Source organism: Diceros bicornis, chromosome 24, assembly GCF_020826845.1.
Source record: "Diceros bicornis minor isolate mBicDic1 chromosome 24, mDicBic1.mat.cur, whole genome shotgun sequence".
NCBI classification, from domain to species: Eukaryota; Metazoa; Chordata; class Mammalia; order Perissodactyla; family Rhinocerotidae; genus Diceros; species Diceros bicornis.
In genome coordinates, this window is record NC_080763.1 from 1,586,673 (window position 1) to 1,875,030 (window position 288,358).

A 288,358-nucleotide genomic window follows, 5' to 3' on the forward strand; every position below is an offset into this window, starting at 1 on the left:
GCAATAGATGTTAGCTCAGAGCCGGTCTTCCTCAGCAAAAAGAGGAGGATTAGCATAGATGTTAGCTCAGGGCTGATCTTCCTCACAAAACAAAACAAAAAAAGTAACATCTTTATTTAGGAACAAATCAAGGAAACAGATGTCAGGAATGTGCGGTCGCCTAGCTGATGGTGCTTGAGGGATTCCTCAGGTGAATCTTGGCATAGAAAAGTTTAAAGTGTAAAGCAGCATCGGTCAGATCACAAGTGTGGGGTGAACATAATTCTGAAGGAATAATGATGGAGACGTAAAAGCAAGAAGCCACCTGAATTGCATTGGAAGGTATTAGACACATCAAAGGGCTGGGAAAAAAACCTTGTTTAATGTAAGTTCTTTCTAAACTCTAAGGCAAAAAGTAATATGGATTTACATGGTAATTATAAACCACAAAACAAAAATTCACAAGACAAGTAAACAACTAAAGTAGAAACCAGAGTAAAAAAAATTAGAGGTTAAAGGAGAGATGGAGAGAGATGGTTGGGGTCAGAAACCATGGCTTAGTCATCCTTGAAGTCTCCCTCAGACTCTGCTCATTCTTAGTGCTCAGTAAACACTTTGAGCCCATGAGCCTGGGGAGGGGCAAAGTGAGAGGTGGTTGGGAGGGGAGACAATGCGAAGATACCCTTGTGGAGGCACTGACATTGAAAATCAGTGACATTCTGCCAAGGTGTTTACCATAATATATTAAGGATTATCCTGGAAAGATAAGGATTTTTCTGGAATGTGCGTTTTCATTTTGTGGAAACTCCAACTAGCCCAGAGAACAATTTAAACATTTCAGCTTTAGAAATAAAGAGAGAGGCCAGCCCTGTGGCACAGCAGTTAAATGCACATGCCCCGCTGCAGCGGCCCCGGGTTCACAGGTTCGGATCCTGGCGCGCACCGATGCACCGCTTGTCAAACCATGCTGTGGTAGCATCCCATACAAAGTAGGGGAAGATGGGCGCAGATGTTAATCCAGGGCCAATCTTCCTCAGCAAAAAGAGGAAGATTGACATCGGAAGTTAGCTCAGGGCTGATCTTCCTCACAAAAAAAGAAAGAAAAGGAAATAATGAGAAACTTTTCTGTCAGTTTTAAGAATGAAAACCAGTTAGCATCTGGAAAACAGTTGCAATTTAGGATGAGAATGTGGAGAAAGAATTAGATGTCACACGTTGTTTTTGCTTTTCTGTAGGGCAGTAAGGCTTGCAGGGGGAATGAAGTTCCATCTTTGCTCTATTGAGTTTGAGAAGGTGTAAAATTCATTTGTTCTGGGCAACACTGTTGACCTGTGGAGAAACACAAATGGTTCAAGCAGCTGATCTAAAGGAATAACTGAGCTCATAAAAGTTCTTAGCTAATAAAAGGTGCTTCTTCTTTATTGAACTTTACTGGACATCCGTTGACCTATATGTGCAAGGTATTTGTGGTAGTTATTGAAGGAAATACAAAGAATTATAAGGTTCCAAGCTTGTCCACATACATGAAATGGTTTGCAAGATGTAATTAGATTCTGCCAAGGTATTTAGTGTATGTTGTATTATAGAAATTAAAAAAATGAGAATGTTATTGAGAAATTGTAATTAAGGACAGCCTCTTAGGAGAGGTGGACTAGATCAAGCCCTCAAAGGGACCACTTTTGGGCAGGTAGAGGGAAGAAAGAGTGAGGATTTCAGATGGGGGAAGAGGGGAAAGGTACAGACGTAGAAAGGAACATGGCATTTGGGCATGGAGGTGGGGAGGCCATGACAGGCACAGTCTTCCCCTGACTGAGAGGCAGCTCAGTTTCCTCCTCCAGGAGCCCAGCACTGCTTCCCACCTCCTGGCCTCCTCCACCTGCAGACCCCCCGCCTGAGCCAAGGCCTATCTTATCTGGATCGCTGCCCAGTCTCCCAACAGGTCCCTTTACTTCCAGTCTTAATTTTTTCTAATCTTTCCTCCACAATGCCTCCAGAGTTACCTTCTAGAATCCAAATTTGCTTAAATCTGACATCTGCTTAGACTCTTTCAATGACTGCTCAGAGCATCCGTGAGATCATTCAGACTCCTGAGCTGGACACGCAGGCTTTGCCTTGCTGTCCTCATCTTTAGCCTCATCACCCACTGTGTCTTACATGTTCGCTTTGTTCCAGCCTTAAAAATACCCCCATTTTCTGAAAGCTTTAGCATCCTTTATATCTGTCTTTTTATATGTGTTTCTTCTGTCCTCCTACTCCCTTTTTTGATCAACTTAATTCCTATTTCTTAATCTAAACTTATGTCAAATGTTCCTTCCTCTTGGACACTTTTCCTGAGAGGTCTCCATCTAGAGACCCCTTTTGATGTACCCACTCTGGGACCCTGTACTTATCTACTTTTCCATAACTGTAGTTTTACTCATGTCTCATAGACAGTGAGCTCCTTAAAGCTGAGACTATCCTTCTTCTTGATGAATAAATGGCAAGCAATAGGATATATTGGGGCACATGAGGAAGCTATTTGGTGTAAAACTAATTGGGCCTGAACCTTTTTTTTTTTTTTCCTAAAAGGGGCCTGTAGCCTCTGTTCATCCTTTGTATATCCGCTTTAAGCAATTAACATGTCCCAAAGACAAAAGCAATGTCCTTAAGTTGTAAATGCAACTTCCCCCACATTGGCATTTCCTTAAGGATAAGCATTTCTCCCTAGGCTAGGATTTGATTGCTGTGCTCATCCTGTGACCACCCAACTCGAGACAACAGCCCCGCCCATGGAGACAGCAGACCTGATGCCCACTGTGTCCATCAATCGACGTGCTGACAGGTCAACATCATGACTACTGTAAAAGGGACATTGCAATCACATGTGATACATGGTCTTTGATGGTATATAACCACTCTGTACACCTCACTTCTTTGGGCCTCCATTTCTTTGTGAAAGGACTCTCCTGGGCTTTATGACCCTCAAAGTTTGGCTCATCATAAACTCAACCCAATTTTGATTTATATATTGGTTGGATTATTTGCGTCGACATTCTATTAGTCCTTCCAGTATCTAAACACAGTACCTGACACTTTTGGGGCACTCAGAAAATGTTTGATGAGTGAATAAGTATGTGGGAGACCACACTGACTGGAGCAGAAGGGGCTTTTCAGGGAGTGGTAGAAAATCCACTCACATTCCTACCATAGTGGTTGAGGCTGTGGGCTTTGGACCAGTTTGTCTGGGCACAAATCCCAGTTATTCCACTTTTAACTGGGGAACAGGTGCAAAGTATTTACTCTCTGAGCCTTAGTTTCCTCATCTATAAAATGCGGCTACTGATAACTCTTGTCTCATAGGGTTTTAGTGAGATTTAAATGCATTAACTTATGTAAAGTACTTAGAAGAGCTCCTGGGACATAGTAGGCACTAAAATGTTAGCTACCTTAAGTTATCATTATTGCTCTTATATCTGAGCAATACTCTGGTTTTGAAAAGATGTTTTCATAATATAGGTGATCCTCATTATTTGTGGATTCCGTATTGCACACTTGCCCACTAGCTAAAATGTACTGGCAGCCTCCTAATAAACACCCACAGGGCTTTCATGTCCATTTGCAGATATGCACAAAGTGGGGAAACATTTGATTCACTGGACGTGCACATTCCCAGCTGAGGGGGAACCAGGTGACGCTCTGCCCTCGTTTCATCCCACACTGTAAACAAGTGTCCCTCTTGCAATCTATTTAGTGCCTCATTTCTTATCTTTTTGTGCCTTGTGTTGATGATTTTGCTGTTTAATATGTCCCCCATGTGTAGTGCTGCAATATTGCCTGGTGTTCCTCAGGGCAGGAGGCTGTGACGTACCTTTACAGAGAAAGTATGTGTGTTGGACAATCTTCTTTCAGACGAGTTACAGTGCTGTTGGTGTGAGTTCAAAGTTAATATATCAACAATATATATTAAATAAGGTGACTTTAAAGAGAAACACACAGAGAACAAGGTTATGTATTGATCAGTTGAATAAATTGTGACTAAGGCTTGCAGCAACCTAACCCTGCATTTCCCATAGGAGCAGTGGGTCATATTCACCGATTCAGTGCTCACAGCGACTTTATAGAATGTCACACTGTGCATAACGAGAACTGACTGTATCTTATGTAATCCTCACGTACTTCTTTATAGTAGGTAGTGTAGGGAACAGGGTGTCCACATTCTACAGGCTATTACAAACCGTATGAGCCAAGTAGAGAATTTAAAATGTCTTGTGCTCAGCATAAGAGCCATGAGATTTTCAGCAAGGAAGATCTATGATGAACTGACGTTTAAGGAACAATTACCTGACAAGAGATTGTAGTATTGAGAGGAAAAAGGAGAACTGAGCTGGAAAGGAGGACCAGCTGTTAAATTCTCCAAGTATTCCCATTGATAGGTGAGGAGATTCGGAGCTAAGGTGCTGATGTGATAAAGGAAAAGTAGCAGCCAAAGGATGAAATAATGGATTTGGTAACCATATATAGGGTGTAAGTTAGGCTGTGGTTCTCAAAGTGGGGTCCCTGGACCTGCAGCATCAGCATCACCTGGGAACTGGGTAGAAATGCAAATTCTCAGGTGCTGGTGCAGACCTGCTGAACTGGAAACTCTGCGGTGGGGCCCGACAATCTGGGTTTCAACACGGCCTCCAGGTGCTTCTAGTGCCCATCAAGTTTAAGAACCAATGAATTAGAAAAATGATTCCAACACGTCACCATGCCCAGGTAAGCTCCCTGGCAGCGTGGTGGTATTTGTTTAGAGGATAAGATGCATTTTAAATTTTAGGAAAAAGTAGTTCAGCGTCTGTTTCATCATAAGGATTCCAGAGATGCCATTTTAGCTCTCTGCGTTTAGGCTCTTTTTTCCACAATATGTTCTCTTTTAGAGACCCTTTGGTAACTTAGTTACCACTTACCACATGTTCTGAGAGTCCCTTCTTTCTTGAAATCCCCTTTCAGACGTGAAAATATACTTTATTTTTTGTTCACAATCTCTTTTATTTAAAATCTGGATTTCTCTTCCTATAGGATCATGTATGGCACATGCAGCCTTACTGTAAATGTGGAATGCCATTGGTTTGTTCCAAAACCTTAGAATGTTTTAGAATTTAGAACATGATGAAGAGAGAATTTATATGCTTCTGTGTAGGACTCATATTTTTCAGATGTCTAGAGGTATCCCAACTTGCCAGTAATGTGGCCTTAGATTTAGCAGAACTTCAAAATCTGAATATAGTAGAAAATGAATATTAACATATTAACATATTAACATTTACAAAATAAATGATCACAATGTTAACTTACCAATAAGCACTTTCTATATTCTCGGCTCTGAAAGTATCTTGCTTACACAATAAACATGACAAAGTTTCAAAGATGAGCCAATTAACTTTTCAGCAAAAGCTTGACTTGAGTGTATCTTGGCTTCCTTTTTGATAGTTTTAGCCTTAATGTTACAGTATTGTTTTCTTTTTCTAGGAATCAGATAATCTTGTATTTGGTGAACATTTTAATTTTTAATGGCCACTTGTATTTTGTGATATGCATGTGTTCAAACAATCTATAAGAACCAACCAATACCACCCACATATATGATTATACAGGAATGGAAGAGTTTTGGCTGACTTATTGTATATAATTGTTCAGCCAAAGCAGATGGCAGACTCTACCACTTACAATGATTTAGAGGTTTGAAACCGTATTTTTAAATACAAATAATCTCAAAATTGGTAATATATAAAATATAATACTTTGTTAACTAACCAAAAGAGTTAAATTTGTTATCTTTCCTCCATTTATAAGGATACACCCATTATATAGATTCTGTACAAAATTGCAGAGATCACTTTTTTCCTTTTCAAAGTTTATTTTAATTTTTAAAGTGAGAACCTTAGTGTTGGGTAAACTGCTGCACAATTACTGGAAATGCTGAAAGTCTTTTTGAAAAGCGTAGAAGTCTAAAGACAATGAAAAGTACATTTCTCCAATGTCAAGTCCTTTGAGCCTCTGTCTAGTTGTACACTGAAGAGATGCAAGATTAAGTACCAGCACAGGACACAAGGGAACAGGCTGCCAACTTGAGGCCTTCCCACTGACCACAGTGTGCCTGGCAGATGCTTGGAGATTAAATCTGGGCTTTGTCCATGGGTGGGCCCTGAGAGGAGGATTTTGCTTAAATGACCAGAGAATAGACAACATTTTTTCTTGATAATAAGTAATACCATATAAATTTCTTTATAAATTTATGAATAAAATTTAAAAAATATAACCCGTACAGATTCAACTCTTACTGACAAGCCCCGCAGCCTTCTCTAGAAAGCTCAACAGAAAATGTCTCAGCTGACTGTGAATTGGTCTTCTCTGAAAGCCAGCCAGCCCTTCACTGATAGCCTTGGATGAGGAAGGCCAGATACAATTCTTTGAAGATGTTTAGCTGAATTCAGAACCAAAAATCCTACCTCCAGTTGGCTCCTCTGTGAGAATGGATGGCCAGCCTTATTTCACAGGCAGGGCAGATGAGGTTTCAGATGAGCGTAAATGCTCTGTTCCCCAGTGATGGAAAAGCTGGATTGTGACTTTGATTCAGAGCTGAGATTTTACAGATAAAGATAGGGTCATAGAGGGAAACAAAGATTTCAGCAAATTGGTTTTTTGTTCTCTACAGTGGGAGTAATTTAACAAGCAGATAGTCTCTCACTCCAACCTCTCTTCCCTGTTCTCTATTTGTAATATCGCTGTAAAAATTCTCTCTATAAAAATTTCGATCTTTTTTCTTTGCAGTCTGTTTATTATCATCTTTACGAATTCTTTGACTTCACCACCTTCTTGGCACCACAACGCTATCCATTGAGATATTATTATAGATTCAGTTTTGCAATTTCATCCTCTTATCTCTATTTCCTCTGCCATTTCTTAGTTTTAGTTCTTATTGTATCTTATGCTTGAAAACATTTGAAGCTTACAAAGTATATCAGTTCCTTATTTTCTCAACTTTTTATTATCTAAGTGCCCTCAACTATCACTTTTTTAAAAAAAGAATTGAAATACATAAGAGAAAAATACACTGTAATAAATTGACCACTTATAAAATTAAGTTCAACCTGAAATCCTTCCCCACTTAACGGAGAGGATCTTTTATAATTCACCATGCTTTAGTTTGGGCAGGGTCAGTTTATCAATGATTTTTGGATGTTTTAAAACACATGAGAGAAATACAGTGTAAGGTAAAATTCTTAATCTTGAGAAGTTGTAGAATTTCCTGATGGTTAGGGAAATTAATAGTGGAGAACCTGAATCATATGAAAAGTAGTTGATTAATTAGCACCTGACAGAGTTTGTTAATTTGGTAAGGATGATGATAAGACATATATGTTGAAAAGATAACTTTGCATATCAGAGGCCACTGGGAAAATTCATAATGTTCTCAAATACTACAAAAAATGACCATTTTTTCATAAAAGATGTCATACATGATGGCACCATATACTTCTCTCAGAAAATTTGCAATGAAGAAAATGAACACTTGAGTCATTTTAATTCTAACAATTTGTTCATGCCTATTATTAGGTTAAAAATTTTAAGAAATAAAGTGGTAAGTGATTTATTTACTTGCTTAATTTTTAACTTATTTTAGGAAAACAACTTTTTCACATTTTTAAAAAATATTTATTTGTATTTATTTTATGCTGAATTTATTCCTGGGCACAAAGCATTTTTTTAAATTAAATAACACCAATTCTTTTAAAACTCTTTCAAAAAGTTGAAGAGGAGAGACTACTTCTAAAGTCATCCTGTGGGGTTAGCATTATCCTGATAGCAGAGCCAAAGATGCTAAGAGAAAATAAAATGACAGGTCTTTGAAACTACAGAAATGGAAAACTACAATAGAATACAATAGAAGAGAAAAGTACAATTTCTATTGTAGAAAACTACAATATCTTTGATGAATATTGATACAAAAATCCTCAATAAAATAGTAACAAATCAAATTCAGCAGCATATTAAAAGGATTATACATCATTTTTAGGTGAGATTTATTCGTAGAATGCAAGGATGTTTCAATATATGAAAATGAATCAATGTAGTAAACCACATTAACAAAATGAAGGAAAAAATAAAAAGATCATCTCGATGGGTGCAGAAAAAGCGTTTGACAAAACTAAACATGCTTTCATGTTAAAACACTAAAAATCCTTCAGGGTTAAAGGAAGCTACTTCAACATAATAAAAGCCATATATAGAAATTCACACAGAACATCATATTCAAGGGTGAAAGACTGAAAGCTTTTCCTCTAAGATCAGGAACATGGCAAGAAAGCCCACATTCACCACTTCTATTCAACATGGTATTAGAAGTTCCAGACAAAGCAATTAGGCAAGAAAAAGAAAGAAATAGCATCCAAATTGGAAAGGAAGAATTAATATTATATTTGTTTACAAATATTATCTTATATGTTGAAACCCCTAAAAATTCCACAAAAAAATTGTTAGAACTAATAAATTCTGCAGAGTACTGGGATACAAAATCAACATGCAAAAATTAGTTGTCCGTCTATACATTAATAATAAGCAATCTGAAAAAGAAATCTACAAACTTTACATTTTTATTTACAATATCATCAAAAAGAGTAGAATACTTAAGAATCAACTTATTCAAAAAGATAAAAGTTTCAATGATGATTTTGCAAAAATAGAAAAATCTGTCCTAAGATGTCTATGGACTCTCAAGGCACTCTGAATAGCCAAAACAATCTAGAAAAAGAAGAAGAAAGTTAGAGAACTCATACTTCCTGATTTCAAAACTTACTACAAAGTAATCAAAACAGTGGGGTACTGGCATAAATACACACAATATACTAATGAAATAGTATAGAGAGCCCAGAAATAAACCTTTGCATATACGGTCAAATGATTTTTGAAAAGGATGCAAAGACCATTCATTGGAGAAAGGATAAGTTTTTCAACAAATGGTGCTGGGAAAACTGGATACCCACATGCAAAAGAATGAGGTTGGATGCTTACCTTACACCATATACAAAAATTAAGTCAAAATAGATCAAAGATTTGAATGTTAGAGTTGAAGCTATAAAATCCTTAGAAGAAAACACAGGGTAAAATCTTTGTGTCATTGTATCCAAATGCCATTGCCAACAGTGATTTCTCTAATATGACACCAAAGACATAAGCAACAAAAAAAATAACAAATTGGACTTCATCAAAATGCAAAAGTTTTCTGTATCATAAGATACTATCAACAGAGTAAAAGGCCACCCACAGAATGGTTGAGAATATTTGCAAATCACATATCTGATAAGGGATTAATATCTAGAATATATAAAGAACTCCCACAACTCAACAATAAAAAAACAACCCAATTTAAAAATGCACAAAGGACTTGAATAAACATTCCTCCAAAGAAGAAAAAAAAATGGCCAGTACACACATGAAAAGATGCTTAACGTCACCAAGTATCAGGAAAATGCAAAATAAAACCACAATGAGATACATCTTCACACCCATTAGGATAGTTACTATCAGAAAATAACATGTTGGCAAGAATGTTGAGAAATTGGAAGCCTTGTGCTCTGATGGTGAGAATATAAAACTGTGGAAAACAGTATGGTAGTTCCTTCAAAAATTAAAAATAGAATTACCATATGATCTAGCAATTCCACTTATGGGTTCTGAAATAATAGAAAATATATTTATTGGTCTCTTCCTCCAGTTCCTGGCACAGAACTCCTAAAACCCTTGTAATTTCCTATATGAAAAGAACACTAGTAGCATCTCTTGTTCTAATGTTTGTCTTTGACTCCATCCCTGACACAGATCTCCTAAAACCCTTGTAATTTCCTAAGTGATAACAACACTAGGAGAATCTTTTGTTCTATTGAGGCAACTCTGGGTGGGCTCCTGGATGGCTCCTGGATGGGGGCTGGTCACCAGACAGACCAAGCCCTGATTAGAAGCTTGGAATATTTAGCCCTACTCCTTATCCTCCAGAGAGGGGAGAGGGGCTGGACACTGAGTTAATAATTGATCATGCCTACATGTGGGATCCTCCATAAGAATCCCAATAGAAGGAGGTTCACAGAGCTTCCAGGTTGCCAATGACAAGGAGTGCCTGGAGAGTGGTGCACCTGGAGATGGCATAAAAGCTCTGTGCCCTTTCTCACATACCTTTCCCTATGAGCCACTTCCATCAGGCTGTTCTTGAATTATATCCTTTTATAATAAACTAGTGATCTAGTAAATGTTTCTCTGAGTATTGTGAGCCACTCTAGAAAATTAATCAAACCCAAGGAGGAGGTTGTGGGAACCTCTGGTTTATAGCCAGTCAGTCAGAAGTACAGGTAACAGCCTGGGCTTCTAACTGGCATCTGAAGTTGAGGTGAGGTAGGGTGGGTGTGCAGTCCTATAGGATTGAGCCCTCAACCTGTGGAATCTGATGTATCTCTGGGTTGACAGAATCAAATTGAGTTGAATTATCTGACGACCAGCTGACATCCTAAGAATTGCTTGTTGGAGGTCTGGGGAACCCTCCCACATGGGAGGAAATGAATCTCAGAACACTATTTATAGGTATACACTCAAAAGAACTCAATGCAGAGGTATAAACACATATAGGTACACCCGTGTTGTTAACAGTGTTATTCAAAATAGCCAGAAGCTGGAAGCAAGCCAGGTGTCCATCAACGCATGAATTGACAAAAAAAATGTGGTGGATACACACAGTGGAATACCATTCACCCTTAAAAAGGAAGGAATTCTGACACATGCTATGACATGGATGAACCTTAAGGACTTTATGCTAAGTGAAATAAAGCCAGCCACAAAAGGAAAAATACTGTATGATTCCACTCATATAAGGTACTTAGAGTAGTCAAATTCATAGGAATAGAAAGGAGAATGGTGGTTCCCAGGGGCAAGAGGGAGAGACAACAGAGAGTTGTTGCTTAATGGGCACAAAGTTTCAGTGCAAGGTGAAAGTAGGTCTGTGGATGGTTGGAGGTTATAAGTACACAATAATGTGAATGTACTGAGTGTCACTGAGCTGTACACTTAAAAATGGTTAAAATGGTGGATTTTATGTTATGCATATTTTATGACCATTTAAAAAAATTAATTATTTTTAACAAATAAACAAACACTAGCTACATACAATAGCATGGATAAATATCAAAACCATAATGTGGCATAAAAGAAATTATATTCAAAAGGCTATATATTTCATAATTCCATTTATATAAAATGCAAAAAAGAAACAAAACCGAGGTCTGGCTTCCAGTAATGGTGGAGTAGCATGTTGAACTAACACTCTCACAGATAACAATGATAAAATCTGCATAAATTATTATATATATTTATAGAGAATCATGTATCTATATGTAATACACATATAATAAATGTGTATATGTGTGTATGTATAAATCTCTTCCAAAAGCAAGCAGAACTGAGAGGGAGTCTTCCCTTAAATGATGGGAATTGCACCAGGAGATATTTGCAAGCTTGAGTCTTTTGCCTCAAAGCATTCCAAAATCTGTACATGGTCCAGACAGGGGAAAAACTACAGTCTTACTTGTAATGTTACAGGATGTATTTTGGGGCTGTCAGAGTAGCTGGAAAGTTAGGGGAGAAATTCTGGAAGAGAGGGACCCACAAAGAAGAAAATCTCAAAATATATATGAATGTCTCACCCCCACACACACCAAATTGGCAGATCTTTGAACAACACACATGCAGGGTAGGCTCCAGAGGGCCTAGAGTAAAAACAACAGTTGGAAGATGAAAGAACTGAATGAGGATTTCAGCTATGCTCACTGTAAAGGAGATAGGATTGGAGTTTCAGTCCAGCCAAGTTAACTCTCTGCTAGAAAAACAACAACACTCTTCAAAGGAATACAATAGAATCCAGAGGCTCTTTAACTATCATTCATGGTTTCCAGTACACAATTTTGAAAAATCATGAGACTTGAAGAAATAGGAAAATGTAATCCATATATGAGCAAAAACAGGCAGTAGAAGCTATCCCCCAGTTGTTGCAATTAGCAAACAAGGATAAGAAAATAGCTATTATAAAGATGATCAAGGTGGTAAAGGAAAATATTCTCATAATGAATGAACAGATGTTGAAACTCAGCAGAGAAATGGAAATTACAAAAAAGAACCAAATCAGAAGATGAAATAAAAAAATACTTTCGAGTTTACCGGTAGATGAGAAACAGTAGAAGAAACATGAAGATAGAGCAATAGAAATTATCTAGCCTGAAGAAAAGAATGTAAAAATTTTGAAGAAAAATGAAGAGAGCCTTACAACTTGTGAGATGATTGAGTCCCCAGCAGAGAGGGGAAGGACAGAAAAATTAAATGAGGCAGAAAGGCAAATCAACCAGTAATAACATAACTTTCAAAATTTGGTGGAAAATCTAAAATTTTAGATCCAAGAGGGTCAGGAAACCTAAAAAATAAAATACAAATTAAAAACATACCTAGGCATGTGATAGTCAAGCTGCTAAAATCCAAAGATAAAAGGAAAATCTTGAAAGCAGTCAAGGAAATACATATATACATGGGAAGACGTTACATACAGGGAGAAATAATGTGAATGATGGATGATACATTATCAAAAACAAAAGAGACAAATCAATAACAAAATGACATCTTTCAAGTGCAGAATGAAAACCCAAAAGTCAACACAGGATTCTATATTTAGCAGAGCTCACTTTCATAAAGGAAGCAGAAGTCACAATAAGAGACCGCACACCTATTAGATGGCCAAAATAAAAAATAAAATTGCAAATACCAAGTGCTGGTGAGGACTAGGAGCAACTAGAACTGGGAATGCAACATGATAGTTGCATTCGGAAAACAGTTTAGCAGGTTCTTATAAAGTTAAACATACATTTATTACATGACTCAGATATCCCCCTCCTAGAGATTTACTGAAACAAATTGAAAACTAATATGTAAACAAAAACCTTTGTGTGAATCTTTATAGCCATTTTATTCATAATTGCCAAAAGTTGGAAATAAACTAAATGTCTTTCATCAGGTGAGTGGAGAAAGAAGCTGTGGTGCATCGGGACATTAGAATAGTACTTGGCAATAAAAAGGGTAAACTCTTGATTCGCACAACAACATGGATGAATCTTGGAGGCATTTCTCTAAGTGAAGGAAGCCAGATTCAAAAGGCTATCTGGTATATGATTTCATTTATATGACTCTCTAGAAAAGGCAGAATTACAAGGATGGAAAGTGATCAGTGGTTGCCAAGGGATGGAGTGAGGGAAGCAGTTGACTACAAAGAGACAGTATGAGAGAATTTTGGGAGTGAATAAAACAGCTCTGTATGGTACTGTGGAGATGGATACACGACCATAAAGTTGTCAAAACCCATAGAACTGTACACCGCAAAGAGTGAATTTTACTCTGCAAATTTTAAAAATCAATCAGGATGCTGGGGAACTCAGATGGAATGCAGTGACAAATGAATCTCACTGTATTACAAGCACGTGACATAATCACACAGAAGGGGTGGAGATGAAAGGTCCTGACCTAAGTAACTTTGGAAGACAGTGTTTTGATGGGATACTGTAAAACTAAAGTACTGGACACAAACACTGTACACTAGATGATAAATGTGTTTTTCATAAGGGTATGGATTAACAATTCTGAAAATAGTTGACACATTTGTAAATATATTGTAGATAACTGGAGTTAAGTTTCTCACTGTTGGTAAAAGAAGTTACATATAAACAAAAGGAGAATGCTAGAATAAAATCTGTGGTGCTGGATTGGAGTCGGAAGTATCAGTATGAATCCATGTCTCTTTTAATATATCTATCCAGATAGATAGTTAGATTGATAGATAGATTGATAGATCAATAGATAGATGTGTATACCTGAGTTTATATTCATATATGCATTTCCAAGCTCTGCTGAGTGGGTCTAGAAGCAGTTACACTCTAGTATCAATGAGCACACCTAGCTCCCAGATCTGCGTTTATATCATTCTCCAATAAAAATAACCAGGTTTTCTTGGAGAAGTGGCTAATTCTAGGGCTGGAGATGGAAAATACAAGATGAACCTGGAACATCTTGTAGTGCCAGAATGTAGGAAAGTGCTTTAAAAAAAACACAGAAAATGATGAGATGTGTCAAAAGGAATCAATCTGAAAGACTTCCCAATGGCTCAAGCTGGAAAATTGTGAGCAACAAAATAAATAATGGTAGCATTGGATTACTACCCAGAGAACAAAATAAATATGCATGAGTCTATACTGATATAAAATAGATTAAATAAGAAAGGAAGAAAGAAAGAGAAAAAAAAAAAAGAATGAGAGAAGGAGAGAAAGAAGGAAGGGAGAGGGAGGGGGGGAAATCTTCCTCACAGAATTCCAAATAATAAACGTGGCTGGATAGCATGAAATAGAAAATTGCCACTAGAACACCACAGTAATAATTACTGTGGGCAAGACTGACTGATGAATGCAAAAACTGTGGGTGAACCTTAAAGAAGAGACAGTACATTTGCAGAGCCTCAAAGGATCTCCCTCCAAATACTTAACTTTTTTCTCTTAATTTCTTTAAAAGACCTATGACTATTTAAAGCAAAAATCATAACACTGTATTGTGGGATTTATAACATGGGTAGATGTAAAATTTATGACAACAATAACATAATGGACAGACATAGGTAAATGGAACTGTTCTGTAGCAAGGCTTCTATATTTTACATTGATTAAACTGGTGCACTATTAAGTCTAGGTAGGCTGTGATATGTTAAAGATGCATATTGTAATCTGGACCAACCACTAAAAAGGCAAAGGTGTGTCACTTAAATGCTAATAAAGGAATTAAGCAGCAAAAAAAAAGGGTTTGTACAAGAATGTTCACAGGAGATGACCTGCAAGACGAGCGCACTGCGGGGCAACAACAGAGCGGAATGCCCTCAGCCATGCCAAGGAGCAAATGCTGACACACACATGCTGGGTGAGTCTCATCAACCTCGTGCTGAGGGAGGCAAGTTGGACAGAAAACAAAACACTTGGGATGATTTCAGCCAAGATGAACCTATGATGAAAAAACCAGAACATTGGTTGCCTCGGGGGAAAGATAAAATTGCCTGGGAAGGAACAGGAAGGCGTTTTCTGGGGGTGATGGAACTATTTTATTCTTAAAGGGGTGAAGGTTATATGGACATGTTTATTTGCCAAAACTGTACAGTTGAGAGTTGTGCCTTTCAGTGTGCGTACATCTTACCCCCACACACACACACACAAAGGACTAAAAGAATAATAAAGTGAGGTGGGACTGGGATGGAATGTGGATGAAACAAAATTGGCAGACAATTAGTAGTTGTTGAAGCTGGGTGAGGGGCCTACTATGCTATTTTGTTTATTTTGTATATTGTTTAAATTGTTCTGTAATAAAACACTTATATAAGAAGACAAACTCGATATACAGTGTTTGCTGGTAAGATATCAGTTACCTTTTGGGAGGAAGGAGGGAGAAACGGCTTGTTGGCGCCTGAGTGAAGCTGGTGCTAGTTCTTGGTCACACAAGTGTGTTCACTTTGTAATAATTCTTTGAGGTTTACATGGATGACTTCTGCATATATTTCTGTACTCATGTTATACATCAATAAACATTTTAAATCCTGCATATTTGCGCAAAGATCCTAACTCAATATCTCAGAACAACAGCAGTGTTTTGTTTTAAAGTGGAACACGTTCACTCATGACATCATCAGATGGATTTTAATACTTTCAAGTATCTATTAATGCCCTCATCCTTGTGTGTCCCCCTGGGTCTTTCCATTTTTGCCTCAATTTGGCAAGTGTCATGGCTTTGAGTTTTTATGATGGGTATGGGCCCTTAGGGTGTGCGAGGTCAAAGGGAAGGATCTCTGCAGCGACCTTGACCACGGGAACCAGAGGGAGGACCATGGCAACCTGGAGGGATGGAGGGGATGGTAGGACAGGTGGCCTTAAAAAGGCAAATTCCAGAATCCCAGGCACTCAGTATTTCCATTTTAGATATAGAATTTACGCTTCAAATACTGGCCAGGAAATTTCCACGAGGGCTGCAAGCATCTTCAGCAATAGCCAGGCTGGTGAGCCCCACCCCTACCTGAGTGCCGGCCTCAAGGGATGCAGCCCAACCACACTGCGCATACTCTGGGGGGTGGGCAGGGCATGGAGAGTGGTCATGGTATAGAGAAGAGGAGGGGTAGAGAGTGGGGTGGAGAAGCAGAGGGATGGAGACCAGGGGCGAGGGGACAAGGTGGGAGTTGGGGCCCCTAGCTGTGTATGCTGGGAGCTTTTGTCTCTTAACCGCTACCGGCTGGGAGCTTGCAGGACGGCCAGACTACAAATCCCAGAAGGCTGTGGGCATGGGGGCGGTGCCTAACCCTGGGGGGAGGAGCAGGGTGGTGTGCGCTTGGCCGAGGGCCAAACTGCCCTTGACTCAGGACTCTGGTCCTGCACCCGCTGCATGTGGACTGAATCCCGGAGGGATGCCACGGGATGAGCGGGACCAGGGAGTTAGGAGGATGTGGCGGCTGCATGGGCAGCCGAGGTTCTGCAGCGTGCAACTGGTTTTGTCCAAAATAGAAGTTGGACTCGTGCCTCTTCCACACCGCCTCCCTCCGTTGCTTGATTCCTCCTCCCACCTGCATGTCTGTGGGTCTTTCCACAGCCTCCTACCAAGTCCAGGGCCAGGTGCTTCTCTAAAATGCTTATGGGAACTGGTTTGACATCCCAGAAACTTTCCACTTTGCCTGCTGCCCTCTGCCTTCTCTAGCCAAAGTGCCATCCTTTCATCAGCTTTTGAGAGAGATTCCCCCTTGTGGCCCCTCTTGCAAGTACAACTTAAGAGCTTGGCTGGGTGGTAACATTGGCTGTTGCTTGTCTTTTTCGCAGGTGTGGAAGTTAAGGTATCTGTGAGGTTAATCACTGGTTTCCCCAGGATCCGCTAAGAGCAGAGGAGAACAACCCAATTCCCAGGTAAGTATCTATTAGGCTATTTTCACCAACACATTCCAGTGCAGTGGCCTCCAAAACAGCAACCTTAAGATGAGAAAAGCTTAAGCATTTTGCCCTTTAGATTGATCACCTAATCTCAGCTCAGGCCTGAGTGGCCAGTCTCTCAGGGACAGGGGTGGTGACTCTGATCCCTCAGGAAGAGACCGGTGGTCCAGCTTTGGGAGAGGGATGTTCATGGTAGACAGCACCTGGGCAGCATTTGAAACCCGTCAGCTTTAACATCTCTGCTTTGGATTCAGGCAAGGTTCCCAGATAAACACGCCTAGGGATAGTCAGATGTACCGTATTCTTTAAAAATTGATTACAGCAGTGAAAGGAACAGAGCATAAAATATCCTGCTTATTTGCAAAAGATAAAATGCAAGCAAGACCTGCCTGTTAATTTTTTTCTGCTCATTCTCTTGCCTGTACTGTACGTTTGAATGCAGAAAAATAACCTTGAATTGCCAAATTCTCTTTTCCTGAGATTGGTAAATTAACTTAAAAGTCTTATTGAAACCTGTGGAGGAATGGTTAGCAGCTTTCATGATTTATGTCGTCCCTAAAAATCTGGGCGTTGATCTACACGAAAAAAAGTCCCAGTTATATTACACATCCCAATAGGTTACATTTCCGATGCCTGAATGTGGGATATTATCAAAACAACTGAAAAACCTGGTCATGGAAACTGGACCCTGTCACTTTGTCAAGAATTTGCCTCTGTATGAATTAATGACACATGAATTCTTTAACATTTTTGTAAAGAAAGAATGAGAAAGTGTGTAGTGTCTCTGAATGTGGCAAGATAGAGAAGTCTCGTTAGACCACATCCTCGGGTGCTTCTCTCGTGTTCAATAGGCCCAGGTGATAGTCCGTGTAGTCAGGTGCAGTGCCGCTCCCCCAGGCCCCAGTGTTCCATCCTACTCTGGCCTGTGCCCTCTTCAGGGGGTTCTGATGACACTGGTCCACAAGTGTTGGAAGGAGACATTGTAACATGAGGATATTCATCATCTTAAAACAAAGATTAATGGAGAGGAAAGTCTCAGGGTGTGTGTGCTCTGATGCACTGCTGTTGGGGTGTGGCCGCAGTGACAACTGTGCTCCCAGCAGTCCCCACAATGGCTGTCTCAGACGTTTGATCTCCTGGCACAACCACAGCAGCTGTTGACAGAGCTGGGCTTTCATCGTGGTTCAATGTCTTCCATCAGATTTTGTCACTCTGACCCTCCTCTGCTTGCCCCATTCCCACTCTTATCTGTTGCATTGATTGCTTTGTAGTTGTTCCCTAGGAGCCACTGTGTGTAACTCTGTTTCACAGTGTCTTTAGGGATCCACCCTCACTACACGAGTCACTGTACAACAGCCCCTTATCCTGGTGTAGCCCGTGTTCATCGTCTCCAGTGGAGCTGTGAAGAGCCCTGCTTAGTCGGAGCTCCTCTCATTCTCATGCTGCTGGGGCTGCTTACGAAGCTGGGCATCTCGTCTTTGGTCATTAACATTATTCTTTTCATCGATTTTCTGAAGTCGGAGATGACTTTGTTAATAATGTGACACTGACTGTCACAGACACTTTTATGTATCTTCCCCAACAGCTCTGTGAAGTAGGCTTGTGATCCCCATTTTACAGGGGGGGACACTGAGGCTCAGAGAGGTTGAGTAGCTTCCTTCACTTCACACAATTTCTTGGTACATTTTGAGTCTCCACCTGGAACTCGGCCTCTCAGGTGTGTGCACTTAGCTGGTGTTCCACTTTGCGCCTCTCTGCCAGCCTCTCCAAAGGCACACGCCCCATCCTGAGTCCATTGTCTGCTTGATGGCAGTCACCCTGCACAAATCGGCCCCATGCGGGGAGTGGACTAGTCGGGCATGGTCCTCCAGCTTACCCTGGGCAGGTTCTAGGTTTATTGTGAGAGCTGGAGCAGTGGAAGATACTGACCATCACTCACCTGAAAGGTTTGTTATGGAGAAATACTCCACTGACTTTTTGCAGGTGTCATGTCTTCTTTGTCTTCATTGCTCCTCTGGGCTTTCTCCTACAGTCCGTGCTGTGCAGTAACATACAGTACAGAGACTGGTGAACATAATAGTATTGCCCTGCACCAAACGGTCACATTACTCATTTTTCTAATTATGAAAGAAATACATACTGTAAAAAAAAGTCAAATTACCCAGATGTATGTAGAGTAAAGTGAAACCTACCCCATCCATCCCTTTCCCTGCTAACTCACTCCCCTACTCAGAAGGAACTATTGTTAAGAGGTTGCAGCTTATTCTTCTGGACATTTCCTATGAATTTATAAATACACATAAAGTTTTTTTTTAACATAAATGACATAACTACATCATTTTGCAATTTGCTGTTTCCCAAATCGTATATCATAGACGTCTCTCCTTATCAGTGCTCGCCACTCTAACTTAGCGTTTTAGAAGTTTTAGAGGTACTCCAAAGAACAGGAATACCATGATCTGTTTATTTCTTCTTTGATAGAGATGGGATTTACGTCCAGTTTCACTAATGAAATGATGCAGTAAGATCCTTGTATGGAGTTTATTACACTGCTATTCAACTTCTCAATTTGCCTTGTTTCCACTTGGTCAGAGACTATGATATATTTTTAACAATTTTATGGGAATTATTATTGTTATTATTATTATTTTTGTGTGTGTGTGAGGAAGATCAGCCCTGAGGTAACATCCATGCCAATCCTCCTCTTTTTGCCTAGGCAGACAGGCTCTGAGTTAACATCTGTTGCCAATCCTGCTCCTTTTTTCCCCCCAAGCCCCAGTAAATAGTTGTACGTCATAATTGCACATCCTTCTAGTTGCTGTATGTGGGATGTGGCCTCACCATGGCCGGAGAAGCGGGGTGTTAGTGCCAGATATGAACCCGGGCCACCAGTAGTGGAGCACTTAACCACTAAGCCACGGAGAATTATTTTATAGGGAATTTAATTTTATCACTGAATATAGACATTTATGGGGAAACTGGACTTTAAGGACATCCATCTCAGTATTCTGGAGAAAAATCATGAAACTTCGAAGGTATGAGGCTTGCTCCATCACAATCTAACAAGTCATGTTAACAATTTAAAGTTGAATGTTTGAATAGCCTCTACTCTCTTTGTTCAGAAGAAGAATGACTTTTGCTTGTCTAGAAAACTTCTTACTCCAGGGGCTCTCAGTTGTGCTTCAGAGAGGGTAAGATTTTGGTGTTGTATCTGTTTCTCTTCAGCTGTAGGCTGCATCTTCTAAAGATCATAGACTTGAACATGGTCCAATAAATGTATATGATTTGGGTCAAAAATTCAAAGTAATGAACCCAAGATAGGAATCCATAACTTTGGTTCTTAATAAAGAATTTCCTTTGATATTCTCAAGTCTCTGTGATTACTAGTAAAAACTCACCTATGGGTGAAGAGATGTGGTTCTCCTGGCAATGTCTGGCTTGAACATCCATAGTTAAGGCTGCCACATCCGTAGATAGATTAGACTTGATCTCTTGACGACCTCTTCCCTTGGTCTTTGACCTTGGAAAAATAAGAATTTAAAAAAGCTGCTGTGGGCCGGCCCTGTGGCCTAGCGGTTAAGTGCGCGCGCTCCGCTGCTGGCGGCCCGGGTTCGCATCCCGGGCGCGCACCGACGCACCGCTTCTCCGGCCATGCTGAGGCTGCGTGCCACATACAGCAACTGGAAGGATGTGCAGCTATGACATACAACTACCTACTGGGGCTTTAAGGAGAAAAAAATAAATAAATAAAATCTAAAAAAAAATAAAATAAAATAAAAAAGCTGCTGTTATTAACACTCAATGCTAGAAATGCCCATTAAAGAGTGAGTTTGATTTGGTAAACCAAAGGGAGTATAAGCAGAACAAAGTCTGTAATATCTGTAAAATTTCAAAAGATTCTAATTTTTTTAAATATAACTCTATTTTTGCCACAGTGCAAACTGTGTATATATGAATGAAATATCCCTCTGTCCATTTCTTAAGTTGTTCCATTGACTTGATGGATTTATCCTCTAATCCGGATTCTAAGTGTGAAAGAACATCTTGGTCCTTCAAAGAAAAGAAGCCATTGAAATTTCATTTTCTTTTAGCTCGCCATCCTACAGGTTTGAGGAATAAATTATCATTTAATGGTACAATGATTCCGAAATCTAATTGTTAATTAGAGGGGTGTAAGGGATGATTGAATGGTGGTTCATCCCCATGGTCAAGGGTATTGTACACGTGGACGTGTAAACACGATTCAGGAAGCTGCTTCAGCCCTGTGACATCCCTGAGAACCACAGTGCTGGAGGATCTAGGCACACAGCCATCTGCCTCGATCTCCTGGGTTACATGTAGATCCAGGGGTCTTGAGAGTGGTGTCAGAGCAGCTAGCTTTTATCTATTTCTCCCTTTCCTTCTCTCCAGCTTATCTCAAACAGTCCTATCATATTTTAAAGGCCAATTGTAGTTATTTACATGAGCTGCTTGTTCATTATTGCAGAGTAATAATCAGGCATACCATTAAATATCATTTAATCTACCTAATTAAATTTGTTGTACCTTTTGATTGATTAGAACACTAAAGTTAGTTCAGAGTTTGATATTCACCAAATGTGTTAATCTTCTTACAACTGCCATGTGCCCCAGTCCTCTGAGAAGTGTATCTTTGGCCCATCACAAGATTTTAATGATTCAAATCATCATAAATTAAGATAATGTATTGTCTTTTGGATGATCGGGAGGCATATGGGTCCATTTTGGAAATATGCCCATCTGTCTTTGCTCCCCATGGGAAGTTTCTGGTCACTAGGTCTCCAGGTGGCTTGCATAAGCCCTAGGTCTATAAAGCTTGGTGCCTCTCCTTCTAATTGAGGTAGAAATAAAAGAGGTCAGAGACACTTATTAAAGTTTTGGTTGCATGAAGTCTTCTATGAGGACCATCCATGCATATTGTTCTGGATAGCTCTCTGTTCCTAAGACTACTAGTTACTTTAAGGGCTTGTCAGGAACTGTGAATGGTCTGATATTTTACCTTACCTGCAAACGAATAAGTTAGCTACCATGGTCTTACAGATGCTGGCAAAAGACACGAGACCCATGGGTCAGAGACACAAGACTTAATGACACAGCAATGGCAGTGGCCAGAGTATCAACATTTGCACTGGTTCACTAAATCCCACTTCCTACAGGATGATACACAGTGGGCCAGGAAACATGCAGAGGGTTGCAAGAACTCAGAGCTTAAGGAACTCAAATCTTCAATAACAGGCAGGAAGTCTGCTGACCTTTGGCCTGGGGAGGGGTGTTATTTTTATTATACTGGGGAGTAAGCAAGCCTGCCCTTTGCTCCAGAGGAGGCCACTATTTCTATCTTCCAAGGTTGTCAGCTCTACACACATTCTTGAAAAGATAACCTGGTTTTACTGGCTTTCAAAGATAAGCTTGAATGAGACTTCATCATCATTCTGTTCTTCTGTTACCTTTATTGAGATTGTGCAAATATGCTCTTTTCTCTGTAAAGTTCACTAACTTTATTCATACATAAGGGATGCTTTTGGTTTTATTTATTAAGTTAAAATTTTCTTATTAGATCAAATGAGGAAACTATTATGGGTTGGATCTGAAGGTATGCTTTTCCAGGAAAAATGTGAAAGATCGGTTCTCACAGAACTTTGCCACAAGGAGTTGATATCAACTTAAATGATTTTAATTTGAATACTGTTTTGTACAACTTTCTTCCATCTTACTTCATCCTCTCTGCTTCCTGTAACTCCCCTATGGGAATGGGGCAGTTTCAGGGATTCACTGAACTCATTTACAATATTAAAATGGTTTTTTCTGTTGTGTGTGTGTGTGTTTTTTTTTTTATTGAGGTAAAGTTAACATACAACATTAAATTAGTTTCAGCGGTATAACATAATGATTCAATGTTTGTATAAATGTTGAAATGATCACCACAATAAGTCCAGTTAACATCTATCCCCATACATAGTTACAAATTTTTTTCTCTTGTGATGAGGACACGGCCTATTTCAAGGTGCAGAAGAATCAACGATGGTGTCATACTTTTCCATATACAGCTTGATGAATTTGGACATAAGTATACACCCTTGAGACTGTCACCATCATCAAGGTCACAAACATATCCATCACCTCCCAAAGTTTTCTCTCACCTCCTTTATTACTATTATTGTGTGGTAAGAACTCTTAATATCTACACTATTAGCAAATGTGATGTATGCAACACAGTCTTGTTAGCTGTAAGCACTATGCCATATCCTAGATCTCCAGAACTTATTTATCTTGATTACTGAAACTCTGTATCCTTTGACCATCAGCTCCCCATTTCTCCATCCCCTCAACCCCTGGCAACCACCATTCTAACCTCTGCTTGTATGAGTGTGACTATTTAAGATTCCACATATAAGTGAGTATTTGCCTTTCTCTGTCTGCCTTATTTCGCTTAGCATAATGTCTTCTAGGTCCATCAATGTTGTCAAAAGTGGTAGGATCTCCTTCTTTTTTCAAGGTTGACTAATATTCCATTTCTTTATCCATTCATCCATCAGTGACACTTAGATTACTTCCATATCTTAGCTATTGTGAATTAGCTACAATGAACATTAGAGTGCAGGTATTTCTTTGAGACCTTGAGTTCAATCCTGTGGGCATATACCAGAAGTGGGATTGCTGGATCATATGTTAGTTTTCATTTTTGGAGGAACCTCCATACTGTTTTCCATAATGGCTGTACTGGTTTACATTCTCACAAGGGTTCCTTTTCTCCACATCCTCACCAACATTTGCCATCTTTAGTTTTTTTGATAGTGGCCATCTTAACAGGTGTGAAGTGATAGCTCATTGTGGTTTTGATTTGCATTCCCTGATAATTAGTGATGCTGAACACCTTTTCATACACCTGTTGGCCACTTGTATGTCTTCATTAGAAAAAGTCTACTCGGGTCCCTTGCCCGTTTTTTAAATTGATTTGTCTTCTTGTTATTGAGCCAACACAAAAAAAGAGAACAAAATTTCCAGGCATTATGGATGTTTCCCAGTTGATGCAGATGGTTTTATATTTACAGTGGTACCAAAAGATCATGTTTCATGCTTTTTATTCAGCTTGTTATAACACCAGCAGTAGCTGCGGCATGGCAGATAATTGGGATCTTCTGGGTTTGGAGGTTTACAACATAAATGAGTGGTAATGAATTTTTTATTATTCCAAGGAAATTATTGAGATCATAGTCCATGGAATCCAAGATTGATAGGTGTAGGAGGAAATTAAGGTGAGGATCGGTGATCTAGCATTACTTCTGATCATGAGGCACAGGTATCTACTGTATGAGTGTTTGAATAAAAATATTAGAGATCAGGAATTTGTGGTGGGTGAATATGTTTTCTGAATTATTTACTTTTGAACGTAACCATTTGGATTATGTGAACATCTGGGATACGGGAGTAAGTCGCTAACAGGGGGTGGTTGATAATGTCACTATTGATTTAACTTCTATGAACACCAAGTGGTCAATGGATTAAGCAAATGAGTAGTCAGAAAACACAGAAATGGTAGGATTTGGGAACTAGTAAAGGACTGGGGACCGATTGTCCTGAGAGGGAGTGCCAGGACTTATGAGGTTGAGAGTGACAAGGACAAGAAGAGAATAGAAACACACTCAAACAAGGAGGGGGTTTTAACAGGATGGAGGGGGAGAAATGATCTGGAGTAGCCTTGAGTTTTGACCTTGAGCTTTCTGTTCTTGATGCAAATCTGCCTGATGACATCCCAGGACACAGGTCAGATCTATCCCCAGGGGATCGAGGGAGGGTGGAAGTACAAAACAGCCAGGATAATTGTCCTAAAAAGGCAGGCTTCCTTTATCATTTGACCCAATTTCATGATTTATTTTTGTAGGGTAAGAGGAAAAGAAAGATGATAGCCAAGTCTTCACAGAGGAAGCAGCATAACAGTGGGAACCAGTCCAAACCAAAGCCTGGTTTAAACATCTCCATCCCTTTGAGGATGTCTAGTGACATATTCAAGAGGCCAGTTACTAGAATTCCATCCCATCCTGGCAATGAAGGGTCTCTGGGAGGACACCTTGGATGAGCCCCACCAGGTCTGCTGGCCCAAGAGACCACAAGGACTCAAGGCCTGCAGAAGTGCAGGACAACTAGTAAATCCTTTCAGTCTTGCCAAAGCGTTGGAAACACTTGCACCTAGTCATACAGGTGAATCCCTGCCAGGTGTGCTCGCAGGTGGTCTACACTCTAGGTTCCATGCCCACTCCTGCCGGTCTTCAGATTTGGCAGAGATGATTCCAGGAGCTGATCTGGGCATTCCACAGTTCCACTGCCAACAATTTCTGGCGACTGAGGAAGGTATCAGGAAGGAGGAAAGGGCAGTGAAGAGAACAGGAGAGAGACTGGTGATAGCACTGATGGCGGACAGACTTGCTAGCGAGGGAGAGAAAGTGAGGGGCCAAGAAGGCCGTCTTGACAGCAGACAAAATGGAGCAGGCACCTCAGTGAGGTCTCTTGGCAGCGTCCCTAATGTTTCCTTGCTTTGAGCTCCTGAAACTTTGAAATATACCAATATGTTTCTTTTATTAAACTCTGCTGCGTGACAGAAAATATACACAGTGATTTCTTTCTGAGGTGAGAGGTTGAGTTTCAAGTGAGGAGAGAAAGATCTTCCTTTTTCATGCTGTTCTCTCATTTTCCTTTACTATGTATGTTATTTATTTGTACTTTCAAGTCAGCAGCGAGTTATCAACGTCACGGGATGATTCAGTTTTGCCCCATACAGTCACAGTAAAACCTACTTAAAGTGGATTATTCTTTTTGTGTAATATTCCAATAGATTCCAAAATATTATTTCAAAAGCACTTCGATGTCTATGTTCTCAAATTAGATATTTACTTTTGGTCTCCATTTTTGTGTTCCTTCTTGCATGCTACTTCAGAGTTGCATCTAAGGAAATACCAGATGTCCCTCAGTTTTTTAGATCCATATGTGTTGGAAATTTGATTCATGAAGATGGACATGGCAGCTGGGGGATCATGCTATTATCAAAAGAGACCATTTCGACATCAGTAATCTGACAAGAACTCACTGCTTGTTGAGATTTAATTGACTAGTTGAGGGATCAAGCTTTCGCTATTGGCACTTCTCTTTCTCTTTGGAGGCGAAGTATTGCCTTCCCAGTCTTTCCATTACCAAACCACTTTCCTGGGTGGCTGTGCCATGTCAGGAAGGGCCTGGGATGCCGGGAACCAGGAGTCATCCTCAGTTTCTAGCTGTCCTAAGAAGGCTTCCCTGGCAGAGTCCAGCCTGTGTGTCTGGGTGACACTTGCAGCCATCAGACAGGAGGCGATAACTCACAAGTGCCAAGTGATTCATCTGGCCCTTGTCTTACATGGTGTTTCCAAGGGATGAGGTTCAAAATGCCACTTGGTAACCCTTTGAAAGCCCTTGTCGTGGGGTGGGTTCTCAGTGTGAGCTCAGAGCAGTATCTATTCACCACCAGATGGGAAGCATTTCAGTATTTTAATTGGTAAGGCTGTGTTCATACATGACCATGGATCATCAGTTCTGTGGCATTTCCTGCTGGACCACCCCACACCCTTGTCATGCCTCATCTTTCAAAGCTCCAAACAGGTTCACACCCCATCGGGTGGTTGTAATGTAACCACAGCACAAGACTGGGGAAAAAAACACAACCACCCAGGAGTGACACACTTTAATGGCTCGGGCCCAATTGCCCCATTTGGACAAGTTGGCAACATCAACACTGAGTGTGTAAACTGGAGGACTGTCCAAGACCGTGGACCTCAGAATGACACGGCCTCAAATATCACCTTGGACAGCAAGGGACAGTGTGGGGTCACTCACTGGTCAGGATTATGGTCCCTTATCCTGGCATAGTAGAGCTCACCCGGGATCCATCAGGCCAAGCCAGGGAGGAGCCTTCTAGGGAATTTCTGCCCTAAAGTGAATGGCATACGGAAGGCAGGTGTGCTGGAAATCCTGGTTCACAGAAAGCGGTCGTGTTTATGGAATGAGGCCCAGTGGTAGCCTTAAAGCTGCATCACAAATCTTTCCCATTGGATACAAAACAAGCAGGAAACAGAATTCAGAGTCCTGGACAAGGATCCCAGCAGGATTCAATTCTAGGTCAGTAGTGAACACGGAGGCACTAGAGGGGTCTCAGGAGGGAAAGTCCTGTCTGCCTTTAGTCCATTTGCAAATCACCTTTTCGGGCCTTGTCCTCTCCAAGTGCATGTTTTGATCTTTTTACATTGTTTTCCCAGCTTAGAGCTGATGCAATTCCAGAGATTGAACTAGAAAACTACAAGTTCCTAAAATTTGGTCAAAAGAAACCTCAACAAGAGAAGCAGAAAACATTCCCTCTTCCTCCAGAATGTAGAAAGGCACCCCCTGCCTATGGCACGACCTGGTCCTGGGTAGTGCTGTTTTCAAGACACCCACATTTCAGTGGTTGTTGCTTTGCCTTTGAAAGTACCATCAACCTTTAAATCCCAAGAGAACGGGCGGGGGGCCGTGTCTGCCCCTGGAGCAGCTGAATGATACTGAAATGAACTTGTCCTGGGAGTTAGGGGGAATTGGGAGTGATGTCACTAGCCAAAAAAGGGGCTGGCCCTTCTCCCTTCTCCCACATAAAATAAGCTGATGACCCAGAAGAGTTCTTGATTCAAGGAGAAATGTGAGATTCTGTGTCTCACTCACATGCCTACAGAAAGCGACAGAACCACACCACAACTCCCAAGCTATAAAGGGAACAGGACTTTAATATAATATTCAAATATGTCATTTATTATTTACAACAAATAACCACTGGCCCTCCCCAATGGGTGAGTAGGTGCTGAGGTAGAGATGTCAGGGAGCTGGGATGGGGTCGTCCCTTCTCTCTTGGGCTTCAGGGGACCCCAGGAATCAGCTTACAATGCTCCCCTTCCCATCAAGTGGGAGGAGCTGGCCTGGTGCATCGCAAGCATCCCAACTGTGTCCCTGCTGCTGAGGATGGGGCTGTGATCAGCCACTGGTACGGGGTTCGGCGTTGGGGCCTGGGGGCTGAGTAGAAGAGTCGGGTTATCTTCTGCGGCCTCCCTCTGAATCATGGCCCCCCACCCTGTCCCCACTGCACTGGGTGCTTCAGACCCTGTGCTCAGTGCTGTCAGCCACCAGTACCCCATTCGTCCCTGCCACGTGAGCGATCATTTAGTATCACCTATTTCACAGAGGGGGAAACGGAGTCTCAGGAAGCTGAAGAGAGTCACCCCAGTCGCAGGACTGGTCAATAGTGGAGCTGGGATCCCAGTGCCAGCTATCCAACTCCCCAAGGCCACGCTTAGCCCGAAGCCTTACTGAACCCCCAGGAGTCAGTCACCCCGGCCCAGACACTCACTCACCCCAGACCTTGATGATGGCCGGTTCTTCTTGGCCTTGCGTATTTTGCAGGCCAACTAGGTCTAGGGTTCTGGCTGGCAGGACAGGTTGTAGCTACAGGACAGAGAGGCATCTGTGAGCCTACCAGGAACCACACCTCAGGTGTCGCCCCACTGCCTGCCCAGCAGCTGGAGTCTGGGTGTCCCAGATGTCGCCATGTAATAAGGCCGGGGGATGAGTGGGGGACCATGGAGACAGGCTCTCTGGACTGGCCAACAGGGAGAGTCCACCCCTGCCCTCACCCAACTCCTGCCCAGCCTCACTTCTCATTCTCGTTGAGCAACTCCATGTCTTGGAACCAGGCCGCAAATCGCTCCCTCGGGTTCTAGGTTGTAATTCTTGGCAGCCTCCTGGAGCAGCAGGATCTTCCTCATGACTCGGTATTCCTGGGACCAGAGGGAAGGAGAGGATGCACACAGGGCCTGGGTGGGGGATGCTGCAGGGGCCTTGTTGGAGGTGAGGAGTGGGGCAGGGGACCAGTCCTGGAAACCATCCTTCCCTCCAGTTCCATCCAGGATCTACCAGTTCTCAGAATGGGAATAATCAGCCCCTCCTCCAGGAAGATATCCTTGATGCCATCCTCCCCTCAACCCACCCGCCAATTGGATGGGTCTCCCACTGCTCTGTTATCAAACTCTTCCACACAATGTAAGATACAGGAGGTGAAGCCAGGCACTGTTCTGCCCAGAAGGTCTCTGATTTCCACCTCCTTCTCCTCCCCTGCAGGGAGTGCCACAGCTGCTCCTCAGTCCTCTTCTCAAGGTTGATCTCATTCCCCTGGAAGGTAGACAGCCAGAGTCCATCAGACAAAGCCCCCTAGCCTGACTACCCTCTATGCCCACCCCTTCTCGTGTTGCACTATTGCCAGGTCCCCAGAGGGGGCCAGGCATGCAGAGAAAACAGGACTTGTACCTAGGCCGGGCTCTGGGCTCCAGATTAGGAGGACATGGGAGTGAGACTGAGGTACCTGGCAGCACAACTCTGATGACAGACTTGGAGGCTGAGGCCTCAGGCAGAGGGGACTGCTCAGCAACTTATGTGCTGCCTGAGTTGGGGGCGCCCGACTTCTCTGTCCCTCCATGGGCAGCATAGGAGTTAGAGGCTGAGTCCAGCTCAGATAAAACCTCACGCAGCTGTGCCATCAGGCAGCTCTGAGCTTCCCCAGCCTGGGGAACTGGAACGGGTGTCTCTGGCAGAGCCTCTTTACACTCATCCCTAAGATGGGCCTGATGCCCCAGCTCCCAGGAGCAGCTGCGAGGCTCTCATGAGAGTAGATGTGCCAAGTGCTGAGAACTCAGAGCTCAGTTTGGGGGCTCCCACATCCCAAGGCTCAGAATCCTGGTCCTTCCTGCCTAGTCCTCAGGTTCACCCACCTCGAGATAGTCACCCATCGCCAGGTGCAGCATCAGCAGGTCACTGAGCAGATTGCCAAGATAGGGGAAGACACCCTGTGACATCGGGGTGCAGGTGGGATGAGCCCTTGCTCTCAAGTAGACCCCATGTAGACCCTCTCCTGAAAAGTCCCCACCCTCAGCCTCCTGGCCCACCACAGGGTTCCCATGAGGAGCAGCCTAGGACCCTCAGCAGCCTCCCGTCAATTCCTACTCCCTTCACACCCCAAGAACACCACAGTCCTCCTCCTCACCTCCCAGGGCCGGCTTCTGGCAAATCACAGGGTGTGCCTTCCCTGGCCCTCCCCAAAACAACCCATCCTGCACCAGCTCTTCCAGGCCCTCCTCTTGGTCACTTCTACTAGGGGATTTGGGCACTGTGGCACCAAGAGAAAGGACCCTCCTCTCTTGATTTGAGGCCTCCAGCTGGGAGCGCAGAGCCCCTCCCCCACAGGCACACTCACCTGCTGCTGCTGCTGCTTCTCCTGCACTCTCTGGGGGTTGCTCTCTGGGGGGGCAAACGTGAAGGGCCCCTCCTGTCAGGGTCGAGGACAGTGTCAGCGAGGCGATACTCCCCTCACCCCATTTCTCTCCAGCACCACTGGCCTCCGACACTGGACATCTGACTTGAGTCAACTGGTACCAATGTCATTCCATCCTCCAAGGTCTTGTGATTCCAGAACAAGCCCAGCTCCAACTTTCATTCTGGGTGTGAGCTTGGGCTCGTGGCCTGGCCTCCTTGAGCCTGTTTCCTCATCTGGAAAGTGTGAGAACTCCAGCTACCACACAGGTTCTCATGAGGACTCAGTGTCACAAGACTGTCATCCTTGTTCTGGCCCTCACCCCTCCAGGTGGAGCAGGCAGAAAGCTCCCACATTTCTTTCCTCCCTCTTATCTCAACACCACCCTGTGAGGCCTGCACCACACAATCACCATCCCTCCATTTCCCTCAATAGGAGACAAAGGCCCAAACATGGGCAGAGAGTTGCTCAGGGGCCCACAGAGGAGAGGCCGCTTGCCCCTCTCAGCCAGAGGCCCTGTTCCAACATCCTCGCCTAACCCCCAGCCCCACCACTGAAAACAGTCCTGTCCCCTGGCCTCTCAAAGCTTGGTCCTGGGCCGAGTCATGGATGGAGAGGATGTGGTGTCTTGGGAGTCTGGTAGAGTGGCTCCTGCCTGCCCCAGTCCCGTGGAGTGTCTGGCACCCAGGCTGGGCCAGAGGCCAAGCCAAAGCCTTCTCCTCCCCAAGGAACGCCTCAGGACATTCCCTTGCACTGAATCCTTTTTTTTTTTTTTTGTGAGGAGATCAGCCTTGTGCTAACATCTGCCAATCCTCCTCTTTTTTTGCTGAGGAAGACTGGCCCTGGGCTAAAATCCATGCCCATCTTCCTCCACTTTATATGGGACGCTGCCACATCATAGGTCGACAAACGGTGCGTCGGTGCGCGCATGGGACCCGAACCGGTGAACCCTCAGCCGCTGCAGCGGAGTGCGCGCAATTAACCACTTGCGCCACTGGGCAGGCCCCTGAACTCTTTCTTTATCCACTCAGGAACTGGACCCCCAAGGTGCCACCTCTGATCAACAGGGAAGGGGATGACAGGACATTTTGATTCCCTGTTTACATGAGACTCCTAACTTCCTTTCAGCAGGATCCACTAAGAATCCATCAGTTGCCTAGACGCTTCTCATAAGCCACCGGGGGCATATGTCATTGCCAACCAGGCACTCAGGTTAGACTCCTGTGGTTCACTCAAGTGACTGCTCTAGGGGTCCAGGGGGGAGTCCCAGAATGCACACACATCTGCCACCTAAGGATGAGCAGCCTGTTTGTCCACCTGGGCCATGGGAATCCTCTGCCATGCGCATCCCTGGGGCAGGCAGGCTGCAGCCCCTTGGAGATGTGGTGAAGATAGAAGGAGCAGCGGGGTCCTGGCTTCCTGAGGATAGTTTTAGGCTGAGGGCTAAACCCACACCAATCACCCAACAGCATGGAAGAAGCTACATCCTGCAGGATGGACATACATGGAAGCCAGAGACCTGTTGATGGCGCCAGCTCGGCAACTCCTCCTGGAACAGCCCAGCCAACACCATTGTGTCTCATGACCAGGGCCTCCTGCCCACAAACGGCACCCCACCTGCTCATGGGCAGAACAGATCCCTCTGCTTGTTAACCTGGATGAAATAAACGGGAATGTTTCAGAGAAAGTTCAAGTGAGAAACTATCAAAACCACAGCCTGCCTATTGCCCCTCCTCCGCACCCCTCCTCTCTTTCCAGACCCCCAGCCTCCACTCTACCTTGATCATCAGTTCTCTGCTCAAGGACTTGTCTTGACTATTGAGTTCCTGAAGATTTTCAGGGCTCTCTCTCAGGGGAGGGGAAAGAACGAGGGATAAATTTAGGAATAATGTGAGGGGTCTAAATGCAAATCCCTTTTCTTTGCAAACCCGAGATTCAAATGGCCTGGAGAAGTGTTCTCACTGGGCTCCTCTGAGCGCTAAGGTCTCATGGTACTGGGAGGGGGCTCTCCTGTTGGTCACTGGGGTCTCCACTCCCCAGATCTACTGAGCAGCTCTGTTTTGACTGCTTTGAGTTTCAAATGGGCATAGAGTTTTGTTGCTATAAACACCTGATAATGCCCAATTTGGCTCAACTTAGTACCTGACACTTAGGGAAACCGAGTCCTGAAGCAGAACTGGTGCACTAAGGACCCCGGGAGGTTTAGAGACCCCCTGCCGAGGCCCAGGCCCGGTCCCCAGCATTTGCTACCTCCCAGGAGTTCCCAGCTGACTGAGGGGCCAATGGCAGACATACAGGAGATCCCCCATCCACCCTGGTCCTCCTATGGAGAGAGGCCTACCCACCGGGAAACTTCCCCCGTGTGTTCTTCAGGTGGCTTGTGGAGGTTTTCTGCAGAGCAGAGATGACAGTGCAGGGCGAGGAGAAGTTCTTCAGGTTCTCGCACTCCTGGGGAAGGGAAGAGAATGAGCTGTGAGGTGGGGCACTGTAGCCCCACTTGCTCTAGCTTCAGTCCCCTTCTATTTAAATCTCCCCTCCTGGATGAGACAGATGCTCAGGGAGTCCCAGAAGGGCACATTTAGGACCCAAAGAGTAACACTCACAGGGAACAGGATTTTAGCTCAACCCAGGGAAGGAGCCAGGTAGGAAGTGAGCATCCTCTCACTGGGACCTGGAGTCAAAGTCAGCGGGCCCCTAGCAGGAAGGGCCTAGGGACTGTGCAAGGGCTTAGACCACACACTGCAATCCTGGGAGCTGATAAAGGTGGAGAGGCAGTTCCCAAGGCTTCAGAGAGGGACTCCACTGGGCCTCCCACAGCACACCTGGGCCACCTGGATCCAGCACTCCACCACCCTCACCCTGTCCTGGGCTGTCATGCTCGGGTCCCTGAGGCAGGGGGTGATGACGAAGCTGGCCACCCTTCTGACGTGGTCGATGGTGGCCTGGACGGTAGGTGTCTGGTGTTCATTTCGGGCTTGCTCCTCTTGCCCCAGGTGGAGCCCAGGCACGGAGAGGGCACCACCTTCCGGAAGAGGTCCTGGAGAACAGGGGGAGTGTCACCCAGCCCTGCCACACCCCAGGTCTGTGTCCACAGCCCCCAAAGTCCCACACAGGAGTCACAGTTTAGAGCTGGAGCTCAGAAAGCTCAGGATGTGGCCTGAGCCTTGTGACAGTCCCTGGCTTTTCTTCTCTGTCCCCCGAGGACACCCAGCACAGGATGACCCAGGACCCAATACTGGCAGGGAAGGGAGAGGGGCTTTTGACCCAGCCCGTCCTGGCTAACTCCAAGCTCCAGACGGTGGCTCAACTCGGCTCATCCCAAGGGGGCATCTTCCAATACCCTGATCCCCTCTCTGGTCCCACTCCACATTCTGATGCACATCCCCCTGTGGCAGCTACAACCACAGGCCTTGTCTGTCTCCCTTGTAGTGAAACACACATCAGATGTCTAATAAGTCCTGAGGCTGTTGAGCCTCCTGAGCAGCCGGTTGGGCCACCAGGGACCGGGCTGTACACAGTGAGCCTCTCCCTGCACAGATGAGCCAGGGCCCACCCAGCTTTCCATCTCTTCTACCTCATGGAGTTGGCACAGTCACTCTGTGCAGCAGGTCCTCTTAATGTCCACCTCCACGGTCTGCAGGTGGACAGCAAAGGCTTGGGTGTTCAGAAAGTTGCCCAGGTCTTATGGTTGGTAAAGGGTGGAGCCTGGATTTGGGCCCAGATCATAGCAGTCTGGATCAGGTCTGGGGCAACGATGGCAGAGGGAAGGCCTGCCCCATCCCGCCCTGAAAGCCCAGCTGCTCACCGGATCCATCACGGTCAACAGCTCCATCACCAGCTTAAGAGGGAAGGCCGTGAGATTAAGCTTCTCACCCTCCTTAAGAGCCACAGGTGGAGATGGACTTCTCACTAGAAATGATGGTCCAGGTGACTCCAGCTCAGCAGCTCCCACTCCTGCTGGAGCCCATGTTGGCCCTTGCTCCAGCTCCACCACTGCTGATGGAGGGGACGCTGACTCCAGCGCTAGAGGAGGAGGTGTCAACGGAGCTGGAGCCAGCTCTACCTCCACCACTGCCCACTGCTCTGCTTCTGCCGCTGGCTGGAGCTCTGCAGCTGACGCTGGAGCGGGATAAAGAGAAAGGTTCACCCACATAGCTGACTTTCCATGTGTCCTTCTAAACACAGGAAAGATCCCCCTCCCTTCCAGGAATACCCAGCCTGCAGTCCCCCTTACCCTCTGGCTCTGCCTCAGTGGCCTCCAGAAGCTCACACTGGACAAGGGTAAGAGGGTCACGGCAGCTCCTCTCCTAACCAGGCAAGGTGACATTCATGTACATCCGCTTTAGCTTGAAAAAGGGACAGCCCCAGTCTGGTTCCGCCCTAGTTCTAGTCCAACCCCGTCATCTCAAGCTTCTGAGTGTGGAGACCCTCTGCTCCTGCTCTCATCTCAGAGGAACACTGGAAAGTGTGGGTGGCCTCATGTACCTGCCCCTTGTCTAGTGAGTAGGTGGAGTTGAAACCACTGGGCAACTACTCGACAACCTCTTGAGTGGAGTTCTGCAAAGACTGCCTGGGAGCTGGGCCAGAAGGAATCAGGGGCTGCATGCACACTGCCACTGGGGCCGACCCCCAAGAGAAAGTCTGCTGCTCAGTTCACGCACAGAGGGGCATCCCTGCAAAGAACTGTGGTCAGGGAGGGAAGGAGATGAATCCTCTAATGCTCGGTATCATGATTAGAGGAGCTCACCTTCTCATGCTGCCAGGCATGGCCTGGGGTATGAACATGACAGACTCACCAGGTTTCCGACACCTAACAACCAGCTCCTGCTCAGGAATGACCCGACCCTTATGTCCTGACTTCTCCCCTCCTCACAGACACATGCAGACACACACACACACACAAAGAGGGGCAAGGGGTGTGGGGCTGATCAGGTGGGATCACAGCTGTGTCCTGGCCTGCACTAGCCTTTCCTGGGCTGTCGCGTGTTACCTTTCACTGCCTCCTGCCAGACACCCAGAGGCGTCAAGAATGAGGGCTGAGCCAACATTGCCAACTACCAAAAAGATTCTCTTTCTGGGATTTTTTGAGCCCAGATCCTCCAAAAGTTGGGAAACAACAACAAAACATCTTTGCCTGTTGACTGTCTCCAATCAAGTGAGCTGGATGGGGTGCTGTGGGTGCGTGGTTACCTGAGTTCTAAGATCTGTTGAGGTCTATGACCCCACGTCATCTCCTGAACTGTACACAATGAGCCTACACAGCCCTACCCACAGCTCCCTGGAAACCTAACTAGGGACCTAGCTTTAAGGAGACAGAGATGAATGCAGACCTCCTTTTCCTTACTAGTTCTTCATCCTGGGATAGTCCCTGTGCCTCTCAGGTCCTCCCCAGTCTCTAAACCTGCACCATGGGGATCAGCCTAGAATCTACTTCCTAGGGACATCACCCGGTGTATATGAGATAATATCTATTACCCCTGTGGGCTGGTGTCACATGTACCTAAGGCACAAACTTAGAGATGGAAGAATAACAAGGAGGGGTGGGATGTAGTACAGAACACCACTCAAAACAGGCCTGGGCTCCAAGAATGTGATATTGGGACAGTCATTTCCAACTTGGCCTCATTTTCAGGTCAGCACCATGAGGGGGTTGCAACTAATGGAAATTCAGATATTGCCATCGTGTGACATAAAACCATTCGATTGTTTCCTGTTTTATGGAGAATGAGACCCAAGTGTCTCATCTTGGTCTATGAGGTGGGCAGCCTCCACAGTGGTACTCAGTAAGCCCCACCCATATTATACACATCCCCGTGGAACCACAAAGTGGTTAGTAACTGGCTTCTGAACATAATAAGAGCCAAAGTGATGGGATGTCTTGTCTAAATTTTAACTAAAAATGTCTCTCACTTCCTCTTGCTCCCTCTCTCATGTGCCATCTCTCTCTCTCTCATTCTGTCAAATCCCTGGAAGTGAGGAATCAAATACCGGTGTATTGGGGCTGCCCAATGTGTGAGGCACATTGAGGAGAGAAGCAAGGGAGTGCCTGGGCCAACAGACAGAAAGGAACTCAGGCTCTCAATCCAAAATGAATCCTGAAGGCTGAGAGTGACCTTGTGGGCCAGTCCTCCCCCAGTCGAGCCTCAGTTGAGGCCACAGCCCCAATCTGTTCAACTCACTGAGACAGAGGCACCCAGCTAAAACATGCCTGATTGCTGATCCACAAAAATTGTGAGATTGTCAACATTTGATGTTTTGAAATGCAAGGTTAGGGGCAATGAAGTCAGAGAGGGAAAAGTAACGAACACAGCCTACCAGGCCCTGGCCCTACCTTCCACCCCAGCTCCTGTTCTCTCCTCCCAGCCTCCCTCCAGCTGCACTGGCCACCTTTCTAACCTCCTCTGGCCAAACTCACTTCTGCCTGTGAGCTCAGGTGCCATTTCCCTGACACACTGCTCCCAGACTTGTGCAGGGCAGGCTCCTTCTTTTCATTCTGGTACCAGAAATAGTCACCCTAGTGAGGTCTTTCAGACCCTCCTACCCAGTGATGCCCAGCCCTCCCTCACAGCCCCCTGATGTGTTTCTCTACAGCATTTGCTCTTTTCTTTCTCATGTCTTTGCTTTTGTCCATTTCCCATCTAGACTGTGAGCTCCCAGCAGGCAGGGACCACTTGGTCATTTTCATCCTTCACTTCAGCCCACCAGGGCACCTGGCACAGGATGAGTGCTCAGGGCACAGCTGCTGAATGAGTACATGGGTAGATCTTGCACCTCGCCCCCTGCTTTTGACCAACTTTCATTTTGGAGATGAACACTATTAATAGGAGGTACAAGTTGTTTCTGAGGCAGGGGGACAGCCAGAAAGACCTCTGGTTGACTCTTCGCTGCTCCAGGAGCTCAAGAAAAGTTCAGTGGACACCGAGTAAATTCCAGGTTTACAGCAGAATGACTTGATATATATATATTATGTAATGGTTACCAAAATAAGTTTAGTTAACATCAATCACCAAACAGAAATAAAAGATTGTTTCCTGATGATGAGTAGTTTTAGGATCTATCTCTTAGCAAGTTTCAAATATACCACACAGCAATGTTAACTTAGTGTTGTATATCAAGTATATCTCAATACAACTGAAAAAAAATAAAAACAAAAACTCACTGGCCACCACTGACACAAGAGGCTGCCCGCCCCCTCGTGGCCAGCACTAGCACTGTTGCCCAGGCAGGAACTCCAAACAGAAAGCAACCTTTCTTCAGGTGTCCTCAAGGCAGAGGCTCTCCAGGATCCCAGGGGTAAAGCAGCAGGACCTGTCAGCTTCGAGGGAGTGGGAGGAGTCTTGGGAGCCTACCGTGCCCCCCTCTTGCTGTTCCCCACCAGGTGTCCTCTTCACTCCTAACGCATCCTAACTGCTGCCATGACAATGGTTCCCCTTACCTCCAGATGAGGACCGCAAGGGTCCAACAAGGATTAGTCTTCTCCCTGGACTCTAGACTTGGTGTCCAGTGCTCTGGCATCTTCTTCCTTATCCTCAGTTCTCATCCACCCAAGCCCCCTAGCATCCTCAGTTCTAAAGGATCTCCAGGGGCTGGAAATCATTTTCTCAGGGTTTCAGAGCACAGTAGGTCATCAACAGAGAACCTAGTCCAACAGACATGTTGTGAGTGCATGGAACACTTGGAGTCACTCGCTGGATGCACTCCACTTTATACAGGAGGACCCTCACTGAAGTATTCTCTCCTGTTCCCAATGCCTACACAAGGGGAGGATGGGCTCATGACAGTTCTGAGTGCCCACAGAGGTGGACTGCAGGACCCCAGTCCTGTGATCCCCAGGCTGGGCCAGGGATGGATCTGGAATAGGTAGACACCTAGGAACCTTAGGGATTCCTCTTCCCATCTCTGGGCCCCTGCGCACGAATCGAGGAGAATGGATGCTACTGCCCCGTGGGAGAGCTGCCTCCAACCTCTCTCCCTCATGCCTCTTGTCACTTGCCCAGTGTTGGCTCTTTTTTGACTGCACCTCCGAGTTCTCCATATGAGAATTCAAGTGTGAGTGAGTGTGCCTGTGCACATGTGATGATGAGGAGAGGAAAATGACCCCATATGGAAAGGGGTGGGCAGCAATCCTCTAGGATCTTAACGCCTCTCATTACCAAAGGAAACCTGAGGGAAGGGGTGGAGCCTCGGCCAAGTAAGCTGGAGCTCTCTCTAGTCTTCAGGACTCTGACGACCTCCTGTGGTCTGGGACGGTATCTGCTTCTTTCTAGGCCAGTTTCCCAAATGTACAGTGAGGGGTAAGATGTGCAACAGCACAAGCATGTGCTCAGCCAGGACAAGTCATCAGGCCCCATAGATACATTAAGTATGTTTTAAGTGTATTGAAGACATTAATATTGCTGTGCAATCATCACCACGATCCATCTTCACACTTCTCATCTTGCAAAACTGAAACTCTATACCCATTCATGAATTACTCCCCATTCCCCCTCCTCCCAGCCACTGGCAAACACCATTCTACTTTCTGTCTCTCTGAATCTGGTGATTTCAGGAACCTCATAGAAGGGAAATCACACAGGGTTGTATTTTTGTGACTAGCTTATTTCATTTAGAGTAATATCTTGAAGGTTCATCCATGGTGTGCCGTATCTTAGACTTTCCTTCATTTTTCAAGGATGAATAATATGCCATTGTATGTATATAGCACATTTTGCTCATCCATACATCCCTGGACAGATACCATAGCAAGGCCCACAACCAAGCCCAAAATAAAATGGGGCTCCAGCCAGATTTTTCTCAACAGTACCTTGCAGACTACTTTCTTAAGCCATATCCCATATGATATTTACTAAGGATCTAATCTTGGGCCGTGAGTTGCTTTTCAGAAACTCCATTTCTCTTCCTTAAGCAAGTTTCAACTACTTTGAGCCAATGAGACAACAAGATGGCTTGCAAGACTCAAACTGCAACTGCATAAGTGACTGGAGGATGAACTGGGGGACCAAGAACTCCCCAGCTAATCATGTTAAGGACACTGCCTTTTGAACGTGGGATGTGTGACAGAACATGAAAATCTGTGCTTACACAAAATACCTAGGACTGCTCCCAAACTTACTGCACCCACTCCTTTGCCCTTGAAAAGCCCTTTTCAACAGCCCATTGGGGAGAAAGATTTAACCTTTGTCTCCTTGCTGGCCAACCTCCTAATAAAGCTTTTTTCCCTTCTACAAGAGTGGGTATCCCGTTTGGCTAAGGGGTGCATTGGGCTGTGAGCCCTTCCTCGATTACAATACTTGGGTGGCTTCCATGTTTTAGCTATTATGAATAATGATGCCATGAACATGGGTGTTGCAATGTGTCTTTGAGAACATGCTTTCAACTCCTTGGTGGGGTATACACCCAGAAGAGGAATTGCTGGGTCCTATATAATTATATTTTTATTTTTTTTTAGGAATTGTTATACTGGTTTCTACAGCAACTATATATTCCCACCACAGTACACAAGGGTTCCAACTTCTCCACATCTTGGCCAACAGTGATTCTATTCTTTTTCTTCTTCTTTTTTTTTTTTTTTTTTGATAGATGCCATCCTAATGAATGTGAGGTGGTCTCTCACTGTGTTTCTGATTTGCATTTCCCTAATGATTACTGATGATGAGCATCTTTTCATATGCTTATTGGTTATTTGCAGATCTTCTTTGAGCAAATGTCTACTCATATACTTTGTTCAATTTTGATTTGAGTTGTTTGTTTTTTGTTGTCGAATTTAGGAGTTCTCTATCTATTCTGGATATTAAGCCTTTGTCAGATACATGGTTTGCAAATATGGTCGCCCATCCTGTGGGCTGTGCTTTTACTCTGTTGATAATGACTTTTGAGGCACAAAACTTTTTAATATCCATGAAGTCCAGCATATGTATTTTCCTATTTTATTGGCTGCTCTTGGGTGTCAGAACCATGAAATCATTACCAAATCCTATCTTGTCAAGTTTTGCCTTATGTTTTCTTCTAAGGGTATTATAGCATTAGCTCTTACACTTAGGTATTTGATTCACTGGGAATCAAGTTTTGCGTACAGTGTTAGGTAAATGTCCAAGTTGATTCTTTTGCATGTAGATATCCACTTTTTCCAGCACAACTTGTTGAAAAGACTTTTCCCCATTGAATAATCTTGACACCCTTGTCAAACATCATTTGATCACATGGGTGAGGGTTAATTTCTGGGCTCTCAATTCTGTTTCCATTGGTCAATATGTCTGTCTTTATGCCATGACAATGCTGTTTTGATACTGTAGATTTATAGTAAGTTTTCAATCAGGAAGAATCAGTCCTCCAACTTAGTATCTCCTTTCAAGATTATTTTTGGTATCTGGGCTTATTTGAGACTCCATAAGAATCTTAGGTTAGGTTTTTTTCTATTTCAGCACAAAACGCCCTTGGAATTTTGATAAGGACTACACTGCATTTGTTGATCTCTTTGGATAATGTTGACACCGGCACAATAAGGAGTCTTCCTATCCACGGTGATGGGATGTCTTTCATTTCTACTAGTGCCAGGTGGCTGTTCAGGTTGAGGGGGCGGCACTCCTCGAGGTAGTCTTGCAGAAACCCACAGTTCCTCCTCACTGTGCCTTCACCATTTCCTTAGAACGCATCTACAGTCAACAGAGGGTAAAATGCATGTAAAATGCACGTGGGAAGTTTTCAAAGACTGGGTGTGCATGGAGCACACATTTCTTCCACTCCTCTCCATTAGCAAGAACCACAGACTGAAGCAGCAGACCCTAACACATGGAGACTGCAGACTCAACCAGCAGACCCCAACAAATGGGGACTGTGGACTAATTAAGGGCCAGGGACTCGGGTTCCTGGCAGAACCATCTGGCAGCTCAAGCTGAACCGCTAAGCCTTTGCCTGGCACTGCTGACTAACCAAATGCTAAGACTGATGCTCTCTTAGAGCATCCTGTCAGTCTAGACTGACCCACTCACCCTGGACTGGAAAGCCAGTTAGATCAGGAGCTCACGGCAAACAGAGTGGATCTCATATCCAAGAGGAACTTACCCACAGCCCTCAGAAACAGTGAAAAAGATGGAGAACTCAAAGGTTTTGAGGGTACCAATGACTGTGTTTCTCATCCTCGAAGCCATCAGGTGTCTCCTTTGGATCCCACTGCTGCCACCAAACTGGTACAAAACAAAATAAAATTGAGCAAATTTTAAACATCTTATTGGCTTTATTCAACAGTTCATGAATCAGGCAGCATCCAGTCTAGCAGAGAGAAAGGCACTCCAAGGAGTTCTACAAAATGAAGGATTTTATAGGCAGAAGGGAGCAAGAACAAGGAAGTTACACTAGATAAAAAAGCGGGTTGGTTACTGCAAGGTTACCTTCCTTAGAGGATGGCAGGGCTCTATCAGGAAGATGAGCTACCTGCTGCGCATCAGGTGATTCCTGATTGACTGCTTTAAGATTCTATTCCTGGGAGGGCCAAAAGTCTAATTAAGTCTCGACTTGTTTATGTGAGGCATAGCCTAAGCGGCTCCATTTGGGCCTGGTGTCTTGTTTTAAACACATGACTTCTGCTGGTCCCTGCTTTCCCCAGTTACACCCCGGCTGTCCCTTCACTGACCATTGTTGGTCACACACCCACTGCACCTGCTTCCAGTCCTTTCCCTTCAACACCGTAATCTCACATACAGCTCCTCCCGACACTATCATGACGTCTCCCACCACATGTCCCCTATACTTTCCACACTGCCATCAAGATGCTTCACAACACCACCACCATTTATGTCCAATGGGCTGAGAGGCCTGCCCGTGCACTGGGAATCAGGAGTCACAGGGTCTGTCATTTGGCCTCCAATCATCTATTGTACCCCAGCTGAAGGGCTTACCCTGCGGAGACACTCAGTTGTACCCAACTCAATCGCACAACATCTTTGCCCCAGGCTTTCTTCAAAATGCTCCCCCCACTTTCTGCCCCAACTGCTCCTGGAGGGGTCATTTTGGGGTAGCCTTCGAGGCCACCTTGGTGATTTTGTGCCCAGGCCCAAACAGCTCTTGGCCAACAAACACTTTAACCATACCCCCTGAAATCATATAGCATAGGTAACTAGTGAATGGGTGCAAATTACTGGTTTTACTTCCAAGGGCCCTAATGAATATTTCACACCAGGAGCATCCACTTTTGGGTTTTACTGTAGGCTGATATCACAAGGCTCTCACCCAGTGAGGCTCTCTCTTCCCCAGCCCTCTGAGCAGATTTCTCCAGGCTATATTCTGCAATGCATCATTGTGTCTATCTCAGCCTGCTTCCCTCAGGTTGCGGGTCCCCCGAGGTTCCTGCCCTGACTGGCTACCACCAACCCATAGAGACACTGTCAGTCCTATAGGACTGGGTGTTGATTTCTACTAGGACTGACTGACTGGACTGGGCACAGGTGCGGTGGCCCTACCCACACAAAATCAGGTAACTGAGGCAACCAAGAAGTATCGAAAACCTTAACCCAACATCGACAACAACTCCATAAGACCCTATCCTAGCCCTTGTGGAACAGTCTCATGAGTCTCTTGCCTAAATGGTTTTAGAGAATGGCCTGTCCCTAGACTGTCTATACCAACCAACGAAGGAGGGGTTTTTGCCTTTCTTAGAACCACTTGCTGAATGTACATCAACTCACAAGTTCAAACCTACCTCCACCAGATGGCCCAAGAGGTTAAAATATTGTGTAATGTTACCTAAATCTTTTAAAAGATACCCAAGGCCCACGAGATCACTGACATATTTTCATGGCTGGTCTCTCCAAGTTGGGGACAATGGAAACAGACTGGATTTTAGACTGTTGCTTGTACAATTATAGGATCTGTTACTATAGCCATCATCGGATATTTACTCTCTTGGCTACAATGTGCCCTACCCCTAATAACTCTATTAATTACCCTTATTAACTATCCCAACCAACTTTAAATTAACTAAATTAAAATTAATCATTACCCTGATTAATTTAAAAAATTCAAAAATTTTATGGAGAATCTGCTTAACACAGAATACACTGTTGTAAGCATTTAAAGTATACAGTTCAGTGCCATTTAGTACAATGATTATGTCGTGTGGTTATCACCACTATCTAATTCCAGAACATTTTCAACACCCCCAAACAAACCCATACTCATTCACACTATTTTCTCCTAACCCAAGCCCATGAAAACAACTCATCTGTTTTCTCTCCCTATTGGTTTGCCTATTCTGGACAGTTCATTCAAATGGCATCATGCTATCTGTGGCCTTTGTGGGCGACTTCAGTGAGCACACATGTTTCAAGGTTCATCCATGGCCGAGCATGTAGCAGTAGCTTATTCCTTTTTATGGCTCTATAATGTCCTATATTATGAATAGAGCACATTTGGTTTATGCAGTCATAACTGGATAGAAATTTGGGTTTGTTCCACTTTTGGACCATTGTGAATAATGTTGCTTTGAATATCCATGGAAAAGTTTTTCTTTGAACATATGTTTCCAATGGTCTTTTGGACATACCTACCTTGTGACTCTCCTGGTCCATGGGAATTCTAGGTTTAAGATTTTTAAAAATGGCAAACTGTTTTCTGCAGTGGCTGCATCATTTTACTTTCCCACCAGTAATGTATGTGGGTTTCCCATTCTCCATATCTTTACTAACACTTGTTACTTTCCATTATGTTGAGTATAGCCTTCATTTTGAGTGTGAAATAGTATTACACTATGCTTTGAATTTACATTTTCCTAATAATTTATGATACTGAACATCTATCTAGTGCTTATTGGCCATCTATGTTTCTCCTGGAGACATGTCCATTGCAGCTAGTTACCCATTTTCATTGGGTAACCAATGAAAATGGTTTCATTTCAAACTTCTTTGAATGAAGTTTCATTTCAAACTTCTTTGTTTTTTATAATTGAGTTCTAAGAGATCTTTATATAGTCTCAATATTAGAGCATTCTCAGTTATATAACTTGCAAATAGTAGGGGACTTCTGTACCCCACTTTTAACAATGGATAGAATATCCAGATAGAAAATTAGGAAACAGCAGACATGAAAACATTAATGGACTTATCAGACATACACAGAACATTTTACTGAACAGCAACAAAATGCAGTCTTTTCTCAAGGGCACACATTATTTTCCAGAACAGATCACGTGTTAGGTCACAAAACAAGTCTTAAGTAAATTAAGAAGACTGAAATCATACCAAGTATCTTTTCCAAAGACAATGGCATGAAACCAAAAGTCAATAACAGATGGAAAACTGGGATATTCATAATACATGGAAGTTCAACAACAAACTCTTAAACAGCCACTAGATCAAAGAAGAAATCAAAAGGGAAATTAGAAAATAGCTCAAGACATACAAAAAGAAAAAATAAAAACACCAAATCTTATAGGATGCAGCAAAAGTAGTACTAAGAGGAAACTTTGTAGTGATAAACTTGTACATTATAAGAGAAGAAGGATGTCAAAGAAACAACCTGATTTACAACACACAGCATTAGAAAAAGAAAAAATGAAACCCAAAGTTAGCAGAAGGATGGAAGTCACCAAGAGGAGAGTGGGAAAAAATGAAAGACAGTATGAAATATCAATAAAAGTAAGAGTTGATTTTTTGAAAAAATAAAATTGACAAACCCTTAGATACAATATCTAGGGAAAAAAAGAGAGATGACTCAAATAAAGTAAATCAGAAATGAAAGAGGAGGCATTACAACTGATGCTTCAGAAAGAAAAAGACCAGAAGAGACTATTCTGAACTACTGTACATTCACAAATTGGGTAACCTAGACAAAATAGATAAATTCCTAGAAACAATCTATGAAGGCTGAATCATGAAGAAACAGAAATCTTGAACAGACCAGTAACAAACAAGCAGACTGAATCAGTAATCAAAAACCTCCCAACGAAAGGAGAGTAAAGTGAATGCTCGACTTCACCACAAATCCCTGAGCCAGCCTGCCCCAGCCCCAGGCTGACTCCTGTGGACCTAGCTGGCTCCCTGCAGGCTTCTGCAAATCCGGGCCCCTGGCTCACCCTGGAGCATGCCAGCTCTGGCGGCCCCAAGCAGCATCCTTGACACCAGGTTCCCATCAGGCTCCTGGAAACCCAGGCCCCCATATCAGCCTAGGGGCTGCGATCTTCAGCAGCCCAAGGTGGCTCCTGTGACCACAAGTGGTGTCATTGGCACCAGGCTCCTGGTGGACTCTGATGAATTCAGACCCTGGCTTCCCCAAGTTTCTGCCTACTCCTGGCAGCCACAGGCAGCACCCACAGCCACAGGCTGCTTCCATAACAGGGCACCCATTGGGCTCTCACAAACCCAGGACCCCAGGTCACTCTAGCATTTACTGGCTCCAACAACCCCAGGTAGATTCCATGGCTCCATGCTCCCCGGGGGCTACTAGGAACACAGGCCCATGGCTCACCACACCACCTGCCAGTTCCAGCAGCCGTAGACAGCTCTCATGGAACCAGGCTTCCGACAGGCTTCTACAGAACCAAACCCCCAGCCCACCCAGGTGCTTGCTGACTCAGGCGGCCCCAGGCAGCTCCCATGGCACCAGGCACCGGCAGGTTCCCATGAACCCAGGCTTCCATCTTGACCCAGCGCCTGCTGGCTCCTGCAATCTCAGGTAGCTCCTGTGGCCCCAGGTTCCCAGGAATCTAGACTTCTGGCCTACACCAGCACAAACTGTCTTTCATGGCACAGGCTCCTGGCAGGCTCCCGTGAGCCAAAACTCTCAGATCATCCCAGCACTGGCCAACTCTCATGGCCCTGGATGACTACTGTGGTCACAGGATCTCAATGAGGACCTGCCAAAACAGGCTCCAGTGGGGCTACTCATGATCTCAGGGTCCCAGTTTTGCCCAGGGCCAGACACAATACTGTGGACGCAAGCTTTCCACTCACCCCAGTACCAGGTTGCTCAAGGGCTCCAGCAGCAAGCCTGCCCCTGGACACCACCAGATGGCCCACCCAGGACCCCTAGATGGGCTGAATGTGAAGGCTTTGGTTTACTAAAGCCAGTCTGTAATGAGTGGAAGAGGTGTCTACTTCCTCAAATTTGCAGACACCAACGGAAGGCCACAAGGATCATGAATAATCAAAGATCCATGACACCACCAAAGAAAAAGAATAAAACTCCAATGACCGACCAAGAAATGGAGATATAGGAACTATGTGACAAAGACTTCAGAACAATGCTCTTTGAGAAATTCATAAAACTCTAAGGAAACACAGACAGACTACTAAATGAAATAAGGAAATAGTGCATGAACAAGTGAGAAGTTCAACATAGAAACAGAAAGCATTAAGGAAAAACAAACAGAAATCCTAGAGTTGAAGAACACAATGACTGAACTGAAGAATTCAATAGAGACCTTCTAAATCAGATTCAACCATGTACAAGAAATAATTAGTGCACTAGAAGATGTGTCATTTGAAATCATCCAGTCAAAGGAGCAAAAAGAAAAAAAGGAACGGATAGGATTGGGGAAAGGTAGTATGAATTATGGGATACCTTGAAAAGAAATAGATAAGCATTATTAAAGTACCAGAGGAGAAGACAGGGAGAAAGGAAAAGAAAGTTGACTTAAAAAAGTAGCAGCTGACACCTTCCCAAATCTGGGGAGAGATGTAGACATCCAAGGTCCTGATGCCGATTGGTCACCCTAAAATTTCAAACTAAAACTTTCTTCTCCAAGACACATTAGAACAAAACTATCTAAACTCAAAAAAAAGGATCAAACAACATGATCAAGTTCAACATGATGCAAATCAATGAATGTGATACACCGCATTGATAGAATGAAAGATAAAAATCCTAAAATAATCTTTCAATGCAGAAAAAGCAGTTTGACAAAATTCAACGCCACCTCATGATAAAAACTCTCAAGAAAGGGTTACAGAAGGAACATACCTGAACATAATAAAAGGTTTACATAACAAACCCACAGCTAACATCATATTGAACAGTGAAAGGTTGAAAGCTTTCTTGCTAAGACAAAGAACAAGACAAGGGTGCCCAGTCTCAACACCACTCTTCAACACACTGCTGTAAGTCTCACCCAGAGACATTTGGCCAGAGAAAGAAATATAAAGCATCTAAATTGGAAATGAAGGAACAAAGTGGTCTCTGTTTGCAGATATGATTTTATGTAGAGAAATACCTAAAGACTCCTCCCCAAACTGTTAGGACTAATAAACAAATTCACTCAAGCTGCAGGAGACAAAATCAACATATAGACATCGGTTGCCTTTCTCTACACTAACAATGAACTATCTAAAAATGATATAAAGAAAAAAATCCTAGTTACAATACCATCAAAAACAGTAAAATACTCATGAATAAATTTAACCAAGAAGGTGAAAGATCTAGAAACTGACAACTATAAGACACAGATGAAAGAACTTAAAGACACAAAGAAATGAAAAGATATCTTATGATCATGGATCAGAAGAATTAATATTTTGAAAATGTTCATGCTACTCAATGCCATCTCAAGATTCAATGCAATTCCTATTAAAATTCCCATGGCATTTTTCAGAGAAATAGGACAAATAATCCTAATATTCATGTGGATCCACAAAAGACCTCCAATAACCAAAGGAACCCCGAGAAAGAAAAAGCTGAAGGCATCACAATTTCTGATTTCAAACTTTATTACAAATCTATAGTAATAAAAACAGTATGATACAGGTATAAAATGAGACACCTAGACCAATGGAACAGAATCAAGGATCCAGAAATAAAACCACACACATACAGTTTGCTAACAGTTGACAAGTCAGCTAAGAAGACTCCATGGGGAATGGATAGTTTCTGCAACAAATGGTGCTGGGAAAACTGGATAACCACATGCAGAAAACTGAAATTGGACTCCTATTTTACACCACTCTATAAATGATCTCAAATTGAATTAAAGACTTAAATGTAAGACACCAAATATAAAACAACTAGAAGAAAATATAGAGAAAAAAGCCCCATGAAACTGGTCTTGACAAAGATTTTTTTGGATATAATATCAAAAGTGCAAGCAACAAATGCAAAACTTAACAAGTGTGATGACTTCAATCTAAAAAGCTTCTGCATAGCAAATGAAACAATTGGCAAACTAAAGGGGCTAATATCCACAGTATATAAGAAACTGTTACAACTCAACAGCAAAGAAACCAACAAAACAATATGAAAATGGTCAAAGGACCTGAATAGATACTTTTTCAAAGAAGACATAAAAATGGTCAACAGGTACCTGAGAAGATGCTCGTAATCACTCACCATCAGGGAAATGAAATCAAAACTACAATGAGATATCACCTCACACCTGCTAGAATGGTTATTCTCAAAGAGACAACAGACAACAAGTGTTGGCGAGGCTGTGTAGAAAAGAGAACCCTGTGCACCGATGGTATGAATGTAAATTGCTACAGTCACTATGGAAAAAATATGGAATTTTCTCAAAAAAATAAAAATAGAAATATATATAAATGAGCAATTCCACTTCTGGCTGTATACCCAAAGGAATTGAAGTCACTATTCTGAAGAGATATCTGCACCCCCATGTTCATTTCAACATTATTCACAGAGAACATGGACACAATCCAGGTGTCCATCAATGGATAAATAGATAAAGAAAATGTGAGATATATGTATACATGTAATATATAATGGAATATTATTCAGCCATGCAGGAGAATGAAATCCTGCATTTTGCGACAACATGGATGGACCTTGAGGCATTGCGCTAAATGATATAAGTCAGACGGAGAAAGACAAATACTATATATTCTCACTCATATGTGAAATCTAAAAAAGCCCAACTCAAAGGAACAGAGACAAAAATGGGTTTCCCAGGGTCGCGGGGTTGGGGGAAATGGGGAGATGTGAGTCAAATTGCACAAATTTCTAGCTGTAAAATGAACAAGTTTTGGGGATCTAATGTACAGCATGGTGACCATAATTAACAATACTATATTCTTATAGACTTGAAAGTTGTTAAGAGAGTAGATCTTGAAAGTGATCACTAGAAAAACCAAGTTAATTATGTGAGGGAATGGAGGTGTTAACTCACCGTATTGTGGTAATCCTTTCACAAATCATCATCTTGAACACCTAAAACTTACCTATGTTATATGTCACCAATATTTAAAGAAATCTAAAAAAAAAAATCTCTCAACAAAGTAAAACCCAGGACCAGATGACTGCACTGGTGAATTCTACCAAACATATAAATAAGTATTAAAAACAAGACTTCTTACACTCTGTCAAATATTGAAAAAGAGGGAACACTTCCAAGCTCACTTTACGAGGCCAGCATTACCCTGATACCAACACTAGACAAGGACACTAAAAGAAAATAAAATTACAGACCATTATCCCTGATGAACATGGATGCAAAAATCCTCAACAAAATACTAGCAAACTGAATTCAACAGCATGTTAAAAGAATTATACTCTACCACCAAGTGAAATTTATTCCTGGTATACAAGGGGAGTTCGATATACAAAAATTGATCAATGTAATAAGCCACATCAAGAAAATGAAGGGGAAAAAATGACCAACTCAATTGATGCAGAAAACCATTTGACAAAATTCAATGCCCTTTCATGATAAAAAACTCAACAAACTAGGAATAGAAGGAGAGTGCCTCAACATAAAAAAATCCATATATGAAAAACACACAGCAAACATAATACTCAATGATGGAAGACTGAAAGCTTTTCCTCTAAGACCAGGAACAAGGCAAGGATGCCCACTTTCACCACTTCTATTCAACACAGTATTGAAAGTTCAAGCCAGACCCATGAGGCAATAAAAATAAATAAATAAAAGGCATCTAAATTGGAAAGAAATAAGTAAAATGGTCTCTGTTTGAAGATGATATCATGTCGTATGTAGAAAATCCAAAAGACTCCACAAAAAAGCCGTTTGATCTAACAAATGAATTCAGAAAAGTAGCAGGATACAAAATCAACACACAAAAATCAGCAGCATTTCTAGACACGAACCATGAGTTCTCTGGAAAGGAAATTACAAAAACAATTCATTTATAATAGTATCAGAAAGAATAACAGGCTTAGGAATTAACTTAACCAAGGAGATGAAAGGCTTACACCATAAAAACTACAAAACATTTCAGAAAGAAATTAAAGAAGACATTCATAAATGGACACACATCCCATGTTCATGGATTGGAAGGCTTACTATTGTTAAAGAGTCAGTATTACCCAAAACAATCTATAGATTCAATGTATTCCCTAGTCAAATCCTAAGGATGTTTTTTGCAGAAATAGAAAAACCCGTCCTAAAATTCACATGGAATCTCAAGGGACTCAGAATAGCCAAAAGAATCTTGCAAAAGAAGAACAAAACTGGAGGACTCACACTTTCTGATTTCAAAACTTACTACAAAGCCACAGTAATCAATAGTATGGTATTGTCATAAAGACAGACATAGAGACCAATGGCATAGAATAGCGAGCCCAGAAACAAACCCTCACATATATGGTCAAGTAATTTTTGACAAGGGTGCCAAGACCATGGAATGGAGAAAGGTTTCTTTTCAACAAATGGTGCTGGGAAAACTGGATATCCCCATGCAAAAGCTTGAAGCTGGACCCCATCCAACGCTATATACAAAAATTAACTCAAAATGGATCAAGGACATAAATGTAAGACCTCAAACAAGAAAACTCTTAGAAGAAAACATAAGATCAAATATTCATGACACCAGACTTGGCAATGATTTCTTGGATATGACACCAAAGGCGCAGGTAACAAAAGAAAAACAATGGAAAAATTGGACTCCACGAAAATTTTATAAGTTGATACATCAAGAGGCACCCACAGAATGGGACAAAATATTCGCAAATCGTATTTCTGACAAGAGACTGGTATCCAGAATATACAGAGAAGTCCTAAATTAAGCAACTAAAAACAAGCCAATTCAAAAATGGGCAGGGACTTGAAGACTCCTTTGCGAAAGAGGACTTAGAAATGGCACATAAGCACATGAAAAGATGCTCAACACCACTAATCATTAGGGAAATGCACATCAAAACCACAATGAGACACCACCTCACACCCAGTAAGATGAGTGTTATTGAAAATACAGAAAACAGCAAGTGTTGGCCAAGATGCAGCGAAATGGGAACCCTTGTACACTGTTGATAGGAATGTAAAATGATGCAGCTGCTATGGAAAACAGTATTGATGTTCCTCCAAAAAATTGAACATAGAATTATCATGTGATCCAGCAATTCCTCTTCTGCATATACACCCAAAAGATCTGAAAACAGAGCCTTGAAGAGATATTTGTACATCCATGTTCATAGCGGTATTATTTACAACAGCTAAAACGTGGAAGCAACCCAAGTGTCCATTGACACATGAGTGGATACACAAAATGTAGTATATCCATACAATGGAATATTATTCAGCCTTAAAAATTAAGCATATTCTCCAATACGCTATACATGGATTAACCTTGGAGACATTATGCTAACTGAAATAAGCCAGTCACAAAAAGACGAATACTGTATGAACTGAGAGTAGTCAAATCATAGAGACAGTAAGTAGAATGGTGGCTGCCAAGGGCTGGGGGGAGGGGAGAAGGGAGGGTTATTGTTTGATAGGTATAGAGTTTCAGATTTATAAGAGTTATGGGGATGAATGGTGGTGATGACTGTACAACTGTGGAAATGTATTGAACGCCATTGAAGTGTACACTTAAAAATGGTTAAGATGAAACATTTTTTGCTATGTATATTATGACTCAATATACAAAAAGAAAAAAAAAAGAAATGAGCTATCAAGTCACAAAAAGACATAGTGGACACTTAAACACATATTGCTAAGTGAAGGAAGCCAACTGGAAAAGGCTATATACACTGTTCCATAGTTTTCATATATTCCAATTACACGACATTCCAGAAAAGGCAAAACTATAGAAACAGTATAAAGATCAGTGTTGCCAGGAGTTGGGGGGCAAGGGACGAAGAGGTAAAGCACAGGGATTTTAGGGCAATCCAACTCTTCCGTAGGATACTGTCGTGGTGGATACATGAGATTATGCATTTGTCAAAATCCAAGTACATGACAGCAAGACAATGAACCTTAATGTAAACTACGGACTTGCTTACGAACACTATAGCAGCATCAGCTCCTCACTTGTAAGGAATGAAGCGCACTAACACGGGTGGTCACGCAAGATGTTAACCATAGGGGAAACTGTGGGGGAAGAGGGAGAAATGCTCTGCTCTCTCTGCTGAATTTCTCTGTTCATCTAAAACTTTCCTAAAAAAAATCTATTAATTAAAAAATAATCAATGGAAAGTAGGGAGTGGGTAGAAATATGGACGAAACAGGAATATCAGAATATTAATAAATGTTGAAGCTGGGTAATAGAGACATGGGGGGCTATCGCACTTCTCTGTTTAATTTGTGTATGTTCAAGGTTTTCCACAATAAAACATTTTTAAAGCTCCAGATTAAATCTAGATTATATGTACAAGGAATCAAAGAATGCAAAGAAAACAGATATTTTTGAAGCAAGTACTCAAGGGGCACACTGAGGGAACGTGCAATCACACTGGATAAAGAGTGAACGTCCTGGTTCCACCAAGAAGGTTCAGAGCTCAGTGAGCAAGGCAGGCAACAAAACAGTCAGGGAAGTGACAGATAATGATCACAGAAAAATGTTTGCCCTCACTGATCACAGAAATGCCAACGATGGGCCCTGACAGAACTGCCCCAGGATTTACAATGTCATGACACCCAGAATTAGAGCGGGCTCTGGGACAGAGCACCACGTCCTGTGAGAATGCCAATCAGCACCGGCTTTCTGGAGGGCAAATCTCCCAAACCCTGGAACCTGCAGGCCACTGGCCTGGCTGCTCTGTTGTATGGAACCTGTCCAAAAACAAAGAGATTGGGTAAAGATGATGGACTGAATAAACACATGTAGAGCCCCTTTGACATAGAATCCCTTAAACATGACCCAAAGTTTCCTTCATTGATGAACAAATTCATAATAGCCTTGGGAACCATCAAGAGAGCCGACATTTTGATGAAAACATCAAAGAGAGTCAAGAGCTGGTGATCGGAGATCCCAGTGGGGAACTCCGTGTGAGCCATGAAGACCAAGCCAGGGTGTCCTCTCTCCCTCTCCCTCCTCCCCCTGTCGTTCACCTAACACCTTCTGCATCGTCCCTCCACTCCCAGCCACTGCCAACCTCACGCTCCAGGAATACAGGAGCAGAGGCACAGGGCGCCCTTTCCACGAGCACAGCTCGTCCTCTTTCTCTCTGCACGGCGCCAGGCAGCAGAGCTGTCGTGACATGAGTACAGCCATGTTTGGCTGCTCCATTGACCTACAGCCACCAGCACAAAAAGAAATATAAAAGCTGCTTTCTGCGTGGTGGGAACCGGCCCTTCTCCCATGGAGATAGTTGCAATGTGTAAAAAATTCAAGGCCCTTCGGGCACTGCAGCCTGGGGCAGACTAGCCATCTGAGCTGGGCTGGGAGGATAAGCAGGGTAAACAATGCACGTACACAACTACTGGGCTGAGACGATAGCCAGAGTGTGGGGCTCAGTGCATGTACGCCACTGATAACCATTTGTGCATGGGAACACTGAATGCTTTCTCTGTAAACTCTGTAACTGCTTATATAAATTGCTGGAGACTGAGACCCGGTGAGAGTTCCACCTGTGGAAGGGACGCCTTGCCCAGGACGTGTGATTTCCGCCCAGCCGAAACAATTGACAGGACTCTCCCGGCAGTGGGACGTGGATGTTGTGAGTAATTGATTTATTGTGAAGTAATTGATCTGATGTGTTCTCTTTTCAGTTAACCTGGCGTTTCTCTTTCTGGTTGATTTGTGTCATTTCCCTTCAGTCGATCTGGTGTTTCCCTATCCGATAGAACTGATGTTTTTCCCTCTTATTATATGACCTATTCAAATGTGCCGCTATCTCAGCTGATGTGGATGTTTTCCCATTCCAGTCGAGCTGGTGTTTTTTCCCTCTTATTATTTGACCTATTCAGATCTGTTTGCGGACTATCACCTTTACCATCCTCTCTATAATAAAATATACCTTCAACCCATTTGTTTGGAGTGGAAAGTTTCTTTTACATCTACAATTGAATCCCCAAACCTCTCATAACAGGAGCCCAGCCCGGCACCTCCTCAGGGCCCAGCACACTCTTCCTCTCCATCTGGTCCTACCTGCAGCACAGACACCTGCTAGCTCATCTCCACCTTACAAACAAAACTCTCCCTTGGACCCAGGCTCTCTTTTGGCTACTGTCCACTTTCCCAACTCCCCTTCATGGCTAAACCTCTTAAATAAAGTGCCTTATACATACTGCCCTCCCATGGACCCCCTACACTCACTCTAGACCCAGCTTCATTCCCACCCTCTCAAGGAGACTGAGGTCACCAGTGATGCCACATGGCCGAGTCCAGCCATCTTTTCTCCATTCTGATCAGAGCTGTATCCCACCCAGCTGAGCACCCCTCCTTTCTGCAATACCCTTTCCCCTCATGGGTCCTGCAACTTCATGCTCCACGATTTCAGTCCCCTTTCCTGGACCCTCTTCAGCTGCACCTCTGCAAACACTGCCTGCTCCTAGGCTGGGCCCTGGTCCCTTCTACAGCTACAGTGTCTCCAGGAAACCTCATTAAATTCCACGGTTTTAAACATCTCTGACCTCATCCCGACTCTGCTGACACACCAATGCAACTTTAAGAGTTTAGGTGCTAGGTCCCCAGCATCAGCACCTAAGGAGTATCTCAGACTCGATTCATCTCAAAATTTCACTGTCATATGAGTTCCAAAATAACATCAAATCTTTCCAAAAGGAGGAAAAATTTGGATACAATAAACAGTTGTGAACAAAGTAACCAATAAAACGTATACTTACATCCAATCCTGGTTGCTTGATGGGGAAAATAAGAACACAGAACTAAGATCAGATATTCTCAAGCCGGGGACCGGAAGGTGATGAGTTGGGAGTGTAAAACACAGGAACTGATCAACTCTAAGCATTTACAGAAAGAGAGGCAGAAATGGTTGTTCCTAAAAGCTGAAAGACACCCACTAAAGGAATAGAAAAATCATGAGAAAACCTAACAAATTAAAAATTAAATTAAATGGTAGACTCACATTCCAATTTATCAATAATCACAATTGTAAATAGATCAAATTGCTCTATAAAAACATGAAGGTTCTCAAGTTGAGTTAAAATATTGTTATAAAATAAAGGGATATAATATGGTTGAAAATAAGGAGATAAAGAAATAAGACTTTAAATGGGACAAAAAGGGGTTCTCTGTGTTGATAACTGTCAGGGACACTTATGCACCTAACAATATGGTCTTGAAACATAAAGCAAAACTGGACAAACAAGAAGACACAGGCACCCCAAGGGAGGTGCCTTCCCTTTCCACAGGGAAACCTACCTTACCTCTCTTAAAAAGCCACAGGTCAAGTGATACAGTAAGTTAGGAAACAGATCTGCTGACAAACACAAAAAAGCTAGATCTAGCCTCAGCCCCAGGGACAACGTAAGCATCTAGTGGAGAGCGAACATTCTCCTCAAACCACGATGAAACAGTCACCACAATGGACTGTGTGCTAAGCCACAATGAAATCTCTAAAGAGTCAAAAAGCAGAAATTATAAGTGACTTTTTACTGGACTTAAAGCAATAAAAGTAAAAAATAAGTCACTAAATATTGCTCCCAACAAACACTGAAATCTGTCTAAACTCTCAGGTTAAGAGGGAATCCAGACAGACAGGAGAAACTCTTTAGAAATGAACAGCAATGAGAGCAGCATGAGGCAAATCCATGACGTGGGGACAAGGGGACGGAAGAAGGGACACAGCCTCCACTGCAGGTATCAGGGAATATCACCTGTACAGCAAGCTGAGCACTTCCCTCCAAGAGCCAGAACAACACCACAATAAAACCAATGACAGCAGAATGAAGGGAGAATTCACCAGACAGGAACAACAACATAGACCTGAGCAATGGAGTCAAGGGCTGGCTGTCTGGAAAGACCTGTAACAGTGAGAAACCTTGGGCAGTCTGACCAAGAAGAACAGACAAAGGCACCAAGAGGAACAGACAAAGGCACCAAATTGTACCATCAGGTACGAGAAACTACAGAAACAGCTTTAACGTGATAGGAGAACATAGTGGATAACTCTGACCAGGACATCAGTGGTCCTCAACTGGAGCCGTCCTTCCCATAGGATGCATCTGGAAACATGCGGGATGGGTTTTGTTTCTTGTTTTGGGTTGTCCTACTGGTTGTTGCCCCAGGGGTCCCGGAGATCCTGAATAGCCTGTCACATAGACCCGTTTCCCTCTTGAAGTGTTACTGACATCTGGGAAGACAAGCACTGATCCAGATTAAATGAGCAATGTGGTAGGAAAATGTTTTCCATGGATGTATAACAGGGAAAAGATGGTACCCTCAATATGTAAGGAATATCGAGAAACCAATGTTTACAACTACTAAACTGTAAGAGAGCAGGAAAATCAGAAACATAGCAAAGAAACACACCAAAAATATATCCAACCTATTTGTACAGGTGGAGAAATATGTAGGTAAAGCACAGGAAACAGTGGAGGAGATTACACACCAAATTTTACTACCGACAAGGAATAAAAGTTGGGAGGTAGGTGAGAAATAGGAGTTTTTACCACTTCTTAGCTTATGTATTTCTCTAGTGTTTTAATTTTTACAAAAGAGAATGTATTCTACTCAAAAAGATGTTTCAAATTTTAAAGAAATTATTAAAATGTTCAAAATGACTTCAGTTCAAGGATATTCATTAAAACATGTATGGAAAGCACCTCCCCATAATGTTAAGAGTCTCCTATAACTTTTCCAATAGTTTACTATGTCGATTTTATTTCACATTTAGATCCTAACTCATTGGAATTTACATTTGTGTGAGGGATGCAACAGAAGCTGATTTTCTCCTGTTCAAGTGGAAAACCAACTATCCAGGCACCATTCATTGAGTAGGTCTGGCTTTCCCAGCTGACCTGCAATGCCTCCTTCCCCACCTGCTAAACCCTGACAACTACCGGTGCCTCTTGAGCACCCTAGAGCGAGCGGGGTGAGCTCTGCAGCCTGGGCTCCCTGTGTGCAAGGGGCGGCTACCAGCAGAGCCTTCTCCCAAGACAGCAGCAGGCATGCTGCACACAGAGGTGCTCAGGGGCCGTCTGCTGTGGAGCAGGAAACTCCTCATGAGGAGCAGGCAGTGGGGGAGCCCTGAGCCCCAGGACTGACCTCGGCTGGGGGCAGCAGGCTGCTCAGTTAGGGAGCCCCTCCCTTCAGCTCGTCCAGCTCCTCCTGCAGCGTGTGCACCTGGCTGTCGGCAGCTGCCCCTCTTCAGCTCGCTGTCCTTCTCCACCTGCTCCTGCAGGCGGCACCCGTGCTCCTGTTCCCCCGGGACCAGAAGCAGTAGGAGTGCAGCGAGTCCAGGAGTTCTTAGGCCCCAGCGCTGACAGGATGACCCCGCTGAGGGACCTGGGGCCGGTGTTGCTGTGTTCATCCTGCACATCTTCCACGGCTGGCTCCGGGGTGACATCTGTTGGAGGGTGAAGGGGCTCTGGGAGAGTTTCTGAGGCATCATTGTGAATGATGAACGTGGGGGCTCTGGGCCAAGCTCTCATCAGGCCCAAGGCTGGCCCCACTGTAGGTGGGCTCCACATCTCTCTTCAGCCTCTTTCGGTCAACAGCCTCTCGAGGGACAGATGGCCTCTCTTGAGTGTGTGCTGAGGAGAAACTGTAAGAAGGATGCCAGCCAATAAATCTGCATGCCTCAGATCCTGAGGGATAAAGTCACCCACGGAAATGCCACTCTTATCCAGCAGGCCCTGGCTGGGAAGAGGCGGTCTCATCGCCAGCATCTACAGCAGACCTGTTTGCATCTCCCTGGCTGCCTCACGCTGTGGAGACCACACTGTCTCCTGGAGTTCCTTCCAGAGACTCTTTGCCCGCTCCTGACTGGTGGCTTCCTGGGTGGCATTGGGTTCGGGTTTGCCCTGCAGAAGGGCTCGCTTCAATTTGCGGGACCCTTCCTGGGCCCTCAGGTTTTCCCTCGAGGATGAGGATGAACCTGAAGCTCCTTTCCCATCTGCTTCACTGGCATGTTCCTCTTGTCCCTGGCGGCTATCTTGGTCTCATTTCTTCTGGGGCGGCAGTGGCCTTCAGCTCCTCCTTCTCAGTCAGGTGGAAGATGGAGGGCAAGGCCGTGGGCTTTAACATGTAGTACTGACCCTCCAGCCTGTTCAAGAGTTTTTTTTGGTGAAATGTTCACTACAGATGAAAGAATACTTAATAGGGTCCAGTCATCCCTGTGAACAACTTTTAGCAACTGGACAAGACGTTTTGAGTCCTTTATGTGGAGCCTGCAAGGATACATGAAAAAGTAATTAAAAAGAAAGAATTAAATGTCTCCCCCTAAAATAATCAATTATAAAAGCAAAACAAGTGTTTTTGGGAACACCCACACTTAGGAATTTTGCCCATTTAAAACTTTAGTAAAGTTTTAAGGAACACCTCTGCTTGCAAGTTATTACTGTAATAGAAAGATGAAAGACCCACTGTCTACCTTAAGGAGCTGACCATCTGTAGGGCAGAGAAGGAAGGAAGGTGAAGACCTTCTCCCAGGTTGTGGTAAGTGCCCTGTAGGAACAAAGATGCTCGGGCAGAGAGCACAGGATGGCACCAAGACAACACGAAAGGCTTCAGGAAGCCTCAGAAATAGTTCCTAGAAGCTCATGGCTGTCCAACCCTCCTGCTGTCCCTGGGATGCAGGACTTTGGGTGCTAAAATGGGGAGGATTGGTCCCCCTATTTCAAAGCCAGGCCAGGTGTTGGCCAGCAGAGCCTCCCAGGCACTCAGCAGGGCGCCTGGCCCCAGCTCTACTCAAGCAGCCGAGGATGCAGGACTGCCGCCAAGAGGAGGTCAGCCCCAAGAGCTGTGGTTCTGTGTTCCTCCTGTCCTTCCACTACCAGGAGGAAAACTGCTTCCTGTACCAAGCAACCAGCCCCTGAAATGTACTGACCAAGACACTTCATAATCTTTTCTCCTCATTAAGGTAAAATCTCTATTTAGAGAAAACTATGCACATGGGGAGGAAGGGGGTCTCTCTCGAGGCTTTCTTCTCCTCCTGAGTTCATCTAACCCTCATGAGGCCGAGTGGATACTAGGTCCTCAGGGAGTTCCAAGCAACCTGACCTTCTAACATTTCTCAATGCTTTGTGACAAGTTACAAAAGGACCCCCACTTCCTTTGCCCCCATACCACGTTAAACAATGACACATGCCAAGAGCAACCTTCTCTGTAGTGTTTTGCATCATTCTCAAAAACAGTAACAAAACTTTTGGGACACAGACTCTGAAGGAAACTGTCAAGAAAGCATGTTCTCTGACTTCTGAAACAAGCTCACATTACTAGTTCTTTGGATGGATTGTAACAACTTCCGACTTAAAACAAACCACTGTTAACTTTGAATAAGACTAAAGACAACAAGTGGCATTCAGGTCTTTAAATATTCAATAACAACCTGCAACATGAAACAAAAGGATCTGCCAGGAGGTTTTCAAAGTAGAATGTCTTCAGTGCACTGTTCTGGGACCTCCATTGCAGAGTCTGCAGGAAAGGACTCACTCAACTGGCTGAATTCCAGAAGCCCTCATGAAGGGAGCCAGGCCAAAGGGAAGGCAAACCCCTCATCTTGCTGTGGGATCCCAAGGAAGAAGTGAAGAGAGGAGCCCCTTCCCTGAGTCCCCAGGGTAAGCCTCCCAGTGAGGAGTGGGTTGCAACCTCCTCCACCCAGGATGCTGTCACATGCAGAATCTGCAGAGTCAGACGCCTCTCCAGGACTCACCTCCAGTGCAGAGCCACCTTTCCCTGCACTGCCAGGACCCTTCTAGCAACAGAGCATCTGAGAGGCGTGTCAATTTGGAGGTAGAAGCTGCATTTGCTCAGCCACATTCCTGATCTCAGAGATCAAGGCAGGCTCCCTGCCATCAAAAGAGCAGAAAAGTCATGGCAAATGCAAGAAGATAGTGACCTAAGAAAGAGTGTTTCCAGAATACCCTGTTTCTTGACATTGTTGGCCCCAGCCTGAATCAGTGGAGAGCAGAGTGGCCAGGGGGTGGGGGTGACAGTGTGGTGGAGGCCATAAGGTGGGTGCCAGTGGCCATGGGATGGCCGCAGTGGCCCGAGGTGCCCAGAGCAGAGACAGTGGCACAGACCAAGGCCACATAGCGCCCGGCGCTCACTCACCTTCTGGACCGGCCCCGAGGCCCCAAGCACAGAGTGCTGCCTGCCTTGGGCTGGAACACCAGGGGTCTGACTGGGCGGCAGCAGCTGGTTACCTGTGGAATGAGATGGCTGTTTCTCCTCGTTGCCCAGTGGTGGGAGCAGTTCGTGGCAGTGCAGTGATCACCATCCCGGGCCTCAGGCTGTCATGCTGCCAGGCTCCGGCCCCCTCTTCTCCGCCCCACAGTGGGACTGCCACAAGAGTAGGGCTCAAAGCGACACTGTGCAGCAAGTGGGAGCTGGTCCCCACGCCCCGCAGGATGGCAAGATGGCGGCGCGTGCCCATCTGTCCTCCGTAAAGCAAGATGGCCACATCTGTGGGCCTAGGCAAACTGCTGCCTGATGCACCCACCCTGGGGTAGCGCTGCCAAAACGCGTCTGTTCCGCTGCCCTGATGGGTCGCTGCTGCGGTGTTCATAGCAAATGACCCAGACCGAGGGGGGAGGGAGAATGTGGCCGGCCCTCCGAGAGGGGCCCCGCCGGACGCCAAGATGGCGACCGATGCACTTCCGCCCACACTTCTGGCCCTGCCCACGTTGCTCACCTGGATTGGCCCCAGTGGTTGAGCATCACATTCTGCTCATTCTCCTGGGCAGCGGGGAGAGGGACGCGGGTAGGGGCACCTGCACCGGTCAGCATGGAAGACTGTGCTCGCCTGGACTCTTAGCCGCTGGGACTGGCTGGCATGGTTTGGGGCGGGGCCGTCGGGGGGAGCAGCTCCTCAGGTGGAGCGGGTGGGGGCAGCTCCCATAGTGAGACCGGTGCGTCTGACAACCAGGTCCCTGCGGGTCTGGACGCTCTTTCCATCCGCCCTCGGTGCTCTGGCGCTGGCCTGACAAGCCCATGGCTGTTGGGGCAGGAGGGGCAGCAGGGAGTCAGGGAGGGGAGGGGCGTGCTGGGCGGGGCTGGGGCAATGGTTCTTGGGAGGCTTTTTCCTTCCCCACCAGGATTAAGAAGTCCCTTCTCTGGAACTGGCTTCGGATCCAACCACACAATCCCTGTCTGTGTGCAGAACTCTTGCCCTGGTCTCACGCCTGGCAAAGATTTCTTGCTTTGACCAAACTTTAGTCAGGCTCCTGAACCTTCTTGTAGGCCTGTCTGTACACTTCCTTGTAAAATCCAGTTTTAGCAAGAACCTTGCTAATTCAGTTTAACCAGAACACCCACCCGTATGTCTGATCACCATCGAGATCTGCTCAGGCTCCTCCTCCTCCTCCACCATCCCTCAGGTGGTGTCTGATCACTCTGGCCTCTCTTTGGTAAGAATCCTGTTAGGTCAGGTTAGCCAGAAACCCCAACACTTGTTTTTTCTCTTAGTAATTTTCCATCCTGTGACCCCCACCATGCTGCCTGGCCATGAATTCCCACTTGCCCATGCTGCATTCAGAGTAGAGTCCAATCTCATTTCTCCCCCGCTGTGAATCCCATCACGGTGGTCCCTACGTATCACAGTGGTTCTGAATAAAATATGCCTTACCATCTTTGACAGGTGTCATTAAATAATTTTTCTTTAAAACCTCCAACCACAACAAAAACCCAGACCAGGCTCCTTTCCTTGCTCCCTCAAGCCATTTCAGAGCTACTTCAGATTCTGGCCCTGCTCTCCTCAGAGACCTCTATTATGCGAGTCATAAGACTTTTCCTAACTTTGGTGCGTGTGTGGAGGGGGGCACACACCAACATCAGTCTCTCCATGGGAACCCCAGCACTTGCCAGTGAGCAGTCATATTTTGAAAGGAATCTCTTTCTCTGAGTGGTAGGTCTCAACAGTGGACTCAAAATATTCAGTGAACCATGTTGTAAACAGATGTGCTGTCACATCCTTGTTGTTCAATTTGAGCATTGACTTTAACTTCAAGTCAGCAGATGCATTATGTCTAACAAGAGAGTGAGCCTGTACAAAGGCCCTAGGATGTGGATCGGAGGGAGAGGGGAGAGAACAGGATCAGTTAGAGGACCAGAGGTCAGAATGTGAGACAGGATTTGGAGAAGGAGCCAGAGCAGTCAGTAACAGCACAGCAGCCAGGTCAATGCCCCGCACACCATATCTGGGAGTCAGGACCATCTCCTAATTGCAGTCAGTGGCAGAGCCCCATTTCTGGTTGGATCTCTTGGGGGACAAGAAGGCAGTGTCTTACCACATCTGTCTGTCCACGTCTACCAGACCCTGGCCAGGGAGTGTGAAGAGCTGATGCAGAAGTACCTGCACCTGCTGCAGATCATGGAGACGAGAAGACAGTAGCCAAGCAGCTACGGCAGCAGATCGAGGATGGGGAGATCAATATCGAGTGGCTGAAGGCAGAGGTGACTGCTGGCTAGGGGTGCAGAGGAGGCTGGCCAGGGGGCCCAGGGCACAGGCCAAACACCTCACACTCTGGGCTCCTGCAAGATCGGGGGAGCACATGATGGGCAGGGGGACCAGCTTCCAGCCACAGCTATGCCAGCCTAGAAACTTAAATTTAGTGATGCTGGCAGAGTGGGAAGGGCCTTAGCCAGATCTGAGTTCAGATCCTACCTCTGCCACTTGACGGTTGCAACCTAGAGTACATCCCCCCATCATCTGTGCCTCAATTCCTTCATCTATAAAGCAGCCTTTTTATACTTGCCTGATAAAGTTGTGAGGATTGAGTGAGGTTATTTATGGGCGAGTTTTTAATTACTCTGCTGATGACCACATTGACTAAGCATTCCCACATTATCAGCTGAAGTGTCCGGGGACACAGAGTTACTGGTGAGTCATCACAGTGTGGGCTGCTGGCTAAGTTCTAAGCAGTCGTTCCCTCTGCCTGTCATAAGAGCTCCTACAGGGGCTTGCCGGGCATCAGTCTGGAGGCCACGCTGTTCCTAGGTTAAGGCTTCTAGAACTTCACTACTCAAAATGTGGTCCATGAAGCAAGAGCATGTTAGAAATGCAGAATCTCAGGCCCTGCACAGACCTCCAGAATCAGAATCTGCACTTTCACAACATCCCAGTCGATTGCCATTTACATTAAAGCTTGGGAGGCGCTGGCTCTCTGTCCCTTAGATGCCCCTCACCAGCTGTCTACCCCAGCGCCGAATGATGTGATTGCCTCTCCCCCCCTCATCTCACCAGTGCGCATCAGATGCTCAGAGCAATTTGGCCACATCACATAAGGACCGTGGACTCTGAGCTGAGGATGGGAAAATGGAAACAGATTCTAACCAGGGTTGGCTGCATGATTTGTAGGGCCTGATGCAAGGGAAAAATGCAAGGCCTTGGGTGGATTCGGGGAAGTCGACCTCCCCTTCTCACAGCCCACCAACCCACCCATGGCAGACAGGCAACCCCCCAATATCAACCTTCAACCTCCTCTAAACTCTGTGCCATGATACACTTGGTACCTAGATGAGGGGTGGGCAAGATGCCCCTGCTGAGTCACCCACCTAGTGCCCAGGCATTGTCTCCTTGCCTTGCCCTGAGACAGGATCGGGTGTTCACTGCACCCGCCATTTCTGCACCTACCCCAAGGCCCCTGCAGAAGGTGGAGGGTGACTCACTGTGGAATGTGAGTCTTCCTGGCTGACTCCACCCATTTGCTCCCAGACAGAGGATAGAGGAGGTCATGGGTTCTGGGGGTGCCGGCATGTGAGGAGCAAGCAGCTGAGACACCATCCCAGGGAGGCAACAGTAGGCAGGAACACATGAGGGCTGAGGCTCCAAGCCCCTGGGGTGTGCTCCATTGTTCCATCAGATGTTTCTCATGAAAACAAATTCAAAGAGAAATAATAACTTCAAGGTTGCAACTGCAGAACTTGAAGCCCCAAGCATGGGGCCTTCTGAGCACAGGACTCCATCACACGCCCTTGAAGCCAGCTCTGCCTAGAATGTTCAACGCTCTGAAGTTGCTAATTCCACCTTATGGTGCCGCTGTCAAGCTCTGAACTAATGATCACATCAGCTTGAAACTTGAGCTTGAACAAAAGTTTCAGATTCCACACACCTCCTCTACACTGCAGCAGGCACTGTCAGAGATGCTTTCTTAGTCAGTCCCCATAACCATCCTCATAGGTTGGAACGAGGAAGCAGGCTCAGAGAACTCAAGGCACCTGACCAAGCTCACACAGCTGGGAGGTGGCAGAGCCAGGACTAGAACCCAGGTCTGTGTGTCTGCTTGCCAGTCTTGCCACTCTACTTGTGGGTCCTGGGATCGGGGCTTGTCCCATGTCTAAACCATCTAGTTCATTCTGAGATCTATCCTAGCCCTACACATAGCCCTGAAACCAAGCTGAGTCCTTGCTAAGGACGAAGGAATAGGTCTAAGGACCAGTACCAGGTTACTGGCTTCATGATCAAGGGGGTCATTCACTCACTCACTCATTCTCTAACTGCCTAAAATCTGCTGACCACTGCCTCATCCTCTTCCCCAGGCTCCTCTTACCCCATCACTCGGGGCTCCAGCCAGTGTCCCCGGTCATGAGCTGTGCACACCTTGGCCTTTGCATATGCTGGGGCTTCTGTATGGAGTGCCCCTTCCACCCCCACGCTTCCCTGCCTGGTGGAATCCTACCAAGCTCAAAGCCTCCTCCTGGGGACTCTCATCCCAGAATGTGCTCCATGACCCCTGCTGCCACAGCTTTCCCACCCTCAGCATGCCATGGCAGAGCCGGCTCCTCAGGTGTCTGTCCCTCACCTGGTCTGGTGGGACTTCCTTGAAGGCAGGGGTGTCCTTTATCACTCTGTCCCTTCTGCCTCGCACATAGTAGGTACTCTGTAAGGACTTGATGAATGAATGGACATCAGGTTCTGTGGGAGGCAGCAAAGAGATGGAAGCTTCTAGCCTTAAGGTCTGATTGTGGTAGAGTGTGATGGGCACCATAATATAGTTTGCAGTGTGAACCCAGGTAGAAAACGAGTCATTTTATGGCCAAAGAAGGTATGGGTTCATATCGCATATGGCCTTGAAAGTTTTCGGGGGTTGGTAGGCCAGAGAAGGGGTGGGTGCAAAGGGCAGGGCCCTCTCTGGTGCTGGAGAGCACAAAACTGGTCAGTTTTGGTGAAAGTGTGTGTGTGTGTGTTTGTGTCAGCGTGGCAGCAGAGGCCTTTGTGGTGAGAATTAGGAGCAACGTTTCCAACTGAGTATATTACTCTCCAGGGAAAACGATATTTTAAAGTAAGGCTTTTTTTGTGTGTGTGTGAGGAAGATAAGCCCTGAGCTAACATTCATGCCAATCTTCCTCTTTTTGCTGAGGAAGACCGGCTGTGAGCTAACATATATTGCCAGTCCTCCTTTTTCTCCCTAAAGCCCCAGTACATAAGTGTATATCACAGTTGCACATCCATCTAGTTGTCGTATGTGGGACGCCGCCTCATCATGGCTGGACGAACGGTGCGTCAGTGCGCACCCGGGATCCGAACCCGGGCCACCAGTAGCGCAGCGGGTGCACTTAACCACTAAGCCATGTAGCCGGCCCCTAAGTAAGACTTTGCAAGATCAGCTTGGTAAACCTTTCTGGCTGTAGTCTTTCTCTCTCTCTCTCTCTCTCTCACTCCCTCACTCACTCACTCTCACTCTCTCTCTCTCTCTCTCTCACACACAAACACACACACACACACACACGCACACCCTGCAGAGCAGAGGGCACTTGTATGTTCTGGAGGGGCTCCAGGAAGTTGAAACAGAGCCCATTTCCCAAGAAGTAGGCCATCAGGTAGGCAGGAGGTGCTGAGGAGCCAAGTAAGTGATGAGTGACGCCCGTGACAAAGACAGAGGGTCATAGAATGTCAGAGCTGGGAGGGATCTGAGAACTGAGAGGTCCACAGAAGAGGAAAGGACTTATCCAAGGTCACTCCAAGGTCACTTCCAGCGCTGGAATCCAGGCTTAACTTTGGGTCTCCTGGCTGTAGATCCTTGACCTGTGCCTGCCACACACGTTATTCCTTCCTTGCTGGGGAGACGGGCCATATAAAATGTGCATATTCAGGAAACACTGTGTCACCTGATAGCCAGAAAACTTCCTCAAGCCCCATCCCACGTATTCCTGAGGATTTTCAGGGTCTTCCATTTTCCTGGCCACATCTGGCTTCCAATTCTGCTCTCCTGGCTTCTTGTATCACCTTTCACAGTGCCAGTCTTCACTCAGTCTTGACTGCTCCTTACCCCCTTGTGGTCGCTCCATGTGTCCGTCAGATGGAACTAGATTCTGCTGCAATTACAAACAGCCCCCAAGTCTCAGAGGCTTAAAACAACAAAGAATGCTTTCTCTCTCACACTGTGTGTCCATTGTGTGTTCTGCTCCACAAAATTCTCACTCAGAGTCAGGGACACAGGCTGACGGGGCTCCCACCATCAGGAAATTCACCAGTCCCAGGGCAGGGGAAGGAATGTGGCAAATGATGCCTGACAACTCTGCTCAAGTTTTATTGGACACAGCGAGTCACATGACCGCACCCGACTTCAGGGCCCTGGGCAGTACAGTCCTGCCCTGACCCAGGAGGAGAACCAGAGTATCCAGGAAAGCCCTAATGACACCCAGCTGGCTCCTCCTTCACTCCCCAAGCCCTCAACATGGGCCAAGTATGGACCAGACTTTCTGAAAGGCTTAGATGCACTCGAGGGGGTTTCCAGTACTGAAACAGAAAACAGCTGAAAGCTGAATAGAAGACATCCTTGCCCTCCTGTCGCTCAGCCTTTCCTGCTACAGGGATTTCTTGCTGACCTCCTCTCCTCACGCTGGCCTCTCTCCACACTCTCCCAACTGTCATTTTGGTGGTGGTGGGGGTGTTCATAATCCCTTTATCTGCCAAGACCCTCGCCTTACATCCAGTGATGTGCTGGAGCTGGCTCACACCAACTTGCAAGTCGGTTGTGAAATTTTCAAGAATCTTGCAAGCTTGTTATTCACTCTTTGGTAGCTTAAAATGGGCCAAGGTAGGAATGTTTACAGCATGGAAATTGGCCAGTGCTACCAGTCAGAGTTTTTCTTTCAGAGAGCTGGTCATTAATCCTTTACCAATATACCCTTGTCTACACCTTTTTTCAGGATCAGCTAAATACTTTGCTGGGCCCAGTGCAAATTGAAAATGCAGGGCTCTTAAGAATTTCAAGGCAACAACAGCAGAGCCTTAAACCAGGCATTAGACCCTTCTTAGCAGGCTGTGCACAGGTCAGACATCGAGGACACTGGCCCTGTCTCTACTCCCTCTATACCCTCTACACTCAGAGCCCCCACCAGCAGCCAACTCTCCCTAGAGGTAACGGGAGATCACACCCAAACAAAAGCAAAGTTATTAAGCAAAACTGTCCAGCTCTGCTCAGTCTCTTCTCTCCCATCTAAAGAGTCCTCTTGGGCTTCATCTTTTGTAACCAAAAAGCTACAAGGACCATCTAAAACAAAGGGAACATCCTCTTCTGAGAAGAATCCTTCCCTCCTCTAGAATCCTCAGTTTGGCACCATTTCATTGTTTTAATAGTTATTTTTCTCCCATTTATGATTGGAAGTAAGTTGGGACGGCTCAGGCAGCCCAAAGGGAAGGGTAGGAATTTAGAGGTGGTCATGGTATTTTCCTGGCTTGGGAGCACTCAGAATCCTGGAAGGCTGACTCTGCAAGAAACTGCACAGATCTTCAGTTCAGGGTTTGTGGTAAAACTGTAGCCTTGGGATCATGTTTACAAACCAACTTTGACATGGAGAGGGCCACCTTGACCCTCCCCAGGCAGCCTCTCTGCAGGGCCCACTCCATGCCTTGAGTCCTGTTTCCCATGTTCCTCCTGCCATCCCCACCCCTGCTGCCCTGAACTCAACACCCTGTTGTACTCTGCATCTTTGTTCACATCATCCCTTCTGCTCCAATTCCTTCTATACTCTAGCACACATGTTGAGTTTCTTTTTTTTTTTTTTGTGAGGAAGGTCAGCCCTGAGCTAACATCCATGCCAATCTTCCACTTTTTGCTGAGAAAGACTGGCCATGGGATAATATCTGTGCCCATTTTCCTCCACTTTTATATGGGACACAACCACAGCATGGCATGACAAGCGGTGCATCAGTTTGGATCCCGGGCCACCAGCAGCGGAGCTCATGCACTTAACTACCACAGCACGGGGCCAGCCCAATTGGGCTCCTGTTTTGTCCTTCAAAACCTCTGAGTAGCACTTGTGGATTCCATGGTGAGACCCTCCCACTGCATTAGGGGCCCACCTCTGTTCTGGCCTCACCTTGTTGGAGTATAAGTTACCTCTGTGGGTTTCTGACCCTTTTCTTAGGCTGGAAACTCCTCCAGTGAAGGGATCTGACTTATCCCCCTCTGGCTGTCTCACCCATGCCCAGCATGGTGCCACCACACGAGCTCCATCAGGACATGCTGACAGGATTGGCACAAAGGGAGACAGAGATGGGCATCTCTTAGGCTTGGAAGAGGCCAGAGGGAATGGAGAAGGAAGGAGAGAGAACTGAGTTGTGTGGCAGCTGTTTGAAAAACAGGAAGTACAGAGATCTTTAGCAAAACCTTGACTGCTAACAAAAGAGAGAAAACCATGGACTAATTCCTCCATCAATGACTGCACCGACTAAATGCATTCTGGATTAAAGACACTGTCTCCAGAGAGGGGACTGTGGTGGGGCAGGAGCGAACGAGCAGTGCCGCCGAGGGATGCGGCAAATGAGGGTTTGCCTCTGATGGGCCAAGAAGGCCAGACTGTGGGATGGCAAGTGGGCAGGGCTCAGCTGAGACGCCCGACATTGAGCCAGGTTGGGTAGCCAGAGCTGGACTCTAGCCAGCGAGTTGGGATAATAAGCCGAATTCCCAACTCTCCGTGGTCATCATTGACAAAGGTCAACTGAGCAGGCCTTGGACGTCAGCCAAGCCAACCTGGATCCAAAGCAAATGCATCCTCAGAAGGAACCTTCAGGATAAGAGAAAGGCTGTCTCTGTGATCTCAGAGGGGCTGGGGTTCCTGCGGCCATCCTGACATTGGCTCCTAGCAGGGGTGGGCCGTGGCCCAAGGCTTCTGCAAGGTCTCCAAGCTCACAGCTCTCCAGAGCATTGCCCACCCAGCACAATCCTTAAATCAGACTCCCAGACTGCCAGTGTTGCCTGTGCAGGCAGCAGAGCATCTGACCTGACTGCATCTGGTTTTTGCTCTGGTCCCAGGGGAGTAGATGTCCTGTAGATGCCTCTGAGAAGAGCGCCATCAGTTTTACGTACAGACTACATTTACCCACACACCCACACCCACACGCATACCCCACAATCCTAAAGAGAAAAGGCTACCACGTGCAAATCCCAGAACTGGCAAAGAGAGCAGACTGGCATGGGGGTGATGAAATCAGGGCAGTGAGGGTGCTGGTTGGGCATCCACGTGTCTCTGAGCTCTCCATGAGCCTGTGTGTGAGTCCCTTAGTTCTTTAGAGTTCAGATCCAAGAACAGCCATTATTTCATGTGCCTAGGTTCTCAGAGAATGGAAAAAATAGAAAAGCTTGCATTGACACTGAATATTTCTCCATTAGATATTTTCAGCCGCTCTTCAAGCACAGGCTGGTGTAGTTTTAGCAACCCGGAAGTGGAGAGTGGCTAACTGTCCCATTTTGCTTTCAAAGTGCTCCATTCCGTCAATTGTCAGAGCCCATTCATCCTGTGCTTCAGCAAGTGGCCTTGAGGGGACAAAGCCACATGCCCTGGAAAGGGAGGGGAGCTGGCTCTGTGGCATGTTTGTGATTTCCTGAGCTACTATCTTTGGACGTGTGCCACACAGCTCAAGTGTGTCTCTGTGCCCACTAAGCACGTTCCACCCCTGCTCTTGTTGTACTGAGAGAATGAGACCCCAAGGTGGGGGTTTGCCCTCAGGGCACAAACTGCTGGGAGAGGAGACAGCCCCGTGGCAGCTCACAGAAGAGGAAAGCACCAGGGGACTCCAACACCCAAAGTGCTGGGTCATCATAGAGGGAGGGAGCAGAGAGCACACGTGGAGAATGGGACTAGGGAGGGGCATCTGATGTGGCAGAGAAAGACAGAGACCACTGCAGGGATATGAGGACAGGCTCCTACGCTGGGGCTGCCCTGACTCCCGGGGGCTTCACGCTTTCTCTCTGGGTCTGTTTTCCTGTCTACAAATGGGGTGCACGACAGAGTCCCTTTGGCTTCCCCTCTGTCGTTCAGCTCAAACACCAGACACATTGGGGTGGTTCCCAGGTCTCCAGGGTGGTAGGAGCTGAGGGTGATGAACAAGAACAGAGGAGGAACAGTTGGGAGGGGAGGGGGCTGCAGGAAGTCTCTCTGGTATCCTTACAGCTCATCCTGAGGGAGGAGACTCGGGCTGTGTTCTGGAGCTGGCTGGCTGGGGAGCATGGGCGGGGAAGAGGGTGCTGGGAGGGGAGCCACGGAAAATGTGGCTGCCAGGGGTGCTCAGAGGCCCATTACCCAACCTGGTGCTAAGCTGCCAGTGAGAAGGCATGATACCCAGGGATCTTTAGGTGGTGACAGGGCATGTGCTTGGGAGAATCTGGGTGTTTTTGCTTTTCTAAGTTGTCCCCACAAAAGGGGGTGGTCGAGAGGTAGTCTTTACTGAGCAACTTCTCTGTACCAGGCCCTCAAATTGTCCCATTACTTACAGGAGTGACATCATTTCACCTTCATATTTTACAGGAAAGACCTGAGGTTCAGAGATATTAGGCATCTTGCTGGAGGTCACACAGCTGAGAAGCAGGATAAGGTGGATTTGAGCCTGATCTGTGTGGGTCTCAAGCCCTAGCTCTTTTCACATCATCAGTGGCATTTCCTCTGAATTCTCCAGAGCCCTGAGTTCCTCTAAGATCCCTTGGGGTCACCGCAGCAGGTGGACACTGAGGGTGCCAGGAAGGCTGGCAGCGAGAGCAGCTCCCGTCCTCTGCCAGCTTCTGGGGCGTGTGATCCATGTTTAGAAAAGTCTATGTTTGGTTTAGTGCTCTGCTGTCACCATCTTGAAATTTTGTCATTTTTTAAGAAGGGGTCCTGCATATTTTCTCTGCAGTGGGCCACAAGTTACATAGTCCATCCCGCTGATGGTGTTTTCACATAAGGTGTCACTTGAGAAAGGCTGCTCGAGTCCCACCGGTGGTGGCAGCCCCTGCCCTCTCCCTAGTCCCCTCAGCTCTGCTGGACTTGTGGGCGAGGTCTTGGAGGGGCAGGAACTCCGTGGCCGGAGCTTACCCTGTGGTTCCTCTGTCAGTGAGGCCATCGTGTGTTTGCACCAGATCTTGACCAAGGCCTGAAGACCTGCATCTCCAGCTGGCCCTCTGGGATCTGGGTGAGGAGGCAGCCCTGGTAGAGGTCCCCAGCCCCACCTGCACCAAAATCCACCTGAGAAGTCCCTCTCCAGGGCCCACTCCTCCAGGCTGGCAGCTCTTCCATCCTCCCGGGGTGTAAAACACACCTTAAAACACACAGAATCCCTCAGAGGGAGCAGAAGAGGAAAGACAAGTTGGCAAAAGCTGTTTTTCTAGGAGGAAGTGATATATTTTTAGTTCCTTATCTACTTTTCCCTTTTAAAAATTATGTATATGAACCCATTTGAGAAAATTTGACAATCTAGAGAATCAGAAAATGTTCAAAGCTATACCAACCATAGTTCTCCTTCCCAAAGATAACCACTGTAAACACTTTGTTGTGTTTTCTTCAAATTTTTTTCTATGCACAGACCTTGGGATGTTCCCCCCGCTTTATTTACATAATATCACATATATGAATGTTGAATTTGAATCTTGATGTGTTTGTTTTTTTACTTAACATTATAGCACAAGTGTTTTCTCATGCTGAAAGTATGCTTTTTGATGGCTGTATGATCCTCCAGTACCTGTGAGCATGCCATCATCCATGCAGCCATCTCCCATCATTGGTTCTTAAAGTTGTTGCAAATTTTTGTTACTAGAAACACTCATCTCTGCAACTGAAATGTTCCTATGAGAGAGCGTCTCCTTGGGACAGGTTTCCAAAAGTAGAATGACTGAAACAAAAGGTAGAAGCACGGTCAAGGCTCCCACTCCTTCCACCCTGCGTCACTGCTCTCTGAGCTGACTGCAACGCCCTGACGGCCCCGAGGGCTGCACAGTAGGACCACCTGCATCGCGCCTCTCCCACACTGAGTGTGACATTTTCTTGTTCACTTCCCTAAGTCAGAGAGCCCCGCTTTTCCCCCAAGGTCACAATGGGAAGAGGCCCTAGAAAGACGAGGTCTGCACTTCCTGTAGTTGTGTGGGTGATGGTGCCGTCCCATGGGTAGTGGAATGCCCTGTGTAAGCTCCCACTTAGAGTTTATTGCAAAGGAGGCATGTTTTTCTTTAATGGAGTTTATAAGCAGAGGTTTCAGTGGACCCATCCCTGCCAATCAAGTACTGAAGGGCAGGTTTGGGGAGATTGGCTGGGCTTTCGGGAGCTGGAAGGCAGGGTATTGTGTTTCCAAGAGGTTGGGACAGAGCAGGCCAGCAGCAGACCCAAGTTGCTGAGCCTGGGGAGGTGTGGAAGGACAGGGACAAATGGATAAAGGGACAGACAGCTGAAGGGACGTGACTCGGGAGGGCATGTCTTGTGGAGGGAAGCCCTGGAATGGAGGACTCAGGAGACCTGGTTCCAGGCCAGCTACTGACTCACCTTATGACCTCGGATGAGTCACTTCTGTCACTGGTGGGGCACACTGGGAGGGAGGCCTCTTGGGGGAGCCAGGGCTGAGGGGGATGTGGAGCTGCAATTCAGTGACCACGGAGGCCTCAGCTGAACCCCCAAAACTCCGGAGCTGGGTAGCCCTTCAGACCCTTCAGGCGGCGAGGCACACCACAGCACCCACAACAGCCCTCTCCGACCTTCCAATACACAGGTGTCAGACAAGATGGGGCCCCATCTCTATAAAGATCTGTGACTCTGATGGTGTCCTGATGCCTGGGGCCAACTATCTGGCCCTGGATAGGGCAGTGGTGCCAGAATCATCCTCAAAGTCAAGGGTGTCTCTGGGTGGGAGCTCTGAACTATGTCTCAACCTCTGTGGGTGGGGTTGGGTGACCAAGGGCTTGTGGAGCCACTCCTCGTGCAGACCCATTAGACATCCTGCTGCCCATGGTCAATTTCTATCAGGAGTTGGTCTCCAGCTACCAGTACAGCCTGCAGATCCTGGCCCACTGCAAGCAGAACAGTGACTTTGACAAGCTGCTGAAGCACTATGAGGCCAAACTGACTGCAAGGAGAGAGTTCTGGAGATCTTCCTCACTGACCCCATGTTCCAGCTGACACCTAGCCCTGTCCTTGAGGGCACATGCCTTGGGAGCCTTCTGGGGGTCCATGGCAGTGAGGGCCCCAGCTGGGAACAAGCCACAGCTGGGGGCACCATGGAGCCATGGCCGGGAGAGCCCAGACCCTAACAGGCCCCAGCTCTGAGCTGCCTGGAGAATGGGGTTAGGGCCAGCCCTTGACCCAGCAGACCGCAGGGTTGTCCAGCTCCGCAGAGCATGCAGTGTGGGAAGGTGAGCGGGAGCTCCTGGTACTGAGCCCACCTCCAGGCCCTTTCTCCTGCTGGCTTAGAGCATCAAGATCTGGGCTCTTGCCCCAAACAAGACCCTGGAAGATCCTCCACATTAGAGTTGAGATCAGAAGTGCTGTGGGTGTCCGTCCTCATCCCTGCTCATGAGAGTGCTGGTTGCTGAGAGAACCATTCTCCGTCCACTTGGTCACTCTCTCTCCCTCTCTACATTGCTGTTTTCTCTCTGACTTACTTCATCACTGTCTCTCTCCTTGCCTCTGTCCCTGTCCCCCTGCCTCTCCCTGCCGCAGATTCCCAGGCACATTCTGACACTGCATGAGCTCCTGGCCCACTTTTCACGAGCACATAGAGCCAACAGACTGGACGATGCCAGGGCTAAACTGGGGGAGCTCTCTGGGTGAGCCCGGCTCCGGGGTGCCCCCATCAGTGGAAAGGCCAGGGCTAAGGATGCTCCTCAGCAGGAGTTTCCTGAGCCCCAGATGCTAAAATATCATGTTCAGGTTAGGATCCCAAGCGGTGGTGGTTGGGGCACCCCCAGCTTGCCCCACCTGGAAGCAGGGTCTCCGGAGCAATCTGAGGAGTTCACAGCTCAAGCTCAGGGGGCAGTTGGTGGGATGGTGTGGGTGGTGTGCTGTCCCTGGCACAGATGGGGTTTGAGGAAGGGCCCTGGGCACTCACGTGGGCCCATCTGCCAGAACAGGGATCCGCCCAGGGACTCGCAGACACTCTGCCAACTTCCCCTGTTCTCCAGTGTCAGTGTCTCACAACCTGTGGTATAGGAGCCCCAGAGGGAGTCCTGGCTGATGGGCCTTCATGTGCCCAAGGGTGCAGTCACAGCAGGCAGTGTCATGGATGGACAAACGCCTGACTTTTCCAGTGTCAGAGGCCCCAGCCCTCTGGTCAAGGCCCCTCCGCTGCCCCTCATTCAGTCTCCAAAGCCCAGGGGGATCCTTCCTCTGCCGGGGCAGAAGCAGAGAGACCAGGGAGGAGGCGCCTACAACAGCCCAGGCAGCAGTTGACGGTGGCCTGCACCAGGTGGTGGCAGTGGAGGTGAGGAGGAGGTTCAGATTCGGGGTGTGTTTTGAAGATGGAACCAACAGGAGTTTCTGATGCATTAGATGTGGGGAGAGAGAAGATGGGAGGCAAGAGTGATTCGACAGTTTTTGGCTGAGCAAGCAGAAGGTTGGAGTTGCTGCTAACCAAGATGGAAAAACTGGCAGGATGGGCAGGTGTGGAGGGGAAATCTTTCTTGCTTCACTGGATCTTGACTGGGGGCATGTTGAGCTTGAGATGGACAACAGTGGTGGAGGGGACAAGATGGAGGAGGGCGTTTGAGTCTGAAGTGTAAGGGAGTGAGCCATTCAGGAGCCATCAGCTCGAGATGGTATTTAAAGTCACAAGACTGGTGAGATCACCAAGGGAGTAGGTTTAGGCAGGAACGAGGTGCGTACCAAGAGCTGAGCCCTGGGGTCTGCACCTTATGGAGGCTAAGAGATGATGAGCAGCCTTGTACTCAACGATGGGCTGCCAGAATCTGCAAAGGAGGGTCGGTCTGCAGCATGTAGGATCCAGTACCCAGCCCTGCCAACCACTCAGTGCCCTAAATGGCTTCCCGAGCCCAGCAAAAGGCAGCCAGTAGGGCCACGTCTCCCAGCTGGGCAGAGGGAGGACCAGGCTGGACTAGGGCAGGGCACAGGCTGCGGAGTGGGGGTTCATTCAGGGAGCAGATGTAATCAGAGTGTGTTTGTAGACTAACAAAAACCATTGTGGGGTGGAGACCCCAGTCCTCTCATGACCCAAGGAGCCAAATCCTGCACACTTCCCCAAGGAGAAGACTTGGGACTCCAACGAGGCTCCTCATCCCTGTGGCATGCCCTGTACCGGTGCGGGCCATAGCAAGGAAGGCACATGGGTGCCAAGGCATTTATCCTAAGATCCCGATCCCCTTTCCCGAAGCCTACTCATCTGATCACCTGATCCCCTGCATCTGGCCTGAACACACCCCTAGTGGCACAGAGGAGGGTTTTCCTATAGCCCTGACAGCAGCCCTTTCATCCTCCTCTCTCTCTCCCTTGGGGGACTGAGGAAAGCTCCCAGCCCTGCAGGAAGCCATCAGATAACAAACCCTCCCTGGCTGTGCTCAGAAACACTCCTGCCCTGGGGCTGACTCTCTCCTACCTCTGGCCTTTGTCCCGCTTTTTCTCCTGAACCTCATCTCTTGGGCTCACTGTAACCCAGGTTGTCAATTCCAGCTGCCCCGGTAGACTGCGGCCCTGGGAACTCCTCCCCAGCTGCGTGGACGGTGTGGCTTTCAGCACAAAACCCAGCCGGGGCTGGCAGGGGTCCTGAGCAGCTGCAGCTGGCACTTGTCTAACAGTGAAACTAGTGTTGCTACTGTGGGATCGCCCCCTTGTTTGTAGCAAATACAGCCCTCCTCAGCAAAATCTCCACCATCGTCAAAAGAAATGGTTCTGTTTACCTTTGCTAACTTCCAAAAATGAATCCCTATCCAGAGAACTAGCATATCCTTGAATGGTGCCTCCCTGTGCCCCGACCCTTCCAGAAGAGGGCTAGGGACTGGGCTGCTGAGAAGAGCATTGCTGGGAGGGAGGGACTGAGGATTCTAAGGAAGAGACTCCATCTCCATGCCACAGTCTGATAGCCAGAAAACAACGGGTAATAATAGTTGGATAATAACACCTTTGCAACCAGTGATACTAGCAACAGTGATCACGGCCCTTTACTCAAGCACCTGCCGTGTGTGCTGGGCCTGAGGTCAGCACGTGAAATGCATTCTTTTCCATCCTCACTCCGACATTCTACAGGTGAGCACACTGAGGGTCAGAGGGGCCCAGTAATTGGCTCATCGCTGAGTTCGTTAATCACCGATCCAGCTCGACCAGTGTCATCTCTCTTTGCTGGGAGGGTTAAATTGGACAGTGTCTACTAGAGAACTTTGGAAGCCATGCATATTAAGCAGCCCTCTTGGTGATCTGGTCGTGGTTGTAGAATTTGAGGCATCAGCAGACAAATAAGACATTTGTGCTTTTCTTGGAGTAAGTGGGGTACTTTCTCCAGATGCTCATCCCCACAAAATTACTATCTTCCTAAGACTCCTGAAAACCCACCAAGGCTCTTAACAAAGTTGGCAACTCACAGGCCTCTTTTCCAACGAATGCTATTTGTTTGTGTGTGAGGAAGATCAGCCCTGAGCTAACATCCACGCTAATCCTTTTGTTTTTTTTTTTTGGCTGAGGAAGACCGGCTCTGAGCTAACATCTATTGCCAATCCTCCTCCTTTTTTTCCCCAAAGCCCCAGTAGATAGTTGTGTGTCATAGTTGCACATCCTTCTAGTTGCTGTATGTGGGACGTGGCCTCAGCATGGCCGGAGAAGCAGCGTGTCGGTGCGCGCCCGGGATCCGAACCCGGGCTGCCAGTAACGGAGCGTGCACACTTAACCGCTAAGCCACGGGGCCGGCCCCACCACCAATGCTATTTTTAAAAAGCAGTTAAATGGCGCCACCTCCTGGAGGAGGGGTGTTGCGGCAGTCAGAACAGGACAAATAGGAGAGTTGTCCTTATTCTCACATTAAGGGACAAGGTGTGTCTTGCTCCCACCAAACATGCTGGAGCCTACGGGAGTCAGACTTTCATTGAGCCAGCTGGATTGCCAGGTGCTCCAAAACTAAGCCATTCCAGGACCTGAACATTAAGGAAGCAGCTATATAACATGCATTGAGGGAGGGGTGGAGACAGTAAATGCAAAGGCCCTGAGGAAGGATGGGTGGGTGGAGTTCTATGGATGGAGATAAGGCCAGTAGTGGTGTGGGGGGCAGAGTAATGAAGAAAGGTTGTTTCCTATACTCCTGTCCTCCCAGTTTTGCCGTCTCAGTTCCACGTGGTTCAAACTTTTAAATCAGACCTGCTTTCTAGCTGTTAATCTCCATTTCCATTTCCAACACCTGTCTCCTTGGGCTATGAGAAGGATGATGTGATACCATGCCCATAGAGTGCCCGGCAGAGCGGGCATTCAATATGCATGCTCTCTCCCCCTTTGTGACCACAGGCTCCACCTGAGAATCCTGGGTGCCGGGCCTTCTTCCTAGGTCTGGCCAGACGCCCGGCATTCCCTTCTCCCTGAGAGACGGGGGCAGCCTGTCTCTGACATTTTCTGTCCTGACAGGATAATGTACAATGAAGTAAACAAGACAAAGAGCATCCAGGAAAACATAGCCATGGAGGGCATGATTGTCGAAGGCTGTGAGACCCTCCTGGACACCAGCCAGACTTTTGTGAGATGGGGCATGGCACCCTGCCTCCCCCAAATCTCAAGGTAGACCCCAGCAGTGGTGGCACTTGGGGACACCACCAGTTCGTTTGGCTACTATGTGCCAAAACCTGCCAGCATGATTGTGGAGTATTCCAGGGCTGCTGGAAGAATGTGACAGCTGTATGTAGATGTCGGTATCTGCACACATGGATGCAGATATTACTGGTTTTCACAGTTCCCTTCTCTCCAGATGTACACATGATTCTTCCCAGATGCCCTTGATGTGTCTTTGGATGTCATAGTAAACACTGACATGTCCTTTTGGGGAGAGAGGAGTGGAGGAGAAGGACAGATACTGATTGGCCTGGTGAATCACAAGCATGTTCAGCATCCGAGGGGAAGTCATGTGGGTCAGTCCCTCTGTCCCTTGCTCATCATCCTTAGCCCCTTGTGGGAGGCCGTGATCACAGCGGTTCTCACGGGTAGGAGGTTGCCTTCACCCTCAGCCTCCACTCTCCTTGGGAGCGGTGTTTGTGAGGCACAACCCTGTGAGGGGGCAGCTAGAGGCTGTGACTGAGGGGACTGACTTCCAACTCAGAGACGTTAGTGCCGCAAGGAGTTTGAGGGTCACCTCTTCAGATTCCACTTGCTGTGGGACCCTCAGCTTCTGCTTGCATGCCCCCGAGGTGACCTGCACCTCAGATGGGCCTCCTGAGTTCCTTCTATCCAGCCCTGGGACTCTCGGAGCAGATGAAAAGCTCGCCAGCACTTCCTGTGGCCTGTGCAGCTGCCTTTGGCCCCTGCTGCCCTTAGCAAGGGTATCATCGACTTGGAGTTTTGTCCCGAGCCCCTCTGTGTGGCCCCCTGTAACTTTTCCCTAAGCCGACGCTGTGATCTGCTGGGCCCAGAGCCAGCCTCCCTGTGTCCTGGCTCCAGCTGAGCTGCAATGGGCCAAAGCTGGAAAAGGCCCAAAGAATGACCTCTCCTGGGGTGGGCAGTGTCACCACAGTCCAGGAATCTGCTCCATTGCCCTGAGCCTAAGAATTTCCTTCCCACCTGAGGGGCTGGGGTACACGTGAAGACCAGAGAATGGGGCCCAGCAAGGTTCCAGGCAGTGACAGATGTGGGCAGGAGGCAGAGTGGTGGCCCAGAGCAGGCCTAGGGAGATGGAGCGTCAGGGAGGGCTTCCTGAGGAGGCATCACTGGAGTCGAGTCTTGAAGGGTAAGTAGGCATGCACAGGGTGGATGACGTGAAGGAAGGCCCTTCCAGGCCAAGGAGCATCACTCAGGAGCCACAGGTAACTTGCCCTGGAACTAGAGTGGGAGCAGAGAGGGGAGGCGATGGTAAGGAAGGAGAAGTGCTGGAGCAGCCTGCTGGCGGGCCTTGAAGGCCTGAGTCCCGAGGACAGTGAGGAGCTGGCGGAGTAAGTGGGGAAAGGAGGCCTGGAGCACGTCTTAGGGGAGCTGGGATGGCAAATGGGTTCATCACTGCCACCTGCTCTGCCCGGGAGTGGCTTCCGTGTGCAACTTGTTGAGGACTGGTGGGCTCTCTGGGCTCTGCAGCCCAGCATGTCGTGACTGATTGGTGATGTCTGCTGTGGCTGTGTGTGGCAGCAGGTGTCCTGTGTCTCTTGCTCATCCCTCTGGGCCAGAGCCAGCTCCACACTTGTCCAGCCTCCTGCCTTCCCCAGACTCAGCTCTAAAGAGGTACAGCCTTTTAGATACAGGATACAACCTTCCTTAGAGAGGGAGTACAAACAATACACTAGTTGGCCTAAATTCAGCCACCAATTAAGAAAGCCTTCAGGTGCAACAATATACTTATCTTAATTTCAATCTCAGAAACTAACTCCTAATCTAATACTGCATTAATCTATTAATTCATAGAAGTAGTACTGTTACTATGAGGAACAAGAATTATTTCTCCTTGCATAATCTTAGAACAGATAGATAATCACCGAAAGTTAACAATAAAATAAATTCAACCCAATAATTATTTATTACATTAACTGTTAACTCAACACAGGTAGGCATTCAAGCAAAGATTTAAAAAAGTAAAAGAAACTCGGCAAACACAACCCCCACCTGTTTACCAAAAGCATCTCCTCTGGCATTTCTGGTGTTACAGGCACTGCTTGCCCAGTGACACGGTGTAAAGGCCACAGTGACTGGACCCTGCAAAGGCAGCATCATCATTTGTTGTCTAAATGAGGACTTGTATGAACGGCCACTCAAGGGTTTTACTCTCTCTTACTTTTAATCAGTGAAATTGACCTTTCCCTGAAGAGGCGGGAATGACAAAGACGAGAAGACCCTATGGAGCTCCAATTAATTAAAAAAAATCAAAGGTAAGCCAAATCAAGGGCTAACAAAACTTAAAGGGACTAACAATTTTGGTTGGGGTGACCTCAGAGAATAAAATAACCTCTGAGTGATTAAAATCTAGACCAGCTAGTCAAAATATTTTATCACTTATTGATCCAAAATATTGATCAACAGAACAAGTTACCCTCGGGAAAACAGCACAGTCCTATTTTACTGTCCATATCCACTATAGGGTGTATGACCGCGATGTTGGATCAGGAGATCCCAGTGGTGTAGCCGCCATTAATCGCTCATTTGTTAAACGATTCAAGCTCTACATGATCTGAGTTCAGACCAGAGTAATCCAGTCAGTTTCTAGCTATTCCATATTTCTCCCAGTACGAAAGGGCAAGAGAAACAAGGCATACTTTACAAAAGCACATTCAAACTAATAGGTGACATAATCTTAATCTAATATATATATGTATATAGACCTGCCTATAAACAGGGTTTGTTAGGGCGGCTGATTAATTGCATAAAAAGTAAACCTTTATACCCAGAGGTTCAATTTTTCTCCCTAACAGCATGTTCATAATCAATCATCTTTTGTTAATTGTCACCAATCTACCTTCCATAGAATTCCTTACACTAATAGGATGAAAAGTATTAGGTTATATATGACTATGTAAAGGACCACACATCATTGGCCCCATGATCTGTGGAGACACCAGTATTTATATCAGTGTCACAAGGCCATCAGCTGGAGTTCACATTGGAAAACGTACCCGGGAAGACACCCTACGGAGGACCCATTAGCACACAACTGAACAAGTAATGTGGACTTTTGTCGATGATCATTTGAAAACGTAACTGGGAAGACACCCTACAAAGGATCCACTAGCACACAACTGAACAAGTCATGTGGACTTTTGTCAATTACCTAGTATTTAAAACGGGAGGATAGGGCTGGCCCCATGGCTGAGTGGTAAGTGCGAGAGCTACGCTGCTGGTGGCCCGGATTCGGATCCTAGGCGCACACCGACACACCGCTTCTCCGGCCATGCTGAGGCCAAGTCCCACATACAGCAACTAGAAGGATGTGCAGCTATGACACACAACTATCTACTGGGGCTTTGGGGGAAAAAATAAATAAAAATTATAACAAAAAAAATAAAATGGTAGGATAAAGATGCAGGATTCTAATGGGTTCATGGAAATGCTGAATGCACAATTCGGAAACAAGGAATAATCGACAAGGTAAACCAACTCCAATAGATTTATAATTGCTTACTTGTACACAGAGTTTTTGCTGAACAATTAAGTATTCATGTATTTGTCTTGATGAAAACATGAAACTTTATGTTGAATAAAAATGGACCATTTTCCTGTATTAGTACATTACTACTCATCATTTAGTCATTTCTATAGTTAATGGAGTTATAAACATAATTACAAATGCATGCTTCCATCAGAAAACAACTATGAGTGAATCTGGAAATTGTAGGGCCAAAAATAATGTTTTCAATATTATGTATTAGAACATGTATATACATAACAAGGATGAGAGAAAACTCTGATTAAAGGAGATTAAAATGTAATCTAATCTTAAAAGAATAAAAAGAGTGTCAGTCCTGGGAGACTGGGGATAGGCAGTAAAATTTCACAGAATTCTGAGACTGGAAATGGGCCATTCCCTACCTTCATTTTTTTATTGTCGTTGCCAAGGGAATTTTTCCACCAAGAACAGAGAGATGGAGGGGAAAGAGGACATGGAAGGATATGGCAGACATGGGAAGGGTTCCATTTTCAGGACACATTAGAGCAGTCAGGTGTCCATATTCTAGGTCATGTAACCACAAAGAATTTCCCCTGGGAGATGCCTTCTGTAGCTCTTCCCTCCAAATTTCCACTCATTCCTCCTGGTGAGATCATCCTAAATGAGAACAGGCTGGGAGAAACACAGAGCTGCCTGGAAAAAAGCCTATCTTGTAAATTGACCCTGCCCTGGAGCTGACTGGGCAGAGGGCAGGAGCTGCACGATGGATACCGACTCCTCTTCAGTCCAGGGACTTTCCTTTATTGCCCTTTGGGGAATACACTGACTGTAACACTGAGGTTCACTGAAGGCCAATAAGATCTAGTGTGAGACTAAGTTGTCAATAAAGCACTTGACGCAACATGTTTTCATGTGTATCAATATGTGCATAACTAGGGAGAAGGGTCTTAACATCTTTATGATCTTAAGGGAAATTTGACTCACATCAATTTAGGAATGATTGACAATAACGTGTCATGTAGAAGAAGGATCGTCAATCTAAATGAACTTATTCACACAGTGTCCTAGTCAGTATGGGATGCTGTAACAAAAATATCATAGACTGGGCACTTTATTTATTTATATTTTTCTGAGGAAGATTCACCATGAGCTAACATCCTTGCCAGTCTTCCTCTATTTTGTATATGGGTCATGCCCACAGCATGGCTGCTGGTGAGTGGTATAGGTCTGTGTCCAGGAACCGAACTCAGGCCACCGAAGAGGAGCTCATTGAACTTAAACATTAGGCCATGGGGCAGACCCCTAGACTGGGCATCTTTGGCTTTTGTGTGTGTGTGTGTGTGTGTGTGTGTGTGTGTGTGTGTGTGTGTGTGTGTGTTTGTGTGTGTGTGTGTGAGGAAGATCAGCCCTGAGCTAACATCTGATGCCAATCCTCCTCTTTTTTGCTGAGGAAGATTGGCCCTGAGCTAACGTATTTGCCCATCTTCCTCTACTTTTTATATGGGACGCTGCCACATCATGGTTTGAGAAGAAGTGCATCAGTGCATGCCCGGGATCTGAACCTATGAACCCTGGGGCCACGAAGCAGAGCACCCGCACTTAGCCACTGCACCACCGGGCCATCCCTAGACTGGGCACTCTTAACAAGAGAAGTGCATTCCTCACAGTTCTGAAGACTGGGATGTTCAAGATCTAGGTTCAAGCTGAGTGGCTTTTGGTGAGAGCTCTCTTCCTGTTTTGCAGAAGGACAGCTTCTTGCTCTACCCTCATCTGGCAGAGAGAGCTCTGGCCCTCCATCTCCTTGTAAGGGCACTAATCTCATCATGGGGGCATCACACTCATGGCCTCATCTAAGCTAATTAACTCACAAAGGCCCCACTTCCAAATACCATCACGTCGGGGATTAGGATTTTAACTTATGAAATTGGATTACATAGACATTCAGTCCATAGCATTCATGAAACCAACAATTAACAAATATTTATAGAAGTCATACAGCCCAAACTGAAGAATGTTCTGGAGATCATGTGGCAAATGATACAATGTCTTTCCCTACATAGAGTCTCCTAGTGGAGGCAGTAAAAATTAACAGTCAAAGAAAACTTGTGCTATTTAAAAGCTAACATAGATCAATTCTGACAGACTGTACTTACAATTGTCTTTTGGTAAGACAGGTCTGATTATCAGAGTCCAGATTAAGCAAATTCCCCCGGGTGAGGGCATGTCTGGCAATCTCACCTAAAAAGGCTCTTTCCTTTTTGAAATTTTATTTCATCTAGTCCTGTTTGCTTCCACATCCCTTTGGTGTTTTCAAACATATAGTATTTATTAAATCAATGTTTAACTGTTGCTCTGCCTTTACCACATCTGACTGGAAGCAGAAGTTACTGGACTTGGCTGGAACCAAATTTCAGTTCATTTTTCCTCCTCTTTCTGCTCAGACTCTCTTCTCTCACCATTGAAATAGCAAATGCCTTAGGGGAGAAGCCGCATGGAGCTGGTGCTCACAATCTTGTGTTTCCTTTGTCTCAGAGATTGTAGACCCCCAAGTCCTGTTTGCACAGGATGTTCTACAACCCTCCAAACAGCTGTTGTGTGCTTTGTCCAGCTCTTATAGCTGCCCAAGAAAAGCTACTCAATAAAAGTGGAACCTGGGGCCGGCCCCGTGGCTTAGTAGTTAAGTGCATGTGCTCCGCTGCTGGCAGCCCGGGTTCGGATCCCGGGCGCGCATCACTTCTCCGGCTATGCTGGGGCCGCGTCCCACATACAGCAACTGGAAGGATGTGCAGCTATGACATACAACTATCTACTGGGGCTTTGGGGGGAAAAAATAAATAAATAAAATCTTTAAAAAAAAAAAGTGGAACCTGCAGTAATTTTATCCTGAAATGTTTTAAATATTTTAAACCAATGAATATTTGTCATTTTTCAAGGAATATTTCTATAATTTTATAAGAAACATTTAAATAGGAATTTTAACAGCAATAATGGCTGTTCTTTGGCCAGAATTCCATGTCATTAATTGTTTGGAATTATATCTAAGCTTTGATGCACTCTCTTCAGTGCCTTTTAAAATATCACTGTTCCTTACATTTAAATATCTTGTGATGGGTTTGTATCAGTCACCTTTTTTGTACCATTTCAGATCCTTTTGGGTCCTCATACCCTTGAGTCATATGTCATTTAGCAACCAGCTTTGTAGGTATCATATGTGCTTTATGCAAGTGCCTCCTGACAGCTCCCCACATTTTTTCCCTGTGCCCTCTGCCCCTCTCTCTCGCCCTGGGGTGTCCATGTTGATGCTGAGGTGTGAAAAACCTCTTGATCAAGCCCACTCGTGCACAACCACGTTCCTTGTTGTGTGGATGTGTGTGTGTTCAGCAATTCTGTATGGTCACAGGGTGCATGGCTATTATGGCATCTATGTGAAAGTGTGTTTTGTTGATGTGTGTGTGTTTAGAGAGTTCAAGTCACTGTGGTCTCTGAGACAGTGAGTGGTCTGTATGTGTCTGTGTGTGTCTTCTGAGTATCAGTGTTCATTATCGTGTAGTTTACAGTGTGAATGCTGCTGGTCATTTGCAAATAGTGTGTATGTGGGTGTGGGTGTGTGTTGTCAGCATTTCCACATGTTCAGAGGATGTCTGTCATTGTGGGAATGTGTGGAATAAGTAAGTTGTTAGAGATCAGTGTGGGCACCAACATTGTTTGCCTGTTACTAGTTCAACACTCAACACCCCTGAAGAAACATTGAGTCCAGACATTCACAGGCTCCATCAGGCCCACAGAGATCCTACTCAGCTGTTTTCTTCCCATCACAAACATATGAACAGGTAGCCAAGGACCACTTGATATTTGAGGAATTTCTCTAGCATGAAAGATGGAGCAAAAAACACATACACTGAAGTGAGGGACTAAAGGAGCAGCAAGGAAATCCAGAGATCATAGTGAAACTTCAACTGCATATCTAGTAACATCTTCAAAACAATTAGAGATGGGCCAGTTCCATGGCCTAGTGGTTAAGTTCAGAGAACTTCACTTCAGTGGTCCAGGTGCAGTTCCTGGGCGTGGACCTACACCACCCATCAGTGGCCAGGCTGTGGTGGCAACCCACATACAAAATAGAGGAAGGTTGGCACAGATGTGAGCTCAGGGTGAATCTTCCTCAGCAAAAAGAAGAAGATTGGCAACAGATGTTAGCTCAGGGTGAATCCTCCTCAGCAAAGAAAATAAAAAAGAGAAAACAACCAGTAAGTGTATATATATGTATTGATGTTACTGCACAATATTGGGGTTCTTTTGCCCAATGCACATTAAAAAAGCCAATTATTCTGGCATCAGCTTTTGGGAAATGAAGTGTAGCTTTATTTTGTGAGATTGATCTGCAAGGAGACAGAGGGCATGTGTCTGTCTCAGATCTCAAGCCGTGATCCAGGGCTTGGGGCACAATTTATGGGATGAAGGGCAGGGTGGTCTGACATGTGGAGGTACATGATTGGAAGTAAGGAGAAGTGAGGGAATTGATGATATGCACAAGCAAAGTCAAGCTTCATGGCTCTTCATCGGATGTGTGTTCACAAATTGGCAGTGTTACCATGATCGGAGAATGGAGTTTTTAGCTCCTTGATGTCAAAAACGTCACATATAAAGCATTTGTGAACTCCCAGTTGATGAGTTGGTGGTCCCAACTGGTCTGAACTGGACGAGGGGTCTCAGTTCCTGAAAGAAAACTCTTAAATACTCTGTTGATAAGATGGGGTCAGTTTAACTGGTCCTGGAGGGCCCAAGGTTGTGTTTGTATATGCGTGTGTATGCATATGCATGGGATTATCTGTATGTGTGTTAAATGTACAGTATACACAAAGCCAGGCTCTAGTTAAAGTGGTCAGGACAGATTTTAATCAGGCATATACCACTGCAATAGGGAAGAAGGAACAGGATGAACTGAATTCAATTTGATTTGTACAGAGGTGACTGGGCATTTGAAAGGGAGAATGAGGAAGCAGGCAGAGGAGTGAGCAGGGGCTCAGTAGAGTCAGGGAGGGGAAAGTTACAGAGTGTTGGTCAGTGCAATGTGATCTGGCCAGTTGTGTCTGCTAGTTGGAAATGATCAAAGTTTCACTTCTCTGCTCTCACAGAGTCTGGGAGACAGACACCCTGTCCTCCAATGGCTCTCAGGACCTTGAGAAATGCACTCCTGAGTTATAGGAGACACACATACAACTCAAAAGGACAGAGGAAAGATTCACAGTTGTAAGCACTTTTGGGTAAATGCTCTAAGAAAGGAATGTCAGGGTCCAATGATCGAGTGTTGGCCAGAACAGTCAATCCTTATTGCTGCCTTGAGCTTTCTCAGGCAGGCACTTTAAGGGGGCAGTGGTCATCCTAAGGATGTGGATTTGAGCTGTTAGAAACTATGTCAGTTTTTAAGTCTTATAAATTGTGTGTGGGGAGGTGAAATCATTTGTGCTGAGAGGCTGTAGATATTATAGGCCAAGATCGAGGCCTAGACAAGAATAGGGCTCAAAGGAGCCTGGCTTGAGTTTGGTCAAGTACAGGAAACTACATATATAAATAATATATGTATATTTTTTGAATAATATAAATCAGTATATTGAATAATATAATATATTGAATTAAATATATATTTAATGATTATATAATGAATGTGTATGTTTATATATTTTTGAATTAAATAATATATATGATTTAAAGGAATATTGACACATAATAACAGCAATTTACAGAATTCCTAAAAGACTTCTACTCTAGGTTCAGGAAGCTGAATACATCTCAAGAACAATTAAAAAAAAAAAAAATCTAGAGCCAGATCCATCCAGGGAAAGCAAAGAACACTAAATAAAAAAGAAGATACTCAAAGCCCCACAGAGGAACAGAACACTTACGGAGACTTACATTTAGACATATGATACATTTCTTAACAGTGGAAGACAAGAGAGAGTTGGATTAAATATTCAAGGTACAGAGAGAAAATAACTTTCAGTGTATATCCAATCAAACCATATCTCAAGGACTAGGGTGACTTAAAGATATTTTTATGGGAACACTTACTAAGAGTATTACCACCAACAAATGCTCATTAAGGATCTTCTAAAGAATGTACTTTAAGGGGGTCAGCCACCTGGTGTAGTGGTTTAAGTTCAGCACACTCCGCTTCCAAGGTCTGAGTTTGGGGGTTTGGATCCCAGGTGTGGACCTACACCACTCATCAGCCATGCCATAGTGGCGACCCAGATACAAAATAAAGGAAGATTGGCAAAGATGTTAGCCCAGGGCTAATCTTCCTCAAGGAGAAAACTTAAAAATTATAAAAGAATGTACTTTAAGGAGAAAGAAATTGACAGAAGAAGAAATGCCAAGAGGTAAAAACGGATGGTGAGGATAAAAACGGTTACACATCTGAATAAATCATTGAAAGCATGACTTAATGAAACAATAATAATATTGACAATGTATAACTGATGGAGTTAAAAACTAATGACAAGAGAACTTCTGTTTTAGAGGAGACTAGGACAGGAAAGCATTCTTGCTGCAAAACTGGACAAAGCCAGATAAATCATAAATATATTTTCAGAGCATCAGAGAACTTCAGAATCAACCAACTAAAATTCCAAAAAGAAGAAAAAGTCTTTTATGTGGGCAAGGATTTTTATCTTTCTTTCCCCTGCAGGCGTTTTCTGATTCTGGGTGCCTGCTGAGGATCTGGTTTGCTCAGTCAGAGCCTCGGATAGGGAAAAGAGAAACTAGCCAAACTTGCAGTGATTCTGCAGGACTGGTGTGGCAGAGGAAACCCGAGGGCTTTCAGACACACAACTGCTCTTATCACAGCACATGTACTAAGTTTTGGTGCCACACAGGAATCTGGGGATCTAGGCCAAAAGCTTCCACAAAACAAAGTGAAACCTCCAGAAGTGGTGGAAGTGGCCTAAGTCAAACATACTGCTAGTCTGACCTTCAGGGAATTTGCCATATTGTGAAGCGATGTAAGGTAGGAGGCTGCAGAGCTGCGCTGAGATGTCTGAAGGCTGTAGCTGAATTTTCTGTGGGCTCCCAAACCTGAAGAGAGAGAAATCTACCAGACTTAGAACCAGACCCCTGTGCGGGGGAGGGGAGCAGAGCAAACAGGAACAGGGGAAAGCGGAAGGGCTGGGTTTACTAAAAGTGAGACCCAGCCCCAACTCTGATCAACGTCTGATTGGACTCAGGTGATCCAACCTCACTCTGTTTCTCAACGAAGGACAATAAGGTCATGTGGAGCCTCTCGAGTTACGTTACACAGACCTTCCAAAGACACTGGTGAGAGGATGGAGAAGGCAAGCCACAGACTGGGAGAAGACCTTTGCAAATCACATATCTGACAGGACAATAAAGAACTCTCAAAACTCGGCAATAAGAAAATCCAAGTTTAAAATGGGCACAGATTTGGACACTTCACCAAAGAAGATACACAGATGGCAAATAAGCACATGAAAAGATGCTCAACGTCATTAATCGTGAGAAAAATGCACATAAAAACCACATTGAGATACTGCTACGTACCTATTGGAATAACTAGAATTAAAGAGGATAAACATACCAAGTGTTAATTTAGGGTGGAAAGTAACTGGAACGCTCCTACATTGCTGGTGGGAAGACAAAGTGGTTCAGCCTCTTTGGAAAACAGTTTTAATTATTTTTTGTGAGGAAGATCAACCCTGAGCTAACATCCATGCCAATCCTCCTCTTTTTTTCCCCAAAGCCCCAGTAGATAGTTGTATGTCATAGTTGCACATCTTTATATTTGCTGTATGTGGGATGCGGCCTCAGCATGGGCGGAGAAGCGGTGCATCAGTGCATGCCCGGGATCCGAACCTGGGCCTCCAGTATTGGAGCGGACGCACTTAACCACTAACCAACGGGGCCGGCCCCTGGAAAACAGTTTTAAAGTGGAGTTTGTTATGCTGCTGTAACAAATCAACACAAATTTCATGGCTTAAAACAACTCAGATTTATTGTTTTACAGTTCTGTAGGGTAGCAGTCTGACACGGGTCTCCTTGGACTAAAATCAAGGTGTTGGCAGAGCTAGGTTCTTTTGGGGAGACTGTAAATGTTAATCAATTTCCTAGCCTTTTCAAGCTTCTAGAGACCACCACGTTCCTTAGCCTATGGCCCCCCTCCTCCACCCTCAAGACCAAGAACTCTGCACCTCTCTTGCCCTGCCTCCCTTGTTGCATCTTTTTTCTACTCGCCTGCTTCTCTTTCCCTTTTAAGGGCCTTTGTGATGCACTGGGCCCACCTGAATAATCCAGGATAATCTCCCTATTTTGAAGTCAGTTGATTAGCAACCTTAATTCCATCTGCAAACTTAATTCACCTTTGCCAAGTAAACTAATGTATTCCCAGGTTCCAGGGATTAAGACATCTTTCTGGGCCATGACTTTGCTACCACAAACAGTTTTTAAAATAAAGTTAAACATACACATACCATGTGACCCAGCAATTCCACTTCTATGTGCTTACCCAAGAGGAGAAGACTAATGCTCACACAAAAACTTGTTTGCAAAGATTTATAGCAGCTTTATTCATAGTCAAAAAAGACAAAACTGAAAATAACTCAAATGTCCTACAACTGGTGGATGGATAAACTGGGGTACATTCACACAATACTACATTCAGCAATAAAACAGAAGGAACTGCTGATACAGACAACAACATGGATGAACACTAAAATGAATGTATTGTGCTACATGAAAGAATCCAGACTCAAAAGGCCAAATACTGTAGGATTCCATTTATATGATATTCTAGAAAAGACAAACCATAGGGAAAGACAACAGATCATTAGTTGCCAGGGGTTAAGGGTGGGGGAAGAGTTGACTACAAAAGAGCAGCTCAAGGGAGTTCTGGGTGCTGGAACTGTTCTGTGTCTTGATTTTGGTAGTGGCACAGCTCTATGCTTTTGTCAAAACAGTTGTACAAAGAGGAAAACAAATACATCATTTCTCACTCATCAGATTGGCAAAACTTTAAAAATCTGACAATCCCGATCTGACAATTCCCAGGGCAAGGATGACTCAGACACTGTTGGCGGGAATGGAAATTGTTAAAACTTCAGAGGATGATTTGGCTGCAGCTCGTCAAGTTGCAGATTCACATCAGCCCCTTGTCCAGTAATCCACTCACAGGCAGGTTTCCATTCTAGGGAATCCACGTGTGCTCGAGGAGACACACACAAGTATAGTCATTAAACATGGTATGGGAATGAGTTAATTGTGGTTAGTAGTTATTTAAAAAAGAAAGGAAATATGCATATGGGAAAGAATCAACCCTGCTGGCTACATATGTGATCTGGGAAGGTAACTCATTGGTTTGTCTACTTAATAGTAAGTAGCACAGACAGCACTGTACTAGGAATCTGGAGACAAGCATCTGAGCATATAGTTCCAACTCTGCCACTAAGTAGCAGTCAGACTATGGACAACTTAACTTGAGAAACCTCACTTTCCATTTCCTGGAAAATGAAGAGGTTAGGCTCGACAACCACTAAAATTATTTCCAACTCCACAATTCTATGATTCAATAAGTCGACAATCAAAAATTATATTCCAAAGTACCTATGTTCAGAAACTGTTTTTCCCAGATACCCTGAAACTGGAAACTATCAGGGAAATAGGATATCTTAAAATATTGATACATAAAATGGCCCAAATTTCTTGGTACGTCTATGACAAGCTGTTTAATCAAGATCGTAACTCAGAGCATATAAACAGCGAAACCTACCATATTGACTTGGGTCACCCTCAGGAAAAACATATGTCCTCTCCCATTTTAACATTCCAAAACAAATTCACCATACTAATGAGTCCATCTTGTCAAGTTCAGGTCTGTCTAGCCAAAAGTCATTCATGTATATGGTAAGATTTACTTGATTTTTTAACAAAGATAAAAAGATAAATGGCTTTTTGTATTTTTGCCTGTTTCATCTATAAAGATCTTACATTACAATTTAATAGCTTCAGCCTGCTACAATAATTTAAAGAGCCTTTTGAAACTTGTAATATGCCATGTCCAACAGGATCTAGTAAAAAAATCAGTAGTTCACAATCCAAAAATGCTTATTTAGATTCATTACCAACAATACTTACACTTCAAAGACACCTATAACCAACATATCATTTGTTCCTACTGCAGAATTTAATAGGTTGTTAAATTCTGGTATCATCCAAAACTATAATTAGGCTGCTATCAATAAAATGTATTTTATTAATCAGAGATATTAAAACTAATGATTAAACTATTAAACTAAATGATAAACTAAATATTAAAACTAATGGCAACTAACGATCTGTTGTCTTTCCCTATGGTTTATCTTTTCTAGAATATCATATAAATGAAATCCTACCGTATTTGGCCTTTTAACCTTTCACCCTCTCAGCCAAATCAAAATTTGAAAATTCTTGTTCTATGAGCTTTCCAAATCTAAATTCTTACAATTGTAAATGAGTATGGAGACAAAACACACACTACATACTACTTCTAAAAACCTCCTCCTTATCCGATTTTAAATTTAGCACCAACTGCCAAGAAAAACCTTTCCACTGAAAACAAAATTCCGTACACATTATGTCAATCATCAATTGATCAGTCATCAGTCTATGTTAACATATGGTGAATTATTATTAGGAAGCTACATAATTTTCACCAAAGACTGTTTAAAGCTCCTTTCATTAAATGCAGTTTACAACAATTCACAGGCTTCAAAGTTCACCTTGCAAATATAGAGTCAATTATCAGAAACCGTTAATGGGATTAGGCTTTTCTATAAAAGTGGTCCCAAGGAAGTAAGAACGTTTATTTGTTTAAAGAACTCAATGAGGAACCCAATAGCCTGAGCTGAGTCAGGCAGAGGATCGCAGACCACAGTCCATCTTCTGAAGTAAAGTGTTCACCCAAGGATGTAGAGACCTGGCCTAGACGGGGCCCCCGGGGGCACGAACTCAAGGGCGCGAGCAGAGGGCTGGCGACTCCCTGCCGCCCACTGCACCTCCGCTGGGTGGGCAGGAGGCCCCGCCAGGGTGGGGCCCCGCCAAGGCAGAGGGGCCTGCCGGCCAGGCGGCACTCCTCTGCTCCTCCAAGGGACAGAGTTGGGCTCCCCCGCCTGGGGCAGCCCGCCAGCAGCCCCGGCCCCCGGCCCCATCCGCCGACCCCCCCCCCCACCGCGCTCCCGCCATCTGCGGTGGAGATCTCCACACCGAGCCCACCGCCCAACGCCTACCTCAGCGCAGCTTCCTGCCCAGCGCTCCTCCACACTGCAGAAAGGAGAGCTCCCCAGCGCTGAAAATCCTGGAGGAAGGATCCAGAAACCGCCCATCCCTCCACACAAACCTCCGAGGAGGCCACCTCCGCAACAGGGACCCCGCCTCCAGTGCACGTTCCCCGGGGCTCTCCAGCTCGCCATCCCCTCTGCCGCTCTGAGAGCCAGTCCTGCGCATGCGCGGCCTTCAAGGATACAATGGGAACCTCTGGGGGGCACCGGGAGGGGGGTGGAGCTGTGGGGTCCAAGGTGTACCTGAGAGGGAGAGCGGAAGCGGGCTGGCTCTCTGCAGTCCTTGACTCTGCTCTCCCTGGATGACCATCAGCTCCTGGAGAAAATCTGCCTTCCCTTGAGGCGGCTCCTCCTGTCCTGAGAAGTACGTTACATGATCTAACATTTGTTTAAAAAAGAAGAATGACATCCTTAACACCTGATGTGTCGTGTCCCCAGAAGAATTCTCTGCTTCCCCAGAAGACTAGACAGCGAGCAACTGGGACTGAGTTCTGACCTAGGAAGGAAGGACACTGAGGGCACAGCTGTCTCCCCTCTGCTGGCTCCTTCCCCTGATCTGTGCCCGTGATGGGGACACAGCTTTGGGGACTCGTGCAGGTGACAACGCTCACATGTTTGCCCACCATATTACATTTCTTATGGTTGAGTGGTTAAAATGGGAGGCTAGCTGTCTGTTTTTCCGACGATTTCACTTGCAGAAATGTCTTTGGACAAAGAAGTTTGTTTTCTTAATTTCTGATTTTTATAATCAATAACAATAGTTAAAATACTTATTTTCTTAATCTCATTGGCATGCTAAAACAAACAAGTCACTTGGTTTTCACCAAATTGACCACATTTTCATTAAAACTTTGGAAGTATTGCTGTTTGAGGTAAAGAAAGCATTTGGGAAGAACAATTACCCTTGGATAATATCTTCCCAGATAAATGTACAAACACAGAGTTATGAGCCGTTCTGAGGGGCCTGGGAAATCCAGTTTGAGTTCTACAATGGATCATCTGAAGTAACGTTAAATCAGTAATTTCTGAGGAGTTTGCAAGTAAATATTCACGTCGCCTTCATCAAATAGGTCTGGTGATTTAAATGAAGGTTGAGCTTAATGATAAAAGTTTTCAAGAGGCTGAGAAATGTTAAGTAAATGCACTTAAAACAAAAAGGTGCAAATCAAAGTAAAGCCTGGCATTATCCTCTTTAAAACAGAGTCACAGTAGCACTATTGTCAAGGTATGAGAAGGAATAGAAATGCTTTATAAAGTCAATTCTTCACTTCTAAAGGACCTAACGTGACATTCTAGAAGTCTCCATAGTCTTTCACTCATCTAGATAAAATTGCTCAATTTATATTCTAAAGACTAATGAATCTGAGGGCAAAATATTCAAGGTCAGTGTTCAATTGTTTTTCATTGTTGCAAAGTACATGGGTATAAAGTGTGGCTGAAATCCATGGTCTTGGAGAAGAAAAATATATAGAACTTATTTATCACTCTCGCAGCATGTCCTGACTTAATCCTACAAATATCCCAAGAATAAAGCCTCAGTGAATTCCATTCTGTTCTTAAATATGACATCTTTCATTTCTAATGAATATTCTCAAATTAGGCTCTAGCTAGTAATTATGTTCCTGATGCAAATAGGAAGTAAAAAAGAATCCATGCTTGATTAACTTGGGCTCAAGAGGACTACTTAGAACCAAAATTTGTTTTTTGCTTTGTTTTTCTTTATCGATTTCTTTCTTTCTGCTCAGCGGAGTCAGCAGATAAATGACACAGAAAGCTGAGAGACTGGAGGGCAGGGTCTTGAAGAATGTAGGATTTCCTAAACTGCCAGATCTTTTTTATCTTTAAAATTCTGTGATTTTTACTATTTATATAGGGGTTCATTTTTTTCATTATTTCTAATAGTGATCATAATAGTGAGACTAACAAAACTTAGCACCTGTGGAACATTTTTCGTCGTAAAAATTTACGTCATTCTGACAACTGTTAATATTTTAAAAAGCCACTAAGAGCTAATCTGATGCTCAGAGGATTTTTAGGGTGGTGAGATTGTTCTGTACATAATGGTGGCTACGTGTCACTATATGTGTGTCAAAACCCATGGAACTGTACAACATAAAGAGTGACGCTTAATTTAGGGACTGTAGTTCATAATGTGAGAGATCAAGATTTGGCCACCCTGAAATCTATCTCTTTACCTTGGTTGTTTTCTCTGAGGACATTTGACCTCCCCCACTAACTGCCTAAAGAATTTGACGTAGTTACTCCTTCCTGGAACAGATCTTCTATCTGATGGCTGTAATATATTGTAAAATAGATGTTACAATAGAAAAGGCACCAACAAGCCCATCTTATCAGAAGTTCTGTCTCCACCCACACTCTTTGGATGGCCCTGCAAGGAGTTGCCAGACAGACATTTACATTTATAAGGGAAATCTCCATTTGTAAAGGTATCTCCCTCTCTGTATTTAGGAAGAGGGGGGATGAACTCATTCCTAGAAACTTATCAATGTGAAAAGTGAGGCCTTAAATCTGTATAACAGCCTTACTCTTGTTTACTGTGCTTTATTGGTAATCTCCTGTAACTGACTCCCCCCACCCCGAACATCCTCCTTTGTCATTAGCTCAACATGGTATGTAAAACAAGAATTTCTGCTATTGTGTTGAGAAACGCAGTGTCCCTGCTTTCTCCCATGTATACATGTTATTAAACTTGGTATTATTTTCTCCTGCTAACCTGTCTTGTTGATTATTTGGGCAGCCATAAAATCCTTAAGGAAAAGGGCATAGGGGGATTCTCCCTCTCTCCCCACACCTGCAATACCTACACATTTGGGTGAATTCCTCTCTTCCGAGATTCCCCCAAAATATTTCGAGGTTCCTTGTACCTGCTACATAAGTGACATTCTTTACTTATCCAGTAAATGCTGCTTGGAATATTGAACATAAGGTACCAGGCCAATATTTCCACATAGCTTTATTCCATAAAGTCCAATCTTCATTCCTCTAAACTGTATGGCTACATCGCAAATATGATGTTCCAGTCACAGCCTTGGTAATATAACCAGTGTTTCCAATTGTGTCCTGTTATAAGGAGAACAGATTCTTATTGAACTTATGCGAATAACTATATTGCCATGAAAACAACAATACTTACTTACTAAGAGTTTTTAAATTCTGGAGGGATCAGGTAGAGAGAAAAAGAGAAATATTTTAATATTGCTTACAAAAGTATCATTTAGCAAATTGCTATAAGTCATAGCTAGCTCAGGAGAAAAGAGAAAAAGTTTTCCTTAAATTTGAAAAAACAAAACATTAAAAATTCCACAATACTTCAAATAAAAAATCATAAAAATTATAATCATCGTTATCAGTTCATTCAGTCCTGTGTAATCCATTTTTGATCCCAATCTTTTTGTTAGCGGCCTCATGAAGTCATCAGTTTCTCCATCAGATTTCTGTAATTTCTTACCCAGTTCAGTTTTATGATCAGCAAGTTTATCAGAAGCCTGTACTCCAGTGTAACTGTCACAGTCCTTTCCATGAATTTTTCTGAAGTTGAAACATTTTGCAAAAGCATTAGAGCAAAGAAATAAGTCTGCAAACAAGACCTCAAAATGGTAATTGACAAAGAAATTTGGTTAATTTTGTGACATACGACACTTTAAAATAATAATAACCAGAATTATGACTGATAACCAGGACAGATCAGAATTTCAGTAATTTTATACAATTTTAAAACGCCTATATCAATAACATTTACCCACAAACTACCACCTAAGCATGTTTATCATCACTTGTCTGACAATGCTTCCCATGTAGTTTAACATACTGAGTAAGCCTAATAAGTTTAGTATCTTCCTCCTTATAGGAAGAGAGCAAATATCTCCAAAATAGGATGAGAAGAAGACAACACCAGTTGTAGACAGCTATCCCAAGACTCCAGACCAGGACTATATTCCCAACTTCACATCCACTCATTTAAACCTTTGTTATGCTTAAACTGTATACCTATTTTATAATTGTTACATTTAAGATTTTCAGAATACTATCATACTTAAGGAAAGTGATTGATTTGGAACAGACTGGTCTTAAAGTCCAGGCATTTATCGGGTGGCTCCTAATAGAACTTAATGGTTGTATAGAACAAATCTCTGGCCTTGACTACTGGCCTGATAGCTAAAACTCTGCACCCGATCTTCCCTTAAATGCAGCGAAGGATTCACAGTGACAATTGCTGCCAACCTGCCTCTGCTTAAGGCCAGACGGGCTCATTCAGTGTTCCCCTGGTATGACCACCGAGCAGCTAGCTATATTTGTTCCTTTTTTAGGGCTAAATGGTGTCACATCACATACAGAAGCCCTTAATGACAGTCAAGCAGGAATTGCCTTATTAAATACTAAAATGTCTTTAATAAAAACACTGTCCTTCAAAATAGAATGGCCTTAGATATTTTAACTACATCCCAAGGTGGTACATGTACAATCATTCAAACTGAATGCTGTGTTTTTATACCTGACGAGTCTTATAATGTGTCGTCTCTGCTAAAGCCCATGAAAAAGCAGGTGAATGCCTGAAGCGAGCCTGCACCCGGTCTTGAGTTGTTTGGTTGTCTCCCTTCTGGTATTGGTTCCCTTTTTCCATCTGGATTGCAATTCCTATTTCTATTACTTCTTGGAATTCTTGTACTAGCCATAATGTTTAAACTAATTGCTGTTTTCTTTACTCAGTGCTGTGAGACTGTCATGTAAGCTGGAGTAATGAAAGCTGAGGTGGTCGATTGATCTTATAACCTTGGACCAACTTCCTTTTTTCATAGGGACTATGCCTAAGAACTCATTTTACACTAATCTTTTCAAAGATGTTAAATTATTATCATTGTTACTGTACTTGTTCTATAATTGTGAATAGCGTAAATACAAGGATTCATAAAAAGCACATACACAATGTTTGTGCAACAACCTAAAATTAATCCAAAACCCTTGAAATGCTTCCTCTATTAATATATATATACCTCTTTGCTTGTCCACTATATCCAATTAATTCCCCCCAAGGTGGACAATTGGGCAAATAAATGAGATAAAAGCCTGGCACCGAGGGACATGAGGGACCCAGGGCAGGCAGCAACCACTCTGGGGCCGAGGGACAATATTTTGATCATAAATGCTTTCTATAAAAAGATTATAGATCAAAAGGGAGAAAATGATAAATAAATGGCAAGCAATAGGATATATTGGAACATAGGAGGAAGCCGTTTGGGGTAAAACAAATTTGGCCTGGGTTTGTTTTTCCAGAAGGGCCTGTCACCTGCGTTGTGTATCTGCTTTGCCATGTCCCAAAGAGAAGAATAAATGCCCTTAAGATAAGGATTCAACTTCCCCCTCCTTGGCATTTCCTTTAGGATAAGCATTTCTCCCTAGGCTGGGATTTGACTGCTGCACTGATCCTGTGACCACCCAGCTCCAGACAACAGACCTGACACCAGCCACGCCCTCCCCACTGTGTCCATCAATAGCTATTCTGGCAGGGCAATCTGGCAGGGCGATCTTGTGGTTATTGTGAAAGGGACATTGCAATCTGATGTGATACATGCTCTTTGATGGTATATAACAGCTCTGTACACTCCACTTCTTTGGTACCCTTCCTTCTTTAGGGAAGGAAGGCCCTGGGCCATGGTCCTCAAAAGTTGGTTCATAATAAACTCACCCCAATTTGATTTATAGATTGATTATAGATTATTTACGTCGACATGTTTTACAAGTAATATCTTGAAAGGAAAAAACAATAAAGCAGCAGCCCTGCATTACACATGAAAGTTGTGCTCCCCCTGGAGGGAAAATGAGGATACAACATTGGTCAAGTACTTGATTTTATAATCCACTGGTGCCTTTCAAAAATATAGCTTTATTATTGTAAGAGTAAAGATATCCTTAAGAATAGTGCCACAAAACAGGTTTTCCCAGCTTCTTTTTGTCAACTATGAGAGTGACATCAGCCTGGGGCACTTGAAGAGGCATGGTGGACTCAGCTGAGGGCTATTTAATTACTGTGAGATGATTAGCCAATAGCAAATAAGATGCAGAATGATTAAAAAGAGTTAAAGGGACATAACGTTGGAAATAATTAGGAAAAATAGTGCCTTCAAAATATCCTCTCATTATTTTTATAGCATTTTTTTTGAGGCATAACTAGGATAGTATGTTAGATTTTTCTAAATCCTTATCTCCAGGACATATATTACTGAGTTCTTCATTAAATAAGATAATGCCAAAGAAAACCTGGACAAAAGTATTCTGTACTATCAACAAGGACAAAACATGTACAACATTGCTCTATATATTAAGATTCCAGCTGTAATAGTTAAGATATATATTCATGTGAGTAAAATTATAATGAATTTCTATTTTTCTCAGGCCGTGAACCATGGTAAAATACATAGTAATAAGCAGAAAACCTGATGAACTAGGTGATTTAAAACACCTGATGTTACAGCTTGGCCAATCAAGGTTGAAATAGATCAATTTAAATTTCACACCTTCTGCTTTCCTTGTAGCCAGTGAAGTGTCTGGAAGACCGAAAGCACATAAAATTAATTGAGAGTTAAGAGTATTTGGAAGCAGTTGAGGTTAAGCCCTCAACAATGGTGGCCCTTACTTCTGGAGCCATTGACTCTTTGTCATAAGTTTATTGTATAGACGAGTTCTCTCCTTAGATGATTTGTGTATGTTTCATAGAAGAGAGACAGGGCAGGAGAATTAACTATCACTCCACACCGGTTGTGGAGTGATATATATTACCTCATGCAATTCTTACAGTAATCCTTTAAAGTAACTATTATAATTCATATTTAACTGATAAACAAAACCATGTTTAGGGGCCTGCCCTGTGGCGCAAGCAGTTAAGCACACGCACTCTGCTGCGTCAGACTGGGGTTCACCAGTTCTGATCCTGGGCGCGCGCCAATGCACTGCTTGGCCAGATATGCTGTGGCGGCGTCCCGTATAAAGTGGAGGAAGATGGGCACGGATGCTAGCCCAGGGTCGGTCTTTCTCAGCAAAAAAAGATGAGGATTGGCAGAAGTTAGCACAGGGCTGATCTTCCTCACAAAAAAAAATAAAAAAGACCATGTTTACAAAATTGATCAAGGGTAGAGGGAAGATCTGAACATCAGTCTGTTGGGTTTTATGCCTCTATTTTCTTCACTGTGATAAAAATGGTACTTCAACATGGGTACTCACCATTTGGCTATTTAATACCAGCTCCTGCCAACATCATTGGATGAGATGAGATGAGAAGTTTACTTCCAAAGTTATCCTATTATATTTAAACTATACTATTTATGAGTCAAATGTCAAGTCATATTTTAGAGGCATAGAGAACAACTGATTACTTCTCCTACACATTTTTCAGTTTTATTATAACTTTGTTGTGCCACATTGTGTCAACTTTACCAACTTTAGTGCTTCACTGTTCTTTTTTAAAACACTTACAATTTCATTTTCCATGTAAAGCACCTTGCTGTTTTCTTCTTAGTCACTAGATGGCAGTTCTGTATGTCTGTAAATTACCACTGCAGCAGGAAACAAGAGGTCTTAAGCCAGTTTGCTCTGTACAAATGATGGACATAGGAGGATTTCTGGTCCATCAAAGCTGCCTGTGTTATTCTGTGGCCGTAACAGGGATGTCCAGGACTGCTTAGTCAGAGGCATGAAGCAGAGTCAGAAAGCATCCTCTAAGTTCTTCTTCAGATGTGAGTTCAGGTACTTACCCTCTCACCTGAGCACACTGGAGTTTATTGAATGCGTTCTGACTCTTACTCTCACCCTCTAGTTAATAAGTCTGGGAGATCCATACCCCTAGAAAAAACACACGACTCATAAAGCCTTTTCTCAACTAAATGGAGTTGAGGCCTATGGTGCTGCCCGAGAGTCTGATGCTTAAAGCAAACGCAGCTGGTGCTCATATGGAGGGAAAGAGAGTCAGCTACACCTGAAGCGCTTTTATTGATGCTCCTATGGAATGAGCAAGTTTAAAATAAAACCACATTGCTTAAACCTCACTAACTGATTATTTTATTTTCAAGTAATATGCTGTGAAAATCTGCTATGTCTAAGAAACTATTTCATAAAACTGAAACAATTCTGTTTTTTATTCTCTGGTATTTGAAATACTATTAAAACTGTAACTCCTTTAACATTCTACAATATACAAACAGGCAAATGTCAATTATATTCTCTAAAAATGTTTGCTCCCATGTTAAAGATTAATATATGGTAGCAAAACGGATTATCACCCAGTTTTTAACTAATTTTTTGCTTTTGAAATTACATATAAAATTTGTGTTTTGAAGTATTTTCCTAAAACTCAGCAACTTTCCGATATAAATAGATTAGTTGACAGGTAACTAGAATGAAATTTGATCTTTAAAACTCTAGCTTTGTGTAAGAATTGATAATATCAAGCAGTTGAAAGTTGGGTCTCTCCACATTATGATATTTATTAATTGTGAATAGCCACATCTATTACAAAGTGCTGAATAATAAAAAGAAATTAAACAATATCAGCCTTCTCTTACCCCACATGTACAGTTTATATGCAAATAAACTCTCAAAGGTCAGGAAAATGTTTATGATTTCAGCTAACTGGTAAAATACTATCTCATTCCAGTTTGAACCTCTTTTGAAATTGACTTAAAACTCTTCTCTTAGGATCCTGCTCTGATCAGTGCCCCCTGGTCCCCTCAATGTCTCATTTGATTGTAAAACTATCTGAGGAATTGAATATTCTTTTCCATTTGTTCTCTATAAGGTATCTGTGATAGTGCTTTTTATACAATGACCACTTGGTACAATTTATTATTAGTTTCAGAAATACCTTTGGCCGGCCTTGTGGCTTAGCGGTTAAGTGTGCACGTTGCACTACTGGCAGCCTGAGTTCTAATCTCGGGCGCGCACTGACGTACCGCTTCTCTGGCCATGCTGAGGCTGCATCCCACATACAGCACCTAGAAGGACGTGCAACTATGACATACAACTATCTAGTGGGGCTTTGGGGGAAAAAAAAGGAGGAGGATTGGCAATAGATGTTAGCTCAGATCTGGTCTTCCTCAGCAAAAAAAAAGAGGAGGATTAGCATGGATGTTAGCTCAGGGCTGATCTTCCTCACAAAAAAAGAGAAACATCTTTATTTAAGAACAAATCAAGGAAACAAATGTGAGGAATGTGGGGTAGCCTAGTTGATGGTGCTTGAGGGATTCTTCACGTGTCTCAGCATAGAAAAATTTAAAGAGTAAAGCAACATTGGTCAGATCAAAAGTGTGGGGTGAACATAATTCTGAAGGGATAATTATGGAGACGTAAAAACAAGAAGCCACTTGAATTGCATTGGAAGGTATTAGACACATCAAAGGGCTGGGAGAAAACCTTGTTTAATGTAAGTTCTTTCTAAACTCTAAGGCAAAAAGTAATATGAATTTACATGGTAATTATAAACCACAAAACAACAATTCACAAGACAAGTAAACAACTAAAGTAGAAACCAAAATAAGAAAAATAGAGGTTAAAGAAGAGATGGAGAGAGATGGTTGGGGTCAGAAAACATGGCTGAGTCATCCTTGAAGTCTCCCTCAGACTCTGACAATTCTTAGTGCTCAGTAAACACTTTGAGCCCATGAGCCTGGGGAGGGGCACAGTGAGAGGTGGTTGGGAGGGGAGACAATGCAAGTATACCCTTGTGGAGGCACTGACATTGAAAATCAGTGACATTTTGCCAAGGTGTTTACCATAATATATTATGGATTATTCTGGAAAGTTAAGCATTTTTCTGGAATGTACATTTTCATTTTATGGAAACTCCAACTAGCCCAGAGAACGATTGAGACATTTCAGCTTTAGAAATAAAGAGAGGGGCCAGCCCTGTGGCACAGCGGTTAAGTGCCCGTGCTCCACTGTGACAGCCCCGGTTCACAGGTTCGGATCCTGGTGCGCATCGACATACCGCTTGTCAAACCATGCTGTGGTAACATCCCATATAAGTTAGAGGGAGATGGGCACAGATGTTAATCCAGGGCCATTCTCCCTCAGCAAAAAGAGGAATGTTGGCATCAGAAGTTAGCTCAGGGCTGATCTTCCTCACAAAAAAAGAAAGAAAAGGAAATAATGAGAAAATTTTCTGTCAGTTTTAAGAATGAAAACCAGTTAGCATCTGGAAAACAGTTGCAATTTGAGATCAGAATGTGGAGAAAGAATTAGATGTCACAAGTTGTTTTTGCTTTTCTCTAGGGCAGTAAGGCTTGCGGGGGGAATGAAGTTCCATCTTGGCTCTATTGAGTTTGAGAAGGTGTAAAATTCATTTGTTCTGGTCAACACTGTTGACCTGTGGAGAAAGACAAATGGTTCAAGCAGCTAATCTAAAGGCATGACCTATATGTGCAAGGTATTTGTGGTAGGTATTGAAGGAAATACAAAGAATTATAAGGTTCCAAGCTCCTCCACATACATGACATGGCTTGCAAGATGTCACTTGATTCTGCCAAGGTATTTAGTGTATGTTGTATTAGAGAACCTAAAAAAAATGGGAATGTTATCGAGAAATTGTAATTAAGGACAGCTTCTTAGGAGAGGTGGACTACATCAAGTCCTCAAAGGGACCACTTTTGGGCAGGTGGAGGGAAGAAAGTGTGAGGATATCAGATGGGGGAAGAGGGGAAAGGTACAGACGTAGAAAGGAACATGGCATTTGGGCATGGGGGTGGGGAGGCCATGACAGGCACAGTCTTCCCGTGACTGAGAGGGAGCTCAGTTTCCTCCTTCAGGAGCCCAGCACTGCTTCCCACCTCCTGGCCTCCTCCACCTGCAGACCCCACGCCTAAGCCAAGGCCTATCTTATCTGGATCACTGCCTAATCTCCCAACAGGACCCTTTACTTCTAGTCTTAATTTCTGCTAATCTTTCCTCCACAATGCCTCCAGAGTTACCTTCTAGAATCTAAATTTGTTTAAATGTGACATCTGCTTATACTATTTCAATGACTGCTCAGAGCATTGGAGAGAACATTCAGACTCCTGAGCTGGACACACAGGCTTTCCCTTGCTGTCCTCATCTTTAGCCTCATCACCCACTGTTTCCTACATGTTCGCTTTGTTCCAGCCTTAAAAATATCCCCATATTCTGAAAGCTTTAGCATCCTTTATATCTGCCTTTTTTATGTGTGTCTACTGCACTCCTACCCCTTGTTTAATCAACTTAATTCCTATTTCTTAATCTAAACTCATATCAAATGTTCCTTCCTCTTGGACACTTTTCCTGAGAGGTCTCCATCTAGAGACTCCTTTTGATGTCCCCATTCTGGGACCCTGTACTTATCTGCTTTTCCATAACTGTTGTTTTATTCATGTCTCATAGACAGTGAGCTCCTTCAAGCTGAGACTATCCTTCTTCTTGATAAATAAATGGCATACAGTGGGATACATTGGAGCATATGAGGAAGCCATTTGGTGTAAACCTAATTTGGCCTGACCTATTTTTTTATAACTTTTTTCCAAAAGGGGCCTGTAGCCTCTGTTCATCCATTGTACATCCACTTTAAGCAATTAACATGTCCCAAAGACAAGAACAATGCCCTTAAGATGTAAATGCAACTTCCCCCACATTGGCATTTCCTTAAGGATAAGCATTTCTCCCTAGGTTAGGATTTGATTGCTGTGTTCATCCTGTGACCACCCAACTTGAGACAACAGCCACGGCCATGGAGACAGCAGACCTGATACCCACTGTGTCCATCAATTGAGGTGCTGACAGGTCAATGTCGCGGCTATTGTAAAAGGGACATTGCAATCACATGTGATACATGCTCTTTGATAGTATATAACCACTGTGTACACCTCACTTCTTCAGAGTGCTCCATTTCTTCATGAAAGGACTCTCCCGGGCTATATGGTCTTCAAAGGTTGGCTCGTAAGAAACTCATCCCGATTTTGATTTATAGATTGGTTATGGGTTATTTGCATCGACATTTCTTGGTGTAATTGCGGCAGAATCTCAGAGAAACCCACTGGATACCACCTGGAATCTACACTGAACCGACAGTTGGTACCGCAGGGGCACTTTGAGCCCCACCCAGATCACTGCATTCTTCAGGTGACCCTGGTGAGTTCTCCTGAATCCTGGACCTCTTTATTTTAAGTTGATAGTCCAAGAGTTTATTTGAGCTGTTTTAAGATATTAAGACTAGAGGCTTTGAAGGGTACCAGTACATTTCCTAGGTGGAGAAAAACCTAGGGGGAATTTCCCAGGCCAAGGAACTTTAGGGGAAGCTTGGAGTAAACTGGGTTGGTTGTCCTTTTAATTTGGCTTTAAAATTGGAAAGAATTATGTTTATAAGGTCTGAACAAAACTGCTTGATAGAGAAATGAGAGTCTGATCTTGTTCAGCTATGAAGAAAAGAGACATGGCTCCTCCCGGCTGAAAAGGCGTTTTACAGGTGACTGAAAAACCTCAGTAGGCGTGTCAGAGGTGAACCTCACGATGTGTAGCCGTCCTATAAGGCATTCCATTATCATTCACGTTAATTAATTATAGCTTCGTCCGGGGATGCACACATGAGTGTTGGTCACCCAAGCTCCGAACCGCCACAGTGGTCCTAGACTGCCAGCGGGAGAAACCTAGACAAATAAGACAGTGATTACGACATTCCTTTAGGGAATAACACTCAAAGCAGCACACTTGTGACCCACTACACAGTTCGAGAAGTTGTTCAGACTTTAGAAAAAACAAACGAACAAACAGAACTAAAAATGGGAAACCGTGCTTCAAAAGCCTACCGGCTTCCAGATGGACAACCCCCGACGGGGACTCCCGCTGGTTTCACGTATACTGCAGACGGAAACAATGCTTGCAAGTATTTAACTAAATGGGAAAGGTTAACTAAGGATGACTTAGGTCGTAAATGGCCAAAATGGGGAACGTTTGACCTCTGAAAACTACTGTATTTGCACGCCCATGTTGAAAAAGCCGGCGATAAAACCAAAACAAAAGAAGAGGAAGATTATTATGATTGGCATTTAGAGGCTTCAAAGTGTAATAATGATAAAATGACCTCTTTACAGGAGACTAACCATAAACTGACTGAGAATATTTCTGAATTAAAGAGAGATAAGAAGTCAGAAGCTGTCCACCCCCTTCACCTCCTCTACCTCCTCCACCACCGCTGCTTTCAGCACCTCAGAGCTCATCTCCTTCTCCCTCAGCACCCGTGTATCCTTTCCTTTCTGAGCTTCCGTACCCTGACCTATCCACTTCACCTCCTCCTCCCTCACCTCCTCCTCCTCCCTCACCTCCTCCTCCTCCCTCACCTCCTCCTCCTCCCTCACCTCCTCCTCCCTCACCTCCTCCTCCTCTCTCTCCTCCCACACCTCCTCCTCCTTCCTCTCCTCCTCCTCCCTCACCTACTCCTCCTCCGTCACCTTCTCCTCCTCCTTCACCTCCTCCTCCTCCTTCACCTTCCCCTCCTCCTCCACCCCTAGAGAAAACAAGAAGTAACTCTCAGGGAGCAGATACTGAAAGTCCTAAAGTTATAGTGGCTGCCTTTAAGGAGAAAACTGTTACTGGGTGAGGTGAGCCTGCTCTTGTGTATACTCCTTGGACTAGAACTGAATTTAAGAATTTGACGAAGGACTTCCCAGGCCCTTTGCAAGATCCTTTAGAGTTTGCTCAAGAATTTGATTTTATTGTTAGAACATATGCACAGGATATTCAGATTTATATCAGCATGTGCATTTGCTGGTGTCTGAGAACAAAGCAAATGAATGGATAAAAGAGGCAGATTGGAGAGACCCCCTGGAGGATTTCCATAAGCATGAGGCTCACCGCCTTAAGGAGTGTAGGAATATTGCTCGAAACTTACACAAAGCCAGTCCAGTAGTTTTTCCCAGGAGGATAGAGTGGGCTAAAGTCCATCAATGTAAGCACAGACCCGAGGACTCTATCTTTGATTATTTCGAAAGGCTTGAGAGAGCCTTCAAACAGCACTCTGGGCGGCTCCCGAATGTTTTGAGGATCATTAAAATGATTCAATTCTCAATTCAATTTCCTTGGAAGGATTAGATGAGGAATTAGCAAAATTAGTTAAGAGACATGAACTGGATTGGACTTTAATGCACTCTAGTGCTCTTGTCACTATTACAGATAAACTATCTAAAACCCTCCAGAGGGCCGGCCCCGTGGCTTAGAGGTTAAGGGCACGCGCCCCGCTGCTGGCAGCCCGGGTTCGGATCCCAGGCGCGCACCACTTCTCCGGAACATGCTGGGGATGCATCCCACATACAGCAACTGGAAGGATGTGCAGCTATGACATAAACTATCTACTGGGGCTTTGGAGGGAAAAAATAAATAAATAAAATCTTTAAAACCCTCCAGCAAAAAAAAAAGGCCACTGAGGTTATGAGTATACAGCTACAACAGCTTAGTGGCCCAACAAACGCCATCCTTTTAAAATCTGACCAGAAACGAAATCACCGTATTTGTTACTATTGCAAAAATCCCGGTCATTTCAAACAAGACTGCCATAAACTCAAATGGGATTTAGGGGGTGACAACAAAACACAGGAATAGGGCTGCTCCAAGGATTACGAGAGGGCATTTCCCCTCCTCCTCACAAATGCCTTAGGGGAAATTAGATAAATAATGGAGGAGAAACTTTAAAGGTCCTTGTAGATACCGGGGCTACCTTATCTGTCCTCAACCCTACCCTTATTCATTGCCCTCTCCCTCGGAGTAAACGGGCAGTTGAAATGGTAGAGGTTTCGAATTTTCCAATGTAGGTTTTTAAATCAGAACCAATAATTTTTCAATTAAGAACCATCACAGTAAAAATGTGTTTCTCCTGGTTAAATGTGCTCCAATTCATTTGATTGGACGAGATCTTCTAGAACCATACAACGTCCATATTGCCTTTTCACGAAAGGGCAAAATGATTCTAGATTCAGAAAATCGGGATGCTGACCAGACTGTAATTGCTGAAAGGTTGATGATTGTGAAATCAATGACTCAAATAAAAGAGAAAATTGATGACCTGTTATTACAAGTGCCTAGAGAATTATGGTCATCATCCTCTTCGGATATTGATCTCTCCTAAAATCTCATCACACTCAGCATTACTCTGTCAGCTGACTAGCCTCCTATGAAGCTCTGTTGCTCTCTGCTCCTAATATTACCTTAGCCCGGTGTAATAATCTTAACCCTGCAACTTTACTTCCAGCATCACAAGAAGAAGACGCCCATGACTACATTTATTAACTAATTACCTACTTACTCCTAGGAATGATTTGCAAGAAACTCCCATTGATAATGCTGATCTAATTTGGTTTACAGATGGATCTTACTCAAAGGATGAACAAGGGTGTTATCGGGCTGGATATGCAGTAACGTCCTCAGTAGACGTAATTTACCAGAGATAAAGTCAGCACAGCAAGGCGAGTCAATTGCTTTAACTCGAGCTTGTCAATTGGCCAGAGACCAGGTAGCAAATATCGACACTGACAGCCGTTATGCTTTCGGAGTAGCACATGACTTTGGAATGCTGTGGAAACAACGAGGGTTTTTAACCTCTTCAGATCAGCCTATAAAGACGGAGAAACAGGTTGCAGAATTATTACATTCTATACAGCTGCCGAGACAACTAGCGATTATTAAAATACTAGGGCATTCCAAATCTGATACTTTGGAAGCTAAAGGAAAACGGCTTGCTGGTGCAGCTGCTAAACAAGCAGCCTTGAAGTCTTGCCCTACCCAGCCTCGAGAATGCCTGCTGCTTCCTAGTAACTCTGCTAACCCAGGAAAAGACTTCCTTCTACAGGCCCAAGAAGTGGCCACGGAAGAAGAAAAACAGATATGGCAGTCAAAAGGGGGAATTTTAGACCCCCCTCACAGATGTGGTTTGGGCCCAATAGGAAACCCATAGTACCTGTTGGAGCACAATTGCCCCTGCTCCAACATATACACCAACTAACCCACTGGGCACCTGAAAAGATGATTTTATGGGGAAAACAATACTTTTGGAAACTTTCTCCCACAGTGGCCCATACAACTTATATTCGTTGTGTTATATGCCCAAAGTAGAATCCAGGGAAACCACTTCATGGGTCACAAGGTCACTTTCCCCTTCCTAAGGGACCCTTTGAGGTATGGCAATTGGACTTTGTCTAAATGCCACCACCTCAAGGATATAAATACATCTTGGTAATGATCTGTATGTTCTCACATTGGGTTGAGGCCCTTCCTTGCAGAAGAGCAACGGCTCTAACAGTAGGTAAATTACTATTAGAGATAATAATTCCTGCTTGAGGAATTCCTACCGAGTTACATAGTGACAAGGGAACTCATTTCACCGGACAAATAATTAAATCTATTTGTAATATTTGGCCAATAATGCAGCATTTCCACTGTGTTTACCATCCCCAATCCTCAGGATTGGTGGAAAGAACTAATAGCAGGATCAAACTTCAATTGGCAAAGCTTTCAGAAGCATTTAATCTCTCATGGCCAAAAGGTCTTCCGTTAGTGCTCCTCAGTCTTAGATCTACATCATTTGGTAAATATCGACTGTCTCCTTTCGAAATAATAACTGGACGACCTATGCAATTAGATGAAGAAATGTATGAACCAACTTTACTTAAAGGAGATATTTTACATTATTGTCAAGGTCTCATTGAGGGTCTTAAAAGAAATGAGAAACTGGTAGCTAATTCTTTTCACAGTAAGCTCCCGGGAGACGAAGACCTTAAGGATCATGGATTACAACCTGGAGATTTTCTTTATTGGAAAAGACACCTGATAAAGGACTCTTTACAGCCCCGTTGAAAAGGACCATGTCAGGTGCTTTTAACCAATCCATGTGCTGCAAAATTAAAAGGCGTAGACTCATGGATTCACATTTCTCATTTAACATAGTCTTCTCCTCCTGAATGGACTTCAACTCCAGTCTCTGACACCCAACTTCGACTGACCAAGACTAATATCTCCAAACCATGATGAGAAGAAGATGACATCTGTTGAAGACAGCTGTCCCGAGACTCTGGACCAGGCCCGTATTCCTAACCTTATATCTCCTCATTTAAACCCTTGTAGTGTTTAAGCTTTATGTAATTGCTAAAATAATCAATTTCTAGATTGCCTTACCATTTTCCTACACCAATGCTTTACCCTTCAACTTTATAAGATAGATCAGAACCTAATTACAAAACCTTTTGTTGATTACAAAAAAAAAATGCCATTCAAGGTTTCCCTAATGCTTTGTTTTTCCAGTCTACATCTGAATGGACCTCTGATGGCAATGTTTTTCTGCAATGGGCACATTTCTTTGCTACTCACAAAAATCAGTCCAATTGTTGGCTATGTGGCCAACTTCCGCTTTCTAACACCTCTGGGTTGCCTTGGTGGGTCTTTTCCTTTCAAGGCACAGATTGGAAAGCTCTAAAGCAATTTATTGTGATAGAAAGATCTAGTTCTAATGTTCACAGTTCATCTGATATTACTAATTATGATCCTGAAACATGGTCAATAGCCCATACTATTAATAATACAGGACACGGTTATTCTTTTTCTGTTACTCAAACCATCCAATTATCCGAACAAATTGCAGATAAACAAAAGAAACCAGACATTACAGTAAAAACTATGGAAGGTTTCACACAAATTTGGATGGGTATGTTTGGCTTACTCCTAGCCATGGATCTTTAAACATACCAGCACCTTTATGTTGGGAACAGAGAAATCATTCCAAACAAAATCTACCAAATTACACTCTAAAGATGGGTTGGATATCCCCCGAGTAATGTCAGAATACTATTATACATAAAAAAAGTGATTGGTTTGGAACAGACTGGTCTCGAAGACCAGGCATCTATTGGATGGCTCCTAATGGAACTCAATGGTTATGTGGAACAAATCTCTAGCCTTGGCTGCCACCAGGATGGCTAGGGCGCTGCACTCTTGGCTTCTCTTGGATACAGGGAAAGATTCGACCAGAGCTAATATCTGTGGCTAATCTGCCTTTCCTTAAGGCCAGATGGGCTCGTTCAGTGTTCCACTGGTATGACCACCTAGCAGCTATATTTGCTCCTTCCTTGGGGCTGGAAGACGTCATATCACATATAGAGGCTCTGACAAAATTTACTCAACAAGCCGTTAACTATAGTCAGGCAAGAATAGCTTTCTTAAATACTGAAATGTCTTTAACGAGAAAAGCCGTCCTTCAAAATAGAATGGCCTTAGATATTCTTACAGCAACCCAAGGTGGTACACGTGCGATCATTCAAACTGAATGCTGTGTGTTTATACCTGACGAGTCTTCCAATGTGTCATCTCTACTAAAGCACATGAAAAAACAGGTGAATGCTTTAAGCGATCCTATACCCAGCCTTGATTTGTTTGGTTGGCTCCCTCCTGGTATTGGTTCCCTTTTTTGAACTGGATTGCAATTCCTATTTCTATTACTTCTTGGAATTCTTGTACTAATCATAATATTCAAACTGATTATTTTTTTCTTTACTTAGTGTTGTAAGACTGGCATGCAAACTAGAGTAATGGTGGCTCAGTGACTTGAGATGGCCAATCAATCTTATAACCCTGGACAAATATCCTTTTCTGGATATTGTCCATTTTAAACTAATCTTTTAAAAAAATGTTTAATTATTATCATTGTTACCATACTTATTATATAATTGTGCACAATGTAACATAAGGGGCTATATATATTTAAAAATATATTTTTTAATATAAAATAAAAATAAATATACTATAAAATATAAAAAATATTTAAAAAAGTGCATATACAATGTTTGTGCAACAACCTAAAATTAATCCAAAACCCATGAAATGCTTCCTCTGTTTATATATATATATATATATATATATATATATATATACATATATATATATATATACCTCTTTGCTTGTCCACAATATCCAACTAATTCCACCCAACGTGAACAACTGGGCAAATAGATGAGATAAAAGCCTGGCACTGAGGGACCTGATAGACCCAGGGCATGCAGGAACCACCCTGGCTCTGAGGGACAATATTTTGATCATCAATGCTTTCTGTTGAAAGATTATACATCAAAAGGGGGAAAATGATAAATAAATGGCCAGTGATAGGATATATTGGAGCACATGAGGAAACAATTTGGTGTAAAACTATTTGGGCTTGACCATTTTTTTTTTCCAAAAGGGGCCTGTAGCCTCTGTTCATCCATTATATACCCACTTTAAGCAATTAACATGTCCCAAAGACAAGAACAATGCCCTTAAGATGTAAATGCAACTTCCCCCACATTGGCATTTCCTTAAGGATAAGCATTTCTCCCTAGGCTAGGATTTGATTGCTGTGCTCATCTTGTGACCACCCAACTTGAGACAACAGCCACGCCCATGGAGACAGCAGACCTGATACCCACTGTGTCCATCAATCAACGTGCCAACAGGTCAATGTCGTGGCTATTGTAAAAGAGACATTGCAATCACATGTGGTACATGCTCTTTGATGGTATATAAGCACTCTGTACACCCCACTTCTTTGGAGTGCTCCCATTCTTCATGAAAGGACTCCCCTGGGCTATATGGTTCTCAAAGGTTGGCTCATAATAAACTCAACCCAATTTTGATTTATATATTGGTTATAGATTATTTGCATTGACATTCTATTTGTCCCTCCAGTATCTAAACACAGTACCTGACACATTTGGGGCACTCAGAAAATGTTTGATGAGTGAATAAGTATGTGGGAGACCACACTTGGTGGAGCAGAAGGGGCTTTTTGGGGAGTGGTAGAAAATTCGCTCACATTCCTACCATAGTAGTTGAGGTTGTGGGCTTTGGACTAGTTTGTCTGGGCACCAATCCCAGTTATTCCACTTTTAACTGGGGAATCTGTGCAAAATATTTACTCTCTGAGCGTTAGTTTCCTCATCTATAAAATGGGGCTACTGCTAACTCCTGTCTCATAGGGTTTTAGTGAGATTGAAATGCATTAACTAATATAAAGTGCTTAGAAGAGCTCCTGGCACATAGTAGGCACTTAAATGTTAGCTGTTATGTTATCATAATTGCTCTTATTTCTGAGCAATACTCTGGTTTTGAAAAGATGCTTTCATAATATAGTTGATCCTCATTATTTGTGGATTCCGGGTTTGCACACTTGCCCATTAGCTAAAATGAACTGGCAGCCCCCAAATCAACACTCTCAGGGCTTTCATGTCCATTTGTAGATATGCACAATGTGTTGAAAAATTTGATTCACTCGACGTGCATGTCCCAGCTGAGGGGAACAAGGTGACGCTCTGCCCTCTTGTTTCAGCCCATACTGTAAACAAGTGTCCTTCTTGCAGTCTATTTAGTGCCCCATTTCTTATCTTTTTGTGCGTTGTGTTGGTGACTTTGCTGTTTAATATGTCCCCCATGTGTAGTGCTGCAATGCTGCCTGGTGTTCCTCAGAGCAAGAGGCTGTGACGTGCCTTTACAGAGAAAGTATGTGTGTTAGACAAGCTTCTTTCAGTCACGAGTTACAGTGCTGTTGGTGTGAGTTCAATGTTAATATATCAACAATATATATTAAATAAGGTGACTTTAAAGAGAAACACAGAAAACAAAGTTATGTATTGATCAGTTGAAGAAAATGTGACTAAAGCTTGCAGGAACCTAACCCTGCATTTCCCGTAGGAGCAGTGTTCCCGTAGGAGCATATTCACTGATTCAGTGTTCACAGTGAATTTATAGAATGTCACACTGTGCATAATGAAAACTGACCGTATCTTATGTAATCCTCACATACTCCTTTATAGTAGATAGGTAGGGAACAGGGTGTCCACATTTTACTATTCAAGTAAGGCTATTAAAGACCTTATGAGCCAAGTAGAGAATTTAAAATGTCTTGTGCTCACCATAAGAGCCATGAATTTTTTCTTTTTTTGGTTAGGAAGATCAGCCCTGAGCTAACATCTATGGCCAATCCTCCTCTTTTTACTGAGGAAGACTGACCCTGGGTTAACATCTGTGCCTATCTTCCTCCATTTTATATGGGACGCCGCCACAGCATGGCCTGACAAGTGGTGCATTGGTGTGCACCTGGGATCCGAACCTGGGCTGCCAGCAGCAGAGCGTGAGCACTTAACTGCTACGCCACGGGGCTGGCCCGTAGCCATGAGTTTTTGAGCAAGGAAGAACTATGATGAACTGATGTTTAAGGAACAATTACCTGGCAAGAGAATGTAGTATTGAGAGGAAGAGGGAGAACTGAGCTGGAAAGGAGAACCAGCTGTGAAACTCTCCAAGTATTCCCATTACTAGGTGAGGAGATTCAGAGCTAAGGTGTTGATGTGATAAATGAAAAGTAGCAACCAAAGGATGAAATAATGGATTTGGTAACCATATATAGGGTGTAAGTTAGGCTGTGGTTCTCAAAGTGGGGTCCCTGGACCAGCAGCATTAGCATCACCTGGGAACTGGGTAGAAATGCAAATTCTCAGGTGCTGCTGCAGACCTGCTGAACTGGAAACTCTGGGGTGGGGCCTGGCAATCTGGGTTTCAACAAGGCCTCCCAGTGCTTCTGGTGCCCATCAAGTTTAAGAGCCAGGGAATTAAAGAAATGATTCCAACACGTCACCATGCCCAGGTAAGCCGCAAGGCAGGGAGGTGGTATTTGTTTGGAGGATAAGACGCATTTTAAGTTTTAGGGAAAAATAGTTGAGCGTCTGTTTCATTTTAAGGGTTCCAGAGATGCCATTTTAGCTCTCTGCCTGTGAAGCTGTTTTGTTCACAATATGTTCTCCTTTAGAGAGCCCTTGGTAAGTTATTTACCACTTACCACATGTTCTGAGGGTCCCTTCCTTCTTGAAATCCCCTTTCAGACTTGAATACGTACTTTATTTTTGTGCACAAGCTCCTCTATTTAAAATCTGGATTTTTGGGCCGGCCCCGTGTCTTAGCAGTTAAGTGCACGTGTTCTGCTGCTGGTGGCCCAGGTTCTGATCCCAGGTGCACACCGACACACCACGTGTCCGGCCATGCTGATGCTGCTTCCCACATGCAGCAACTGGAAGGATGTGCAGCTATGATATACAACTATCTACTTGGGCTTTGGGGGAAAAATGAATAAATAAATAAAATTTAAAAAAAAACAAAATCTGAATTTCTCTTCCTATAGGATCATGTATGCCCTACTGTCAATTTGGAATGCCATTGGTTTGTTCCAAAACCTTAGAAGGTTTTAGAATTTAGAACCTGATGAATAGAGAATGTATAAGCTTCTGTGTAGGACTCATATTTTTCAGATGTCTAGAGGTATCCCAACTTGCCAGTAACGTGGCCTTAGATTTAGCGGAACTTGATAATCCTAATATAGTAGAAAATGAATTACATCTCTCACATTAACATTTACAAAATAAATGATCACAATGTTGACTTACCAATAATGACTTTCTATATTCTAAGCTCTGAAAGTATCTTGCTTACATAATAAACATGATAAATTTTCAAAGATGAGACAATTAACTTTTCAGCAAAAGCTTGACTTGAGTGTATCTTGGCTTCCTTTTTGACAGTTTTAGCCTTAATGTTACAGTAATATTTTCTTTTTCTGGGAATCAGATAACCTTGTATTTGGTGAATATTTTAATTTTTAATGGCCACTTGTGTTTTGTGATATGCACGTGTTCGAACAATCTATAAGAACTAACCATTACCACCCATATATAAGATTATACAGGAATGGAGGAATTTTGGCTGACTTGTTGTATATAACTGTTCAGCCAAAGCAGATGGCAGACTCTACCACTTACAATGATTTAGGGGTTTGAAGCAGTATTTTTAAATACAAATAATCTCAAAATTGATAATATATAAAGTATATTACTTACTGTGTTAACTAACCAAAATAGTTAAATTTGTTATCTTTCCTCCATTTATAAGGATGCACCCATTACATAGATTCTGTACAAAATTGCAAAGATCATTTTTTTGCTTTACAAAATTTATTTATTTTAATTTTCAATAGTGAGAACCTTAGTGTTGGGTAAACTGCTGCACAATTACTGGAAATGCTGAAAGTCTTTTTGAAAAGTGTAGAAATCTAAAGATAATGAAAAGTACATTTCTCCAATGTCAAGTCCCTTGAGGATCTGATAGGCCTCTGTCTAGTTGCACCCTGAAGAGATGGAAGATTAAACACCAGCACAGGACACAAGGGAAGAGGCTGCCAACTTGAGGGCTTCCCACGGACCACAGAGTGCCTGGCAGACAGTTGGAGATTAAATCTGGGCTTTGTCCATGGGTGGACCCTGAGAGGAGGATTTTGCATAACTGACCAGAGAATAGACAATATTGGTTCTTGATAACAAGTAATACTTACCATGTAAATTTCTTTATTAATCTCTGAATAAATAAAAATTATAACCTGTATAGAAATCAACTCTTACTGTCAAGCCCCGCAGCTTTCTCTGGAGAGCTCACCAGAAAATGTCTCAGCTGACTGTGAATTGCTCTTCTCTGAAAGCCAGCCAGCCCTTCACTGATAGCCCTGGATAAGGAAGGCCAGATACAATTCTTTGAAGATGTTTAGCTGAATTCAGAAGCAAAAATCCTACCTCCAGTTGGCTTCTCTGTGAGAATGGATGGCCGGCCTTATTTCACAGGCTGGGCAGTTGAGGTTTCAGATGAGCTTAATTGCTCTGTTCCCCAAGTATGGAAAAGGAGGATTGTGAAATTGATCCAGGGCTGAGATTTTGCAGATAAAGATAGGGTCATAGAGGGGAATAAGTATTTCAGCTAATTGATTTTTTGTTCTCTACTGTGGAAGTAATTTAAGAAGCAGATTGTCTCTTAATCGAACTTCTCTTCCCTGTTCTCTATCTGTAATATCGCTGTAAAATTCTCTCTATAAAAATTTTAGTCTTTTTCTTTGCAGTCTGTTTATTATCATCTTTACGAATTCTTTGACTTCACCACCTTCTTGGCACCACAACGCTAGCCATTGTGATATTATCATAGATTCAGTTTTGCAATTTCATCCTCTTATCCCTATCTCCTCTACCATTTTGTTAGTTTTAGTTCTTATTGTATCTTATGCTTGAAAATATTTGAAGCTTACAGAGTATATCAGTTCCTTATTTTCTCAACTTTTGATTATCTAAGTGGCCTCAACTATCACTCTTTTTTTTTTTATAATTTTATTTATTTATTTTTCCCCCCAAAGACCCAGTAGATAGTTGTATGTCATAGCCGCACATCCCTCTAGTCGCTGCACGTGGGACGCGGCCTCAGCATGGCCGGAGAAGCGGTGCGTTGGCGCGCGCCCAGGATCCAAACCCGGGCCGCCAGCAGTGGAGCGCGCGCACTTAACCGCTGAGCCACGGGGCCGGCCCTATCACTCTTTTTAAAAAAGTGAAATACATAACAGAACAATACACTGTCATAAATTCACCACTTCTATTCAACATGATATTAGAAGATCTAGCTAAAAAAAGAAATAACATCCAAATTGGAAAGGAAGAAGTAATATTATATTTGTTTACAAATAATATCTTATTCGTTGAAACCCCTAAAAATTCCACAAAAAAAATTGTTAGAACTAATAAATTCTGCAGACTAGTGGAACACAAAATAAACATGAAAAAATTAGTTGTTCTTCTATACATTAATAATAAGTAATCTGAAAAAGAAATTTACAATCATTATATTTTTATTTACAATAGCATCAGAAAGAGTAAAATACTTAAGAATCAACTTACACAAGGAGGTAAAAATTCCAATGATGTTTTTTACAAAAATAGAAAAATCTATCCTAAAATTCATATGGACTCTCAAGGGACCCTGAATAGACAAAACAATCTAGAAAAAGAAGAACAAATTTGGAGAACTCGCACTTTCTGATTTCAAAACTTGCTACAAAGTAATCAAAACAGTGTAGTACTCGCATAAATAAACACAATATACTAACGAAGTAGTATACAGAGCCCTGAAATAAACTTTTACATATAAGGTCAAATGATTTTTGACAAGAGTGCAAAGACTATTCATTGGAGAAAGGATAAGTTTTTCAACAAATGGTGCTGGGAAAACTGGATACCCACATGCAAAAGAATGAGGTTGGACCCTTATCTCACACGATATCTAAAAATTAACTCAAAATGGATCAAAGATATAAATGTTACAGTTGAAGCTATAAAATCTTTAGAAGAAAACACAGAGAAAAAGCTGCATGTCATTGGGTCCAAATGCCATTGCCAACAATGATTTCTTCAATATGACACCAAAGACATAAGCAACAACAAAAAAACAAATTGGACTTCATTAAAATGCAAAGGTTTTCTGTATCACAAGATAAAATCAACAAAGTAAAAAGGCAACACACAGAATGGCTGAAAATATTTGCAAATCACATATCTGATAAGGGATTAATAACTAGAATATATAAAGAACTCCTACAACTCAACAATAAAAAAAAAAACCAAATTAAAAATGCACAAAGGACTTGAATACACATTTCTCCAAAGAAGATATAAAATGGCCAATAAACACATGAAAAGATGCTCAACATCACAAAGTATCAGGAAAATGCAAAAAAATGTCTCAGCTGACTGTGAATTGCTCTTCTCTGAAAGCCAGCCAGCCCTTCACTGATAGCCCTGGATAAGGAAGGCCAGATACAATTCTTTGAAGATGTTTAGCTGAATTCAGAAGCAAAAATCCTACCTCCAGTTGGCTTCTCTGTGAGAATGGATGGCCGGCCTTATTTCACAAGCTGGGCAGTTGAGGTTTCAGATGAGCTTAATTGCTCTGTTCCACAAGTATGGAAAAGGAGGATTGTGACATTGATCCAGGGCTGAGATTTTGCAGATAAAGATAGGGTCATAGAGGGGAATAAGTATTTCAGCAAATTGATTTTTTGTTCTCTACTGTGGAAGTAATTTAAGAAGCAGATTGTCTCTTAATCGAACTTCTCTTCCCTGTTCTCTATCTGTAATATCGCTGTAAAATTCTCTCTATAAAAATTTTAGTCTTTTTCTTTGCAGTCTGTTTATTATCATCTTTACGAATTCTTTGACTTCACCACCTTCTTGGCACCGCAACGCTAGCCATTGTGATATTATCATAGATTCAGTTTTGCAATTTCATCCTCTTATCTCTATCTCCTCTACCATTTTGTTAGTTTTAGTTCTTATTGTATCTTATGCTTGAAAATATTTGAAGCTTACAGAGTATATCAGTTCCTTATTTTCTCAACTTTTGATTATCTAAGTGGCCTCAACTATCACTCCTTTTTTTTTAATAATTTTATTTATTTATTTTTCCCCCAAAGACCCAGTAGATAGTTGTATGTCATAGCCGCACATCCCTCTAGTCGCTGCACGTGGGACGCGGCCTCAGCATGGCCGGAGAACCGGTGCGTTGGCGCTCGCCCAGGATCCAAACCCGGGCCGCCAGCAGTGGAGCGCGTGCACATAACCGCTGAGCCACGGGGCCGGCCCTATCACTCTTTTTAAAAAAGTGAAATACATAACAGAACAATACACTGTCATAAATTGACCACTTATAAAATTAAGTTCAACCTGAAATCCCTCCCCACTTAACAGAGACCATCTTTTATAATTCACCATGCATTAGTTTGGGCAGGGTCAGTTTATCAATGATTTTTGGATGTTTTAAACAATATGAGACAAATACAGTGTAAGCTGAAATTGTTAATCTTGCAGAAGTTGTAGAATTTCCTGGTTGGTTAGGGAAGTTGATGGCAGAGAACCTGAATCATATGAAAAGTAGTTGATTAATTACCACTTGACAGAGTTTGTTAATTTGGTAAGGATGATGATATGACATGTTGAAAAGATAACTTTGCATATCAGAGTATTGTCAGAGGCCACTGGGAAAATTCATAGTGTTCTCAAATACTACAAAAAAATGACCATTTTTTCGTAAAAGATGTCATACATGATGGCATCATATACTCCTGTCAGAAAATTTGCAATGAAGAAAATTAACACTTGAGTCATTTTAATTCTAATGATTTGTTTATGCTTACTATTAGGTTAAAAAATCTTTTTCGAAATAAAGTGATAAGTGATGTTCTTGCTTAATTTTTAATTTTTTTTAGGAAAAAAAATTTTCACATTAAAAAAATATTTATTTATATTACTTTATGTTGAATTTATTCCTGCGCCCAAAGACTTTCTTTTAATTCACTAACACCAATCCTTTTCAAACTATGTCAAAAAGTTGAAGAAGAGAGAATGCTTCTAAAGTCACCCTAGGGTGTTAGCACTACCCTGATATCAAAACCAAAGGCACTAAGAGAAAAGAAAACTACATGTCAATATCTTTGATGAATAGTGATACAAAAATCCTCAATAAAACATTAGCAAACCAAATTCAGCAGCATATTGAAAGGATTATACATCATTTTGAAGTGAGATTTATTCCTGGAATGCAAGGATGTTTCAATATATGAAAATGAATCAATGTAATAAACCACATTAACAGAATGAAGGAAAAAAACACCTGATCATCTCGATGGATGCAGAAAAAGTGTTTGACAAAAGTAAACACGCTTTCATGTTAAAAACACTAAAAAACCCTCAGAGTAAAAGGAAGTTACTTCAACATAATAAAAGCCATATATAGAAATCCACAGATAACATCGAACTCATGGGTGAAAGACTGAAAGCTTTTTCTCTAAGATCAGGAAAAAGGCAAGAATGCCCACTTTCACCACTTCTATTCAACATGATATTAGAAGATCTAGCCAAAGCAATTAGGCAAGATAAAAAAAGAAATAACATCCAAATTGGAAAGGAAGAAGTAATATTATATTTGTTTACAAATAATATCTTATACGTTGAAACCCCTAAAAATTCCACAAAAGAAATTGTTAGAACTAATAAATTCTGCAGACTAGTGGAACACAAAATAAACATGAAAAAATTAGTTGTTCTTCTATACATTAATAATAAGTAATCTGAAAAAGAAATTTACAATCATTATATTTTTATTTACAATAGCATCAGAAAGAGTAAAATACTTAAGAATCAACTTACACAAGGAGGTAAAAATTCCAATGATGTTTTTTACAAAAATAGAAAAATCTATCCTAAAATTCATATGGACTCTCAAGGGACCCTGAATAGACAAAACAATCTAGAAAAAGAAGAACAAATTTGGAGAACTTGCACTGTCTGATTTCAAAACTTACTACAAAGTAATCAAAACAGTGTAGTACTCGCATAAATAAACACAATATACTAACGAAGTAGTATACAGAGCCCTGAAATAAACTTTTACATATAAGGTCAAATGATTTTTGACAAGAGTGCAAAGACTATTCATTGGAGAAAGGATAAGTTTTTCAACAAATGGTGCTGGGAAAACTGGATACCCACATGCAAAAGAATGAGGTTGGACCCTTATCTCACACGATATCTAAAAATTAACTCAAAATGGATCAAAGATATAAATGTTACAGTTGAAGCTATAAAATCTTTAGAAGAAAACACAGAGAAAAAGCTGCATGTCATTGGGTCCAAATGCCATTGCCAACAATGATTTCTTCAATATGACACCAAAGACATAAGCAACAACAAAAAAACAAATTGGACTTCATTAAAATGCAAAGGTTTTCTGTATCACAAGATAAAATCAACAGAATAAAAAGGCAACACACAGAATGGCTGAAAATATTTGCAAATCACATATCTGATAAGGGATTAATAACTAGAATATATAAAGAACTCCTACAACTCAACAATAAAAAAAAACCAATTTAAAAATGCACAAAGGACTTGAATACACATTTCTCCAAAGAAGATATAAAATGGCCAATAAACACATGAAAAGATGCTCAACATCACAAAGTATCAGGAAAATGCAAAAATAAAACCACAATGAGATACCTCTTCACACCCATTAGGATAGTTACTATCACAAAATAAGAAAATAACGTGTGTTGGTAAGGATGTTGAGAAATTGGAACCCTTATACTTTGATGGTGAGAATATAAAACTGGAAAACAGTATGGCAGTTCCTTCAAAAATTAAAAATAGAATTACCATATGATCTAGAATTTCCACTTATGGGTTCTGAAATAATAGAAAATATATTTATTAGTGTCTGCCTCCAATTCCTGGCACAGAGCTACTGAAAACCTTTTACTTTCCTAAACAATAAGAACACTAAGAGCATCTCTTGTTCTAATATTTGTCTTTGACCCATTCCCTGACACAGAGCTCCTAAAACTCTTGTAATTTCCTAAGTGATAAGAACACTAGGAGAATCTTTTGTTCTATTGAGGCAACTCTGGGTGGGCTCTTGGATGGGGGCTGGTCACCAGAAAGACCAAGCCCTCATTAGAAGCTTGGAATTTTTAGCACTACCCCTTATCCTCCAGAGAGGGGAGAGGGGCTGGAAACTGAGTTAATAATTGATCATGCCTACGTGAGGGAGCCTCCATAAAAATCCCAATAGAAGGAGGTTCAGAGAGCTTCCAGGTTGACAATGACAAGGAGTGCTTGGAGAGTGGTGCATCTGGAGATTGCATGAAAGCTCTGTGTCCCTTCTCACATACCTTTCCCTATGGACCACTTCCAACAGGCTGTTCTTGAGTTATATCCTTGTATAATAAACTGGTGATCTAGTAAATGTTTCTCTGAGTTTTGTGAGCCACTCTAGCAAATTAATCAAACCCAAGGAGGAGGTTGTGGGAAGCTCTGGTTTACAGCCTGTCAGTCAGAAGTACAGGAAACAGCCTGGGCTTCTAACTAACATATGAAGTTGAAGTGAGGTTGGGTGGGTGTGCAGTCTTATAGGACTGAGCCCTCAACCTGTGGAATCGGATGTATCTCTGGGTTGACAGCATCAAATTGAGTTGAATTATCTGACGACCAGCTGCCATTCCAAGTATTTCTTGTTGGAGGTGTGGGGAACCCTCCCCCATGTGAAAAAATGAATCTCAAACACCATTTATGGGTATACATCCAAAAGAAGTGAATGCAGAGGTATAAAGACATATATGTACACCCGTGTTCTTAACAGCATTACTCAAAATAACCAGAAGCTTGAAGTAAGCCAGGTGTCCATCAAAGGATGAATTGACAAAAAAAAAAAATGTGGTTTATAACATAATGGAATACCAATCACCCTTAAAAAGGAAGGAATTCTGGGTCCGGCCCGGTTGTGCATGCGGTTAAGTGCGTACGCTCTGCTGCGGTGGCCAGGGGTTCACCGGTTCGGATAATGGACACGCACTGATGCACTGCTTGGCAAGCCATGCTGTGGCGGCTTCCCATATAAAGTGGAGGAAGATGGACATGGATGTTAGTCCACGGCCAGTCTTCCTCAGCAAAAAGAGGAGGATTGGCAGATGTTAACTCAGGGCCGATAGTCCTCACCAAAAAACAAAAAAAAAAAGGAAGGAATTCTGACGTATGCTATGACATGGATGAACCTTGAAGACTTTATTCTAAGTGAAATAAAGCCAGCCACAAAAGGAAAAATACTGTATGATTCCACTCATATAAGGTACTTAGAGAAGTCAAATTCATAGGAATAGAGAGGACAATGGTGGTTCCCAGGGGCAAGAGGGAGGGATAACAGGGAGTTGTTGCTTAATGGGCACAGAGTTTCAGTGCAAGGTGAAAATAGTTCTGTGGATGGTTGGAAGTTATGGCTACACAATAATGTGAATGTACTGAATATCACTGAACTGTACACATAAAAATGGTTAAAATGGTCAATTTTATGTTATGCATATTTTATGACCATTAAATAATTAATTATTTTCAACAAATGAACGAACACTAGCTACATGCAATAGCATGGATGAATATCACAACCATAATGATACATAAAAGAAATTATATTCAAAAGGCTATGTATTGTATAATTCCATTTATATAAAATCCAAAAAAGAAATAAAACCGAAGTCTGGCTTCCAGTAATGGTGGAGTAGCTTGTTGAACTAACACTCTCACAGATAACAGTGATAAAATCTGCATAAAATATTTTATATATTTATTGTATATACATATTTTATATATATATATAGTATATACATATTGTATATATATAGTATATATATATACTTTATATATATATATTTACATAGACTCATGTATCTATATGTAATACACATACAATAAATGTGTATATGTGTGTATGTATAAATCTCTTCCAAAGCAAGCAGAACTGAGAGGGAGTCTTCCCTTGAATGATGGGAATTGCACCAGGAGATATTTGCAAGCTTGAGGCTTTTAACTCAAAGCATTCCAAAATCTGTACGTGGCCCAGACAGGGGAGAAACTACAGTCTTACTTGTAATGTTAGAGGATGTATTTTGGGGCTGCCAGAGTAGCTGGAAAGTTAGGGGAGAAATTCTGGAAAGGAGGGAGCCACTAAGAGGAAAATCTCAAAATATGTATGAAAGTCTCCCCCCCACACACACCAAATTGGCAGATCTTTGAACAACACACATGCAGGGTAGGTCCCAGAGGGACTATTGTAAAAACAGCAGTTGGAAGATGAAAGATCTGATTGAAGATTTCAGCTATGCCCACCGTAAAGGAGATAGGATTGGAGTTTCAGTCCAGCCAAGTTAACTCCCTGCTAGAAAAATAACAACACTCTTCAGAGGAATACAATAGAATCCAAAGTCTCTATAACTATCATACATGATTTCCAGTACACAATTTAAAAAAGCATGAGATTTGAAGAAATAGGAAAATGTAATCCATATATGACCAAAAGCACGCAGTAGAAACTATCCCCAAGTTGTTGCAATTAGCAGACAAGGATAAGAAATTAGCTTTTATAAAGATGATAATGGTGGTAAAGAAACATATTCTCATAATGAATGAACAGATGTAGAAACTCAGCAGAGAAATGGGAATTATAATAACGAACCAAATAGGAAGATGAAATAAAAAAAAGTACTTATGAGTTTACCAGTAGATTAGAAACAGTAGAAGAAACATGAAGACAGAGCAATAGAAATTATCCAGTCTGAAGAAAAGAATGTAAAATTTTTGAAGGAAAATGAAGAGAGCCTTACAACCTGTGAGATGATTGAGTCCCCAGCAGAGAGAGGAATGACAGAAAAATTAAATGAGACAGAAAGGCAAATCAATAAGTAATAACATAAAACTTCCAAAATTTGGTGGAAAATCTAAAATTTTAGATCTAAGAAAGTCAACAAACCCACAAAATAAAATACAAAATAAAACCATACTTCGGCACATGATAGTCAAGCTGTTAAAATCCGAAGATAAAAAGAAAATCCTGAAAGCATTCAGGGAAATACATACATACCAGGGAAGACATTACATAGAAGGAGAAATAACGTGAATGAAGGATGATATATTATAAAAAAAAAAATAGACAAATCAACAACAAATTCACATCTTTCAAGTACAGAAAGAAAACCCAAAAGTCAACACAGGATCCTATACTTAGCAGAACTCACTTTCATAAAGGAAGCAGAAACCACAACAAGATACCACACACCAATTAGATGGCTAAAATAAAAAAATAAAATTGCAAATACCAATAAAATTGCAACTACAAAGTGCTGGTGAGGACTAGGAGCAACTAGAACTGGGAATGCAAGATGATAGTTGCATTCAGACAACAGTTTAGCAGGTTCTTATAAAGTTAAACATATACTTATTATGTGACACAGATATCCCACACCTAGGTATTTAGTGAAACAAATTGAAAACTAATGTTTAAGGAAAAATCCTTGTGTGAATCTTCATAGCCATTTTATTCATAATTGTCAAAGATGGAAACAAACTAAATGTCCTTCATAAGGTGAATGGAGAAAGAAACTGTGGTGCATCGGTACATTAGAATACTACTTGGCAATAAAAAGGATAAACTCTTAATTCACACAACAACATGGATGAATCTTGGATGCATTTCTCTAAGGGAAGGAAGCCAGATTCAAAAGGCTATATAGTATATGATTCCATTTATATGACATTCTAGCAAAGGCAGAAATACAGGGATGGAAAATGATCAGTGGTTGCCAACGGATGGAGTGGGGGAAGGGGTTGACTACAAAGTGACAGCATGAGAGAAATTTGAGGGTGAATAAAACAGCTCTGTATGGTACTGTGGGGGTGGATATACGACCATAAAGTTGTCAAAACCCATAGAACTGTAAACCACAAAGAGTGAATTTTACTCTGCAAATTTTAAAAATCAATCAGGATGCTAGGGAACTCAGATGGAATGAAGTGACAAATGAATCTCACTGTATTATAAGCATGTGACATAACCACACTGAAGGTGTGGAGATGAAAGGTCCTGACCTGAGTAACTGTGGAAGACAATGTTTTGACGGGATACTGTAAAACTAATGTACTCGACACAAACACTGTACTCTAGGTGGTAAGTTTGTTTTTCATAAGGGTATGGATTAGCAATTCTGAAAGTAGTTGACACATTAGTAAATATATTGTAGCTAACTGGAGTTAAGTTTCTCACTGTTGGTGAAAGAAGTTACAAATAAGCAAAAGGAGAATGCTAGAATAAACTCTGTGGTGCTGGATTGGAGTTGGAATTATCAGTATGAATCCATGTCTCTTTTAATATATCTATCCAGATAGACAGATTGATAGATAGACTGATAGATCGATTGATAGATGTGTATACCTGAGTTTATATTCATACATACATTTCCAAGCTCTGCTGAGAGGGTCTAGAAGCAGTGACACCCTAGTATCAATGAGCACACCTAGCTCCTAGATCTTGGTTTCTAAATATCATTTTCCAATAAAAATAAGCAGGTTTTCTTGGAGAAATGGGTACTTCTAGGGCTGGAGATGGAAAATACAAGATAAGCCTGGAGCATCTTGTAGTGCCAGGAAGTCTGAAAGTGCTTTAAAAAAAAAAACACAGAAAATGATGAGATGTGTCAAAAGCAATCAATCTGAAAGACTTCCCAATGGCTCAAGTTGGAAAACTGTGAGCAACAAAATAAATAATGGTAGCATTGGATTATTACCCAGAGAATAAAATAAATATCCATGAGTCTATACTGATATAAAAAAGATTAAATAAGAAAGAAAGAAAAAAGGGGGAAAAAAGAATGAAAGAAAGAGAGACAGAGAGGAAGAAGGAAGGGAGAGGGAGGAGGGGAATCTTCCTCACAGAATTCCAAATAATAACCGCAGCTGGATAGCGTGAAATAGAAAATTGCCACTAGAACACCACAGTAATAATTACTGTGGGCAAGACTGACTGGTGAATGCAAAAACTGTGGGTGAAACTTAAAGAAGAAACAGTACATTTGCAGAACCTCAAAGCATCTACCTCCAAATACTTAACTTTTTTCTCTTAATTTATTTAAAAGTCCTATGACTATTTAAAGCAAAAATTATAACACTGTATTGTGGGATTTATAACATGAGTAGATGTAAAATTTATGAAAACAATAGCACAAAGGTCAGACAGAGTTAAGTGGAACTGTTCTGTAGCAAGGCTTCTATATTTTACATTGATTAAATTGGTGCACTATTAAGTCTAGGTAGGCTGTGATATGTTAAAGATGTATATTGTAATCTGGAACAACCACTAAAAAGTGCAAAATGTGTGTCACTTAAATGCTAATAAAGGAATCAAACAGCATACAAAAAGCTTTTGTACAAGAATGTTCGCAGGAGATGACCTGCAAGTCCCCAGGAGGAAGATGAGAGCACTGCGGGGCATCCACAGAGCAGAACACCCTAAGCCGTGCCAAGGAGCAAACGCTGACACACACATGCTGGGTGAGTCTCATCAACCTCGTGCCGAGGGAGGCAAGCTGGACAGAAAACAATACACGTGGGATGATTTCAGCCAAGATGAACCCATGGTGAAAAAACCAGAACAGAGGTTGCCTCAGGGGAAGGAAAAAATTGCCTGAGAATGAACAGGAAGGAGTTTTCTGGGGGTGTTGGAAACATTCTATTCTTAAAGGGGTGAAGGTTATACGGGCATGTTTATTTGCCAAAACTGTAGAATTGAGATTTGTGCCTTTCACTGTACATCTTACCTCCACACACACACAAAAGACTAAAAAAATAATAAAGTGAGGTGGGAATGGGATGGAGTGTGGATGAAACAAAAATGGCAGATGATTAGTAGTTGTTGAAGCTGGGTGATGGGTCTACTATGCTATTTTGTTTTTTTGTATATTGTTTAAATTTTTCTGGCATCCACAGAGCAGAATGCTCTCAGATATTGTTCTGTAATAAAACAGAAATTTTCTGTAATAAAACACTTGTATATGAAGACAAACTTGATATACAGTGTTTTTTGGTAAGATATTGGTTACCTTTGAGGAGGAAGGAGGAAGAAAGGGATTGTCCAGGTCTGAGTGAAGCTGCTGCTAGTTCTTGGTCACACAAGTGTGTTCACTTTATAATAATTCTTTGAGGTTTACATGGATGACTTCTGCATATATTTCTGTACGCATGTTATACATCAATAAACATTTTAAATCCTGCATATTTGCACAAAGATCCTAACTCAATATCTCAGAATAACAGCAGGGTTTTGTTTTAAAGTGGAACACATTCACTCATGACATCATCAGATGGATTTTAATACTCCCAAGTATCTATTAATGCCCTCACCCTGTGTGGTCCCCTGGGTCTTTCCATTCTTGCCTCAATTTGGTAACTGGCATGGTTTTGAGATTTTATGATGTCATCTTTCTCCAGCAAGTTCCACTCCCACGATGATGCTCACCAAGGCCTCGACACCTAGCACAGTGCAGTGTTCACAGCATGCACTCAAGACCTGTGGGACTGGGTTGAATGAGGAACAAAACGAGGAGAACATGATGTTCGTAACTTATGTCTAGGTGCCATATCATGACTTAGGAAATTGGTAGGGTTTTTCGATAGATTTGCTATGTTTTCTAATTTTTCCTATTGAAAACAATGGGAAATAGGGTCTCAGAGTTCTTTCTCAGAGACAGTCTGACATTTCAGGCACAGATTACTGACAATTATTAATGGCATATGACTTTCCCACCTCATCTTAGTTTTAAGTTTTTAACTCCTTACCTCGGAAATGACATAACTTTGCTTCTTCTAAATCTTGTAGTAATACTGATGCTCCAGAAAGTCGGGCCACGGATATTCTGCTGTTGTGCATCCTCTCTGCAAAGAAGTGGAGCTGTGCATCCACAAGTCTGAGAAGCATGTGGTGCTGTAGTATTTGGAGTCAGAGTAGCTAAATTGAAAAATGACTTCAGAGAATTATCACCATAACCCCCAACAGCAACAAATTATTTTGCTTAATTATTTTGTGATTCTGAGGGTATATTTAAAAAGGGATATTAAAACTGGTTGCCAAGGAGCCAGCCCTATAGTAGAGCAGAAATTGCATATTACCTTCCTACACAAACTTGCCTAACATAGTGGGAAAGAGTAACGAGAAGTTTTGGTGCTGTTGCCTGTGTTAACGAGGCCAAGAGGTCCACACTGGGATAAAGAAGTCCAGTGAACAAGCCTGTGTGCAGCGTCGGACAAGGGGCATGAGTGTGGTTACCCAAAGTGGCTTAGGGGTCACTTACCAGTGCATCTGAGTTTCCTGTCTGTACAATGCAGGAATTGGGGCTGTGCAATGTGATGTTTTCTCCTTTTTATGACATGTCTCAGGGCAGTCCTTCTAAGATGCCTGACCAAGGTATGGGCCCTTCAGGTGGGTGGGGTCCAAAGGGAGGATCTCTGCAGCGACCCTGACCACGGGGTCCAGAGGGAGGATCATGGCAGCCTGGAGGGATGCAGGGGATGGTAGGACCGGTGGCCTTGAAAAGGCAAATTCCAGGATCCCAGGCACCCGGTATTTCCATTTTAGATATTGAATTTACTTTTCAAATACTGACCAGGGTGCTTCCAATAGGGCTGCAAGCATCCTCAGCAACAGCTAGTCTGGTCAGCCCCACCCCTACCTGAGTACTGGGCTCAAGGGATGCAGTCCATCCTCACTGCGCATACTCTGGGGGGTACACAGGGCATGAAGGGTGGGTGTGGTATAGAGAAGAGGCGGGGTAGAGAGTGGGGTGGAGAAGCAGAGGATTGGGGCCCAGGGACGGAGGGACGAGGCAGGAATTGGGGCCCCTAGCTGTGCATGCTGGGAGCTTTTGTCTCTTAACTGCTCCCAGCAGGCAGCCTGAAGGGCTGCAGGACTACAACTCCCAGGATGCTCTGGGCACAGGGCGGTGCCTAGCCCTAAGGGGAGGAACAGGGTGGTGTGTGTTTGGCTGAGGGCAAAACCGTCATTGGCTGCAGACACTTGTCCTGCACCTGCTCCATGTGGACTGAGCCCCGGAGGGATGTGATGGGACGAGAAGGACCAGGGAGTTAGGAGGGTGTGGCGGCTGCATGGGCAGCCTCGGGCCTGCAGCGTGCAACTGCTTTTGTCCAAAGTTGAAGCCAGACTCATCCCTCTTCCACACCACCTCCCTCCGTGGCTTGATTCCTCCTCCCACCTGCATGCCTGTGGGTCTTTCCACAGCCTCCTACCTAGTCCAGGGCCAGGTGCTTCTCTAAAATGCTTATGGGAACTGGTTTGACATCCCAGAAACTTTCCACTTTGCATGTTGCCCTCTGCCTTCTCCAGCCAAAGTGCCAACATTTCATTAGCTTTTGGGAGACATTCGCCCTTGTGGCCCCTCTTACAAGCACAACTTAAGAGCTTTACAGGGTGGTAACATTGGCTGTTGCTTGCCTTTTTTGCAGATGTGGAAGTTGAGGCATCCTTGATGTTAATCACTGGTTTCCCCAGGATCCGCTAAGAGCAGAGGAGAACAAGCCAATTCCCAAGAAAGTATCTAGTAGGTCATTTTCACCAACCCATTCCAGTGCAGAGGCCTCTGAAACAGCATCCTTAAGATGAGAATAGCTTAAGTATTTTGCCCTTTAGATTGATCACCTAATCTCAGCTCAGGCCTGAGTGGCCAGTCTCTCAGAGACACAGGTGACGACTCTGATCCCTCAGGAAGAGACCGGTGGTCCACCTTTGGGAGAGGGATGTGTAAGGTAGACAGCACTTGGGCAGCATTTGAAATTCGTCAGCTTTAACATCTCTGCTTTGGATTCCGGCAAAGTTCCCGGATAAACACGCCCAGGGATAGTCAGATGTACCGTATTCTTTAAAAATTGATTAGAATAGTGAAAGGAACAGAGCATAAAATAGCTTGCTTATTTGCAAAAGATGAAATGCAAGCAAGATCTTCTTGTCAATTTTTTTCTGTTTATTCTCTTGGCTATACTGTACACTTGAATGCAGAAATAAAAAATTTGAATGGCCAAAATCTCTTTTCCTGAGATTGGTAAATTAATTTAAAAGTTCTATTGAAACCTGTGAAGGAGTGGTTAGCAGCTTTCACGACTTATGTCCTCCCCAAAAATCTGGGCATTGATCTACATGAAAAAAAGTCCTTGTTTATATTACACATCCCAGTAGGTTACATTTCCGATTCCTGAATGTGGGATATTATCAAAATAACTGAAAAACCTGGTCATGGAAACTGGACCCTGTCACTTTGTCAAGAATTTGCCTCTTTATGAATAAATGACACATGAATTCTCTAACATTTTTGTAAAATGTTATTTTGTAAAATGAACGAGAAACTCTGTGGTGTCTCTGAATGTGGCAAGACAGGGAATTCTCATTAGACCACATCCTCGGATTCTTCTCTCGTGTTCAATAGGCCCAGGTGATAGTGCGTGTGGTCAGGTGCAGCGCTGCTCCCCCAGCGCCCAGTGTTCCATCCTATTCTGGCCTGTGCATTTTTCAGGGGGTTCTGACAACACTCGTCCACAAGGGTTGGAAGGAGACATTGAAACATGAGGATATTCATCAACTTAAAACAAGAATTAATGGAGAGGAAAGTTTTGGGGTGTGTGTGCTCCGATGCACTGCTGTTGAGGTGTGGCTGCAGTGACCACTGTGCTCCCAGCGTCCCCACAATGGCTTTCTCAGAAGTTTGATCTCCTAGCGCAACCACAACAGCTGTTGACAGAGCTGGGAGCTCATCGTGGTTCAGTGTCTTCCATCAGATTTTGTGGCTCTTACCCTCCTCTGCTTGCCCCTTTCCTATTCCTATCTGCTGTGTTGATTGCTTTGTAGTTGTTTCCTAGGAGCCACTGTGTGTAACTGTATTTCGCAGTGTCTTTAGGGACCCACCCTCACTACACGAGTCATTGTACAACATTGACTTATCCAGGTGTAGCCCGTGTTCGTCCTCTCCAGTGGAGCTGTGAAGAACCCTGCTTAGTCAGAGCTCCTCTCATTCTCATGCTGCTTATGAAGCTGGGCATCTCGTCTTTGGTCTCATTAACATTATTCTTTTCATTGATTATTCTGAAGTCAGATACAACTTTGTTAATAATGTGGACACTGGCTGTCACAGGCACTTTTATGTATCTTCCCCAACAGCTCTGTGAAGTAGACCTGTGATCCCCATTCTACAGGGGGGGACACTGAGGCTCAGAGAGGTCGAGTAGCTTCCTTCACTTCACAAAATTTCTTGGTACATTTTGAATCTCCACTTGGAACTCCGCCTCTCACCCCATCCTGAGTCCATTATCTGCTTGATGGCAGTCACCTTGCATATACAGGCCCCGGGCAGGCAGTGGACTAGTTGGGCGTGGTCCTCCGGCTTATCCTGGGAAGGTTCTAGGTTTATTGCGAGAGCTGGAGCAGTGGACACCGACCATCACTCGCCTGGAAGGTTTGTTATGTAGAAATACTCCACTGACTTTTTGCGGGTGTCATGTCTTCTTTGTCTTCATTTCTCCCCTGGGCTTTCTCCTACAGTCCGTGCTGTGCAGTAACATACAGTACAGAGACTGGTGAACATAATACTGTTGCCCTGCACAAAATGGCCACATCACTCATTTTTCTAATTATGAAAGAAATACACCCTGTTAAAAATGTCAAATTACACAGATCTATAGAAAACGAAACCCTCCACTTTCATCCTCTTCCCTGAAAACTCACTGCTCTACTCAGAGGGAACTGTTGTTAACAAGGTGGGGTTTATTCTTCTGGACATTTCCTATGTATTTATAAACACATATAAAGTTTTTTAACATAAATTACATAACTACATCGTTTTGCAATTTGCTGTTTCCCAAACCATATATCATAGACGTTTCCCGTTATCAGTGCACATCATTCTAACTTACCATTTTAAATGTTTTAGAGGTATTCCAAAGAACAGGAATACCATAATCTGTTTACTTCTTCTTTGATAGAAATGGGATTACATCCAGTTTCACTATTGTACATAACGCTGCAGTAAGATCATTGTATGGAATTTATTGCACCGCTATTCAACTGCTCAGTTTGCTTTGTTTCCTTTTAGTGAGAGACTATGATATATTTTTAACATTTTTATGGGAATTATTTTATAGGGAAATTAATTTTATCACTGAATAAATACATTTATGGGGAAATTGGCCTTCAAGGTCATCCATCTCAGTATTCTGGAGAAAAATCTTGAAACTTAGAAGGTATTATGCTTGCTCCATCACATTCTAACGAGTCATGTTAACAATTTAAAGTTGAATGTTTGAATAGCCTCTACTCTCTCTGTTCAGAAGGATGACTTTTTCTTGTCTTGAAAACTTCTGACTCCAGGGGCTCTCAGTTGGACTTCAGAGAGGATAAGATATTGGTGTCGCATCTGTTTCTCTTCAGCTGTAGGCTGAATCTTCCAAAGATCATAGAATTGAGCATGGTCCAATCGATATATATGATTTGGGTCAAAAATTCAAAGTAATGAATCCAAGATAGGAATCTATAACTTTGGTTCTTAATAAAGAATTTCCTTTGAGGACCTGCCCAGTGGCACAAGCGGTTAAGCCCACACACTCCGCTGCAGCGGCCCGGGGTTTGCCGGTTCAGAGCCCAGGCACACAGCGATGCACCGCTTCTTAAGCCATGCTGTAGCAGTGTCCCATATAAAGTAGAGGAGGATGGGCACGGATGTTAACCCAGAGCCGGTCTTCCTCAGCAAAAAAGTGGGGGATTGACATTGGATGTTAGCTCAGGACTGGTCCTTCTCACACACACACACAAAAAAACCACAGAATTTCCTTTGATATTCTTAAGTCTCTGTGATTACTAGTAAAAACTCACCTATGGGTGAAGAGATTTGGTTCTGCTGGCAATGTCTGGCTTGAACATCCATAGTTAAGCCTGCCACATCTATAGGTAGATTAGACTTGACCTCTTGATGACCTCTGCCCTTGGTCTTTGACCGGGGAAAAATAAGAATTTTAAAAAGCTGCTGTTATTAGCACTCAATGCTAGAAATGCCCATTAAAGAGTGAGTTTCATTTGGTAAACCAAAGGGAATATAAGCAAAACAATGTCTTTAATATCTATAAAATTTCAAAAAATTCTCATTTTTTAAAATGTAACTCTGTTTTTGCCACAGTGAAAACTGTGTATATATAGGAATGAAATATTCCTCTGTTCATTTCTTAAGTTGTTTCCATTGACTTGGATTTATCCTCTAATCCGTATTCCAACTGTGAAAGAACGTCTTGGTCCTTGAAAGAAAAGAAGCCATTGAAATTTGATTTTCTTTTAGCTCGCCATCCTACAGGTTTGAGGAATAAATGATCATGTAATGATACAATGATTTTGAAATCTAATTGTAAATTAGAGGGGTGTAAGGGATGATTGAATGGTGTTTCATCCTCATGGTCAGGGGTATTGTACACATGGACATGTAAACACGATTCAGAAAGCTGCTTCAGCCCCGTGACATCCCTGAGAACCACAGTTCAGGGAGGATCTAGGCACACAGCCATCTGCCTCGATCTCCTGGGTTACATGTAGATCCAGCTGTCTTGAAAGTGGCTTTAGAGCAGCTATCTATTTCTCCCCTTCCTTCTCTCCAGCTTATCTCAAAAAGTCTTGACTATCATATTTTAAAGTAAGACCAATTATAGTTATTTATATGAGCTTCTTGATCATTATTGCAGAGTAATAATCAGGCATACCATTAAATATCATTTAATTGATCTAATTAAATTTGTTGTACCTTATAATTGATTAGAACACTAAGTTTAGTTTAGAGTTTCATATTCACCAAATCTGTTAATCTACTTACAACTGCCATGTGCCTCACTCCTCTTAGAAGTGTATCTTTGGCCCATCACAAGATTTTAATGAATGAAATCATCATAAATTAAGATAATGTACTGTCTTTTGGATGATAGGGAGGCAGATGGGTCCATTTTGGAAATATGCCCATCTGTCTTTGCTCGCCATGGGAAGTTTCTGGTCACTAGGTCTCCAGGTGGCTTGCACAAGCCATAGGTCTGTAATAGCTTGGTGCCTCTCCTTCTAATTGGGGTAGAAATAAAAGAGGTCAGAGAGCCTTATTAAAGTTTTGGTTGCATGAAGTCTTCTATGAAGACCATCCATGCATATTGTTCTGGATAACTCTCTGTTCCTAGGACTACTAGTTACTTAAAGCGCTTGTCAGGAACTGTGAAAGGCCTGATATTTTACCTTACCTGCAAGTTAATAAGTCAGCCTACTATGGTCTTATAGATCTTGGCAAAAGACATGAGACCCATGGGTCAGAGACAAAGGACTTAATGTCACAGCAATAGCAGTGGCCAGAGTATCAGCATTTGCACCGGTTCACTAAATCCCACTTCCTACAGGGTGATACACAGTGGGCCGGGTGACATGCAGAGGGTTGCAAGAACTCAGAGCTTAAGGAACTCAAATCTTTGATAATGGGCAGGAAGTCTGCTGACCTTTGCCCCAGAGAGGGGTGTTATTTCTATTATACTGGGCAGTAAGCAAGCCTGCCCTTTGCTCCAGAGGAGGTCACTATTTCTGTCTTCCAAGGCTGACAGCTCTACACACATCCTTGAAAAGATAACCTGGTTTTACTGGCTTTCAAAGATAAGCTTGAATGAGAATCAATCATCATTCAGTTCTTCTGTTTCCTTTATTGAGTGTGCAAATATGCTCTTTTCTCTGTAAAGTTCACTAACTTTATTCATACATAAGGGATGCTTTTGGTTTTATTTATTAAGTTGAAATTTTCTTATTAGAGCAAATGATGAAACTATTATGGGTTGGATCTGAAAGTATGCTTTTCCAAGAAAAGGTGAATGATCAGTGCTCAAAGAACTTTGCCACAAGGAGCTCATAGCAACTTAAATGATTTTAATTTGATTACTGTTTTGTACAACTTTCTTCCATCTTACTTCATCCTCTCTGCTTCCAGTAACTCTCATATGGGAATGGGGCAGTTTCAGGGATTCACTGAACTCATTTACAATATTCAAATGGTTTTCTCTGTTATATTGTCTTTATTGAGGTAATGTTGACATACAACATTATATTAGTTTCAGGGGTACAACATAATGATTCATTGTTTGTATATATGTTGAAATGATCACCACAATAAGTCCAGTTAACATCCATCCCCATACATAGTTACAAATTTTTTTCTCTTGTGATGAGGACACGGTGTATTTCAAGGTGCAGAGGAATCAACGATTATGTCTTACTTTTCCATATACAGCTTGATGGATTTGGACCTAAGTATACACCCTTGAGACTGTCACCACCATCAAGGCCACAAACATATCCATCACCTCCCAAAGTTTTCTCTCAACTCCTTTTGTACTATTATTCTGTGGTAAGAACTCTTAATATCTACTCTATTAGCAAATGTGACATATGCAATACAGTCTTGTCAGCTGTAGGCACTATGCTTGTCCTACATCTCCAGAACTTATTTATCTTGATAACAGAAATTTTGTATCCTTTGACCATCAGCTCCTTATTTATCCATCCCCCCAGCCCCTGGTAACCACCATTCTAACCTCTGCTTGTATGAGTTTGACTATTTTAGATTCCACATATAAGTGAGTATTCGCCTTTCTCTGTCTGCCTTATTTCACTTAGCATAATGTCTTCCAGGTCCATCCATGTTGTCAAAAATGGCAGAAATTCCTTCTTTTTTCAAGGTTGACTAATATTGCATTTCTTTTTCCATTCATCCATCAGTGACATTTAGGTTACTTCCGTGTCTTGGCTATTGTGAATTAGCTGCAATGAACATTAGAGAGCAGGTATCTCGTTGAGACCCTGATTTCAATTCCTGTGGGTATATACTAGAACTGGGATTGCTGCATCATATGTTAGTTTTCATTTTTGGAGGAAGCTCACTGTTTTCCATAATGGCTGTACTAATTTACATTCCCACAAGGGTTGCTTTTCTCCACATCCTCACCAACATTTACCATCTATAGTTTTTTTGATAATCACCATCTTAAAAGGTGTGAAGTGATAGCTCATTGTGGTTTTGATTTGCATTCCCTGATTAGTGATGCCGAACACCTTTTCATACACCTATTGGTCCCTTGTATGTCTTCACTGGAAAAAGTCTATTCTGGTCCATTGCCCATTTTTTAGTTGATTTTTCTTTTTGTTATTGACCCAACACAAAAAGAGAGAACAAAATTTTCAGGCATTATGGGTGCTTCCCAGTTGATGCAGATGGTTTTGTTTTTACAATGGTACCAAAAGATAATGTTTCATGTTTTTTCTTCAGTTTGTTATAAGACCAGCAGTAGCTACGGCATGGCAGATAATTGGGAACGTCTTGGTTTGGAGGTTTACAACATAAATGAGTGGTAAGGAGTTTTTTATTATTCCAAGGAAAGTATTGAGATCATAGTCCATGGAATCCAGGATTGATAGGTGTAGGAGGATCTTAAGGTGGGGATCGGTGATCTGGCATTACTTCTGATCTTGAGGGACAGGTATCTACTGTATGAGTGTTTGAATAAAAGTATTAGAGATCAGGAATTTGTGGTGGGTGAATACGTTTTCTGAATTATTTACTTTTGACCATAACGTTTGGATTATGTGAACATCTGGGATATGGGAGTAAGTCGTTAACAGGGGGTGGTTGATAATGTCACTATTGATTTAACTTCTATGAACACCAAGTGGTCAATGGATTAAGCAAATGAGTAGTCAGAAAACACAGAAATGGTAGGATTTGGGATTTAGTAAAGGTTTGGGGACCGACTGCCCTGAGAGGGAGTGTCAGGACTTGTGCGGTTTAGAGTGACAAGGACAAGAATATAATAGAAACACACTCAAACAAGGAGGGGTGTTAACAGGATGGGGGAGGAGAAATGATCTGGAGTAGCCTTAAATTTTGACCTTGAGCTTTCTGTTCTTGATGCAACTTTGCCTGATGACATCCCAGGACACAAGTCAGATCTATCCCTGGAGGACAGAGGGAGGGTGGAAGTACAAAACAACCAGGATAATTGTCCTAAAAAGTCAGGGTTCCTTTGTCATTTGACCCAATTTCATGATTTATTTTTGTAAGGTAAGAAGAAAAGAAGGATGATAGTTACGTCTTCACAGAGGAAGCAGTGTAACTGTGGGAACCAGTCCAAACCAAAGCCTGGTTTAAGCATCTTCAACCCTTTGAGGATGTCCAGTGACATATTCAAGAGGCCGGATACTAGAATCCCATCCCATTCTGGCAGTGACGGGTCTCTGGGAGGACACTTTGGACCAGCCCCACCAGGTCTGCTGGCCCGAGAGACCGCAAGGACTCCAGGCCTGCAGCAATGCAGGAAAACTGGTAAGTCCTTTCAATCTTGCCAAAGCGTTGCAAAAACTTGCACCTAGTCACACAGGTGAATCCCTGCCAGGTGTATTCGCAGGTAGTCTGCACTCCAGGTTCCATGCCCACTCCTGCCGGTCTTCAGATTTGGCAGAGATGATTCCAGGAGCTGATCTGGGCATTCCACAGTTCCACTGCCAACAATTTCTGGCGACTGAGGAAGGTATCAGGAAGGAGGAAAGGGCAGTGAAGAGCACAGGAGAGAGACTGGTGGTAGCACTGATGGCGGACAGACTTGCTAGTGAGGCAGAGAAAGTGAGGGGCCAAGAAGGACGTCCTGACAGCAGATGAAATGGAGCAGGCACCTCAGTGAGGTCTCTTGGCAGCGTCCCTAATGTTTCCTTGCTTTGAGCTCTTGAAACTTTAAAACATACCAATACGTTTCTTTTATTAAACTCTGCTGCGTGAAATAGAAAATATAGACAGTGGTTTCTTTCTGAGGTGAGAGGTTGAGTTTCAGGTGAGGAGAGAAAGATCTTCTTTTTTCATGCTGTTCTCTCATTTTCCTTTACTATGCACATTATTTATTTTTACTTTCAAGTCAGCAGAGAGTTATCAACGTCACGGGATGATTCAGTTTTTCCCCACAGTCACAGTAAAACCTACTTAAAGTGGATTATTCTTTTTGTGTAATATTCCAATAGATTCCAAAATATTTCAAAAGCACTTCGATGTCTATGTTCTCAAATTAGATATTTACTTCTAAGTCTCCATTTTTATGTTCTTTGTTGCATGCTACTTCAGAGTTGCATCTAAGGAAATACCAGATTTCCCCCAGTTTTTTAGATCCATATGTGTTGGAAATTTGATTCATGTAGATGGACACGGCAGTTGGGGGATCGTGCTATTATCAAAAGAGGCCTTTTCAGCATCAGTAATCTGACAAGAACCCACTGCTTGTTGGGATTCAATTGTCTATTTGGGGGATCAATCTTTCACTGTTGGCACTTCTCTTTCTCTTTGGAGGGAAAGTATGGCCTTCCCAGTTTTTTCATTACCAAACCACTTTCCTGGGTGGTTATGCTGTGTCAGGAAGGGCCTGGGATGCCGGGAACCAGAATTCATCCTCAGCTTCTGGCTGTCCTGAGAAGGCTTCCCTGACAGAGTCCAGCATGTGTGTCTGGATGACACTTGCAGCCATCAGAAAGGAGGCGATAACTCACAAGTGCCAAGCGATTCATCTGGCCCTCGTCTTACAGGGTGTTCCCAAGGGAAGAGCTTCAAAATGCCACTTAGTAACCCTTTGAAAGCTTCTAGTCATGTGGTGGGTTCTCGGTGCGAGCTCAGAGCAGTGTCTATTCACCACCAGATGGGGAGCATTTCAGTATTTTAATTGGTAAGGCTGTGTTCATGTACGTCCATGGATCATCAGTTCCGTGGCTTTCCCTGCTGGAGCCCCCCACAACCCCGTCATACCTGATCTTTCAAAGCTCCAAACAGGGTTCACACCCCAGCAGGTGGTTGTAATGTAACCACAACACAAGACTGGGGAAAAAATCACAGACACCCAGGGTTGACACACTTTAAGGGCTTGGGCCCAGTTGCCCCATTTGGACGAGTTTGGAACACCAACACTGAGTGTGTAAACTTGAGGATTGTCCAAGACCATGGACCTCAGAAGAACACGGGCTCAGAAGTCACCTTGGACAGCAAGGGACAATGTGGGGTCACTGACTGGCCAGGATTATGGTCCCTTATCCTGGCAAAGTAGAGCTCACTCGGGATCCATCAGGCCAAGTCAGGGAGGAGGTTTGGGGCTTTCTAGGGAAATTCTGTCCTAAAGGGAATTGCATAAGGAAGGCAGGGGTGCTGAAAATCCTAGTTCACAGGGAGCAGTAATGTTTATGTAACAAGGCCCAGCTGTAGCCTTAAAAGCTGCATCACAAATCTTTCCTCCTGGATACAAATCAAGCAGGAAAAGGAATTCAGGGTCCTGGACAAGGATTCCAGCAGGATTCAAATCTAGGTCAGAGGTGAACATGGAGCCCCTAGAGGGCCCTCAGGAGGGAAAGTCCTGCCTGCCTTTAGTCCATCTGCAAATGAACTTCCGTGGGTCTTGTCCTCTCAACGTGCACATTTTGATCTTTTTCCATTGTTTTCTCCACTTAGAGCTGATATATTCCCAGAGATTGAACTAGAAAACAACAAGTTCCTAAAATTTGGTCAAAAGAAACCTCAAGAAGAGAAGCAGAAAACATTCCCTCTTCCTCCAGAATTAGGAAGGCAGCCCCTGCCTGTGGCATGACATGGTCCTGCGTAGTGTTGTTTTAAAGTCACCCACATTTCAGTGGTTTTTTTCTCTGCCTGTGAAAGTACCTTCAACCTTTAAATCTCAGGAGAAGGGGTGGTGGGCTGTGCCTGCACCTGGAGGAGCTGAATGATACTGAAATGAACTGGTCCTCGGTGTTAGGGGGACTTGGGATTGTCCCCACTAGCCAGAGAAGGGGCTGGCCCTTCTCCCTTCTCCCACATACAATAAGCTGATGACCCGGAAGAGTTCTTGATTCAAGGAGAAATGTGAGATTCTGTGTCTCCCTCACATGCCTACAGAAAGTGACAGAACCACACCACAAGTTCCAGGCTGTAAAGGGAACAGGACTTTAATATAATATTCAAACATGGCATTTATTATTTACAACAAATAACTACTGTCCCTCCCCAATGGGTTCATAGATGCTGGGGGATGTCAGGGAGCTGAGATGGGGTCGTCCTCTCTCTCTTGGGCTTCAGGGGACTCCAGGAATCAGCTTACAATGCTCCCCTTCCTGTCAGGTGGGAGGAGCTGGCCCGGTGCATCGCAAGCTTCCCAGCTGTGTCCCGGCTACTGAGGATGAGGCTGTGATCGGCCACTGGTATGGGGCTCGGTATTGGGGCCTGGGGGCTGAGTATAAGTGTCGGGTTATGTTGGGGGGCCTCTCTCAGAATCATGGCCACCCACCCTGTCCCCACTGCACTGGGTGCTGCAGACCTTGTGCTCAGTGCTGTTAGCCACCAGTACCCCACTTGTCCCTGCCACGGGAGAAATCGTTTACTATCACCTATTTCACAGAGGAGGACACGGAGTCTCAGGAAGCTGAAGAGAGTCACCCCAGTCACAGGACTGCTCAGTAGTGGAGGTGGGATCCCAGTGCCAGCTATCGGACTCCCCAAGGACACGCTTAGCTCAAAGCTTTACTGAACTCCTAGGAGTCAGTCACCCCAGCCCAGACACTCACTCACCCCTGAACTTGATGATGGCGGGCTCTTCTTGGCCTTGAATATTCTGCTGGCCAACTAGATCTGGGGATCCAGCAGGCAGGACAGGCTGTAGCTACAGGGCAGAGAGGCACCTCTGAGCCTACCAGGAGCCACACCTCAGGTGTCCCCCCACTGCCTTCCCAGCAGCTGGAGTCTGGGTGTCCCAGAGTTCGCCAAGCAATAAGGCCTGGGGCTGAGCAGGGGGCCATGGAGACAGGCTCTCTGGACTGGCCAACATGGAGAGTCCACCCCTGCCCTCACTCAACTCCTGCACAGCCTCAACTATCATTCTCGTTGAGCAGCTCCATGTCCTGGAATCAGGCCCCAAATCACTCCTCCAGCTCTGGTTGTAATTCTTTGCAACCACTGGGAGCAGCAGCATCTCCCTCATGACTCAGTATTCCTGGAACCAGAGGGAAGGAGAGGATGCACACAGGGGGATGCTGTGGGGGATGCTGCAGGGGCCTTGTGGGGGGTGAGGGGTGGGGCAGGGGACCAGTCCTGGCAACGCTCATTCCCACCAGTTCTATCCAGGCTCTACCTGTTCTCAGAATGGGAATAATCAGCCCCTCCTCCAAGAAGTTATCCTTGATGCCATCCTCCCCTCAACCAACCCGCCAATTGGATGGGTCTCCCACTTCTCTGTTATCGAAGTCTTCCACTCAATGTAAGATACAGGGGGTGGAACCAGGGACTGTTCTGCCCAGAGGGTCTCTGATTTCCACCTCCTTCCCCTCCCCTGCAGGGAGTGCCACAGCTGCTCACCTCAGTCCCTTTCTTAAGGTTGATCTCATTCCCCTGGAAGGTGGAGAGCCAGAGTCCATCAGACAGAATGCCATAGACTGACTAGCCCCTTATGTCCACCCCTTCTCATGGTGCACGACTGCCAGGTCCCCAGAGGGGGCGGAGCATGCAGAGAAAACAGGACTTGGACCTAGGCCGGGCTCTGGGCTCCAGAGAAGGAGGACATGGGGGGAGGCTGAGGGACCTGGCAGCACAACCCTCTCTGATGACAGACTTGGAGGCTGAGGCCTCAGGCAGAGGGGACTGCTCAGCAACTTATGTGCTGCCTGACTTGGGGGGGGCCGACCCCTCTCTCCCTCCATGGGGAGCATGGGAGTTAGAGGCTGAGTCCAGCTCAGATAAAACCTCACGCGGCTGTGCCATCAGGCAGCTCTGAGTTTCCCCAGCCTGGGGAACCGGAATGGGTGTCTCAGGTGGAGCCTCTGTTCACTCATCTCTAAGATGGGCCTGATGCCCCAACTCCCAGGGGCCACTGCGAGGTTCCCAGGAGAGATGTGTCAAGTGCTGAGAGCTCGGAGCACATTTCGGGGGCTCCCGCATCCCAAGGTTCAGGATCGTGGTCCTTCCTGCCTGGCCTCAGGTTCACCCACCTCGAGATAATCACCCATCGCCAGACACAGCATAAGCAGGTCACCAAGGAAAGTGCCAAGATAGGGGAGGACACCTTGTGACATTGGGGTGCGGGTGGGATGAGCCCTTGCTCTCAAGTCGACCCCCTGCAGACCGTCCCCTGAAAAGTCCACAGCCACAGCCTCCTGGTCCACCCCAGGGTTCCCACGGGGAACAGCCTAGGACCCTTACTAGCCTCCCCTCAATTCCTCCTTGCTTCACACCCCAAGAACACCACACTCCTCCTCCTCCTCTCCCAGGGCAGGCTTCTAGCAAATCACAGGGTATGCGGTCCCTGTCCCTCCCCACAACAAACCCATCCTGCACCAGCTCTTCCAGGCCATCCCGGTCACTTCTACTGGGGGATTCGGACACTGTGGCACCAAGAGAAAGGGCCCTCCTCTCTTGATTTGAGGCCTCCAGCTGGGAACGCAGAGCCCCTCCCCCACAGGCACACTCACCTGCTGCTGCTGCTGCTCCTTCTCCTGCACCCTCTGGGGGTTGATTTCCGGGGGGCAAACGTGGAAGGCCCCTCCTGTCAGGGTCGAGGACAGTGTCAGTGAGGCCATAGTCCCCTCACCGCATTTCTCTCCAGCACCACTCGCCTCCGACACTGGACATCTGACTCGAGTCAACTGGTACCAATGCCACTCCACCCTCCAAGGTCTTGTGATTCCAGAACAAGCCCAGTTTCAACTCTCTGAGTGTAAGCTTGGGCTTGCGTCCTGGACTCCCTGAGCCTGTTTCCTCATCTGGAAAGTGTGAGAACTCCAGCTACTTCACAGGTTCTCCTGAGGACTCACTGTCGCATGACTGTCATCGCTGTTCTTGCCCTCACCCCTCCAGGGAGCAGGCAGAAAGCTCCCACATTCCTTTCCTCCCTCTTACCTCATCACCCCCATGTGAGGCCTGCACCACACGATCACCATCCTTCCATTTCCCTGATGGAGAGACAGAGGCCCAAACAGGGGCAGTGAGTTGCTCAGGGGCCACAGAGGAGAGGCCACTTGGCCCTCCCAGCCAGAGACCCTGTTCCAACATCCTCACCTAACCCCCAGCCCCACCACTGACAACAGTCCTGACCCCCGAGCTCTCGAAGCTTGGTCGTGGGCCGAGGCGTGGATGGAGAGGATGTGGTGTCTTGGGAGTCTGGTTGAATGGCTCCTGCCTGCCCCAGTCTCGTGGAGTGTCTGGCCCCCAGGCTGGGACAGAGGCAATGCCAAACCCTTCTCCTCCCCAAGGAACCACTCAGGATATTCCCCTGCACTGAACTCTTTCTTTATCCACTCAGAAACTGGACCCCCAAGGTGCCACCTCTGATCAACAGGGAAGGGGTGAGAGGACATTTTGCTTCCCTGTTTACATGAAGCTCCTAACTTCCTTTCAGCAGGATCCACTAAGAATCTATCAGTTGCCTAGGCGCTACTCATAAGCCACCTGGGGTATATGTCATTGCCAACCAGGCATTCAGGTGAGACTCCGTTGTTGACTCGAATGACTGTTCTAGGCGTCCAGGGGGGGTCCCAGAACGCACACACATCTGTCTCTGGTCCAGCTGTTCAGATCCAAGGATGAGCATCTTGTTTGTCCACCTGGGCCAGGGGAATTCTCTGCTGTGCCCGTCCCTGGGGTAGGCAGTGTGCTCTCCCCTTGGAGACATGGTGAAGATAGAAGGAGCAGCAGGGGCCTGGCTTCCTGAGGACAGGTTTAGGCTGAGGGATAAACCCACCCAACCACCCAACAGTCTGGGAGAAGCTACATTCAGCAGGACGGAAGTGCATGGAAGCCAGAAATCTGCTGATGGCGCCAGCTCGGCAACTCGCCCTGGAACAGCACAGCCAACACCACTGTGTCCCATGACCAGGGCCTCCTGCCCACAAACGGCACCCCACCTGCCCATGGGCCAAACAGATCCCTAAGCTTGTTAACCTGGACAAGATAGATGGGAACGTTTCAGAGAAAGTTCAAGTGAGAAACTATCAAAACCACAGCTTGCCCAGTCCCCCTCCCCCCGTGGCCCTTCCTCTCTTTCCAGACCCCCAGCCTCCACTCTACCTTGGTCATCAGTTCTCTGCTCAAGGACTCGTCTTGGCTATAGCGCTCCTTAAGTTTTTCAGAGCGCTCCCTGAGGAGAGGAGAAAGAGGGAAGGACAAATTTAGGGATAATATGAGGGGTCTGAGTGCAAATCTTTTTCTTTGACAACCTGAGAGATTCAAACTGCCTGGAGGAGTGCTCTCACTGGGCTCCTCTGAGGGCTAAGGTCTTGTGAGACTGGGAGGGGGCTCTCCTGTTGGTCACTGGGGTCTCCATTCCCCCGCTATACAGAGCAGCTCTCTTTTGACCACTTTCAGTTTCAACTGGGCATAGAGTTCTGTTGCTATAAACACTTGAAAATCTCCAATGTGGCTCAACCCAGTACCTGGCATTTAGAGAAACCGAATCCTGAAGCAGAATTGGTGCACTAAGGACACCAGGAGACTTAGAGACCCACCACTGAGGCCCAGGCCCTGTTCCAAGCATTTGCTGCCACCCAGGAGTTCCCAGCTGACTGAGGGGCCAATGGCAGACATACGGGAGATCCCCCATCTACCCTGGTCCTCCTATGGAGAGAGGCCTACCCACCAGGAAACTTCCCCCATGTGTTCTTCAGGTGGCATATGGATGTTTTCTGCAGAACAGAGATGACAGTGCAGGGCGAGGAGAAGTTCTTCAGGATCTTGCACTCCTGGGGAAGGGAAGAGAATGAGCTGTGAGGTGGGGTACTGGAGCCCTGCTTGCTCTAGCTTCAGTCCCCTTCTATTTAAATCTCCTCTCCTGGATGAGACAGATGCTCAGGGAGCCCCAGAAGGGCACATTTAGGACCCAAAGAGTAACACTCACAAGGAGGAGGATTTTAGCTCAACCCAGGGAGGGAGCCAGGTAGGAAGTGAGCATCCCCGCAGTGGGACCTGGAGTCAAGGTCAGCATTCCCCTGGCAAGAAGGGCCTAGGGACTTGCAGGGGCTTAGACCACACACTGCAATCCTGGGATCTGATAAAGGTGGAGGCAGTTCCCAAGGCTCCAGAGAGGGGCTCCACTGGGCCTCCCACAGCACACCTGGGCCACCTGGATCCAGCGCTCCACCACCCTCACCCTGTCCTGGGCCATCATGCTCGGGTCCCCGAGGCAGGTGGTGACGACGAGGCTGGCCACCCTTCTGAAGTGGTCGATGGTGGCCCGGACGGTGTGTGCCAGGTGCTCATTGCTGGGCTTGTTCCTCTTGCCCCAGGTGGAGCCCAGGCACTGAGAGGGCACCACCTTCCGGAAGAGCTCCTGGGGAACAGGGGGAGTGTCACCCAACATTGCCACACCCCAGCTCTGTGTCCACATCCCCAAAAGTCCCACACAGGGGTCACAGTTTAGAGCTGGAGCTCAGGAAGCTCATGATGTGGCCTGAGCCTTGTGAGAGTCCCTGGCTTTTCTTCTCTGTCCACTGAGGGTACCCAGAGGATGACCCAGGACCCAATACTGGCAGGGAAGGGAGAGGGACATTTGCATCCAGCCCGTCCTGGCTAACTCCAAGCTCCAGATGGTGGCTCACCTCGGCTCATCCCAAGGGGGCATCTTCCAACACACTGATCCCCCTCTGGTCACACTCCCCATTCTGATACACATTCTGCCCTGGCAGCTACAACCACGGGCCTTGTCTGTCTCCCTTGTAGTGGAGTACACATCAGGTGTCTAATAAGTCCTGAGGCTGTTGAGCTTCCTGAGCAGACGGTTGGGCCACCAGGGACCTGGCTGCATACAGTGAGTTCCCCTCCACTACTGATGTGCCAGGCCCTGCTCACCCTTCCTTCTCTTCAAGGAGCCGGCATAGCCACTCTGTGCAGCAGGTCCTGTTAGTGTCCACCTCTACGCTCTGCAGGTGGAAAGCAAAGGCTTAGGGGTTCAGAAAGTTGCCCAGGTCTTATGGTTGGTAAGGGGTGGAGCCAGGATTCGGGCCCAGATCATAGGAGACTGGATGAGGTCTGGGGCAACGATGGCAGAGGGAAGGCCTACCCCACCCCACCCTCAGAGCCCAGCTGCTCACTGCATCCATCACGATCAACTGCTCCACCACCAGCTTAGGAGGGAAGGCCATAGGTTGGGCTTCTTCTCACACTTCTTAGCCACAGGTGGAGATGGACTTCCCACTAGAAATGATGGTCCAGGTGACTCCAACTCAGCAGCTCCCACTCCTGCTGGAGCCCATGTTGGCCCTTGCTCCACCTCCAACACTGCTGGTAGAGGGGACACTGGCTCCAGTGCTAGAGGGTGTGGTGTCAACGGAGCTGGAGCCAGCTCTACCTCCACCACTGCCCACAGCTCTGCTTCTGCTGCTGGCTGAAACTCTGGAGCTGACTCTGGAGCGGGATAAAGAGAAAGGTTCACTCACATAGCTGACTTTCCATGTGTCCTTCTAAATACAGGAAAGATCCCACTTCTCTTCCAGGAATAGCCAGCCTGCAGTCCCCTTTAGCCTCTGGCTCTGCCTCAGTGGCCTCCTAAACTCACAACAGACAAGGGAAATAGGGTCAAGGGAGCACAGCTCTGAACCAGACAAGGTTACCTGCATGTACGTCCCCTTTAGCTTGAAAAAGAGACAGCCCCTGACTGGTCCCACCCTAGTTCTGGTCCAACCCCATCATCTCAAGGTCCTGAGTGTGGAGGCCCTCTGCTCCTGCTGTCATCTCAGAGCAAAGCTGGATGGTGTGGGTGGCCTCATGTACCTGCTCCTTGTCTAGTGAGTTGGTGGAGTTGAAACCATTGGGCAGCTACTCGACGACCTCCTGAGTGGAGTTCTGCAAAGACTGCCCGGGAGCTGGGCCAGAGGGAATCAGGGGTGGCCTGCACACTGCCACTGAGGCCAACCCCCAAGAGAAAGTCTGCTCCTCAGTTCAGGCACAGAGGGCATCCTGGCAAAGATCTTTGGTCAGGGAGGGAAGGAAATGAAACCTCTAGGGCTCAATAATATACGAGTAGAGGAGCTCACCTTCTCATGCTGCCAGCCATGATCTGGGGCATGAACGTGACAGACCCACCAGGTTTCCGACACCTAACAACAAGCTCCTGCTTAGGAATGGCCTGTCCCACATACCCTGCCTTCCTCACTCCACACAGACACACAAACACACACACACACACTATGAGGGGCCTGGAGTGTGGGGTTGATCAGGTGGGATCACCGTTGTGTCCTGGCCTGCACTAGCCTTTCCTGGGCTCCCCCATGTTACCCTTCACTGCCTCCTGTCAGACACCCAGAGGCGTCAGGGATGAGGGCTGAGCCAACATCGGCAACAATCAAAAAGATTCTCTTTCTGGGTTTTTTTGAGGCCAGATCCTGCAAAAGTTTGGATACAACAACAAAACATTTTTGCTTCTTGGCTGTCTCCATTCAAGTGAGCTGGATGGGGGGCTGTGGGTGCCTGGTTACCAGAGTTCTAAGATCTGTTGAGGCCTAGGACCAAGGAGATGGGGTCATTTTTCAAGATTCCTTTACCTGGGACCCTTACCTCAATCAGATTTCTCCAGAGCTGCCCCCTGAGCCCGGGCTGCTCACCCTCTTCTCTCATGTCACTTCCTGAACTGTACACAAGGAGCCTACACAGCCCTAGCCACAGTTCCCTGGAAACCTAACTCAGGTCCTAGCTTTGAGGAGACAGAGATGAATGCAGACCTCCTCTTTCTTACCAGTTCTGCATCCTGGGAAAGTCCCTGTGCCTCTCAGGTCCTCCCTAGTCTCCAAACCTGCACCATGGGGATCAGGCTAGAATCTACTTCCTAGGGACCTCACCCGGTGTATATGAGATAATATCTATTACCCCTGTGGGCTGGTGTCACATGTACCTAAGGCACAAACTTAGAGATGGAAGAATAACAAGAAGGGGTGACATGTAGCACAGAACACCACTCAAAACAGGCCTGGATTCTAGCAATGTGATATTGGAACAGTCACTTCCAACTTGGCCTCATTTTCAGGTCAGCATCATGAGGGGTTTGAAACTAACGGAAATTTAGATACTGCCTTCTGTGGCATAAAACCATTCAACTGTTTCCTGTTTTATGGAGAATGAGACCCAAGGGCCTCATCTTGGCTTATGAGGTGGGAAGTCTCCACAATGGTACCCAGTAAACCCCACTCATGGCATAGCCATCCCCGTGGAACCACTAAGTGGTTAGTAACTGGCTTATGAACATAATAAGAGCCAATGTGATGGGATGTCTTGTCTAAATTTTAACTACACAAGTCTCTCACTTCCTCTTACTCCCTCTCTCATGTTCCATCTCTCTCTCTCACTCTGTCGAATCCCTGTAACTGAGGAATCAAATACCAGTGTTTTGGGACTGCCCAATGTGGAGGCCTATAGAGGAGAGAAGCACGGGAGTGCCCAGGCCAACAGACAGAAAGGAACTCAGGCCCTCAGTCCAAACTGAATCCTGAAGGCTGAGAGTGACCTTGGGGGCTTGTCCTCCCCCAGTTGAGCCTCAGTTGAGGCCACAGCCCCAACCTGTTCAACTCAGTGAGGCAGAGGCACCCAGCTAAAACGTGCCTCATTGCTGATACACACAAATTGTGAGATAGTCAACATTTGTAGTTTTGAAAAGCAAGGTTAGGGGCAATGAAGTCAGAGAGGGAAAGGTAACTGACACAGCCTACCAGGCCCTGGCCCTACCTTCCACCCCAGCTCCTGTTCTCTCCTCCCAGCCTCCTTCCAGCTGCACTGGCCATATTTCTGACCTCCTCTGGCCAAACTCACTTCTGCCTGTGAGACTCAGGACCGGTGGTGCCATCTCCCTGACACACTGCTCCCAGACCCCTGAAGGGCTGGCTCCCTCTTGTCATTCTGGTCCCATCAAATATCACCCTATTGAGGCTTTTCAGACCCTCCTACCAAGTGACGCCCAACCCTCCCTCACAGCCCCCTGCTGTGTTTCTCTACAGCACTTGCTGAGAGGAACTTACCCACGGCTCTCAGAATCAGTGACAAAGATGGAGAACTCAAAGGTTTTGCAGGTACCAATGCCTGTGTTTCTCATCCCCTAAGCCATCAGATGTCTCCTTTGGATCCCACTGCTGCCACCAAACTGGTACAAAACAAAATAAAACTGAGTAAATTTTAAACATCTTATCGGCTTTATTCAACAGTTCATGAATCAGGCAGCATCCAGTCTAGCAGAGAGAAAGGAGCTCCAAGGAGCTGTACAAAATGAAAGACTTTTATAGGCAGAAGGGAGCAGGAACAAGGACATTACACTACACCAAAAAGAGGGTTGGTTACTGCAAGGTTACCTTCCCTTAGGGGATGGCAGGTCTCTATTAGGAAGGTGACCTACCTGCTGCTCATCAGGCGATTCCCAATTGACTGGTTTATGATTCTATTCCTGGGAGGGCAAAAAGTCTAATTAAATCTCGGCTTGTTGATGTGAGACTTAGGCTAAGTGGCTCTATTAGGGCCTGGTGTCTTGTTTTATTATTTTATTTATTTATTTTTTTTGTGAGGGAGATCAGCCCTGAGCTAACATCCATGCTGATCCTCCTCTTCCTTTTTCCTGAGGCAGACCAGCTCTGAGCTAACATCTATTGCCAATCCTCCTCCTTTTTTCCTTCCCCAAAGCCCAGGTAGATAGTTGTATGTCATAGTTACACATCCTTCTAGTTTCTGTATGTGGGATGTAGTCTCAGCATGGCTGGGGAAGAGGTGCGTCGGTCACGCCCGGGATCCGAACCCAGGCCGCCAGTAGTGGAGCGTGCTCACTTAACAGCTGGGCCTGCCCTGGTGTCTTGTTTTAAACACATTACTTCTGCTGGTCCCTGATTTCCCCAGTTACACCCCAGCTGTCCCTTCATTGACCATTGTTAATCACACACCCACTGCACCTGCCTCCAGTCCTTCCCCCTCAACACCGTAATCTCACACACAGCTCCTCCCGACACTATCATGACGTCTCCCACCACACGTCCCCTATACTTTCCACACTGCCAGCAAGATGCTTCACAAACACCACAACCATTTATGTCCAATGGGCTTAGAGGTCTAACCGTGCACTGGGAATCAGGAGTCACAGGGTCTGTCACTTGGCCTCCAATCACCTACTGTACCCCAGCTGAAGGGCTTACCCTGCGGAGAGACTCAGTTGTAGCCAACTCCATCGAACAACATCTTTGCCCCAGGCTTCCTTCAAAATGCTCCACCCACTTTCTGCCCCAACTGCTCCTTGAGGGGTCATTTTGGGGTAGCCTTCGAGGCCACCTTGGTGATTTTGTGCCCAGGCACAAACAGCTCTTGGCCGACAAACACTTTAACCATACCCCCTGAAATCATATAGCACAGGTAACCAGTGAATGGGTGCAAATTATTTTACCTCAAGACACCTAAGGAATATTTCACACCAGGAGCATCCACTTTTGGGTTTCACTGTGGGCTGATATCACAAGGCTCTCACCCAGTGAGCGTCTCTCTTCCCCAGCTCTCTGAGCAGCTTTCTCCAGGCTATATTGTGCAACGCACTATTGTTTCTCTCTCAGCCTGCTTCCCTCAGGTCGCAGGTCCCCTGAGTTTCCTGCCCTGACAGGCTACCACCCACCCATAGAAACAATGTCAGTCCTATAGCACTGGGTGTTCAGTTCTACTAGGATTGACTGACTGGACTGGGCACAGGTGCGGTGGCCCTACCCACACAAAATCAGGAAACTGAGGCAACTAAGAAGTATCAACAACCTTAACAGAACATGGACAACAACTCCATAGGAACATATCCTAACCCTTGAACAACACTCTCATGAGTCTCTCGCCTAAATGGCTTTAGAAAATGGTCTGGCCCTAGACTGTCTATACCGGCCAAGGAAGGAGGGGTTGGTGCCTTTCCTAGAACCACACTTGCTGAGTGTACATCAACAGAGAAGTTCAAACCTACCTTCACCAAATGGCCCAAGAGGTTAAAATATTGCATAATATTACTCAAATCTTTGAATAGATACCAAAGGCCCCCGAGGTCACTGACCTATTTTCATGGCTGGTCTCTCTAAGTTGGGGACAATGGAAATGGACTGGATTTTAGACTGTTGCTTGTATAGTCATAGGATTTGTTACTATAGCCCTCGTCGGATGTTTACTCTCTTGGCTACAACTTGCCCTACCTCTAATAACTCCATTAATTACACTTATTAAATATACTAACCAACTTAAAATTAACCAATACCCTGATTAACTTAGAAAATTCAAAAATTTTATGTGGAAAATCTGCTTAACATAGAATACACCGTTTTAAGTATTTCAAAGTATACATTTCTGTGGCTTTTAGCACAATGATTATGTCGTGTGGCTATCACCACTATCTAATTCCAGAACATTTTCAACACCCCCAAACAAACCCATACTCATTCACAATCTATTTTCTGCTAACCCAAACCCATGGAAACAACTCATCTGTTTTCTCCCCCTATGGATTTTCCTATTCTGGACATTTCATTCAAATGGCATCCTGTTATCGATTGCCTTTGTGGATGGCTTCAGTGAGCACACATGTTTCAAGATTCACCCATGGCCGAGCATGTAGCAGTACTTAATTCTTTTTTATGGCTTATAATATCCTATATTATGAATAGGCCACATTTGGTTTATGCAGTGATAACTGGATAGAAATTTGGGTTTGTTTCACTTTTGGACCATTGTGAACACTGTTGCTTTGAATGTCTATGGGCAAGTTTGCTCTTTTGGACATATCTACCATGGGCCTCTCCAGGTCAATGGTAATTCTAAGTTTAAGATTTTAGAAAATGCCAAGCTGTTTTCTGCAGTGGCTGCATCATTTTACTTTCCCACCAGTAATGTATGTGGGTTTCCCTTTCTACACATCTTTACCAACACTTGTTATTTTCCATTATGTTGAATATAGCCTTCATTTTGAGTGTGAAATAGTATCACATTGTGCTTTGAATTTGTATTTTCCTAATAATTAATGATACTGAGCAACTATCTTGTGCTTATTGGCCATCTATGTATTTCCTGGAGACATGTCTATTCCAGTTGCTTACCCCGTTTCATTGACTTGTCTTTTATAATTGAGTTCTAAGAGATCTTTATATATACTCAATATAAGAGCCCTCTCACGTATATAAGTTGCAAATAGTAGGAGACTTCAAAGACCACTTTTAACGGATAGAATATCCATACAGAAAATCAGGAAATAGCAGACATGAAAACATTAACTACTAAATGGACCTATCAGACACACACAGAATATTTTACTGGACAGCAACAAAATGTACACTCTTCTCAAGGGCACACAGACTATTTTCCAGAACAGATCACATGTTAGGTCACAAAACAAGTCTTAACAAGATTAAAGAAGACTGAAATAATACCAAGTAACTTTTCTAAACACAATGGCATGAAACTAGAAGTCAATAACAGAAGGAAAACTGGAACATTCATAATATGTGGAAGTTCAACAAAAACTCTTAAACTTAAAAGTAGATCAGGGTGCAGACAGGTGCTGTAGCGGTTAAGTGCATGTGTTCCGCTGCTGGCGGCCTGGGTTCGGATCCTGGGCACGCACCAACCCATGCTTGTCAGGCCATGCTGTATTGGCATCCCATATAAAGTGGAGGAATATGGGCAAGGATGATAGCTCAGGGCCGGTCTTCCTGAGCAAAAAGAGGAGGATTGGCATGGATGTTAGCTCAGGGCTGATCTTCTTCACACACAAAAAATGTAGATCAAAGAAGAAATCAAAAGGGAAATTAGAAAACAGCTCAAAACATACAAAAAGAAACAATAGGGACCGGCCGGGTGGCACAAGCGGTTAAGTGCGTGCGCTCCACTGCGGCGGCCCGTAGTTCGCCGGCTCAGTTCCCGGGTGCACACCAACGCACCGCTTGGCAAGCTATGCTGTGGCAGCATCCCATATAAAGTGCAGGAAGATGGGCACGGATGTTAGCCCAGGGCCAGTCTTCCTCAGCAAAAAATAAAATAAAATAAAATAAAAGAGGATTGGCAGATGTTAGCACAGGGCCAATCTTCATCACACACACACAAAAAGAAACAATATGGGCCGGCCCTGTGGCTTAGCGGTTAAGTGCGTGCTCTCTGATGCTGGTGGCCCGGGTTCGGATCCCGGGCACACACCGACGCACCGCTTCTCCGGCCATGCTGAGGCCGCGTCCCACATACGGCAACTAGAAAGCTGTGCAACTATGGCATACAACTATCTACTGGGGCTTTGTGGCGAAAATAAATAAATAAATCTTTAAAAAAAAAAAGAAACAATAAACACACCAAAACTTACAGGCTGCAGCAAAAATAGTACTAAGAGGAAAATTTATAGTGATAAACTTGTACATTACAAGAGAAGAAAGATGTCAAAGAAACAACCTGACTTACAACACACAGCATTAAAAAAAGAAAAAATGAAACCCAAAGTTAGCAGAAGGATGGAAGTCACCAAGAGGAGAGTGGAAAAACAATGAAAGACAGTATGGACGATTAATAAAAGTAAAAGTTGAGTTTTGGAAAAAATAAAATTGAGAAACCCTTAGATAAAATATCTAGGAAAACAAAGAAAGATGACTCAAACTAAATCAGAAATGAAAGAGGAGGCATTGCAACGGATGCTTCAGAAAGAAAGAGATCAGAAGAGACTATTCTGAACTAGTGTACACTCATAAATTGCATAACCTAGACAAAATAGATAAATTCCTAGAAACAACCTACAAAAGCTGAATCATGAAGAAATAGAAATCTTGAACAGACCAGTAACAAATAAGCAGATTGAATCAGTAATCAAACACCTCCCAATGAGAAGGGACGTCTCCACTCTGCCCGACCTTAGCCAGCCTGCCCCAGCGCCAGGCTGACTCCCATGGACCTAGCTGGCTCCCTGCAGGCTTCTGCAAATCCAGGCCCCTGGCTCACCCTGGAGCATGCCAGCTCTGGTGGCCTCAAACAGCATCCTTGACACCAGGCTCCCACCAGGCTCCTGGGAACCCAGGGCCCCATCTCAGCCTAGGGGCTGCCATCTTAAACAGCCCAAGGTGGCTCTTGTGACCACAAGTGGTGTCCTTGGCACCAGGCTCCTGGTGGGCTTTGGTGAATCCAGACCCTGGCTCACCCAAGGTCCTGCGTATGCCAGGCAGCCACAGGCAGCACCCACAGCCACAGGCAGCTTCTGTAACAGGGCAAACCCAAGACCCCAGTGGGCTCCCACACACCCAAGACCCCAGGTCACTCCAGCACTTGCTGGCTCCAGCAACCCAGGTAGATTCCATGACACCAGGTTCCCAGGGGGCTGCTGGGAACTCAAGCCCATGGATCACCACACCACCTGCCAGTTCCAGCAGCTGTAGACAGCTCTTATGGAACGAGGCTCCTTGCAGGCTCCCACAAAACCAGGCCCCCAGTTTACCCAGGTACTTGCTGACTCAGGCGGCCCCAGGCAGCTCCCATGGCACCAGGCACCGGCAGGTTCCCATGAACCCAGGCTTCCATCTTGATCCAGTGCCTGCTGGCTTCTGCAGCCTCAGGCAGCTCCTGTGGCCCCAGGATCCCAGGAATCCAGACTTCTGGCCTACCACAGCACAAGCTGTCTCTCGTGGTGCCAGGCTCCTGGCAGTCTCCCATGAACCAAGGCTCTCAGCTCATCCCAGCACTGGCGAACTCTCATGGCCCTGGATGACTCCTGTGGCTGCAGGCTCTCAAAGAGGACCTGCCAAAACAGGCTCCAGTGGGGCTACTCATGATCTCAGGGTCCCAGCTGTGCCCAGGGCCAGACACAATACCATAGACCCAAGCTTTCCACTCACCCCAGTACCAGGCTGTCCAAGGACTCCAGCAGCAAGCTTGCCCCTGGACACCACCAGATGGCCTACCCAGGACCCCTAGATGGGATGACTATGAAGGCTTTGGTTTGCTAAAGCCAGTCTGTAAAGGGTGGAAGAGGTGCCTACTTCCTCAAATTTGCAGACACCAATGGAAGGCCACAAGGATCATGAATAATCAAAGACTCATGACACCACCAAAGAAAAAGAATAAAACTCCAATGACCGACCAAGCAATGGAGATATAGGAACTATGACACAAAGGTTTCAGAACAACCCTCTTTGAGAAATTCATAAAACTCTAAGGAAACATAGATAGACTACTAAATGAAATAAGGAAACAGTGCATGAACAAGTGAGAAGTTCATTATAGAAACAGAAATCATTAAGGAAAAACAAACAGAAATCCTAGAATTGAAGAACACAACGACTGAACTGAAGAATTTAATAGAGAGGTTCTAAATCAGATTCAACCATGTACAAGAAATAATTAGTGAACTAGAAGATGTGTCGTTTGAAATCATCCAGTCAAAGAAACAAAAAGAAAAACGGTACTGCATAGGAATGGGGAAAGGCAGTGTGAATTATGGGATACCATGAAAAGAAATAGATAAGCATTATTAAAGTACCAGAGAAGACAGGGATAAAGGAAAAGAGTGTTTACTTAAAAAAAAAAATAGCAGCTTGTATCACTATGAGTTTCCCTCTCAGGACTGCTTTTGCTGCATCCCATATGGTTTGATATGGCATGTTATCATTTTCGTTTGTTTCCAGATAGTTTTTGATTTCTCCTTTAATTTCATCAATGATCCATTGGTTGTTCAGTAGCATGTTGTTTAATCTCCACATTTTTGTCACTTTCCCAGTTTTTTTTTCATGGTTCATTTCCAGTTTCATAGCCTTATGGTCTGAAAAGATGCTTGTTATGATTTCAATCTTCTTAAATTTATTGAGGCTTGCTTTGTTTCCCAACATATGGTCTACCCTAGAGAATGTTCCATGCGCGCTTGAGAAGAATGTGTAGTCAGCTGTTTTTGGATGGAGTGCTCTGTATATGTCTACTAGGTCCATCTCGTCCAGTTTTTCATTTAAGTCTAATATTTCTTTATTAACTTTTTGTCTGGATGATCTATCCATTGCTGTAAGTGGGGTGTTAAGATCCCCTACTATTATTGTGTTGTTGTTGATTTCTCCTTTTAGGTTTGTTAATAGTTGCTTTATGTACATTGGTGCTCCTAAGTTGGGTGCATATATATTTATAAGTGATATGTCTTCTTGATGTAGTATCCCTTTTATCATTATATATTTCCCTTCTTTGTCTTTCTTAACCTGTTTTATCTTGAAGTCTACTTTGTCTGATATGAGTATGGCAACACCTGCTTTCTTTTGTTTGCCATTAGCTTGGAGTATTGTCTTCCATCCTTTCACTCTGACCCTGTGCTTGTCTTTAGTGCTAAGATGTGTTTCCTGAAGGCAGCATATTGTTGGGTCTTGCTTTTTAATCCATCCTGCCACTCTGTATCTTTTGATTGGAGAGTTCAATCCATTTACATTTAGGGTAATTATTGAAATATGAGGGTTGAATGTTGCTGTTTTGTCACTTATTTTCTGGTTCTTTTGCATTTCCTTTGTTTCTTGTCCCATTTGTTTTGGACTGCCAATTCAGTTTGGTTGTTCTGTCTTATGATTCTTCTAGTTTTCTCTTTGTTTATCATATGTGGTTTTGCTTTGATTATTTGTTTAGTGTTTACCTTGAGGTTTGGGCAAAAAATCTTGTGTATGAGATAGTCCATTATCTGATAGCCTCCTATTTCCTTATACTAAGTCAATTCAGTCACTTTCCTCTTCCCCTTAAGTGATACAATAAGTTAGGAAACAGATCTGTTGACAAACACAAAAAAGCTAGATCTAGCCTCAGCCTGAGGGACAACAACATAAGAAACTAGTGGAGAGGAAACATTCTTCTCAAACCACAATGAAACAGTCACCACAATGGATTGTGTGCTAAGCCACAGTGAAATCTCTAAAGAGTCCAAAAAGCAGAAATCTATAAGTAACCATATTACGGGACCTTAAAGCAATAAAAATAAAAAATAATCACAAAATATTGGCTCCCCTCCCCCAACTTATCCACTTGAAAATCTGTCCACACCCTTCTAAATCTCTCAGGTTACAGAGGGGATCCAGACAGACAGGACAAACTCTTTAGAAATGAGCAGCACTGAGAGCAGCATGAGCCAAATCCATGGTGTGGAGACTAAGGGACAGAAGAGACACAGCCTCCACTGCAGGTATCAGGGAATATCAACTCTACATGAAGAAGCTGAGCACTTCCCTCCAGGAGCCAGAATAACACCACAATAAAACCAACAACAGCAGAATGAAGTGAGGATTCACGAGGCAGGAAAAACAATGCAGACCTAAGCAATGGAGTTAAGGGCTGGCTCTCTGGAAAGACTTGTACCAGTGAGAAACCTTGCGCAGTCTGACCAAAAGGAACAGACAAAGGCACCAAACTGTACCATCAGGTACAAGAAACTACCGAAACTGCTTTAACGTGATAGGAGAACATAGTGGATAACTCTGACCAAGACATCAGCGGTCCTCAACTGGAGCTGTCCTTCCACCAGAATGCATCTGGAAACACGCAGGATGGGTTTTGTTTCTTGTTTTGTGTTGTCCTAATGGTTGTTGCCCTGGGGGTCCCGGAGATCCTGAACAGCCAGTCACATAGAGCCGTTTCCCTCCTGAAGTGTTACTGACATCTGGGAAGACGAGCACTGATCCAGATTAAATGAACTATGTGGTAGGGAAATGTTTTCCATGGATGTATAACAGGCAAAAGATGGTACCCTCAATACATAAGGAATATTGAGAAACCAATGTTTACAACTACTAAACTGTAAGAGAGCGGGAAAATCAGAAACATAGCCAATAAACACACCAAAAATATATCCAATCTATTCGTACAGGTGGAGAAATATGCATGTAAAGCACAGGGAAGAGTTGAGGAGATTACACAACAAATTTTACTACCAACAAGGAATAAAAGTTGGGAGGTAGGTGAGAAATAGGAGTTTTTACCACTTCTTAGCTTATATATTTCTGTAGTGCTTTAATATTTACAAAAGAGAATGTACTCTACTCAAAAAGATGTTTAAAATTTTAAAGAAATTATTAAAATGTTCAAAATGACTTCAGTTCATGGATATTCATTAAAACACAAATGGAAAGAACCTCCCCATGACTTTAAGAGTCTCCTATAACTTTTCTAATAGTTACTATGTCGATTTTATTTCACATTTAGATCCTAACTCATTGGAATTTACATTTGTGTGAGGGATGCAACAGAAGCTGATTTTCTCCTGTTCAAGTGGAAAAACAAGGATCCAGGCACTGTTCATTGTGTAGGTCTGGCTTTCCCAGCAGACCTGCAATGCCTCCTTTCCCAGCGGCTAAACCTTGACAACTACGGCTGCCTCTCGAGCACCCTAGAACTGGCGGGGTGAGCTCTGCAGCCTGGGCTCCCTGTCTGCAAGGGGCAGCTACCAGCAGAGCCTTCTCCCAAGACAGCGGCAGGCATGCTGCACAAAGAAGTGGTCAGTGGCAGTCTGCTGCATAGCAGGAAACCCCTCATGATGAGCAGGCAGTGGGGGAGCCCCGAGCACGGGCACTGACCTCGGCGGGGGGCACCAGGCTGCTAAGGCAGGGAGCCCCCTCCCTTCAGCTCGTCCAGCTCCTCCTGCAGCGTGTGCACCTGGCTGTCGGCAGCTGCCCCTCTTCAGCTCGCCATTCTTCTCCACCTGCTCCCACAGGTGGCACCCGTGCTCCTGTTCCCCTGGGAGCAGAAGCAGTAGGAGTGCAGCGAGTTGAGGAGTTCTTGGGCCCCCAGTGCTGACAGGATGACCTTTCTGAGAGACGTGGGGCCGGTGTTGCTGTGCTTGCTCTGCACAGCTTCTGTGTCTGGCTTTAAGGTGACATCTGTTGGAGGGTGGAGGGGCTCTGGGAGGCTTTCTGAGGCATCATTGTGAATGATGAACTTGAGGGTTCTGGGCCAAGCCCTAGTCAGGCACAAGGCTGGTCCCTCTGCAGCTGGGCTCCACATCTCTCTTCAACCTCTTTCGGTCAACAGCCTCGTGGGGGACAGATGACCTTTCTCGAGTGTGCTCTGAGAAGAAAGTGTAAGAAAGTTGCCAGCCAATAAATCTGCACACCCCAGATCCTGAGGGATAAAGTCATCCACGGAAATGCCACTCTTACCTAAGAGACCCTGGCAGGGAAGAGGGGGGTCTCATTGTCAGCATCCATAGCAGACATGTTTGCATCTCCCTGGCTGCCTGATGCTGTGGAGGCCACACTGTATCCTGGAGTTCCTTCCAGAGACTCTGCACCTGCTCCTGACTGGCGGCTTCCTGGGCAGCCCTGGGTGCAGGTTCACCCTGCACAGTGGCTCGCTTCAACTTGTGGGAGCCCTGCTAGGCCCTCAGGTTTTCCCTCAAGGACAACGATGAACCTGCAGCTCCTTTCCCATCTGCTTCACTCGCATGTTCCTTAGGTCCCCGGTGGCCTTCCTGGTGTCCTTTCTCCTGGGGCAGCCACGGACTTCAGCCCCCCCTTCTCAATCAGGTGGAAGATGGAGGGCACGGCCATGGCTTGAGCATGTAATACTGACCATCCAGCCTTTCCAAGAGCTTTTTTTGGTGAAACGTTCACTACAGACGAAAGAATGTTTAGTGGGGTCCAGTCATCCCTGTGAACAGCTTTTAACCACTGAACCAGACATTGAGCACTTTATGTGGAGCCTGCAAGGATAAATGAAAAAGTAACTAGAAAGAAAGGATTAAATGTCGACCCCTAAAATAATCAAGTATAGAAACAAAACAAGTGTTTTGGGGAACACCGACACCTGTAGCCAATTTACCCATTTAAACCTTTAGTAAAGATTTAAGAAGCACCTTCTGCTTGCAAGTTATTACTGGACTAGAAAGATGAAAGACCCACTGTCTACCTTAAGAAACTGACCATCTAAGGCAGAGGAGGAAGAAAGGTGAATACCTCCTCCCAGGCTGTGGTAAGTGCCCTGTAGGGACACAGACACTCGGGCAGATAGCACAGGATGGCATCAAGACAACAGGAAAGGCTTCAGGAAGCCTCAGAAATAGTTCCTAGAAGCTCATGGCTACCCAACCCTCCTGCTGTCCATGGGACGCAGTGCTAAAATGGCGAGGGTTGGTCCCCCTATTTCAAAGCCAGGCCAGGTGTCGGACAGCAGAGCCTCCCAGGCACTCAGCGGGGCGTCTGGCCCCAGCTCTGCTCAAGTAGCTGAGGTATGCAGGACTGCCGCCAGGAGAAGGTCAGCCCCAAGGGTTGTGGTTGCGTGTTCCTCCTGTCCTCCCCTTACCAGGAGGAAAGCTGTTCTCTGTACAAAGCAACAAGCCCCTGCAAGGTACTGACCAAGACACTTCATCATCTCTTCTCCTCATTAAGGTAAATTCTCTATTTAGACCAAACTCTGCACATGGGGGTTTGGGGGGTCTCTCTCAAGGGCTTTCTGCTCCACCTGAGGTCATCTAGCCCCCCTGAGTCCGCTGTGGACCAGACCAGGTGGATACTAGGTCCTCAGGGAGTTCCAAGCAACATGACCTTCTAACCTTTCTCAAGGCTTTGTGACTAGTTACCAAAGGACCACCACCTCCTTTGCCCCCAGACCACGTTAAACAATGACACATGCCAAGAGCAACCTTCACTGCAGTGCTTTGCCTCATTCTCAAAAACAGTAACAAAACTTATGGGACACAGGCTCTGAAGGAACTGTCAAGAAAGCAGGGTGGCTGACCTCTGAAACAAGCTCACATTACTAGTTCTTTGGATAGATTGTAACAACTTCCGACTTAGAACAAACCACTGTAAACCTTCAATAATTCTACAGACAAGTGGCATTCAGCTCTTTCAAAATACAACAAGAACCTGCAATGCAAAACAAAAGGATCTTCCAGGAGATTTTCAAAGTAAAATGTGTTCAGTGCACTGTTTTGGGACCTCCAGTGCGGAGTCCGCAGGAAAGGACTCACTGAACTGGCTGAATTCCAGAAGCCCTCATGAAGGGAGCCAAGCCAGGGGACAGGCAAACTCCTCACCATGCTGTCGGAGCCCAAGGAAGAAGTGAAGAGAGAGCCCCTTCCCCGAGTCCCCAGGGTAAACCCCCGGGTGAGGAGTGGGCCACGCCCTCCACCACCCAGGATGCTGTCAAATGCAGAGTCCACTGTCAGATGCCTCTCCAGGACTCACCTCCAGTGCAGAGCCACCTTTCCCTGCACTGCCAGGACCCGTCTAGCAAGAGCATCTGGGAGGTGCGTCCATCCCGGAGGTACAAGCGGCTTTTGCTCAGCCACATTCCTGATCACAGAGATCAAGGCAGGCTCACTGCCATCAAAAGAGCAGAAAAGTCACAGCAAATGCCAGAAGATAGTGACCTAAGGAAGAGCGTTTCCAGAATACCCTGTTTCCCGACATTGTAGGCCTCAGCCCAAATCAATGGAGAGCACGGTGGTCATGGGGTGGGACTGAGAGGGTGGTGGAGGCCATAAGGTGGGTGCTGGTGGCCATGGGGAGGCCGTAGTGGCCCGAGGCACCCAGAGCAGAGATGGTGTCACAGACCAAGGCCACACAGTGCCCGGTGCTGACTCACCTGCTGGACCGGCCCGGAGGGCCTGAGCACAGAGTGCCGCCTGCCTCAGGCTGAACCTCGAAGCAGGCTGACCAGGCGGCAGGGTGGCATTGTTTTTAATTCCTTTTTCTTTTCCTGGCAGCTGCAACGTAAATTTACTGAAATCTCAGTTTGGGAACGGTACAGTAGACTAGTAGGCAATATTTCAATGGTTTGTGGCATCTGGCCACTTAAACGTGAGGTGGCTGACTTCCAAAGGAGCATGTTCAGCAGATGTATTTCTGGTGACTTTTGTTTAAAAAAGATAAAGAATCAGACAGTGATGCACTGTTTGCTGGGGGCACACGGTGGGGGAAGGAATAGAATTATTTACTTCTCCATCTGTTCTCAGGTTATTACCGCTTACATACCTACGACCATTCCCAGGAGAGACTTGGTTAAGGTAGAAAACACAGTTTAATATCAGTCATATTACCTTAGATATGAAAGTCATCATGGTAAAGTCAGGAAAAGACATGCGATGAGTGGTAATGAGACACGGAAGGCTGCTTCAAAGTAGAAAAGGTGTTTGTGTTTGAAGGCCTCTGTTGATGCTGATAAGAACATGTACAGTATTTGTAGGATGGGGTGGGGAGTTTTCTTTCTAACATGATGCTGTGCGTCCTTTTAGGGCTGATTAATGGATCAGCCTCTCCTGGCCCCTGGTGTTCTTACAGATTCGGCCTCCTTTGCCCAAGGGTTAGGCAGTTCCTGGTAGTTTTTATAGTTATCCATTCATTAAGCTACATTTCTTATTGAGCGCAAGGTTTGGTTCATGCATTGTCCTAGACCCTGGTGCCAGAGAAGTGAGCAAAACACAAAAAGCATGCCCTGGGTGACGTTCTAGATGTGACACCAATGGTGTGGCTCATGTGGGAGAGTGATGTGTGCCAGGCTGGAGGGGGGTGGAGTTGTAGCCAGGAGGGCCAGGAAAGGTCTCACCGCAGAGGTAGATTTTGAACAAGCTCCAAAAGCAGTGCAGGAGGAAGAGCAAGTGGCCTGCTCTGGGAGCAGCAAGGAGGCCAGTGTGGCCAGGGCACAGCCGGTGACGGCAGCAGGAGCTGAAAGCAGAGTTGTGATTTTGGCCCAATCATTGGCCCTTGTTGGTCATAACGAGGACTCGGGCATTGATTTATTCTGAATGAGATGGTGACCCTTTGGAAGGTTTTGAGAGCAGGAGTAACATGGCTGGACATAGGTTTAGCAGACTTGATGTGGCTGCTCTGTTGAGAACATACCACAGAAGGGCCGGGGCAGAGGCAAGGAGACCAGTTAGGGTGCTGTTGCAATAAGCCAGGCAAGAGGCCTTGGAGATGTAGGTCAGGGTGGGGAGAGGAGGTTGAATTCTGGGTGTGTTTGGAGATCGAGACAGTAGGACTGTGTACAGATGGGGAGGGGTGGAGCTGGGGAGGGAGGACTTGAAGTCGGTGCTGAGTTTATGGCCTGAGTCAAGAAACTTAGCTGGGGAGACTTGGAGAGGTCCTGCTTGGTGGGGAGCTGTGGGAGTTTGGTTTTGGCTGAGTTGACTGTGAGATTTATAGTTTGTCTGTGGCTTTTTCCACGAGAGGAGAGCAGAGAATGGCCACCTGGAATCTGTCGTATGAACTCCCTGTGCCCCTCCCAGGCTCCCTCCTGGCACAGACATCCTATGGGAAGGCCTTGGAGTGGAGGTTCCTCTGTGCCAACTTTCTTGGGTGTTCTGGCCTGTTTGCACTGCCCCTCCCTGGGTTTGTCACCTTGAAAAGATTTACTCACTTAGTGGAGCCTCAGGTTTTCAAAAGTTAAAGTTTATGTAATCAGTGGGCTTGAAAAGCAGTATAAAATATTTCCAAAGACGCAAGAAATAGGTAAATTTCAGAAAAAAAAGATTCTAGTATTACATTGTATGTGTTAAAAATTCTTGTTTCCCTTTCTGCCTCCCCTGAGCGTGTGTAGTCATATTGTTAGTTCTGTTCTTTTCCTTGTGATGCAGTATTTTCAAATGGAATTCCAGGGCTTACAATTGCACAGCAAGTTGTAATATGATTAATTGTTTATAAAACAATGTCTTTCCACGGAAATAGTTAATTAACATTATTTTCTGAAAGTAATAAATACATGTGGCTTTTCTTGTTGAACTAGAAAAATGCTTTACAACTTTCTTCTCTCCTTTCCATTAAAGTGTAGGTTTGTGTGAATTTGCTGGATTCTTCAAACACTGGGTTTGCCATTTACAAGGTCACTGTGGTCCAAAGCAACGTGACTGGGAGCAGAGGCCTGGGGTCAGGGTCTCTAAGATAAGCCCCCCTTGAGCCTGCACAGAGAAGTACTTGAGGCCCACACGTTCTTCCTGGGTGTCCTCCCTGCTCATACTCACTGCAGAAGGAGGCTTTCTGCTGAGAGAAGCTACAGAGCCCTGGAAAGCTGGGAAGGCACCTGCACAGGGGGAGGGAGTTGCTGCCCTTCCTGAGGTTGTCCCTTTGCTTCCCTTGAGCCTGTGTCTACACGTAGGGTGGAGTTTTGCACCCACAGTGTAGGGGCCCCGCAGAGTGTAATTTGTTCACATTGAGAAAGTCTGTGAATGTCAGGAGTTCTGTGTCTGGATTAGAGTTTATGAATTTAGGGTTCATTTGAGTTACAACATTAAACTGCATCCTGTCGAGAGTCTCCTCACTTGTGAGAGTGGAAACTGAGAGAGGGAGCCCTTCTTTTCCTTCCCAGGCAGGGGAGGGTGTATGAGCTCCCAGAGTCCATTCCTGTGGCTGTTCAGGTATCGCCACCCTTCTGCACCAGGGACTGACCCACTCCAGGGCTTCTGTCTCTACCAGGAGAGTTTAGAATGTGTTTAACTTTCTGCATATTGCTTTCCTTCTGTCCTGTGGGAAGCAGGCAGCTTATCTGTGCTGATCCCAATATTTGTGTTTCTTTGCTTTGGATTCCTGTATCGATTGAGCAGTGCAGCCCTATATTTCTGGTTTCCCTTAGCTCTTTGTAATTTTATTTCCTGTATGAGAAATAACATTTTGAGTTTCTTGGGATTAAAAATGTGAATTGATGGAGAGATATAATGTCAGTAAGGCAAGAAAATTGTAGAACTAAATAGAGTTTTTGTTTTTAGGCAAAAGAATCGCAAGATGTGAAATGAATGTGTTGAAGTTTTCAGGTGCATTTTCATTTTTACATCAGTGTTTGCATGTGCTTGTCCCTAGAGAACATTGAGATTTAAAAAGCTAAAACAATGGAATTTCTATTTTAATTGATGTGAAGAAAATTAATCAAACTAATCCCACTATGTTTAAGGAGCTAATCCCAAACCCCTCTTGCATTATAATGTGCCACTGACTCTTGAAAATCCTGCCTGTGTGAGATGCAGTGGAGGACAAACTAGGATGCAGCTTGTCCTTTTACTTAGCGAGAGATATGAAAATGTCATTTCGTATGGTTACTCTTTTGTAACCGTTAGTGTGCTAAAGGAATTAAATCTTAGAATGGTTTCCTATGTACAGAAGTTTAAATTAAAGAAAAGCTACGAAATGGGAAAACATGGTATGTGTAAATTTCTCTATTTATATTAGATAAATCTGTAAGATAGAAAAGTCTAACCTCAGAAGAGTCACTGTCAACACTTCTGGGTCCCCTCCAGCCACCCCCAGTGCACAGTTCTGATCATTCTTGAGCTTCCTGTTGGTGTTTCTTTCTATAAAAACAAGCCATTGTGAATGCATATTTTTGTACGCATGTTTGTCCTTGTAATGAGCGGTCAGACTCCGCACGTTTTGATGTATGCTGACAGCTTACGCCTGTCCTCTCCCTCTTCCTCTCGTGTCCACACCTGGACAAGCTGAGGAACAAGTCCGGAGGCTCTGTTCTCTGACATTGGCTTTGGATCCAACCACACAATCCCTGTCTGTGTGCAGAAGTCTTGCCCTGGTCTCAGCCCTGGCAAAGATTTTTCGCTTTGACCAAACTTTAGTCAGGCCCCTGAACCTTCTTGTATGCCTGTCTGTGCACTTCCTTGTAAAATCCAGTTTTAGCAACAACCTTGCAAAGTCAGTTTAACCAGAACCCACACACGAATGTCTGATCACACTTGAGATCTGCTCAGGCTCCTCCTCCTCCTCCACCATCCCTCAGGTGGTGTCTGATCACTCTGGCCTGTCTCTGGTAAGAATCCTATTAGGTCAGGTTAGCCAGAAACCCCAACACTTGACTTTCTCTTAGTAATTTTCCATCCCCTGACCCCTACCATGCTGCCTGGCTGTGAAAACCCACTTGCCCATGCTGCATTTAGAGTCAAGCCCAACCTCATTTCTCCCCCGCTGTGAATCACATCACAGGGGTCTCTGCGTATCACAGTGGTTCTGAATAAAATATGCGTTACCATCTTTGACAAATTTCATTGAAGATTTTTTGTTTAAAACCCCAAACCACAATAAAAACCCAGGCCAGGCTCCTTTCGTTGCTCCCTCAAGCCATTTCAGAGCTGCATGTGATTCTGGCCCTGCTCTCCTCAGAGACCTCTATTATGCGAGTCATAAGACTTTTCCTAACTTCTGTGTGTGTGTGGAGGGGGGCACACACCAGCATCAGTCTCTCCATGGGAATCACAGCACTTGCCAGTGAGCAGTCATATTTTGAAAGGAATCTCTTTCTCTGAGTAGTAGGTCTCAACAGTGGGCTCAAAATACTCAGTGAACCGTGTTGTAAACAGATGTGCTGTCCTCTGGGCTTTGTTCTTCCATTTGAGAGTTGACTTTAACTTAAAGTTACCAGATGCATTACCCTTAACAAGAGAGTGAGCCTGTACAAAGGCCTGGGGGTGGATTGGATGGGGAGGAGAGAGAACAGGATCAGTTAGAGGGACCAGAGGTCAGAGTGTGAGAGAGGAGTTGGAGAAAGGGCCAGAGCAGTCGGTAACAATACAGCAGCCAGGTCAAGGCCCTGTGCACCATGTCTGGGAGTCAGGATCTTCTAATAGCAGTCAGTGGGGGAGCCCCACTTTTGCTTGGATCTCTGGGGGACAAGAAGACAGTGTCTTACCACGTCTGACTGTCCACAGCTACCAGACCCTGGCCAGGGAGCATGAAGCGCTGATGCAGGAGTACCTGCACCTGCTGCAGATCGTGGAGGCGAGAAGACAGTGGCCAAGCAGCTACGGCAGCAGATCGAGGATGGGGAGATCAATATCGAGCGGCTGAAGGCAGAGGTGACTGCTGGCTAGGGGTGCAGAGGAGGCTGGCCAGGGGACACAGGGCACAGGCCCAACACCTCACACTCCAGGCTCCTGCAGGACCAGGGGGCACATGACGAGCAGGGGGAGCAGCTTCCAGTCACAGCTATGCAAGCCTCGAAACTTAAATTTAGTGATGCTGGCAGAGTGGGAAGGGCTTTAGTTAGATCTGAGTTCAGATCCTACCTCTGCCACTTGACAGTTGCAACCTGGATTACATCCCCCCATCCTCTGTGCCTCCATTCCTTCATCTATACAACAGCCTTTTTATACTTGCCTGGCCAGGTTGTGAGGATTGAGTGAGGTTATTTATGGGCGAGTTTTTAGTTACTTTTCTGATGACCACATTGACTAAGCATTCCCACATTATCAGCTGGAGTCCAGGGACACAGAGTCCCGGGTAGGTCGTCATAGTGTGGGATCCTGGCTCAGTTCCAAGCATTCGTTCCTTCTGCCTGTTGTAAGAGCTCCTACAGGGGCTTACCGCGCATGAGTCTGGAGGCCACGCTGCTCCTAGGTTAAGCCTTGTAGAAATTCACTACTCAAACTGTGGTCCATGAAGCAAGAGCATGTTGGAAATGCAGAATCTCAGGCCCTGCCCAGACTTCCAGAATCAGAATCTGCACTTTCACAACATCCCAGTCGATTGCCATTTACATTAAAGCTTGGGAGGCGCTGGCTCTCTGTCCCTTAGACGCCCCTCACCAGCTGTCTACCCCAGCACCGAATGATGTGATTGCCTCTCCCCCCTCATCTCACCATGCTTACCAGATGCTCAGAGCCATTTGGCCACATCACACGAGGACCGTGGACTCTGAGCTGAGGATGGGAAAATGGAAACATAGATTCTAACGAGGGTCGGCTGCATGATTTGTAGGGCCTGATGCAAGGGAAAAATGCAAGGCCCTGGGTGGAGTCGGGGAAGTCGACCTCTCCTTCTCACAGCCCACCAACCCACCCATGGCAGACAGGCGACCCCCCAATTTCAACCTCCAACCTCCTCTAACCTCTGTGCCATGATACAATTGGTACCTAGATGAGGGGTGGGTAAGATGCCCGTGCTGAGTCACCCACCTAGTGCCAGACACTGTCTTCTCACTCTGCCCTGAGACACCATCGGGTGTGCACTGCACTCACCCTTTCTGCACCTACCCCGAGGCCCCTGCAGAGGGTGGAGGGTGACTCACAGTGGGAGGTGTGTCTTCCTGGCTGACTCAACCCATTTCCTCCCAGACAGAGGGTAGACGAGGTCATGGTTCTGGGGTTTGGGGAGCGAGCAGCTGAGAAACCATCCCAGGGAGGCAGCAGGAGGCAGTAACACATGAGGGCTGAGGCTCCACGCCCCTGGGGAGTGCTCCATTGTTCCATCAGATTTTACTCGTGAAAACAAATTCAAAGAGAAATGATTAAGAACTTCAGGGTGGCAACTGCAGAACTTGAAGCCCCAAGCATGGGGCCTTCTGAGCATAGGACCCCATCACACGCCCTTGAAGCCAGCTCTGCCTGGAATGTTCAAAGATCCAAAGTTTCCAATTCCACCTTATGGTACCGCTGCCAAGCTCTGAACTAATGGTCACATCAGCTTGGAACTTGAGCTTGAACAAAAGTTTAAGATTCCACACACCTCCTCTACCCTTAAAGGAATCTTTTCGGATGACATGCCTACCCAGACTAGGGAAACTAAAGAAAAAATAAACAAGTGGGACTTTATCAGACTAAAGAGCTTTTATAAGACAAATGAAATCAGAATCAAGATGAACAAACAACCAACCAGCTGGGAGAGAATATTTGCAAAACATACATCTGACAAGGGGTTGATCTCCATAATATATAAAGAACTCACACAATTGAACAACAAAAAAACAAACAACCCGATCAAAAAATGGGCAGAGGAAATGAACAGACACTTCTCCAAGGAAGATATACAGATGGCCAATAGGCACATGAAAAGATGCTCAACATCACTAATCATCAGGGAAATGCAAATCAAAACAACACTAAGATACCACCTCACACCTGTTAGAATGGCTATAATCACCAAGACAAAAAACAACAAATGTTGGAGAGGATGTGGAGAAACAGGAACCCTCATACACAGCTGGTGGGAATGCAAATTGGTGCAGCCTCTATGGAAAACGGTATGGAGATTCCTCAAAGAATTAAAAATAGAGATGCCCTATGATCCAGCCATCCCACTACTGGGAATCTATCCAACGCACCTGAAATCAACAATCCAAAGAGGCTTATGCACCCCTATGTTCATTGCAGCATTATTCACCATAGCCAAGAAGTGGAAGCAACCTAAGTGTCCCTCGACTGCCGATTGGATTAAGAAAATGTGGTATATATATACAATGGAATACTACTCAGCCATAAAAAAAGACAAAATCGTCCCATTTGCAACAACATGGATGGGCCTGGAGCGTATTATGTTAAGTGAAATAAGCCAGAAAGAGAAAGACAAACACTGTATGATCTCACTCATATGTGGAATATAAACAAACACATGGACAGAGAAAACTGGACTGTGGTTACCCGGGAAGTGGGGGTGGGGGGTGGGCACAAGGGGTGAAGGGAGTCATATATGGGGTGAAGGACAAACAAAAATGTACAACCCAAAATCTCACAATGTTAGAAACCATTAAAATATCAATAAAAATGTAAAAAAAAAAAAAAACAAAAAAAAAAAAAAAAAAAAAGATGAAGCAGGTTCAGAGAACTCAAGTCACCTGCCCAAGCTCACACAGCTGGGAGGTTGCAGAGCCAGGACTAGAACCCAGGTCTGAGTGTCTACTTGCCAGTCTTGCCACTCGTAGCCTCTTCTCACATGGCTCCTGGGATGAGGGCTTGTCCCATGTCTAAACCATCTGGTTCATTCTGAGATCTATCCTAGCCCTACACATATCCCTGAAGCCAAGTTGAGTCCTTGTTAGGGACCAGGGAATAGGTCTAGGGACCAGCACCAGATTAGTGGCTTCATGATCAAGGGTGTCATTCATTCACTCAATCACTCGTTCACTAACTGCCTAAGATCAGCTGACCACTGCCTCATCCTCTGCCCCAGGCTCCTCTTTCCGCATCACTTTGGGCTCCAGCCAGTGTCCCTGGTCATGAGCTGTGCACCTCTTGGCCTTGGCACATGCTGGGGCTTCTGTTTGGAGTGATCCTGCCACCCCCACACTTTCTTGCCTGGTGGAATCCTACCAAGCTCGAATGCCTCCTCCTGGGGACTCTTATCACAGAATGTGCTCCACGTCCCCTGCTCCCTCGGCTTTCCCACCCTCAGCATGCCACGTCAGAGCCAGGTCCTTGGGTGTCTGTCCCCCATCCAGCCTGGTGGGACCTCCTTGAAGGCAGGAGTGTCCTTTATCACTGTGTCCCTTCTGCCTCGCACATAGTAGGTACTCTGTAGGGGCTTGATGAATGAATGGACATCAGGCTCTGTGGTAGGCAGTAAGAGATGGAAGTTTCTACACTTAAGGTCTGATTGTGGTAAAGTGACTGGCACCATAATAGAGCTTTCGGTGTGAACCCAGGTAGAAAATGAGTCACTTTATGGCCAAAGAGGGTGCGGGTTCATGTCGCATATGACCTTGAAAGGTTTCGGGGGTTGATAGGCCAGAGAAGGGGTGGGTGCAAAGGGCAGGGCCCTCTCTGGTGCTGGAGAGCACCAAACTGGTCAGTTTTGAGTGAAAGTGTGTGTGTGTGTGTGTGTGTGTGTGTGTCAGTGTGGCAGCAGAGGCCTTTTTGGTGGGAATTTGGAACAATGTTTCCAACTGAGTACATTACTCTCCAGGGCAAACGATTTCTTTAAACAAGACTTTAAAAGATCAGCTTGGTAAAGCTTTCTGGCTATAGTCTCTCTCTTTCTCTCTCTCTCTCTCTAACACACACACACACACACACACGCACACACACACACATAAACATCCTGCAGGGCAGAGGGCAGCTGTGTGCTCTGGAGGGGCTCAAGGAAGGTGAAACAGAGCACATTTCCCAGGAAGTAGGCCATCAGGTAGGCAGGAGGTGCCAAGGAGACAAGTAAGTGATGAGTGACGCCCATGACAAAGACAGAGTGTCTTAGAACGTCAGAGCTGGGAGGGATCTGAGAACTCTGATGTCCACAGAAGAGGAAGGGATTTATCCAAGGTCACTCCAAGGTCACTTCCAGCGCTGGAATCCAGGCTTAACCTTGGGTCTCCTGGCTTTAGATCCTTGACATGTACCTGCCCCACAACTGATTCCTTCCTTGCTGGGGAGATAGGCCATCTAAAAGGTGCATGTTCAGGAACCACTGTGTCACCTGGATGGCGTCAAGCTCTCATGGTCCACCTGATAGCCAGAAAACTTCCTCAAACCCCATCCCACATATTCCTGAGGATTTTCAGGGTCTTCCATTTTCCTAGCCATGTCTGGTTTCCAATTCTGCTCTCCTGACTTCTAATATCATTTCTCACAGTGGCTGTCTTCACTCAGTCTTGACTGCTCCTTGCCCCTGTGTGGTCACTCCACGTGCCCATCAGGTGGAGCTAGATTCTGCTGCAATTACAAACAGCCTCCGAATCTCAGTGGCATAAACAACAAAGATTGCTTTCTCTCTCACATTGTGTGTCCATTGTGTGTTCTGCTCCACAACATTCTCACTCAGAGACAGGGACTCAGTCTGATGGGGCTCCACCATCAGGAAATTCACCAGTCCCATGGCAGGGGAAGAATCATGACAAATCATGCCTGACAGCTCTGCTCATGTTTCACTGGACAAAGTGAGTCACATGACCACACCCGGACTTCAGGGGCCTGGGCTGTACAGTGCTGCCTTGTACCAGGAGGAGAACCAGAGTATCCAGGAAAGCCCTAATGACACCCAACTGGCTCCTCCTTCAGTCCCCAAGCCCCTGACACCAGCCAAGTATGGACCAGACTTTCTGAATGGTTTAGATACAGTCAAGGGGTTTTCCAGTACTGAAACAGAAAACAGCTTAAATGTGAATAGAAGACATACCTGCCCTCCTGTCACTCAGCCTTTTCTGCTACAGGGATTTCTTGCTGACCTCCTCTCCTCACACTGGCCTCTCTCCACACGCTCCCAACTGCCATTTTGTTGGTGGTGGGGGTGTTCATAATCCCTCTATCTGCCAAGACCCTCGTCCCCGTCCAGTGATGTGCTGGAGCTGGCTCATACCAACTTGCAAGTCACTTGTGAAATTTTCAAGAATCTTGCAAGCTTGTTATTCACCCTTCGGTAGCTTAAAATGGGCCAAGGTAGGAATGTTTACACCATGGAAATCGGCCGGTGCTACCAGTCAGAGTTTTTATTTGAGAGAGCTGGTGGTTAATCATTTAACAATATACGATTCTCTATACCTTTTTTCAGGACCAGCTAAATACTTTGCTGGGCCCAGCGCAAAATGAAAGTGCAGTGCTCTTAAGAATTTCAGGGCAGCAACAGCGAAGCTTTAAACCAGGTATTAGCCCCTTCTAAGCGGGCTGTTCACAGGTCACACTTCGAGGACATCGGCCCTGTCTCTACTCCCTCTATATTCTCCAGCCCTGGAGCCTCTACCCATAGCCATCTCTTCCTAGAGGTAATGGGAGATGACACATAAACAAAAGTCTGCACAAAATTTATTAAGCAAAACTATCCAGCTTTGCTCAGTCTCTTCTCTCCCACCTCACAGGCCTCTTGGACCTCATCTTTTGTAACCACAAAGCTCCAAGGACCATCTAAAACAAAGGGAGCATCCTCCTCTGAGAAGAATCCTCCCCTCCTCTAGAATCTTCAGTTTGGCACCATTTCATTGTTTTAATAGCTATTTTTCTCCCATTTATGATTGGAAGTAAGTTGGGACTGCTCAAGCAACCCTAGAAGGCAGGGTAGGAGTTTAGAGATGGTCGTGGTATTTTCCTGGCTTGGAAGCACTCAGAATCCTGGAAGCCTGACTCTGCCAGAAACTGCAGAGATCTTAATTCAGGGTTTAAGGTAAAACTGTAGCCGAGGAATCAGGTTTGCAAACCAACTTTGTCATGAAGAGGGCCGCCTTGACCCCTCCCCAGTCAGCCCCTCTGCAGGGCCCACTCTGTGCCTTGAGTCCTGTTTCCCATGTTCCTCCTGCCATCCCCACCCCTGCTGCCCTGCACTCAACACCCTGTCGTACTCTGCATCTTTGTTCACACCATCCCCTCTGCTCCAATTCCTTCCATTCTATAACACACCTGCTGGGCTCCTTTTTGTGTGTGTGAGCAAGATCAGCCTTCAACAAATATCCACGCCAATCCTCCTCTTGATGCTGAGGAAGACTGGCCCTGGGCTAACATCTGTGCCCATTTTCCTCCACTTTTATATGGGATGCCACCACAGCATAGCCTGACGAGTGGTGCATGGGTGCAGGCCCGGGATGAGAACCCCAGGCCGCCAGCAGCAGAGAGTGTGCACTTGACCACTACACCACAAGGCCAGCCCAATTGGGCTCCTTTTTTGTCCTGCTAAACCTCTGGGTAGCGCTTGTGGCTTCCATGGTGAGACCCTCCCACTGCAGGAGGTGTGCACCTCTGGTCTGGCCTCACCTTGTTGGAGTATAAGTTACCTCTGTGGGTATCTGACCCGCTTCTTAGGCTAGAAGCTCCTCCAGGGAAGGGATCTGACTTATCCACCTCTGGCTGTGTTTCACCCGTGCCCAGGATGGTGCCCACCACAGAGACTCCATCAGGACATGCTGACAGGATTGGCACAAAGGGAGACAGAGATGGGCATCTCTTAGGCTTGGAACAGGTCAGAGGGAATCGAGAATGAAGGAGAGAGAACTGAGTTGTGTGGCAGCTGTTTAAAAAGAAAGAAGTACAAAGATCTTTAGCAAAACCTTGACTGCTAACAAAAGAGAGAAAACCATGGACTAATTCCTCCATGAATGACTGCACTGACTAAATGAATTCTGGATTAAAGACACTGTCTCTAGAGAGGGGAGTGGGGTGGGGCAGGAGCCAACGAGCAGTGCACCTAAGGGGTGTGGCAAATGAGGGTTCGACTGTGATGGGCCAAGAAGGCCAGACTGTGGGGTGGCAAGTGGGCAGGGCTCTGCTGAGATGCCAGGCATTGGGCCAGGTTGGGCAGCCAGAGCTAGACTGTAGCCAGAGAGTTGGGGTATAAGCCAAAGTCCCAACTCTCCATGACCATCGTTGACAAAGGTCAACTGAGCAGGCTTGGATGTTAGCCAAGCCAACCCAGATCCAAAGCAAATGCATCCCCAGAAGGGACCTGCAGGATAAGGGAAAGGCAGCCTCTGCGAGGTCAGTGGGGCTGGCGCTCCTCCCGCCAACCTGACACTGGCTCGTAGCAGGGGTGGGCCGTGTCCCAAGGCTTCTGCAGGGTCCGCAGGCTCACAGCTTTCCAGAGCTTTGCCCACCCGGCCCGATCCTTAAATTAGGCTCCCAGACTGCCAGTGCTGCTTTTGCAGGGAGCAGAGAGCCTGACCTGACTGCATCTGGTTTTTGCTCTGGTCCCTGGGGAGTAGGTGTCCTGTAGATGTCTCTGAGAAGAGCGCCATCAGTTTAACATACAGACTACATTTACACACACACACACACACACCCTGCCATCCTAAAGAGAAAAGAATACCGCGTGCAAATCCCAGAACTGGCCAAGAGAGCAGACTGGGATGGGGATGCTGACATGAGGGTAGTGAGGGTGCTGACTGGGCATCCACGTGTCTCTGAGCTCTCCACAAGCGTGTGTGTGTGAGTCCCTTAGCTCTTTAGAGTTCAGATCCAAGAACAGCCATTATTTCATGTGCCAAGGTTCTCAGAGAATTGAAAAAACAGAAAAGCCTGCATCAGCCCTGAATATTTCTCCATTAGATATTTTCAGCAGCTCTTCAAGCACAGGCCGGGGTAGTTTTAGCAACCCGAAAGTGGAGATTGGGTAACTGTCCCATTTTGCTCTCAAAGTGCTCCATAGGCTCAATGGTCAGAGCCCATTCATCCTGCAGTTCAGCAAGTGGTCTTGAGGGGACAAAGCCACATGCCCTGAAAAGGGAGGCGAGTTGGCTCTGTGGCATGTTTGTGATTTCCTGAGCTACTATCTTTGGACGTCTGCCACACAGCTCAGGGTTGTCTCTGCGCCCACTCAGCACCTTCCACCCCCTGCTCTTATTGTACTCAGTGAGACCCCAGGGTGGGGGTTTGCCCTCAGTGCACAAACTGCTGGGAGAGGGCACAGTTCCCTGTGACAGCTCCCCAAGGAGGACAACACCAGTGACCTCCAACAGCCAAAGTGCTGGGTCATCACAGAGAGATGGAGCAGAGAACACACGTGGAGAAAGGGACCAGGGAGGGGCATCTGATGTGGCAGAGAAAGACAGAGACCACTGCAGGAAGAGGGGGACAGGCTTCTAGGCTGGGGCTGCCCTGACTCCCAGGGGTTTCACTCTTTCTCTCTGAGCCTGTTTGCCTGTCCACAAATGGGGTGTATGACAGAGTCCCTTTGGCTTCCATTCTGTCGTTCAGCTCAAATCCCAGACACATTGGGGAGGTTCCCAGGTCTCCAGGGTGGTAGGAGCTGAGGGTGTTGAGCAGGGGCAGAGGAGGAACAGTTGGGAGGGGAGGGGGCTGCAGGAAGTAGCAAAAGTCTCTCTGGCATCCTTACAGCTCATCCTAGGAGAGGAGACTCGGGCTGTGTTCTGAAGCTGGCTGGCAGGGTAGCATGGGCGGGGAAAAGGGTGCTGGGAGGGGAGCCACAGCAATGTGGCTGGAGGGTGCTCAGAGACCCATTACCCAGCCTGGTGCTAAGCTGCCAGTGAGGAGGCATGATCCCCAGGGCTCTTTAGGTGGTGACAGGGCAGGTGCTTGGGAGAATCTGGGTGTTTTTGCTTTTCTAAGTTTTCCCCCAAAAGGGGGTGGTGGAGAGCTAGCATTTACTAAGCACCTTCTCTGCACCAAGCCCTCAAATTTTCCCATTACATACAGGGGTGACCTCATTTCACCTTCATATTTTACGGGAAAGGCCTGAGGTTCAGAGATGTTAGGCATCTTGCTGGAGGTCACACAGCTGAGAAGCAGCATAAGGAGGATTTGAGCCTGCTCTGCGTGGGTCTCAAGCCCTAGCTCTTTTCACATCATCAGCGGCATTTCCTCTGAATTCTCCAGAGCCCTCAGTTCCTCTAAGATCCCTTAGGGTTACCCCAGCAGGTGGGCACTGAGGGTGCCAGGAGGGCTGGCAACAAGAGCAGCTGCCATCCTCTGCCAGCTTCTGGGGCGTGTGACCCATGTTTACAAAAGTCTGTGTTTGGTTTAGTGGTCTGCTGTCACCATCTTGAAATTTTGTCATTTTTTAAAGAAGGGGTCCTGCATATTTTCTCTGCACTGGGCCTCACAAGTTACATAGTCCGTCCTGCTGATGGGGTTTTCACATAAGGTGTCACTTGAGAAAGGTGTTTGCTGCTAGAGTCCCACCGGTGGTGGCAGCCCCTGCCCTCTCCCTGGTCCCCTCAGCTCTGCTGGACTTGGGGGCGAGGGCCCCTTGGAGGGGCAGGAACTCCGTGGCCAGAGCTTACCCTGTGCCTCCTCTGTCAGTGAGGCCATCGTGTGTTTGCACCAGATCTCTACCAAGGCCTGAAGGCCTGCATCTCCAGCTGGCCCACTGGGGCCTGGATGAGCAGGCAGCCCTGGCAGAGGTCCCCAGGCCTCCTGCTCCGGCCTCCACCTGAGAAGTCCCTCTCCAGGGCCCACTCCTCCAGGCTAGCGGCACTTCCATCCTCCCCGAGTGTAACAGCGGCCCCTTAAAAACACAGAATCCCTCAGAGGGAGCAGAAGAGGAAAGACAAGTTGGCAAAAGCTGTTTTTCTAGGAGGAAGAGATATATTTTTAGTTTCTTATCTACATTTCTCTTTTAAAAATAATATATATGAACCCATTTGAGAAAATCAGACAATCTAGAGAAGCAGAAAATGTTAAAAGCTGTATCAACCATAGTTCTGTTTCTCAAAGATAATCACTGTAAACACTTTGTTGTGTTTTCTTCAATTTTTTTCTATGCACAGATCTTGGGATTTTTCCCCGTTTTATTTACATAATGTCACACATATGAATATTGAATTTGAATCGTAATGTGTTTTTTATTTTTACTTAAGATTGTAGCACAATTGTTTTCTCATGCTGAAAGTATGCTTTTTGATGGCTGTATGATGCCCCAGTACCTGTGAGCATGCCATCATTCATGCAGCCATCTCCTATCCTTGGCTCTTAAAGTTGTTGCAAATTTTTGTTACTAGAAACACTCATCTCTGCATCTGAAATGTTCATATAAGAGAGCGTCTCCTTGGGACAGGTTTCCAAAAATAGAATGACTGAAACAAAAGGTAGAAGCACGGTCAAGGCTCCCACTCCGTCCACCCTGCATCACTGCTCTCTGAGCGGGGTGAACCGCCCTGACGGCCCCGAGGGCTGCACAGCAGGACCCCTGCGTTGCGCCTCTCCCACACTGAGTGTGACATTTTCTTGTTCACTTTCCCTAAGTCAGGGAGCCCCACTTTTCCCCAAGGTCACAATGGGAAGCGGCCCTAGAAAGACGAGGTCTGCACTTCCTGTAGTTACGTGGTTGAAGGTGCCATCCCTTGGGTAGTGGAATGCCCTGTGTAAGCTCCCACTTAAGAGTTTATCGCAAAGGAGGCATGTTTCTCTTTTTCAATGGAGTTTATAAGCAGAGGTTTCAGTGGACCCATCCCTGCCAATCAAGTACTGAAGGGCAGGTTTGGGGAGATTGGCTGGGCTTTCGGGGGCTAGAAGGCAGGGGACTGTGTTTCCAAGAGGTTGGGACAGAGCAGGCCAGCAGCAGACCCAAGTTGCTGAACCTTGGGAGGCATGGAAGGACAGGGACACGTGGATAAGTGGACAGGCAGCTGAGGGGAAGAGACTCGGGAGGGCATGTCATGTGGGGGAAGCACTGGAATGGGAGACTCAGGAGACCTGGTTCCAAGCCAGCTACTGACTCACCTTATGACCTCGGATGGGTCACTTCTGTCACTGGCGGGGCACTCTGGGGGGGAGGCCTCATGGGGGGTAAAGGGCCAAGGGGGATGTGGAGCTGCAATTCACTTACCACAGAGACCTCAGCCAACCCCCCCAAAGCTCCAGAGGTGGGTGGCCCTTCAGACCCTTCAGGCGGCGAGGCACACCACAGCACCCACAACAGCCCTCTCCGACCTTCCAATACACAGGACTCAGACTAGTCGGGGCCCCATCTCTATAAAGATCTGTGACTCTGATGTTGTCCTGATGCCTGGGGCCAACTATCTGGCCCTGGGTAGGGCAGTGGTGCCAGAGTCATCCCCAAAGGCAAGGGTGTCTCTGGGTGGGAGGTCTGAGCCTGGCCCTGACCTCCGTGGGTGGGGCTGGGTGACCAAGGGCTTGTGGGGCATCCCACTGAGCAGACCTGTTGGCCCTCCTGCTGTCCATGGTCAATTTCTATCAGGAGTTGGTCTCCAGCCACCAGTACAGCTTGCAGATCTTGGCCCACTGCAAGTAGAACAGTGACTTTGACAAGCTGCTGAAGCACTATGAGGCCAAACTGACTGCAAGGAGATAGTTCTGGAGACCTTCCTCACTGACCCCATGCTCCAGCTGGCACCTAGCCCTGTCCTTGAGGGCGCATGGCTGGGGAGCCTGCTGGGGGGCCATGGCAGTGATGGCCCCAGCTGGGAGGAAGCCACAACTGGGGGCACCAGGGGGCCATGGCCAGGAGGCCCCAGGCCCTAACAGGCCCCAGGTCTGGGCTGCCTGGAGAATGGAGTTAGAGCCAGCTCCTGACCCAGTGGACCGCAGGCCTGTCCAGCTTCACAGAGCAGGCAGTGTGGGAAGGTGAGGGGGAGCTCCTGGTCCTGAGCCCACCTCCAGGCCCTTCTGCTTGCTGGCTTAGAGCCTCAAGCTCTGGGCTCTTGGCCCAGACAAGACCCTGGAAGAGCCTCCACGTTAGAGTCTGAGATCAGAAGTGCTGTGGGTGTCCATCCTCAGCCCTGCTCATGGGAGTGCTGGGAGCTGAGAAAACCATTCTCCGTCCACTTGGTGTCTCTCTCTCCCTCTCTCCATTGTTGCTATATCTCTGACTTGTTTCATCACTGTCTCTCTCCTTGCCTTTGTCTCCCTGTCTCTTTGTCCTTCCCCATCCTTGCCTCTGTCCCTGTCCCCCTGCCTCTCCCTGCTGCAGATTCCCAGGCACATTCTGACACTGCACGAGATCCTGGCCCACTTTTCACAAGCACATCGAGTCAACAGCTTGGAGAACGCCAGGGCTAAACTGGGGGTGCTGTCTGGGTGAACTCAGCTCCCAGGTGCCCCCCCCGGTGGACAGGCCAGGGCTGAGGATGCTCCCCAGCGGGAGTTTGCTGAGCCCCAGATGGTAAAATGTCATGTTCAGGTTAGGATCCCAAGGGGTAGGTGTTGGGGGACCCCCAGCCTGTCCCACCTGGAAGCAGGGACACGGAACAATCTGAGGAGTTCACAGCTCAAGCCCAGGGGGCACTTGGTGGGATTGTGTGGGTGGTGTGCTGTCCCTGGCACAGATGGGGTTCGAGGAAGGGCTCTGGGCACTCACGTGGGCCCACCTGCCAGGGTGGGGATCCGCCAAGGGACTCACAGGCACTCTGCCAACTTCCTCTGTACTCCAGTGCCAGTGTCACAACCTGTGGTATAGGAGCCCCAGAGGGGGTCCTGGGTGATGGTCCTTCAAGTGCCAAAGGCTGCAGTCAACAGCAGGCAGTGTCATGGGTGGACAAGCCCATGACTTGTCCAGTGTCAGAGGCCCCAGCCCTCTGGTCAAGGCCCCTCTGCTGCCCCTCTTTCAGTCCCCAAAGCCCAGGGGGAAACTTCCTCTGCCGGGGCAGAAGCAGAGGGATCAGGGAGGAGGCGCCTACAACAGCACAGGCAGCAGTTGACGGTGGCCTACACCAGGTGGTGGTATGAAGGTGAGCAGGAGGTTCAGATTCTGGGTGTGTTTTGAAGATGGAAACAACAGGATTTTCTGATGCATTAGATGTGGGGAGAGAGAAGATGGGAGTCAAGAGTGATTCGAGAGTTTTTGGTTGAGCAAGCAGAAGGTTGGAGTTGCTGCTAACCAAGATGGGGAAAGGTGCAGGAGGGGCAGGTGTGGAGGGGAAGTCTTTCTTGCTTCATTGGAGCTTTACTGGGGGCGTGTTGAACTTGAGATGGACAACAGTGGTGGAGAGGACAAGAAGGGAGGAGGACGTTTGGGTCTGGAGTGTAAGGGAGTGAGCCATTCAGGAGCCATCAGGTCAGAGGTGGTATTTAAAGTCACATGAGTGGTGCGATCACCAGGGGAGTGAGTTTAGGCAGGAACGAGGTGCGTACCAAGAGCTGAGCCCTGGGGTCTGCACCTTATGGAGGCCAAGAGATGATGAGCAGCCTCATACGCAGTGATGGGCTGCCAGAAGCTGCAAGGGAGTGTGGTTCTGCAGCATGTGGGGTACAGTCCCCAGCCCTGCCAACCACTCAGTGCCCTAAATGTCTTCCCGTGTCCAGCAAAAGGCAGCCAGTAGGGCCACGTCTCCCAGCCTGGCAGAGGGAGGACCAGGCTGGACTAGGGCAGAGCACAGGCCCCGGAGTGGAGGTTCATTCAGGGAGCAGATGTAATCAGAGCGTGATTGCAGACTAACAGAAAACATTGTGGGGTGGGGACCCCAGTCCTCTCATACCCCAAGGAGCCAAATCCTGCACACTTCCCCAAGGAGAAGACTTGGGGCTCCAGCGAGGCTCCTCATCCCTGTGGGATGCCCTGTCCCGGTGCGGGCAGTTGCGAGGAAGGCACATGGGTGCCAAGGCATTAATCCTAAGATTCTGATCCCCTTTCCCAAAGCCTACTCATCCTTTGTTCCACCTGATCACCTGCATCTGACCTGAACACAACCTTAATGGCACAGAAGTGAGTTTTCCCATCGCCCTGACAGCAGCCCTTTCATGCTCCTCTCTCCCCTTGGGGGACTGAGGAAAGCTCCCAGCCAGGCATGAAGCCATCAGATAACCAACCCTCTCTGGCTGTGCTCAGAAACACTCCTCGCCTGGGGCTGGGTCTCTCCTACCTCTGGCCTTTGTCCCGCTTTTTCTCCTGAATCTCATCTGTTGGGCTCACTGTAACCCAGGTCGTCACTTCCAGTTCCCCCGGGAGCCTGTGGCCCTGGGAACTCCTCCCCAGCTGCCTGGACGGTGTGGCTCTCAGCACAAACTCCAGTTGGGGCTGGCAGGAGTCCTGAGCAGCTGCAGCTGGCACTTGTCTAACAGTGAAACTCGTGTTGCTACTCTGGGATCGCCCCCTTGTTTGTAGCAAATACAGCCCTCCTCAGCAAAATCCCCACCCTCGTCAAAAGAAATGGTTCTGCTTACTTTTGCTCACATCCAAATATGAATCCCTATCCAGGGAACTAGCATATCCTTGAAAGGTGCCTCCCTGTGCCCCGTCCCTTCCAGAAGAGGGCTAGGGCCTGGGCTGCTGAGAAGAGCATTGCTGGGAGAGACAGACTGAGGCTCCTAAGGAAGAGACCCCATCTCCATGCCTCAGTCTGATAACGAGAAAACAACGGATAATAATAGTTTTATAATAACACCTTTGCAACCAGTGATACTAGCAACAGCGATCACGGCCCTTTACTCAAGCGCCTGCCATGTGCTGGGCCTGAGGTCAGCAAGTGAAATTCATTCTCTTCCATCCTCACTCCGACCTTCTACAGGTGAGCAAACTGAGGGTCGGAGGGGCCCAGTAATTTGCTCATCACGCTGAGTTCATTAATTAGAGATGCAGCTCGACCAGTGTCATCTCTCATTGCTGGGAGGGTTAAACTGGACAGTGTCTACTACCACACACATTAACCAGCCCTCTTGGTGATCTTGTCGTGGTTGTAGAATTTGAGGCATCAGCAGACAAATAAGAGGTGTTGTGCTTTTCTTGGAGTAGGTGGGGTAATTTCTCCAGAAGCTCCTCCCCACATGATTACTAACCTCCTAAGACTCCTGAAAACCCACCAAGGCTCTTAGCAAAGTTGGTAACTCACAGGCTTCTTTTCCCACCACTGCTATTTTTTTTTTTTTTTGGTAAGGAAGATCAGCCCTGAGCTAACATCCATGGTAATCCTCCTTTTTTTCTTTTGCTGAGGAAGACCGGCTCTGAGCTGTCATCTATTGACAATCCTCCTCCTTTTTTTCCCCAAAGCCCCAGTAGATAGTTGTGTGTCATAGTTGCACATCCTTCTAGTTGCTGTATGTGGGACGCGTCCCCAGCATGGCTGGAGATGCGGTGCGTTGGTGAGCACCGGGGATCCGAACCCGGGCCACCCGTAGCGGAGCTTGCATACTTAACCGCTAAGCCACGGGGCCGGCCCCACCGCCAATGCTATTTTTAAAAAGCAGTTAAATGGCGCCACCTCCTGGAGGAGGGGTGTTGCGGCAGTCAGAACAGGACAAATAAGAGTTGTCCTTCTTTCTAGATTAAGGGGCAAGGTGTGTCTTGCTCCCCCCAAGACGTGCTGGAGCCTAATGGAGTCAGTCTTTCCGTGAGCCAGCTGGATTGCCAGGTGCTCCAAAACTAAGTCATTCCAGGGCCCAAACATTAAGGAAGCAACTGTATAAAGTGCATTGGGGGAGGGGTGGAGACATTAAGTGCAAAGGCCCTGAGGAAGGATGGGTGGGTGGAGTTCTATGGATGGAGATAAGCCCAGTAGTGGTGTGGAGATCAGAGTAATGAAGAAAGGTTGTTTCCAGTACTCCTGTCCTCCCAGTTTTGCCATCTCTGTTCCACGTCGTTCAGACTTTTAAATCAGACCTGCTTTCTAGCTATTAATCTCTATTTACATTTCCAACACCTGTCTCCTTGGGCTATCAAAAGGATGATGGGAGATCATGCCCCTAGAGTGCCCTGCAGAGCGGGCATTCAATATGCATGCTCTCTCCCCCTTTGTGAACACAGGATCCACCTGAGAATCCTAGGCTTTCTTCCTAGGTCTGGCCAGAGGCCTGGCATTACCTTCTCGCTGAGAGGTGGGGGCAGCCTGTCTCTGACATTTTCTCTCTCCACAGGATAATGCACAATGAAGTAAATGAAACACAGAGCATCCAGGAAAACATAGCCATGGGGGGCATGATTGTCGAAGGCTGTGAGAACCTCCTGGACACCAGCCAGACTTTTGTGAGATGGGGCATGGCACCCTGCCTCCTCCCACCCTCATGGTAGGCCCCAGCAGTGGTGGCACTTGGGGACACCACAAGTTGGTTTGGCTACCATGTGCCAAAATCTGCCAGCGTGATTGCAGAGTATTCCAGGGCTGCTGGAGGAATGTGACAGCTGTATGTGGATGTCAGTATCTGCACACATGGATGCAGATATTACTAGTTTTCACAGTGCCCTTCTCTCCAGATGTACACGATTCTTCCCAGATGCCCTTGATGTGTCTGTGGATGTCATAGTAAACACTGACATGTCCTTTTGGGGAGAGAGGAGTGGAGGATGAGGACAGATACTGATTGGCCTGGTGAATCACAAGCATGTTCAGCATCCGAGGGGAAGTCATGTGGGTCAGTCCCTCTGTCCCTTTCTCATCATCCTTGGCCCCTTGCGGGAGGCTGTGATCACAACGGTTCTCAGGGGTAGGAGGTTGCCTTCACCCTCAGCCTCCACTCTCCTTGGGAGCGGTGTTTGAGAGGCACAGCCTTGTGAGGGGGCAGCTAGAGGCTGTGACTGAGGGGACTGACTTCCAACTCGGAGACGTTAGAGCCGCAAGGAGTTTGAGGGTCACTTCTTCAGATTCCACTTGCTGTGGGACCCTCAGCTTCTGCTTGCATGCCCCCGAGGTGACCTCCACCTCAGATGGGCCTCCTGAGTTCCTTCTATCCAGCCCTGGCACTCTCTGAGCAGATGAAAGGCTCGCCAGCACGTCCTGCGGCCTGCGCAGCTGCCTTTGGCCCCTGCTGCCCTTAGCAAGGGTATCGTCGACTTGGAGTTTTGCCCCAAGCCCCTCTGTGTGGCCCCCTGTGCCTTTTCCCTAGGCCCACCCTGTGATCTGCTGAGCCCAGAGCCAGCCTCCCTGTGTCCTGGCTCCCCCTGAGCTGCATTGGGCCCAAGCTGGAAGAGGCCCAAAGAATGACCTCTCCTGGGGTGGGCAGTGTCACCACAGTCCAGGAATCTGCTCCATTGCCCTGAGCCTAAGCATTTCCTCCCCTCCTGAGGGGCTGGGCTGGACATGAAGTCCAGACAAGGGGGCCCAGCAAGGTGCCAGGCAGTGATGGACGTGGGCAGGAGGCAGGGTGGTGGCCTAGAGCAGGTCTGGGGAGATAGAACGTCAGGGAGGGCTTCCCAAGGAGGCATCACTGGAGTCGAGTCTTGAAGGGTAAGGTGAGCTCACAGGGTGGATGGGGAGAAGGAAGGCCCTTCCAGGCCAAGGAGCAGCACTCAGGAGCCACAGGTAACTTGCCCTGGAACTAGAGTGGGAGCACAGAGGGGAGGCGATGGTAAGGAAGGAGAAGTGATCCCAGTGGTATAGCCGCCATTAATGGCTCATTTGTTGAATGATTCGAGTCCTACGTCATAGGAGTTCAGACAAGACTAATCCAGTCTGTTTCTATCTCTTCTGTGTTTCTCCCAGTACAAACAGTAAGTACAGAAATCTACACATATAAATAATATATGTATATTTTTTGAATAATACAAATCACTAGACTGAATAATATATTGAGTTAAATAATATAAATATATATTTAATGAATATATAATGAATATGTATAAGTATGTTTATATCTATTTGAATTAAATAATATAAATATATATATGATTTAAAGGAATATTCAGACATAATAACAGTAATTTACAGAATTGATAAAAGACTCCTACTCTAGATTCAGGCAGCTGAATATATCTCAAGCACAACTAAAAAAAAAAAAAAAAATCTAGAGCCAGATCCATCCAGGGAAACCAAAGAACACTAAATACAAAAGAAGATATTTGAAGCTCCACAGAGGAACAGAACACTTACAGAGACTTACATTTAGACCTATGATACATTTCTTAACAATGGAAGGCAAAAGAGAGTTGGAATAAATCTTCCAGGTACAGAGAGAAAAGAACTTTCAGTGTATATCCAATCAAACCATACCTCAAGAACTAGGGTGACTTAAAGATATTTTTATGCAAACATTTACTAAGGGTATTACCACCAACAAATGCTCATTAAAGATCTTCTAAAGAATATACTTTAAGGGGGCCAGCCACCTGGTGTAGTGGTTTAAGTTCAGCACGCTCCGTTTCCAAGGCCTGGGTTCGTGGGTTTGGATCCCAAGAGTGGATCTACAACACTCATCAGCCATGCCATGGTGGTGACCCACATACAAAATAGAGGAAGACTGGCACAGATGTTAGCCCAGGGCTAATCTTCCTCAAGGAAAAAAACTTAAAAAGTGAAAAAGAATATACTTTAAGAAGAAAGAAACTGATAGAAGAACTGCTAAGAGGTAAAAATGGATCTTGAGGATAAAAAAGGGTAACATCTGAATAAATCATTGAAAACATGACTTTACCAAACAATAATAATATTGACAATGTATAACTGATGGAGTTAAAAACTAATGACAAGGGAACTTCTGTTTTAGAGGAGATTAGGACAGGAAAGCACACTTGCTGCAAAACTGGACACAGGCAGATAAATTATAAATATATTTTTAGAGCATCAGACAACTTCAGAATCAACCAACTAAAATTCCAGAAAGAAGAAAAAGTCTTTTATGTGAGCAAGGATATTTATCTTTCTTTCCCCTGGAGGCGTTTTCTGATTCTAGCTGGTTGCCGAGGATCTGGCTTGCTCAGTCAGAGCTTCGGCTAGGGAAAAGAGAAACTAGCCAAACTTGTAGTGATTCTGCAGGACTGGTGTGGCAGAGGAAACCTGAGGGCTTGCAAACACACAACTGCTCTTCCTCACAGCACCTGTGCTAAGTTTTGGTTCCGCACAGGAATCTGAGGAACTAGGCCAAAAGCTTCCACAAAACAAAGTGAAACGTCCAGAAGTAGTGGAAGTGGCCTAAATCCAACATACTGCTAGTCTGACCTTCAGGGAATGTGCCATATTGTGAAGCGATGTAAGGTAGGAGGCTGGAGAGCTGCGCTGAGATATCTGAAGGGAGTAGCTGAATTTTCTGTGGGCTCCCAAACCTGAAGAGAGAGAGATCTACCAGACTTAGAACCAGACCCCTGTGTGGGGGAGAGGAGCACAGCAAACAGGAACGGGGAAAGCAAAAGGGCTGGGTTTACTAAAAGTGAGACCCAGCCCCAACTCTGATCAACGTCTGATTGGACTCAGGTGATCCAACCTCACTCTGTTTCTCATGGAAGGAAAATAAGGTCATGTGGAGCCTCTCGAGTTACGTTACACAGACCTTCCAAAGACACTGGTGAGAGGATGGAGAAGGCAAGCCACAGACTGGGAGAAGACCTTTGCAAATCACATATCTGACAGGACAATAAATAACTCTCAAAACTCGGCAATAAGAAAATCCAAGTTTAAAATGGGCACAGATTTGGACACTTCACTAAAGAAGATACACAGATGGCAAGTAAGCACATGAAAAGATGCTCAACGTCATTAATCGTGAGAAAAATGCACATGAAAACCACATTGACATACCGCTATGTACCTATTGGAATGACTAGAATTAAAGAGGATGACCATAAGAAGTGTTAATGAGGATGGAAAGTAACTGGAACACTCCTACATTGCTGGTGGGAACACAAAGTGGTTGGAAAACAGTCCATTATTTATCTATTTATATTTTTGTGAGGAAGATCAACCCTGAGCTAACATCCATGCCAATCCTCCTACTTTTTTTCTTCCCCAAAGCCCCAGTAGATAGTTGTATGTCATAGTTGCACATCTTTATAGTTGCTATATGTGGGACGTGGCCTCAGCATGGCCAGAGAAGCGGTGCATCGGTGCACGCCTGGGATCCGAACCCGGCTCGCCAGTAGCAGAGCGGACGCACTTAACCGCTAAGCCATGGGGCCGGCCCCTGGACAACAGTTTTAAAGTGGAGTTTGTTATGCTGCTGTAACAAACTAGCACAAATTTCATGGCTTAAAACTACTCAGAAGGTGTGTTTTGTTGATGTCTGTGTGTGTTTAGAGATTTCAAGTCACTGTGGGCTCTGAGTGGTCTGTATGTGTGTCTGAGTTTGTGTGTATGTTCTGAGTATCAGTGTGCATTATCGGGTGTAGTTTACAGTCTGAATGCTGATGGTCATTTGCAAATAGTGTGTGTGTGGGTTTGTTGTCAGCATTTCCATGTGTTCAGATGATGTCTGTCATTGTAGGAATGTGTGGAATAAATATGTTGTTACAGACTAGCATGGGCACCAACACTGTTTGCCTGTTACTAGTTCAACACTCAACACCCCTGAAGAAACATTGAGTCCAGACATTCACAGGCCCCATCAGGCCCACAGAGATCCTACCCAGCTGTTTTCTTCCCATCACAGAAATATGAACAGGTAGCCAAGGACCACTTGATATTTGAAGAATTCCTCTAGCATGAAAAATGGAGCAAGAAACACATACGCTGAAATGAGGGACTAAAGGAGCAGCAAGGAAATCCAGAGATCATAGTGAAACTTCAATTGCATATCTAGTAACATCTTCAAAACAATTAGACATGGGCCGGTCCCATGGCCTAGTGGTTAAGTTCAGAGAACTCCACTTCAGCAGCCCACGCTCCGTTCCTGGGAGTAGACCTACACCACTCATCAGTGGCCAGGCTGTAGTGGCAACTCACATGCAAAATAGAGGAAGACTGGCACATATGTTAGCTCAGGGTGAATCCTCAGCAAAGAAAAAAAGAAAAGATAAAACATCCATTAAGTGTATATGTATGTATTGATGTTACCGCACAATATTGGGGTTCTCTTTCCCAATGCACATTAAAAAAGCCAATTATTCTGGCATCAACTTTTGGGAAAAGAGTTGTAGCTTTATTTTGTGAGATTTATCTACAAGGAGACAGGGTTCATGTGTCTGTCTCAGATCTGTCTCCCCGATGCAAGGCTTGGGGCACAATTTATGGGATGAAGGGCAGGGTGGTCTGACATGTGGAGGTAGATGATTGGAAGTAAGGAGAAATGAGGTAATTGATGATCTTCACAAGCAAAGTCAAGCTTTGTGGCTCTTCATCTGATGTGTGTTCAGAAATTGGCAGTGTTATGATGATCTGAGGATGGAGCTTTTAGCTCCTTGATATAGAAAATGGCATTTATTGAGCATTTGCGCAGGCCTAGTTGATGGGTTGGTGGTCTCAACTGGCCTTAACTGGACTAGGGGTCTCAGTTTCTGCCAGAAAACTCTTAACTACTCTGTTGATAAGAAGGAGTCAGTTGAACTGGTCCTGGAGGGCCCATGGTTATGTTGGTATATGCATATATATGCATATGCCTGAGATTATCTGTATGTGTGTTAAATATAGAGTATACACAAAGCCAGACTCTAGTTAAAGTGGTCAGGACAGATTTTAATCAGTAATATACCACTGCAATAGGGAAGAGGGAACAGGATGAACTGAACTCAATTTGATTTGTAAAGAAGTGACTGGCCATTTGAAAGGGAGAATGAGGGAGCAGACAGAGGGGTGAGCAGGGGCTCAGTCGAGTCAGGGAGGGGAAAGTTACAGTGTTGGTCAGTGCAGTGTGATCTGGCCAGTTGTGTCTGCTGGTTGGAAATGATCAAAGTTTCACTTCTCTCCTCTAACAGAGTCTGGGACAGACACCCTGTCCTCAACTCAAGGAATGGCTCTCAGGACCTTGAGAAATGCACTCCTGGGTTATTGGAGACACATATAGAACTGAAAAGGACAAAGGAAATATTCACAGTTGTAAGCACTTTTGGGTAAATGCTCTAAGAAAAGGATGTCAGGGGCCAATGATTGAGTGTTGGCCAGAACAAACAGTCAATTCTTTTGGCTGCCTTGAGCTTTCTCTGGCAGGCACTTTAAGGGGACAGGGGTCATCCTAAGGATGTGGATTTGAGCTGTTAGAAACTGTGTCAGCGTTTAAGTCTTATAACGTGTGTGGGGAGGTGAAATGATTTGTGCTGAGAGGCCATAGTTATAATTGGCCAAGATTGAGACCTAGTCAAGAAGAGGGCTCAATGGAGCCTGGCTTGAGTTTGGTCAAGTACAGGATCATATATAGAAATAAGATATGTACATTTTTTGAATAATATAAATCATTATATTGAACAATATGTTGAATTAAATAATATATATTTAATGAATTTATATTGAATGTGTATAAGTATGTGTATATATATTTGAATTAAATCATATAAATATATAGAAGAGAGTGACATCAGCATCATGGCAGAGTGAGCTTCCCCTATTGAACTCTCCTCCTCTAAGACACAAGAAAAAGGACATTCATATTCCAACAGAAGCTATTCACAAATAATATAAATATATATATGATTTAAAGGAATATTCAGACATAATAACAGAAGATTCCAGGGCCAGCCCCATGGCTTAGCGGTCAGGTGCACGCGCTCTGCTGCTGATGGGCCAGGTTTGGATCCTGGGCACGCACCAATGCACCCCTTCTCTGGCCATGCTGAGGCAGCGTCCCACATACAGCAACTAGAAGGATGTGCAACTATGAAATACAACTATCTACTGGGGCTTTGGGGGAAACAAAAAAAGGAGGAGGATTGGCAATAGATGTTAGCTCAGAGTCAGTCTTCCTCAGCAAAAAGAGGAAGATTAGCATGGATGTTAGCTCAGGGCTGATTTTCCTCACACGCACACAAAAAGAAATTTCCAGAATTGATAAAAGACTTCTATTCTAGATTCAGGCAGCTGAACACATCTCAAGCACAATTAAAACAAAAAAATCTAGAGTCAGATCCATCCAGGGAAACCAAAGAACACCAAATACAAAAGAAGATATTCAAAGCCCCACAGAGGGACAGAACACTTACAGAGACTTACATTTAGACCTATGATACATTTCTTAACAATGGAAGGCAAGAGAGAGTTGGATTAAATCTTCAAGGTACAGAGAGAAAATAACTTTCAGTGTATACCCAATCAAACCATATCTCAAGAACTGGGGTGAATTAAAGATATTTTTTTTTTTTTTTTTTTGTGAGGAGATCAGCCCTGAGCTAACATCCGCCAATCCTCCTCCTTTTTTGCTGAGGAAGACGGCCCTGGGCTAACATCGGTGCCTATCTTCCTCCACTTTATATGGGACGCCGCCACAGCATGGCTTACCAAGCAGTGCGTCGGTGCGCGCCCAGGATCCGAACCAGCGAACCCCGGGCCGCCGCAGTGGAGCGTGCGCACTTAACCGCTTGCGCCACTGGGCCGGCCCCTAAAGATATTTTTATGCAAACATTTACTAAGAGTATTACCACCAACAAATGCTCATTAAGGAACTTCTAATGAATGTACTTTAAGGGGGCCAGCTACCCAGTGTAGAGGTTTAAGTTCAGCACGCTCTGCTTCCAAGGCCTGGGTTCATGGGTTCAGAGCCTAGGCGTGGACCTACACCACACATCAGCCATGCCACGGTGGTGACACACATCAAAATAGAGGAAGATTGGCACAGATGTTAGCACAGAGCTAATATTACTCAAGGAAAAAAATAAAAAGTAAAATGAATGTACTTTAACAAAAAATTGATAGAAGAAATGCTAAGATGTAAAAATGGATCATCAAGATAAAAAAGGGTAAACATCTGAATAAATCATTGAAAGCATGACTTTACCAAACAATAATAATATTGACAATGTATAACTGATGGAGTTAAAAACTAATGACAAGGGAACTTCTGTTTTAGAGTAGACTAAGACAGGAAAGCACACTTGCTGCAAAACTGGACACAGCCAGATAAATTATAGATATATTTTTAGAGCATCAGAGAGCTTCAGAACCAACCAACTAAAATTCCAGAAAGAAGAAAAACACTTTTATGTGAGCAAGGATTTTTATCTTTCTTTCTCCTGCAGGCGTTTTCTGATTCAGGGTGCTTGCCGAGGATCTGGCTTGCTCAGCCGGAGTCTCGGCTAGGGAAAAGAGAAACTAGCCAAACTTGTAGTGATTCTGCAGGACTGGCGTGGCAGAGGAAACCTGAGGGCTTTCAGACACACAAACTGCTCTTCCTCACAGCACCTGTGCTAAGTTTTGGTACAACACAGGAATCTGGGGAACTAGGCCAAAAGCTTCCACGAAGCAAAGTGAAACCTCCAGCAGTGGTGGAAGTGGCCGAAGCCAAACATACTATTAGTCTGACCTTCAGGGAATGTGCCATATTGTGAAGCGATGTAAGGTAGGAGGTTGGAGAACTGCGCTGAGATGTCTGAAGGGCATAGCTGAATTTTCTGTGGGCTCCCAAACCAGAGGAGACAGAGATCTACCAGACTTAGAACCAGAGGGAGAGGAGCACAGCAAACAGGAACAGGGGAAAGCGGAAGGGCTGGGTTTACTAAAAGTGAGACCCGGCCCCAACTCTGATCAACGTCTGATTGGACTCAGGTGCTCCAACCTCACTCTGTTTCCCAAGGAAGGAAGACAAGTTCATGTGGAGCCTCTCGAGTTACATTACACAGACCTTCCAAAGACACTGGTGAGAGGATGGAGAAGGCAAGCCACAGACTGGAAGAAGACTTTTGCCAATCACATATCTGACAGGACTATAAAGAACTCTCAAAACTCAGCAATAAGAAAATCCAAGTTTAAAATGGGCACAGATTTGGAGACTTCACTAAAGACGATACACAGATGGCAAATAAGCACATGAAAAGATGCTCAATGTCATTAATCATGAGAAAAATGCACATAAAAACCACATTGACATACTGCTACGTACCTATTAGAATGACTAGAATTAAAGAGGTTGACGATACCAAGTGTTAATGAGGATGGAAAGTAACTGGAACACTCCTACATTGCTGGTGGGAACACAAAGTGGTTCAGCCTCTTTGGAAAACAGTTTTAAAGTGGAGTTTGTTATGCTGCTGTAACCAATTAGCACAAATTTCATGGCTTAAAAACAACTCAGATTTATTGTTTTACAGTTCTGTAGGTTAACAGTCTGACACGGGTCTCCTTGGACTATAATCAAGGTGTTGGCAGAGCTGGGTTCTTTTTGGGGGACTCTAAACGTTAATCCATTTCCTAGCCTTTTCAAGCTTCTAGAGACAACCACATTCCTTAGGCTGTGGCCCCCCTCCTCCACCCTCAAAACCAGAAACTCTGCATCTCTCTGGCCCTGCTTCCTTTGTTGCAGCTTTTTCTACTCTGCTGCTTCTCTTTCCCTTTTAAGGGCCTTTGTGATGCACTGGGCCCACCTAGATAATCCAGGATAATCGCCCTATTTTGAAGTCAGTTGATTAGCAACCTTAATTCCATCTGCAAATTTAATTCACCTTTGGCAAGTAAACTAATATATTCCTATGTTCCAGGGATTAAGACACATTTGTGGGCCATGACTTTGCTACACAAACAGTTTTTAAAATAAAGTGAAACATACACATACCATGTGACCCAGCAATTCCACTTTTAAGTGCTTACCCAAGAGAAGAAGACTTATGTTCACACAAAAACTTGTTTGCAAAGATTTATAGCAGCTTTATTCATAGTCAAAAAAGACAAAACTGAAAATAACTCAAATGTCCTTCAACTGGTGGATGGACAAACTGTGGTACATTCATACAATGGATACTACATTCAGCAATAAAACAGAAGGAAGTGCTGATACAGGCAACAACATGGATGAACACTAAAATGAATGTATTGTGCTACATGAAAGAATCCAGACTCAAAAGGCCAAATGCTGTAGAATTCCATTTATATGGTATTCTAGAAAGGACAAACCATAGGGAAAGACAGCAGATCGTTAGTCTCCAGGGGTTAAGGGTGGGGGAAGAGTTGACTACAAAAGAGCAGCTGAAGGGAGTTCTGGGTGCTGGAACTGTTCTGTATATTGAAGGTGGTAGTGGCACAGCTCTCTGCATTTGTCAAAACAGTTGTAACAAGAGGAAAACAAATACATCATTGCTCACCCATCAGATTGGCAAACCTTTAAAAATCTGACAATGCCAATCTGACAATTCCCAGGGCAAGGATGACCCATACACTGTTGGTGGGAATGGAAATTGTTAAAACTTCAGAGGATGATTTGGCTGCAGCTCGTCAAGTTGCCGATGCACATCAGCCTTTGGCCCAGCAATCCACTCACAGGCAGGTGTCCATTCTAGGGAGTCTACATATGTGCTCGAGGAGACACACACAAGGATAGTCATTAGACGTGGTAGGAGAATGAATTAATTGTAGTTAGTAGTTATTTTAAAAAGAAAGGAAAAAATGCATATGGGAAAGAATCAACCCTGCTGGCTACATATATGATCTGAGAAGGCAACTCATTAGTTTGTCTCCTTAATAATATGTATACAGCACAGAGAGCACTGTACTAAGAATCTGGAGACAAGCATCCGAGCATTTACTTCCAACTCTGTCACTAAGTAGCAGTCAGACTATGGATGACTTAACTCAAGAAACCTCACTTTCCATTTCCTGGAAAATGAAGAGTTTAGGCTCTACAACCACTAAAATTACTTCCATCTCCACAATTCTATGATTCAATAAGCCAACTATCAAAAATTATATTCCAAAGTACCTATGTTGAGAAACTGTTCTTCCCAGATACCCTGAAATCAGAAACTATCAGAGAAATAGGACTTCTTAATATGTTGATACATAAAATGGTCCAAATTTCTTGGTATGTCTATGACCAGCTTTTTAATCAAGATTGTAACTCAGCAAGAGCATATAAGCAGCTAAACCCACCACATTGACTCGGGTCACCCTCAGGTAAAACTAATATACCTTCTCCCATTTTAACATTCCAAAACAAGTTCCCCATACTAATGAGTCCATCTTGTCAAGTTCAGATCTGTCTAGCCAAAAGTCATTCATGTATATGATAAGATTTACTTGATTTTTTAACAAAGATAAAATGATGAATGGCTTTTTGTATTTTGCCTGTTTCATCTATAAAGATCTCACATTACAATTTAATAGCTTCAGCCTGCTACAATAATTTAAAGAGCCTTTTGAAACTTGTAATATGCCACGTCCAACATGATCTAGTAAAAAAACCAGTAGTTCAGAATCCAAAAAGCTTAGTTAAAAATTTCAGTAGCACCAATACTTACACTTCAAAGACACCAATAACAAGTCATTTGTTCCTACTGCAGAATTTAATAGGTTATTAACTTCTGTAATCATCCAAAAGCATAATTCTGATGTTATCATTAAAATGTATTTTTTTAATCAGAAATATTAAAACTAATGATTAAACTATTAAATTAAATAATTAACTAAATATTAAAACTAATGGCAACTAACGATCTGTCGTCTTTATGGTTTATCTTTTCTAGAATATCATATAAATGAAATCCTACCGTATTTGGCCTTTTGACCTTTCACCATGTCAGTCAAATCAAAATTTCAAAATTCTTGTTCTATGGGCTTTCCAAATCTAAATTCTTACGATTCTAAATGAGTACGGAGACAAAACACACACTACATACTACTTCTAAAAACCTCCTCCTTATCCGATTTTAATTTTAGCACCAACTGCCAAGAAAAACCTTTCCACTGAAACCTAAATTCCATACACATTATGTCAATCATCAATTGATCAGTCATCAATCTATCTTAACCAAAGGTGAGTTATTATTAGGAAGTTACATAATTTTCACCAAGGATTGTTTGAAGCTCCTTTCATTAAATGCAGTTTACAACAATTCACAGGCTTCAAAGTTCGCCTTGCAAATATAGAGTCAATTATCAGAAACCATTAATGGGATTAGGCTTTTCTATAAAGGTGGTCCCAAGGAAGCAGGAACGCTTATTTGTTTCAAGAACGCAATGAGGAGCCCAATAGCCTGCGCGGAGTCAGGCAGAGGAGCGCTGACCACTGGCTGTCTTCTGAAGGAAAGCGTTCACCCCGGGATGTCGCGACCTGGCCTAGACGGGGTCCTGGGGGAGCGCGAACTCAAGGGCTCGCACAGAGGGCAGGCGACTCCCTGCCGCCCCCTGCACCTCTGCTGGGTGGGCAGGAGGCCCTGCCGAGGTGGGGCCCCGCCAAGGCAGAGGGACCCGCCGGCCAGGCGACGCTCCTCTGCTCCTCCAAGGGACAGAGGTTTGGCTCCCCCGCCTGAGGCAGCCCGCCAGCAGCCCCGTCCCCATCCGCCGACCCCCCGCCCCACCGCGCTCCCGCCATCAGCGGCGGAGATCTCCTCGCGGAGCCCGCTGCCCACCGCCCACCGCCCACCGCCTACCTCGGCGCCGCCTCCTGCCCAGCGCTCCTCCACACTGCAGAAAGGAGAGCTCCACAGCGCTGAAAATCCTGGAGGAAGGATCCAGAAACTGCCAATCCCCACACACAAACCAGCGCAGCAGCAACCTCCGCACCAGGGACCCTGCCTCCAGTGCACGCGTCACGCACCTCTCCAGCTCGCAGGCCCCTCTGCCGCTCTGAGCGCCGGTTATGCGCATGCGCGGGCCTCTGAGGCTACAATGAGAACGGCTGGGGGGGGGCACGGCCTGGGCATGGGCGCGTGGTTACCGAGGTGTCCGTGAGACGCGAGCAGGAGCTGGCTGGCGCTCTGCAGCCCTTGACTCTGCTCTCCCTGGATGACCGTCACCTCCTGGAGAAGATCTGCCTTCCCTTGAGGCGGCTCCTCCTGTCCTGAGAAGTGCGTCACATGATCTAACATTTGTTTAAAAAAGAATGATGACATTCTTAACACCTGAAGTGTGTCGTGTCCCCAGAAGAATTCTCTGCTTCCCCAGAAGACTAGACAGCGAGCAGCTGGGACCGAGTTCTGACCCAGGAAGGAAAGACGCTGAGTGCGAAGCCGTCTCCCCTCCGCCAACTCCTCACCCTGATCTGTGGCCTTGATGGGGTGACAGCGCTGGGGACTTGTGCAGGTGACAGTACTCAAGTGTTTGCCACGGTATTACATTTCTTATGGTTTAGTGGTTAAAAGAGGAGGCAAGCTGTCAGTTTTTTAGACAATTTCACTTGCAGAAATGTCTTTGGACAAAGAAGTTTGTTTTCTTCTGATTTTTATAATCAATAACAATAATTAAAATACTTATTTTCTTAATCTCATTGGCATGCTAAAACAAACAAGTCACTTGGTTTTCATCAAATTGTCCACATTTTCATTAAAACTTTGGAAGTATTGCTGTTTGAGGTAAAGAAAGCATCTGGGAAGAACAATTACCCTTAGTTGATATCTTCCCAGATAAATGTACAAACACAGAGCTATGAGCCATTTTGATGGGCCTGGCAAATCCAGTTTGAGTTCTAGAATGGATCATCCAAAGTAAGGTTAAATTAGTAATTTTCTGAGGAGTTTGCAAGTAAATCATCATGTTGACTTCATCAAATAGGTCTAGTGATTTAAATGAAGTTTGAGTTTAATGATAAAAGTTTTCAAGAGACTGAGAAATATTAAGTACACGTACTTAAAAACATGTAAATTAAAGCCTGGCATTATCCTCTTTAAAACAGAGTCACAGTAGCACGATTGTCAAGGTATGACAAGGAATAGAAATGTTTTATAGAGTCAATTCTTCACTTCTAAAGGACCTAATGTGACATTCTAGAAATCTCCATAGTCTTTCAGTCATCTACATTTAAATTGCTCAATTTATGTTTTAAAGACTAATGAATCTGAGGGCTAAATATTCAAGGTCATTGTTTAATTGTTTTTCATTGTTGCAAAGTACATGGGTATAAAGTGTGGCTGAAATCCATGGTCTTGGAGAAGAAAAATATACAGAACTTATTTATCACTCTCACAGTGTGTCCTGACTTAATCCTACAAATGTTCCAAGAATAAAGCCTCAGTGAATTCCCTTCTGTTCTTAGATATGACATTTCATTCATAATGAATGTTCTCAAATTAGGCTCCAGCTAGTAATTATGTTCCTGATGCAAATAGGCAATAAAAAAGAATCCGTATTTGATTAAATTGGGCTCAAGAGGACCACTTAGAACCAAAATTTGTTTTTTGCTTTGTTTTTCTTTATCGATGTCTTTCTTTCTCCTCAGTGGATTTGGCAGATAAATGACACAGAAAGCTGAGAGACTGGAGGGCAGGGTCTTGAAGAATATGGGGTTTCCTCATCTTCAAGATCTTTTTATCTTTCAAATTCTATGATTTTTGCTATTTAATAGGGATTCATTTTTTTTCCATTATTTCTAATAGTGATCATAATAGTGAGACTAACAAAACTTAGCACCTGTGGAACATTTTTCATCGTAAAAATTTACGTTATTCTGACAACTTAATATTTTATAAAGCCATTAACAACTAATCTGATGCTTAGAGGATTTTTAGGGTAGTGAGACTGTTCTGTACATAATGGTGGCTACATGTCACTATATGTGTGTCAAAACCCATGGAACTGTACAACACAAAGAGTGACCCTCAAACTAGGCTCTGTAGTTCATAACAATGTATCAATATTGTTCATTCATTATAACAAATGTATCACACTAATGCAAGGTGTTAATAATAGGGGAGATGGGGCTTGGAGGAGAGGAGAGGGGCAGTGCGATGGGTGTATGGAACGCTATGTACTCTCTGTTCAATTATCTGTAAATCTAAAACTGTACTTTTAAGAATCAAATTTTTTAAAGTTTTTTTGAAAGGCACTGAAAGGTAATTTAACAGTGTAAGGCATCTATTTTGTGCAGAAGGGCAAGGAAAGAAGAAGGTGAAATGATTTAAACAGTTCACCTTGTGAAAGTTTGAATTGTGGTGTGTTTCTGAAGCCTTAGACAAGGGCAGGACATAGAATTTGAGACAGGAATGAAATAAAGGAGAAGGAAGACATCAGCGTGATCAGACCTGATCAATTAATATTTAGGACAAATTACTATATTGGGTGGATTTGTTTTTATTTTCTTTGCCTTTTAGAAACCTTACACCTTTCTATGAAAGCCACATGTGCACAGTATCAACAGGTGTGTTTCCTACCGAGCGGCACCTGCTTCTCTCCCTCTGCATCTTCTATTCCTTTACCCCGCCTCTCACTACCTCTGACTGATGGTCGCTGTTTCTATCTCCCTTCCTCACTCTCCCTCTCTCCTTTTTTTTTTTTTTTCCTCTTTGTGCTTTCTCCTCTAACACATCAGACTAACCATAACCTTCCTGGTCATTGTTTAGTTCCACTGAAAGAAGTCAGTGGTTTCCATCAAGAAATGATAGATCAGTGTTCTGGGAAAATTTTCTCTATTTCAGCTACTTCTCCACCCTCAATCTGAAGCAGGAAAATTTCTTGAACATTGAACCAATTTTTTATATTTTTTTCTTTTTTGAATCCAAATTTCAGACCTCCTGGTTGTATTGGAAAAATTCCTGAAGAAGGCTGCCTGGAGTTGAGCGGATAGTTCTTCCTATAAAAAGAACCATAAAAAAGAATCCTTATTTTGTCCATGGGGCCTCAGGAGAAGCCCTCGTGAGAGAGGAATCCTTGCTAACCCTATGTTGTACCTAGGACTGGCTTCTCCTAAGACAGTGGTTCTCGAACTCCAGTGTGCATTAGAACTGTGTGGAGGTCCCCTACAACACAGAATGCTGAGCCCATCCCAGAGTTTGTGATCCAGTAGGATGGCAGACCCGAGAATTTATGTCTCTGACCATTTCCTAGGTGATGCTCCTGAACCAGCTACACATTGAGAACCACCGGCTTAGAAACCTTAGGTTTCAAAGGATGCTTTCCTTGAGCAGACAGCCAAAACTATCAAAATCTTAATCAAGATTCACCAACAACTTCAATGTGTTGGCATTTGGATCTAGAGGCTCCTGAATTGTAAGAGACTAAAGCAAAGATTACGCTAAGTTCAAGGTTTATGACTCTCCTAAGTGTCGCCCAATTCCTTTGCTTGCTTCCCTTGACCCCTACCTGGCTAGAAAAGAATATTAAAAACAAAGCCAGCTTTGATTATTTAATCTTCAGTCAATTAAGACATTTTTGAGTAAGATTTTTTTTGACAGAATAGCCAACTTTCTTTTATCTACACTATTGGAAACAAATTATTAGTGATAACAATGGTTATTTACTGAGGATCTAATATGTCTCAAGCCCTTTACATACTTTTATTCCTCTGCTTCTCAGAACCCTATGGCATCCCATGTGTGTTCACTGTTTCTCCACCACTCCTCTAATGAACCCCCCAGACCACACTCATATTTGACTTCACCATGCCTTCTCTCATTTAATTTAGCAGTAGATTAAAATTACAGAAGAAACTTGAAGGGGTCGTGAACCCCAGCGGGAGAAGGTCTAAAGTCTATCCAGGACAAATGGCTTAATGTTTGTTTCTGAGAAGTTTCCAGGGACAAAAACTCCACAACCTCCAGAAACTAGTTCTGTTGAATATTAATACCTCTAATCAATGATATACATTAATTAATTGGTTTTTTATTGATTGATTGATTGTCTGCTATATTACTTTGCCATATGATAAAATTTTTCTTCATGTTATTTAAATAATTTTCACTTTATATCCACTTTTTAAAGTTAGCCTTCTCTGGACTTCCTCATATATTGAAGATGGTAATTGTCACCTATTAACCTTTTCCTCTTCTGTTTAGATAACCTCAGTTTCTTTACTGTATTAAAAATATTTATTAAGTGTTGTGCTTTTTTTCTCCAGTTCTTCTCTAGGTTCAATTTATTGGGTAGTATAGTGGAAAGGTGACTTCAGAGGTCCTGTGTGGTAAAGAATCATCTTTGTACTGTACTCAGTGTGAATAAAATCTATACTACTTTTGTGTTCAGTCTAATCTGGAATCTGAACCTTTCCTTCCTCCCTCCCTCTACTGTCTGGAATAGTTAATGATCCCAGACCTAGAGTTTTGCTTGTGGAAAGTGTTTGTTGTTCTTGTTGGTTAGTTGGCTTGACGTTCTAACAATTCAATTTATTTAGTAGATATGTCAGTTTTCCTATTTTATGTTTTTTTGTGTGTCAGTTTCAGTATATGGGTTTTTTATAAAGTGAATTTTGACCTTTGCTGTCTAATTCGTAGTGCTAAGTATTTCACAAAATGATGTATCTCGTTAAGATCTAAGCACTCTGTAGACAATACTTCTTATTTGATTTCTGATACTGGTCATTTGTGTTTCACTTCTTTTTCTTTTCCTTAATCAGTGTTGCTAGTGGTTTATTAACATTATTAATATTTTAAAAATAACTACTTTTAGCCTGATTTATTTCTTTAGTATTTTTCTATTTCATTGATTCTTATCTTTATTATTGTTTCCTATCTGTATTTTTTCCAGTGTTATTCTCTTTTAATTCTTGGGACAGAAGCTGAGATTGTGGATTTCCTGTCTTTCTTCCATACTCATACATTCATTTAAGGCTACACACAGATGTAGCTGGTATCTTTTGTCTTCCCTAGTGTATTACTAAACTCTGTGCTGCAAGCCATGTCTGCCCCATAACGTCTCCAGCCCATGGTCTGCAACCATGCCAGCCTTTGTGTGTCTCCGTCCCTCTACCTGAAGCTCATATCTTGTGTCGAGTGTCACCATCTCATATGACTGCAGCCCATGTCTGCCCTTTTGTTTTGTCAAGATTTTCTCTCCCCTCTGTCCATACCACCTCTCAAAATTCTCCATTCCTTGTTCCTGTAGCCCTTGCCAACCCATATGAGTTTCCATCCCCTCTCTCTAAAACCCATGTCAGACAACTAATGTAATTCTTTCATGTACCTGCAGCGCATACATTTTCTCCAGTGTTTCTATCTCCTGTGCCCACATTTTATACCAGACCTCACATGTCTCTCTCACTCCATGTGTTTGCATCCCTTTCCACCCCTGAGTGTGCCTGTCCGCTGTGCTTCAGCCCATGCCAGCTCGTGTTTGTCTACATTCTCTGTGCCTCCAGCCTATCTAGACAACCAGTGTTTTCATCTACTGTTCCTCTAGCCCTTGTCTGAACTCGTGTGTTTCCTTACCCTGTGCCTGTAGCCCATGTGTGCCTCAAGTGTCTTCACTCAGTGTCCCACGCTTGGGTGTCATTCACTTGTTAAAGGACATATTGGTTCCTTCTAGGTTTTGGCCACTGTGAATAAAGCTGCTTTTTAGATGTTCTTAGGGGTCTGTGTGTGGATGTATATTTTCACAGTAGTTGGAGAAATACACTGGTGCACAATTGGTGCACCATATAGTGACACTATATTTAGCTTCACAAGAATTAGCAAGATGTCTTCTTAAGAGGTTGTATTGTGTGTATTCCCATCAGCAGTGAATGAGATTTCTTATTGTCCTAACCCCTCACCAGTAATTGGTATTGTCAGTTTTTGTTTTTTAGCTATTCTACTAGAAGAGTAGAGTATCTCATTGGTGTTTTAATTTGCTTTTTCTTAATGCACAATGGATTTTATTTTCCAATAATTCCTTGTTGTTGAGCAATTTTTATTTGCTTATTTGCCATGTATATATATATTTTTGGTAACTTGTCTATTCACATTTTGGTCTATTTATTTTAATTTCGGGAGTTTGTTTTCTTGTTGCAGCATTTGATTGGTTCTTTGAATATTTTGCATACAGGTCTTTCTGCAGATATGTGTTTTACAAATGTATTATCCTAGTCAGGAGTTTGTATTTCCACTCTGTGAATGCTGCCTTTCCCAGATTGGACAGTTTAAATTTAACCAAGTCCACATGATCAATTATTTTCCTCATGGATTGTGCTTTTTGTGTTGTATATGAAAGCTAATCATCAAACTGTATATCATGAAGATTTTCTCCTGTTTCCCAGTATGATTTTTACAGTTTTACATTTTATATTTAAGTTGATGAGTGATTTTGAGAAAATATATGTCTAAGGTGCAAAGTTGGTGTCTTGGTTCATTTATTTCCATAGGGTCGTCCTTTTTTATCATCACCATGGTTGATGATGACTAAAGACCTAAAAGACTATTATTTTTTATGTTGGAGTGCATTTATTGTCTTGACCAAGATCAAGTTGTCTGTATTTGCAGAGGTCTGTGTGTGGACTTTCCGTGCTTTTTCATTTACCTCTATGTCTATTCATTTTATTTTTTATTTATTTTTTAATTTTTATTTGTTTATTTTTCCCCCAAAACCCCAGTAGATAGTTGTATGTCACAGCTGAACATCCTTCCAGCTGCTGCACGTGGGACGCTGCCCCAGCATGGCCAGAGAAGCAGTGCTTCGGTGCACGCCTGGGATCCGAACCCGGGCCGCCAGCAGCGGAGTGCGCGTACCCAACCGCCAAGCCATGGAGCCAGCCCCATTCATTTTAAAATATCACAGTTTGGATCCCGGGCGTGCACCAATGCATGGCTTCTCCGGCCATGCTGAGGCTGAATCCCACATACAGCAACTAGAAGGATGTGCAGCTATGACATTCAACTATCTACTGGTTCTTTGGGGGAAAACAATAAATAAATAAAATTATAAAAAAAAAATCACGGTCTCTTGATTATTGTAGTATTGTAAAATATCACAGTCTCTTGACTTTGTAATTAATCTTGACATTGAGAAGTGTGAGTTCATCAATTTGTTCTTCATCAGGATTGTCTAGACCACTCAAGGTTTCAAATGAGTTCTTCAATATCTACAAAATAGCTTGGTGAGATTTTTATTGGAATTGCACTGGATCTTTAGATCAATTTAAGATGAATTGACATCTTAATAATATTGTGACTTTTGATCATGAGCGAGGAATATATCTCAATCGATTTATTTTTCCTTTATTGTTTTTAAGAGTGTCTCATATTTTTTTCCACAGATATCTGTAAATATTTTATTGGATTTACACTTGAGGATTTCTTTGTGTATGTGTGTGTGTTGTTAACGGTATTGTTTCATATTCCAATTATTTGTTGGTATATAGAAAATCAACTGAATTTTGTATCTGAATTTGAACTTCTCTTCATGATATCTCTATAAATTCCCATCTGGGCACAGAACAGGGGGCTCCGTTTCTGTTTGAACATCCCAAATCATAACATTGAATAATCTGAACACTGAATTTCAGCCATTCACCAGAACTGCCAAGGCACACAGCCACCACTAACACTGCAGTTACAAGCCTTTTCTGAGAGGCATGCCCTCGGATTCATTAAAGAACGCCCATTTTCCACTCAGCCTGGTAGTGGCAGTTTGGCAGGAAGACTGCAGAGCCCTTACAGGCTTGGTCCTAGAGCTGAGACAAACTATCCCTGTCTTCCATTCCTAAAATGGAGACTGACCTGAACCTCCCTCGGCTCTAGGAATTAAGGCTATCTCACACATAACTTCCCAGACACACTGCAGTTACAAGCCTTTTCTGAGAGTCATTCCCTCGGACTCACTAAAGAAAGCCAGTTCTCAACTCGGCCCGCCAGTGGCAGTTTGGCAAGAAACTGCAGAGCCCTTAGAGTCTTGTCCCTAGAGCTGAGCCAAACTATCTCTGTCTTCCATTTCTGGATCTGAGACCGTGCAGAACCTCTCTCAGCTCTAGGAATTAAGACTGTCTCACACATAAATTCCAAGACACACTGCAGTTAAAAGCCTTTTCTGAGAGGCATCCCCTTGGATTCACTAAAGAAAATCGGTACTTGACTCGGCCTGCCAGTGGCAATTTGGTGAGAAACTGCAGAGCCAGATTGTATGTATAACTGAGATCAAATGGTATTTGTCTTTCTCTGTCTCAGTTATATCACTTACTATAATGACCTCAAGGTCCATCCATGACATTGCAAATGGCAAGATTTTTTCATTTTTATGGCTGAATAATATTCCATTGTAAATATATACCCCATTTTCTTTCCTTTTTTTTTTTGTGAGGAAGATCAGCCCTGAGCTAACATGTGCCAATCCTCCTCTTTTTGCTGAGGAAGACTGGCCCTGTGCTAACATCCGTGCCCACCTTCCTCCACTTTATATGGGACTGCATCACAACATGGCCTGAGAAGCGGTGAGGCAGTGCGCGCCAGGGATCTGAACCCCGGGCTGCCACAGCAGAGCACACACACTTAACCACTATGCCACCAGGCCGGCCCATACCACGTTTTCTTTATCCATTCATCTATTGATGGACATTTAGGTTGTTTCCATATCTTAGCTATTATAAATAATTCTGTAATAATCACAGGGGTGTATATATCTTTTCAAGTTAGTGTTTTCATTTTCTTCGGATAAATACACTGAAGTGTATCTATTTTTAATTTTTTCAGGAACCTCCACTGTCTTTTCCATAGTGGCTGCACCAGTTTAAATCCCCATGAACAGCACACAAGGGTTTCCTTTTCTTCACATCCTTGCCAACACTTATTATCTCTTGTCACTGTGATGATCACCACCCTTACAGGTGTGAGGTGATAGCTCTTTGTGCTTTGGGTTTGCATTTCCCTGATGATTAGTGACACTGAGCTCCTTCTAATGTACGTGTTGGCCATTTAGATGTCTTCTTGGGACAAATGTCTACTTAGTCCTTTGCCCATTTTTCAATTGGATTGCTTTTTTGTTATTGGGTTGTATGAGTTCTTTATAAATTTTTTTATGGGTTGTATAAATTTTTTATAAAATTTAGATATTTAACTCTTTATCTGATACATGGTTTGTAAAACTTTTCTCCCAGCCTTTTGATTTTGTTGGTTGTTTCTTTTGCTGGGCAGAAGCTTTTAAGTTTGATGTAGTCCCATTTGTTGATTTTTTCTTTTGTTGTTTGCAGTTTTGGTGGGATATCCACAAAATCATTGCCAAGACCAATGTGGAGGAGCCTTTTGCCTATGTTTTCTTCTAGCAGTTTTACAGCTTCAGGTCTGAGAATGCCCAAAAGGCCGGGAGGAGCAATGTCCCTTTTTTTCGGAGCTGAACAGATTCAGTCTCTCATTTCTCTATCAAGCAGTTTTGTTTGGACCTTATAAACACAATTCTTTCCAATTTTAAGCCAAATTAAAAAGGTCAGCCTCCCCCATTCACTCCAAAAGTGCCCCCTAGCCTCCCCTGGTCAAGGAAATTCCCCCTGGATTTCTCCTTCCTAGGAATTCCGCCCTAGGTTCCTCTGACCTAGGGAATGTACCAGTACCCCCTTAAGACAGCTAGCCTTAAGCCTTGAAAACAGCTCAAATAAACTCTGAACTGTTGACTTACAATAAGGAGGTCCAGGTTTCAGAACTCACTGGGTTCACCTGAAGAATGCAGTGATCTGGAGGGCACAATGGGCCCCTATTGGTACCCAATGCCAGTTCAGTGTAGATTCCAGGTGGTCTCTGGTGGGTTTCTCTGAAATCCTGCCATGACTACACCAACAAATGTCTACGTAAATAATCCATAATCAATGTATAAATCAAAATTAGAGTGAGTTTATTATGAGTCACCTTTTGAGGACCATGGCCCAGGGCCTTCCTTCCCTAAGGAAGGAAGTGCATCAACGAAGTGGGGTGTACAGAGCGGTTATATGCTGTCAAAGAGCATGTATCACATAGAATTGTAATGTCCCTTTTACTATAGTGACAAGATCACCCTGTCAGATTGCCCTGCAAGAATAGCAATTGATGGACACAGCAGGGAGCAGGTCTGCTGTCTTGATGGGTTTGGCTGGTGTCAGGTCTGTTGTCTCAAACTGGGTGGTCACAGGATGACTGCAGCAACCAAGTCCTAGCTTAGGGAGAAATGCTCATCCTTAAGGTTCTGCCAATGAGGGCATCTTTATCTTAAGGGCATATTCTCTTCTCTTTGGGACATGGGAAAGCAGATACACAATGCAGGCGACAGGCCCCTTTGTAAAAACAAACTCCGGCCAAATTAGTTTTACCCCAAATGGCTTCCTCATGTACTCCAATATATCCTATTGCTTGCCATTTATTTATCAGTTCCTTAGTACTCATTGTGTGTCTGTTATGTATACAGAATATGTAATATCCTGGGGAAAAAGGGGGTTATAGGATATAGTGTCTGTAGACAAGAAGCTTATTACCCTACTTGGAAAATAACTACATTTCTTTCTTTTTTTTTGTGAGGAAGATCAGCCCTGAGCTAACATCCATGGTAATCCTCCTCTTTTTGCTGAGGAACACTGGCTCTGAGCTAACATCTATTGCCAATCCTCCTCCTTCCCCCCCCCCAAAACCCCAACAGATAGTTGTATATCATAGTTGCACATCCTTCTAGTTGCTGTATGTGGGACACGGGCTCAGCATGGCCAGAGAAGCGGTGCGTCGGTTCGCGCCCGGGATCCGAACCCAGGCCACCAACAGTGGAGCTCGCACACCTAACCGCTAAGCCACGGGGCTGGCCCTAAACATAGATTTTTAAAATGTCAAAATGAGTGGTACTCCTGGTGTGTTGTTTCTGAAGAACAGCTGTCATTGTCTTAGCTCTTTCCGCATCGTGTTTGCTCCTGCCTCACACCAGCCCTATGAACAGGGCCAAGGCGGGTATCATTCATGATTTCCTGATGAGAACGCTGAGGCCTTATAAAGTTAGGAGATCTGTCTGGGCGCCGGTATTGATGATATCCTAGGATTTTTATCTACTATGTATTTTTCTTTATCTTCTGTAATTGCCATTAGATTTCGATATAATTGGTAACTTGCTACCTTGGTTTTTCAAATGAAACCCACAAAGTTTGTGGGTATCTTTTGGTACCTTATTAAGCAAATGAGGAAAATGAGATTACCAGCTACAGCTGCTGCTCATATTGACAAACCATTTCATTTATTTTTCTACCTGACAAGCGTGTTCATGCAATAGACATTAAGTGGCTGTTATGCAGTCATCATGAAATTGTCAAGAGTGGGGGATTGACAGGACAAGTGTGCACACTTCTCATGCTGAAGAGACTTTCAGTGCATTTGAGGGAAGATAAGATACACTCATGAAAGTGTTAAGCCGCTACCCTTCCAGACAGCACAACATTATTGTCAAAACGAGGGATGCAGGTGTGCCGTGTCTGTGTGTTGATTCCAGAGCGGTCCAGGTGAGCTGGGGCTTCAACCTGACTTTACTGATTGATGAGACTCTGTGAGGGGAGGACCAGGGAGGGCCTTCTAGTGGAGTGGAGCTTGACTCAGGAAACAGGGAGAGACGAATTTGGGGGGTGGACGGGAGACATGTAGAAAAATATAAGTTGATAGTCTGGTTGAAGAGATGGCATCTGTAGACACTAAAAAGCCATGAAAGAAATTGTGTTTTCCTTATTTTCTGCTACTGGAGCCATGAGGTGAAGGAGAGGTTTTGAGATTACATCACAGCACTGTAATGTGTGAGAGCCCTGGGATGTGGCTGAAAGCCTGGAGGACCAACTGAACTTTCCATATATATATAGTTTACATGGGGTTGTATAGAGTGCTTATAGCATACATTGTATTGGGCTGAACGTGGAATCCTAAGTGAAACCATTTATCCCTTTGGCTGTTGGTGCCGCCTGTTTTACATGGAGGCAGAGATGTCCAAGACTGAGTGGCATTGTATTAGGATGATGAAGCGCTCTAGGCAAGAGTCCATTCATCAGGTGATGTGCAGCTTGCTACCCGGATAGATGCCCGGCTACACCTTCCATGAAAGGTTCACATGATACAGATATGAAGGAGGCAAGATCCTGTGCCTAATGGCTGGCAACAGGCAGGGAGACATTTTCCTAAACCAGCAGCTGGCGCAGCACTGTCAGGACATCACACCTGACATCCTCGCTTGCCCGACTCTTACCTTCTTCCTCTAAGTATGAGGATATTCTCTGATGTTTTGGCCAATCCACATATACAGAATCCCTTCAGTTTCACCAATGAGAGCTCATTTCTAAATTCATGCTAATTAAACGAACCACTCATTTCACCAATGAAAAGCTATTTCTGATATTCAGTAAGCTAAGTAGCAAAGCCTGTGGTGCTTATCAAGATATGAGTAGCTTAAAGATTTTATTTATTTATTTTTTCCCCTCCAAAACCCCAGTAGATAGCTGTATGTCATAGTTGCACATCCTTCCAGCTGCTGCATGTGGGACACGGCCTCAGCATGGCCAGAGAAGTGGCGCGTCGGTGCACGCCCGGGATCCGAACCCGGGCCGCCAGCAGCGGAGCGCGTGCACCCAACCGCTAAACCATGGGGCCGGCCCTAGATATGACTAAACAGCTTAAAGAGATGTGAATAGCTGAAACGCACAGCCAGGTCTGAAATGTGACACTTTCTGATACAAGACTAGCTGACCCCTGGAATCCGAATTCTCTATGAGGGTCAATGACTGTCCCTGAAGGTAAAGCTTGAACTAACTCATCTATGCGTTGTATATTACCGTCAATGCTGAAGAATATTTTATGAATTTCTTAATTTATTAAAAAAAATTACAGAAAGAGCATCTCCTGTCCATCAGTTAATTCAGTTTACTTTATAGTCTCAACGTGATGACTACAGTATGTTTTTTGCTTTTAATTTGCTCTTTACCTCTGCCACACTCTTACTCTCTTCACTTTGCTTTATAATCCACAAAGGTTTAGGGAAATATACATATAGGTAAGGCAGATATCATGAGGAGAACCCGGGACATGCGGATATTGAACACACACACCCTAAACATGTTGTTGTTCTGAAACCCTAATGAGTAGCTTTGCAAGGTGTTTATAGGCCTCAAAGTGGCCTCCTTTGTGAGATTTCCACTTTACTCCCTGGTGCCACGTGTAGTTGTGAGCCTTCTCATTCTGTCCAGATTCTATTGGCCTGTAGCTGGGAAAAGTTTTCTTTGCCAGCAGATCCCTGTCCAATTCTTTTATTCTTGCCTGGTTTATTTACTTTTTCACTATATTTCTCCAAAACACTTCCCAACTTGGACCCAAGATAACTCGGTTTCCTGGACCTTTTGTTGTTGAAGGCAGGGAAGCTATTATCTTCCTGTGGTGCCTAGTATACGCTGTCCTTTGACTTTGCCACACGTATTCAAACAGATGTTAAAGGGACAGCATATTTGAATGTAGTAAAGATGCTAAGAAATTGCTTAAAAGATGCTTAAAGTTCAGGGACATCTCCGATTGAGTGTCTGGATTTGCTGATCTTATAATCTCGGCCCACATGCCATCTCTACCTCTAAAGAAAGAGACTTATCGTCTCAAAGAATCACCTCTTAGTTTCATTGAACGTTTCTGTTCTTTTTCTAGCCTCTCTTTCATCTATTTCTGCTCTGATTTTTATTTCTGTCCTTCTACTGACTTTAGGCTTTGTTTATTCTTCTTTTTCTAGTTCTTTTAGATACTGTGTTAGATTGTTTATTTGGGCTTTTTCTCATTCCTTGAGGCTGGCTTGTATTGCTATAAATTTCACTCTTAGTACTACTTTTGCTGCATCCCATATGTTTTCATATGTTGTTTTTCATTTTCATTTGTCTCTAGGTATATTTTGAATTCTCCTTTGACTTATTCATTGATCCAATAGTTGTTCAGTAGCATGTGGTTTACTGTCCAAATATTTGCGACTTTTCCAATTTTTTCTTCTAGTTGATTTCTAGTTTCATACACTTGTGGTCAGAAAAATGCGTGATATGATTTCAGTCTTCTTAGAAATATTGAGGCTTGCTTTGTTTCCCAACGTATTTCTATCTTTGATAATGTTCCATGTGAACTTGAGAAGAATGTGTATTCTGCTGTTTTAGGATGAAATGTTCTATATATATCTATTAAGACCGTCTGGTCTGATGTTTCATATAAGGCCACTGTTTCCTTGTTGACTTTCTGTGTGGATGATCAATCCATTGATGTGGGTGGGGTGTTGAAGTCCCCTACAATTATTGTGTTGCTGTCAATTTTTCCCTTTAAGTCTGATAATAGTTGCTTTATATAGTTTGTTGCTCCTGTGTTAGGTGCATGTATATTAATGTATTATGTCTTCTTGGTGAAATGTCCCTTTTATCCTTATGTAATGTCTGTCTTTGTCTCTTGTCAGGCAAGGGAAACAAAAGAAAAAATAAGGAAGTGAGACTACATCAGACTAAAAAGTTTCTGCACAACAAAGGAAACTGTCAACAAAATGAAAAGACAACCTACCAACTGGGAGAAAATATTTGCAAATCATATATCTGACAAGGGGTTAATTTCCAAAATATATAATGAACACAAACAACTCCACAACAAAAAAATGAACGACCTGATCAAAACATGAGCAGAGGATATGAAAAGACATTTTTCCAAAGAAGTTATACAGATGGCCAACAGGCACATGAAAGATGTTCAACATCACTAATTATTAGGGCAATGCAAATCAAAACTACAATGAGATATCACCTCACACCCATCAGAATGGCTATAATTAAAAAGGCAAGAAATAATAAGTGTTGAAAAGGATGTGGAGAAAAGGGAACCCTCATACATTGCTGGTGGGAATACAAACTGCTGCAGCCACAATGGAAAAAAGGATGGAGATTACTCAAAAAATTAAAGATGAAAATACCATAAGATCCAGCTATTCTACCTCTGGATATTTATCTGAAGAATATGAAGTCAGTAATTCAAAAAATGTATGCGCCCCTATGTTCTTCACAGCATTATTCACAATAGTCAACACTGGGAAGCAACTCAAGTACTTATCAATGGATGAATGAATAAAGATGTGATATATATACATATATACCATGGAATACTACTCAGCCATAAAGAAGACAACCTCATGCCATTTGTGACAGTATGGATGGACATTGAGGGTATTATACTAAGTGAAACGAGTCAGATAGACAAAGAAAAATACTGATTGATTTCACTCATATTTGGAAAATAAACAAACACATAGATAAGGAGTACAGATTGTAGTTACCAGAGGGAAAGAGGGAAAGGTGTAAAGGGGCACATATGTATGGTGACAGATGAAAACAAGACTATTGGTGGGGAACATGATCCAGTCTATACAGAACTGAAATATAGTAATGTACGCCTGAAATTTACACAGTTATAAGCCATATGACCTCAATAAAATTAAAAAGAAATTTATTTTTAAATATAGCAAGACCCACTTTACACCTGGGCTGCAGGCAGCACACGCACTCACTGAATTACACAGAAGGGCAGTTTCTCAGGTGAGTCCTGTCTGTTTTGCCACCATCGGAACCTCCTGATGAAGAACACAGACCCTAGGATGCTGAAGCAGGTGGGACCCCTGGAGCAGGGAATGTTCTGAGAGTGTGTGACACAAAGTATCTGTGCAGTGCATACTGGGTAGTGAGTTTGTGCTTCTCTTCAAGGTATGCCTTTGGTCATAATCTGCCAATAACTCAAGGAAAATCAATCTTAGGCTTCTTAAATGGAAAATTCTCGTGTCCCAACTTGAAAGCTGCTGAGTTAGAATTCCGGGGAAGGGACACTGGACTTGTCCAGTTATTATCGTGTAGACTGAAGTCTGAGAAGCACTGCTGCTGGTGTCCAGCTGTAGCCACTGCCCGAGGTCAAAGCTCCACATCTTGTGAGGCCTGAGACGGCTCCCAGGGGAGATTTCTGTCTGTCGTCTGCAGAGGGGCGGCCACCTCACCTCTTCCTGCTGACTCGCTTCCCTAACTGGCTTCGTTGTGCTTTTCTTAGTCCTTTTCTTTACCTTCAGAGATAACTGGGAAAGGCAACATAGAGATACAAATTTTACTAAATCTAACACTTAAGTAATCTTTAAAAAATTGTACAGCGTTCAGATGTAATATTTATTTTTCTGTTGGGTTGTTTTTTGTCTTTCTCCCTTTTGTTGTCTTAAAGTATTTTGTGTTATTGGCTGGGAAGATAAGATGATATTAACATCAGCTTTATATTGAGCCCCAAACCAGGAAAGCACTTTATATTTGTCATATGGAATTAAGAATCACATTTGTGTAATGATGTTTAAAGGAATTTGGTTGTTTTATTCCTTGTTTTTTCTTCTTTTTGGCATAATAATGTCCCAGTTTCTTCTTGGTGGACTGATCAGGAATATTGATGTCTGATCTATAAGTGAAGAGTAAATAGAAGGGCATTCTTACTATTCATAAATCTCTTCCTCACTAACATTTCCTAAATGATAACATGGGTGTTAGAGTTAAGAATTTTGATTTTTCCCCCACTGGATTATAGAAAGAAAGATAGTCATTAGAGACTTAACTTGGAGTTGTAGTAAAAGAGCATAACATAAGAGCACTGAGCTTGGGCTCGGCCATGTATCAGCTTTGTAACCTGGCTGAGTTTTCTAGCCACTGTACCCAGTCTCTTCATCTATAAAATGAAGAGAAGAACAACATCTACTACGTCGGGATATTTTGAGGGTTATGGGAGTTCATGTATGTTCAAGCACAGAATTAACATTCAGAGTGCAGTGTCTGCTTCAGTAGAAGTGTTTGCTGCTGTTATTTTAATTATCATTATTTCATGTCCTATCTTCCTCATGAGTTCCCTGTAAAACCAACAATATTCCACAGTGTAAACAGTTTTATTCCAGGTCCCTGCTTAAAGGCCTTCAGAGGGAGCCTCGTGCTCATAATCTCCTGTTTTATCCCAGTCTCTGGAGGGATGCATTTATCTCTTTCTTCTTTGCACTTAGGCACTGAATGGGGGCCCACACCCAGCCCTGCATGTCCTCCTTTTAGTATCCGATGCTTTTGAGACACTGCTTAGTGTTTACTTGGTGGACTATACTCCCTGACATGAACAACTCATGGGAGATAAGACGTAGGAAACATTGTTCCATGTAGGTCTCTGAGTTTATCATAACACTGAGTACAGTTGATCAAGGGCAAAGGTAGAGTCCCTTAATGCAAAGATATTCAGAGATGAGGGTGTTCTAATGTGACACCACCTGAAAATAAAGCAAGCACATAAAAGCATATGAAGTTTTAAAAGGAAAAGCACACAACTAGAAGAATTGATCCCATTAAATACACTATTCTATTTGTTTATGAATCAAATTACTGATAGGAAATAGCCAGATGTAGAGATAGTAGAATTGATCAATTTCACAGAGAATTCTTTTTAACAGTTGTTCATATCTTGTGTTTTACATCATTGATTAGGGTAATATTTTCATCATTTCCTTTCCTAGTGTCTTTATCTTTCTCAACTTTTCCAAGAGATATATTTATATTATCCTCTAAAATTTTAGGGCAATTTAAAAAAAGTTATCAAACATTTTAAGTTATTGATTTTGTATACTGGAGGAGATCTAGATTGAAAGTTAATTAGTGATAATTAGAGTTTTAGTTTGGTAAAGGATGGTAGTTGGAATTGATAGCAGGATGTTTGTAACCTAGTTTTTTCTTCATTATTTGATGTAGTTTTCAAAATGACAGAGCAAGTAATTTTTCATGTAATATATTGTCTCATTTTAAAATATGTGTTCTTGGAGAGGGTGATGGAGGTAACTAGAAAATAATTTAATGTAGTGACTTGTTTTTCTCAAGTAGATCTGTTATAAACCCAACAGCTGTATAACATCATTTTGTCCAAATGACTTGATGACACTTTCTTGACTTTTCTTGCTGTGACTCTAGCAATCTGAGGTCACACCACCTTCTCTCTCCTAGTCATGTTTTCAGTTGTAAGAGTGACACTATCAGTAATATAGTGACAACTTTGCACACAGTCTACTATTTACTAAAATATATATATCAATTGCAAACTTTGATAACATAATTATTAAGTAATGAACTATTTGCAGTGCACTTAACAACTGATTGCTACACATTATTGTGTAGTGACATCATGGTTAAAACCATTATTTGCAACATGTGACCCCTTTCAATTTTATTTTAAAGGAAAAGGTTCAATGACTTTTTTCTTTTTGAAGAAGAAAGACTTGCATTTCCATCTTAGAAAACTGAGAACTTGCTTTTTGCCTTTTTTTTGTCTTCAGCTCTTCTTCCTATTGGTTACTAATTCACATGTCCAGTTTCTTCAGATTCATGGTGCTACCTCTTCTGCCTTTTTCATGGTTCTCACTTTAATTTTTCTATAATCCCGTCTGAGAAAGATGCTTATCTCCACCTTCATATATCAAGGAAGGAACGGACCCTCCTTTCTGTGAACTTGGAGACAGAGGCCAAGGTGAAGCCTCGGTGCCCCTCCCCACCAGTGAGCTGCAGAAGGCCTGCAGAGTCCTGTGAATCTTTTGCTCCCCTCCTGACTCCCTACATAGTTGGCATTGACTCCACGGAGAAACCCAGCTTGGTACAATCGAATTTTTGAAGTCTATAGAAGCCTGCTGAAGGATAAGATTGGCTAGAAAGGACATCAGCAAGCAGTGTGCTCCAAAAGTTGGTGGCAGAAACATTAAGAAGAAGAAAATCTTTTCGTTTATCTTGTTTTCTTTTTATGTTCTCTATCTTCATTTTCCTTTACTTAGATGGTACAAACCCTGTCCACTCCCCATCGTGGTTCTTTTCCTGGAGTCCCACGGCAGTTTATTCATATCTCTTTCATTCAAATTATTTCTGTAGTGTAATTTATCTGGTCATATATATCTGTTTTCCTTGCAGACTGCCAACATTTCAAGACCTTTGGGCACATAGTGTATACTTAAGTATTTGAGTGAATAAATGAATCTCTTTTGTGGCATAAGATCTAAATAAATAAAATACCTACTAAGCACATGAATGCAAGCATTTGAGAGAGAGTTTTGTGTCTTCTGAAGTAGCCTGTGGACCAGTTTAGGGGCTCAGTGCCAAGGTTACTTAATAGATTTAGATAAAATGAAAGAGATAATTAACTTTAGTTTTAAAATTCTTGGAGAACAGGAACAGCATATCTAGGTGTGGATCAGGACTTGATCATTCTTGTTGCATCTTTGGAAAATCCAGTCCTTTATCTTTCTATGAAAATGTGACTGGCCAAGAGAATGAACAGAGGACTGGCTTTTAGAAAGGCAATTTTGTCAGAGGAAATCCTGGAGGAAAAAATATAGAAGGAGAGCTGGTAGAAACACGGCAGAAACTTTTTGTGTAGAAACCCTAAAAATTGGGTTTACATGCTGTCTGAAAGAACTATAACCCAACATTTCTCCAATATAGATTTGAGCAGCTTTTAAATATCTAGGTATACAAAAGTATTACAAAGGAAAATAGATCAAACTGAAAGGAATTTAGGATGGAACAATGAAATGAAGCTGAAGTAAGCCAGTGCACTGAAATGTGTTTCAGAAGGACCTGCAGTTTTTAAAGGTAGTTGGAAATGTATCCCTCAGGTTTCAAGTAGAAAGGGAAATGGGAACAATTCTGTATCATCTCATGTCCATGAGATTAAAAGCAACAGTCTCTCAGAGAAGCAATACTTTTCTGGCCTCTAATGTCCCAAAAAGTGTTTGAATGGTGCCTAATGAAAAAGATTCTGTGTGATGTAATGCAAATACAGTATCATCGACTCATATCCGAGTTTAGTTCAAACACTTTAGGACACGTTCAATTGAGGTAACGCAGAATTCTATAAGGGGCCAAGGAAGAGGCCGACAGCATTCTCTCTCAGCTTCTCACTTGACCAAGGGAGAAAATGTTCTTGAACAGATTGACCACATCTCCTAAAGACAATGCTGCATTTTCAATTTTTCTTTTTGTAAACTCAGTCTGCATTTCCCATTACATATGCAAGCTAAAGCCTATGTGTAGACATCCTTCGTTGGCAATGAGGAGCAGATCCATACTATTAAATAATCAAATAAGCAAAACATCTGGTTGGCCCCTTTTAGGAAAATTACAAGTTTAAGTCCACCTTCATTGGTGGAAGTACATGGTATATCAGAATTAAAATATCTACCACTTATTATGCAGCTAATCATAAGTCATGCTATTTAAATGAAACTGAATGAATTCTTCTATTAAGTGGAATAGATTTTAGACAAACTGATGTATAATTTCATATAGGTGCATTTTTACTTAAAATGTAAAACTCTTTAGAGACCATTTCATTCAGTTTTAGAGGCATATTTTGTATATTTTGATGATTTTATTTATTTTCCTTCATAGTAGAAAGGCACATCCTACTTTTTCTTGCTGCCTTCTCTCTACAAGATAAAACTCATCCAAGTTTATTTTGTTTTATAAGGCATAGGCTTACGTTGTGATGATAAAGAGATCATTTCTGAAACATGTTTGGAACTGTAGGGAGCCCAGAATTTTAGATTATGCTCAGAATTTTGTGAGGTAACTTCAAAGCAGATGGAACATTTAAAATTTTGCCAGAAAAGTTTTGTCTTACTTTTCTTCACAGTAATTAAAAAAAAAAGTTTAGTTTCTTAATTCTTCAGATGGGTGAGTGAAGGAGTTGGCAGGATTAAATGTACCCTTGAGAGAGCTCTTACTGGGTTACTCTTTCAAAACAACCATTGTGGGCCGACCCCGTGGCTTAACAGTTAGGTGCACGTGCTCCGCTGCTGGCGGCCCTGGTTCGGATCCCAGGCGCAAACCGACACACAGCTTCTCCAGCCATGCTGAGGCCACGTCCCACATACAGCAACTAGAAGGATGTGCAGCTATCACATACAACTATCTACTGGGGCTTTGGGGGAAAAAATAAATAAATAAAATTTTTAAAAAAAAGTAATTAAAAAAAACACCACCATCCTAGTTTATGAGTATTTAATGGGGATTCTGTCAGTCCCAGAGCTGCTGACAGAGGCAGTTCCCAAAGCTCCAGCAGGTCCCGGGAGAAGACAGCGCTGGTAATCAGTGTCATCAGAGTTTGCATGAGGAGTGGTCATTCTGTGGATGTTAGAACCGAGTGGAGTTCTCAAATGCAGGCCAGTGACTCTAGACATGAGCCCTGGTCAGAAGCCAGTTCACTTGTCATTCCCTCTGAACATGGTGTCTTCCCTCTGCTCGTGCCCCTTTTTGCCATTTCTCATGCTTCTCCTGACTCTTTCTCTTTCCTACACCTTCTTTCTTCTTTTTTCTCTCTTTCTTACTTTTACTCTCTGTTATATTCCTTCTCCTTATCATTTTTTTCTTCCTTATTGTTCTCATTTATTTTCTTTTTATTTTGTAGCACAGTTACTCTGTACATCACATTCATCTTAAAATCTTGACCCTCTACAACTCTTATATTTCAGTTAGCTATTTTGAAGAAAGTGTTTTGATAAATTTCTCTTAGATGTTATAACATGCTGATTTAAGGAGATAAAAACTATCATGAAAGGGATGGGGATGGAGAATGAATTCAGTTCAGGTAGCCATGGAATTAGACAGAGGGAAACTGAAAGCTTAGGTGTTGGTGTTCAAAATATTTCCTGATACATCTTTGTAGTTCATTGTTGTGGTAAACTGCACATGGTCTTATTTACTGTTGGAGCCCAGAAGTTTGCTCCTCTGGGCAGGTCAGCATGTCTCGGCCTATAGAAAAGAAGCTAGGAAACACTGCCTGCATTTGTAATGTAAAGAACTGTTCGTGTTCCACCAGGAGATCTTTTGGGCTCTTCCCTGCACTATCTGAATAGAAAAAGAGGAACAGAAGCTTTTCTCCATCTGCACAAAGCCGGGACCCTATTTTGAGTTTGAGAGGATTTACATGTGACTGAAAACAAAAGTGTTCCCAAGTTTGGATTTGCTTTAACAAGATCTATAGGTCGGCTTTGATGTTAAAGGTCTTTATTCAAAATTGGCTACATCTAGTGTTAAGTTCAGAGTTGAGATTTCTGAGTATAAGACAGAAGAATGCCTTTTTGATTAACTCAGTGAAATACAATATTTGGGAAAATGGTTATATTTGAAAGCTACTTGTTAATATTCTGTTACCACAGTGACATCTGTAGGTAAGTGACTACTTCATGCTATTCTCGATGATTTCTGTTTGAAAGACACGCCCTGAGCTTGATAAATAAATGGCAAGCAATAAGATATATTGGAGCATATGAGGAAGCGATTTGGAGTAAATCTAACTCGGCCTGAGTTTGTTTTTCCAAAAGGTCTTGTCGCCTGCATTCTGTATCTGCTTTGCCATGTCTCCAAGAGAAGAATAAATGCCCTTAAGATAAGAATGCAGCTTCCACCTCATTGGCATTGCCTTAAGGATAAGCATTTCTCCCTAGGCTGGGATTTTACTGCTGCATTCATCCTGTGACCGCCCAGCTCCAGACAACAGACCTGACACCAGCCACATCCATCGAGACAGCAGACCTGCTCCCTGCTGTGTCCATCAATAGCTATTCTAGCAGGGCAAACTGGCAGGGCGATCTTGTGGTTATTGTAAAAGTTACATTACAATCCTATGTGATACATGCTCTTTGATGGTATATAACCACTCTGTACTCTCCACTTCTTTGGTGCCCTTCCTTCTTTAGGGAAGGAAGGCCCAGGGCCATGGTCCTCAAAAGTTAGTTCATAATAAACTCACCCTAATTTTGATTTATAGATTGATTATGGATTATTTACATCGACATGTTTTACAAGTAATAAAATATCTTGAAAGGAAACAATAAAGCAGCAGCCCTGCATTACACATGAAAGTTGTGCTCCCCCTGGAGGGAAAATGAGGATACAACATGGGTCGAGTACTTGATTTTATAATCCACTGGTGCCTTTCAAAAATATAGCTATTATTGTAAGAGTAAAGATATCCTTGAGAATAGTGCCACAAAACAGGTTTTCCCAGCTTCTTTTGTCAGAGCTGAGACCGACATCAGGCTGGGGCACTTGAAGAGGCATGTGGACTCAGCTGAGGGTTATTTAATTACTGTGAGATGATTAGCCAATAGTGAATAAGATGCAGAATGATTAAAAACAGGTAAAGGGACATAAAGTTGGAAATAATTAAGAAAAATAATGCCTTCAAAATATCCTCTCATTATTTTTATAGCATATTTTGTGGCATGACTAGGATAGTATGTTAGATTTTTCTAAATCCTTATCTCCAGGGCATATATTACTGAGTTCTTCATTGTATATGATAATGCCAAAGAAAACCTGGACAAAAGTATTCTGTACTATCAACAAGGACAAAGCATGTACAACATTGTTCTATATATTAAGATTCCAGCTGTAATAGTCAAGATATATATTCAGGTGTGTAAAATTATAATGATTTTCTATTTTTCTCGGGCTGTGAACCATGGTAAAATATATAATAATAAGCAGAAAACCTGATGAACTAGGTGATTTAAAACACCTGATTTTACAGCTTGGACATTCAAGGGTGAAATACATCAATTTAAATTTCACACCTTCTCATTTCCTTCTAGCCAGTGAAGTGTCTGGAAGACACAAAATACATAAAATTAATTGAGAGTTAACAGTATTTGGAAGCAGTTGAGGTTAAGCCCTCAACAATGGTGGCCCTTACTTCTGGAACCATTGAATCTTTGTCATAAGTTTATTGTATAGACAAGTTCTCTTCTTAGATGATTTGTGCATGTTTCATAGAAGAGAGACAGGGCAGGAGAATTAACTATTACTCTACACCGGTTCCTTTACTGTATTACCTCATGCAATTCTTACAGTAATCCTTTAAAGTAACTATTACAATTCATATTTAACTGATAAAGAAAACCATGTATAGCGGCCTGCCCGGTGGCGCAAGCGGTTAAGTGTGCTCGCTCCGATGCACCGGCCTGGAGTTTGCCGGTTCGGATCCTGGGCGTGCGCCAACGCACCGCTTGGCAAGGCATGCTGTGGTGGCATCCCGTATAAAGTGGAGGAAGATGGGCATGGATGTTAGCCCAGGGCCAGTCTTCCTCAGCAAAAAAAGATGAGGATTTGCAGATGTTAGCACAGGGCTGATCTTCCTCACAAACAAAATAAGACCATGTTCACAAAATTGATCAAGGGTGAGAGGGAAGATCTGAACATCAGTCTGTTGGGTTTTATGCCTCTATTCTCTCCACTGTGATAAAAATGGTACTTCAACATGGGTACTCACCATCTGGCTATTTAATACCGGCTCCTGCCAACATCATTGGATGAGATGAGATGAGAAGTTTACTTCCAAAGTTATCCTATTATATTTAAACTATACTGTTTATGAGTCAAATGTCAAGTCATATTTTAGAGGCATAGAGAACAACTGATTACTTCTCCTACACATTTTTCAGTTTTATTATAACTTTGTTGTGCCACATTGTGTCAACTTTGTGTCAACTTTACCAACTTTAGTGCTTCACTGTTCTTTTTTAAAAAACTCACAATTTCATTTTCCATGTAAAGCACCTTGCTGTTTTCTTCTTAGTCACTAGATGGCAGTTCTGTATGTCTGTAAATTACCACTACAGCAGGAAACGAGAGGTCTTAAGCCAGTTTGCTTTGTACAAATGATGGACATAGGAGGATTTCTGGTCCATCAAGGCTGCCTGTGTTATTCCGTGGCCGTAACGGGGATGTCCAGGACTGCTTAGTCAGGGGCACGAAGCAGAGTGAGAAAGCATCCTCTAAGTTCTTCTTCAGATGTGAGTTCAGGCACCTATCCTCTCACCTGAGCACACTGGAGTTTATTGAATGTGTTCTGACTCTTACTCTCTCTCTGTAGTTAATAAGTCTGGGAGCTCCATACCCCTAGAAAAAACACACGACTCATAAAGCCTTTTCTCAACTAAACGGAGTTGAGGGCTATGGTGTTGCCTGAGAGTCTGATGCTTAAAGCAAACGCACCTGGTGCTCATGTGGAGGGAAAGAGAGACAACTACTCCTGGAGGGCTTTTATTGATGCTCCTATGGAAGGAACAAGTTTAAAATAAAACCACATTGCTTAAACCTCACTAACTGATTATTTTATTTTCAAGTAATATGCTGTGAAAATCTGCTATGTCTAAAAAACTATTTCATAAAACTGAAACAATTCTGTTTTTTATTCTCTGGTATTTGAAATACGATTAAAACTGTAAATCCTTTAACATTCTACAATATACAAACAGGCAAATATGAATTATAGTCTCAAAAAATGTTTGCTCCCATGCTAAACATTAATATATGGTAGCAAAACGGGTTACCACCCAGTTTTTAACTAAGTTTTTGCTTTTGAAATTACATATAAAATTTGTGTTTTGAAGTATTTTCCTAAAACTCAGCATCTTTCTGATATAAATGGACTAGTTGACAGGTAACTAGAATGAAATTTGATCTTTAAAACTCTAGCTTTGTGTAAGAATTGATAATATCAGGCAGTTGAAAGTTGGGTCTCTCCACTTTATGATATTTATTAATTGTGAATAGCCGCATCTATTACAAAGTGCTGAATAATAAAAAGAAATTAAACAATATCAGCCTTCTCTTACCCCACATGTACAGTTTATATGCAAATAAACTCTCAAAGGTCAGAAAAATGCGTATGATTTCAGCTAACTGGTAAAATACTATCTCATTCCAGTTTTAACCTCATTTGAAATTGATTTAAAAAACTCTTCTCTTAGGATCCTGCTCTGATCAGTGCCCCCTGGTTCCCTCAATGTCTCATTTGATTGCAAACCTATCTGAGGAATTGAATATTCTTTTCCATTTGTTCTCTTGAAGGTATCTGTGATAGTGCTTTTTATACAATTTATTATTATTTTCAGAAACATCTTGGGCCAGCCTCGTGGCTTAGCGCTAAAGTGCGCAAGCTCAGCTACTGGCAGCCCGGATTCGGATCCCGGGCGTGCACTGACGTGCCGCTTCTCTGGCCATGCTGAGGCTGCATCCCACATACAGCACCTAGAAGGATGTGCAACTATGACATACAACTATCTACTGGAGCTTTGGGGAGAAAAAAAAGGAGGAGGATTGGCAATAGATGTTAGCTCAGAGATGGTATTCCTCAGAAAAAGAAAAAGAGGAGGATTAGCATGGATGTTAGCTGAGAGCTGATCTTGCTCACACACACAAAAAAGAAACTCTTTATTTAGGAAGAAATCAAGGAAACAGATGTGGGAATGTGGGGTCGCCTAGTTGATGGTGCTTGAGGGATTCCTCACGTGAGTCTCGGCATAGACAAGTTTAAAGAGTAAAGCAGCATTGGTCAGATCAAAAGTGTGGGATGAACATAATTCTGAAGGAATAATGATGGAGACATAAAAACAAGAAGCCACTTGAATTGCATTGGAAGATATTAGACACATCAAAGGGCTGGGAAAAAACCTTGTTTAATGTAAGTTCTTTCTAAACTCTAAGGCAAAAAGTAATATGAATTTACATGGTAATTATAAACCACAAAACATCAATTCACAAGACAAGTAAACAACTAAATTAGAAACCAGAATAAGAAAAATAGAGGTTAAAGGAGAGATGGAGAGAGATGGTTGGGGTCAGAAAACATGGCTGAGTCATCCTTGAAGTCTCCCTCAGATTCTGATCATTCTTAGTGCTCAGTAAACACTTTGAGCCCATGAGCCTGGGGAGGGGCACAGTGAGAGGTGGTTGGGAGGGGAGACAATGCAAGGATACCCTTGTGGAGGCACTGACATTGAAAATCAGTGACATTTTGCCAAGGTGTTTACCATAATATATTAAGGATTATTCTGGAAAGTTAAGGATTTTTCTGGAATGTATATTTTCATTTTATGGAAACTCCAACTAGCCCAGAGAATGATTTAAACATTTCAGCTTTAGAAATAAAGAGAAGGGCCAGCCCTGTGGCACAGCAGGTAAGTGCACGCGCTCCGCTGCAGCGATCCCAGGTTCACATGATCAGATCCTGGCGTGCATTGATGCACCGCTTGTCAAGCCATGCTGTGGTAACATCCAATATAAAGTAGAGGAAGATGGGCACAGATGTTAACCCAGGGCCAATCTTCCTCAGCAAAAAGAGGAAGATTGGCATCGAAAGTTAGCTCAGGGCTGATCTTCCTCACACACACAAAAAAAAGAAACGGAAATAATGAGAAACTTTTCTGTCAGTTTTAAGAATGAAAACCAGTTAGCATCTGGAAAACAGTTGCAATTTGAGATGAGAATGTGGAGAAAAAATTAGACGTCACACGTTGTTTTTGCTTTTCTCTAGGGCAGTAAGGCTTGCAGGGGGAATGAAGTTCCATCTTTGCTCTATTGAGTTTGAGAAAGTGTAAAATTCATTTGTTCTGGGCAACACTGTTGACCTGTGGAGAAAGACAGATGGTTCAAGCAGCTGATCTAAAGGAATAACTGAGCTCATAAAAGTTTTTAGCTACTAAAGGATGCTTCTTTATTGAACTTTACTGGACATCTATTGACCTATATATGCAAAGTATTTGTGGTAGGTATTGAGGGAAATACAAAGAATTATAAGGTTCCAAGCTCCTACACGTACATGAAATGGTTTGCAAGATGTAATTAGATTCTACCAAGGTATTAGTGTATGTTGTATTATAGAACTTAAATAAATGGGAATGTTATCCAGAAATTGTAATTAAGGACAGCTTCTTAGGAGAGGTGAACTAGATCAAGTCCTCAAAGGGACCACTGTTGGGCAGGTGGAGGGAAGAAAGAGTGAGGATTTCAGATGGGGGAAGAGGGGAAAGGTACAGGCATAGAAAGGAACATGGCATTTGGGCATGGGGTGGGGAGGCCATGACAGGCACAGTCTTCCTGTGACAGAGAGGCAGCTCAGTTTCCTCCTCCAGGAGCCCAGCACTGCTTCCCACCTCCTGGCCTCCTCCACCTGCAGACCCCCCGCCTAAGCCAAGGCCTATCTTATCTGGATCGCTGCCTAATCTCCCAACAGGACCCTTTACTTCCAGTCTTAATTTCTTCTAATCTTTCCTCCACAATGCCTCCAGAGTTACCTTCAAGAATCCAAATTTGTTTAAATGTGACTTCTGCTTATACTCTTTCAATGACTGCTCAGAGCATCTGAGAGATCATTAAGACTCCTGAGCTGGACACGCAGGCTTTCTCTTGCTGTCCTCATCTTTAGCCTCATCACACACTGTTTCCTACATGTTTGCTTTGTTCCAGCCTTAAAAATACACCAATTTTGTGAAAGCTTTAGCATCCTTTATATCTGTATTTTTATGTGTGTTTCTTCTGTCCTCCTACCCACTTTTTTGATCAACTTAATTCCTATTTCTTAACCTAAACTCATGTCAAATGTTCCTTCCTCTTGGACACTTTTCCTGAGAGGTCTCCATCTAGAGACCCCTTTTGATGTCCCCACTCTGGGCCCCTGTACTTATCTACTTTTCCATAACGGTTGTTTTATTCATGTCTCATAGACAGTGAGCTTCTTCAAGCGGAGACTATCCTACTTCTTGATGAATAAATGGCGAGCAATAGTATATATTGGAGCACATGAGGAAGCCACTTAGGGTAAAACTAATTGGGCCTGACCTTGTTTTTTTTTTTTTCCCCAAAAGGGGCCTGTAGCCTCTGTTCATCCATTGTATATCTGCTTTAAACAATTAACATGTCCCAAAGACAAAAGCAAAGCCCTTAAGATGTAAATGCAACTTTCCCCACATTGGTATTTCCTTAAGGATAAGCATTTCTCCCTAGGCTAGGATTTGATTGCTGTGCTCATCCTGTGATGACCCAACTCGAGACAACAGCCACGTCCATAGAGACAGCAGACTTGATACCCACTGTGTCCATCAATCGACATGCCGAGAGGTCAACGTCATGACTACTGTAAAAGGGACATTGCAATCACATGTGATACGTGCTCTTTGATGGTACATAACCACTCTGTACACCCCACTTCTTTGGAGTGCTCCATTTCTTTGTGAAAGGACTCTCCTGGGCTATATGACCCTCAAAGTTTGGCTCATCATAAACTCAACCCAATTTTGATTTATAGATTGGTTATGGATTATATGCATTGACATTCTATTTGTCCCTCCAGTATCTAAACACAGTACCTGACACCTTTGGGTCACTCAGAATATGTTTGATGAGTGAATATGTGGGAGACAACACTGGCTGGAGCAGAAGGGGCTTTTCAGGGAGTGGTAGAAAATACGCTCACATTCCTACCATAGTGGTTGAGGCTGTGGGCTTTGGACCAGTTTGTCTGGGTACCAATCCCAGTTATTCCACTTTTAACTGGGGAACCTGTGCAAAGTATTTACTCTCTGAGCCTTAGTTTCCTCATCTATAAAATGCAGCTAATGATTACTCCTGTCTCATAGGGTTTTAGTGAGATTTAAATGCATTAACTTATGTAAAGTGCTTAGAAGAGCTCCTGGCGCATAGTAGGCACTAAAATGTTAGCTGTTATGTTGTCATTATTGCTCTTATATCTGAGCAATACTCTGGTTTTGAAAAGATGCTTTCATAATATAGTTGATCCTCATTATTTGTGGAGTCCGTGTTTGCACACTTGTCCACTAGCTAAAATGTACTGGCAGCCTCCGAATAAACACTCACAGGGCTTTCATGTCCATTTGCAGATATGCACAAAGTGGTGAAAAATTTATTCACTGGATGAGCACGTTCCCAGCGGAGGGGAACCAGGTGACGCTCTGCCCTCGTTTCAGCTCATACTGTAAACAGGTGTCCTTCTTGCAGTCTATTTAGTGCCTCATTTCTTATCTTTTGTGCTTTGTGTTGGTGACTTTGCTATTTAATGTGTTCCCATGTGTAGTGTTGCAATGTTGCCTGGTGTTCCTCAGGGCAAGAGGCTTAGCCTTTACAGAGAAAGTATGTGTGTTCAACAAGCTTCTTTCAGACACGAGGTACAATGCTGTTGGTGTGAGTTCAATGTTAATATATCACCAATATATCTTAAATAAGGTGACTTTAAAGAGAAACACACAGAAAATAAGGTTATGTATTGATCAGTCGAAGAAAATGTAACTAAGGCTTGCAGCAACCTAACCCTGCATTTCCTGTAGTAGCAGTGGTTCATATTCACCAATTCAGTGTTCACGGTGACTTTATAGAATGTCACACTGTGCATAACGAGAACTGACTGTATCTTATGTAATCTTCACATACTCCTTTAGAGTAGGCAGGGTAAGGATCAGGGTGTCCACATTCTACAGGCTATTACAGACCTTATGAGCAAAGTAGAGAATTTAAAATGTCTTGTGCTCAGCATAAGAGCCATGAGATTTTGAGCAAGGAAGATCTATGATGAACTGATGTTTAAGGAACAGTTACCTGGCAAGAGAATGTAGTTTTGAGAGGAAGAGGGAGAACTGAGCCGGAAAGGAGGACCAGCTGTTAAAGTCTCCAAGTATTCCCATTGTTAGGTGAGGAGATTCGGAGCTAAGGTGCTGATGTGATAAAGGAAAAGTAGCAGCCAAAGGATGAAATAATGGATTTGTAACAATATATAGGGTGTAAGTTAGGCTGTGGTTCTCAAAGTGGGGTCCGTGGCCCAGCAGCATCAGCATCACCTGGGAACTGGGTTTAAATGCAAATTCTCAGGTGCTGCTGCAGATCCGCAGAACTGGAAACTCTGGGGTGGGGCCTGGCAATCTGGGTTTCAACAAGGCCTCCAGGTGCTTCTGGTGCCCATCAAGTTTAAGAGCCAATGAATTAGAAAATGATTCAAACACGTCACCGCGCCCAGGTAAGCTGCATGGCAGGGACGTGGTATTTGTTTAGAGGATAAGATGCATTTTAAATTTTAGGCAAAAGTAGTTCAGTGTCTGTTTCACCGTAAGGATTCCAGAGATGCCATTTTAGCTCTCTGCGTTTAAGCTCTTTTTTCCACAATAAGTTCTCTTTTAGAGACCCTTTGGTAACTTATTTACCACTTAGCACATATTCTGAGAGTCCCTTCTTTCTTGTAATCCCGTTTCAGACGTGAAAATATATTTTATTTTTGTGCACAATCTCCTTTATTTAAAATCTGGATGTCTCTTCCTATAGGATCATATATTGCACGTGCAAACTTACTGTAAATTCGGAATGCCATTGGTTTGATCCAAAACCTTAGAATGTTTTAGAATTTAGAACCTGATGAATAGAGAATGTATAAGCTTCTGTGTAGGACTCATATTTTTCAGATGTCTAGAGGTATCCCAACTTGCCAGTAATGTGGCCTTAGATTTAGCAGAACTTGAAAATCTGAATATAGTAGAAAATGAATTACGTCTCTCATATTAACATTTACAAAATAAATGATCACAATGTTAACTTACCAATAAGCACTCTTTATATTTTAGGCTCTGAAAGTATCTTGCTTACATAATAAACATGATAAAGTTTCAAAGATGAGCCAATTAACTTTTCAGCAAAAGCTTTACTTGAGTGTATCTTGGCTTCCTTTTTGATAGTTTTAGCCTTAATGTTACAATATTGTTTTCTTTTTCTGGGAATCAGATAATCTTGTATTTGGTGAACATTTTAATTTTTAATGGCCACTTGTATTTCGTGATATGCAGGTGTTAAAACAATCTATAAGAACTAACCATTACTACCCACATATAGGATTATACAGGAATGGAGGAGTTTTGGCTGACTTGTTGTATATAATGGCAGACTCTACCACTTACAATAATTTAGGGATTTGAAGCAGTATTTTTAAATACAAATAATCTCAAAATCAGTAATATATAAAGTATATTACTTACTGTGTTAACTAACCAAAATAGTTAAATTTGTTATTTTTCCTCCATTTATGAGGATGCACCCATTATACAGATTCTGTACAAATTGCAAAGATCACTATTTTCCTTTTCAAAATTTATTTATTTTAATTTTTATAGTGAGAATCTTAGTGTTGGGTAAACTGCTGCACAATTACTGGAAATGCTGAGAGTCATTTGGAAAAGTGTAGAAGTCGAAAGAGAATGTAAAGTACATTTCTCCAATGTCAAGTCCTTTGAGCCTCTGTCTAGTTGTACCTTGAAGAGATGGAAGATTAAGTACCAGCAAAGGACAGAAGAGAACAGGCTGCCAACTTGAGAGCTTCCCACTGACCACAGAATGCCTGGCAGACGCTTGGAGATGTCGGGGGAAGAGGGAGAATCTCCCTCTGCCCTTTCCCTTAAGGTTCTTATGGCTGGCCAAACAATCAACAAGACAGGTTAGCAGGAGAAAATAATATCAAGTTTAATAACATGTATACATGGGAGAAAGCAGGGACACTGCGTTTCTCAACACAATAGCAGAAATTCTCGTCTTAAATACCATTTTCAGCCAATGACAAAGGAGGATTTTGGGGGTGGGGGGAGTCAGTTACAGGAGATTACCACTAAAGCACAATAAACAAGAGTAAGGTTTATTATGTAGCTCAAGGCCTCACCTTCCACATTGATAAGTCACTAGAAATGAGCTCATCCCCCTCTCTTCCCAATACAGAGAGGGCGATACCTTTACAAATGGAGACTTCCCTTGTAAATGATTGTCTGGCAACTCCTCGCAGGGCCATCCAAAGAATGTGACCAGAGAGACAGAACTCCGGATAAGATGGGCTTGTTGGTGCCTTTTCTATTGTAACCTCTATCCTACATTATCTTTATAGCAGTCATGATAGATCTGTTCTAGGAAGGAGCCACCATGTCAAATTCTTTAGGCAGTTAGTGGGGGAGGTCAAATGTCTCTAGAGAAAACAACCAAGGTAAAGAGATAGATTTCAGGGTGGCCAAATCTTGATCTCCCACAGTCCCGCCTTTGAAACTAAAAGTTTCACAGTCCTCTTGAAACTTAAAGAAGTTTCATAGTCCAGAAGCTGAGTTGGTAGATTGTTTCATCTCACTGAACACATTTCTTAGTCCTGATAATAGATCAGTTCAATTAAGTTCATTTTGGAAGGTGGTGGTGCAGGTGGGCTCTCAAGGTTACGCCTATATTATGGAAGCAAGCAATCAAGTATTTAATGGAAGCATTTCCATGTAAACAAAAGAAAAACAAGGTTAATGGTTGGAGCAAGTCGTAAAACAGTTTTTGAGTTCAGAGGACAGCCAGCGAAGAAGAATTTCAGATGTCAGCGTCAAAGCATCTTTTGCAGTTTAAAATGTCTCTGATGATGTCATCAAGTAATCTCTTAAGTTTGTATCAACTCCATCAGCTTTAGTTTGTAAGGCTTCAGGAAAAAGGACAGGTTCAGTTTTTAGTGATTTCAAACGAAAATGATGGAAAAAATCAAAAACGTTAGTTTGGACATCTGTAGCCAGATATTTCAGGACACTAGAAGAAATCAGGATCCAGTCCAGTCAACAGATATAAAACAAAAACCTCAAAAGACAATTAACAAAACTAGGATCTAATATCCGCAAATGTATACTATAGTTTTTACTGAAACATAATTTTTTTCCCAAAAATCACCCTCATTTTTATCAAAGATAGCCAAATTAAAACTAACTAGTTTGCAAAATAAGTCTAGTTTCAATAGAGTTGGACCAATTATTTACATAAGTACAGCAAGAATAACAATTGACCACATAGGCTCTTTTAAATCTGCTTTGCTGGAACTTTTTGTAAGGAATCTCACATTGAACTTCAAAAGCCTCTCGAGACCAGGAAAGCCAAGCCAAGGATATTGTCATCAGACTTTGCCTGCAATACCTACAGATTTGGGTGAATTCCTCTCTTCCAAGGTTCCCCCCAAATATTTCAACGTTCCTTGTACCTGCCAGACAAGTGACATTCTTTACTTATCCTGGTAAGTGCTGCTTGGAACATAAGGTACCAGGCCAATATTTCCACGTGTCTTTATTCTATAAAGTCCAATCTTCATTCCTCAAAAGCTATATGGTTATATCGCAAATATGATGTTCCAGTCACAACCTTGGTAATATAACAAGTGTTTCCAATTGTGTCCTGTTATAAGGAGAACAGATTCTTATTGAACTTATGCAAATAACCATATTGCCATGAAAACAACAATACTCACTTACTAAGAGTTTCCAAATCCTGGAGGGATCAGGTAGAGAGAAAAAGATAAATATTTCCATTTTACTTACAAAAATATCATTTACCAAATTGTTATAAGTCATAGCTAGCTCAGGAGAAACAAGAAAAAGTTTTCCTTAAATCTGAAAAACAAAACATTAAAAATTCAGCAATACTTCAAATGAAAAATCATAAAAATTATAAGCATCCTTATCAGTGTATTCAGTTCCGTGTAATCCATTCTTGATCTCAATCTTTTTGTTAGCAGCTTCATGAAGTTATCAGTCTCTCCATCAGATTTCTGTAATTTCTTACCAAGTTTAGTTTTATGATCAGAAAGTTTATCAGAAGCCTGTACTTCAGTGTAAATGTCAGAGTCCTTTCCATGAATTTTTCTGAAGTTGAAACATATTTTGCAAAAACATTAGAGCAAAGAAATGAGTCTGTAAACAACAAGACCTCAAAATGGCAACTGACAAAGAAATTTGGTTAATTTTGTGACATACAACACTTTAAAATAATAATAACCAGAATTATGACTGATAATCAGGACAGATCAGAATTTCAGTAATGTTATACAATTTTAAAACACCTATATCAATAACATTTGCCCACATAATACCACCTAAGAAGGTTTTATCTTCACTTGTCTGACAATGTTTTCTATGTAATTTAACATACTGAATAAGCCTAATAAGTTTAGTATCTTCCTCCTTATAGGAAGAGAGCAAATTTCTTTGAGAAGTTTCAGGGCCCTTTGAAAATTCTCAAAGAAAAAAAGACTTATTTTAAGATATGAATTTTGGTGGAGCTTGTCAAAAATATAAACAATCAAAGCAAACAGAACATTAACAGTCCAAAAAGCCTTAATAGCAAGACCTCAGTCTTTTGAACGTAGGAAATTATTTTAACAGGTTTTTTTTTTTTTTTTAGGTAGACTTACTCAAAGGTAAAGAAAAATCTTTTATAACCTCTTTATCAAGTGTAAGCAAATTATCTTTTTACGAGAAATTTCAATTTTGCACCAGCTTACTTCTGCTATTAAAACTCATTTACTTAATTAAATTCATTTCAATCTTAGCCAACTTGACCATACAAAAACTCCTTTTCCAGAATTCCTCTTCCACAAACCTTCTATAACTTTCTTTTTACATCTAGAATTTGTCCCATGTCTTTCTTTTCCCTTCTAGTACTTGAGGACAAATTTATCTTTCTTAACCAAACAAAATATATCCATTCTTTGCACCTTCTTTATACATCTTACTTTCCTTGTACACAGACATATTTTTCTTAATATTTAGTAGCTTCAATCACATATATTAATTAGAAATTTTAACCTTTAGAAACCTTAATTTGTAAGTAAAAACTAAACAATTATAAACTTTTTTTTACATTAGTATCTTGTGGCTTGGAAAATTTATAAATACTTCATAACTTCTAGAAACATGTTACTTTATAGTACAATCTTTTAATAAAACACATGTTTACCAATAGACCCAAAACACCTTTTAGTTTTCCTGTAATGAAAAGCCAAAAGTAGACAAACGTACATTTAGCAATCAATGTCTAATATCTTATCTTATTTGGAAATGATGATATTCAGAGAATTTTTTATCATAAATTTTAGCAAAACTCTAAAAGTCACCAAAAAGAGTTTGGAAGCTGTAACCACCATAACACATAATTATTGTTATAGTTCATCCAACATTTATCTTTTTCACAACTATTTACTTGTTCCCAATAATTATTTAGATTGCCTATAAGACTTCATAAGACTTCAGATAAAATTAGCCATCATTTAAATTACTATTTTTGTTAACCAGTTCTGTAATAGAAATAACATCAGTTTTTTCCTACAAAATTTCATGTAAATTTTATCACCTCTTATACCTTTAAACATAGTTATCATTAAGATTTTTATCAATAGGTCTTGGTCTTCTAATTTTGGACAATGGAAGCATTCCCAGTCAGACATTTTAAAACATACTCAGGCAAAGTTGATGTAACCTCTATATAAAATTAGCTCAAACATTCCAACCTTTATAATCTTATCAACACTTACACTTTTACATGTTCTCAATTCAATTGTAACCTGAGTCAAGGTCTTAAGGCTAGTCAAATTTTTCCCTTCTTTTTTTTTTGGCCTTTTCTTAGGTACCAAATAACTAATTATGTGAGAGCTCTCAAAACATTTTTTTTCCCTCCAATTTAGAAGTTTTTCCAATTCAAAGGATCCGTCGTCTGGCCATTGACGAGTAGGATCTTCATTTGTATATTTATTCCAATAGTGACTCGAACCAATAAGTCTTTTTAAGGAAAGACCCGGAGGTAAGTTTCCATGCTTAGAATAAATCTACCATGGACGCAAAGAGGCGTCCCTGGTGAGAGCGCAGATGATGTAGCCCCCCTGATCCACAGAATTCACTCCCAAAGATATTCAGAGAAAGTAAAGACCTTCGTTGCACAGGCGGTAAGGATGGTGTCTCCGGTCTCCCACAATAGTGTGGGACGCCTCCAGTCACAGCCCCGCTAATCTGTGACACCGGGCAGGCGATACTGGAATGGGATTTTTCCAGCACTAACAAGCAACGAAGGTAAAGACGACAAAAGCCCTTATGGACTGGGCCGTTTATGACAAATTCCCCTGAGAGCTTGGCACAGCCGGACAAAGAGACAGTTCGGAACCCCAGTCTACTCGACTGGCCACCGAGGTGCACCCCGGTAAATGCACCATCCGTATGGTGGAGACCAAGGAGAAGATTCTCACTGGTCACAAAGCCAAGTTTTCTCAGGACACAGAACAAGACAGAGATTACTCTGGGAGGAAAAGGGATCAAGATCAAAACCAAGAGTACTCTACCAAATTTAAACCAAGAGTCACTAAAAGCCCAAGAAACTAGTTTCCCAAATATTTTCTCCTGCCAATCTAAATTTAGAAAGAGAAAAAATTCTCACCATTTCCTTCCGCCGGACTCCGCAGATAGAGATTCCGGGAGGCTGACATGGTAAGAAGTCTTACCTTTTGCCGGCTTTTGTCAGGCGTTCCCGTATCTCACCATCTGCAGTAGTCCAGGGAGAAGGCAGGTCTTCCAGCCAGAGAAGGCAACTTGTCAGCCAGTGTGGCTCCTGGCGACTACGCCAAAACTGTCGGGGGAAGAGGGAGAATCTCCCTCTGCCCTTTCCCTTAAGGTTCTTATGGCTGGCCAAACAATCAACAAGACAGGTTAGCAGGAGAAAATAATATCAAGTTTAATAACATGTATACATGGGAGAAAGCAGGGACACTGCGTTTCTCAACACAATAGCAGAAATTCTCGTCTTAAATACCATTTTCAGCCAATGACAAAGGAGGATTTTGGGGGTGGGGGGAGTCAGTTACAGGAAATTACCACTAAAGCACAGTAAACAAGAGTAAGGTTTATTATGTAGCTCAAGGCCTCACCTTCCACATTGATAAGTCACTAGAAATGAGCTCATCCCCCTCTCTTCCCAATACAGAGAGGGAGATACCTTTACAAATGGAGACTTCCCTTGTAAATGATTGTCTGGCAACTCCTTGCAGGGCCATCCAAAGAATGTGACCAGAGAGACAGAACTCCCGATAAGATGGGCTTGTTGGTGCCTTTTCTATTGTAACCTCTATCCTACATTATCTTTATAGCAGTCATGATAGATCTGTTCTAGGAAGGAGCCACCATGTCAAATTCTTTAGGCAGTTAGTGGGGGAGGTCAAATGTCCCTAGAGAAAACAACCAAGGTAAAGAGACAGATTTCAGGGTGGCCAAATCTTGATCTCCCACAGAGATTAAATCTGGGCTTTGTCTATGGGTGGACCCTGAAAGGAGGATTTTGCTTAAATGACCAGAGAATACACAACCATTTTTCTTGATAATAAGTAATACTTACCATGTAAATTTCTTCATAAATCTCTGAATAAAATAAAAATATATAACCCATATAGATATGAACTCTTACTGACAAACCCCACAGCCTTCTCTAGAGAGCCCAACAGAAAATGTCTCAGCTGACTGTGAATTGGTCTTCTCTAAAAGCCAGCCAGCCCTTCACTGATAGCCCTGGATAAGGAAGGGCAGATAAAATTCTTTGAAGATGTTTAGCTGAATTCAGAAGCAAAAATCCTACCTCCAGTTGGCTCCTCTGTGAGAATGGATGGCCAGCCTTATTTCACAGGCTGGGCAGCTGAGGTTTCAGATGAGCTTATTTGCCCTGTTCCCCGGGGATGCAAAAGGAGGAATGTGACATTCATTCAGGGCTGAGATTCTGCACGTAAAGATAGGGTTGTCGGGATAGAGGGAGACTCTCCCTCTGCCATTTTCCTTAAGGTTCTTATGGCTGGCCAAATAATTAACAAGACAGGTTAGAAGGAGAAAATAATACCAAGTTTAATAACATGTATGCATGGGAGAAAGCAAGGACACTGCGTTTCTCAACACAATAGCAGAATTCTCATCTTAAATATCATGTTCAGCCAATGACAAAGGAAGATGTTGGGGGTGGGGGGAGTCAGTTACAGGAGATTACCACTAAAGCACAGTAAACAAGAGTGAGGTTATTATGCAGATTTAAGGCCTCACCTTTTACATTGATAAGTTTCTAGAAATGAGGTCATTCCCCCTCTTCCCAATTCAGAGAGGCAGATACCTTTACAAATGGAGATTTCCCTTATAAATGTAAATGTCTGTCTGGCAACTCCTTGGAGGGCCATCCAAAGAATATAGTCAGAGACAGAACTTCTGATAAGATGGGCTTGTTGGTGTCTTTTCTATTGTAACATCTATTGTACATTATATTTACAGCCATCATGATAATAACTCCTTCCTGAAACAGATGTTTTGTTTTAAATTCTTTAGGCAGTTAGTGGGGGAGGTCAAATGCCCTCAGAGAAAACAACCAAGGTAAAGAGATAGATTTCAGGGTGGCCAAATCTTCATCTTCCACAGGGTCATAGAAGGGAATAAAGATTTCAGCAAATTGGTTTTTTGTTCTCTACAGTGGAAGTAATTTAAGAAGATAGTCTCTCACTCCAACTTCTCTTCCCTGTTCTCTATCTGTAATATCGCTGCAAAAATTCTCTCTACAAAAATTTCAGTCTTTTTTCTTTGCAGTCTATTATCATCTTTACGAATTCTTTGACTTCACCACCTTCTTGGCACCACAGCGCTAGCCATTGAGATATTATGATAGATTCAGTTTTGCAATTTCATCCTCTTATCTCTATTTCCTCTGCCATTTCTTAGTTTTAGTTCTTATTGTATCTTATGTTTGAAAACATTTCAAGCTTACAGAGTATATCAGTTGGTTATCTTCTCAACTTTTTATTATCTAAGTGCCCTCAAATATCACTTTTTTTAAAAAAGAAGTGAAATAGATAATAGAACAATATATTGTAATAAATTGACCACTTATAAAATTAAGTTCAACCTGCAATCCCTCCTCACTTAACAGCTACCATCTTTTATAACTCACTATGCTTTAGTTTGGGCAGGGTCAGTTTATCAATGATTTCTGGATGTTTTAAACCACATGAGACAAATACAGTGTAAGGTAAAATTGTTACTCTTGCAGAAGTTGTAGAATATCCTGATGGTTATGGAAGTTGGTGGTGGAGAACCTGAATCGTATGAAAAGTAGTTGATTAATTAGCACCTGACAGAATTTGTTAATTTGGTAAGGACAATAATAGGACATAAATGTTGAAACGATAACTTTGCATATCAGAGTATTGTCAAAGGCCACTGGGGAAATTCATAATATTCTCAAATACCACAAAAAATGACCACTTTTTCATAAAAGATGTCATACATGATGGCACCATATACTTCTGTCAGAAAATTTGCAATGAAGGAAATTAAGACTTGAGTCATTTTAATTTTAACGATTTGTTTCTGCTTACTATTAGGTTAAAAAACCCTTTTAGAAATAAAGTGATAAGAGATGTACTTGCTTAATTTTTATTTTTTTTAATAAAAAGTCTTTTTCACATTTTAAAAAAATATTTATTTGTATTTATTTTATGCTGAATTTATTTGTGCGCCCAAAGCCTTTTTTTAATTAACTACCACCAATTCTTTTCAAACTCTTTCAAAAAGTTGAAGAGGAGAGAATACTTCTAAAGTCATCCTATGGACTTAGCACTACCCTGATATGAAAGCCAAAGACACTAAGAGAAAAGAAAACTACAAGTCAGTATCTTTGATGAATATTGATACAAAAATCCTCAATAAAATAATAACTAACCAGATTCAGCAGCATATTAAAAGGATTATACATCATTTTTAAGTGGGATTTATTTCTGGAATACAAGGATGTTTCAATATATGAAAATGAATCAATGTAATAAAGCACATTAACAGAATGAGGGAAAAAAACACAGGATCATCTCAATGGATGCAGAAAAAGACTTGACAAAACTAAACATGTTTTCATGTTAAAAACACTAGAAAACTCTCAGAGTAAAAGGAAGCTACTTCAACATAATAAAAGCCAGATATAGAAATACACAGAGAACATCGTATTCAAGCGAGAAAGACTGAAAGCTTTTCTTCTAAGATCAGGAAAAAGGCAAGAATGCCCACTGTCACCATTTCTATTCAACATGGTATTAGATGTTCTAGCCAAAGCAATTAGGCAAGAAAAAGAAAGCAATAGCATCCAAATTGGAAAGGAAGAAGTAATATTATATTTGTTTACAAATAATATCTTATATGTTGAAACCCCTAAAAATTCCACAAAAAAATTTTTAGAACTGATAAATTCTGCAGAGTAGTTGAACACAAAATCAACATGAAAAAATTAGTTGTTCTTCTATACATTAATAATAAGTAATCTGAAAAGAAATTTAAAAACTTTACATTTTTATTTACAATATCATCAAAAAGAGAAAAATACTTAAGAATCAACTTGCTCAAGGAGGTAAAAATTCCAATGATTTTTTTGCACAAATAGAAAAATCTATCCTAAAATTCATATGGACTCTCAAGGGACCCTAAATAGCCAAAAGAATGTAGAAAAAGAAGAACAATTTAGAGAAGTCACACTTCCTGATTTCAAAACTTACTACAAAGTAATCAAAACAGTGTGGTACTGGCATAAATACACACAATATACTAATGAAATAGTATAGAGAGCCCAGAAATAAACCTTTGCATATACGGTCAAATGATTTTTGACAAGGGTGCAAAGACCATTCATTGGAGAAAGGATAAGATTTTCAACAAATAGTGATGGGAAAACTAGATGACCACATGCAAAAGAATGAGACTGGACCCTTACCTTACACCATATACAAAAATTAACTCAAAATGGATCAAAGATCTAATATTAGAGCTGAAGCTATAAAATCCTTAGAAGAAAACACAGGGTAAAAGCTGCATGTCATTGGGTCCAAATGCCATTGCCAACAATGATTTCTTTAATATGACACCAAAGACATAAGCAACAAAAAAAACAACAAATTGGACTTCATCAAAATGCAAAAGTTTTCTGTATCACAAGATACTATCAACAAAGTAAAAAGGCAACCCACAGAATGGTTGAAAATATTTGCAAATCACATATCTGATAAGGGATTAATATCTAGAATATATAAAGAACTCCCACAATCAACAATAAAAAAACAACCCAATTTAAAAATGCACAAAGGACTTGAATAGACATTTCTCCAAAGACATAAAATGGCCAGTAAACACATGAAAAGATGCTCAACATCACTAAGTATCAGGAAAATGCAAAATAAAACCACATTGAGATACCTCTTCACACACATTAGAATAGTTTTACTATCACAAAATCAGAAAATAACAAGTGTTGGCAAGGATTTTGAAAAATTGGAACCCTTGTGCTTGGATGGTGAGAATATAAAACTGTGGAAAACAGTATGGCAGTTCCTTCAAAAATGAAAAATAGAATTACCATATGATCTAGAAATTCTACCTATGGGTTCTGAAATAACAGAAAATATATTTATGGATCTCTGTCTCCAGTTCCTGGCACAGAGCTCCTAAAATCCTTGTAATTTCCTAAATGATAAGAACACTAGGAGCATCTCTTGTTCTAATATTTGTCTTTGACCCCATCCCTGACACAGAGCTCCTAAAACCCTTGTAATTTCCTAAGTGATAAGAACACTAGGAGAATCATTTCTTCTATTGAGGCAACTCTGGGTGGGCTCCTGGATGGCTCCTGGATGGGGGCTGGTCACCAGAAAGACCAAGCCCCGATTAGAAGCTTGGAATTTTTAGTCCTATCCCTTATCCTCCAGAGAGGGGAGAGAGGCTAGAAACTGAGTTAATAATTGATCATGCCTACGTGAGGGAGCCTCCATAAAAATCCCAATAGAATGAGTTTCAGAGAGCTTCCAGATTGGCAATGACAAGGAGTGCTTGGAGAGTGGTGCACCTGGAGATGGCATGAAAGCTCTGTGCCCCTTCTCCATACCTTTTCCTATGCACCACTTCCATCAGGCTGTTCTTGAGTTATATCCTTTTATAATAAACTGGTGATCTAGTAAATGTTTCTCTGAGTTTTGTGAGCCACTCTAGCAAATTAATCAAACCCAAGGAGGATGTTGTGGGAATCTCTGGTTTACAGCCACTCAGTCAGAAGTACAGGTAACAGCCTGGGCTTGTAACTGGCATCTGAAGTAGAGGTGAGGTTGGGTGGGTGTGCAGTCTTATAGGACTGAGCCCTTAAACTGTGGAATCTGATGTATCTCTGGGTTGACAGCATCAAATTGAGTTGAATTATCTTACAACAATCTGGCATTCCCAGAATTGCTTGTTGGAGGTGTGGGGAACCCTCCCACATGTGGAAAAATGAATCTCAGAACACCATATATGGGTATAAACCCAAAAGAACTGAACGCATATATAAAGACATATACGTACACCCGTGTTCTTAACAGCATTATTCAAAATAAGCAGAAGCTGGAAGCAGGCCAAGTGTCCATAAATGGATGAGTTGACAAAAATTATTGTGTAAAACACAGTGGAATACCATTCACCCTTAAAAAGGATGGAATTCTGACACATGTTATGACATGGATGAACCTTGAGGACTTTATGCTAAGTGAAGTAAAGCCAGACACAAAAGGAAAAATACTGCATGATTCCACTCATATAAGGTACTTAGAGTAGTCAAATTCATAGAAATAGAAAGGAGAATGGTGGTTCCCAGCGTCAAGAGGGAGGGACAACAGGGAGTTGTTGTTTAATGGGCACAGAGTTTCAGTGCAAGGTGGAAATAGATCTGTGGATGGTTAGAGGTTATCACTACACAGTTATGTGAATGTACTGAATGTCACTGAACTGTACACTTAAAAATGGATAAAGTGGTCAATTTCATGTTATGCATATTTTATGACCATCTAACTACATTAATTATTTTCAACAAATGAACTAACACTAGCTACATGCCATAGCATGGATGAATATCACAACCATAATGCTGAAAAAAAGAAATTATATTCAAAAGGCTATATATCTTATAATTCCATTTATATAAAATGCAAAAAAGAAACAAAACCGAGGTCTAGCTTCCAGTACTAGTGGAGTAGCTTGTTGAACTAACACTCTCACAGATAGCAATGATAAAATCTGCATGAAATATTATATATATTTATATAGAATCATGTATCTATATGTAATACACATATAATAAATGTGTATGTGTATGTATGCATAAATCTCTTCCAAAGGCAAGCAGAACTGAAGGGGAGTCTTCCCTTGAATCATGGGAATTTTACCAGGAGATATTTGCAAGCTTGAGTCTTTTGCCTCAAAGCATTCCAAAATCTGTACATGGCCCACACGGGAAAAACTATAGTATTACTTGTAATGTTAGAGGATGTATTTTGGGGCTGGCAGAGTAGCCGGAAAGTTAGGGGAGAAATTCTGGAAGGGAGGGAACCACAAAGAGGAAAATCTTAAAATATGTATGAAAGTCTGCCCCCCACACACACAGCAAATTGGCAGATCTTTGAACAACACACCTGCAGGGTAGGCCCCAGAGGGCGTAGTGTAAAAACAGCAGTTGGAAGATGAAAGAACTGAATGAGGATTTCAGCTATGCCCATTGTAAAGGAGATAGGATTGGAGTTTCAGTCCAGCCAAGTTAACTCTCTGCTAGAAAAATAACAACACTCTTCACAGGGATATAATAGAATCCAGAGTCTCTATAACTATCATCCATGGTTTCCAGTACATAATTTAAAAAATCATGAGATTTGAAGAAATAGGAAAATATAATCCATATACGACCAAAAGTGGGCAGTAGAAACTATTCCCTAGGTGTTGCAATTAGCAGACAAGGATGAGAAAACAGCTTTTATAAAGATGATCATGGTGGTAAAGAAAAATATTCTCATAATGAATGAACAGATGTAGACACTCAGCAGAGAAATGGAAATTACAAAAAAGAACCAAATAGGAAGATGAAATACAGAAAATATTTTTGAGTTTACTGGTAGATTAGAAACAGTAGAAGAAACATGAATATAGAGCAATAGAAATTATCCAGTCTGAAGAAAAGAACATAAAAGTTTTGAGAAAAATGAAGACAGCCTTAAGACCTGTGAGATGAGTGAGTCCCCATCAGAGAGGGGAGAGACAAAAAATTAAATGAAGCAGAAAGGCAAATCAATGAGTAATAGCATAAAACTTCCAAAATTTGGTGAAAAATCTAAAATTTTAGATCCAAGAAAGTCAGGAAACACACAAAATAAAATACAAAATAAAACCATACCTAGGCACATGACAGTCAAGCTGCTAAAATCCAAAGATAAAAAGAAAATCTTGAAAGCAGTCAGGGAAATACATATGTACAGGGGAAGACATTACATACAGGGAGAAAAAATGTGAATGATGGATGATATATTATCAAAAACAAAAGAGACAAATCAACAACAAAATGACATCTCTCAAGTGCAGAAAGAAAACCCAAAAGTCAACACAGGATTTTATATTTAGCAGAACTCACTTTCAAAAAGGAAGCAGAAACCACAATAAGATACCACACACCTATTAGGTGGCTAAAATAAAAAATAAATTTGCAACTACAGAGTGCTGGTGAGGACTAGGAGCAACTAGAACTGGGAATGCTACATGATAGTTGCATTCGGAAAACAGTTAACAGGTTCTTATAAAGTTAAACATACACTTATTATATGACTCAGATATCCCACTCCTAGAGATTTACTGAAGCAAATTGAAAACTAATGTTTAAACAAAACTCTTTGCATGAATCTTCATAGCCATTTTATTCATAATTGTGAAAAGCCGGCAACAAACTAAATGTCCTTCATCAGGTGAATGGAGAAAGAAACTGTGGTGCATCAGTACATTAGAATACTACTTGGCAATAAAAAGGATAAACTCTTGATTCACACAACAACAAGGATTAATCTTGGATGCATATCTCTAAGTGAAGGAAGCCAGATTCAAAAGGCTATACAGTATATGATTCCATTTATATGACTTTCTAGAAAAGACAGCATTACAGGGATGGAAAATGATCAGTGGTTGCCAAGGAATGGAGTGGGGGAAGGGGTTGACTACAAAGAGACAGTATGAGAGAATTTTGGGAGTGAAAGAAACAGCTCTGTGTGGTACCGTGGACGTGGATACATGACCGTAAAGTTGTCAAAACCCATACAACTGTACACCGCATAGAGTGAATTTTACTCTGCAAATTTTAAAAATCAATCAGGATGCTGGGGAACTCAGATGGAATGCAGTGACAAATGTACCTCACTGTATTACAAGCATGTGACATAACCACACAGAAGTGGTGGGGATGAAAGGTCCTGACCGAAGTAACTTTGGAAGACAGTGTTTTGATGGGATACTGTAAAACTAAAGTACTGTACAAAATCACTGTACTCTAGGTGGTAAATTTGTTTTTCATAAGGGTATGGATTAGTGATTCTGAAACTAGTTGACACATTAGTAAATATATTGTAGATAACTGGAGTTAAGTTTCTCACTGTTGGTGAAAGAAGTTACAAATAAACAAAAGGAGAATGCTGGAATAAACTCTGTGGTGCTGGATTGGAGTTGGAAGTATCAGTATGAATCCATATCTCTTTTAATATATCTATCCAGATAGATAGATAGATTGATAGATTGATATATCGATAGGTAGATGTGTATACCTGAGTTTACATTCATACATACATTTCCAAGCTCTGCTGAGAGGGTTTAGAAGCAGTGACACCCTCGTATCAATGGTCACACCTAGATCCCAGATTTTGGTTTCTAAATATCATTCTTCAATAAAAAGAACCAGGTTTTCTTGGAGAAATGGCTAATTCAAATCTGGGGATGGGAAATACAATATGAGCCTGGAGCTTCTTGTAGTGCCAGAAAGTAGGAAAGTGCTTTCAAAAAAAAAACACAGAAAATGATGAGATGTGTCAAAAGGAATCAATCTGGGCTGGCCCTGTGGCTTAGCGGTTAAGTGAGCGTGCTCCGCTGCTGGCGGCCTGGGTTTGGTCCCGGGCGCGCACCACTTCTCTGGCCATGCTGAGGCCACGTCCCACATACAGCAACTAGAAAGCTGTGCAACTATGACATACAACTATCTACTGGGGCTTTGTGGGGAAAAAATAAATAAATAAAATCTTTAAAAAAAAAACCAAAAGGAATCAATCTTAAAGACTTCCGTACGGCTCAAGCTAGAAAACTGGGAGCAACAAAATAAATAATGGTAGCATTGGATTATTACCCAGAGAATAAAATAAATATCCATGAGTCTATACTGATATAAAGAAGATTAAATAAGAAAGGAAGAAAGAAAAAAAGGGGGGGGAGAATGAGAGAAAGAAAGACAGGAAGAAGGCAGGGAGAGGGAGGGGGGAATATTCCTCACAGAATTCCAAATAATAAACGCGGCTGGATAGCATGAAATAGAAAATCGCCACTAGACCACCACAGTAATAATTACTGTGAGCAAGACTGACTGATGAATGCAAAAACTGTGAGTGAAACTTAGAGAAGAAACAGTACATTTGCAGAGCCTCAAAGCATCTCCCTCCAAATACTTAACTTTTTTCTCTTAATTTCTTTAAAAGACCTATGACTATTTAAAGAAAAATCATAACACTGTATTGTGGGATTTATAACATGGGTAGATGTAAAATTTATGACAACATAGCACAAAGGACAGACAGAGGTAAATGGAACTGTTCTGTAGCAAGGCTCCCATATTTTACATTGATTAAACTGGTGCACTATTGAGTCTAGGTAGGCTGTGATATGTTAAAGATGCATATTGTAATCTGGATCAACCACTAAAAACTGCAAAGGTGTGTCACTTAAATGCTAATAAAGGAATTAAACAGCATACAAAAAGGGTTTGTACAAGAATGTTCACAGGAGATGACCTGCACGTCCCCAGGAGGAAGACGAGCCCACTTCGGGGCATCCACAGAGCAGAACGCCCTCAGCCGTGCTGAGGAGCAAACGCTGACACACACGTGCTGGGTGAGTCTCATCTACCTCGTGCTGAGGGATGCAAGCTAGACAGAAAACAATACACGTGGGCTGATTTCTGCCAAGATGAACCTATGGTGAAAAAAACAGATCAGTGGTTGCCTCGGGGGAAGGAAAAAATTGCCTGGGAAGGAATAGGAAGGAGTTTTCTGGGGGTGAAGGAAATACATTATTCTTAAAGGGGTGAAGGTTATATGGGCATGTTTATTTGCTAAAACTGTACGATTGAGATTTGTGCCTTTCAGTGTGTGTACATCTTACCCCCCCACACACACGAAAAGGACTAAAAGAATAATACAGTGAGGTGGGAATGGGATGGAGTCTAGATAAAACAAAAATGGCAGATGATTAGTAGTTGTCGAAGTTGGGTGATGGGCCTACTATGCTATTTTGTTTATTTTGTATATTGTTTAAATTGTCCTGTACTAAAACACTTGTATAAGAAGACAAACTCGATATACAGTGTTTGCTGGTAAGATATTGGTTACCTTTGGGGAGGAAGGAGGGAGAAAGGGATTGTCGGGTCCTGAATGAAGCTGGTGCTAGTTCTTGGTCACACAAGTGTGTTCACTTTGTAATAATTCTTTGAGGTTTACATGGATGACCTCTGCATATATTTCTGTATGAATGTTATACATCAATAAACACTTTAAATCCTGCATATTTGCACAAAGATAAACTCAATATCTGAGAACAACAGCTGAGTTTTGTTTTAAAGTGGAACACATTCACTCATGACACCATTAGATGGATTTTAATACTCCCAAGTATCGATTAATGCCCTCACCCTTCCTTGGTGCCCTAGGTCTTTCCATTTTTGCCTCAATTTGGCAAGTGGCATGGCTTTGAGTTTTTATGATGCAATCTTTTTCCATCAACGTCCACCCCCATAATGATGCTCACCAAGGCCTTGACATCTAGCACAGTGCAGTGTTCACAGCAATCACTCAAGACCTGTGGGACTGGGTTGAATGAGGAAGAAAACGAGGAGCAATGATGTTCATAACTTATGTCTAGGTGCCATATCGTGACTTAGGAAATTGGTAGGATTTTTCGATAGATTTGCTATGCCTTCTAATTTTTCCTATTTAAAACAATGGGAAATAGGGTCTCAGAGTTCTTTCTCAGAGAAAGTCTGACGTTTCAGGCACAGATTACTGACAAATATTAATGGTATATGACTTTCCCACCTCATCTTAGTTTTAAGTTTTTAATTCCTTACCATGGAAATGACCTAACTTTGCTTCTTCCAAATCTTGTAGTAATACTGATGCTCCAGAAAGTCGGGCCACGGATATTCTGCTGTTGTGCATCCTCTCTGCAAAGAAGTGGAGCTGTGCATCCACCAGTCTGAGAAGCACGTGGTGCTGTAGTATTTGGAGTCAGAGTAGCTAAATGGAAAAATGGCTTCAGAGAGTTATCACCATAACCCCCAACAGCAACAAATTATTTTGCTTAATTATTTTGCAATTCTGAGGGTATATTTAAAAAGGGATATTAAAACTGGTTGCCAAGGAGCCAGCCCTATAGTAGAGCAGAAATTGAATATTACCTTCCTACAAAAACTTCCCTGACATTGTGGGAAGGACCAACGGGAAGTTTCAGTGCTGTTGCCTGTGTTAATGAGGCCACGAGGTCCACACTGGGATAAAGAAGTCCAGTGAACAAGCCTGTGTGCAGCGTTGGAGAAGGGGCGTGCGTGTGATCCCCTGAAGTGGCTTAGGAGTCACTTACCAGTGCACCTAAGTTTCCCGTCTGTATATGCAGGAATTGGGGCTGTCCACTGTGATGTTTTCTCCTTTTTATGACATGGCTCACGGCAGTCCTTCTAAAATGCCTGACCAAGGTATGGGCCCTTCAGGCAGGCGGGGTCCAAAGGGAGGATCTCTGCAGCGACCCTGACCATGGAGTCCAAAGGGAGGATCATGGCAGCCTGGAGGGATGGAGGGGATAGCAGGACAAGTGGCCTTGAAAAGGCAAATTCCAGGATCCCAGTCACCCGGTATTTCCATTTTAGATATTGAATTTACATTTCAAATACTGGCCAGGGAGCTTCAAGGAGGGCTGCAAGCATCCTCAGCAACAGCCAGGCTGGTGAGCCCCACCCCTACCTGAGTACCGGCCTCAAGGGATGCAGCCCAACCACGCTGCGCATACTCCAGGTGGTGGGCAGGGCATGGAGGGTGGGCGTGGTTGAGAGAAGAGGCAGGATAGAGGGTGGGGTGGACAAGGAGAGGAGTGGGACCCAGGGGTGGAGGGACAAGGAGGGAGTTGGGGCCCCTAGCTGTGCATGCTGGGAGCTTTTGTCTCTCACCGCTCCCGGCTGGGAGCTTGCAGGACTACAGGACTATAACTCCCCGGATACTCTGGGCACGGGGCGGTGCCTAGCCCTGAGGGGAGGAGCAAGGAGGTGTGCTCTGCACTGTGGTCCTGCACCTGCTCCACGTGGACTGAGTCTCAGAGGGATGTGACAGGACAAGAGGGACCAAGGAGTTAGGAGGGTGTGGCGGCTGCATGGGCAGCCGCGGGCCTGAATCGTGCAACTGCTTTTGTCCAAAATTGAAGCCGGACTCACGTCTATTCCACACCGCCTCCCTCCGTTGCTTGATTCCTCCTCCCACCTGCATGTCTGTGGGTCTTGCCACAGCCTCCTACTTAGTCCAGGGCCAGGTGTTTCTCTAAAGTGCTTATGGGAACTGGTTTGACATCCCAGAAACTTTCCTCTGCTTGCTGCCCTCTGCCTTCTCCAGCCAAAGTGCCATCATTTCATCAGCTTTTGGGAGAAATTCGCCCTTGTGGCCCTTCTTGCAAGCACAACTTAAGAGCTTTGCAGGGTAGTAACAGTGGCTGTTGCTTGCCTTTTTCGCAGAAGTGGAAGTTGAGGCATCCGTGAGGTTAATCATTGGTTTCCCCAGGATCCGCCAAGAGCAGAGGAGAACAACCCAATTCCCAGACAAGTATCTAATAGAACATTTTCACCAACACCTTCCAGTGCAGGGGCCTCTGAAACAGCATCCTTAAGATGAAAATAGCTTAAGCATTTTGCCATTTAGATTGATAGCCTAATCTCAGCTCAGGCCTGAGTGGCCAGTCTCTCAGGGACACGGGTGACGACTCTGATCCCTCAGGAAGAGACCGGTGGTCCAGCTTTGGGAGAGGGATGTTCAAGGTAGACAGCACTTGGGCAGCATTTGAAACCCATCAGCTTTAACATCTCTGCATTGGATTCTGGCAAGGTTCCAGGATAAACACGCCTAGGGATAGTCAGATGTACCATATTCTTTAAAAATTGTTTAGAGTAGTGAAAGGAACAGAGCATAAAATATCCTGCTTATTTGCAAAAGATGAAATGCAACCAAGACCTTGTTTTTTTCTTTTGTTTTTTGAGGAAGATCAGCCCTGAGTTAACATCCATGCTAATCTTCCTCTTTTTGCTGAGAAAGACCGGCTCTGAGCTAACATCTATTGCCAATCCTCCTCCTTTTTTTTGCCCAAAGCCCCAGTAGATAGTTGTATGTCATAGTTGCACATCCTTCTAGTTGTTGTATGTGGGACGTGGCCTCAGCATGGCCAGACAAGCGGTGCATCGGTGTGTGCCCAGATCCAAACCCGGGCCACCAATAGCAGAGCGTGCACACTTAACCGCTAAGCCACCGGGCAGGCACAAGACCTTCTTGTTAATTTTTTTCTGCTCATTCTCTTGCCTGTACTGTATGCTTGAATGCAGAAACAAAAAACATGAATTGCCAAATTCTTTTTTCCTGAGATTGTTAAATTAACTTAAAAGTCTTATTGAAACCTGTGGAGGAATGGTTAGCAGCTTTCATGATTTATGTCATCTCTAAAAATCTGGGCGTTGATCTACATCAAAAAAAGTCCTTGTTTATATTACACATCCCAATAGGTTACATTTCTGATTCCTGAATGTGGGATATTATCAAAACAACTGAAAAACCTGGTCAAGGTTTGTTGTGTAGAAATACTCCACTGACTTTTTGCAGGTGTCGTGTCTTCTTTGTCTTCATTGCTCCTCTGGGCTTTTTCCTACAGTCCGTGCTGTGCAGTAACATACAGTACAGAGACTGGTGAACATAATGCTGTTGTCCTGCACCAAATGGTCACATCATTCATTTTTCTAATTATGAAAGAAATACATATTGTAAAAAAAGTCACAGTACACAGATCTGTATAAAGTGAAACCCACCCCTTTCATCCCCTTCCCTGAAAACTCACTCCCCTACTCAGAACCCACTACTGTTAACAGGGTGGGGTTTATTCTTCTGGAAATTTCCTGTGAATTTATAAATACACATAAAGTTTTTTAACATAAATTACATAACTACATCGTTTTGCAATTTGCTGTTTCCCAAATCATATATCAAAGACGTCTCCCCTTATCAGTGCACATCATTCTAACTTACCATGTTAGATGTTTTAGAGGTACTCCAAAGAACAGGAATACCATAATCTGTTTACTTCTTCTTTGATAGAAATGGGATTACATCCAGTTTCACTATTATACATAACGCTGCAGTAAGATCCTTGTATGGAATTAATTACACTGCTATTCAACTGCTCAATTTGCTTTGTTTCCTTTTAGTCAGAGACTATGACATAAGATTTTCATGGTAATTATAGAGAAATTAATTTTATCATTGAATAAATACATTTATGGGGAAACGGGACTTCAAGGTCATCCATCTTAATATTGTGGAGAAAAATCATGAAACTTAGAAGGTGTGCTCCATCACATTCTAACAAGTCATGTTAACAATTTAAAGTTGAATGTTTGAGTAGCCTCTACTGTCTCTCTTCCAAAGACGGATGACTTTTTCTTTTCTTGAAAACTTCTGACTCCAGGGGCTCTCAGTTTGGCTAGAGAGGATAAGATATTGGTGTTGTATCTGTTTCTCTTCAGCTGTAGGCTGCATCTTCTAAAGATCATAGAATTGAACATGGTCCAATTGATATATATGATTTGAGTCAAAAATTCAAAGTAATGAACCTAAGAGAGGAATCTATAACTTGGGTTCTTAATAAAAAATTTCCTTTGATATCCTTAAGTTTCTGTGATTACTAGTAAAAACTCACCTATGGGTGAAGAGATGTAGTTCTTCTGGCAATGTCTGGCTTGAACATCCATAGGTAAGCCTGCCACACCCGTAGGTAGATTAGACTTGATCTCTTGAAGACCTCTACCCTTGGTGTTTGACCTGGGAAAAATAAGAATTTAAAAAAGCTGCTGTTATTAGCACTCAATGCTAGAAATGCCCATTAAAGAGTGAGTTTGATTTGGTAAACCAAAGGGAGTATAAGCAGAACAAAGTCTGTAATATCTATAAAATTTCAAAAAATTCTAATTTTTTAAAATATAACTCTATTTTTGCCACAGTGCAAACTGTGTATATATGAATGAAATATCCCTCTGTCCATTTCTTAACTTGTTTCCATTGATTTGATGGATTTATCCTCTAATCCGGATTCCAAGTGTGAAAGAACATCTTGGTCCTTCAAAGAAAAGAAGCCATTGAAATTTGATTTTCTTTTAGCTCGGCATCCTACAGGTTTGAAGAATAAATTATCATGTAATGATACAACGATTCTGAAATCTAATTGTTAATTAGAGGGGTGTAAGGGATGATTGAATGGTGTTTCATCCCCATGGTCAGAGGTATTGTACACATGGATGTGTAAACACGATTCAGGAAGCTGCTTCAGCCCCGTGACATCCCTGAGAACCACAGTGCAGGAGGATCTAGGCACACAGCCGTCTGCCTCGATCTCCTGGGTTACATGTAGATCCAGGGGTCTTGAGAGTGGTTTCAGAGCAGCTAACTTTTATCTATTTCCCCTCTTCCTTCTCTCCAGCTTATCTCAAACAGTCTTGACTATCATATTTTAAAGTAAGACCAATTATAGTTATTTACATGAGTTTCTTGTTCATTATTGCAGAGTAATATTCAGGCATACCATTAAATACCATTTAATTGACCTAATTAAATTTGTCGTACATTATAATTGATTAGAACACTAAGTTTAGTTCAGAGTTTGATATTCACCAAATGTGTTAATCTGCTTACAACTGCCATGTGTCTCACTCCTCTTAGATATGTATCTTTGGCCCATCACAAGATTTTAATGAATGAAATCATCATAAATTAAGATAATGTACTGTCTTTTGGATGATAAGGAGGCATATGGGTCCATTTTGGAAATATGCCCATCTGTCTTTGCTCCCCATGGGAAGTTTCTGGTCACTAGGTCTCCAGGTGGCTTGCACAAGCCCTAGGTCTGTAATAGTTTGGTGCCTCTCCTTCTACTTGGGGTAGAAATAAAAGAGATCAGAGAGACTTATTAAAGTTTTGGTTGTATGAAGTCTTCGATGAAGAATATCCATACATATTGTTCTGGATAGCTCTCTGTTCCTAAGAGTACTGGTTACATTAAGGGCTTGTCAGGAACCGTGAAAGGTATGATATTTTACCTTACCTGCAAGCTAATAAGTCAGCCTACCATGGTCTTACAGATGCTGGCAAAAGAAACTAGACCCATGGGTCAGAGACAAAGGACTTAACGACACAGCAATAACAGTGGCCCGAGTATCAGCATTTGCACTGGTTCACTAAATCCCACTTCCTACAGGGTGATACACAGTGAGCCAGCTGACATGCAGAGGGTTGCAAGAGCTCAGAGCTTAAGGAACTCAAATCTTTGATAATGGACAGGAAGTCTGCTGACCTTTGCCCCAGGGAGGGGTGTTATTTCTATTATATTGGGCAGTAAGCAAGCCTGCCCTTTGTTCCAGAGGAGGCCACTATTTCTATCTTCCAAGGCTGACAGCTCTACACACATCCTTGAAAAGATATCCTGGTTTCACTGGCTTTCAAAGAGAAGCTTGACTGAGACTCGATCATCATTCAGTTCTTCTGTTTCCTTTATCGAGATTGTGCAAATATGCTCTTTTCTCTGTAAAGTTCACTAACTTTATTCATACATAAGGGATGCTTTTGGTTTTATTTATTAAGTTGAGATTTTCGTATTAGAGCAAATGATGAACTATCATGGGTTGGGTCTGAAAGTATACTTTTCCAAGATAAATGTGAAAGAAGATCAGGGCTCACACAACTCTGCCACAAGGAGCTGATAGCAACTCAAATGATTTTAATTTGAATACTGTTTTGTACAACTTTCTTCCATCTTCCTTCATCCTCTCTGCTTCCTGTAACTCCCATATGGGAATGGGGCAGTTTCAGGGATTCACTGAACTCATTTACAATATTCAAATCATTTTGTCTATTGTGTTTTTTTAATTGAGGTAAAGTTGACATACAACATTATATTAGTTTCAGAGGTACAACTTAATGATTCAATGTTTGAATATATGTTGAAATGATCAGCACAATAAGTCCAGTTAACATCTGTCCCCATATATAGTTACAAAATTTTCTCATGTGATGAGAACTTGGCATATTTCAAGATGCAGAAGAATCAAACGATGATGTCATACTTTTTCATATACAGCTTGATGAATTTGGACATAAGTATACACCCTTGAGACTGTCACCACCATCAAGGTCACAAACATATCCATCAATTCCCAAAGTTTTCTCTCACCTCCTTTATTACTATTATTCTGTGGTAAGAACTCTTAATATCTACTGTATTAGCAAATGTGATGTATGCAGTACAGTCTTGTTACCTGTAGGCACTATTCCGTAGCCTACACCGCCAGAACTTATTTATCTTGATAACTGAAACTTTGTATCCTTTGACCGTCAGATCCCAAATTCTCCATCCTCCCATCCCCTGGCAACCACCATTCTAATCTCTGCTTGTATGCGTTTAACTATTTTAGATTCCACATATAAGTATTTGCCTTTCTCTGTCTGCCTTATTTCACTTAGCATAATGTCTACCAGGTCCATCCATGTTGTCAAAAATGGCAGGAATTGCTTTTTTTCAAGGTTGACTAATATTCCATTTCTTTATCCTTTCATCCGTCAGTGACATTTAGGTTACTTCAGTGTCTTGGCTATTGTAAATTAGCTGCAATGAACATTAGAGAGCAGGTATCTCACTGAGACCCTGATTTCTATTGCTGTGGGTATATACTAGAAGTGGGATTGTTGGATCATATGTTAGTTTTCATTTTTGGAGGAAGCTCCATACTGTTTTCCATAATGGCTGTACTAGTTTACATTCCCACAAGGGTTTCTTTTCTCCACATCCTCACCAAAATTTGCCACCTTTAGTTTTTTTGATAATCGCCATCTTAACAGGTGTGAAGTGATAGCTCATTGTGGTTTTGATTTGCATTCCCTGATTAGTGATGCCAAACACCTTTTCATACACCTATTGGTCCCTTGTATGTCTTCTTTGGAAAAAATCTATTCTGGTCCCTTGTCCATTTTTTAATTGAATTTTCTTTTTGTTATTGACCCAACACAAAAAAAGAGAAAAAAATTTTCAGGCATTATGAGTGCTTCCCAGTTGATGCAGATGGTTTTGTAATTACAGTGGTACCAAAAGATCATGTTTCGTGCTTTTTCTTCAGCTTGTTATAAGACCAGCAGTAGCTGCGGCATGGCAGATAATCGGGATCTTCTGGGTTTGGAGGTTTACAACATAACTAAGTGGTAAGGAATTTTTTATTATTCCAAGGAAATTATTGAGTTCATAGTCCATGGAATCCAGGATTGATAGGGGTAGGAGGAAATTAAGGTGAGGATCGGTGATCTGGCATTACTTCTTATCTTGAGGGACAGGTATCCACTGTATGAGTGTTTGAATAAAAGTATTAGATATCAGGAATTTGTGGTGAGTGAATATGTTTTCTGAATTATTTACTTTGAACATAACCATTTGGATTATGTGAACATCTGGGATGTGGGAGTAAGTCGCTAACAAGGGCTGGTTGACAATGTCACTATTGATTTGACTTCTATGAACACCGAGTGGTCAGTGGATTAAGCAAATGAGTAGTCAGAAAACACAGAAATGGTGGGATTTGGGATTTAGTAAAAGATTGGGGACCGACTGTCCTGAGAGGGAGTGCCAGGACTTGTACAGTTGAGAGTGACAAGGACAAGAAAGGAATAGAAACACACTCAAACAAGGAGGGGGTGTTAACAGGATGAAGGGAGAGAAATGATCTGGAGTAGCCTTGAGTTTTGACCTGGAGCTTTCTGTTCTTGATGCAAATCTGCCTTATGACATCCCAGGACACAGGTCAGATCCCCAGAGGATAGAGGGAGGGTGGAAGTACAAAACAGCCATGATAATTGTCCTAAAATGGCAGGCTTCCTTTGTCATTTGACCCACTTTCATGATTGGTTTTTGTAGGGTAAGAGGAAAAGAAGGATGATAGTCATGTCTTCACAGAGGAAGCAGCGTGACTGTGGGAACCAGTCCAAACCAAAGCCTGGTTTAAGCACCTCCATCCCTTTTAGGATGTCCAGTGACATAGTCAAGGGATGGGTTACTAGAATCCCATCCCATCCTAGCAGTGACGGGTCTCTGGGAGGACACCTTGGACCAGCCCCACAAGGTCTGCTGGCCCGAGAGACCGCAAGGACTCCAGGCCTGCAGCAGTGCAGGACAACTGGTAAGTCCTTTCAATCTTGCCAAAGCGTTGCAAAAACTTGCACCTAGTCACACAGGTGAATCCCTGCCAGGTGTGCTCGCAGGTGGTCTGCACTCCAGGTCCCATGCCCACTCCTGCCGGTCTTCAGATTTGACAGCGATGATTCCAGGAGCTGATCTGGGCATTCCACAGCTTCACTGCCAACAATTTCTGGTGACTGTGGAAGGTATCAGGAAGGAGGAAAGGGCAGTGAGAAGCACAAGAGAGAGACTGGTGGTAGCACTGATGGCGGACAGACTTGCTAGCGAGGCAGAGAAAACGAAGGGCCAAGAAGGACGTCCTGACAGCAGATGAAATAGAGCAGGCACCTCAGTGAGGTCTCATGGGTGCGTCCCTAATGCTTCCTTGCTTTGAGCTCTTGAAACTTTAAAACACACCAATACGTTTCTTTTATTAAATTCTGCTGTGTGACATAGAAAATATAGACAGCGGTTTCTTTCTGAGGTGAGAGGTTGAGTTTCAGGTGAGGAGAGAAAGATCTTTTTTCATGTTGTTCTCTCATTTTCTTTTACTACGTACATCATTTATTTTTACTTTCAAGTCAGCAGCGAGTTACCAACGTCACGGGATGATTCAGTTTTTCCCCTCACAGTCACAGTAAAACGTACTAAAAGTGGATTATTCTTTTTGTGTAATATTCCAATAGATTCCAAAATATTGTTTCAAAAGCACTTTGATGCCTATGTACTCAAATTAGGTATTTACTTCTAGGTCTCCATTTTTATGTTCTTTATTGCATGCTAATTCAGTGTTGCATCTAAGGAAATACCAGATTTCCCTCAGTTTTTTAGATCCATATGTGTTGGAAATTTGATTCATGAAGATGGACATGGCAGCTGGGGGATCGTGCTGTTATCAAAAGAGGCCTTTTCAGCATCAGTAATCTGACAAGAACCCACTGCTTGTTGGGATTTCATTGTCTATTTGAGGGATCAAGCTTTCACTGTTGGCACTTCTCTTTCTCTTTGGAGGGAAAGTACGGCCTTCCCAGTCTTTCCATTACCAAATCACTTTCCTGGGTGGCTGTGCCCTGTCAGGAAGGGCCTGGGATGCCGGGAACCAGAATTCATCCTCAGCTTCTGGCTGTCCTGAGAAGGCTTCCCTGGCAGAGTCCAGCCTGTGTGTCTGGGTGACACTTGCAGCCATCAGAAAGGAGGCGATAACTCACAAGTGCCAAGCGATTCATCTGTCCCTTGTCTTACAGGGTGTTCCCAAGGGAAGAGGTTCAAAATGCCACTTGGTAACCCTTTGAAAGCTCCTAGTCATGGGTCGGGTTCTTGGTGTGAGATCAGAGCAGTGTCTATTCACCACCAGATGGGGAGCATTTCAGTATTTTAATTGGTAAGGCTGTGTTCATGCACGACCATGGATCATGAGTTCCGTGGCATTCCCTGCTGGACCTCCCAACACCCCTGTCATGCCTCATCTTTCAAAGCTCCAAACAGGGTTCACACCCCAGCAGCTGGTTGTAATGTAACCACAGCACAAGACTGGGGAAAAAAACACAGCCACCCAGGGGTGACACACTTTAATGACTTGGGCCCAATTACCCCATTTGGACGAGTTCAGAACACCAACACTGAGTGTGTAAACTGGAGGATTGCCCAAGACCTTGGACCTCAGAAGGACACGAGCTCAGAATTCACCTTGGACAGCAAGGGACAATGTGGGGTCACTGACTGGCCAGGATTATGGTCCCTTATCCTGGCAAAGCAGAGCTCACTCGGGATCCATCAGGCCAAGCCAGGGAGGAGGCCTGGGGCCTTCTAGGGAATTTCTGCCCTAAAGGGAATTGCATAAGGAAGGCAGGGGTGCTGAAAATCCTAGTTCACAGGGAGCAGTCATGTTTATGTAACAAGGCCCAACAGTAGCCTTAATAGCTGCATCAGAAATCGTTCCTCCTGGATACAAATCAAGCAGGAAAAGGAATTCAGGGTCCTGGACAAGGATTCCAGCAGGATTCAAATCTAGGTCAGGGGTGAACACGGAGCCCCTAGAGGGGTCTCAGGAGGGAAAGTCCTGCCTGGCTTTAGTCCATTTTCAAATGATCTTCCTCGGGCCTTGTCCTCTCCACATGCATGTTTTGATCTTTTTACATTGGTTTCCCCACTTAGAGCTGATGCAATTCCAGAGATTCAACTAGAAAACTAAAAGTTCCTAAAATTTGGTCAAAAGAAACCTCAGCAGTTGGGGTCTGGGTGTCCCAGAGGTCGCCATGCCATAAGGCCTGGGGCTGACCAGGGGGCCACTGAGACAGGCTCTCTGGACTGGCCAACAGGGAGAATCCACCCCTGCCCTCACCCAACTCCTGCCCGGCCTCACTCATTCTCGTTGAGCAGCTCCATGTCCTGGAACCAGGCCCCAAATCACTCCTTGGGGTCTTGTTATAATTTTTTGCAGCGACCTGGAGCAGCAGGATCTCCCTCATGACTCGGTATTCCTGGGACCAGAGGGAAGGAGAGGATGCAGACAGGGCCTGAGTGGGGGATGCTGCAGGGGCCTTGTGGGGGGTGAGGACTGGAGCAGAGGACCAGTCCTGGGAACGCTCCTTCCCTCCAGTTCCATCCAGGATCTACCTGTTCTCAGAATGGGAATAATCAGCCCCTCCTCCAGGAAGTTTTCCTTGATGCCATCCTCCCCTCAACCCACGCGCCAACTGGATGGGTCTCGACTTCTACCAAAATCTTCCACTCAATGTAAGATACAAGGGGTGGAGCCAGAAACTGTTCTCCCCAGAGGGTTTCTGATTTCCACCTCCTTCCCCTCCCCTGCAGGGAGTGCCACAGCTGCTCCTCAGTCCTCTTCTCAAGGTTGATCTCATTCCCCTGGAAGGCAGAGAGCCAGAGTCCATCAGACAGAGCCCCCTAGACTGACTAGCCCCCTATGCCCTGCCCTTCTCATGTGGCACTACTGCCAGGTCCCCAGAGGGGGCGGGGCATGCAGAGAAAACAGGACTTGGACCTAGGATGGGCTCTGGGCTCCAGAGTAGTAGGACATGGGGGGAGGCTGAGGGACCTGGCAGCATAACCCTCTCTGATGACACACTTGGAGGCTGAGGCCTCAGGCAGAGGGGACTGCTCAGCCACTTATGTGCTGCCTGACTTGGGGGTCCCAACTTCTCTCCCCCTCCACGGGCAGCATGGGAGGGACAGGCAGAGTCCAGCTCAGATAAAACCTCACGCAGCTGTGCCATCAGGCAGCTCTGAGCTTCCCCAGCCTGAGGAACGAGAATGGATGTTTCAGGCGGAGCCTCTGTTCACTCATCCCTAAGATGGGCCTGATGCCCCAGCTCCCAGGGGCGGCTGTGAGGCTCTCATGAGAGGAGATGTGCCAAGTGCTGAGAGCTCAGAGCTCAGTTCAGGGGCTCACGCATCCCCAGGCTCAGGATCCTGGTCCTTCCTGCCTGGTCCTCAGATTCATCCACTTCGAGATAATCACCCATCTCCAGGTGCAGCATCAGCAGGTCACTGAGGAAAGTGCCAAGATAGGGGACAACACCCTGTGACATCGGGGTGCGGGTGGGATGAGCTCTTGCTCTCAAGTCGGCCCCCTGCAGACCCTCCCCTGAAAAGTCCTCACCCTCAGCCTCCTGGCCCACCCCAGGGTTCCCACGGGGAGCAGCCTAGGACTCTTAGCAGCCTCCCCTCAATTCTTCCTCCCTTAACACCCCAAGAACACCACACTCCTCCTCCTCACCTTCCAGGGCCGGCTTCTGGCAAATCACAGGGTATGCGGTCCCTGTCCCTCCCCACAACAACCCATCCTGCACCAGCTCTTCCAGGCCCCCCTCCTGGTCACTTCTACTGGGGGATTCAGACACTGTGGCACCAGGAGGAAGGGACCTCCTCTCTTGATTTGAGGCCTCCGGCTGAGAGGCCAGAGCCCCTCCCCCACAGGCACACTCACCTGCTGCTGCTGCTGCTTCTCCTGCACTCTCTGGGGGTTGCTCTCCGGGGGGCAAACGTGGAGGGCCCCTCCTGCCAGAGTTGAGGACAGTGTCAGCGAGACCATACTCCCCTCACCCCATTTCTCTCGAGCACCACTGTCCTCTGACCCTGAACATCTGACTCGAGTGAACTGGAACCAATGCCACTCCACCCTGCAAGGTCTTGTGATTCCAGAACAAGCCCAGCTCCAACTCTCACTCTGGGTGTGAGCTCGGGCTTTTGGCCTCCCCGAGCCTGTTTCCTCATCTAGAAAGTGTGAGAACTCCAGCTACCTCACAGGTTCTCCTGAGGACTCACTGTCGCATGACTGTCATCATTGTTCTGGCCCTCACCCCTCCAGGTGGAGCAGGCAGAAAGCTCCCACATTCTTTTCCTCCCTCTTACATCATCACCCCCATGTGAGGCCTGCACCACACAATCACCACACAATCACCATACCTCCATTTCCCTAATGGGGAGACAGAGGCCCAAACAGGGGCAGTGAGTTGCTGAGGGGCCAACAGAGGAGAGGCCGCTTGCCCCTCTCAGCCAGAGGCCCTGTTCCAACATCCTTGCCTAACCCCCAGCCCCACCACTGACAACAGTCCTGTCCCCTGAGCTCTCAAAGCTTGGCCCTGGGCCGAGCCATGGATGGAGAGGATGGGGTGTCTTGGGAGTCTGGTTGTTGAGTGGCTCCTGCCTGCCCCAGTCCCATGGAGTGTCTGGCCCCCATGCCGGACAGAGGCAATGCCAAACCCTTCTCCTCCCCAAAGAACCACTCAGGATATTCGCCTGCACTGAACTCTTTCTTTATCCACTCAGGAACTGGACCCACAAGGTGCCACCTCTGATCAACAGGGAAGGGGGTGACAGGATGCTTTGCTTCCCCATTTACATGAAGCTCCTAATGTCCTTTCAGCAGGATCCACTAAGTATCCACCAGTTGCCTAGACGCTACTCATAAGCCACCTGGGGCCTATATCATTGCCAACCAGGCACTCAGGTGAGACTCCTGTGGTTGACTCGAGTGACTGCTCTAGGGGTCCAGTGGGGAGTCGCACAATGCACACACATCTGTCTCTGGTCCAGCTGTTCAGATCCAAGGATGAGCAGCCTGTTTGTCCACCTGGGCCAGGGGAATCCCTAGCTGTGCCCGTCCCTGGGGCAGGCAGTGTGCCCTCTCCTTGGAGACATGGTGAAGATAGAAGGAGCAGCAGGGGCCTGGCTTCTTGAGGACAGGTTTAGGCTGAGGGATAAACCCACCCAACCACCCAACAGCCTGGAAGAAGCTATATCCAGCAGGATGGACGTGAGTGGAAGCCAGAGACCTGCTGATGGCGCCAGCTCGGCAACTCGTCCTGGAACAGCCCAGCCAACACCACTGTGTCCCATGACCAAGGCCTCCTGCCCAAAATGGCACCCCACCTGCCCATGGGCAGAACAGATCCCTCTGCTTGTTAATCTGGACAAGATAGACGGGAACGTTTCAGAGAAAGTTCAAGTGAGAAATTATCAAAACCACAGCTTGCTCAGTCCCCCTCCCCCCCTGGCCCCTCCTCTCTTTCCAGACCCCCAGCCTCCACTCTACCTTGGTCATCAGTTCTCTGTTCAAGGACACGTCTTGGCTATAGCTCTCCTTAAATTTTTCAGAGCTCTCCCTGAGGGGAAGAGAAAGAAGGAAGGATAAATTTAGGGATAATGTGAGGGGTCTAAGTGCATATCCTTTTCTTTGACAACCTGAGAGATTCAAACTGCCTGGAGGAGTGCTCTCACTGGGCTCCTCTGAGCGCTAAGGTCTCGTGGGACTGGGAGGGGGCTCTCCTGTTGGTCACTGGGGTATCCATTCCCCAGCTATACAGAGCAGCTCTCTTTTGACCACTTTCAGTTTCAACTGGGCATAGAGTTCTGTTGCTATAAACACTTGAAAATCTCCAATGTGGCTCACTCCAGTACCTGGCATTTAGGGAAACCGAGTCCTGAAGCAGAACTGGTGCACTAAGGACCCCGGGAGACTTAGAGACCCACCGCTGAGGCCCAGGCCCTGTCCCCATCATTTGCTGCCTCCCAGGAGTTCCCACCTGACTGAGGGGCCAATAGCAGACATTCAGGAGATCCCCCATCCACCCTGGTCCTCCTATGGAGAGGGGCACTACCCACCAGGAAACTTCCCCCATGTGTTCTTCAAGTGGCATATGGATGTTTTCTGCAGAGCAGAGATGACAGTGCGGGGCGAGGAGAAGTTCTTCAGGATCTCGAACTCCTGGGGAAGGGAAGAGAATGAGCTGTGAGGTGGGGCGCAGGAGCCCTGCTTGCTCTAGCTTCAGTCCCCTTCTATTTAAATCTCCCCTCCTGGATTAGACAGATGTTCAGGGAGCCCCAGAAGGGCACATTTAGGACCCAAAGTGTAACACTCACAAGGAGGAGGATTTTAGCTCAACCCAAGGAGGGAGCCAGGTAGGAAGTGAGCATCCCCGCACTGGGACCTGGAGTCAAGATCAGCGTGCTCCTGGCAAGAAGGACCTAGGGACTTGCAGGGGCTTAGACCACACACTGCAATCCTGGGAGCTGATAAAGGTGGAGGCAGTTCCTAAGGCTCCAGAGAGGGGCTCCACTGGGCCTCCCACAGCACACCTGGGCCACCTGGATCCAGCGCTCCACCACCCTCGCCCTGTCCTGGGCCATCATGCTCGGGACCCCGAGGCAGGTGGTGATGACGAGGTTGGCCACCCTTCTGAAGTGGTCGATATTGGCCCGGACGGTGTGCGCCAGGTGCTCATTGCCGGGCTTGTTCCTCTTGCCCCAGGTGGAGCCCAGACGCTGAGAGGGCACCACCTTCTGGAAGGGCTCCTGGGGAACAGGGGGAGTGTCACCCAGCATTGCCACACCCTAGCTCTGTGTCCACAGCCCACAAAGTCCCACACAGGGGTCACAATTTAGAGCTGGAGCTCAGGAAGCTCATGATGTGGCCTGAGCCTTGTTCGAGTCCCTGGCTTTTCTTCTCTGTCACTGCAGGCACCCAGCAGAAGATGACCCAGGACCCAATACTGGCAGGGAAGGGAGAGGGGCATTTGCATCCATTCCATCCTGGCTAACTCCAAGCTCCAGATGGTGGCTCAGCTTGGCTCATCCCAAGGGGGCATCTTCCAACACACTGATCCCCCTCTGGTCCCACTCCCCATTCTGATGCACAGTCTCCTGTGGCAGCTACAACCACGGGCCTTGTCTGTCTCCCCCATAGTGAAGTACACATCAGGTGTCTAATAAGTCCTGAGGCTGTTGAGCCTCCTGAGCAGAAGGTTGGACCATCAGGGACCTGGCTGCACACAGTGAGTTCCCCTCCCCCACTGATGTGCCAGGCCCTGCTCACCCTTCCGTCTCTTCTACCTCATGGAGCCGGCACAACCACTCTGTGCAGCAGGTCCTGTTAGTGTCCACCTCTACGGTCTGCAGGTGGACAGCAAATGTTTGGGGGTTCAGAAAGTTGCCCAGGTTGTATGGTTGGTAAGGGGTGGAGCCAGGATTCGGGCCCAGATCATAGGAGACTGGATGAGGTCTGGGGCAATGATGGCAGAGTGAAGGCCTACCCCACCCACCCTGAGAGCCCAGCTGCTCACTGCATCCATCACGGTCAACTGCTCCACCACCAGCTTAGGAGGGAAGGCCGTAGGTTGGGCTTCTTCTCATGCTTCTTAGCCACAGGTGGAGATGGACTTCCCACTAGAAATGATGGTCCAGGTGACTCCAGCTCAGCAGCTCCCACTCCTGCTGCAGCCGATGTCGGCCCTTGCTCCAGCTCCAACACTGCTGATGGAGGGGACACTGGCTCCAGTGCTAGAGAGGGTGGTGTCAACGGAGCTGGAGCCAGCTCTACCTCCACCACTGCCCACAGCTCTGCTTCTGCTGCTGGCTGAAGCTCTGCACCTGGCGCTGGAGCGGGATAAAGAGAAAGGTTCACTCACATAGCTGACTTTCCATGTGTCCTTCTAAATACAGGAAAGATTCCACTTCCTTTCCAGGAATAGCCAGCCTGCAGTCCCCCTTACCCTCTGGCTCTGCCTCAGTGGCCTCCAGAAGCTCACACCAGTCAAAGGAAAGAGGGTCTCAGCAGCTCAGCTCTGAACCAGGCAAGGTTTCCTGCATGTACATCCCCTTTAGCTTGAAAAAGAGACAGCCCCTGACTGGTCCCACCCTAGTTCTGGTCCAACCCCATCATCTCAAGGTCCTGAGTGTGGAGGCCCTCTGCTCCTCTTCTCATCTTAGAGCAGCACTGGATGGTGTGGGTGGCCTCATGCACCTGCCCCTTGTCTAGCGAGTTGGTGGACTTGAAACCATTGGGCAGCTACTCGATGACCTCCTGAGTGGAGTTCTGCAAAGACTGCCTGGGAGCTGGGCCAGAGGGAATCAGGGGCTGCCTGCACACTGCCACTGTGGTCAACCCCCAAGAGAAAGTCTGCTCCTCAGTTCAGGCACAGAGGGCATCCTGGCAAAGAACTCTGGTCAGGGAGGGAAGGAGATGAAACCTCTAGGGCTCAATAACATACGAGTTGAGCAGCTCACCTTCTCATGCTGCCAGCCATGACTGGGTATGAACATGACAGACCCACCAGACTTCCGACACCTAACAACCAGCTCCTGCCCAGGAATGGCCTGCCCCACATACCCTGCCTTCCCCACACCACACAGACACACAAACACACACAAACACACGATGAGGGGCCTGGATTTTGGGGTTGATCAGGTGGGATCACCGTTGTGTCCTGGTCTGCACTAACCTTTCCTGGGCTGCCCTATGTTACCCTTCACTGCCTCCTGTCAGACACCCAGAGGCGTCAGGGATGAGGGCTGAGCCAATGTAGGCAACAATCAAAAAGATTCTTTTTCTGGGCTTTTTTGAGCCCAGATACTGCAAAAGTTGGGATACAAAAACAAAACATTTTTGCCTCGACTGTCTCCCATCAAGTGAGCTGGATGGGGGACTGTGGGTGCCTGGTTACCAGAGTTCAAAGATCTGTTGAGGCCTAGGACCAAGGAGATGCGGTCATTTTTCAAGATTCCTATACCTGGACCCCTTACCTCAATCAGATTTCTCCAGAGCTGCCCCCTGAGCCCGGGCTGCTCACCCTCCTCTCTCATGTCACTTCCTGAACTGTACACAAGGAGCCTACACAGCCCTAGCCCCACCTCCCTAGAAACCTAACTCAGGTCCTTGCTTTGAGGAGACAGAGATGAATGCAGACATCCTTTAACTTACCAGTTCTTCATCCTGGGATAGTCCTTGTGCCTCTCAGGTCCTCCCCAGTCTCCAAACCTACACCAGGGGCATCAGGCTAGAATCTGCTTCCTAGGGACCTCACCTGGTGTATATGAGATAATATCTATTACCCCTGTGGGCTGGTGTCACATGTACATAAGGCACAAAATTAGAGATGGAAGAATAACAAGAAGGGGTGACAGGTAGCACAGAACACCACTCAAAACAGGCCTGGGTTCTAGCAATGTGATATTGGAACAGTCACTCCCAACTTGGCATCACTTTCAGGTCAGCATCATGAGGGGGTTGAAACTAATGGAAATTTAGATACTGCCATCCTGTGGCATTAAACCATTCAATTGTTTACTGTTTTATGCAGAATGAGACCCAAGTGCCTCATCTTGGCCTATGAGGTGGGCAGCCTCCACAGTGGTACCCAGTAAGCCCCACCCATGGTATAGCCATCCCCGTGGAACCACTAAGTAGTTAGTAACTGGCTTCTGAACATAATAACAGCCAAAGTGATGGGATGTCTTGTCTAAATTTTAACTACACAAGTCTCTCACTTCCTCTTACTCTGTCTTTCATGTTTCATCTCTCTCTCTCTCTCTCTGTCGAATCCTTGTAACTGAGGAATCAAATACCAGTGTTTTGGGACTGCCCAATGTGGAGGCCTATAGAGGAGAAAAGCACGGGTGTGCCCAGGCCAACAGACAGAAAGAAACTTAGACTCTCAGTCCAAACTGAACCCTGAAGTCTGAGAGTGAACTTTGGGGCTAGTCCTCCCCCAGTTGAGCCTCAGTTGAGGCCTCAGCACCAACCTGTTCAACTCACTGAGGCAGAGGCACCAAGCTGAAACGTGCCTGATTGCTGATCCACACAAATTGTGAGATAGTCAACATTTGTAGTTTTGAAATGCAAAGTTAGGGGCAATGAAGTCAGAGAGGGAAAGGTAACTGACACAGCCTACCAGGCCCTGGCCCTACCTTCCACCCCAGCTCCTGTTCTCTCCTCCCAGCCTCCCTCCAGCTGCACTGGCCACATTTCTAACCTCCTCTGGCCAAACTCACTTCTGCCTGTGAGACTCAGGACCAGTGGTGCCATCCCCCTGACACACTGCTCCCAGACCCCTGAAGGGTTGGCTCCCTCTTGTGATTCTGGTCCCAGAAAACGTCACCCCAGTGAGGCCTTTCAGACCCTCCTACCCAGTGATGCCCAGCCCTCCCTCACAGCCCCCTGATGTGTTTCTCTACAGCACTTGCTCTTTTCTTGCTCCTGTTTTTGCTTTTGTCCATTTCCCCTCTAGGCTGTGAGCTCCTGGCAGGCAGGGACCACTTGGTCATTTTCATCCTGCACTTTGGCCCACCAGGGCACCTGGCACAGGGTGAGTGCTCAGTGCACAGCTGCTGAATGAGTACATGGGAAGATCTTGCACCCCTCTCCCTGCTTCTGACCAACTGTGATTGTGGAGATGAACACTAGAAATAGGAGGTACAAGTTGTTTCTGAGGCAGAGGGACAGCCAGAAAGACCTCTGCTTGACTCTTCTCTGCTCCAGGAGGTCAAGAAAAGTTCAGTGGACACCGTGTAAATTCCGGGTTTACAGGAGAAGGAAAGGACTTGATGTATATGTATATTATGTAATGGTTACCAAAATAAGTTTAGTTAACATCAATCACCAAGAAAACATAAAAGATTTTTTCCTGGTGATGAGAAGTTTTAGGATCTACTTTCTTAGCAACTTTCAAATGTACCACACAGCAATGTTAACTTGCATAGTGCTGTATATCAAGTATATCTCAATACAACTGAAAAAAATAAAAACAAAATCTAACTTGCCACCACTGACACAAGAGGCTGCCCGCCCCCTGGTGGCCAGCACTAGCACTGCAGCCCTCACCAAAACTCCACCAAACAGAAAGGAACCATTCTTCAGACGTCCTCAAGGCAGAGGCTCTCCAGGGTCCCAGAGGTAAAGGAGCAGGACCTGTCAGCTTCGAGAGAGTGGGGTGAATCTTGGGAGCCTACCTTTCCCCCCATCTTGCTGTCCCCCACCAGGTGTCTTCTTCATTCCTGAGGCATCCAACCTCAACCAGGACAATGACTCCCCCCTGCCTCCAGATGAGGACCCCGAGGATCCAACAAGAACTGGTCTTCTCCCTCATCTCTAGACTTGGTGTCCAGTGCTCTGGCATCTTCTTCCTTATACCCAGTTCTCATCCACCTATGCCCCCATGTCTCCTCAGTTCTAAATGATCTCAAGTGGGTGGAAAGCATCTTCTCAACATTTCAGAGCACAGTAGGTCACCAACAGAGAACCTAGTCCAACAGACACATTGCGAGTGCATGGAACACTTGGAGTCACCTGCTGGATGCACTCCATTTTATACAGGAGGACCCTCACTGAGGTATTCTCTCCTGTTCCCAATGCCTACACAAGGGGAGGATGGACTCATCACAGTTCTGGGTGCCCACAGAGGTGGACTGCAGGATCCCAGTCCTGTGCTCCCCAGGCTGGGCCAAGGATGGGTCTGGAACAGACAGATAGGCAGAAACCTAGGAACCTTAGGGATTCCTCTGCCCATCTCTGGGCATGTATCTAGGAGAACGAATGCCATGGTCCCCTGGGAGAGCTGCCTCCCATCTCTCTCCCTCCTGCCTCTTGTCACTTCCTCCGGGTCAGCTCTTTCTTGACTGCACCTCCATGGCCCCCACATGAGAATTCAGTGTGAGTGGGGGTGCCTATGCACATGCTATGATGAGGAGAGGAAAATGATCTCATATGGAGAGGGGTGGGCAGCAATCCTCTAAGATCTTAATGCCTCTCATTGCCAAAGGAGACCTGAGGGAAGGGGCGGAGCCTTGGCCAAGGAAGCTGGAGCTCTGTCTAGTCTTTGGGACCCAGACTACCTCCTGTGGTCTGGGCCAGTACTTGCCTCTTTCTGGGCTATTTTCCCAACTGCACAGTGAGGGGTAAGATGTGCAACAGCACAAGCGTGTGCTCAGCCAAGACAAGTCATCAGGCCCCATAGATACATTAAGTATGTTTTAAGTGTATTGAAGACATTAATATTGCTGTGCAATCATCACCACGATCCATCTTTAGAAGTCTTTTCATCCTACAAAACTGAAACTCTATACCCATTCATGAATAACCCCCCATTCCTCCTCCTCCCAGCCCCTGGCAAACACCATTCTACTTTCTGTCTCTCTGAATCTAGCGATTTCAGGAACCTCATAGAAGGGAAATCACACAAGGTTGTATTTTTGTGACTGGCTTATTTCATTTAGAGTAATATCCTGAAGGTTCATCCATGGTGTGCCATATCTTAGACTTTCCTTTCTTTGTTAAGGATGAATAATATGCCATTTTATGTATATACCACATTTTGCATATCCATACATCCCTGGACAGATAGCCTAGCCGGGCCCAAAACCAAGCCCAAAATCAAATGGGGCCCCAACCAGACTTTTATCAACGGTCCCCTGGAGACTACTTTCTTAAGCCACGTTCCATATATTTACTAAGGATCTAGTCTTGGGCCATGAGTTGTTTTTCAGAAACTCCGTTTTTCCTCCTTGAGCAAGTTTCAACTGGTTTGAACCAGTGAGACCACAAGACGGCTGGCAAGACACAAACCATCACTGCTGTTTGAGTCAAGTGACTGGAGGATGACGTAGGGGACCAAGAACTCAGCTGCCAATCATGTTAAGGACACTGCCTTTTGAACGTGGGATGTATGACAGAACATGAAAATCTACTTGCACAAAATGCGTAGGACTGCCCCCAACCTCCCACACCCACTCCTTTGCCCTTAAAAAGCCCTTTCAACGGCCCATTGGGGAGAAGGATTTAACCTTTGGCTCCTGTCTCCCTGCTGGCCAACCTCGTAATAAAGCTTTTTCCCTTCTACAAGAGCGGTATCTCATGGTTGGCTTAAGGGGTGCATTGGGCAGCGAGCCCTTCCTCGGTTATGATACTTGGGTGGCTTCTATGTTTTACCTATTATGAATACTGATGCTATGAATATGGGTGTTGAAATATGTTTTGAAGAATATGCTTTCAACTCTTTGGGGGCGTATATACCCAGAATTGAAATTGCTGGGTCCTATATAATTATATTTTTAATTTTTTTTTAGGAATTGCTATACTGATTTCTACAGCAACTATATATTTTATCTTCCCAAGACAGTGCACAAGGGTTCCAACTTCTCCACATCTTGACCAACACTGGTTCTATTCTTTTTCTTCTTCTTCTTCTTTTTTTTTTTTGGATGCCATCTTTTTTTTTTTTTTTTGATCAATGAATGTGAGGTGGTCTCTCACTGTATTTCTGATTTGCATTCCCTAATGATTAGTGATGATGAGCGTCTTTTCATAGGCTTATTGGTTATTTGCAGATCTTCTTTGAGGAAACGTCTACTCATGTACTTTGTTCAAATTTGATTTGGGTTGTTTGATTTTTGTTGTTGAGTTTAGGAGTTCTCTATCTATTCTGGATATTAAGCCCTTGTCAGACACATGGTTTGCAAATATGGTCTCCCATCCTGTGAGTTGTGCTTTTACTGTTGATAATGTCTTTTGAGATACAAAACTTTTTAATATCCATGAAGTCCAGCATGTGTATTTTCTTATTCTATTGGCTGCTCCTTGGGGGTCATATCCTTGAAATCATTACCAAATCCTATCTTGTAAAGTTTTGTCTTATGTTTTCTTCTAAGAGTATTATAGTTTTAGCTCTTACATTTAGGTCTTTGATCTATTGGGAATTAAGCTTTGTATATGGTGTTAGGTAAGGGTCCAAGTTGATTCTTTTGCATGTAGATATCCACATTTTCCAGCACAACTTGTTGAAAAGGCTTTTCCCCTTTGAATAATCTTGGCACCCTTGTCAAACATCGTTTGATCACATGAGTGAGGGTTAATTTCTGGGCTCTCAATTCTGTTTCCATTGGTCAATATGTCTGTCTTTATGCTATGACAATGCAGTTTTGATACTGTAGATTTGTAGTAAGTTTTCAATCAGGAAGAATCAGTCCTCCAACTTAGTACCTTCTTTCAAGATTATTTTTGGTATCTGGGCTTACTTGAGATTCCATAAGAATTTTAGGATGGGTTTTTTTCTATTTCAGCACAAAACGTCCTTGGGATTTTGGTAAGGACTGCACTGGATTTGTTGATCTCTTTGGATAATGTTGACATCGTCACAATAAGGAGTCTTCCAATCCATGGTGATGGGATGTCTTTCATTTCTAGCAGTGCCGGGTGGTTGTTCAGGTTGAGGGGGCGGCACTCCTAGATGTAGTCGTGCAGAAACCCACAATTCCTCCTCACTGTGCCTTCACCATTTCCTTAGAACTCATGGACCATCAACAGAAGAGAAAATGCATGTAAAATGCATGTGGGAAATTTGCAAGGACTGGGTGTGCCAGTCAGTGCGCACCCAGGATCCGAACCCGGGCCCCCAGTAGCGGAGCATGCGCACTTAACCGCTAAGCCACTGGGCAGGCCCTGGTGTCTTGTTTTAAACACATGACTTCTGTTGGTCCTTGATTTCCCCAGTTACACCCCAGCTGTCCTTTCACTGACCATTGTTGGTCACACACCCACTGCACCTGCCTCCAATCCTTCCCCTTCAACACCGTAATCTCACACACAGCTCCTCCCGACACTATCATGGCATCTCCCACCACACGTCCCCTATACCTTCCATACAGCCATCAAGATGCTTCACAAACACCATCACCATTTATGTCCAGTGGGCTGAGAGGGCTGCCTGTGCACTGGGAGTCATGAGTCACAGGGTCTGTCACTTGGCCTCCAATCACCTACTGTACCCCAGATGAAAGGCTTACCCTGCGGAGACACTCACTAGTAGCCAACTCCATCGAACAACAACATCTTTGACCCAGGCTTCCTTCAAAATTATCCCCGCACTTTCTGCCCCAACTGCTCCTTGAGGGGTCATTTTGGGGCAGCCTTTGAGGCCACCTTGGTGATTTTGTGCCCAGGCCCAGACAGCTCTTGGCCCACAAACACTTTAACCATAACCTCTGAAATCATATAGCACAGGTAACCAGTGAATGGGTGCAAATTACTGGTTTTACCTCAAGACACCTAAGGAATATTTCACACCAGGAGCATCCACTTTTGGGTTTTACTGTGGGCTGATATCACAAGGCTCTCATCCAGTGAGCTTCTCTCTTCCCCAACCCCGTGAACAGCTTTCTCCAGGCTGTATTGTGTAATGCATTATTGTCTCTCTCTCAGCCTGCTTCTCTCATTTCGCAGGTCCTTTGAGTTTCCTGCTCTGACTAGCTACCATCAACCCATAGAAACAATGTCAGTCCTATAGCACTGGGTGTTCAGTTCTACTAGGATTGACTGACTGGACTGGGCACAGGTGTGGTGGCCCTACCCACACAAAATCAGGAAACTGAGGCAACTAAGAGGTATCAACAACCTTAACACAACATGGACAACAACTCCATAAGAACATATCCTAGCCCTTGAACAACAGTCTCATGAGTCTCTCGCCTAAATGGTTTTAGAAAATGGCCTGGCCCTAGACTGTCTATACTGGCCAAGGAAGGAGGGGTTGGTGCCTTTCCTAGAACCACTTGCTGAGTGTACATCAACAGAGAAGTTCAAACCTACCTCCATCAAATGGCCCAAGAGGTTAAAATATTGCATAATATTACCCAAATCTTTGAATAGATACCAAAGGCCCCCGAGATCACTGACCTATTTTCATGGCTGGTCTCTCCATGTTGTGGACAATGGAAATGGACTGGATTTTAAATTGTTGCTTGTATAATCATAGGATTTCTTACTATAGCCCTCGTCGGATGTTCACTCTCTTGGCTACAACCTGCCATACTCCTAATAACTCCATTAATTACACTTATTAAATATACTAACCAACTTAAAATTAACCAATACCCTGATTAACTTTAAAAATTCAAAATTTTTATGTGGAAAATCTGTTTAACGTAGAATACACCGTTTTAAGCATTTCAAAGTATACATTTCTGTGGCTTTTAGCACAATGATTATGTCGTGTGGCTATCACCACTATTTAATTCCAGAACATTTTCAACGCCCCCAAACAAACCCATACTCATTCACACTCTATTTTCTGCTAACCCAAACCCATGGAAACAACTCATCTGTTTTCTCCCCCTATGGATTTCCCTATTCTGGACAGTTCATTGAAATGGCATCAAGTTATCTATTGCCTTTGTGGATGGCTTCAGTGAGCACACATGTTTCAAGGTTCACCCATGGCCTAGTATGTAGCAGTACTTAATTCCTTTTTATGGCTTATAATATCCTATATTATGAATAGGCCACATTTGGTTTATGCAGTGATAACTGGATAGAAATTTGGGTTTGTTTCACTTTTGGACCATTGTGAACACTGTTGCTTTGAATGTCTATGGGCAAGTTTGCTCTTTTGGACATATCTACCATGGGCCTCTCCAGGTCAATGGTAATTCTAGGTTTAAGATTTTAGAAAATGCCAAGTTGTTTTCTGCAGTGGCTGCATCATTTTACTTTCCTACCAGTAATGTATGTGGGTCTCCCTTTCTCCACATCTTTACCAACACTTGTTATTTTCCATTATGTTGAATATAGCCTTCATTTTGAGCATGAAATAGTATCACATTGTGCTTTGAATTTGCATTTTCCTAATAATTAATGATACTGAGCAACTATCTTGTGCTTATTGGCCATCTATGTATTTCCTATTCCAGTTGCTTACCCCGTTTCATTGACTTGTCTTTTATAATTGAGTTCTAAGAGATCTTTATATATTCTCAAAATAAGAGCCTTCTCACTTATATAAGTTGCAAATAGTAGGAGACATCAAAGACCCACTTTTAACAATGGATAGAATATCCAGACAGAAAACAGGAAATAGCAGACATGAAAACATTAAATACTAAATGGAGCTATCAGACACACACAGAACATTTTGCTGGACAGCAACAAAATGCACACTCTTCTCATGGGCACACAGACTATTTTCCAGAACAGATCACGTGTTAGGTCACAAAACAAGTCTTAACAAGATTAAGAAGACTGAAATAATACCAGGTAACTTTTCTAAACACAGTGGCATGAAAGCAGAAGTCAATAACAGAAGGAAAACTGGAACATTCGTAATACGTGGAAGTTCAACAAAAACTCTTAAACTTAAAAGTAGATCGGGGGCTGACAGGTGCTGTAGCGGTTAAGTGCATGTGCTTCGCTGCTGGTGGCCCGGGTTCGGATCCTGGGCACGCACCGATGCATGCTTGTCAGGCCATGTTGTAGTGGCATCTCACATAAAGTGGAGGAAGATGGGCAAGGATGATAGCTCTGGGCCGGTCTTCCTCAGCAAAAAGAGGAGGATTGGCATGGATGTTAGCTCAGGGCTGATCTTCCTCGCACAAAAAAAAGGTAGATCAAAGAAAAAATCAAAAGGGAAATTAGAAAATAGCTCAAAACATACAAAAAGAAACAATAGGGGCCGGTCCGGTGGCGCAAGTGGTTAAGTGTGTGTGCTCCACTGTGGCGGCCCGTGGTTCGCCGGCTCAGATCCCGGGTGTGCACCGACGCACCGTTTGGCAAGCTATGCTGTGGCAGCGTCCCATATAAAGTCGAGGAAGATGGGCACGGATGTTAGCCCAGGGCCAGTCTTCCTCAGCAAAAAAAATAAAATAAAATAAAATAAAAGAGGATTGGCAGATGTCAGCACAGGGCCAATCTTCCTCAGCAAAAAACAAAAAAAGAAGAAAGAAAGAAAGAAAGAAAGAAACAATAAACACACCAAAACTTCTAGGATGCAGAAAAAGTAGTAGTAAGAGGACAGTTTATAGTGATAAACTTGTACATTATAAGAGAAGAAAGATGTCAAAGAAACAACCTGACTTACAACACGCAGCATTAACAAAAGAAAAAAATGAAGCCCAAAGTTAGCAGAAGGACGGAAGTCACCAAGAGGAGAGTGGCAAAAAATTGAAAGACAGTATGGAAGTTCAATAAAAGTAAAAGTAGAGTTTTGGAAAAAATAAAATTGAGAAACCCTTAGAAAAAATATCTAGGAAAACAAAGATAGATGACTCAAACTAAATCAGACATGAAAAAGGAGGCATGACAACTGATGCTTCAGAAAGAAAAAGATCAGAAGAGACTATTCTGAACTAGTGTACACTCATAAATTGGGTAACCTAGACAAAATAGATAAATTCCTAGAAACAACCTATGAAAGCTGAATCATGAAGAAATAGAAATCTTGAACAGATCAGTAACAAATAAGCAGACTGAATCAGTAATCAAATACCTCCCAACGAGAAGGGACTTCTCCACTCTGCCTGACCTTAGCCAGCCTGCGCCAATGCCAGGCTGACTCCCGTGGACCTAGCTGGCTCCCTGTAAGTTTCTGCAAATCCAGGCCCCTGGCTCACCCTGGAGCATGCCAGCTCTGGTGGCCTCAAGCAGCATCCTTGACACCAGGCTCCCACCAGGCTCCTGGGAACCCAGGCCCCATCTCAGCCTAGGGGCTGCCATCTTAAACAGCCCAAGGTGGCTCTTGTGACCACAAGTGGTGTCCTTGGCACCAGGCTCCTGGTGGGCTCTGGTGAATCCAGACGCTGCCTCACCCAAGGTCCTGCGTACTCCAGGCAGCCACAGGCAACACTCAGTCACAGGCAGCTTTTGTACCAGGGCACCCAGTAGGCTCCCACACCCCCAAGACCCCAAGTCACTCCAGCACTTGCTGGCTCCAGCAACCCCAGGTAGATTCCATGGCACCAGGCTCCCCAAGAGCTGCTGGGGAACTCAGGCCCATGGATCACCACACCACCTGCCAGTTCCAGGAGCCATAGACAGCTCTCATGGAACCAGGCCCCTGGCAGGCTCCCACAAAATCAGGCCCCCAGTTTACCCAGGTGCTTGCTGACTCAGGCGGCCCCAGGCAGCTCCCATGGCACCAGGCACCGGCAGGTTCCCATGAACCCAGGCTTCCATCTTGACCCTGTGCCTGCTGGCTTCTGCAGCCTCAGGCAGCTCCTGTGGCCCCAGGCTCCCAGCAGGCTCCCAGGAATCCAGACTTCTGGCCTACCACAGCACAAGCTGTCTCTCGTGGTGCCAGGCTCCTTGCAGTCTCCCATGAACCAAGGCTCTCAGCTCATCCCAGCACTGGCGAACTCTCATGGCCCTGGATGACTCCTGTGGCTGCAGGCTCTCAATGAGGACCTGCCAAACCAGGCTCCAGTGGGGCTACTCATGAACTCAGGGTCCCAGCTGTGCCCAGGGCCAGACACAATACCATAGACCCAAGCTTTCCACTCACCCCAGTACCAGGGTGCCCAGGACTCCAGCAGCAAGCCTGCCCTTGGACACTACCAGATGGCCTACACAGGACCCCTAGATGGGATGACTGAGAAGGCTTTGGTTTGCTAAAGCCAGTCTGTAAACAGTGGAAGAGGTGCCTACTTCCTCAAATTTGCAGACACCAATGGAAGGCCACAAGGATCATGAATAATCAAAAACCCATCACACCCACAAAGAAAAAGAATAAAACTCCAATGACTGACCAAGCAATGAAGATATAGGAACTATGTGACAAAGACTTCAGAACAACCCTCTTTGAGAAATTCATAAAACTCTAAGGAAACATAGATAGACTACTAAATGAAATAAGGAAACAGTGCATGAACAAGTGAGAAATTCACTATAGAAACAGAAATCATTAAGGAAAAACAAACAGAAATCCTAGAGTTGAAGAACACAATGTGTGAACTGAAGAATTCAATAGAGAGCTTCTAGATCAGATTCAACTATAACAAGAAATAATTAGTGAACAAGGAGATGTGTCATTTGTAATCATCCAGTCAAAGAAGCAAAAAGAAAAATGGGAATGGATAGGAATGGGGAAAGGCAGTGTGAATTATGGGATACCATGAAAAGAAATAGATAAGCATTATTAAAGTACCAGAGGAGAAGACAGGGATAAAGGAAAAGAGTGTTTACTTAAACAAAATAGCAGCTGACACCTTCCCAAATCTGGAGAGAGATTTACACATCCAAGGTCCTGAAGCCAATCTGTCAACCTAAAATTTCAAACTAAAACTTTCTTCTCCAAGACACATTATAACAAAACTATCTGAACTCAAAAAAAGGATCAAACAACATGATCAAGTTCAACATGATGCAAATCAATGAATGTGATACACCACATTAATAGAATGAAAGATAAAAATCACAAAATAATCTCAATCGATGCAGAAAAAGCAGTTTGACAAAATTCAACAGACATTCATGATAAAAATTCTTAATAAAGGGTTACAGAAAGAACATACCTGAACATAATAAAAGGTTTACATGACAAAACCCACAGCTAACATCATATTGAACAGTGAAAGGTTGAAAGCTTTCTTGCTAAGACAAAGAACAAGACAAGGGTGCCCAGTCTCAACACCACTCTTCAACATACTGCTGCAAGTCTCACCCAGAGACATTTGGCAACAAAAAGAAATAAAATACATCTAAATTGGAAATGAAGAATCAAAGTGGTCTCTGTTTGCAGATGATATTATTTTATATAGAGAAATACGTAAGGACTCCCCCCCAAACTTTTAGGACTAATAAACGAATTCACTCAAGCTGCAGGAAACAAAATCAACATGTAGAAATCTGTTGCCTTTCTGTACACTCACAATGAACTATCTAAAAAAGATATAAAGAAAAAAATCCTATTTACAATAGCATCAAAAACAGTAAAATACTCATAAATAAATTTAACCAAGAAGGTGAAAGATCTAGACACTGACAACTATAAGACATTGATGAAAAAAATCAAAGACACAGAGAAATGAAAAGATATCTTATGTTCATGGATCAGAAGAATTAATATTGTTAAAATGTCCATGCTACCCAATGCCGTCTCAAGATTCAATGCAATTCCTAGTAAAACTCCCATGACATTTTTCACAGAAATGGGACAAACAATCCTAATATTCATATGGATCCACAAAAGATCTCCAATAACCAAAACAACCCTGAGAAAGAAAAAGCTGAAGGCATCACATTCCTGATTTCAAATTTTATTACAAATCTATAGTAATAAAAACGGTAATGATACAGGTGTAAAAAGAGACACATAGACCAATAGAACAGAATCAAAGGCCCAGAAATAAAACCACACACATACACTTTGCTAAAAGTTGATGAGTCAGCTAAGAAGACTCCATGGGGAACAGATAGTTTCTACAATAAATGGTGTTGGGAAAACTGGATAACCACATGCAGAAAACTGAAATTGCACCCCTATTTTACAACACTCTAAAAGTAATCCCAGGGCCGGCCCCGTGGCTTAGCGGTTAAGTGCATGAGCTCCGCTGCTGGCGTCCCGGGTTCGGATCCCTGGCCCGCACTGATGCACCGCTTCTCTGGCCATGCTGAGGCTGTGTCCCACATACAGAAACTAGAAGGATTTCTCTGTGCAGCTATGACACAACTATCTACTGGGGCTTTGGGGGAAAAATAAATAAATAAATAAATAAATAATTTAAATAAATAAATAAATAAATAAATAAAAGTAATCCCAAATTGAATTAAAGACCTAAATGCAAGACACTAAATATAAAACAACTAGAAGAAAATATAGAGAAAACAGCCCCAAGAAACTCATCTTGACAATGATTTTCTTGGATATAACATAAAAAGTGCAAACAACAAATGTAAAACTGAACAAGTGGGATGACATCAATCTAAAAATCTTCTGCACAGCAAATAAAATAATTGGCAAATTAAGGGGTTAATATCCACAGTATATAAGAAACTCTTACAACTCAACAGCAAAGAAAACAACAAAACAATATGAAAATGGTCAAAGGACCTGAATAGATACTTTTCCAAAAAAGACATAAAAATGGTTAACAGGTACATGAGAAGATGCTCGTAATCACTCATCATCAGGGAAATAAAATCAAAACTACAATGAGATATCACTTCACATCTGCTAGAATGGTTATTTTCAAAGAGACAACAGACAACAAGTGTTGACGAGGCTGTGTAGAAAAGAGAACACTGTGCACTGTTGGTATGAATGTAAATTGCTACAGTCACTATGGAAAAAATTTGGAATTTTCTCAAAAAATAAAAATAGAAATACTATATAAATGAGCAATTCCCCTTCTGCTTGTATATGCAAAGGAAATGAAGTCACTATTCTGAAGAGATATCTGCACCCCTATATTCATTTCAGCATTAATCACAAACTGAGGACGTGGACACAATCCATGTGTCCATCAATGGATAAATAGATAAAGAAAATGTCAGACATATGTATATATACATGAAATATATAATGGAATATTATTTAGCCATGCAAGAGAATGAAATCCTGCATTTTGTAACAACACAGATGGAACTTGAGGCATTACGCTAAGTGATATAAGTCAGACAGACAAAGACAAATACTATATATTCTCACCCATATGTGAAATCTAAAAAAGCCCAACTCAAAGGAATAGAGGCTAGAATGGTGTTTGCCAGGACCTTGGGCGTGGGGGAAACGGGGAGAGGTAAGTCAAAGTGCACAAATTTCTAGCTGTAAAATGAATAAGCTTTGGGGATCTAATGTACAACATGGTGACCATAATTAACAATAATATATTATAGACTTGAAAGTTGTTAAGAGAGTAAATCTTAAAAGTGATCGCTAGAAAAAACAAGTTAATTATGTGAGGGAATGGAGGTGCTAACTCACTGTATTGTGGTAATTCTTTCACAAATCATCATCTTGAACACCTAAAACTTACATGTGTTATATGTCACTAATATTTCAAGAAATATAAAAAAAAAATCTCTCAACAAATTAAAACCCAGGACCATATGACTGCAGTGGTGAATTCTACCATACATATAAAGAAGTTTTAAAAAGAAGCCTTCTTACACTCTGTCAAATATTGAAAAAGAGAGAATACTTCCAAACTCATTTTATGACGCCAGAATTACCCTGATACCAACACTAGACAAGGACACTAAAAGAAAATAAAATTACAGACCATTACCCCTGATGAACATAGATACAAAAATCCTCAACAAAATACTAACAAATTGAATTCAACAGCGTATAAAAAGAATTATACACTACCACCAAGTGAAATTTATTCCTGATATACAAGGGTAGATTAACACACAAAAATCGATCAATGTAATATGCAACATCAAGAAAATGAAGGGGAAAAAACAGGACCATCACGATTGATGGACAAAAACCTGTTGACAAAATTCAACACCCTTTCATGATAAAACACTCGAGAAACAAGGAATAGGAGGAAAAACACACAGCAAACACAAAACTCAGTGATGGAAGACTGAAAGCTTTTCCTGAAAGCGCTAAGATCAGGAACAAGGCAAGGATGCCCACTTTCACCACTTCTATTCAACACAGTACTGAAGTTCAAGCCAGAACCATGAGGCAATAAAAATAAATAAATAAAAGTCATCCAAATTGGAAAGAAAGAAGTAAAACGGTCTCTGTTTGACGATGATATCATCTCATATGTAGAAAATCGGAAAGACTCCACAAAAAGCCGTTTGATCTAACAGAGAATTCAGGAAAGTAGCAGGATACAAAGTCAATACACAAAAATTAGTTGCATTTCTATACATGAACCGGGAGCTCTCTGAAAAAGAAATTACAAAAACAATTCATTTATATCAGAAAGAATAACATGCTTAGGAATTAACTTAACCAAGGAGGTGAAAGGCTTGCACCATAAAAACTACGAAACATTTCAGAAAGAAATTAAAGAAGACATACATAAATGGACAGATATCCCATATTCATGGATTGGAAGGTTTAGTATTGTTAAAGTGTCAATATTACCCAAAGCAGTCTACCGATTCAATGTAATCCCTATCCAAATCCTAATGATGTTTTTTGCAGAAATAGAAAAACCCGTCCTAAAATTCACATGGAATCTCAAGGGACTCAGAATAGCCAAAACAATCCTGAAAAAGAAGAACAAAACTGGAGGACTCACACTTCCTGATTTCAAAACTTACTACAAAGCCACAGTAATCAACAGTATGGTATTGGCATAAAGGCAGACATAGAGACCAATGGCATAGAATAGCTAGCCCAGAAACAAACCCTCACATATATGGTCAAGTGATTTTTGACAAGGGTGCCAAGATAGTGCAATGGAGAAAGGTTTCTTGTCAACAAATGGTACTGGGAAAACTGAATATCTGCATGCAAAAGAATGAACTTGGACCCTCATCCAACACCATATACAAAAATTAACTCAAGGATATAAATGTAAAACCTAAAATAAGAAAACTCTTAGAAGAAAACAGCACAAAATCTTTATGACACCGGACTTGCAAATGGTTTCTTGGATATGACACCAAAGGCACAGGTAACGAAAGAAAAACAACGGACAAATTGGACTCCACGAAAATTTTATAAGTTTGTACATCAAGAGGCACTGTGCATAGAGTAAAAAGGCAACCCACAGAGTGGGAGAAAATATTTGCAAATCATATTTCTGACAAGAGACTGGTATCCGGAATATACAGAGATGTCTTAAAACTGAACAACTAAAAAACAAGCCAATTCAAATATGGGCAAAGGACTTGAAGAGACAGTTCTCCAAAGACTTATGAATGGCATATAAGCACATGAAAAGACGCTCAACACCACTAATCATTAGGGAAATGCAAATCAAAACCACAATGAGACACCACCTCACACCCACTAAGATGAGTGCTACAGGAAAGACAGAAAACAACATGTGTTGGACAGGATGCGGTGAAATGGGAATCCGTGTACACTGTTGATAGGAATGTAAAATGGTGCAGCCGCTATGGAAAACAGTATGAATGTTCCTCAAAAAATTGAACATAGAATTATCACATGATCCAGCAATTCCACTTCTGGATATACACCCAAAAGATCTGAAAGCAGAGCCTTGAAGAGAGATTTGTACACCCATGTTTATAGCAGTATTATTCACAATAGCTAAAACGTGGAAACAACCCCAGTGTCCACTGACACATGAATGGATACACAAAATGTAGTATATCCATACAACAGAATATTATTCAGCATTACAAAGGAAGCAAATTCTGCAATATGCTACATGTGTATTAACCTTGGGGACATTATGCTAACAGAAATAAGCCAGTCACAAAAAGAAAAATACTGTATGATTCCACTAACACGAGGAACTGAGATTAGTCAAAATCACAGAGACGGAAAGTGGAATGGTGGCTGCCAAGGGCTGGGGGAGGGGAGAAGGGAGACTTACTCTTTAATAGGTATAGAGTTTCAGATTTATAAGAGTAATGGGGATGAATGGTGGCGATGACTGTGCAACAGCGTAAATGTATTTAACGCCACTGAAGTATACACTTAAAAATGGTTAAGATGTCACGCTTTTTGTTATGTATATTTTAACTCAATATACAAAAAGAAAAAAAAAGAAATTAGGTATCAAGGCACAAAAAGACATAGTGGACTTTTAAATACATATTGTTAAGTGAAAGAACCCAACGGGAGAAGGTTATATACTCTGTTCCATAGTTTTCATATATTCCAATCACACGACATTCTAGACAAGGCAAAACCATAGAAACAGTATAAAGATCAGTGTTGCCAGGAGTTGGAAGGCAAGGGATGAAGAGGCAGAGCACAGGGAATTTAGGGCAATCCAATTCTTCTGTAGGCTCTGTCATGGTGGATACATGAGATTATGCATTTGTCAAAATCCAAGTACGTGACAGTGAGACAGTGAACCCTAATGTAAACCACTGACTTGGTTACGAACACTGTAGCAGCATCAGCTCCTCACTTGTAAGGAATGAACTGCACTAACACAGGTGGTCATGCAAGATGTTAACAGTAGGGGAAACTGTAGGGGAGGAGGGAGAAACGCTTTGCACTGTCTGCTGAATTTCTCTGTCCAACTAAAACTTTCCTAAAAACAATCTATTAATTAAAAATTAATCAATGGAAGGTAGGGAGTGGGTAGAAATATGGAGGAAACAAAAACATCAGAATATTAATGTGTTGAAGCTGGATAATAGGGACATGGGGGGCTATCACACTTTTCGGTTTAATTTGTGTATGTTAAAGGTTTTCCACAATAAAACATTTTTAAAGCTCCAGGTTAAATCTAGATTATATGTACAAAGAATCAAAGAATGTGAAGAAAACATATTTTTGAAGCAAGTACTCAAGGGGTACACTGAGGGAATGTGCAATCACACTGGATAGAGAGTGAACGTCCTGGTTCCACCAGGAAGGTTCAGAGCTCAGTGAGCAAGGCAGGCAACAGCACAGTCAGGGAAATGACAGATAATGAACACGGAAAAATGTTCGCCCTCGCTGGTCACAGAAATGCCAATGATGGGCCCTGACAGAACTGCCAGAAGATTTACAACGTTGTGACACTCACAGTTAGAGCGGGCTCAGGGACAGTGTACCACGTCCTGTGAGAAACCCAATCATCACCGGCTTTCTGGAGTGCAAACCTCTCAAACCCTGGATCTTGCAGGCCACTGGCCCGGCTGTTCTGTTGTACAGAATCGGTCCAAAAACAAAGGTATTGGGTAAAGATGATAGACTGAATAAACACATGTAGAGCCCCCTTGACATAAAATCCCTAAAAAATGACCCAAAGATTCCTTGATTGTTGAACAAATTCATAATAGCCCTGAGAACCATCAAGAGAGCTGACATTTTGAGGAAGACATCAAAGAGAGACAGCAGCTGGTGACCGGGGACCCCAGTGGGGAGCTCCTGGTGGGCCATGGAAACCAAGCCAGAGCGCCCTCTCCCTCTCCCCCTCCTCCCACTGCCGCTCACCTAACACCTCCTGCATCGCCCCTCCACTCCCAGCCACTGCCCACATCACACTCCAGGAACACAGGAACAGAGGCACAGGGTGCCCTTTCCACCAGCACATCTGTCCTCTTGTTCTCTGCACCTCCCCAGGCGGTGAAGCCCAGCCCTGCATCTCCTCAGGGCCCAGCATGCTCCTCCCTGACCCTCAGGCTCCTCCTCTCCATCCGGTCCTACCTGCAGCAACTGTTAGCTCATCTCCACCTTACAAACAAAACTCTCCCTTGGACGCATGCTCCTTTTTGGTTATTGTCCACTTTCCTGACTCCCCTTCATGGCTAAACCTCTTAAGTAAAGTGTCTCATCCCTACTGCCCTCCCATGGCCCCCCTTCACCCACTCTAGACCCAGCTTCATTCCCACCCTCTCAAGGAGACTGAGGTCACCAGTGATCCCATGTGGCCGAGTCCAGCCATCTTTTCTTCATTCTGATCAGAGCTGTATCCCACCAAGCAGAGCACCCCTCCTTTCTGCAATACCCTTTTCCCCTCGTGGCTCCTGCGACTCCATGCTCCAACCTTTCAGTCTCCTTTCCTGGACCCTCTTCAGCTGCACCTCTGTAAACACGGCCTGCTCCTAGGCTGGGCCCTCCTCTCTTCTACAGCTGCAGTGTCTCCAGGAGACCTCATTCAATTCCATGGTTTTAAACATCTCTGACCTCATCCTGACTCTGCAGACACACTGATGCAACTTTAAGAAGATAGGTGCTGGCTCCCCAGTGTCAGCACCTAAGAAGTACTTCAGACTCGATTCCTTTCAAAATTTTACTGTCATATGAGTTCCAAAATAGCATCAAATATTTCCAAAAAGGAGGAAAAATTTGGCAACAATAAATAGTAGTGAACAAAGTAACCAATAAAACGTCTACTTGCATATAACCATCGTTGCTAGATGGGGAAAATAAGAACATAGAACTAAGTAAGATCAGACAGTCTCGAGCTGGGGAGTGGAAGGTGATGAGTTGGGAGTGTAGAACACAGGAACGGATCGATTCTAAGCATTTACAGAAAGAGAGGCAGAAATCGTTGTTCCTAAAAGCTGAAAGACACCCACTAGAAGAATAGAAAAATCATGAGAAAGCCTAACAAATTAAAAATTAAATTAAATGGTAGACTCAAATTCCAATTTATTGATAATCACAATTGTAAATGGATCAAATTGCTCTATAAAAAGATGAAGGCTCTCAAGTTGAGTTAAAATATAGTTATAAAATAAAGGTATATAATATGGTTGAAAATAAGGAGATAAAGAAATAAGACTTTAAATGGGACAAAAAGGGGTTCTCTGTGTTGATAACTGTCAGGAACACTTATACACCTAACAATATGGTCTTGAAACATAAAGCAAAACTGGACAAACAAGAAGACACAGGCACCTCAAGAATCACAGGGAAACCTACCTTACCTCTCTTAGAAATCCACAAGTCAAGTGATACAGTAAGTTAGGAAACAGATCTGATGATGAACACAAAAAAGCTAGATCTAGACTCAGCCCAAGGGACAACAACATAAGCAACTAGTGGAGAGGAAACATTCTTCTCAAACCACAATGAAACAGTCACCACAATGGACTGTGTGCTAAGCCACAGTGAAATCTCTAAAGAGTCCAAAAAGCAGAAATCTATGTGACCATATTACCGGACCTTAAAACAATAAAAGTAAAAAGTAATCACAAAATACTGGCTCCCCTCCCCCAACCTATCCACTTGAAAATCTATCCAAACCCTTCTAAATCTCTCAGGTTAAAGAGGGAATCCAGACAGACAGGACAACCTCTTTAGAAATGAATAGCAATGAGAGGAGCATGAGACAAATCTATGGCGTGGGGACAAAGGAACAGAAGAAGGGACACAGCCTCCACTGCAGGTATCAGGGAATATCAACTGTACACGAAGAAGCTGAGCACTTCCCTCCAGGAGCCAGAACAACACCACAATAAAACCAACATCAGCAGAATGAAGTGAGGATTCACAAGACAGGAACAACGATGTAGACCTGAGCAATGGAGTCAAGGGCTGACTGTCTGGAAAGACCTGCACCAGTGAGAAACCTTGCGCAATCTGACCAAGAGGAACAGACAAAGGCACCAAACTGTACCATCAGGTACAAGAAACTACAGAAACAGCTTTAACGTGATAGGAGAACATAGGGGATAACTCTGACCAGGACATCAGCGGTCCTCAACTGGAGCTGTCCTTCCCCCGGGATGCATCTGGAAACACGCAGGATGGGTTTTGTTTCTTGCTTTGTGTTTTCTTAATGGTTGTTGCCCTGGGGGTCCGGGAGGTCCTGAACAGCCTGTCATATAGAGCCGTTTCCCTCCTGAAGTGTTACTGACATCTGGGAAGACAAGCACTGATCCAGATTAAATGAACAATGTGGTAGGGAAATGTTCTCCATGGGTGTATAACAGGCAAAAGATGGTACCCTCAATACATAAGGAATATTGAGAAACCAATGTTTACAAGGACTAAACTGTAAAAGAGCAGGAAAATCAGAAATGTAGCCAATAAACACACCAACAATATTCCAACCTATTTGTACAGGTAGAGAAATATGTATGTAAAGCACAGGAAATAGTCTAGGAGATTACACACCAAATTTTACTAGCAACAAGGAATAAAAGTTGGAAGGTATGTGAGAAATAGGAGTTTTTACCACTTGTTACCTTGTATATTTCTAGAGTGTTTTAATTTTTACAAAAGAGAATGTATTCTACTCAAAAAGATGTTTCAAATTTTAAAGAAATTATTAAAATGTTCAAAATGACTTCAGTTCAAGGATATTCATTAAAACATGAAGGGAAAGAACCCCCCCATGACTTTAAGAGTCTCCTGTAACTATTCTAATAGTTACTATGTCGATTTTATTTCACATTTAGATCCTAACTCATTGGAATTTACATTTGTTTGAGGGATGCAACAGAAGCTGATTTTCTCCTGTTCAAGTGGAAAACCAACCATCCAGGAACCATTCATTGCGTAGGTCTGGCTTTCCCAGCAGACCTGCAATGCCTCCTTCCCCACCTGCTAAACCCTGACAACTACCGCTGCCTCTCGAGCACCCTAGAGCGAGCGGGGTGAGCTCTGCAGCCTGGGCTCCCTGTCTAAAAGGGGCAGCTACCAGCAGAGCCTTCTCCCAAGACAGCAGCAGGCATGCTGCACACAGAGGTGATCAGGGGCCATCTGCTGCGGAGCAGGAAACCCCTCATGATGAGCAGGCAGTGGGGGAGCCCCGAGCCCTGGGACTGACCCTGGCTGGGGGCAGCAGGCTGCTAAGGCAGGGAGCCCCTCCCTTCAGCTCGTCCAGCTCCTCCTGCAACGTGTGCACCTGGCTGTCAGCAGCTGCCCCTCTTCAGCTCGCTGTCCTTCTCCACCTGCTCCCGCAGGCGGCACCCGTGCTCCTGTTCCCCCGGGAGCAGAAGCAGTAGGAGTGCAGCAGTCGAGGAGATCTTGGGCCCCCAGTGCTGACAGGATGACTCAGCTGAGGGACGAGGGGCCGGTGTTGCTGTGCTCGCCCCGCACACCTTCTGTGGCTGGCTTCAGGGTGACATCCGTCGGAGGGTGGAGGGGCTCTGGGAGGGTTTCTGAGGCATCATTGTGAATGATGAACTTGGGGGTTCTGGGCCAAGCTCTCATCAGGCCCCAGGCTGGTCCCGCTGCAGCTAGGCTCCACATGCTTCTTCAGCCTCTTTTGGTCAACAGCCTCTCAAGGGACAGATGGCCTCTCTTGAGTGTGCTCTGAGAAGAAACTGTAAGAAGGAAGCCAGCCAATAAATCTGCACGCCCCGATCCTGAGGGATAAAGTCACCCACGGAAATGCCACTCTTACCCAGCAGGCCCTGGCTGGGAAGAGGGGGTCTCATCGCCAGCATCTACAGCAGACGTGTTTGCATCTCCTTGGCTGCCTAATGCTGTGGAGGCCACACTGTCTCCTGGAGTTCCATCCAGAGACTGCGCCCAATCCTGACTGGCAGCTTCCTGGGTGGCACTGGGTGCGTGTTCACCCTGCAGAACGGGTTACTTCCACTTGCGGGACCACAGCTGGGCCCTCAGCTTTTCCCTCAAGGACCACAATGAACCTGAAACTCCTTTCTCATCTGCTTCACGCCATGTTCCTCAGGCCCCCGGTGGCCTTCCTAGTGTCCTTTCTCCTGGGGCGGCCGTGGCCTTCAGTCCCCACTTCTCGGTCAGGTGGAAGATGGAGGGCGTGGCCATGGCTTGAGCACATAGTACTGATCCTCCAGCCTTTCCTAGAGCTGTTTTTGGTGAAATATTCACTACAGACGAAAGAATGCTTAGTGGGGTCCAGTCACCCCTGTGAACAGCTTTTAACCACTGGACCAGATGTTTTGAGCCAATTTTGTGGAGCCTGCAAGGATAAATGAAAGAGTAATTAGAAAGAAAGAATTAAATGTTTCCCCCTAAAATAATCAGCTATAAAAGCAAAACAAGTGTTTTTGGGAACACCCACACCTGTAGCCACTTTGCCCATTTAAACCTTTAGTAAAGATTTAAGGAACACTTGCTTGCAACTTATTACTGGAATAGAAACATGAAAGACCCATTGTCTAACTTAAGGAGGTGACCGTCTGTAGGGCAGAGAAGGAAGGAAGGTGAGGACCTCCTCCCAGGTTGTGGTAAGTGCCCTGTAGGGACACAGACGTTCTGGCAGATAACACGGGATGGCATCAAGACAACAGGAAAGGCTTCAAGAAGCCTCAGAAATAGTTCTTAGAAGCTCATGGCTGCCCAATCCTCCTGCTGTCCCTAGGATACAAGACTTTGGGTGTTAAAACGGGGAGGGTTGGCCCCCCTATTTCAAAGCCAGGCCAGGTGTTGGCCAGCAGAGCCTCCCAGGCACCCAGCAGGGCGCCTGGCCCCAGCTCTGCTCAAGCAGCTGTGGATGCGAGACCACCGCCAAGGGGAGGTCAGCCCCAAGAGCTGTGGATCTGTATTACTCCTGTCCTCCCACTACAAGGAGGAAAGCTGCTTCCTGTACAAATCAACCAGCCCCTGCAAGGTACTGACCAAGACACTTCATAATCTCTTCTCCTCATTAAGGTAAAATCTCTATTTAGACCAAACTGCACGTGGGGGGTTGGGGGGGTCTGTCCCGAGGGCTTTCTGTTCCACTTGAGGTCATCTAACCCCCCTGAGGCCACTGTGGACCAGACCAGTTGGATACTAGGTCCTCAGGGAGTTCCAAGCAACATGACTTTCTAACCTTTCTCAATGCTTTGTGACTATTTACCAAAGGACCCCTACCTCATTTGCCCCCAGACCACATTAGACCATGACACATGCCAAGAGCCACCTTCTCTGCAGGGCTTTGCCTCATTCTCAAAAACAGTAACAAAACTTTTGGGACACAGGCTCTGCAGGAAACCGTCAAGAAAGTAGGGTGTCTGACCTCTGAAACAAGCTCATGTTACTAGTTCTTTGGGTAGATTGTAACAACTTCCGAATTAGAACAAACCACTGTAAACCTTCAATAAGACTACAGACAACAAGTGGCATTCAGGTCTTTCAAAATTCAATAACAACCTGCAACATGAAACAAAATGATCTGCCAGGAGGTTTTCAAAGTAGAATGTCTTCAGCGCACTGTTCTGGGACCTCCAGTGTGGAGTCCGCAGGTAAGGACTCATTGAACTAGCTGAATTCCAGAAGCCCTCATGAAGGGAGCCAGGCCAGGGGGAAAGCAAACCCCTCACCCTGCTGTAGGAGCCCAAGGACGATGTGTAGAGAGGAGCCCCTTCACCGAGTCCCCGAGGTAAGCCTCCCTGTGAGGAGTGGGCCGTGCCCTCCTCCACCCAGGATGCTGTCAGATGCAGAATCCAAGTCCACATGGTCAGCCTCCCTATGAGGAGTGGACTGTGCCCTGCTCCCCCAGGATGCTGTCAGATGCCCAGTCTGCAGGGTCAGCCTCCCCGTGAGGAGTGGGCCTCGCCCTGCTCCACCTAGGATGCTGTCAGATGCAGAGTCCCAAGTGTAAGTCTCCCCTTGAGGAGTGGGCTGAACCCTGCTCCTCCCAGGATGCTGTCTGAGTCCAAGTCCACAGGGTCAGCCTTCCCATGAGGAGTGGGCCTTGACCTGCTCTGCCCAGGATGCTGTCAGACACCTCTCCAGCACTCACCTCCACCTGCAGAGCCACCTTTCCCTGCACTGCCAGGAACCTTCTAGCAACAGAGCATCTGGGAGGTGTATCCATCCAGCAGGTACAAGCTGCATTTGCTCAGCCACATTCCTGATTGCAGAGATCAAGGCAGGCTCCCTGCCATCAAAAGAGCAGAAAAGTGAGTGACGTCAGCATCATGGCGGAGTGAGCTTTCCCGTGAATTCTTCCCCCACAAAATACAACAAAAGTAACAGCCACAGACAAACAACGGAATCCCAGACAGTCAAAAGCTGGAGCGGAGGGATCCACACTGCCGCACATCTGAGAGCGGAACGTGCTGGGCCCCCGGAGGAAGTGGGGAGAGGTAAGGAGAACTCCGCTCCCTCCCCATCAGATCAGCGATCCGGTCCGCGCGGCTCCCAGAGAGGGGGGAGGGGCGGCCCTCGGCGGGAAACTGCAGCTCTTCGGGCGCTCTCAGCCAGTGGGAAACTCCCGCACAGAGGGCTCAGAGGAGCCACAGGGCTACCATCAACATCTGAGCAACCCAGAGAGCGGATAAAGAGGGGCAAACGAGAAGCCTCCCACGTCAGGGACCCAGAGGGCAAAAGAGAGAGCTCCCCCCTCCCCACAACCCGGAGTCTGCAGCTCGACCAGATCTAGCGGTCCGAGGCAGACCTGAATAAATTGGACTGGACCCGTGGATCGCAGTGGGGAAAAGAAACAAAACAAAACAAAACAAAACTGAGGATCGCAGCAGAAAAACTGGGGCAGAGCGCAGGGGGCTTAG

General features: G+C 44.0%; 1 protein-coding gene, 1 long non-coding RNA gene and 1 pseudogene across 15 annotated transcripts; 1 reads left to right on the forward strand and 2 right to left on the reverse strand.

Moving 5' to 3' along the window:
- Positions 1–23,750: 23,750 nt before the first annotated feature.
- LOC131421306 (methyl-CpG-binding domain protein 3-like 1) lies at positions 23,751–26,697 on the forward strand (annotated as a pseudogene).
- Positions 26,698–28,745: 2,048 nt separating this feature from the next.
- Positions 28,746–161,410, reverse strand: LOC131420735 (ral guanine nucleotide dissociation stimulator-like). Of its 13 annotated transcripts, XM_058566899.1 has the most exons (8): positions 160,884–161,375; positions 150,771–150,892; positions 147,858–148,170; positions 32,733–32,835; positions 32,166–32,233; positions 30,331–30,402; positions 29,849–29,923; positions 28,746–29,252 (listed from the first exon to the last, which is right to left on the reverse strand). In XM_058566899.1, the coding sequence occupies exons 3-8, from the start codon at positions 147,906–147,908 to the stop codon at positions 29,019–29,021; spliced, it is 603 nt and encodes a 200-aa protein (XP_058422882.1). In that variant the 5' UTR covers positions 147,909–148,170; positions 150,771–150,892; positions 160,884–161,375; the 3' UTR covers positions 28,746–29,018. The 13 variants fall into 13 exon arrangements, 6 of the variants coding, with proteins under 6 accessions (XP_058422882.1, XP_058422885.1, XP_058422884.1 ...); XM_058566903.1 differs by lacking the exons at positions 28,746–29,252; positions 29,849–29,923; positions 30,331–30,402; positions 32,166–32,233; positions 32,733–32,835 and adding exons at positions 141,860–142,015; positions 142,354–142,444; positions 144,246–144,319; positions 146,408–146,510; XM_058566904.1 differs by lacking the exons at positions 28,746–29,252; positions 29,849–29,923; positions 30,331–30,402; positions 32,166–32,233; positions 32,733–32,835 and adding exons at positions 142,956–143,169; positions 144,246–144,319; positions 146,408–146,510.
- On the reverse strand, positions 34,226–57,939 carry LOC131420744 (uncharacterized). Of its 2 annotated transcripts, none has more exons than XR_009223652.1 (3): positions 57,729–57,939; positions 41,449–41,570; positions 34,226–34,506 (listed from the first exon to the last, which is right to left on the reverse strand). It is a non-coding gene; the product is annotated as an uncharacterized LOC131420744 (long non-coding RNA). The 2 variants fall into 2 exon arrangements; XR_009223653.1 differs by lacking the exon at positions 57,729–57,939 and adding an exon at positions 41,818–41,848.
- Positions 161,411–288,358: the final 126,948 nt, after the last annotated feature.

Bases quoted from the DNA above. Each gene is read 5' to 3' on its own strand.
- LOC131420735 (XM_058566899.1), bottom strand. From the start codon at position 147,908: ATGGCCTTCCCTCCTAAGCTGGTGGTGGAGCAGTTGATCGTGATGGAT. The intron at 32,836-147,857 runs GTGAGCAGCTGG...TCCCTTCCCCAG, and splicing joins AGTTGATCGTGATGGATGCA to GAGTGCGAGAACCTGAAGAA. The intron at 32,234-32,732 runs GTGGGTAGGCCT...CTCCCCTGAGAG, and splicing joins CACACGGGGGAAGTTTCCCG to AGAGCCCTGAAAATCTTCAG.